This window comes from Hakea prostrata, chromosome 6, assembly GCF_041222555.1.
Source record: "Hakea prostrata isolate BN-2017 chromosome 6, UWA_Hpros_2, whole genome shotgun sequence".
Lineage (NCBI taxonomy): Eukaryota > Viridiplantae > Streptophyta > Magnoliopsida > Proteales > Proteaceae > Hakea > Hakea prostrata.
This window is the reverse complement of record NC_142605.1, coordinates 7,626,652-7,915,009: the sequence shown is the minus strand read 5'-3', so window position 1 is coordinate 7,915,009 and position 288,358 is coordinate 7,626,652. Positions and strand designations below refer to the sequence as shown.

Genomic DNA, 288,358 nt, shown 5'->3' with positions numbered 1-288,358 from the left:
AAGTAATTAAGTATGGTGCTACTGTCATAAGGTAACTATAGTAGTCATATGATGTCTAGAATCAACTAATAAGTTAAGCCTACTAAGTTGCCAACAACAGTGTAAAAGTCATACAGTCTATGTTATATGGCGATAACCGTCCTTACCTTAAGCTGTGATGATGATGATCCAAAAGTCACAAAAGAATGATCCAATGATGGTATTAAGACCCTAGACAAACATAAATGAAAAATTAAAGAAGAAATCGGGAAAATCGGAGGTCGAACAGGTCAAAATGGAAAAAAACAAAGTTCAGCAGGATGCTTGGTTGATGCTCCTTGGTTGATGGGATCCACCAAACAGAATTCAATGCGGGCAGAATAGTGGATTTTGGGATTTTTGGTCCGAAATCGATATTCCGAGGATTGATCCGAAACTTGGAGGGATTGTTAATAACAATATAAGAACACTACCTAGCAAGTATTATCATAATCCAATGGCCCAATTGAAAACCCCCAATTTGAAATCCTATGTTCTATATGCTAAACATCAAGTTTCATAATGAAATCAAATGCAATTGTAAGGGAAATCAGGGATTCAATTAGGAGAATGATAAGCAATAGATTAGGAATGATTACTAACATATAATCAGACCTAGCATACTATAGGAATTATTCTAGGAGATGAAATCATGTTGCTATGAAGGAATTTTATAAGGAAGACAAGGTTAAGAATCGATATGAGATGCATAGCATTGATAGAATGAATGGGGGTTTATAGAAATCAAAAGAGACAGTAGAAGAGGTGGTTGCAAGGTTGCAACACCTTCTTCATAGCCCCAACAGCAAGAATAAGGTGAGGTAGAAGTAGATTAGAGAGAGAGTTAGAGATTACATACCTTGTAGAAGAGATTAGAGAAGAGAGACAATGATTCTTGTTGAAGATCATCACCCAAGCCAAGGAGGAGCCTAAGAGGAGCCTTCCCACGTTCTCAGGTGTTGCAATGATTAGAATAGGGTTCAAAACACAAGGCTAGCATAAATAGGGGGTGGAATATTCCAAAAGAATCATTAACTCGCAGCTGGGCAGCCTTGGTCGATGCTCCTTGGTCGATGGGATCGACCAAGCAAGATTGGCCAAACATAGTTCAGGAACTTCAGACAAGGATTCGGAGGGCTTAACGGGGTCAAATTGAGTGGGGTTTTCTCCTACAAGTCAATCAAGAAGTCTAGTTTCCATAAATACCTTCGGATTGAGCACGGGAGTTCCTTAGGTACTTCAAATAATTCAACCCTCTTCGATGGGCAGTTTCTTAATAGTCACTAACAATGCTTCCCAAGTATGGAGCACTATCCTCAAAATGCATGGGTTTCTGGTCAAACACCATGTCTTCCATAAAGAGGGCCTACAGGGACTTCTTCCTTCACTTCAGGACATTGGATCTACCCTAAGAAAAAGGTCGAACATGACCTCCTAAGGCTTTCAAAGATAGCAACATTGAAATCAAGGTCCGACTTCAAGGTCTAACATCAAACAAGCCTTTCTTTATCCCAAAACAAATAGGGTGTCCTGGCTAGGTTTGGGCCGGATTTTATAGTATTGACCTTCATAGTCATCAACACCTATAGATAATGTGAAACCCAACCTTAACCTTGACCCAAAAACCCTGTTGTTTGTAGGTCCGAAGACCCGAAGTAAAGGAAGAAGCCAATTATGGGCCATCTCAGTGGAAGACATGGTGTTTGACCCAGAACCCATGGAAGTTGATGATGGTGTTCCATACTTGGAAGCTTTGTCGGATTTGGAAATGAAACAGCACCTTGATGAAGATGAGACTAGTTGATGGACTTAAAGTGTAGTTGGACATGATTTGAAGGTATTCCTCTATACTAGGTAAGTCATATGTTGTGTTGGGAGAAGCTCATTGGATTTGTATTTGATTTAGACCTTCATTTCCTTGTTTTGGCCTTGCTGTCTTGCTTGGTTGACTGGGCCAATTGACCAATAGGGACAGAATCTGTCAAAGATCCTCTATTAAGTCTGTTGGTGCTCTTTATAATAGAAACCGTGTTTCTTAGCCTCCTTTGTTTCTAAAACCCTCAGAGAATGTGTGAAGCCTCTCTCAAAGCCTCTCCTTGGAGTTTGTGAAGAACTCTTGCAAGATCTCGAGTTCTTCATCTCTTGTTCTTCAATCAAAGGTTAGTAATCTCTCTTGTATGGTATTAATATACTCTTACTATGATTTATTCTCTGTGTTGAGATTATGAAGAAGATGATGCATCCTTGCAACCATCTCTTCTACAATCTCCATTCATTCTTATGGTACTATGATCTTCATATTGATCTTAATCATGATCCTTGTGATTTCTTCATGAAGCCATGATCATTCTTTCGATTTGATTTCTCTAGCATGTTAGATCTGTTTTGCATGTTAGTTTCATATATGATCTACTGATTATGTTCTACTAGAATAAGACCCTATCATCTCTAGTTTTTCTCTTGAGTTCACAGCGTGTTTTCATCGAAAACTATGAATTTTACCGAATTAGAAAGTCATGTTTCCAAATTAGTAAGTATTGTTTTTTTATCATTGTTTGTGTCAAATCTATGCTATTTAGTGTTAGATTACTATTTTAGAGGTTTCCTCCAAGTTTCGTAGTGTTTCAGATCTTGTAGAATGAGTTTCGGATAAAAAATTAGATTTCTCTGCGTACTGTTCAGGTGGTTGATTGCTTGGTCGACTGGGCCAAGCTACCACCCAATCGACCAAGGCTTATAGTAGTTGTGTTCTTCGTCCGATTTGATTCGTTTGACCTCCGATCTTTTAGGCCTCTTTCCTAATGTTGTATCTATGCTTGTTTAGGGTTTATTTGCTAAGTTTGGAACCATTCTCTTTGATATTTGGATATTCATCGAAGCTATTTAAGGTAAGGACAGTTGTTTCCATATTAACATAGATTGCGTGAATCTTAGTTTCTATTTTGGGAATTTCATGGATTCACTGCCGTTCTTATACTTTCATAGTATGATGCTACTGCTATAAGTACTTCAAGTACAGTAGTACCTTACTCATGTATCTCCTTATTATTTGATTCATGTATGATTACTTATCCTTGTTAATTACATATGCAATTGATCATGTTTATATGTATCTATCTATATGATGAGATATCAGTTGTGTATGTTATGACTGAATTGGGAATGTGATTGATTAGGTATGATTTGGGATTGGGGAATGTCCTTTTGACATTTATGTCCTTGGTTATCAATGGGAATAGTATGGGATATTTTCGATGGTGCCCTTGACACCTTCCTGGATTATTGGTTGTCATACCTAGGGCTTGTCTAGCAGTGTTTGGCTAGGATGTCCATGTTATATCGGACCCGATTCATAAGGGTATTAAGACCAAACAACCGGTGGTAGAAATGGGAATTTATGGGTGCTCAAGACCGGTAACCAACCCGTGAGAGGACATGAATCACATTGTGGGGGCCATTTATTGGTAGGGTTGTGAATAGTAGACTTGGGCTCATGGGCATTCAAGACTAGTAGCCAACCAATGAGAGGACATGAGAGCTTCCCGTCTATTATTTGTGGATGACCAATAGGGTTGATGAGTCCGTAGTCCAGGGCTCTGTTGACTCTAGTGAAAAGGATACTGGAAAGGATCGCCCGGGGCAACGAATGGACGTATCTGGACCTGAGTTGATATAACTAAGTAGATGACTTGCATTTGGCTAGGTTTTACCTTGACATGAGCCAATACTTAGACCAATGGTGATGTGAGAGAGACGTGACCTAAACCCCAGCCATGGAATGTCCCGAGGAATGCAGGACCCATTGCCAACCGATGATGAGTGATTTGAGACCTACCCAAAGAAGTATGGTGCTATGACTTAAAGCATGTCTACCTATAGAGACCAAGTATACATAGAGTTAGATTCATACATGCAATGTCTGTTTCATAAAATATAGCATCATGTTATGTTTTGCTATCATGTTATTTATGTTGTTGTGGAATAACTTGCCTTGATGAGTTCTTTTGAACTCACTCCATTTTGTGCAAATATCTTTTGTTAGATTACTCTACACATGTTGATTACTATGACGGCTAGTATGAGGAAGCACAAGCTGAAGAAGCATACTTCAAGCAAGGTGTTGGCAGTTACGAAGATCTCGGTGATGATCCGTTGTGTGATCATGCTACGTACCATGATTAGCCCTACCATGGAGTGGAAGCGGCTGTGCTTAATTTCTAAAGTTTATGTTTATAAAGACGTTCTTTATAAAGTAGAAGATACTCTAGTTTAGTTTGATTACTTCTTTTCCTTCCTTTCTTTTGGAATCTGTTGTAATTTTCTTCTTGACTTTCGAACTACATTTCCGCTGTAACCGTGGAGTGAGATTCCGCCTCACTCTACCTTTTGATTATATATATTGGTATCATTATTTCTACACTCTTATTATATTGTCATTCTCTCTTCTTATCTTGATCTCTTGTTTATGCTATTACACATTGATTATATCTTGTTCATGATTATGTTATTGTGCATGTGGAAGGATGATTTCCTAGATACTTGTTCTTCGAGGCTGTGAATCACACACTCAGGTATGCCAGGTAGGGTACCGGCTAGGTGGATGTGACAAATAAGTCTAACAAAGATGTTTGCAAAAAGGAGTGAGTTCAAAAGAACTCAGCGAGTCAATTTATTCCATAATAACATAATTAAACATGATAGCAAATCATAAAAGATGCAAGATGATATGAAACAATCATGCATGTATGATTCTAACTCTATGTATACTGGTCTCTATTGGCAGACACGCTTGAAGTCATAGCACCATACTCCTCTGGGTAGGTCTCAAATCACTCTCCCTCAACCATCTCGGTATCTTGGGTTCTCCAGTGGTAATTGGGTCATGCATCCCTCTCGGACATTCCATGGTTGGGGTTTAGGTCACCGCTCTCTCACATCACCATTGGTCTGAGTATTGTTGCATGTCAAGGTTAAACCTAGCCCAATGCAAGTCTTCTACTTAGTTATGTCAAGTCAGAGTCAGATACTTCCATTACTCACCTCTCGCGATCCTTTTCGGTATCCTAATCACTAGAGTCAGCGTATCCTATGGCTACAACCAACTTGAACTATGGACTCTCATCCACAAATAGTGAATGGGAAGCTCTCATGTCCTCTCACGAGTTGGTAACCGGTCTTGAACTCCCATAAGCCCAAGTCTACTACTGCAACCCTACCAATGAATGGCCCCCACAATGTGATTCATGTCCTCTCAGGGGTTGGTTACCAGTCTTGAGTGCCCACAAACCCCCATTGCTGCCATGGGTTACCCGGTCTCAATACCCTTCCGATCAAATCTAATATAACAAGGACATCCTAGCCAAACACTACTAGACAAGCCCTAGGTATGTCAACCAATAATCCGGGAAAGAGTCAAGGGGCACCATAGGAAATGTCCCATACCACTTCCACTGATGTCCAGAGACAGAAACGTCAAAAGCACATTCCCCAATCCCAAATCATACTTAAGCAATCACATACCCAAAATCAGTCATTCACATACATAATTGATATCTCAATACATAGAAAGATAATCATTCATACATGATCAATTAAATGAAAAAAAATACATGAACAAGACCTACTATATTTACATCACTTATAGTAGTAATAGAAGTAACACGAATTATAAGAACAGCAGTAAACTCATGCAAATCAGAATTAGAAACTATAGATCATGCAATCTAGGTTATTCTAGAATCAACCATCCTTACCTTAACTAACTTTGAAGAAATTCCGGAGATCAAAGAAAATAGGTCTAAGATTAGCAAACAAACCCTAACAAGCATAGTTAAGTCATTAGGCACAAACCCTAGAAGATTAGAGGTCAAATGGATCAAAACAAACGAAGAAAGCCATTATCATCAGCTTGGGCTGATTGGTTTGGTCGATTGGTCTAGTCGACCCAATGAACAGTACGAAGCAGAATTTTGAATTTTGATCCGAAACTCATCTTCCCGGATTCAAAACACTCTAAAAATTCAAAGGAACCTTAGGAACAGTAATCTAAGATTAACTAGCATAGATTAGACATCAACAATGATCAAAATAGTAGAATTCTAAATTGATCCGTGGAATCGACGGAGACGCTAGAGAGAACGAGGATTCACTCTAGAAGAATAACAACAGTAGATCATAGATGAAAGCTAACATGAGAATAGATATAACATGCTTTAGAAATCAAAACAATGGAATGATCAAACATTCATGAAGATATCACGTGATCTCTTCTTAAAATAAACTATGTAGATCATAAAAGTTTTGGAGTGAATGGAGATTCACTCATAACAACAGAGATTGAAAAAGAGGTGTTTGGAAGGATGCAATACCATCTTCATAATCACAGCAATGAGATTAAATCAATACAATAGTAAATCAGTAGAAGATTAAAAGATTACTAACATTAATGAGGAACAATTGATGAAGAACTTTGAGAATTTGCAAGAGATCTTCCACACACCAAAGAGAGGGCTTGAGAGAGGCTTCCCACGTTCTCCAAAGGTTTTAGAAACAAAAGAGACTGAGAACCACGAAGCCCTATAAAATAGAGCATCAAATCCCTAATCAGAAGATCTTACACAGATCCTGTCAGCAATGGGTTGATTGGCCCAATCAACCCACTCATTTGACCCAGGTTGACAGCAAGCCTAAGTCAGGGAATTGAAACACCAAACCTCAATATTTTACATGGGCTTCTCCCAACTCATCAAACAACTTACCTAGTATGGAGGGATGCCTTCAAACCATCTCCAAATAGTCTTGAAGTCCATCAACCAAGCTCTTCTTCATCAAGGTGTAGTTTCTTCTCCAACTCTAACAAGGCTTCCAAGTATGGAACTCCATCAACAATTTCCATGGGTTTTAGGTCAAACACCATGTCTTCCATTGAGATGGCCCATAGTTGCCTTCTACCTTCACTCCGAGTCTTCGGACCTACAAACAACAAGGTTTTCGGATTAAGGTTAGGGCTGGATTTCACACACATACTCTACTTCCATGGTCAAGAGTTCTATACAAGTCTTGTCACACCCCGCCCAGCTGGATCCAGTCATACCAGAATACCTATGGAGGTGATACACCGCAAGACCTAGGTTTAGTGACAATTCCATACAACACATGATATAGCATAATTAAAGGACAAGAAAAATCAAGTTCAAGTATAAAGTTATCAAATCTGAATTATAAATAGGTTATAGTCATACATTACATCAAATCAAAAGTTACAACATCAGATTTTTTTAAAAGAAAAGAGGATAGTTTTCTTCGCAGCGAAATTATCTAAGAGCTTCCCTACTGGGAGCCAAATCCATAAGAGCAATCTAGACATTGGCATGAAGCGTCATGTGTGTCCACTTCTTCTCCCGTTGCTCCCTCAAGAAAGTTTATCGGCGACGAATCCTCCATTTGGAATGAGTCCTCATAACTTGTAGTATATTCTAATAGAAAAGACATATAAAAGGAATGAGTTCAATAGAACTCAGTGAGGTCAACTCAACATCATATCATGCATTGGTTCACAAAATTCCATGCCACACATATAGCATGAATATCGATAATGTAATTAATGATAATGGTATGACATATGAATGATTATGATATTATGCTCCTAACTCTACCATGATGTCTCTATAGTATACACGCATTAAGCAATACACTAGTCTCCTCTAGGCGTTGTCATTCGCTCTCCCTCAACAATCTCTATATCTTGGGTTCTCCGCGGTTGTTGGGTCAAGTCACATCAATCCGTGGCTAGGGTATAAGTCACCACTCTCTCACATCACCGTTTGGCATGAGAACTGGCGCATGTCAAGGATTACTGTGAAATCCCACCTAACCCTAACCTAGACACCCTATTTGTTTTGGATGAAGAAGAGCTTGATTGATGTTTGACCTTGAAGTTGGACCTTGAGTATAGTGTTGATATCTTTGGACGGTCCTAGGAAGTCAGGTCAGACCTCTTCCTTAGTGTAGATCCAAAAGACATGAAGTGAAGGAAGAAGAATTTGTGGGCCATCTCAATGGAAGACATGGTGTTTGAATCAAAACCCATGGAAATTAATGGTGGAGTTCCCTATTTGGAAACCTTGTCTAATTTGGAGATGAACTGCTTCTTGATGTTGAAGAGCTTGGTTGATGGACTTGAGGCCTAGTTGGACATGTTTTGGAAGGTCCATCAATGCTAGGTAAGTTGCTCGTCGAGTTGGGAGAAGCCCCATTAAAAATTTTGAGGTTTGGAGCTTGAAATCCCTATTTTTGGGCTTGCTATCAGCCTGGGTCGACTGAGCCAATCAACCCAACCAAGCTGCCTAGTGACAAGGGCTTATGCGTAAAACTCCATTTTTTAGGGTTTTTGATGCTCTACTTAATAGACCTTCGTGGTAATCAGCCCCATTATGTTCCTAAGCCTCTGGAGAACGTGGGGAACCTCTCTCAAGCCCTCTCTTTGGTATTGTGGAAGATCCTTTGTGAATTCTCAAGTTTTTCGGCGAAATCTTCCTCCTTAAGGTTAGTAATCACTCATAATTTTCTATTGATTTATTCTTCTAATTGATTCCTTTTCATCTCTGGGATTATGAAGATGGTTTTGTATCCTCGCAAATACCTCTTCTTCAATCTTTGTAGTTGTGAGTGAATCTCCATTCACTCCAATGCTTCTATGATCTACACAACCTTGAAGAGATCTTGTGAGATCTTCATGAATCTGTAATCATTCTATTGTTTCTTTTTTTATTTCAAAGCATCTTAGATTCATTCCTATGTTAGTTTCTAACTATGATCTACTGTTATTATTCTTCTAGAGTGAATTCTCATTCTCTCTTGCCTCTCCATAGAATTCACGGACTGTTTTCTCTAAAAACCTAGTTTTTTATTAATTTAGAACTCTATTCCTTGACCATGTTTGATGCTTAGATCATCATAGATAGTCTTATTATGTTTCTGGGGAACTCCCCTTCAAATTTTGGATAATCGGACTTCAAAGGAAGAAGTTATGACCGATTTAGGGTTTTCTGTTCCGTACTGTTCACTGGGTCGACTGGGGCCAAGCTGCCCAGCCAATCGACCCACAAAGTCAGTAACTCCAATTTTGCTCTGTTTTTCTTCCATTTCATCTTCAATCCTTAGGGTTTGCTCCTTATGTTCAATATATGTTTGTTTAGGGTTATTTCGGTGATCTTGGTCTTGCCCATTGATCTCTTTCTTGAAGTTTACGAAGTCGAATACGAGGTGAGTACTCCGCTCACAATATGCATACTTACATGCTTGTTATTGATAAGCATGCATTTACCATTATTTATTTGATTTAATTCCCCACACTTATTTAATTAAAGAGAGCTAATCGAGTATTTTTGTGTATTTTTCAGGAATAAGGAGATTTTGGTTATTATAGATAATATGGAATAAAGTTGGCAACTATATTTAGATATTGGTGGATTTTAAATCATGGCATTCAATCTTGCTGCTCAACAAATCATGAAAAGTTAGATCTTAGCCAAATTGGAAATAGGTGGAGGTCTAAGGAACAAAATTGGTAATAAATCTGAAAATCGGGTAAACAGACCTACCTTCAGTATTTTGGGAATATCTCTCTTGTATGAGCTTGGATTGTGGTGATTCAAGATGTTATGGATCGATATTGAAAATATCTACAACTTTTCAGTTTTGAGTTTTCCCAAAATCCAAAAGAATAAATATCAAAACGACGGGTAAAGAGAGGGGATTCATTGTATGCGGGAGACATAAAAGAGAAGCCAACCACAGAGAAGAAGAAGAAGGCGAATGCGGCTCTCTCTCTCTCTCTCTCTCTCTCTCTCTCTCTCTCTCTCTCTCTCTCTCTCTCTCTCTCTCTCTCTCTCTCTCTCCCTATGTTTCATTTTTATTTTTCTTATGAACTTTGTGATAATGAGTAGCTAGTTCCTTTTCTTTGGGATGTAGATGAACCATGCTTATTTCATTAATTTGATTGTTCTATATCTTCTAGTTGATTGTGTTTGAGTTTGGCCAAAGATGTTCTATAGCTCAACGAACTAAGCGTGCCAAGTTTCAGTGAAGGACGATAGTCTTGCGAACATAGGGCATACCTAGGAAGACCATCCCTAATTTGCTTTGAAGTGTAGAGTTATATCGATTAAGGAAAAGCATTGGGGATTCGAAATCCCAAAGATCTTCACATATTCATAGTTTAAGTTTTTTGCATTAATTAATAGATTTAGTTTAAATTTAGTTTTGTTAAATTCAATCTTAGTAACTTAGCCTTTTAGTTCTCTATAGTTCGACCCCGTACTTCCTGGTTGCTAAACTAGTATAAGATTTTATTTTTTATTGGTTAGCGACACGATCAAATTTTGGCGCCGTTCCCGGGGAACCAAAGCACGGTTGCTAGGATTGATTTTTGTCAATTAGGCATAATTTTAGAGTAATTTTAGCGTTTTTTATTTTTTATTTTTCTTTGCTTATTTAACTAATCTCTTTTTCTTTTGTTTTGTAGGTAACTGCAAGAGTAGCAATTCGATAATTAGTTTGGTTGTTATCTTTTATTTCTTAGATATAATTGTATTTAGGACTTTTCAATTGTAATATTTGCATTAGATTGGGTTGTTTAGGTTAATTTTAAAATTCCCCATCTTGTAGATCCCACATGTATAACTTTTGTTAAAAAGATCACGTGGATTGCGCTTCAGGTACGTCCTAAACTCTTCCTTTTGCTATAGTTATTTTCTTTTAGTTTTACTTATTTAGCTTCTTATTTTTTTCCTTCTTCTGTGTGTATGCATGGTCATCGTTCCCTAAACCCTGAGTTGACTCCACTTGACTTAGAGTTAGAAGAGACTTTAGCCAACCTTAGAAGGCAAAAAACCATGGCAAACTATGAGCCTCCAATAAGGCCCTTGAGTGAGCATTTCATTCCTACGACATATACTCCAGTTTCTTGTATTAAGTTGCCTAACATAGGGCGGCTCAATATGAGATCAAATCTAGTGTGATCCAAATGCTACCATCTTTTTATGGACTTGCCAATGAAGAGCCTTATAAGCACTTAGATGAGTTTTTAGAGGTGTCATTCACGATTAAAATTCAAAACCTCTCAATTGATGCTTTAAGGTTACTTCTTTTCCCATTCTCCCTTAAAGATAAAGCTAATCATTGGCTTCATTTTTTGGACAATGTTAAAATTTCTACTTGGGCAGAAATGCAACAGGAGTTCTTTAAAAAGTTCTTCCCCATTGGCTGTACTAATAGCATTAGGAGAGTGATAACAAGTTTCTCCCAACAAGAAGGAGAACAATTTCATGAGGCCTGGGAAAGACTAAAAGAATTACTTAGAAAGTGCCCCCACCATGCTATTCCAAAATGCCAATTGGTTCAATGCTTTTATGATGGCCTTAGAGACCGACATAGGCAAATGGTTGATTCTTCTTGTGGTGGGACTTTCATGCACAAGAATGAGAATAAAGCATGGGAACTTTTTGAGACCCTTAGTGAAAACTCCCAACACCATGCTTCAGCAACTAGGACTAAGATTCCATCCATTGGGCAACCAAAGAGGAGCGGTCTCTATGAGATCAATCCTACCATTGCGATGAGCACTAAGGTTGACTTGCTATCAAAGAAATTGGACCATCTCTTGTCATTAGGACAAAAAAACCCATCTCCACTTCCTACAAGTTTCTCTCCACCTAATCAGATTGAAGCATGTGCTTTATGTTCTAGCCTATCCCATCATGTCACTGATTGTTGTTTGGCTACACAATACCCTGAGTTTGTTAAGGAGCATGCACATTTGGCCCAAGGAGTCTCTAAATTGGGCAATGATCCATATTCAAATACCTACAACCCAGGATGGCGAAACCACCCCAATTTTTCATGGCAAAACTCAATGCCCAATCCCTCTAATCAAATACCTTATAGGCCACCTCCATATAATATGCACCAAAATGCCTATAGGAATGGGCATCCATCATCTCCACAACCCTCACATAATTCATCATTTGAAGATAAGGTACTAAAAGCACTTGGTGGATTAGAGCAAAACACTCAATTGTTGCATTCCCATTCTCAATCCATTAACAAATTCAAAACCCAACTTGGTCAACTAGCTGATGCCATCAATAGGAGGGAGGTTGGTCAATTACCTAGTCAACCAATAGGTAACCCTAATCATGAAATTGGGTCTAGGAAGGAACAAGTCCAAGCAGTCTCTATTGTGACACGTAGTGGGAAGGAATATTATGCACCTTTGCCTACTCCCAAGCCATTGCCCATTGATCTTGAGAGTCGAGATGAGGTTGATTTGACCCATGAGATTGGCAATGATGCACACAAGCTTAATAAAGAAACACCACCTGTGACTATTTCCCATCAATTTCCTTGTAAGGGGTTGCACATTCCGATTGTAGAGGGTCCTACTTGAATCGTACACTCCCAAAGCTCCCTTCCCTAGAGCTCTTGAGTCCTCAATTTTAGATTCTAGAAAGAATGCTAAGATGCAAGAGATGATTGATTTATTCCAACAAGTTCGTATCAATCTCCCACTATTAGATGCTATCAAGCAAGTCCCAACTTATGCTAAGTTTCTAAAAGATTTGTGCACCCAAAAGCGTAAGTTGAAGACTCAAACACCTAAAACTATGCACCTAACTGAACAAGTCAGCTCGGTAATTTCCAACCAACTGCCCCCTAAACTTAAAGATCCAGGTACACTTTTAATTTCATGTGTCATTGGAGATTTATCCATAAGTAAAGCATTGCTTGATTTGGGAGCCAGTGTGAATATTTTACCCGTGTTTAGTTTATGATAAGTTTGGTCTAGGAGATTTGAAATCCACTGATGTGATTCTACAATTGGAAAACCGCTCAATCAAACGACCCCGTAGGCTACTTGAAAACGTTTTGGTAAAGGTTGAGGATCTATATTTTCCTGTTGATTTTTTTATCCTAGATATGAACAATACAACTACCAATAAGTTACCACCAGTCATTCTTGGATGGCCCTTTTTAACTACTGCGAATGCTTGCATCAATTGTAGATCGGGTGTCATGGACATATCATTTGGCAATAAGAAACTTAGGATCAATCGTTTTGGTAAAAAGGCTTGTTGCACATGCTAAGTGCAACTGTGATTCCTACGAAAGTGAGTTAGGTTTTTCTTTCTTTATTTTCCGTATTACTTTTATTGTTTTGTTTTGCTCGAGGACTAGCAAACACTCAAGTGTGGGGGTATTTGATAAGCATGCATTTACCATTATTTATTTGATTTAATTCCCTATACTTATTTAATTAAAGAGAGCTAATCGAGTATTTTTGTGTATTTTCTAGGAATAAGGTGATTTTGGTTATTATAGATAATATGGAATAAAGTTGGCAAATATATTTAGATATTGGTGGATTTTAAATCATAGCATTCAATATTGCTGCTCAAGAAATCATGAAAAGTTAGATCTTAGCCAAATTGGAAACAAGTGGAGGTCTAAGGAACAAAATTGGTAATAAATCTGAAAATTGGGTAAACAGACCTACCTTCAGTATTTTGGGAATATCTCTCCTGTATGAGCTTGGATTGTGGTGATTCAAGATGTTATGGATCGATATTGAAAATATCTACAACTTTCCAGTTTTGAGTTTTTCCAAAATCCGAAAGAATAAATATCAAATCGACGGGTAAAGAGAGGGGATTCATTGTATGTGGGAGACATAAAAGAGAAGCCAACCACAGAGAAGAAGAAGACGGCGAATGCGGCTCTCATCTCTCTCATTACTGAAGAAGAAGACCACATCTCTCTCTCTCTCTCTCTCTCTCTCTCTCTCTCTCTCTCTCTCTCTCTCTCTCTCTCTCTCTCTCTCTCCCCCTATGTTTCATTTTTATTTTTCTTATGAACTTTGTGATAATGAGTAGCTAGTTCCTTTTCTTTGGGATGTAGATGAACCGTGCTTATTTCATTAATTTGATTGTTCTATATCTTCTAGTTGATTGTGTTTGAGTTCGGCCAAAGATGCTCTATAGCTCAACGAACTAAGCGTGCCAAGCTTCGGTGAAGGACGATAGTCTTGCGAACATAGGGCATACCTAGGAAAACCATCCCTAATTTGCTTTGAAGTGTAGAGTTATATCGATTAGGGAAAAGCATTGGGGATTCGAAATCCCAAAGATCTTCACATATTCATAGTTTAAGTTTTTGCATTAATTAATAGATTTAGTTTAAATTTAGTTTTGTTAAATTCAATCTTAGTAACTTAGCCTTTTAGTTCCCCATAGTTCGACCCCATACTTTCTGCTTGCTAGATTAGTATAGGATTTTATTTTTTATTGGTTAGTGACACGATCAATTATGCTATGATTCGAATATATGAGTTAGCTACTATTGTTTTACTTTCTTTACATTATATTACTTCTTTAACTACAGTAGCAAGTTCATATTTAGATTTACATATTAGAACTGATTATTGAGTAATGTGAATGTGATTTGGACTATGATGTGAATGTCATATGTATGGAATCATGACATGATGTGAATGCCCAGGTTGTAGTTGTGGAATGGAGAATGCCCTTTTGGCATTTCTGTCATTGGACACCAATGGAGGTGGTATGGGACTCTTTTGTCACATCCACCCAGACGGTAACCTACCTGGCATACCCGAGTGTGTGATCCACAGCCCCAAAGAACAAGTATCGAGGAAATCATCCACCCACATGTGCAATAACATAATCATGAACAAAATATAATCAATGTGTAATAATATAACAAGAGATCAAGATAAGGAAAGAAAATGACAATATAATCAGAGTGCAAAAAATGATACCATATATGTATATAATCAAAAAGGAGTAGAATGAGGTGGAATCACTCCACAGTTACAGCGGAATGTAGCTCATAAGTCAAAAGAGAATTACAACTGTTTCCAAAAGAAAGTAAGAAAAGAACAATCAAACTAAACTAGAGTGTCTTCTACTTTTTAAAGAACATCCTTATAAATATAAACTTCAGATATCAGGCACGGTCGCTTCCACTCCACGGTTGGGCTAATCATGGTACATAGCATGATCACATGAGGGATCATCACCGAGATCTTCGTAACCGCCAACACCTTGCCTGAAGTATGCTTCTTCAGCTTGCACTTCCTCATACTGGCCGTCATAATACTCAACACCTGTAGAATAATCTAACAAAAGGTATTTGCACAAAAAGGAGTGAATTCAAAAGAACTCAGCAAGGCAAGTTATTCCACAACAACATAAATAACATGATTGCAGAACATAGCATGATGCATTGTGATATGAAACAGACAATGAATGTATGAATCTAACTCTACGTATGCTGGTCTCTAAAGGCAGACATGCTTTAAGTCATAGCACCATACTTCCTTGGGAAGGTCTCAAATCACACATCCTCGGTTGGTCATGGGTCCGGCATTCCTCAGGACAATCCATGGCTGGGGTATAGGTCACCGCTCTCTCACATCACCGTTTGGTCTAAATATTGGCGCATGTCAAGGTAAAACAAAGCCAAATGCAAGTCATCTACTTAGTCATATCAACTCAATTCCAGATACGTCCATTCCTCGCCTCGAGCTATCCTTTCCGGTATCCTTTTCACTAGAGTCAGCATAGTCCCGGACTACGGACTCATCAACCCTATTGGTCATCAACAAATAATAGACGGGAAGCTCTCATGTCCTCTCACGGATTGGTTACTGGTCTTGAACGCCCATGAGCCCAAGTCTACTATTTGCAACCCTACCAATAAATGGCCTCTCATGAGTAACCACAATGTGATTCATGTCCTCTCACGGATTGGTTACCGATCTTGAGCGCCCACAAATCCCCAATGCTACCACGAGTCGTTTGGTCTCAATACCCTTCCGAATCGGGTCTGATATAACAAGGTATTCCTAGCCCAACATTGCTAGACAATCCCTAGGTATGACAATCAATAATCCGGGAAAGTGTCAAAGGGCACCATCGGAAATATCCCATACTATTCCCACTAATGTCCAAGGACAGAAATGTCAAAAGAACACTTCCCAATCCCAAATCATACATATTCAATCACATTCTCAATTCAGTCATAACATACACAACCAATATCTCATCATATAGAAAGATACACATAAACATGATCAATCGCATATGTAACTGGCAAGAATAAGTATTCATAATCAAAAGAATGCATGAGCATGATACTACTGTACTTGCATCAGTAATATAATAAAAAGAAAATACATTTATGGTAGTGAATCTAAGAGAATCCCAAAATAGAAACTAAGATTCACGCAATCTACGTAATTATGAAAATAATTGTCCTTACCTTAAATAGCTTCGATGAATATCCAAAGATCAAAGAGAATGGTTCCAAACTTAGCAAATAAACCATAAACAAACATAGATACATCATTAGGAAAATGGCCTACAAGATCGAAGATCAAACGAATCAAATCGGACAAAGAACACAATTACTGTCTTGCTTGGTCGATTGGGTGGTAGCTTGGTCCAGTCGACCAAGCAATCAACCACCTAAAACAGTACGCAGCAGAATTTTGATTTTTTATCTAAAACTCATTCTACAAGATTCGAAACACTACAAAACTTGGAGGAAACCTCTAGAACAATAATCTAACACTAAAATAGCATAGATTAGCCACTAACAATGATAAAAAAAAAATAAAAAATAAATAAAAAAACACTACTTACTAATTTGGAAACATGACTTTCTAATTTGGTAAAATTCATAGTTTTCGATGAAAACATGCTACGGATCCAAAGGAAAAACTAGGGATTATAGGATCTCATTCTAGTAGAAGATAAGCAAGAGATCATACGTGAAACTATCACGGAAAATAGATCTAACATGCTAGAGAAATCAAATCGAAAGAATGATCATGGCTTCATGAAGAATTCACAAGGATCATGGCTAAGATCAATATGAAGATCATAAAACTTTAAGAATGAAAGGAGATTGTAGAAGAGATGGTTGCAAGGATGCAACATCTTCTTCATAGTCTCAAAACAAAAAATAAAACATAGTAAGAGTAGATCAACACAACACAAGAAAGATTACTAACCTTTGATTGAAGAATAGGAGATGAAGAGCTTGAAGTCTTGCAAAGTTCTTCACAAACACCAAGAAGAGGATTTGAGAGAGTCTTCCCACGTTCTCTAAGGGTTTTAGAAACAAAGGAGGCTAAGAAACTTGTACTTAAATTATATAGAGCACCAACAGACCTAACAAGAGGATCTTTGGCGACTTTGACTCTATTGGTCGATTGGTTGATCGATTGGCCCAATCGACCACCCAATCAACCAAGCCAGTCAACAAGGCCAAAACAGGGAATTGAAGGTCTAAATCAAGTCCAAACCTAATGAGCTTCTCCCAACACAACATACGACTTACCTAGTATAGAGAAATGCCTTCAAATCATGTCTAACTATACTTCAAGTCCATCAACTAAACTCATCTTCATCATAGTGTAGTTTCTTCTCCAATTCTGAACAAGCTTCCAAGTATGGAACACCATCATCAACTTCCATGGGTTCTGGGTCAAACACCATGTCTTCCACTAAGATGGCCCATAGTTGGCTTCTTCCTTTACTTCGGGTCTTCAGACCTACAAACAACAAGGTTTTGGGTCAAGGTTAGGGTTGGGTTTCACATTCTCCCCCCCCCCCCCTTAAAAGAAATTTCGTCCTCAAAATTGAAAGCGTACCTAAGCTTCCAAAAAAGATGAGGAAACTTCTCCTTCATGTCTTCTTCCTTCTCCCAAGAAGCTTCTTCAGGGGTATTGTTCTTCCACCGAATCTTCACCAAAGGAATGGTACGATTCCGCAATTGTTTGTCCTTCTTATCTAGGATTTTGGTTGGCTCTTCATCATAGGTAAGATCAGCACTAAGTCCTTCGGGTGCTTGTTGTAGTATGTGTTCCGGATTCTCTATATACTTCCAAAGCATCAAAACATGAAACACATTATGAACTCCAGCAAGAGTTGGAGGCAAGGCCAAACGATATGTGACGGGTCCAACCTTTTCAAGAATCTCGAAAGGTCCGATGAAACGTGGGCTAAGCTTTCCCATAACATTGAATCTCATCACACCCTTCATAGGTGATACCTTTAAGAAAACTTTCTCCCCAACTTGAAATTCCAAATTGGTCCTTCTCTTATCCGCATAGGATTTCTGTCTTAACTGAGCAGACTTAATGCTTTCTCTAATCATATCAACCGTCACACTTGTTGCTTCAATCATTTCTGGACCTAAGACTTTTCTTTCATCAGTCTCAGTCCAGTACAAGGGTGTCATACAAGTATTACCATACAAAGCCTTGAATGGAGCCATGCCTATTGTTGCTTGATAACTATTGTTATAGGCAAACTCAACCAAAGCTAAGTGTTCATCCCAATTGCCACCCATATCCACAACACATGATCTAAGCATATCTTCCAAAATCTGAATTGTTCGCTCAGATTGTCCATCAGACTGTGGATGATGAGCAGTACTCAAATTCAACTGGGTTCCCAAGGCCTTTTGCAAACTATTCCAAAACCTTGAGGTGAACCTAGGATCATGATCAGAAACAATACTCACTGGCACTCCGTGCAGACAAACTACATTGTCCACATAAAGCCTAGTTAGCTTATCCAAGGTATGAGTGATCTTCATAGGAATGAAATGGGATGATTTGGTCAACCTATCAACAATTACCCATGCAGTGTCATTGCCATTACTTGTCCGAGGCAAGCTAGTCACGAAGTCCATAGAGATATCTTCCCACTTCCAACTAGGAACAGGAAGAGGTTGAAGTAATCCAGATGGAGGTTGATGAACGGCTTTCACACGCTGGCAAGTCTCACACTTGGCCACAAAATCTTCTACATCAGCCTTCAAACCAATCCACCAAAAATGTTCTCTTAAGTCCTTGTACATCTTGGTGCTTCCAAGGTGTACTATAAAATAGATTGGTGCGCTTATTTTAAAATCTCCTTCTTGATTTCAACATCCGAAGGCACACAAAGTCTTCCTTTAAACAATAGGGCACCATCCATAGATATACCAAAGTCGGGATCCGAATCAGGGTTCGAAGAAATCTTCCCAATCTTCACTTTCAATTCCTGATCAAAAGCTTGCAAAGCAACAATTCTATCTCTGAGGGTGGATCTTGCCGACATAGCAGAAAGAACAAATTCCGAACCTTCAGGAACAATTTTCAAACCAAGCTCCAAAATCAAAAACAATAATGGTTGACTCAAAGCATTCAAATCCAACTCCTTTCATTTACTTTTCCTGCTAAGAGCATCAACAACCACATTCTCTTTACCAAGGTGATATTGAATGTCACAGTCATAATCAGAGACCAATTCTAACCATCTTCTTTGTCTCATATTTAACTCCTTTTGGGTAAAAAAGTATTTCAAACTTTTATGATCCGTGAAAATAGAAATTTTCTCACCATAGAGGTAATGTCTCCAAATCTTCAAAGCGAAGACAACTGCGGCAAGCTCTAAATCATGAGTGGGGTAATTCCGCTCATAATCTTTAAATTGCCAAGAAGCATAGGCTACGACTTTACCATGTTGCATAAGAATGCAACCCAAACCAATCTTTGACGCATCGGTATAGCTGTCAAACCGTTGAAGTCATCAGGTATAGTCAAAACTGGGGCATTTGTCAATCTATCTTTCAACTCTTGAAAATTCTTCTCACAAGCGTCAAACCAAACAAACTTCTCTTCTTTTCTAGTTAGCTTAGTCATAGGGGCAGCCAACCTAGAAAAGTTCTCAATAAATCTTCTATAGTACCCCGCCAATCCTAAAAAAACTTCTTATTTCCGTCACAGTCTTCGATCTTTCCCAATCGGCAACTGCTTGTACCTTTTCGGGGTCAACATGAATACCTTCAGTTGAAACCACATGGCCGAGAAATACTACCCTTTTTAGACAAAAATCACACTTGCTAAACTTAGCATAAAGCTTCTTTTCCCGCAGTCTTTTCAAAGTGAAATTTTGATGCCTTACATGCTCTTTTTCACTCTTTGAATAAATCAAGATGTCATCGATGAAGACTATCACAAACTTATCAAGCACATCATGAAATACTCGGTTCATGAGGTCCATGAACACAACAGGAGCATTAGTCAAACCGAAGGGGATGACTCTAAACTCAAAGTGACCATATCTTGTTCTAAAGTTGTCTTGAAAATATCACTTGACTTCACTTTCAATTGGTATATCCAGATCTCAAGTCAATCTTCGAGAACATGGCTGCACCTTTCAACTGATCAAAGAGGTCATTAATCCTGGGTAGCGGATATCTATTCTTGATGGTCAACTTGTTCAACTCGCGGTAATCAATGCATAGACACATACTACCATCCTTCTTCTTAACAAACAAAACCGGAGCTCCCCAAGGTGATACACTAGGCTGTATAAAACCTCTATCTAAGAGCTCATTCAGCTGGTTTTGTAGTTCTTTCAATTTGGTAGGAGCCATTCTATACAGAGCTTTAGATACCGGAGCAGCTCCAGGGATTAGATCAATAGAAAACTCAACATCCCTATCAGGGGGCAGCCCTGACAGATCATTCGGGAAAGCATCAACGAAGTCACAAACAACCTTGACTTCTTCTATCTACTTCTCTTCCTTAACCTTGCGTTCAAATGTAGCATCTTCTACTAATGCACAGACTTGCATCAATGCGGTCAAGGTCTTCTTACTAATTCTTCCTCTTTCACCTTGAAATTCAAAAGCTGAATTTCCACAAATCTAAAAATGATTTCTCTTTGAAGAACAAATAATTACAGCTTTATGGGCTGTCAACCAATCGATTCCCAAAATGACATTAAAGTCTTTCATATCATGAAGTACTAAATTGGCTTCCAAGTTCTTCTCACTAACCAAAACAAGACATTTAACTAACACTTTATCTAGTTTCACAATAGATCCAGTAGGAGTACTAATCATCAAATAACTAGATAGATTCTCAGGTGTTAGGTTAGTCTTCTTAATGAATGCAGATGAAATGAACGAATGAGATGCACTCGTATCAAATAAAACAAATGCAGGTATAGAAGCAACTAACAATGTACCTGTTACCACATCATGACTTGCATCTTGTTCAGTACCAGAAATACTGAACACTCTATCTGAAGGAGGGCAGGGGCACCCTTCACTACAGGAGCTGACGGCTGAACTGACTTCTTTGGACAAGCACAAGAAAAGTGATTGGTCTGCTTACAAAAAAAGCAAACAGGGTCCCTAGGTCCAACAGGAGTTGCTGCAACAGGGGGCTTCTGAACCATGGGTCTAGAATTAGCATTCACAGGCCTAGCATTAGGAATATTCATAGCTTGCCTATTCCCGCCATACTGACTATGTTGGCCGGCTTGCGAAAATCCAGGACTCTGACCTACACTCCTTGGCTGAAAAGTAGGAGTAGGGTATGGTGTAGGTCTAACAAATCGCCGCTCTGTACGGTCAACTAAGCCAGGATTCCTTGACTGCCATGGTCTTTGCACACGAGAGCTCTCCTTCTCAGTCTCCTACAACTTTTTCGAATTCTGAACCACTTGGGCATAGCTCTCAATGGGCTGAACAATGAGATACGCCCTAATTGCAGGCTGCAATCCTTTGAAGAATTTCCTTGCCTTTGCACGGTCAAGCTTCAAAGAGTTAGGAGCAAAGAAGAAAAGTTTTTCGAACTTCTATTGGTAATCTACATAGATAGGGGGTCCTTGCACAAGAGCCGTAAACTTGGCTTCCTTGGCATCCTTCACAGCTTCAAGGGAAATAATTCTTGCAGAAAGCCTCTTTGAAAATTTCCCAAGACACAACACCTGCATGCAGCTCTTCTAAAATGGGCCTTGTGGAGGTCCACCAAGCATCAACTTCGTGCTGGAGCGTCTGCTTAGCAAACAAAAATCTTCTAAGCTTCAGAGCACTGCAGATGATTGAAAGCTTTCTCTAGTTCTCGCAACCACTTGTTCAGAAACAAGGTATCTTTGGACACTCCGGTGAAGGTGGGCACTTGCAACTTTAAGAAACTCTCCATCAAACGTGTATGAGGAGTTCCAACCAACCTTTCCGCATTCGGGACTGCAGTATTAGGGTTCCCGTTTGCACCAGTACGAGTCTCATTATGGAGAGTTGTTCGGAAACAAGGTAGCTTTGGACACTCCGATGAAGGTGGGCACTTGCAACTTCAAGAAACTCTCCATCAAACATGTATGAGGAGTTCCGGCCAACTTTTACGCATTTGGGACTGCTGTATTAGGGTTCCCGTTTGCACCAATACAAGTCTCATTGTGGAGAGTCATGAAACCCATCATCATCTGATTAAATAGGTTTGTTTGTTGCTGCATCATATTGCCCATGATGTTGGCAATACCACGGAAACTTCCTATGTTCGGGGCATTGGGTATGTCATTAGTAGTTTGATCATCAGTGTGGGTCTGCTGATCAGAACCACCATTTGGTATCTCATCATTCCCGTTGCTGCTGAATCCAACACAACAATTTCTCAACAGAACCTTCAGCAAAACCGAAACATCAAAAACACCGAAAATCGAAGACTCAACATAAACCACAAGTCTAAATGATTGGAAATCTTAAATCAGACTTATATACATCCATTTAGTCATCAAATAAACAATCATAGGGTAAAAATCACATTTTTCCAAAATCATCAGAAATTGGAGCTAGTGTGACTGTTGGTCGACTACTTGGTCGATTGTCCCAATCGACCAACCAATCGACCAAGCCTGGCAGCACGCGAAAAATTAGGTTTTGAGTCACCAAGGTTCATTCCAAACTCATTTCAAACCTTGCAAACTTGAGAGGGAGCTCTGGAGAAGAGGTTCTAAGGTCTTTCTAAGTGTTTCCAAGTTAGTTTGGTGCTTCAACAACAACACTACATCGCACTTGGATCATCATACGAGGTAAGCACTCATTCTCTCTCTCAAATGCATCTTCTCATGCTAGCACTTCAACAAAAATCATGTTTTGCTTGTGTCTATTGTTAGAAATCATGTTTAGGAGCACTTAGAAACATGTTCCATGAGTTTTTAACACAATGCCATGCTTAGACAACAAGTTCTAACACAATCTAGCACTTCTTCACCGCTATCGCATCCGAAAGTTCCAAATTTTAGGAGAACTTCGATTTCTCACAAACCGCTTGGAGTTTTCGCACGAAATCAAATGCTACATGCTTGAAATGATATTGTAGATGTGTACATGTAGTTTGATTCAACCAATTTCACAGTTTCAAAAATCCAATTTTGACCTAATTTGCAAAAATCCACAATTTTCCTTCTTGCTGAATTTCTGACTTTAGACCAAGATTTCGATGGATTTTCTTCAAATAAAACATCTTACATGTTATTCCAAGTATTATGCACATGCTAGTATGTTCAATTTGCATCTTTCCCAAAATTGAAAATTTCCAAAATTACGAAAATGCCCTTCTTGCTGAGTTTTTGAAACAACACTGACAAGTAATGTCCTTTGTCTTTTCCACAGACATACACACCATGCAGGGATGAGCACGAGGTCGGGGTCGAGGTCACCTAGTGGGTGCTAGGAGAGGTAGAGGTCGGGTTCCAACTCAGCCGCGAGCGGAGGTCCTACGACTTGACCGGTTCGATACACTGCGCAGCAAAGTTCCTGTATGAGGCGTTCTTAGAGTACTGTCGTATCGAGTTTGGGCGACTACTTCACCTACCATAGCTTAGGGTGTTCAGGATCCAACAGAGATTTGACACTATGCAGTGGACTCATCTCTTTACGGCAGACTTGCCCATGTACCCTAAGCTAGTGAGGTTGTTCTTTAGCAACCTCTCATCTACTGAGGAGGCCAGAGGTCGGGGCCGTCCTTTTCGACTGATCATTGAGAGTCGGGTCATGGAGACACATATCAAGTTTTCCACGAGGACACTGGCTCAGATCCTCCAGGTGCCTTATTATCCACACGAGTGCAAGTGGATACCCACAGGAGCTGAGGTGGATAGCTACCTGTTACCCTATGAGCTTCACTAGACATGTTCCACTCTTTGGAATGACCGAGAGTGCTACGCTCCATAGAACAATGGATAGATGATGGATTCGGCTCGGATTATCAATCGCATTGTGGGCCGAAACATCATACCGAAGGCCGGACATCATCATCAGGTCACAGTGATGGAGGCCCTAGTCATATATCGCATCTCCATGGGATTTCAGATTGACTTGTCCTACATCATCCAGAACGTCATGATAGATTTGGTGGGGCATCCGAGTATGAGGAACCTTTGTTTTGGGAGATTATTGACATTGGTCTTCCAAAACTTTGGGGTGAGGCAAGAGGACACAGATGTGGTCACTGGAGCACTGGGATATGTGATCGAGACGAGGACCATTCGACAGATGCAGCTCACCCAAACTGAGAGATCCAAGGGTGAGGATGATGATGACACAGAGGAGGAGGATGACGAGTCCGATGGTGGAGGAGAGCATGTCAGTCCAGATAGTGATGATCAGGCTGGAGATGATATAGAGATGCATGAGGCTGCTCAGGAGCATCATGAGATCCCCACATCATCGCATTTTGAGATCGGAGGCTCATCACACACAATTCCAGAGACTTCGGATCTGAGTGCACAAATGAGATCTATGACTTCCATGCTGGAGAGGATGGAGGTCAGACATGAGCAGATGTATAGTACTATAGAGTCGAGGCAGGAGCAGATAGAGTTGAGATAGGGTCAAATAGAGTCTCAGCTTACTCAGATTGCGGAGGACTTCAGAGTACTTAGAGATCAGAGGAGATCACCTAGATAGACTATACTTAGGATTTTCTTTTTATGCTTTATCAGATGTACTCATTGTAAAAATTTTCTTGAAGTTAATGAAGTTCACTTTGTTTCACTTTATTATTGTGTATTATGCACTTTCCTTTTATTGCATTATGTGATCATAATTATTGTGTATTATTCAAATAACCAATTATGCTTCATTAATTAAATTTCTAATCCAAGTGTTCTATTATTCACTTATAAGAATAATTGAGTCATTTTTGGATCTATGACTCGGGAATGTTCCGCTATTGTTTTCTGTGGTTAGGATTTCCTTGAACTTTGGGCTCTAATACCACTCTGTCACATCCACCCACCTGATACCCTACCTGGCATACCTGACTGTGTGATCCACAGCCCAGAAGAACATATCGAGGAAATCATCCTCCCACATGTGCAATAACAAAATCAAGAATAGAATATAATCAATGTGTAATAATATAACAAGAGATCAAGATAAGGAATGAAAATGACAATATAATCAGATTGCGGAAAATTATACCAAATATGAATATAATCAAAAAGGAGTAGAGTGAGGCGGAATCTCACTCCACAGTTACCTCGGAATGTATCTCATAAGTCAAAAGAGAATTACAACTGTTTCCAAAAGAAAGTAAGAAAAGAATAATCAAACTAAACTAAAGTGTCTTCTACTTTATAAAGAACATCCTTATAGTATAAACTTTAGATATTAGTCACAGTCGCTTCCACTCCACGGTTGGGCTAATCATGATACGTAGCATGATCACACGAGGGATCGTCACCGAGATCTTCATAATCGCCAACACCTTGCCTGAAGTATGCTTCTTCAGCTTGCGCTTCCTCATACTGGCCGTCATAATACTCAACACCTGTAGAATAATCTAACAAAAGGTATTTGCACAAAAAGGAGTGAATTCAAAAGAACTCAGCAAGGCAAGTTATTCCATAACAACATAAATAACATGATTGCAGAACATAGCATGATGCAATGTGATATGAAACATACAATACATGTATGAATCTAACTCTACGTATGCTGGTCTCTTAAGGTAGGCATGCTTTAAGTCATAGCACCATACTTCCTTGGGAAGGTCTCCAATCACACATCTTCGGTTGGTAATGGGTCCAGCATCCCTCAGGACAATCAATGGATGGGGTATAGGTCACCACTCTCTCACATCACCATTTGGTCTAAGTAGTGGCGCACGTCAAGGTAAAACCAAGCCAAATGCAAGTCATATCAACTCAGGTCCATATACATCCATTCGTTGCCCCGGGCGATCCTTTCCGGTATCCTTTTCATTAGAGGCAACATAGTCCCGGACTATGGACTCATCAACCCTATTGGTCATCCACAATAAATAGACGAGAAGCTCTTATGTCCTCTCACGGATTGGTTACCAGTCTTGAACGCCCATAAGCCCAAGTCCACTATTTGCAACCCTACCAATAAATGGCCTCTCACAAGTAACCACAATGTGATTCATGTCCTCTCATGGATTGGTTACCGATCTTGAGCACCCACAAATCCCCATTAGAGAAATGCCTTCGAATCATGTCTAACTATACTTCAAGTCCATCAACTAGACTCATCTTCATCAAGGTGCAGTTTCTTTTCCAATTCTCAACAAGCGTGGGGGACTAACCAACTATGAATAAATCTTACTTACGGGTAACAGTAGGAACATCTATTAGTTCGTATCGTGGGTCTACTTGTTACAAAAGGCGAACGTCCCCATTCTTCCAAGTATGGAACACCATCATCAACTTCCATGGGTTATGGGTCAAATACCATGTCTTCCACTGAGATGGCTCATAGTTGACTTCTTCATTTACTTCGGGTCTTCGGACCTACAAACAATTGGTTGACATACCTAGGGCATGTCTAGAAGTGTTTGGCTAGGAAACCCCTATCATATCTGACCCTATTGGAAAGGGAATTGAGACCGAGTGACTCGTGGTAGCAATGGGGATTTGTGGGCACTCAAGACCAGTAACCCGTGAGAGGACATGAATCACATTGTGGGGGACATTCATTGGTAGGGTTGCAGCAGTAGACATGGGCTCATGGGCGCTCAAGACCGGTAGCCAATTCGTGAGAAGACATGAGAGCTTCATGTTTACTATTTGTGGATGACCAATAGGGTTAAGAGTCTTCGTAGCCAGGAAGGAGATGGTGACTCAGTGGGGAAGGTACCGGAAAGGATCACGAGAAGCAAAGAATGGACGTATCTAACCCTAAGTAGTTGTGACTCAGTAGATGACTTGCATTGGGCTAAGATTAACCATGTACACGTGCCAATACTAAGAACAAATGGTGAGGTGAGAGAGTGGTGACCTAAACCCAGCCAAGGTATGCCCAAGAAGGTTTCAGAACCCAATTACCGAATAGAGAACCCAAGATGCCGGGAAGGCTGAGGGAGAGTGATTTGAGACCCACCCAAAGGAGTATGGTGCTATGACTTAAAGCGTGTCTGCCAATAGAGACCAGCATACATATATAGATTTAGAAGCATACTTGCATTTATTGTTTCATATCATTGCATTTATGTTTGCCTTGGATTGTGTGTGAAGATGTTTGTTGTGATTGAATACTTGCTAAGTTCTTTTTGAGCTTACCCTTCAGGGGACATGTTTTTAGATTGTATTGCAAGTACCAATGACTTCGAGAACCAAGTCTATGAAGCCACTGCATGTGACCAGTTCAATGAGCAAAGGTGCTAGCTGTTATGGAGATAACGGTGAAGGTTCCTTGTGTGATTATGTTGCGTACCAGGATTAGCCCTATCTTAGAGTGGGAGCGACCGTGCTTGATTTTGAAAGTTTATGTTTATGAAGATACTCTTTATGAGTCGAGAAAGTAGTTGATAGAACCATCTTCTTTATTCTTCTAGACTTTTATTTTTAGATGTAATAGCTTTAGGCTTTGCTTTAGATTTCAATCTACCTTCCGCGTCGTTGTGGAGTATATTTCCACTATACTCTACAGTTATCTTTTGTTTGGTATCGCACTCTAATATTCTTTTGTGATCCTTTTGAGATCCTTTCTTGACTTTTATTATTAGATTACTTGAATACAATGATTTGTTCTTGCTTTGATTATGTTATTGTGCTAAGTGGATATGATCGTTCCTAAACTTGATCTTCGGGGCTGTGGATCACACCTCCGGGTATTCCATATAGGGTACCAACTGGAGGGATGTGACAATTACTCTAGGCCCAATGCACAGTCATACGGTCTCGTACTACATATGATCCAGATACTTCCCCTATTGCACCAACCAACTCGATTCAGTATCCTTTTCTACTAGAGTCATTGTATCCTATGGCACCAACCAACTAGGACTACGTTGACTCTTAACCCCATTGGTCATCCACATATAATGGACAGGATGCTCTCCATGTCCTCTCATGAGTCAGTTACCGGTCTTGAGTGCCCATGAGCCCTTATCTATTATATGCAACCCTACCATCTCATGATGGCAGTGGGTCTGCTTGATGCTCAGAGGACCTACGCACTAACATCACGGGTTAACCGGTTTCAATACCCCTACCCCTAGGGTAGTAGTACTCATGAGGATACCTAGCCAAACACTTCTAGACACCTAGCATTCATGTACTTAGGTCTAGATGCATACTCATTTAAGTTCACTAGGGTAATGGGAAAACCCACAACCCTAGTTGGTAAAAAGACATAAGGGAATCTAAGTCTCAAAACCAATCCCACACACATTCTTATATCATCATTCAAAGAGTATTGAAAATAAAAAGAAACATACTTTCTCACCTTCCATTCTCATAGAGTCACACACATAATCACAAAATAATAGATACTAAAGCAAGGCAAGATATCAAGAATGAAAATTAATTAACATTATTATACATGCAATATAAGGTTAAGTATATTCCTCACCTTTCAACTCAATTCTGTTCTCCAAAGTCCCAAATCTTACTCTCACAAGTCGATGATTAAATTCAAAGTAAACCTAATCATGTAAGAGAATGAATAAATATAAATTAGAAGTCAATTGGGTTTCAAAAGGTATCCCAAAATCATCTCACAAAAACCCAATCTGACAACTAGGTTCAAATCGTTGTTCTCAACCTAGTTCGGCAGAAAGTCACTATTAGCCATCGACTCAAAGTCAAATCCAAACGAAACTTTGGGAAAGTCTAATTGGCAGTAATAGGGTCCTAAAGGTACATTCAGTTTGACCCAGTTCGTTCTAAATAAAAAAGGCCCAAATTTGGCTCTCTAAATCGCCGAGAGCGTCTCCAGAGAGTCAAAACGCAAAATCTTTTGTAACGATTCGTAGCAAAAACTCACATACTAAAGGGAAGCAATAATACAAATGTTTAAGAGTATTCAATAAATATAACATGCTACCACTACCAAAATCCCACATTCAAAGTGGAGAAACCCCCCCCCCCCACAAAACTAAGTTTAAAGAAGAGGGTTTAAGGATTCTCACCTCCTTCAATGTTCTCGCGACGATCCGGGTCACAAAGCACCTTTGGTTGATGGAAGTTACTCTTCTCCTTGGTTTCCCCTTTTCCCCAAGCCCGAGTCCCACTCTAGCATTAGAAAATCCATTTAGGGGTGAGTTAAAACATAAAATAGGGTTTTAAAACCCGAAATCCCGATTCTGTCTCGTAGCTGGGAAAGGGGTGGGGGGTTGGGGTGGTCGATCGGTCCAACCAACCAGTCCAATTTTGGACCCCCATCCAAAATCTGATTTTGGTGATTTTTGGCTTGAAAGAAAGGTCTTCCAATTATCTATGTTTGGGTATATTTACCTTGTCAATTGGACTCTCCATCGCCGGTCTACGGACGTGCCAAAATCGTCTTTTAACGCCATCGTGAGTAACCTTCTCTCTCCTTTTAAATTCTAGGAGAGGTGTCGAATCATCACTAGGGCCATCCACCAACATTGGGTCCACTTACGAACCTTCGGGCTTGACTCGAATGGCCCACAGTTGTCGCCGACTCGAGTTTTGGGTTCGTTGTCCTGAAACCATGAGTTAAAGGGTTAGAAATCCAAGGGATTTCACAAGTCTGCTTCTTGCTACACCACGAAATGGCCCCGCCATTCAGCAAAAAAGCATATCCAGAGGTTAATTTGCGCTCATCAATGTCTCCAGCCCAATCAGCATCACTATAGCCAACCAATCGCAAATCCGATCCTTGGTAACACAGCATGTAGTTACTTGTTCCTCTAAGATATCTCAATATCCTCTTGACTACTTTCCAGTGCTCTATGCCTGAGTTTGACTGGTGGTTTGATTGGTACAGACTAACCAAACCCACTGCATAACAAATATCACGCCTAGTACACATCATAGCGTACATAAGGCTACCCACAGCACTGGAATATGGAACTCTTTCCATTTTGGTTTTCTCCTCTGGAGTCTTAGGACCCATGTCAAGGCTCAAATGCAAACCTTCTCCACTGGAGTATCTATTGGTTTGTTGTTGTGCTTCTGATATCTCTTCAAGACATTGTCAATATAGGTCTCTTGAGATAAACCCAATAATCTCTTTTGCCTATTTCTGACAATCTTGACACCAAGCACACAGCTTGCTTCACCCATGTCCTTCATATCAAATATGCAGGACAACCATTTCTTAATGGTTTCCAATAGCTCCTTGCTATTGCTAGCCATGAGTATGTCATCTACATACAATGTCAGAATGACATAATTACCATCGAATCTCTTGGTTGAAACATAGTGGTCTTCCTCAAGCATGGAAAAATCTTTTCTAGCATAGCTTGGTGGAAGCTCACATTCCACTGTCTAAATGTTTGCTTTAAGCCATTATGGTGTGAAATCCCACCTAACCTTAACCTGGACACCCTGTTTGTTTTGGATGAAGAAGTGAAGTGAATGATGTTTAACCTGGAAGTTGGACCTTGAGTTCAGTTTTGATAGCTTTGGAAGGCCCTAGGAAGTCAGGTCAAACCTTTCCCTAAGTTGGTTAAGGACCTAAGTGTTGGTTTTCACCCTAGAGATCCAAAATTCAGGAAGTTGGATAAGGGAGACCCTTTGGTCAATACCATTGACCAAAGCAGCTCCCAAAACAGAATTCTTTAATTTTGGAAATTTTAGATTTTGGATCTCTATATATATGCAACCTCGGTCTAAACCTAAATACTTTGCCTCTTAACTGTTGAAGAACGTGGGAAGAACCCTAGAGCCTCCTCCTCAAGCTAAGGAAAATCCCCAAGCATTCAACCAAGGTTTCCTCTTTGATCTCTCTTCTTCAAGGTTAGTATTCAATCTCTTTCTTCTCTGACCTACTCTCTCTACTAATTTTTCTTATTGTTTTGATTTGGAGGAAGGTATTACACTACTGTAATGACCCAACCTCTGATCTCCTTGTCTTAGAGTGAACCCCCATTCACTCTATGTTCTCCCTTAAAGCCATATGGTGTTTCTCTGTGTATTTGATCTAGTATTGATAGCTTGATCTACTCTTACTGTAGTTTTCTATTCTAATTTGTGTTAGACTTGTTTCTAAGATGTTTTCAATGCCTGATCCACTATTTTATATCCTTTTGAATGAATCCCCATTCATTCTAACCTTTCCGCCATGATCCACGATTTTAACCTAATAGGTGTTTTATTAGAATTCTATTTTGACCATGTTAGATGTTTAGACCTTCATAGATAATCTTAGTATGTTGTTTTAGAATTTTTCTGTTAATTTCAGAGTGTTCCGATGTGTTTCAGCGAGTTTCCGATCAAAATTGGAGATTTTGTCCGTACATTGTCCTACTTGGTCGATGCATCAACCAAAGGACCATCGACCAAGCATGTAGCTGACAGCAGATTTCCCTGTTTTGTCTCCGTTTTGACTCCGATCTTTTGGATTTGTTTCTTATGATCTATACATGTTTGTTTAAGCTTGTTTAGGTGATTTTGGTCTTGTTCTCTGATCTCTCATTGAAGGTTACAAATTTGGAATTCAAGGTGAGTACGTTCACTCACAATATGCATATTTACATGCTTTGTTATGTTATGACTTGAATGCATGAGTTAGCTATTGTTGTTTTACTTTCTTTACAGCTGTAGTTACATTAGGTCATTCATGTTGTGATTCACATACTGGAATTGATTATTGAATGATGTGAATTGGACTTGATTGTGATATTATGGAATCATGATGTGATGTGAATGCCTAGGTTGTGGTTGTTGAATGGGGAATGCCCTTTTGGCATTCTGTCTTTGGACACCAATGGAGGTGGTATGTGACGCTTTCCTATGGTGCCCTTTGGCGCTTTCCCTAACTACTGGTTGACATACCTAAGATTGGTTTAGAAGTGTTTGGCTAGGGAAACCCCTGTCATATCTGACCCTATCGGAAGGGGAATTGAGACCGAGGGACCCGTGGCAGCAATGGGAATTTGTGGGCATTTAAGACCTATAACCAACCCGTGAGAGGACATGAATCACATTGTGGGGGCCATACATTGGTAGGTTGCAGTAGTAAGCTTGGGCTCATGGGTGCTCAAGACCAGTAACCAACCCGTGAGAGGACATGAGAGCTTCCTATTTACTATTTGTGGATGACCAATAGGGTTAAGAGTCTACGTAGCCGGAAAGGATTGTGGGAAGCGAGGAATGGATGTATCTAACCCTAAGTAGATGTGACTCAGTAGATGACCTGCATTGGGCTAAGATTAACCCTAAACACATGCCAATACTCAAACCAATGGTGATGTGAGAGAATGGTGACCTAAACCTCAGCCATGGAATGTCCATATTAGAAAGGTTGAGGGAGAGTGATTTGAGACCTACCCAAAGGAGTACGGTGCTATGACTTAAAGCATGTCTGCCAATAGAGACCAGCATATATAAAGTTAGAAGCATGCTTGCATTCATTGTCTCATGTCATTGCACTTATGATTTGCTTGGATTGTGTGTAGATGTATATTGCAATTAAACTACTTGCTAAGTTCTTTTGAGCTTACCCTTTGGGGGACATGTTTTTAGATGCTTTTGCATGAATGGAAGAGAACCCGTGCTTCAGTACGAAGGACCCTTCCCTCCATGGTTCAACTTCGAAAATCATTAGGAACAGGTCATGACCAATGGTGTGACCAGCACACAGGTTTGGACTACACTGACGGCTCCTACTGAGGGCAGCCGGCATCGTCTTATTCGCTGATGGGATCATGAGCTAGAAGCTGACCCGAAGTTACAAGAGCACAACCCTAAGGTGAAGAAGATGAAGACTGAAGAAGAAGAAGAGCCTATGGAAGATGTTGATTAGTTTACTCTTGTTCTTCGAGACTTTTATTTTGATTGTAATAGCTTTAGACTTTGCTTTAGATTTTCGATCTACCTTCCGCGTTTGTTGTGGGGTATATTCCACTATACTCTGCAATTATCTTTTGATTGGTATCATGTTATCCACACTCTGATATTCTTTTGTGATCCTTCTGTGATCCTTTATTGATTATTATTATTAAGTTACTTGAATACAATTTTGTTCTTGCTTTTTATCATATTATTGTGCTATGTGGGATATGATCACCCTAAACTTGATCTTTGGGGCTATGGATCACACACTCGGGTATTCTATATAGGATACCGGCTGGGTGGATGTGACATATGGACTTCTTGAGTTTGCACACTTTGCACTCTAGTCCCTTTGACACACCCCACCCGCTGGTATCGGTCCCGCTCGACAACCCATGGGAGCGAGTCACAATCACAAGATCCATGGTTTACCATCAATGATAATAAATGCATGCAATAATAAACAAGCACAAAAATAATCCAAATAATAAAATAAAAAGGAATTACATGACTCCAATACTTCAAAGGAATAAAATAATTATCTTCCAAAATTTATAGAGTTCAGCGGAAGCAAAAGTTAAATTAATTCTGATTGTTTCTTTGTGTTCTCTCATGGGCTATAGTCTTTTCTTATAGTTTAACAATGAAGGGAGCCATCTAGCTTTCCTCCACTAACTTCTCAAAATGCCGAGCTACCTGCCTCCTTCTGCCATCAATGGGTTCTATAAGCGCACTCCAACCATTCGTAGGTTGCTTCGTGACATACATCCCCGTTTCCCATTGGCGCCTCCATAACTTCTTCACAGGGGTCATTCCAGTCACACGAAATTTCTCCTAATCCGATATACTCATATGTATAATATAATTCAACACAAAAAAGGAATGAGTTCTGACGAACTCAGTAAGGAAACACATCTCACATACATATCGACATTGTATCATGGTAATCAACATATATAAAGCATGATATGCAAGTATATGGATGCAGCTAGAATCTAATGATGCAAATTTCTAAATGGCAGACATGCTTTAAGATATAACACCAGCCCTCCTCTGTGTAGGTCTAGTCACTTTGATCTCTCACAGACTGGATACCTCTGTTGCGATCTCGGGCAAGGGGTTCAGTCCTCATCAATCAACCATGGCTAGGGTTTAGGTCCACACTCTCTCACCACGATCATTGGCATGAGTATTGGCGCATGTAAGGGTTTCTAATCCAATGTAAGGTCATACAATGACATACTACATGTAGTCCATATATTTCCCCTATGGCACCAACCAACTTAGTTCAGTATCCTTCTCTACCTAGCAATGAGAATCCTCACGGACTGACTACCTTTGTTGGACTCATTCCCTAACCCTACGGTCATCCACATATTATTGGGGAAGATGCTGTCATGTCCCCTCATGACTTCGAGCCGCTCCTTGGACGCCCATGAGCCCAACCCTAACATATGCAACCATATCAATGCATGATCAATAATGGACCACTAAATCTCTGCACGGACTAGCTATTGTTGTAGGATGAGACAGAGTCACATCACCGTCATCACGGGTCATTCAGCTTCAATACCCTAATCGAAAGGATAGTAGCATGTATGGGTACCTAGCATGCATTCTAGACTTCCTAGGTAGGTCATCCAACAACCATGATAGTGCTAGGGACATTAGTAAGCAGTGTCCCATACCACAACCCTTGATATCCCAAGCAATGGATACCCAATAGGGATACCCTCCACCATAGTTACATCACATCATCAACCATCATCATATAACTAAGCATTCAACATCACATAGCAATTGAAGTATATCTAATTATCATTCACAACACAACTAATTATAACTCATATGAACATACTGGTACAACAAGTTACTATAATACAAATTCATTCATTGATACAGAAATTCAATATAGATCATGTCAACACACATATGCAGGAAATGTATCCTTACCTGTAGAAGTGTAAAAATTACTGTAATTGCAACCGAACCTCACAATTAGAAAGTCTAGAGAACTTTAGAGACTACCTAGAATAGGGTTATAAGAATACATTAAAGACATGAGTCAAAACAGAGCGACAACCAACTTGGCTGGGCTATTGTGACCCAGCCAGTCGCTTATAGCGGTTGGTCCGGAAATTGACCGCCCTAAGGCGACCGCCCCTATTCCAAACAGCATCTCAAGTCCGAAATTCTGACTTTTGATCTCCCAATTTTAATCCAATTTTGGGATGATCTAAATCTGAATTTCATTATTAAGGAGTCTACATCACAAGCACAAACCAAAACCCTAGAATTTTGATGATTCAATGACCACATCATCTCCTTTAATCAAATCAATCCTTAGTTCGGATGCAAGGATCCGTTTTCGAATATGATCCAATCAAGATCACTGACGGAAGGACAAGATCATTGCAAATAACTTACCACCAATCAAGGAGGATGGAAGTTCACACCATTCAAAGAGATGAGGAAAGGATATAAAGGGTGTGAGATCAACTTACCTCTGAAAGATTCCCTAACTGACGAGGGATTGGATCTTCCTCGCAAATCACGCTTCCTTCACCTTTTAACACGTGTTCTCTGCCTCCTAACCATCCACAACAATAATTCCAAATATAATAATGAGAGGAAAGGTCAAAGTTACTTATTGATAGTGGACTGGAGCTAATTAGGGTTAAAATCCCACAAGAAAACTTGGGCAGTCGCTTGGGGCGATTGGTTGATCAATCAACCGCCTTAAGCAACCACCCCCTAGTACTTTTCAGTACTTGGGTGCTTTGCTTAACCGATTGATCCCCAACTCAAACCTAACCCTAAACAACATGTGGGGGTGTCCTTACCTTGATCTTGGACATCTTCAAACACAACTTGACTTCGATTGGTGATCCACTTTCCTAGTCCATCGGGTTTCCAATGGATCTCCTTTGAGTTCCAAAAATGGCAAGTTCTTCATCAACAGAATCCAGATCCATGGACTCAAGGTAGGGATCATGGACTTCAATCCGGATTGTCCACAACTTATTCCGGCTGGACCTTTGGGTACTCGAACATGCAATACGGATCCCGGGTTAGAAATACGGGGGTTGTTACACCTTTACCTTCAAAGCCTTGAGGTTGATCCATATATATCTATTCCTTAAGTTCTCCATTGAGAAAAGCAGTCTTTACATCCATCTGGTAAAGCTCCAAGTCCATCTGAGCAACAATGGCTAATATGAGGCAGATGGAGGCAAACCTAACCACAAGATAAAAAGTTTCCTCATAATCAACGCCCTCTCTTTGGGTGTAACCCTTAGCCACTAAATGAGCCTTGAATCTCTCAATAGATCCATCCGCCTTTCTCTTGATCTTGAGAACCCACTTGTTCCCAATTGCCTTTCGGCCCAGCGTAAGTCAACCAAGTCCCAACATGGTTAACTTTCATCGACTCCAAGTTTTCCTCTAACGCTTTTAATCATTCCTTTGGTCTCGTTCCCACAAGAGCTTCATGCATGCTCTTCGGTTCCTACTCGTTGACTGAAGTCATCTCAATCACCTCACAATGAGTCACTTCAAGAGCTACCATGTAGGCTTCATCCTCTATGTCGAAACGTCAACGAGGAACTAGCCTGCGCTCACTATGGCACAAGTGCATGTTAGACTTGTCACATCCCAAACCAACAAAAACAACAACAAAAAAAAAAACCACACAAAAACAATAACCCCCCCCCCCCCCCCCCCAAAAGGGGGGGGGCCCCGGGGGGGGGGGGGGGTTTTCCAAGTCTCACCCTCTGAGGGAGCTATCACATGTGCACTCCCACTCCCACTAGGATCTTTTGGATGAACCCCATGTTCATTATCCAGAATCTGAATCCCTAGAGTGACAAGATCACTATCTTGTATTTCAAAGAATTCCAATGATTCTTTGTTAACTCTTGTAAGAGATGGAAAATCATTTTCCAAGACTGTTGCATCCCTAGACTCGAGTTCCGTTCTCCTCTCACTCTCATCTAGCCCAATAAAGACATGGCCCTTCAAGTGATCAAAATATCTCACAAAGATACACTTTCTTCCTCTAGTCCAAGCTTCCCATATTGGTGAGAGGTAGAGTAAACATATGCTGCACAACCCCATGCACGCATGTGATTCAAATTTGGCTTCCTTCTAGTTCATAACTCATACGGTGTGGAAGGAACCGACTTGGTTGGAACTCTGTTGAGGATATAGGCTATAGTTAGCAAAGCATCTCCCCAATAAGAGATGGGTAAGTTTGCCTCCTCCATCATGGATCTCACCATATCTAGCAAGGTTCTATTCCTCCTCTCAGCAACCCCATTTTGCTGTAGAGTTGTCACATCCACCCAGCCGATACCCCATTTGGAATACCCGGGATGTGATCCACAGTCCAAGGATCAATGATCTGAGGTCCATGCCTCCCATATACACGGTAACACAATCATGAATAGTAATAATCAATGGTAAAAACAGCTAATACTAAGTATCATAAATAAGATAAGATTAACTAAATCAGAGTGCGGAATATAGATAATAATAAAGTGTGATCAAAATCATAAAGGGTGAGAAGGTGTGGTAGCCACCCTCTCAAAGCAGCGGAAAAGAAGTAAATCAAGTTAGTTACATATCCAAGTGTCACCAGAATAATTCAAAGACAAGTTAATTACAATATCCAAGGTTCCACAAATACACCAGGGGAATGGGGCACTATGCTAGGGTTTCTTCTATACTAATGGTAGTCTCCTCAACCGTACGGATGAAGTAAACCCAACGCTGCCGCTCCCGCACAACTTCCGATGGCTAACCCCGGTGCGGATAGTAATCCTCCTCGGCTCCAATATACGGATCCTCACCGACGCCACTACCCGGAGGGTAGTATGTGGAATCATAGTCCACCTCATAGGAGGTGCCATCGTAATCTTCGGTACCTAGAATGTAATCTAAAACATTTGCACAAAAAGGAATGAGTTCGAAGAACTTAGCAAGGAAGTTATTCCATAATTAGAAATCATACACATTCAGAACATATAATAATGCAATGTGATATGGAACATATGATGCAGATATGAGCCTAACTCTATGAATGATGGTCTCTAGGGTAGACATGCTTTAAGTCATAGCACCGTACTTCTCTGGGTCGTCAGTCACTCTCCCATTTCCATATCTTGGGAATGCCCGGGGAAGATCGGTAAAGTCATCAAAAAGCCATGGTAAGGGGATCGGTCACCACTCTCTCACATCACCATTTGGTCAAGAATCTTGGCGCATGTCACAGGGTAAAGCCTAGCCCAATGCAAGTCATCTACTCGGTCGGTCAAGTCGATTCGAGATACGTCCATTCCTCGCCCCGGCGATCCTTTCCGGTATCCTTCACACTAGAGTCAGCGAAATCCCGGATTTCGGACTCATCAACCCTATTGGTCATCCACATATAGTAAACGGGAAGCTCTCACGTCCTCTCATGGATTGGTTACCGGTCTTGACCGCCCGTGAGCCCAAGTCTATCCATATGCAACTCTACCAATAAATGGCCCCTTTCAGGTATCCGTAGCATGGTTTATGTCCCCTACCGGATTGGCTACCGGCCTAGAGCGCCCATCCAACCATACACTACCACGGGTTGTTCGGTCTCAATGCCCTTCCGATTTGGGTTTGACACGACAAGGATGAACCTACCCACACAACTAGACAATCCTATGTATGTCATCCAATAACTCGGGAAAGTGTCGATAGGCACCATCGGAGAACATCCCATACTATTCCCTCCGATGCCCAAAGATAGAAGTGTCAGTAGGACACCCCCAAATCCCAAGTCATACGTAAGCAATCACACATCCAATCTCATCATTTCTCATGCATCCAATGCATATTCATAATAGTAATCAAATCATGATATTGAAACGAATCATTATAAATGTGAAACCCAGCCCTAACCTTGACCCGGAAACTTTGTTATTTGTAGGTCTAGTGACCCGAAGTAAAGTAAGAAGTCAGCTTTGGGCCATCCCAGTGGAGGACTTGGTGTCTGGCTTTGAATCCATGAGTGTTGATGATGAGGTTCTATTTATGGAAACTGAATCTTGATGAAGATCGGATTAGTTGATGGACTTGGAGTGCTCTCTATCATGGTTTGAAGGCATTTCTACCTATTAGGTAAGTCACTTGGTATGTGTGCAAAACCCCTTTAGGGTTGGATTTGATCAGGGCCTTCAATTCCTTGTTTAGAAATTGCTGAGCTGATTGGTCGACTCATTGGTCGACTGGACCAGTCGACCAATCCACTCGACCAATGGGTTCTGTCTTTGGTAATTAGGTCTTGCTTGCTCTATTTAAGTCCAATCTCGAGTCTACTTTGTATTTTCTGCCTCCAAACTCTTTGGAACGAACCAAAGACCTCTGCAAGTCATCTCCCTTGCGTCCTTGGTGTTTATCTTGTCGGATCTTCGTCAAAACTCTTGTTCTTACACAAAAAGGTATGTTTACACTCTCTTCTTCTTCTTTATCCTTGTTTTCTTTCCTTTTTGAGTTGAGACAGTAGAGGAGATGCTGCATTCTCTCGTTGCAAACATCTCCGAACTTGTCTCTCATGATCTTCCTAAGGACTAATGGCTAATGCGATGATCTTAACCATGATCATTGCAAGCTTTTGAAGGAATCATGATCAAATCATGATCTTGTCTTTGTTCATCTTTTGATTTAAATTCTGATCTTCTTAGATCTACTATATTGATCATGTTAGTAGTCAATCGCTGTGTTTTCTTTACATGATCCATGATCTATCAATCTCTAGTTGTTTCTCTTCTACCATACCATGCTTTCTTCAAGAGTCATGACAGATTACATCTATGGTAGGTTTTGTTTCCTTATTTAGATTTATGCTCTTAGGTCTATTTTCTTGAAGATCTAAGTATGCCTTCCATGATATCTTTATCAGAATCAATGATTCATTCTCCTATTGTTCTTGTCTATGATTTCTATCTTGAATTCTTCTAGAACCATGATTGATCTAATTATGGTAACTTTTTGTTTCCTAATTTGTAACTTGAAAACTTGATTCGATTAGTGTTTTGAGGTCATCTATATGTTAGGATACTACCAATGTAGTTTACCCCTTGTTTAGTACCCTTTTGAACCACCAAATTCGGTTCTTTATTATTAAAACTCTGATTTTGTAGGCCATTGTCTCCATTGGTCGACCGATTGGTCGATCGGACGTGATAGACCAATCCAATCGACCAATGAGTACAGACAACTCCAGATTTGGTCTGTTTTGGATGTTTTGATATCTTTTCTGTTAGGGATCTTTCCTAATATGTTGTATACACTTGTTTAGGACCTTCTTCTCAAGTTTGTCAAGATCTTACTTGATATCTTAGGATTTCTTTGCAAGTTATAAAAGGTAAGGATGGTTACTTCCTTAACAACATAAATTGCATATCTTAGTTTCTATATTTGAATCTTGTTAATTTATTTCTGTAATTAGATTCTTATAATGTTATACTACCGTGGTAATTGTCTTGATATCGGTAGCATTACTTGTTTATATTAAATTGACTCATGTATGATTTACTTACCAGTTATATACAAGTTGATTGTAATTATTGATTTCTTTCCATATATGAAGTTACCATATATGTGATGTTATGAATTGATGCTTGTGTATGCTTAAGTATGGTTTGGAAAGGAGAGGTGTCCTTTTGACACTTCTGTCCTAGGAGCATTACTTGTTTATATTAAATTGACTCATGTATGATTTACTTACCATTATATACAAGTTGATTGTAATTATTGATTTCTTTCCATATATGAAGTTACCATATATGTGATGTTATGAATTGATGCTTGTGTATGCTTAAGTATGGTTTGGAAAGGAGAGGTGTCCTTTTGACACTTCTGTCCTAGGACTACTACGGGAATATTATGGGATGTTTCCGGAGATGCCCTCTGGACACCTTCCTAAACTGTTGGATGACATATTTAGGACTGTCTAGTAGTGTTTGGCTAGGATGTCCCGTTATGTCAGACCTTAATCAGAGGGGTATTGAGACCGAACGACCCGTAGTAGCAATGGGGACTCATGGGCGCTCAAGACCGGTAACCAACCCGTGAGAGGACAGGAATCACATTGTGGAGGCCATTTATCGGTATTATTGTTCATGATTATGTTATTGTTTATGTGGGAGGTTGATTACTCGATACCTAATCTTCGGGCTGTGGATCACACTCTCGGGTATGCCAGATTGGGTACCGGCTGGGAGGATGTGACAATAAACATAAGCAAATCAAAATGATAAAGTAACACAACAAAAGTATAAAGATTTAAATGCTACTGTTCTAACACATATATAACAGTCTCATAATGATTGAAAGGAAATTTAGGGATTTCATTCTTTAAATAAAGCACAGTTCAATATTTGATGACTTATATGTTTATGGATATAACCATCCTTACCTTGGATGAGTTGATGATGAATTGAGAATACCAAGAATAGTCCAATAGAATTGTTAAGGCCCTAAACAAACATCAATAATAAGTTAGAAAAGAAGTCGGGAAGATCGGATGTCATTTGGGTCAAAATCGACCAAGGTTGTCATCAACAACAACTTTGGTCGATGGTCTTGGTCGATGGTATCCCCCATCGCGCCCTCCCAGCCGGTACCCTATCTGGCATACCCGAGAGTGTGATCCACAGCCCGAAGATCAGGTATCGAGTGATCAACCTCCCACATAAACAATAACATAATCATGAACAACCATAACAAGAGTGCGGAAGATAAATCATAGATCCAATAATGAAAGAATGAATCATAAACGAAACGGAATAATAGATATAATCGGGTGTCAAACGGGATAAGTAAAGTGAAGCAAAAATCCCACTTTACATCCAGTGGAAAAGTAGCTCTAAAGAATAAACTAGATAAAAGCTAATCCCGATGTAGAGTACATTGGGTAACTAAATTATTCTCCACTTTGTAGACGACATCCTTGTAGGTGTAGATCTCATAAATAGCACAAGGACGCTTCCACTCAATGGTCGGACTAAGCATCGTACGGAGCATAACCACCCGTGGGATCTTCGGAGTAATTGTGGTAACCGCAATCACCTTCCCCGGAGATATGTCTCTTCGCCTTGCGCCTCTTCATAGGGACCGTCATAGTATTCCGTACTGCGGGGGAGTAGTCTAACAACATTGTACAATAAAGGAATGAGTTTCAAAGAAACTGCAGTGTGGCGCGGTTAAAATCCATAATAACATAAATGGCGAGAATTCCGAACAAACATAAATGCAATATGATATGAGACAAACAATGAATGAATGATTCTAACTCTATGTATGCTGGTCTCTATTGCAGACATGCTTTAAGTCATAGCACCGTACTTCTTTAGGAAAGTCCACTCACATCCTCAACCATTTAAGATATCTTGGATTCCCTCCAACCATTTAAGATATCTCAGGGCGACCGATTGGTAATGGGTCCTTCATCCCTCAGACAAACCTTGGGCGAGGGGGTTAAGTCAACACACTCTCTCACAACCATTTGGTATAAGTACTGGCGCATGTCGGGGGTAATACCTAGCCAAATGCAAGTCTTCTACTTGGTTACATCAAGTCGATCCAGATACTTCCATTCCTCGTCCCCGACGATCCTTTCCGGTATCCTTCACACTAGAGTCGGCGTATCCTATGGCACCAACCAACTCGGACTACGGACTCATCAACCCTATTGGTTATCCACATATGGTAAACGGGAAGCTCTCACGTCCTCTCACGGGTTGGTTACCGGTCTTAAGCGCCCGTGAGCCCAAGTCTAACCATATGCAACCCTACCAATAAATGGCCCCCACAATGTGATTCCTGTCCTCTCACGGGTTGGTTACCGGTCTTGAGCGCCCATGAATCCCCATTGCTACCACGGGTCGTTCGGTCTCAATACCCCTCCGATTAGGGTCGACATAACAGGACATCCTAGCCAAACACTACTAGACAATCCTATATATGTCATCCAACAGTTTTAGGAAGGTGTCCAGAGGGCATCTCCGGAAACATCCCATAATATTCCCGTAGTAGTCCAAGGACAGAAATGTCAAAAGGACACCTCTCCTTTCCAAACCATACGTAAGCATACACATGCATCAATTCATATCATCACATATATGGTAACTCCATATATGGAAAGAAATCAATATTTACAATCATTTGTATAACATTGGTAAGTAAATCATACATGAATCAATTCAATATGAATAAGTAATGCTACTGTAATCAAAGTTATGCAACAAGAGAATATCATTGTAAGAATCTAATTTAGGAAACATATTAATGATATTCAAATATAGAAACTAGATTCATGCTATCTATGTAATTAAGGAAATAACCATCCTTACCTTTTATAACTCGCAAAGAATCCTAAGAAATCAAGTAAGATCTTGGCAAACTTGAGAAGAAGGTCCTAAACAAGTATATACAACATATTAGGAAAGATCCCTAACAGAAAATATAGCAAAGCATCCGAAACAGACCAATTCTGGAGTTGCTGTACTCATTGGTCGAGTGGATTGGTCGAGTGGTCCAGTCGACCAATCAGTCGACCAATGCGAGATAGAGCTTAGAAAATCGAGTTTTGAGATATGAAATCCGAATTTGGTGGTTCAAAAGGGTACTAATCAAGGGGTAGACTACATCAGTAGTATTCTAGCATATAGGGGACCTCAAAACACTAATCAAATCAAGGTATCAAGATCCAAATTAGGAAACAAAAAGTTACCATAAATAAATCAAACATGGGTCTTGATGAATTTGAAATAGAAAACAAGGACAAGAACAATAGGAGGATGGATCATTGCTTTCGGTAATGAAACATGAAAACATGCATAGGTCTTCATAGAATAAGGCTTAGAAGCATAAATCTAAATAAGGAAATAAAACCTACCATATATGTACTATCATGCATCATGAAGAACACATAGTAAGGTAGAAGAGAACAACTAGAATTCTATGGATTATGGATCATAGAAAGAAAACACAACCATTAACCACTAACATGATCAATGAAAGAAGATCCAAAGAGATCAGAATTCAGATTAGGAAATTAACAGAGATTAAATCATGGTTTGATCATAAATCCTTCAAAAGCTTGCAATGATCATGGTTAAGATCATTGTTCTAGCCTTAAATCCTTAGGATGATCATGAGAACATGTTCAGAGATGTTTGCAACAGAGAATGCAGCATCTCTTCTCCTGTCTCAACTCAAAAAGGAAAGAAAAACAAAGATGGAGGAGAAGAAGAGAGAGTAGACATACCTTTTGATGCAAAAAGAAGAGTTCCGACGAAGATCCGCCAAGGAAACTCCAAGGATGCAAGAGAGATGACTTGCGGGGAGGTCTTTGGTTCGTTCCGAGAGGGTTTGGAGGCAGCAAATACGAAGTGGACTCGAGGTTAGACTTAAATAGAGCAAGAATCAACCTAATTGCCAAAGACAAGCACCCATTGGTCGAGTGGATTGGTCGATCGGCCCGGTCGACCAATCGGTCGACCAATGCGAATAAGGCCAAAACAGGGAATTGAAGGCCCGCGGATCAAATCCAAACCTAAAGGGGTTTTGCACACAAGTCAAGTGACTTACCTAGTAAGTAGAAATGCCTTCAAACCAAGATAGAGATCACTCCAAGTCCATCAACTAATTAGATCTTCATCAGTGATTCCCCTTTCCATAAATAGAACCTCATCATCAACCTTCATGGATTCAAAGCCGACACCAAGTCCTCTCTTCCGGGATGGCCCAAAGCCGACTTCTTACTTTACTTCGGGTCATCGGACCTACAAATAACAAGGTTTCCGGGTCAAGGTTAGGGCGGTTTGGTCGATGGTATCGACCAAAAGGATCGACCAAAATTGTCCTCGGGGCGAGAATAGTGGATTTTGGGGATTTTGGTCCGAAATGAGTCTTCCGGTGTTCGGATCAATCTGAAACTTGGAGGCATACTTAACAACAGTAGTAGGACACTATAAATCAAGGAATTAACCCAATCCAATGGTCTAATTAAAAATCCCCAATTTGAGCTATCAAGTTCAAGTGATAAACATCATGGCATGAGTTGGAATTGATTGCATTGATGAGGAATACCATGCAATAGCTAGAGGAACTAATAGAAATTCGATTGGAATCATATGGCAATGTTAAACATGAACATAATACACTCTATAGCTCAGTTTGATATCAAATGGTATGATGTTAATAGGTAAATAATGGAATACATATGCTAGGCATGAGATATAAGCATTAGCATCAATGAATGGCTAAGGGAATCATGGATTGAGCATGAGTAGGCACTTGGAGTGGTGGTTGCAAGATTGCAGCACCATTCCAAATGTCTCATCAGCAAGATGACAATAGAAAAGAGTAGAAAATGGTAGGGTAGAGAGTGGAATGAGGAGTCATACCTTAGTGTGGAAGATGAAGACAAGAATCAATGATAAACTAAGTGTCTTTGATGAGATACCCTTCACACTAACCAAGGAGCTGCTTTGGGAAGCTCTCCCCACGTTCCCAGGTGAGAAAAATGATTGCAAAAGGCTCAAGGCTCGAGGTCATATTAAATAGAAAAGGAATATTCCATGGAATCATTAACTTGGCAGACTGGGATATTTTGGTCGATGGTCCTTGGTCGATGGTATCGACCAAAAGGATCGACCAAAATATTTTCAGCAGAAAACTCAGGTTTAGAACAGCAACTTCAAATAGGGATTTGAAAGGCTATACAAGGTCAAATTGAGTGAGGTTTTCTTCCACAATTCAATCAAGAAGTCTAGTTTCGGGGAATACCTTCGGATTGTGCACAGGAGGTCATTTGGTACATCAACCATATTAATCTTCTCCGATGCGCAGACTTTCCTTAAACACTGACAATGCATTTAAGCAAGGGGTATCATTGTCAATGTCCATGGGCTCGGTCTCCGAATCATGATCATCAATTAGAATGGTCCATAAATCTCTTCTTCCACCGCTTCGGGTCCTCGGACCTGAATACAACAGTGGATCCGGGTCAGGGTCAAGGTTAGAATAGGGCTGGATATTACAAGAGTCCCTGGAATAGTAAGTTTCCTAGATATCCCCTTTACATCACACAACCCTTTGAACACATTAGAGAGATATTTTCGACCTCTATGCATTCTAAGAGTTTTAATTCTTTTATCTAACTGATTCTCAACTAAGCTCATGAACTTCTTAAACATTCTAGAGCTTCTGACTTATGAGAAATTAGATAAATATGACGATCTTGTGTATAGTCATCTATAAATGTGATGAAATAAGCTTGTCCTTTTCTAGCATGCATATTCATGGGTCCACACACATCTAAATGGATAAGTTCTAGAGGAAGAGAGGCTCTCAAAGCCTATTTGAATGGTTTTCTAGTTGCTTTCCTTGCTAGACATGGTTCATAGGTTGGGAAATCATATAGTGAACCTTGGCCCAAGAGGCCTTCTCTTGCCAACCTATTCATCCTATCTAAGCCAATATGCCCTAGTCTAGCATGCCACACAATAGAATCAATACACACAGTATTTTGGCACATAAAAACACTACTATAATTAGATAAATAATCAATTGTATTTAATACAATAAAACCATTATGTAGAAAACCACAACCATAAATTGTATCACCTAAATACAAAACCAAAGAATTGTTCTCAAATACAACTCTAAAACCATGTCCCATAAGAAAATTAATAGAAACAAGATTCCGCCGAATGTCCGGACCATAAACACATCATGGAGTAACAACATTCGGCCAGCTTGCAAAATTAATTTGCACATGCCAACACTATGGACCTCCACACTTGAGTTGTTCCCCATTGTTACTCTTATGCTTCCTCTTGGAATATGACGGTATTCCACAAAGCTCGAGCGTTCCCTTGTTGTGTGTTCTGTCGCATTTGAATCAACAATCCACAAAGGACTTAATCCAGCAAGCATTGAAGTGCTTGGTACATAACAAGATGAGGTATAACACAAAGTACATACCTCATACTCAATGCAATCACGAACAAAGTGACCAGGCTTCCAAAAATTGAAGCAAATCAAATACGAATTCTTTTTGCCAGCTCTGGTCCCCCTGGAATGCTTGGGACCATTCTTGTTTCCATTCCCACCCTTGTTACTTTACCTGGAATGTTGAGGTCGAGCCTTATCTCTCTTGCCCTTAAAGCTTGCACCCTTACTGGTGCTTGCTTCAACAACAAATACTTCAGTAGGAGGGGCATTAGCCATCATCCGATCCTCCTCCAGCTCAAGGTGCTTGGTAGCTTGATCAAATGTCTTAACATCATCAACATGAGTCAAGAAGATCTTCATGTGCTCCCAAGTCTTGGGCCATGACTTGATGACTACAGAGACTTGTTCATCATCAGTTTTTTGGCGCCCACATGTGCTCAACTCACTTATCATGTTGGACATGATGGTTATGTGCTACCTCACGGTTTGACCCTGGCGCATCTTGTAACCATCAAAAGTGAGTCCAAGCTTGTGAAATCCATCCCAAACGCTAATCTAGAAATCCATTTGTTTGTAGGTCTGAAGACCCGAAGTGAAGGTAGAAGACAATTGTGGGCCATCTCAGTGGAAGACATGGTGTTTGACTCAGAACCCATGGAGATTGATGATGGAGTTCCCTATATGGAAACCTTAGCTGACTTGGAGAAGAAGTTGCAACTTGTTGGAGAAAAGCTTGTATGATGGACTTGAGCCCTAGTTGGACACATTTTGGAAGGTTCCTCAATGCTAGGTAAGTCTCTTGGTTGAGTTGGGAAAAGCCCCTTTTGGAACTTTGGTGTTTGGAGTTCAAAACCCTATTTTTGGGCCTTATCGTTAGTGTTGGTCGATTTGATCGACCAACAATGACAGGGACTGTTTTGTCAATCCTTGTGTTTTTAGGTTTTTGAAGCCCTATATATATAACTTAGTGTAAACTGCCCCATAATGTTCTAAAGACTCTAGAGAATGTGAGAAGCCTCTCTTAAGCACTCACATTGGAGCTTTGGAGGATCCTCAACCAATTACCAAAGTTCTTCGGCGATTCTTCTTCCTTAAGGTTGGTAATCACTCATACTCCCTCATTGATCTACTCTCTTATTGATTTCTTCTTATCTCTATAATTAAGAAGAAGGTCTTGTATCATTGCAATGGCCTCTTCTTTGTAGTTAAGAGTGAATCTCCATTCACTCTAATGTTTCTGTGATCTACACAGTTTGATTTTAGGTAGAGAGCTTGTGTGATCTTCATGAATGTGTGATCATTCTAAGTTTTGATTTCTAAAGCATGTTAGATTCATTCCTATGGTAGTTTTTAACTATGATCTATTGTTCTTTTCTTCCTAAAGTGAATCCTCATTCTCTCTAGCCTTTCCGTAGAATTCACGGATTGATTTCAATAGAAGCCTAGTTTATGATTAAATTAGAATTCTACTCCAATGACCATTGTTGATGCTTAGACTATGCTAGATAATCTTACTTTACTATTTTAGATTTTCCCTTAAAATTTCGGAGTGTTTCGAATCCCAGAAGTTGAGTTTTCGGATAAAAAACTAGGGGTTATGTTTGTACAGAATTGCCTTGGTTGATCATGTTGGTCGATCAGAGCAACCAAGCCTGACTAACAAACAATGTCAATGACAGCAAGGTTGCTCTGTTTTGATTTGTTTCACTTCCAATCTTTGAGGGTTTGTTCCTAATGCCTAACCTATGCTTGTTTAGGGTTTCCTTGGTAACTTTGGACCTATCCTCATACTTTTCTCTGGAGTTTTTCGAAGTTAACTAAGGTAAGGACGTTTGTTCTTAAATAACCTAATTTACATGATTGCTTCTATTGGAGTTGAATTGCATGATCATACTATTGTTTTTAGGACTTGCTTATAATCATATTGCTACTGTAACTACTGTAACTACAGTGGGATATTGCTCATGTGATTCAATTGTCTTTATTGATTATGAATGATTGGATTACTTCTCATATGAATGATTTGTCAGTTATAATTATGAATGATTAAATTGAGATGTGTTTGCCTAAGTTGTAACTGGGGAATGGGGAATGTCCTTTTGACATTTTTGTCTTTAGACACCAGTGGAGGTGGTATGGGACGCTTTCCTATGGTGCCCCTTGACTCTTTCCCTGATTATTGGTTGACATACTTAGGGCTTGTCTAGTAGTGTTTGGCTAGGATTACCTTGTTATATTAGACTCGATTCGGAAGGAAATTGAGACCGAGTGACCCATGGCAACAATGGGGATTTGTGGGCGTTCAAGACCGGTAACCAACCCATGAGAGGACATGTACATTGTGAGGGGTCATTCATTGGTAGGGTTGCATTTAGTAGACTTGGGCTCATGGGCGCTCAAGACCGGTAACCAATCCGTGAGAGGACATGATAGCTTCATGTTTACTATTTGTGGATGACCAATAGGGTTGATGAGTCCGTAGTCCGAGCTGGTTGTAGCCGTAGGATACGCTGACTCTAGTGGGAAAGATACCGGAAAGGATCGCGAGAGGTGAGGAATGGAAGTATCTAACCCTAACTTGATATAACAAAGTAGGTGACTTGCATTGGGCTAAGATTAACCCTGACATGTGCCAGTACTCAGACCAATGGTGGTGAGCGATAGTGTTGACCTAAACCCTAGTGATAGAATGTCCGAGAGTGATGTAGGACCCAATTACCACCGAAGAACCCAAGATACCAAGATGGTTGAGGGAGAGTGATTTGAAACCTACCTAGACGAGTATGATGCTACGAGTTAAAGCATGTCTGCCACTAGAGATTAGCATACATGGAGTTAGAAGCATACTTGCATGACTGTCTCATATCATATTGCATCCTTTATTTTTTGTTGTCATGTTATATGTGTTATTATGGAATGAACGGCCTTGCTAAGTTCTTTTGAACTCATTATTTTTTGAACAACTTTGTTAGATCTTAATATAGGTGCTGAAGATTATCAAGGACAAGCGTATGAGATTGCCCCGGATGACTCATATTGTTCCCAAGGTGCTAGCTGTTATGACTACAACTGTGACGACTACCAAGGTGACTGTGGAGCGTACCAGGATTAGTTGTACTCTAGTGCTAGTACAGTGGCACTTGGATATAGAGACTTATACTCTTAGAAGGATTTTATTTAAATTTTAAGAGACATTTATTTAGATATTAGTTTATTTCTTTTCCAGTACTCTTGAAACAATTGAAATTACAGTTAAGTTTGATCTACATTCCGCCGCAGTTATAGAGTATTTTTCCGCCATACTCTATATTCGATTTATTCTTTTGGTATCTAATTTCCGCACTCTGATTGAATTGTAATCTTTTTATGCATCGTTCTTTGATTATTCATTTATAATGTTTACACGTTGATTTAGTCTTGTTCTCGATTGTATTATTGTAAATGTGAGAGGTTGATTTCCAAGAACTGATCTTTGGGGATGTGGGAGGTTGATTTTCACGAACTGATCTTTGGGGCTGTGGATCATATACACTCGGGTACTGCAGATAGGGTACTAGCTAGGTGGATGTGACAGAGCTAGCGGCCTCTGGTGGTGGAAGTCCCTCCTTACTAGAACGCCATTGTCTCCTACAAAGACTTTGTAGTCCTATGCTTCTCAAATCGAAGCATCAGATCATCTCTCATAGAACTCAAGATGGTAATCCTAGCTACCCTGTCCTTCTTCTTCCAAGCATTGTAAATCTCAAGGTCCCTGCAATGTTGTGCAGTGGTGCTTTCTTCAGGTGGGGACATGGTCTAGTTTATGGTTTCCAGCATGTCCTGCTATTCTAGGAGATATTGCACCTTTCGGTGCCAAAGGTCATAATTCCTCTCATTCAACTTATCTCCTTTAGTGAGGTTAGCAACAATGCTCTTGGTAGGAACCATTTAAACTAGAGACAATACATGCAAGGATGAGTTCTACTTTTCTAGCATAAAACCTAATCAACAAATTCACATTAGCATGGTCAACATATGAGATAAGCATTTGAACCAAAAGAAATGTTAAGAAAAATCCAATCAAATCCTCATGCAAATCCACATATAATTTATATAGTAGTATAATTCTGTGCTAGAAGCATGATTAAATAACTCAAACCAAAATCATTTCACTTCTTACAAAAATAAAAAATATAAAGTCATGCCATTTGCTATGAGGTGGTTCACACAGAGTGCTTCTACCCAATTAACTCCCACTTAGCCCTATTAGGCTCTTAATGCCCAAACATCACTAGAGTGTCGGGTTACTAGTGTCCAAGAAAGTCGAAACACCTTTTGAACCAAACAGACTGTCGATGGATTCTGAGACGGATCGTCGTCTGGCAATCCATTTAAGACAAATTCTGAGACGACTCATCGTCTGGGAGTTCGTCTGCCTAGGCAGACTTCTGTCTCACTAGACGGAACTCTGTGATTAGATAGATGTCTGTCTAGTCCTCTGTGGACCAAACGGCCGTTTTGTACTCCTTGTACGAGACGATCTCCGTTTGCATAGAAAAATTCCGGTTTTTCTCCAAAAAACAAACCCAAAAACTCACGAAAAAAATCCAACAAACATAAAATAAAATTTATTTTCATGGATTATCAATTTATGCAAGTTATTCTATAGGAGCTAGTTTCATTTGGATAATAAAAAAATAAAAAAAAAAAAAATAAAAAAAAACACGGAAGGGCCTCCCATTTTGATACCAATAAAAAAAATTTAATAAAAAATTTAGGGTTTCTATTAAACCCTGTATGCTCCATTGGATCCAATCCAAGGAACAATAAACAATTAGGGAGGAACTAAAAATCGTGGGAACTTGGCTCTGATGCCAATCGGTTATCTTTCTATTTTATAAAAGGATGGGAGATAGATTCTTAACTGGATTCGCTTTTCTCAATAAAGAAAGATCGCAGTGGCAAATCCTCCACAATCTCGAGGAAAGGGAAGAAAGTCCACAACCCAATGAATGGATGAAAATCGAGATCAAACTAGGGAGAGGAAAACCTTTCACGAAGCTTTCCTTCTGTTCTTACATTTCTTTGAGAGAGAGAGAGAGAGAGAGAGAGAGAGAGAGAGAGAGAGAGAGAGAGAGAGAGAGAGAGAGAGAGAGAGAGAGAGAGAGAGAGAGAGAGAGAGAGAGAGAGAGAGGATGGAAAATTTTTGGGTAAATATCACTTACCTCCCCTCTTACCTAGCAAATATATCAAACACCTCCTTTCAGTTAACTTTCTCAGTTAAATTTAACTTTTATCATTAAATATTTTTCTAAAACCCCAAACTACCATTGGTTAAAAATATTTTTTTAGTTTAAACCTTAAATTATCGTAATCACCCTAGCATTTAAAATACTAAATTACCCTCAATTAAAATAATTGTTAAAAACCAAAAACAACATAGTTAAAATTCAAATTATCTTTAATTATTAAAAGCCCAACATACCCTTTTGATAATTCAGTAATGAAATTGCATTTTGATATCAAACACTTCGTGTTTTTTAGTTGTTTGATAAAATTAAAAAAAAAAAAAGTATGTTGGGGTTTTAATAATTAAAGATAATTTGGGTTTTAAGTATGATATTTTGGTTTTTAACAATTATTTTAATTGATGGTAATTTAATATTTTAACTGTTAGGGTGATTAGATAATTTAAGATTTAAACTAAAAAAATAATTTTAGCCAATGGTAGTTTGGGTGTTAGAAAAATATTTAATAGTAAGAGTTAAATTTAATCAAGAAAGTTAATCGAAGGATTTGATATACTTGTGGTAGGAGGGGAGGTAAGTGATATTATCCAAGTACGAGGGGTGTAAACTAATAGGGGAGTTAAAAGTGATACTTATCCAAAAATTTCAAACTCGGTCAGTTTGAACTGGCAGCCGGTCCCCGGTGGGGGGCTGATCCGGGATCTTTTGGGTTCCTTTTTGTTTTCTTTTTTTGTTGTACTCACATGGTAACTTCGGTAAAAACTCTACGTAACTGTTTAAATTCCATTTCTACCCTTATCGTATCCATGCTTTCTGACAAGACATTTTTCAATAAGATTCACACGCACGCTATTTCTCTGTGGTTTGTATCGAGTAAGCGTTTAGCGAACTATAAACAAAACAAAAGACGAGGGAAGGAGTGGGAAAGGTGGCACTTCAAAGTCTTTCTCCCTTAAGCTCTCTGTCTGCTTTTTCTCGAAGCTCTCAAATTCAACTTCTAATGGAGAATTAGGGTTTAAGAGCTTTCCTTGTGTGTGCTGTTCTTGTTCTGTTACTTCGGTTATGCAGTTTCATTTGGAGGGAGATTTTCAGTCTGTATAAGGCTTGAACTTCTAAAAGAATAACTGTTGTTGTTGGTGTTCATTCATGGCGGCTGAAAAGCTCAGGGATTTGAGTCAGCCGATCGATGTGGCTTTACTTGATGCCACTGTTGCGGCGTTCTATGGCACGGGATCTAAGGAAGAGGTGAGCTTATGGAGTCTGTCTTGTTTTGGTCTCCATTGTTTTATTGATGGAATGGAGCTTTCGATATCTACTTCGTCGCTGTAGCTAAGTACTGTTTTGGTGGGTCTTAGCGAGGTGTATAGTTGTTATACTCTTATTTTCCGTTGTTTCGAGTTGGAATTTGTTATATGCGGCATTGAATGCCTTTTTCTCGTTCTCTTAGAAATAGTTGTTTTCTGGGAAACATTGCATGGTTTCTGTGTTGGAATGTTTATTACCCTTCTTTTTGGATGAATAAATGTTTAGTAATCTTCGTGCTTTCCTTAATGGAATTTTCCGCATATTTGTTTCTATGAGGAGGAATGCAATTTTATTTATTCTTCCGCCGAGATGGGGGGTTAATGGAAGGTCAGGTCTTTGTGAATGCGGTTGCCTACTTATTGAAAATAAATTTTCTTATAGAGAAGTGAAGTTGAAGCAGTATTATATTTTGAAGTTCCTTACTATTAAGCTTGCTTATTTTTCCCAGTTTTGTCTCCTGGTATTCTAATTTGTTTTCAGTCTTCTCTGGGTTTGATGATGAAAAATCGCTTCTGTGTAAAGGACGTTCATTTTAGTTGTTGGGGATGCATTTTACCTGAAATTCTATAGGAAGTTAGTTTCCCTTTTGCAATGCAAGAACTGGGATATAATAGTTTTACTGGAATCTTCTTTCTGGGTTATTGTGAATTGTGTCATCTATCAAATGTGTTGGAAAATTATGCACTTCTTGTGTTTTGGTGGCAGAGGACGGCTGCTGACCAGATTTTGCGAGAGTTGCAAAACAACCCAGATATGTGGTTGCAAGTGGTTCACATTCTTCAAAACTCGCAAAACCTTAACACTAAGTTCTTTGCACTTCAGGTTTGTTCTATTCTTTGTCGGACAAAGCTATTGGATCTATATGTATCTAAACTTCCAAATTATTCTCCTAACGTGGTGGTTTTTCTTTCATTAGGTCTTGTTTTGGTCTTTCCATTGATTTAAGGTTCAAGAGTTGAAATTGATGTGTGAAACTGGGTTTTGCTTTGTAGGATTAGTCAAGAAAAGTGCTTACCTTTCAATTTCTATAATGTTTGGGAATACTCATATGGAGCATAAGATACCTTGCTACTTCTAACAAATGCCTATGTTTCTGTTTGGCCACACCATTTTGTTATGGCATGTACAAACAACTGGATTGATGAAGAATTCATTTAGTAGAAGATAATTCAGAAATCACATTTTGCATATACTCTTTTAAGGCATTATTAGTACGAAAAATCTTGACAGAGATATTGAATTGCGTAGAAACTTAAACAAAAAAAATCTGTAATTATTTTTAAAACCTCACTCCGATCCTTTATTAGAATAACCATGTAAATTTGGAAAAATCATCCACAAAATAATAAAATACTGAAAACTAAACCGATGGAAATGCGACAAGGCCCCCAAACATCAGAATGAACTAAAGAAGATAAACTTGTACTCCTAGGTTCAGTCCTAGCAGGAAAACTTGTCTTATGATGTTTACCTAACTTACATGCCTCACAATTTATGAAAGTAACATTTTTGCAATTAGGTACTACCAACCTAAACCTATTAGGAGAAAGGTGTCCCAAACGATAAAGCCACTCCCAACAGAGACACGCTATACACCTTCATATTAGAAGAATAAAATCAGTCATATAGTAGAATCTATCTTTTCAAAATCCTCCTTTTGGTTCAAAGATCCTGAAATTCAAAAAAAGATGGGAAGAACAATATAGAACAATGCAAGGCTTTTGGCACTATGACTCACAAAACTAAGATTAATTGGAAATTTTGGAATATATAAGATAGTGAAAAGGTTTAAATTTGGTAAAGGAGAACCACTTCTATTACCGACTACAGACGACTTCTCCCCATTGGCCATAATGATAGGGACAGTGATAGGAAACACAGTAAATTCTAAAAATAGGGATGAGTTACTAGTTATATGGTCGGAGGCTTAGTCTGCAATTCATGTACCCGAAGCATAAGACTCAGTAGATATTCCTGTTTGAGCAAGATTGGAAGTGGATGTATTTTGGCTCTTCTCCAACTGTTGTAGGCACTTTAGGATTTGATTGAGGTCTACACTAGGAGATGAAGAACTTGTGGATGCCACAAGAGTGGATCCAAAAGAATGATCAATTGGAGTTTCTCCAATAGATGTTGTCATGTTAATGTAATTCTTTGCCCACTCAGGACAACCATATTTATACTAATAATTTTCTCTATTTGCCATAGTAAGAACATAACTGATTACCTCAAATTTGGTGGAGGAATGTGACTTCCTCCTCTTCCTGTTCCTCGGCCAGCACCTCTTCCATGAGATGGGTAGGTATTGCAGCCACGACCAGCAACCATGGCTGCATTCTCTTTGCTTCCTTGAGGATTTTTACTTCCACCAATATGCAATAGTCTGTAGAACACATTACTCAAGGTAGGAACAGTTTGTATGTTAAAATCTGACTTTTACTTGTAGAAATTTCTGGTGTTTAAACCAGACAAAAATTTTGATTCATAAAATCATCCCTCTATGTCTTCAATGTTTCAAGATTATTGGTGAGAGGCTAATGTTGTTGCAACTCTTCAACTAATCCCCTGAAACTATTATAATACTTCATCAATGGATGACCATTCTGAGTGTAACTAAATATTTGATTATATAAGTCATATACACAAAAAATATATTTTTCTTGACTGAAAGAATCACAAAAGTCCTCCTAGATCTGCTTGGACTTGTCGTAAAACATAATATTATTAGCAATTGAAGAATCAATACTATTCCAAATACATACCTTGACGACAACATCATCACAAGTCCACGTTTAATGTGCGGAAACTGGGACTGCATCCTTTGAATCAACAACGGGAAAATCCTCCTATAAGTACTTCAATTTACCTTAGGCATGGATAAAGATGTACATTGCCTTTGCCCAAAGAAAATAAGTTTCTGCTCCTTTCTATTTAATACTCATTATTTGGAACAGTATACCTTTCTTGGACATATTCTTCACATGTCAGCCCTGGCCGAAACTTACATCGTGACAAGAACAACTATTGCAAAAATAGAAGACCCAATTGTTTCCTCTTATCTAATATATTTTGACAATTATAATACTTTTGCAGCTTGAGGTCGCTGCTGCCATGCACAGACAATTGCGAGAACTACCAAACTCCAATTTGCGGGTAGATCACACCTTTGGTAGATGGGCTTTGATACCATGTAATGAAACCAAACCTCTACTGAAGATCAATTGAAGACAGGGAAGAGAGAAGATGAGAGAAAGAGAGAAGAAAACGAAAAAAACGGATGGGAGAGAGGGACGACTCAAGCAAGCCTTTCCCTCTAGTTCGCACTTTATTTATTTCTTGTACGAGCTTAAGATTAGATCCCAATATCGGATCAATACTACTAATTTATGATACATAATAGAATAAAATCCAATAAACATAAGATCTAATCTGACTAAAAAGGAAAGAATATTCCACCAAGTCAGCCAGCTTGACCACTTTCTTTTATATTCTTGATCCACTTTCCTTATTTGATTTTATATGCTCTGTGATCCTCTTTCCTTATTTGATTTTATATGCTACATGATCCACTTTCCTTATTTGCAACATTGAAATGCCAACAGGGTGGATGGTTTGAACAGTTGAGCCTCCCCTTACTTTCTTCTCCTTGTTCGGCATGTAGCAACCCTAGCAGCCGCCGCCGTCCTCTGCCAGCTGTTCTGTGCCTCCTCCCATCCCCTTTCTCAGTGCGGTCGCCTGATTCAACCTCATGACCACCAGCTTCTACCCCAATATGGTTGATGTCCAAAACCAAGCTCAGAGATGATGTCTTCCCGCCATCGAAATCGAGTTGCAGGGCTTTCTTGAAGCGTATCCAATCAAACCCTGGCCAGCTTCTCTGGTAGACCCAATCTAGGGATCCCCTTCCAACTGTTCGAGAGCAACTTCCATTTGTTCCTCGTAATCATTTTGGTGTTCAGGTGTTCCCCACAGTGTAGTATAACCTCCACCATCCATTGTTGCACCCTCTCTTTACCGGAAAATATGAACAATCTGGTCTCCATATTTCTTTGCTTGGATTGTAGATGCTTTGATACGAATTTGGTAGGAACCTCCTATCTGAACTAATATTGAATTACTGGAATAATAATAAAATAAAGAGATTCACCTGGTTACAATGGTGGCAGACTGGCAATCACCCCCTACAGCATGGCTGCCCTTAGCCAAAGGCTGCCCAAAACACACATAAAAACAGTTGATGTTCTCTCCTCATGTCTTCCCCCATTTTTACGACCCACGAACAGCAGTTGTTTATGGTAACTCTCTTCCCCCTTCTCTCGTCCATGCATCATGCTCTTAAGGCCCTAGCAGATTCCAATATACCAAGCCTCAAGGAGAAAGTACCATTGGCAATGGATATCAAAATCAATATAGTGGCCTCAACCTTGTCTGTACCAGCAGCAGCAAACCGTGATAGAAAGGAAAACAAAAATGAGATAAAAGAGAAGTTAACAAGGATAGAAGAGTGGATTGAGGGAGAGATAAGCTGAGTGTTCGGGTTAGAAGAGGGGAGGAACCATGGCTGGTCTGTCACCAGTTCATGCTATCTACCATAATATGCTGAAATTCAATTTCTTTCCAATAAGTCAAGACCATCTAGTATTTCAGTCACTGGCTACAATTATAAAGAGAAGTAAATAAGGACCCCTAAGTAGACTTTGTAACTGGAACAGTCTTGCCTCCTGCATCTAGTGTAGCCCTAGATGGAATATGATCCTGAGTAAACCGCAATCTAGGGCTAGGGTTTAAAATTTACTCCCCTGATTAGGTGGCTGCCCAGGATGATTCCAGCAATATATAGAGGGTTTTATAGGGTTTAACACTGCTCAGGTATGCTGAAAATTGAAGCTTTAGATCTGAATTTATATAGGAGTTCAAATTCAGACTTGAAAAATCAAATCCTAAACCAAGTAGGAATGGGATTAGGGTTTCGGTCAAGGCTTGGAAGGGGCTAGGCCCGCTAGGGTTGACTGTCAAGTTAGAGCAGAACTTGAAACACCTCTTGTTTGGAGTTTCAGGAGATATTTCAAGTGGGTAGGGGCTGGAATTTGAGTTCTAAGAATTCTGGGAAGATTTCAGATTTTCTGCAACTTCCTCATGAAGAAGATGAAGTGCAGGTTTTCTTTAAAGTCCAGAATTAAGGTTGTTTAGGGGAAACAAAGGTAGGACTTGAACCAGGAGGCTAAGGCGACTCTAACAAGAGGTAAAGGGGGTTGAACTGACTAGGGAATTGGGGAATCCTAGATGTAATGGGATCTGAAAGTCGTGGGGAAGGAGGGAGCGTTGGGGAAGACTTTCGGGTGCTAGGGGGAGGGCTGTAACAGCAAGGGAAGCAAGGGGTAGGGGAAGGAGACTGGTGCGATGGGTGGGGGGGGTGATTTCCTAGGTCAGAACTAGAAAGGGAGGGGGTGTAGAGGTTGCAGTAGCAGGGAATGGGGGTGAAGGAAGCTTGTGGACAGAATGGAGGCTAGAATGGTTGGGGGGGGGGGCGCGCTGTAACTTACTTGGTTGTTGGAATCTTGAGTAAAGCTTGCTGAGATGATTGCTTGGATGCTTTGATGCTTGAATGTTCTTGAAGAATGCAGAAATTAGAATCCTTGAAAGCTTTGACCCACACAGGAGACCTGACGCAAAATACTCAATAATCTATATTCACCCAAAACTAAAAACTTAGTTACAAGGAAAGGCTATTTATAGCCTGAAAAGCATACTCTGACTCAACTTTGGACTTGCTTATCAGATAAGGTTTCCCCCAGCAAACTAATTGGACTCTTCATTAAAGAAACAATTATTAACTGCATAAGATACGGAGTCCTATCCTAACTCAACTGGACTCTTTTAACATGACTCACAAGCAAACCAATCCCAAACTAACTCTAGACTTGACTCAACTTTGACGAAGTCAACATACTCAAAATTAAAAGGACTATTAAATTGTAAACGACTAGACCAAATAAAAAAAATAAAAATAAGAGTTGATCCAGAACCCTTGGTTCAAGGGGAATATTTCCAGATGCATATTGACCCCCAAAAAGGGGTTGGAAGATGACCAAAGGGGGTATTTGGCCTGCTTGGTTGGCCCCTTGGATCTGGATTTTGGGCCCAAATTTTTTTTTTCTTGGGGGGGGGGGGGTGTCCCTTGTGTTCAGATCAGATCAACTAGGGGGAGTTTTTCCAAGGTCTCAATGAGAACCAACTCGAATTTGGGAATTAGAGGATTCCTAGTAGGAATAGGACTGGAGTAAAAGCATATTTCAGAGAGATTGCAACCAGATTTGAATGGTTTTGTTAGGAGGGTATGGGGAACATATGGTCCAAAGGGACCGCAATCTGATGGTTGGATTGGGCTGGGCAGGTTCACTGAAAAAGACCCTCTGTATGCTTTTCTAGAAGGTAGTTGCAGGTTATCAAAATGGCAACTTGTTTGAACCTGAGACCATGGGTTTATGGTGGTTAGATGGGGCTGCAAGGTACGTTGAAGGTAGTTATGATATTGGGGTGCTGTGCGTTCAATTTGGAAAGATGCTGAAGGGTATACGGCTTGTGGTTGGATCCCTTTGAGGGGGGGTGTTAAATAAAAATTTAATGGGAAAAAAGTGGATGGGGGTTACATCTCCTAACCATGGCAGCAGATTGTAATGGCAGATATGGGGCAGTGCCTAACAATACTTGACTTGAAACGCCAAGCACAGTCAGCCTCTCTATTGCAAACACTACTGGACCTCAAACATCAGAAGACTATTTCTCACAAGAAGGTAGGTTGCAATGAAGCTTGCAGTCAGCAATTTCAATAATGAGATTCATCTTTAATCTATCGCTTCCTTGCACAGAATATTAAAGACTCCACTAAAAAGCAAAGTACGAAATATTGGTTTTGAGGCCAGTTTCGGCCAGCCTCAAAATCAAGATATGGCCGATTTCAGCGAGATGGGCGGAAACCAGGTACTTTCCCTGGAAATATCAGTCCCTGGTTTGGTTCTTTTTTGTCCTGGGTTTTGCCTATACTCTATTTAAGCCTAATTAACACAATGAAAGAGGTATTTTGCATAAAGCATCAATGAAACGTACTCATCCATATCCTACTAATTGAGAGAGATAAAATCTATTCCAACAAATACAAAGAGTTGTAAATTGCAATTAATATATTTTAAATGTTTTTATACAATCAACATTCTATTGAAAGAGTTGAAGAATTCCTAACTTGTATCTGAAGGACAAGAGGAAGATCGCTGTTTTGCTGGTATGAGTGCCCCTAGTTCCCCTTTGACGCGGTGTCGATGTCGACACAGATACAATAGGAGCTTTATTTAGAATCATAACTTACCAAATACAGAACAAATCAAATCTTCCTAGTGTGAGAATCTTACAAGAAAAATAAGAGATCCTAGTGAATCTGTCCTCAATAGGGACACCACAAAAATGCAAAGCTGATCTAAAAAGTAAATCTTCTAACATCCAAATTACACCTAAATCTACTACCCAATTTTTTCTTACAACACTCCCCCTCAAGTTGGAGCATAGATATTTATCATGCCCAACTTGCCAATGATAATATTGAACATCTTGGTGCTTAAGCTCTTTGTAAGCACATCAACACACTGCTGTGTGAGGTAATAAAGGTGATAAGAATAAATCCAGCCTTGATCTTTTTGTATAAATTTTTTGTCAATCTCCACATGCTTGGTCCTGTCATGTTGTATTGGATTGTGAGCTATACTGATTGTTGACTTATTATTTGAATACAATTGTATAGGAACCTCCAAGTCTTACCTAATCTCCCGAAGTAGTCCTTTTAGCCATAGTACCTCTTAAATGCCCTGAGCAATTGCCCTAAATACAGCCTCGGCATTAGACCTTGCAACTACGGCCTGTTTCTTGCTTCTCCATATTACCAAGTTGCCTCCTATATACACACAATAGCCCGAGGGACCTCCTATCATCCAAACACCCTGCCTAGTCTACACCTGTATATCTCTCAATTTTCGAGTGTCCATGATCCGAAATCCAAATTCTTTTTTCTAGAGTAGCAGCATTCAAGTACCTCAAGATACGATACATCGCATCCAAGTGTGAGGAGTAGGGATCATGCATATAATGATTGACAAGACTAACTACAGATGTGATGTCTGGTCTGGTATGAGACAAATATATCAACTTTCCCACCCACTTTTGATACCTTGTCTTGTCAATCGGTTGTCCTTTCTTTGCCTTCAAGTGTAAATTAGGCTCAATAGGAGTTTTAGCATGCTTACAACCTAGCATCTCAATTTCCTTAAGTAGATCTAGAGTATACTTCCTCTGAGAGAGACACACACCATTGGTCGAATATGATAACTCCAGCCCTAAGAAATGTCTAAGCTTTCCCATATATTTAATCTCAAATTCAATTCCCAAAAAGGTCTTCAAAGCTAAAATTTCATCCTTGTTATTGCCTGTGATAACAATATCATCTACATATACTATAAGTATTGTAGGGTGGGAACCATCTCTTTTAACGAACAAAGTGTGGTCTGCATTGCTTTGCTTGTAGCCATTAGAGATCATAACCTTTGGAACCTTCCAAACCACCTTGTATAATGCCTTCTTCAACCTGCATACTTTCCTATGAGTCTCAGCTGTAAAATACCTCGGTGGCACATCCACGTACACCTCCTATTGTACTTCTCCATGTAGAAAAACATTCTAAACATTTAATTGTTGTAGGTTCCACCCATTATTCAATGCACTTGAAAGAATAACTCAAACTGTGTTCATTGTGGCAAATGGCAATAGGGGCAAATGTCTCTTGGGGCAACAACATTAGTAGCACTGGTTGGAGTAAAGCGCCCAAATAAATCGTGTGTCTGATTGTATCCACGAAAAGTATTATAATACTGAGACAGAAGGAAGTTCCTTCAGTTACAATTGATGGATTTTGCGTCGAATCTTTAACCATTGTGCATCGTTTCCCACCATTGAATAAGTTTCCTTGGCAAGTTTGTAAATTGTGGCAGCATTGGGAAGAAGGAGATGGCTCTCTGTAATACTCAGTTTAATGGAATTAAGAAGGAATCCTATAGCCAAGCATTTATCGGTCTTGAATTGTACCAGGAGAGGATGGCTTGGCAGAAGTACCATGAAGATGGCCTGTAAGGCCACGAGCACCAACCGGAAGAGAAACATTGCAAGACCATCGGGGGTAATTAGTCCCGCTAAGTTTGATAGTGATAGGCCCCTTATCTCACGAGTCTATACTCGCAGGCAGGGCAAGAAAGATACAAGATCTGCTGCACAGCAGCCAGGAATGGAAGGAAACAGTTGAGAAATATATACTGCCTTATAGAAATAAATGTGGGGTGATTCTGTTGAGATACAAAATGCCTTTTAGGAATGGATTTGGAGTGATTTTGTTAAGGGTTATGATAGGAAAGTATTTACTATTAGTAAGAGAAGGGAGAATAGGAGAGTATGTGTTTTGAGTTGTCAGGGAAATAAGGGAGAGGGTGATTGCTCTTGGGTAGTATAGGTTCACCTACTGCTGTAGCGTGTTCTGTTCTAGTTGATTGTTTGATTAAAGTCCATTATTATTATTACTTCTGTGTGCCATTTTACCATTGTTAATCTGTTGAATTCGGGGTCTTATCAATTTGGCATCAGAGCTAATTGATTTATGGGGAATGGTAAAAAGCCGAATAGAATAGAGAGTAGAGGAATTAGAAAAGCCATTGTTAAGGAGATTCAAGGACAAGTAGGGGCTTTAGCGCATCAAATAGAAAAAGCGGAGAAGGCCAATGACGAATTCAGAGAAGAGTTGTGATTTATGTTATTAAAAGAAAAATCTTTCGATTCTCAAACAGCTAAGATGACTGAGATCGAAGGAACCCCACCTCACGGTGAGAGAATGGGTGAAACAGAAAAATCGCGGGAAATTTTTCCTAGGCAACTTGAGATGCCAATTTTTCTGGGTGACGACCCAATGGGGTGGATCATGAGAGCAGAAAGGTATTTCGACTTGTACAAATTGAGCGATAGAGTGAAACTTCGAACCGCCACCTTGTGCTTTGAAGGAATAGCTTTGGGGTGGATACGTTTTCGCGAATTGCATCAATTGTTACTGTCATGGAAGGGATTGAAAGAGGCGATGATCCAGCGTTTTAGTTCCGCACAACTTAAAACTCCTCAAGAGGCCTTGATCACCCACAAGGTTGGGTCGTTTGCAGCGTACAGAGACGGATTTGAGTCTCTTACGGCGGCTGCCGTAGCTGTGGAAGAGGAATGGTTGAAAGGGGTATTTCTGGCTGGGTTAAGTGAAGACGTGAGAGCTGAGGTTCAACTATTTGGACCCACTAATTTGGGCCAAATAATGGATCTGGCCCAAGCAGTAGAGGCAAAGAATTGGGTTGGAAAACTTAAGAAACCCTCTTGGGCCTAGCCCACTCAAACAGCCCAAACATCAAACCCATGCTATATTAACTTAAGCCCACCCAACACCACTTATAAAGGAACCGGTACAACTCATGGAACTGGAATGAACCAGGGACTCAACACTCCGGTTCGACCAAACCAGAAGTTCGAACCATCTTCTTCTTCCTCTTAGCTTCGAATCTGCAACTCTAGCGACGACAGGAAGCTCAGATAGATCGTGGTGGCTCTCCCAGGAAGAAATTAAAGAAAAAATGTACAGAGGAGTATGCTTCCGGTGCGACGCTCCATACACCAAAGGCCATTGATGCCCCTTGAAGCAACTAAGGTTGCTGCTATTACACGACGATGATGAACCAGAAGTTGCAGCGTCAGTAGGAGTTGCTTGATGATGAAAGCGGTGCAGGCGAAATCGAACCTGTGCTCGAGACGGAACTCTTCCATACTTCTCTGGTGGGAATCGATTCCCCACATACCTTAAAACTGACGGGGCAGATCCATGGCTGCGATGTCATTGTTTTGGTTGATTGTGGCGCAACGCACAATTTCGTCGCTCAAAAGTTGGTAGAGCCGTTGGGATTGGAGGTGCAAAACACAAAATTTCAGGTAGCCTTGGGGGATGGCACGATTAACAAAGGTACTGGAGTTTGTTGATAGGTTTCGATTCACTTGGGCGGTGAGACCTTTGTACAAAATTTCTACCCCTTCAATTTGGGTAGTATTGACATAATCTTGGGTGTAGAATGGTTGCAGACACTCGGGGAAGTCAGAAGTAATTGGTGTTTGAGAACCATGAGTTTTGAGTGGCACGAACAATCCGTGAAACTGTGTGGGATCTGACTTTACTGTGGCTGGAAACGACATTGAAAAGTGTGTTACAATCCGTTCAAGCAAGTGGTGATGGATATTGGCTACAACCTCAACCCCCCGAATGTAACTATATAGAAGGACACGAGAGTGCAGCTGTATCAAATTTATTAACAGATTTTGCACAACTGTTTGAGGAACCCACAGGATTGCCGCCAAGGAGGAAACAAGACCACCGGATACGACTAGCCGAGGGAAGTACACCACCTAATATTCGGCCTTATCGTTACCCACACTCTCAAAAGAACGAGGTCAAAAGGTTAGTACTTGAAATGTTAACCGCATGATTGATACGACCTAGTGTGAGTCGTTACTCCAGTCCGATATTGTTGGTTCGGAAGAAGGATGGCAGGTGGCATTTCTGCATGGATTATCGTGCCCTAAATAAACTTACAGTTCCTGACAAGTTCCCTATTCCCGCAATTGACGAATTGTTGGATGAGTTAGGAGGGGCCACAGTGTTCACCAAACTTGATTTGAAAGCAGGCTACCACTAGATTAGAATGGTAGAAGATGATGAGGAAAAGACAGCATTTCGTACCCATAACGGGCATTACGAATTCCTTGTGATGCCATTTGGGCTCATGAATGCTCCGGGCACATTCCAATCACTCATGAATGAGGTATTTCGTGAACACTTGCGAAGATTTATTTTGGTGTTCTTTGACGATATTTTGGTGTATAGCAGGACTATGGAGGAACATGTGGGTCATTTACAAACCACCTTTACACTAATCACACAGCACAACCTTGTTGTCAATCGAAAAAATGCATGTTTGGAGTTGCTACACTAGAGTATTTAGGGCACATCATATCTAAAGACGGAGTAGCAGCGGATCCACGAAAAATCAAGTGCATGGGGGGAGTGGCCCCAGCCCCAAAATCTTAAAGCCCTACGAGGGTTTTTAGGGTTAACTAGGTATTATCGCATATTTGTCAAAGATTATGGTAAGATTGCCGCTCCGCTCACTAACTTATTGAAGAAAGATGCATTTCAGTGAAATAATGAAGCAACAACGGCGTTTAACGCGCTAAAGACAGCCATGACGACCGTCCCTGTGTTAATTATGCCCGATTTCACAAAGGAGTTTTGGGTGGAGACTGATGCTTCAGGCTTTGGGCTAGGTGCTGTTTTGATGCAAGATGGCCATCCAATTGCTTACGGGAGCCAGGTGTTGTCACCTCACGCACAAACCAAATCCGTATATGAAAAGGAACTAATGGCCATTGTGCTTGTTATCTAGAAATGGTGTCACTACTTGATGGGGAGACATTTCAAAGTACGAACTGATAAAAAAAGTCTGAAATTTTAGTTGGATTAGCGTATTGTGGCTACCAATCAATAGAAGTGGGTCATGAAGCTATTGGGGTTTGATTATGAGATTCTGTATCGTCTTGGCAGTGAGAACAAAGTCGCCAACGCTCTATCGCGACGGTTAGAGGGTGATATGCAGCTCCTCTCTTTAACGGCAGCAACCTGGTAAGAAAGTGAGGGTTTAGATGCAGAAGTACACGCCTTGAAACATTACCAGAAGATTATCAAGCCTTGTTGCAAGGATCCCAAGACTACCCTAGCTATTATCTTAAACATAGAACATTACTCTACAAAAACAGGTTAGTCATCCTTGAAGGATCCCCACTAATTACCAAATTGTTGTTAGAGTATCATTCCACCCCATTCGGTGGGCATTCTGGGTTTTTGCGGACCTCCAATCGATGGGCGGCTATGGTATACTAGGTAGGGATGAAGGCTGTTGTTCGCAAATTTGTGGCTAGTTGTGATGCTTGTTAGCGTAGTAAATATCTAGCTATGAAGCCAGTTGGTCTCCTTCAACCGCTGCCAATTCTGGAACGCATTTGGGAGGATATTAGTATGGATTTTATTGGAGGGTTACCCAAGACTAGAGGCGGGGATACAGTGTTGGTGGTAGTTGATCGTCTCTCAAAGTACGCTCATTTCCTTGCTCTTTCGCACCCTTACTCCGTGAAGGATTTAACTGTCTCTTTCACTAAGGAAGTTATCCGCTTGCATGGATTTCCGTGATCCATTGTTTCTGATCGAGATCGTGTTTTTCTTAGTCACTTTTGGATGGAGTTATTCAAATTAGCGGGCACCCACCTGAAGTATAGCAGCGCCTACCATCCTCAAATAGATGGCCAAATAGAAGTGGTGAATTGCAGCCTTGAAGTATACTTACGCTGATTCTGTGCTCGCCAACCGAAGGATTGGATTAATGGGCTACCTTGGGCGGAGTATTGGTACAACACGACATTTCATTCGGCCACTAAAATGACTCCCTTCCAGATTGTGTATGGCTGTGATCCAGCTTCTCTTTTGCGTTGGGAGGTTGGCCGTCCAAGGTAGATGATGTTGATGTGTTCCTTCGTGAGTGTAATCGTGTACTGGATGATCTCAAAACTAACCTCCGGGTGGCCCAAGATCGGATGCGAGCTTCTGCGGATCCCAATCACCGGGAAGTGCGCTATTAAGTTGGGGAAGAGGTCTTTCTTAAGCGTCAGCCTTATCGTTTCTAGAAACTTGCCAAACGCCCGAATGAAAAACTAAGTCATTGTTTTTACGGGCCGTACCAAATCATTGAGCAAGTGGGACAAGCTGCCTATGGGTTACAGCTACCGGATGGGACTTGAATCCACCCTGTGTTTCATGTTTCGTAGTTGAAGCTAGCAGTTGAACAACACATTGTTCCCCAGCCCCTTCCCTCATGTTTGCGAGAGAACGGTGAGTTGCAACTCACACCAGAACATTTAGTTAGCATTCGCTTCTCTACTCAGGGGGCGTTGAAAGTTCTGCTTCAGTGGAAAGGGCTACCAGCTTGTGAGAATACTTGGGAAGATTTTGATGTGATGCAGTCCAACTTTCCAGACTTTCACCTTGAGGACAAGGTGAAACTGTTGGAGGGGAGTATTGATAGACCCCTTATCTCACGAGTCTATACTTGCAGGCAGGGCAAGAAAGATACAAGATCTGCTGCACAGCAGCCAGGAATGGAAGGAAACAGTTGAGAAATATATACTGCCTTATAGGAATAAATGTGGGGTGATTCTGTTGAGATACATAATGCCTTTTAGGAATGGATTTGGAGTGATTTTGTTAAGGATTATGATAGGAAAGTATTTACTATTAGTAAGAGAAGGGAGAATAGGAGAGTATACATTTTGAGTTGTTAGGGAAATAGGGAGAGGGCGATTGCTCTCGGGTAGTATAAGTTCACCTACTGCTGTAGCGTGTTCTGTTCTAGTTGATTGTTTGATTAAAGTCCATTATTATTATTACTTTTGTGTGCCATTTTACCATTGTTAATTTGTTGAATTCGGGGTCTTATCAGATAGTGATCATTTGGAAATAGGCAAGTGTAAGGCTATTCAAAGCCTTCACCTCTTTAGAAACAGACAAGTTGAATTGAATATTGTTAGAAAATAAACTTTAATGAACTAAAACAGTGCAACAACAAGAAGAACTGAGAAGAAGAAAAGAGAAGAAGAAAGAAGAAGAATTGATAAAAATCACACAAGCGTGTGATTCTAGCTTAGCACTCCTAGAATCACAACCTCTTATTTATAGATATCAATAGTATAGATTACAACTTGAGAAGCAAGCCATATTGCCCTCTAAAAAAGAAAATAAAGAGTACAACTTATGGACATAATTTTCTAGTCTTCTAATTCTTAAAATCTGTCCAAAATTACAAGTACTGAAAATGGAAAGTTCTGAAATTAGTAACTAACAAAAAATAGAAACTATGCTTTATAGAAACTCCCAAAACTTGTGTAGCAAGATTCCTACATTAGAAATAGAAGTTGAGTAGCATATCTAAAAAGGAAACAAGCACCACTGGCATAATACTGTTCACATTAGTGTTCACGTGAACAATAAAACAGCCCATGGTCCTTGCGTATACTTCAACACTCCCCCTCAAACTAGGGTGTAGTCATAGAAAACTCCAGCTTGCACAATAAGAATAAACTTGAAAGGTAGCACCAATCTTAAATGATGTAGCAATAGCAGACGTTGACAAACATTGAGAGAACTTCACCTAGGATATAATCAACACACCAACAAAAAAACTTTTAACTCTTCATGTTGAACAACCACCAATAATGATAACAATCGGCTATCCATAAATATAGCAGCATCAAAGGCACGATCCAAATAATGCCCGTAGTAGTAGGGAGGAATATCCACATTAATTCTTCAATATTACAACTCTAATGTTCATATAAACACTTTGCAAGAAGGCAAATACTTGGTAAAGTATGGGTAGGTAAAAGACAGTATTGGTTACTATGGACCAAGTAGGTAGGTAAAAGACAACATTGGTTACTGTGGACCAAGCAGGTAGTTAAAAGACGACATTGGTTACTGCGGACCAAGTAAATAGGTAAAAGACAATATATGTTACTGCGGACCAGATAGGTAAAATGTAGTATAGGTTACTACGGACCACAATTAGGGAGGTAAAAGTAGTGTAGGTCACTACAAACCAAGTAGATAGGTAGGTAAAGGTATTGTTGTAGAATTCCATCTTAGGAGGACAAATCTTCATACATAATATCCTCCAGTACACCTTGAGTAGATATGGAATAAGGTACCATTCTCCCCCTCACGTGTAGCATTATATATGGAGACAATTAATGACAACCAATTATTCAGTATAAAAAGATCTCAATTTTCAATGAGACCTTTATGATAGATATTATCTTCATTCGTCTAGCAAGTTGGAATCCAAGAAACAACTTCCAAACTCTTCCCCATGGTAGATTAAGATAATGGCAACATTGTACTAAACCAGATTTTTCAAGAGGTTATATGTAAATAAAGAAGTGATGGACATGAAAAGAACTAAATTTATAAATGGAAGACAGACTTGGAAGGAAAAATTCTTAATGGCAAGATTCTAATATAGTATGATGGAGATGGGTAACCATTAAAGGAAGGTATTGACACAAAAAAAAAAAAAATAGATTGAATATGAAGGATGTAACAGGCAGCCAAATCATGAAAATAGGGATATAGAGGGTGGAATTAAAGATAGGACATGGGTAGAACTTTTAAAGTAGATTAATTAACTGAAACCTAAGTGAAACAGCTGCCCTAGGATTCGCAGGAAACATTGTATAGCATCATAGCTTATAAACCAGTAATTGACATGCAAACACAGCTAGATAGGTAAATCGCAGCCCTTATCATATAAAAAGGAAACAGCTGCCCAGGGATTCAATACTAAGTAGATCGCACCTTAGAGAAGACCCAAAAACAACTTATGTAGGAACCATCACGTAAAGGATTTCAATCTGAAACATACAACCAGTCTTCGTCTTAGAGAACAATAAAAAAAACTTGCCTAGAAATCTATCTACATGAAGTGAGTCTAATCTGAAACAACACCAAACTTCGTTTGGATTCCCTGGGTTGTTAGTAGCATGGATAGGTATTATTTGAGTCCTTCATAATTCATCAAAGAAGCAAACCATATAAACCAGTGGCCATCCCAACTAAATCTTCATAAACCAACAAAAGATCCCACTATCTGTAGTATAAATTCACGAACCAGCAGCCCAAAACTTGAAGAAGAATCACAAAATAAATTCTGTAGAGTGCAGAACCGAATAGGGTAGAACAAAAAACTGCAGTATGTAAAAACAAAAGGCTAACGAAGGGGAAAAAAATCAGAGTATGATCCAAGTTTTGGGATATCTTTCAAAGGGTTAATAGGTGGGGAAGATCAGTTTACATTAATACCTGATCTAACAATATATTAGTTGCAGCAGTAGGTGGCTGTGCACCAAGGAAAACAGAAAGAGAACTTCAAAAGAGAATACTGAGAACAACATTGTTTTGATTAAAAAAACTCTGATACCATGTTAGAAAATAAACTTTAATGAGCCAAAACAGTGCAACAAGAAGAAAAACTGAGAAGAAGAAAAGGGAAGAAGAAAGAAGAAGAATTGATAGGAATCACATAAGCGTGCTATTGTGGCTTAGCACTCTTAGAATCACAACCTCTTATTTATAGATATCAATAGTCTAGATTACAACTTGAGAAGCAAACCGTCTTGCCCTCTAAAAAAGGAAATAAAGAGTACAACTTGTGGACGGAATTTTCTAGTCTTCTAATTCCTAAAATCTGTCCAAATAGAAAGTACTGAAAAATGAAAGTTCCAAAATTAGTAACTGACAGGAAATAGAAATATGCTTTATAGAAACTCCCAAAACTTGTGTAGTAAGTAGAGTAGCATATCTAAAAAGGAAACAAGCATCACTGACATAATACTGTTCACATGAACAGTAAAATAGCCCATGGTCCCTGTGTATACTTCAACAAATATAAATCTGAGTTTGGAGGAAATCCAGGTCATGGTCATTTTTTTTTTTTGGGGGGGGGGCACAAAGGAATTTTAGATCATCTTCTTCAATTTCTGGCATTGTTCTTCAAGCTCCATTAGCAATTCAACTACTGCAGCAATCTCCTACAATTCTCCAAGTAAGTACAGCCCCTCCTCTTCCCAATTTCTTAGCCTTCCCTCCTCTTGCCTCATCCATCACACCCTTTTTTTATTTTCTTGAATTTTCACAAATTTTCAGACTTTTCTTGAAATCCAACTTTCAAGGTCAGATCTACACCAATCTAACTATTAGATCTGTCCCAAACTTTAAGGATCCTCATCCCCCCAACTTTATGACCGTGGATCCCATCTTAGCCACAATTTGACCGTTCGATTTGAAGAGTTAATCCGTTTCATGAATTTTTGTACTTCCTAAGACCCTAACAACAAGAACCTTCATGTACTTCAATTTAGCTATCCGAGCCCCACCAAACTTAGGGTATCATATCCCCATACTATTAACTACATTCCCTCCAAGTTTTGACCTATTCTGACACCTATAGACCCTAGTTTTCCATATTAGGAAATCTATCCCATTTCTCCCATGGGTTGGGTTTTCATATCTCTTGATATAGTTGACCATAAAACATTAACCTAACCTTTCCCATAGCCCATAGGAAATAGTTTCTTCACAACCCTTATCACAAAGGAATCCCTTTACCCAACCAATGTAGGATACTGGTGAGGATTAATTTTCCCAGTTCAATCTCAATCCCTAAACCTCCACAATCCCATCTCATGTTGAGTATTGTTAAAACCCTAATTTTTCCCAAATCCCATCCCACACAATGCACGGACTACTATTGTTAGTTATTTGATTGCTGGTTCATAAAAGGGGAGGATCTTGGAGTGATCCCAATTTTAGGGTTTGATATCAGAATTCCTAAACCCTAGAATCTGGGATACATCAAGTACATACCGTGAGCCTTCTAGGATGCTGATGGTCAATCAGGCCATTCTGGCTCACGGTTGACTGACAAACAGCATGTGGGCATTTTTAGGGCTTTCTATAAATAAGATTGACCCAGTAGAACCCTTTGCCTTTGTGATTAGTTTTATACTTTTATTGAACCACTAAGTTGAAAAAAATGCGTGCATTTACATGTGCTGCTTTCTTATACTATATATCTGGTCTACAAGCATGGTTTCTTTTTCATTCTTAGGTCTTGACTTGTACTTGCATGTTCCACATTGGTATGCCCATTCTTTCCCCCCCTTTCTGGGATCAATTGGGTAGGTGCATTCTTTGGTCCTCCATGTCTTGAGTCCTTATGTTTGGTCTTCGTGTGCTACTTGGACTGCTTCAGTGCAATGTACGCTCTTTGGTTGAGTGTTTCATCTTGTACACTATTTAATCTATCTTAAACACCCAAATAGACTGTTAGGTTATCTGTGTTTGTGATCGTCAAGATCTTGTAAGGGTAGTAGGGTCATTTCTCTAACAGTTTCTCACCTGGGTGCTTCCGAATTCAATGAGTATTACATTGCTTTTCGTGTACAGGTTCTGGAAGGTGTCATCAAGTATAGATGGAATGCATTGCCAGTTGAACAACGGGATGGAATGAAGAATTACATTTCAGAGGTGATTGTACAGGTATAATGCTTTTTCATTATATATTCAATTTTCAGAGGAAATCTAACAAACAAATATTTACTGTATTTACATTTCACATGATATACCTTCATTTACAATGTGGTTGATGTTGCTTCTTATAAAGCTTTCAAGTAATGAGACCTCTTTTCGGCGGGAAAGGCTTTATGTCAATAAACTCAACATCATTTTGGTGCAGGTAATGTCCACTCTTATTTCCTGTGTGTTTGTGTTTTTCTGTGTGCCCCCCACTGCTCACTGGTGTGGGGGTTGGACTGGGTGAGACTATATGCATATCTGTCCTAATCTACTGCTCTGTTTTTCTCATCCTATGCTTATATTTTAATTGTGCCAATCATGCATGGTTGTCTGTGCTGATATCTACAAGTGTGCTAGACATGGTTTCTCTGCTGTGTATTGTTGTTTCCATATTCTAAACTGCAGTAGTATACTAGTATTTACAGGTGCCAAGCTTTGAAGGTTAAGGTGCAGTTGTGTTATCTGGCATGCAATTCTATGTTGGAATTTCTACACTTAACGGCTTGTCATATTTTTGACCATAGGTTCATAATTGAGCTTTTTTGTTTTTTTATCACTCTATCCCCCCCATCTCCCCCTCCAACCCCCAACCGAAAAAAAAAAAAAAAAAAAAAAATATTAAGAGCCTTTTTTTTTTGGGAAATAAAGAGCTTCAGAGTTTATTTAGCATCCAGATTTGCTGGCTCAGTTAGACCCTTTGATGCTTTTTGAAACTTGTATAAAGAATTACTCATCAATGTGGTTACATCATGTATGCCATCTGAAAATGCAGATTTTGAAGCATGAGTGGCCAACCAGATGGCGAAGCTTCATTCCGGATCTTGTTGCAGCAGCGAAGACTAGTGAAACCATATGTGAGAACTGTATGGCTATATTGAAGGTATTATTCCATATTCTTGCAAAGACTTGTGAAACATGTGAAAACTCTAGCTACATTAATGGTCAGTACTCCAAATTCCATTTGAATAGTTTATAAAAGCATTAGCATGGAACTTCTGGTTTGCAGCTTTTAAGCGAAGAAGTTTTTGATTTCTCTAGAGGGGAGATGACTCAACAAAAGATTAAAGAACTCAAACAATCCTTAAACAGGTAATGAAATGCTTATTTAGTTTTGTTTTATAATGTGTTCTTCATGCTCCTCACTGATGATTGTTGTTTATGTCAAATCCCAATCAGTTGCCAGTTGGGATGCCATTTTTCTTTCACATAAAACTGTTACCGTGTTCGGGAGATGCTTAAGTGATGTGCTTGTTGCTTTGCTTGTTTTCTTTTTCTTACTCTATTCTGTCGTCTTTACTAGTATATGCAATCTGTTCTTTCCACCATGCTAGGATTTCTTGCTTTTATTTTTTTTATAATTTTGTCTATTTCAAAAGCAGTTCTCAGGATCTATGGATCTGCTGATCCGACAGCTTAAAAATAATTTGGATCAGCAATACTACAACTGAATTTCTTTTCTTACTTGTAAACTATGTTTGTGAACATACCATAACTAGAATTGAAGGGTGAAGAACATGTGAGGTGTTACAAGTACTTATTGTACCAACAAGGAAGCATGTGCCTAACTGATGTGCAGATTTGGAAATATATAATACATATCAATTTACCCAAATATATCTTTAAATAAATGTTATGTTAGGTTGGTGCAAAATAATGCTGTTAAGTTACAACTGGAGTACTTAATGTTTTGAGAAAGTATGTGTAGGTACATGTCGTTTCATATATTATGTTAGAGATACTTTTATCTTTCCAATTTGCCTCTTAATGGGGTACACAGAACATAGAAGGAAGGACAAAAAAGATTGGGGGAAGAAGGGGAAACCTGAGAAGAATCAGACTTGTAGCAGGGGGAAGAGGGAGAAGAGGAGTTCAGCAAGAAAAAGAGAAAAAGGGGGTGGGGGTGGGGGGTTGCAATTTGCAAACACACATACTGGGTGAAATACATAGTAATTGGAAGTTCTGGAGTGATGAGTTTCCAGCAGAAGGGGACGATGGTGAAATTGAAATGCGATTATGCATTACTTGGCTTGAAACCACTCTCAAGGGAGTTCTGAAAGCTGTGGAAGCAGGGGGTGAGGGCTATTTGTTATAAGCCATATGATTTACTGAAACTGTTTTCGGAGGCGTACCAGCATCTATTCAAAAAACCAGTGAAGCTACCACCATAGAGAGTCTATGATCATGCCAACTGACTGACTGCTGGCAGCTGGCAGCCAACCACTGAATATACATCCATACTGTTACCCCACTTCAGATAAATGAAATGGAATGTTTGGCAAGGGAGATGTTAGCGGCAGGCATCTGATCAAATAATCAAATATGTGCCGCTACTCGAGCCATATATTGCTGGTATGAAAGAAAGACGTGGATGGCGGTTCTATGCTTTGTTCTAAATTTTGCCATCTTGATAATGGGCGAGACGAAATCGCCAACAAAATCGAGAAGTTTCAGATTTTGGTGATGCGAGAGATTCCATATCTTGCGAGATTTTGGGTCAAATCTCACTTTTAAAAGCACCTGAAGGTCAAAATTTCACTCATTTCAAGCCTTCTTTCTAGAGCTTCTCTCTCTTATCTTACTAGATTTGTGCCCTATTTGAGTTGATCTTGACATCTACCACTTGTCCTTGCGTGGTTCTTGCCGGCAAAAGCATGCACTGTGTGGATTTAGTGGGGTTTCACTCAGATCTTGAGTTTTTCATCTTAGAGTTGACCATTCTTCTCTAAACTAGGTTTTTACAAAATTCATGATAGAATGTTGTCGGGGGTATTGGATTTAATATATGTTGAACACCGTGGCCAATCTACGAACTCACGGTGTTGAAATTATTTTCGTAGAGTGGATTATTTATTTATTGTCTAGTGTCAAAAAAATTTATTTTCCTACACACAAAAAAAAATAAAAATAAAAATAAAAATGCCTTGTATGGTGGAGTAAATATATATTGAACTCCATGAGCTTGTCTATGGTCTCACAGAGCTGAAATATTTTTCCACCTAATAATAATTATTTTTATTTTTTAAACATTATTGAAATATTTATAAAAACTATATAATTATGGAAAATAGGGAAAGATCAGGAAAATGTTTTGAAAATTATAAAAAAATATGAAAGGACTCTATGCGTTTTTGAAATGTTATCCATATGGTACTGTACACTTATATTGTTTTAGCCGTGTGTACTAGTGACTACTGACTTCTACCCTTGTACTTGACTACTTGTATATTGAATTTTTGTTGTTGTCCTTTTCATTTTAGTGAAAATCTTAGTGCTTTGTTTTAAAATTAGTGTTCCAGACTTCCAATTTCGCCCACATATAGCTGGTCATGTGCCGATCAAGAACGCCACTTTGGGTTAGGTTTTAGGTAAAAATAGTACTCCCATTGTGTTTATTGGCCTCAAATTATGCTAGAAACCGAAAACCAGGGCCTAAGGACCCCAAAACCTACCGAAACTTGAGGTTGAAATCTCAATAAAAAAAAATAAAAATTCCAAAGCTGATATTTCGGAATTTCGGTCATCTTTGTAGGGACCGAGATGACCGAAATGAATGAGATTCGCACTATGGTTCTATGTAGAGCGGTAGTAGTCGCTGATACTTCAGTCCAATAAATGTAGGTGATATATATATATATATATATATTTATTTTTAACCCTCTAACAAATTTCACTACTTGAAAAAATAGTCTTAATCAATTTTATATGTACTGTTTCAAACTGAAACCAATTCAAAACCTAAAGTTCAGCTAATAGACTTGAAACTATTCTTTCCTGTTGAGTTGCACCTAATTTGTTTCAACCATTATCAAAACCAAGATAATATGTGAAATCCTTGTGGTTTCAATTGAGGTTTTACTGCAGTAGGCTTTATTCAATGTAATCTGTAGAAAAGAAGAGATAGAAAGAGAGATCGAGAAGAAGAGGAGAGGTAGAAATAGAGAATTAGAGGAGAGAGAGGTCGAGAGAGTCAGAAAGAGATTGACGGAGAGAATAGGAGCCTCACTATTGTGTGAGGAATTCCACAACATACTTCTATATTTATAAAAAGAATCTAAGCATATAATCGATCTCAAAGGAAATAATAAAAAAGGACGGAATCACAAAAAGAAAGAAGGATCGATGGACTCAAATATGATCAGATCCTAGCTCAAGATTTAGCACTAGGCGCTAAATCTCGAGCCCTATTTTGGTTACCAAAATGCCCTTCAACACTCCCCTTCAAGCTAGAGAATAAGTATCAAACATTCGTAGCTTGTTACAAATATAACTCTCTTTCCCCCTAAAGATTTTGTAGATAAGTCAACCAATTGTTTCATGATTTGAATATGATGAGTGGAGATCAGTCCCTGTTGAAGCTTCTTGCGGACAAAATGACAATCCACTTCTATATGCTTTGTACGCTTGTGGAAGACAACGTTCGACACTATGTGAATAACTACCTGATTGTCACACCACAGAGACATGGGAGACTCATGACTAAAGCCAAGCTCAACCAAAAGTTGTTTGATCCATATAAGCTCATAGGTGACAAGTGTAATGGCTTGATGTTTTGACTTTGCATTGGATCAAGCAACCACTGTCTGCTTCTTACTTTTCTAAGACATAAGATTTCCTCTAAATAGAGGTACAATAGCTTGTAGTAGACTTCCTATCAATCGGTGAACCAGCCCAATCTGCATCCGAAAATCCTTATACTCTCCGGAGAGTATGATTTGTTTGAAGGAGTGCATGAGCTTTCTTTAGATACCTCACTATGGGTGTTACTGCATCCCAAAGAGTGCTACGAGCCCTAGACAACAACTGACTCACAACATTGGCTGGAAAACAATGTTAGGTTGAGTCACAACCAGATAGTTTAACTTTCCAACCAACCTTTGATACTTCCCTGGATCTTTAAGGACATCTTCATCTTAAGGCATATTTGGATCCATTGGAGTATCCAAAGGCTTCGAGCCAAGCATTCCTGTTTCAGAAAGTAAGTTAATCCCATATTTAAGTTGAGACAAAATGATTCCCTTCTTCGACTAGGCTACTTCTATCCCCAAGAAATAATTAAGTTTTCCCAGTCTTGAGTTTGAAACTATTTATGTAAATAGGTCTTCAATGCATCAATACTGGCTGAATTATCTCCAGTAATAATTATATCATCCACATACACAATTAAAAATATCCTCCCTGAATTGGACTCATGATAGGACAATAAGTGATCATTCTCACACTGAGTCAAATCAAACTTTTGTCACAATTGAAGTAAATTGGCCAAATCATGCACGTGGCAACTGTTTTAACCCATATAGTGACCTTTTCAAATGACACACCAAACCATTCTCCCCCTGAGCAACAAATCTTGGAGGTTGCTCCTGTAGACTTCTTTATGGAGATCCCTGTTGAGGAACACACTCTTCACATCTAGCTGAAATAAGGGCCAATGATATATAGCGGCTAGGGAGACTAGGATCCGAATAGAAGTGAGCTTCACAACATGAGAAAAGGTATCCAAGTAGTCCACACCATACACTTGAGCATATCCTTTCGCTACAAGTCTAGTCTACAATTTAGCAAGTTTACCATCAGAATTGACCTTCACTACAAGCGCCCATCGACATCCAATAGCAGTTTTCCCAGGAGGCAAAGGAACAAGCTCCCAAGTATGATTTTCTTCTAAGGTTGCCAACTTCTCAGTCATAGCGGCTGTCCACCAAGAACTCAACAAGGCTTTAGACAAAGTCCTAAGAAGAGGGTGAGGGTAGATAAGCAAGCACAAAAAGTAGGAGAAAGACTAGTGTAGAAACAAAGCTAGAGACGGGATACTAAACACAATTCCAAGTGCCTTTACGAAAATCAATCAAAACACGTTGATAAATCAGTATGTTTGGGACAACTGGTGCATCTTTTCCAATCCCTTAATAAGTTGTTCTTAGTTAAAGGTCAGAAACATGGGGACTCACCTTAAGATGCACGGGTGGGGGAGACACAGAAGCAAGAGGGATTGTAGATGTCATTGGACGTTGCTGATACACAGTAGTGATCTCCATCTAGACATGTAAAAGCGGTGGCCATGCTATAACATATGAGGAAACAATAACAGGGAGATCCACCTCCATAAAAGAGACATTCACAGAGTCAGAAAAATAAGGAATAGACTCAAAGAAAGAAATATTAGCAGTAATAAAATATTTTCAAAGTTCAAATGAATAACAATGGTACCCCTTTTGAGTACTAGAGTACCCAACAAAAATACATTCAAGGGCTTTTGGGTCAAGCTTAGATAATTCAGGTCAGTGATCCAAAATAAAATAGGCATTTCCAAAGACACGGGGAGGCAACTCATGCAAAGGAATGGTGGGAAACATTAGAGAATATGGGACACCATCGTTCATAACAAATGAAGGCATTTATTTGATGAGAAAATAAGCAAGTAGTACAACATCTGCCCAAAAGGGTTTGGGTACTTGTAGTTTAAACGATAAAAGAGCAAATAGCTTTCATCAGATACCTTTCTTTGTTGGCCACCCATTCATTTGTGGGATGTCAACATTAAAATATTGGTGAGAATACCATTCAAAATCATAAAAGTATTAAATGGTGATGAAAAATATTTTTTTGCATTATCACTCGAAGAATTTTAATAACTACCCCAAATTCATTGGGGCCGGAAAATGAATCAGCATCTTGATGTGATGCAGCCCTTTCTATTTTAGTAGGGAAAGAACGGTGAAGTCCATCCAAACCGTCCAATGAAGAATAAGAGGAGAGCAAAGCGCCAATGGCACGCGAAGCTCGATCATCCACAAACACAAAAAATATCAAACAATTTAGAACGATTTTTCATTAAATATATCCAAATAACTCTAGAATAATTATCCACAAAAGTAACAAAATACTGAAAGCCCAAAATATAAGCAATAGGACATGGTCCTAAGACATTTGAATGAACAAGAGAAAATGGTTTGTCTACCTTATTATTAACCTGAGGAGGGTAGCTTGCAAGATGGAGCTTCCCAAACTGACATGACTCACAAGGTAAAGAAGAAATGGAACTAAAACATTTATCCAGAATTTTAAAGTATCTAATGAAGGATGGCCCATACAACAGTGAATTTGGTGAGGTGTGAACATGCTCGAGCACACAATAGAGGAAATGTTGTCAAACAAGTACAACGCTCCCGATTTATAGCCTCGCCTAACGTCCTGTTTCGTCGTAAGATCCTAAAACACACAATATCCAAGAAATAAAGTAAAAGAACAATTGTAAGTTGTGGTTAGTTTATGAGCAGACATTGAGTTAAAAAGGAACTCAAGTAAGTACAAAATAGAAGAAAGGTCGAACCTTATAGTTCCTATACCTTTAAATTTGGCATAGGAATCATCGACAAGGGTCACGATGGATGAGATGGGCTAAAAGATAAAAAGTTATTTGAGACACCAGTCATATAATTGGACGCCCTTAAGTCAGTGATTTAGGGACGAGAGGTAGAAACACAGGTTGTAGCATACTAGCATTACCTGTCTAAACAAAGGTGCAAGTGGGAGGCGGAGATCGAAGTGCTTGGAACTGGGTGAATCGAACATATTCTTCGTCAGTCATCTTTGTAGTCTTCCCTTTTGATTGTGGAGTGGCATTAGTGAATGACTTTGATGATGCAGTGTTAGCAATTTGAAGTGGCTTGCCATGAAGCTTCCAACAAAATTTCTGTATATGTCTTGGTCGACCACAATGATGGCAAGTTCTGACATTCCCAGTAGTGTCAATGGATCCCTAAGTATTGGGGTTTCTACTAGATCCTCCTTTCCCATTCCCACTTGTACCTCCAAATCTTGACCCACCACCAAAGCCATGGTTTGGAGTAAACGATGCCAATGTAGCAAAATTTTTGATGGAGCTGGACTTGTGTGTTTTCTTTAGACGCATGAAGTAGGGAAAATGTTTTAAACAGGGAGGATACCTTATCTCCCCCAAAATCTGTGCTCTAACTGAGTCAAATTCCTCCAAAGTCCTCCCAGATAACCCATAACTGCAAGTTGTTCCCACTGATTTTGCATCTCAGCAACATCCAATGAAACAGGTATAATAGAATTCAACTCTGTATACATTTCTTATAGTCTGCAAAATATTGGGTCAAAGTTTTGCCCTTCCTATCAGCCCTATAGAACTTTTGTGAAACCTCATAGATACCGGAAAGATTATTCTGTCCAGAATACAAGATATTTAAGTAATCCCATAAATCCTTGACTGTGTTAATATGTGTAACTAGGTCAACAATATTTTTCTCCATAGAAGGCAACATTTTGTTCTAAGATTTGGGCATCTACAGTCTTCCATGTCTCATTCCCAATGGACTTAGTGAGATGGTTTTGCTGCCCAGGGCATCTCCAGTCTTCCATGTCTCATTCCCTGTGGACTTAGTGAAATGGTCTTGCTGCCTGGGACCACTCAACACAACCTAGACTGTCTTTTTCCACTGATATAAATTGATAGTCCCTTAAAGTTTTCGTTTAGTACGATGAGATGTGGATGTCATGATCTCAATAATGGCACTCTAGGTTCAGATTTCAAATCACCCGTGGACATAATGATCTAATCTTTCTTAAGTCCAGACGAGACACTTCAATTATAAACAAGTAGGCAGCAACTAGCAACACTCAAAATGCAAGACCTGAAATTGCTTAATCAAACATATCATGCTAGAAATTCCACAGAATTTTTTTTACATAAGGCAGATTCAAGCTTCCGATACCCTTCAACCAAAATAGAAATTGCAGAAAACTTCTTAATTCATCAGAAAAGTTTCCAAAATACTAACCAACAACTATGTTGGAGCTATACCATCAATTCAAACAAATAGGCAGAACAATCGTCAATGTAGCAAAAATTATTCTCGAAAAAACAAGTGCACAGAAATTTCTGGCAAAGAATCGAGGTAGGATTTCAATCTAAAACAGTCCCAAAGTAGGATTTCAAAACAGTCATCTATTGATCAGTGTTTGTGAAATTAAAAGTAACCGCAAGCGCACGGTATCGTGTAGCTAATGGGTTGATCTCAAGGAGATATGTCACTTTAGAATTAACTTCTTAATGATAATGTGAGAGTGCAATGATTCAAATTTGTTAATTACTTAATTAAACTAAATGAACGGTCCTAATCCATACATCTAATGCGATTGAATTGAGATGAAAAATAATGCAAACATAACCAACGCATAATTAATAAAGGCAGAAAAAAATGCGAATAATAAATAAATAAAAATAAAAGGGAAGTGATCCGAGAGTCAGCTCTGGATCTAGGGAAGGGGAGTATAATTATAATGACTTTGACCATGGACCCTTTGCCGTATCTTACAGTCCACCGATCGGGGGAACGGATGTTAGAGAAAAAGAAATTGCAGAAAATAAATAATCAAAGCAATAAAAGGAATGGGAAACCTTAACCAAAGAGAGGCACGACTGTAGGCATCTCTGATCAAGGACCCAGGGGAAGGGAGAACAATAAATAAATGCTGAAAGTAAATCCTAAATTAAGAATATTGAGGGTTAGATAGAAGCGGGAATGGAGGGGGGGAGAGAAAATTATTGAAAAATGTTACTTACTTGCATCTTTGAACTTCAAACAATAAAAAAAGAATTTGAACAAACGATTCGAATCTCAACCAACCCTAACAACCAATCTAGATTTAGAATGATCTAGATCTGCAATTGCTAGACCCAGAGAAAAACGAATCTTCAAACTTGAAACTTGAACTTGAACTTGAAATTGCATTACATTACATAGAAAAATTAAACCTAAACATTCAATTTAGAAATTAGAATCTCACAAAAGCAAGCAAAGAAAACTAGAGAAAGCCTAAATAAACTAAAGAGAAAAGAAAGAGTGCTTTTACTAAGCTCTAAAACACGTTCTCCCTCGATGGAGTATGCTCTCCTTTTATAGACTTTACATGGGATATGATTCTTGACAGAATTTGAATCAAACTCGGAGTTCCTATCTGACTTGACCAATTAGGGTTTTGGCATACTATTCGGACTAGCTTAGAGAGATCAAATGCACAATTCCACCATTGGATTTGAGGATCAAGAAATCGTGAAGCTCTCTTCCAAAAATCAGCTCAATCGGACACTGGATGACCGTTCGATGAAGGGCTTGATCAAAATTGAACAGAGACATTCAAAAATAGGATTTTTCCTTCTTCCTTATCTGAATATAATTCTTTTTCCTCTTTTTCTTTCTTTAATCAAATCCCAAATAGGAAATAAGATATTGAAGTATGCAAGGACTCTTTTCTCCATTTGGACTCTCTCAATAATATCTCTGTAGATTTGATTGATAATTTATAATCTCAGCCGTAGATCAAATTTGCCTTCTTTATCTCTTCAATATTTCGGAGTTGGCCTATATTCACATCTCTAGCCCATCATGCTCCAGATCAGGCCCATTTTTGCATTTGAGAATTTGAATGGATCTCTTGACGTGTAAAATTGCATGATTTATACCCAAAACTTCAAATATTTGCTTAAATCTTGAAAAGTCCTAAAATCTGCAAAAACAACATAAAACCCAAGGTAGCTCCACTCTAAGTGTGTAAAATGCATGCTTTATGGCCTAAGATTTCACACATAAATGTGCTCATCAATCAGCATGGTCTGATCCAAACAATCTTCCATATACCAATCTCCAATACTCAGAAGTTCAAGAAAAATTCAGCATACATACCTGGAGAAAAGAATGAAATTCCCACCAGCCTCCATTCAAACACCAGTGACTTGATTCTTTTGAATTTGTTGTAAAAAACTAAAAATCATTCTCTCATCACATCTTCTAACAACAGTACCCAAAAACCAGCACAAAAGTCTGACAGGTTAGAAATTGCTGAAGAAGACTCTCAAACCGATAGTTGTATCTTCACTAATCTGCTGCAGGAAAAATAGGGACTAAATCTCAGCCTTTTGGTGTGGGAATTTGCAGGAGTTGATCAATAAGGCTCTGATGCGATGTACTCTGCAGAAAAGAAGAGACAGAAAGAGAGATCAAGAAGAAGAAGAGAGGCAGAAACGGACAACTAGAAGAGAGAGAGAGAGGTCGAGAGAGATTGACGGAAAGAATGGGAGCCTCGCTATCATGTGAGGAATTCCACACATACTTCAATATTTATTAAAAGATTCTAAGCATACAAACGATCTCAAAGAGGAAAGAATCAAAAACAAAAGAATCACAACAAGAAAGAAGGATCGATGGACTCAAATAACATCAGGTCCTAGCTTGAGATTTAGTGCCAGAAGCAAAATCTCGAGCCCTATTTTGGTTCCCAAAATGCCCTCAAACACTCGAGAAGAAGAGCCTCAAGGCTAGAGTTATTGAACTAAATAGGTTGTGCTAGCTTTACTCATTTGTAGCCCTAACTGCTGCAGTTTTTGAAAATAGGTTAATACTTTCTTAAATTAGAGGAATTAACTGAAAGGTTTTTTTTTTTGTGGGGTTGTAAGAGGCTATATATATATATATATTATGGGGACATATGCCGTCTGCAAGGGTTGAACCGATGACCTCTTCACTAAGAGGTATGGGTACCAACCGAGCAACCCTGCATTGATGAAAGATGTCTTTTTAGCAGATTACTGGTGATGTTTACCCTCTGAGTTTCCTTTTAGGCTTCCCTCTAGTTTCCCTTTTTGGTTGGATGTGGGAAGTTGCACATGTCACTAAATGTTGATTAGTGATTTGGAATTGTGTCATCATTGCAGCTCTCAGTATGATTACTCTTCTGTTCTGAATACATTGTCTACTTCCTTTTTTTCTTTCCGCCCTGTGTTTTTGTATGCTTGCTATTTGAACTATTGCTTATGAACATTTCTTTTTGGTTGTTTCACAGTGAGTTTCAGCTGATTCACGAGTTATGCTTGTATGTACTGTCAGCAGCATCTCAAAGGACAGAACTAATTCGTGCAACATTGGCCACATTACATGCTTTCCTTTCTTGGATTCCTCTGGGCTATATTTTTGAATCACCACTGGTTCGTCCACTGTTTAAAGAAGATTTCTGTTATAGTATTTACTTTGTTAAGGCTATGAACTTGAATTTGCAAGGAGTTTCTTTAAAAATGTAATAAATTTCTTTTTTGGTACCAAAAAATTATTTGTAGAAAGGGACAGCTTCGCTGATCCTCCTCTCTCTCTCTCTCTCTCTCTCTTCCCTTTTTCCTCAAATTCATTGCTAAATATACCGTTTCTCCGTTGGCCTTTTGCATATGATAGTTGGAAACACTTCTAAATTTCTTCCTGGTGGCTGCATGTCGAAATCTTACTCTCCAATGCTTAACGGAGGTATGCAGTTGCCACTTGCAACAACTTTTTCTTCAAATTCTCTTATTAAATTATCATTCATATCGAATGTCAGGTACTTCGTAGGGATATTATGATGTTTGTATGTTTACAGGTTGCCTCTCTTCAGTTTGGTGATTTCTATAATGCACAATATGTTAAAATGTATAATATATTCATGGTGCAGTTACAGGTATCATTGTGGAATTACTATCCGCGATTTCATTGTTTTTATGTCTCAATTCAATTTCCTTTTCTTCTGCCACTTACTAATGGGTTCATAGTGGATGTGTCCCCTCTCCCTTCCCATGACCTGGAATTTTTGGCTTTAAATATTTTGTCCACTAGACCATTCTTCCACCTGGAACAAATATACCTGATGCTTATGCACATGGATCTAGTGAGGAGCAGGTGAGCCTGCATATTTTCTGTATTTTTTTGTTAGCATCTAAATCGTTTAATATTTTTGTGTCTTTCTAACAAACTCGTTTATTATTCATATTCTCAGGCATTTATTCAGAACCTGGCATTATTTTTCACTTCATTTTTTAAGGCAAGTTTCTTTACTTGGTCCAGAGGTTAGCTTTAGTTGCGTACAAAGAAAACCCATAAGAAAGATCTTAAATATCTGGTAGTAATTTGAAAACCATCTTTCTTGTTTAATTTGAAATAAATGAATTTTTTATTTACTGCTCTATTATTTATGCTCTCTCACTGCTGAAAAAATCTAACATGAAAACACATCCCAACTGCAATTTTCTTGCGCAGTCCCATATTCGAATACTTGAAGCTACTCCAGAAAATAGATCTGCACTTTTATTGGGTCTTGAGTATCTTATTGGCATCTCATATGTTGATGATACTGAAGTTTTCAAGGTAATGCTATCAGTACATTTGTTCATTTTGTTAGTCGCCTCTCTGTATTCATATTTCATAACTTATTTCATAACTATTCGGTTTACTCCTTTGAGTTATGATTGAGCAGGTCTGCTTGGACTATTGGAATTCCTTAGTTTTGGATCTGTTTGAGGCCCATAATAATTTGGATAATCCTGCTGCCACAGTGGGGCTTCAGGTATTTCATAACAAATGGGCCTGGTTCAATGATGTGAATATAGTCTTGTTATGGATCCTTAGAACTGCTATAATTGTCTGTTGTAATGCCTAGTGAAAATGTTCATGAAGTTTGGTCGATGTATTTTTTTACTTCTTTTGTAGCCTGAATATGAATGGCGAGTGAGAATGTCTCTGAGATTTGGGGATTTTGGGAGGTTAAATATTGTTAAACAATTATGTAAAATTTAGCTTTTACTTTTACTTTTACTTTTTACTCTTCACTGGGTCAATCTAGGTGTTGCTTGTTAGACTTGGTCTTATTGGTCCTGATACTTATATATTTATTTTAGGAAAGATATATGTGTTTGATATGATTTTATTTGTCTCTAGATTACTAGGGATGTGATCTATATTGATTGTAACCAGTTTAGGAAACTTTTTTAAACTGAATATTGGAGTGTTATTTTATTCTCTGCATGATGGGGATGGCTGCAACTTCTGAACTCCCTCTCTTCCTTCCTTCTTCTTCTCCATTCTTCCCACTCTCGTCTCACCATCTTCTTTCAGTTTTCAATTTTTTGGCTGCTGTGTAACATGGTTATCAGAGCTCTAAAATCTGATCCTGTGTTGAAATATCAGCCTGAGTTTGAGAGTCTTCTTAAGTACTACCTCTTTCCTACTGCAGCATTTGCTGCACAATGTTTTGGCTTCAGAATCAGCCACAGGATAATGTAAAGAAGTGTTTCTTCAAGTGGCCTGATGCTACCATATGAATGTCTTCAACGTCTGCATCTGTTGTATGTCTGTGACGCTAGAATTTGAGATTTATTGCTGCTTCAAGCATTATATCTGCATTGAGATCTGCTACTTGATGGAAGACTTCGAAGCCTACTTTGATTTCTTTCAACAAGTTTTCTCGTCAATGTAGGATGGCTCCACAGTTGAGGGTCTTTTTTTCACTCTAAACTCTGCTTCTCAGGTGCCATTATTTTGATTCTATCTACCTTCGTTATTTGAAGCTTGTTAGAATTTCAACACTTGTAATTAGCCTAGGGACTGAAAGGAAATTCAAGAAGAAGAAGAAGAAGAATAGTAGAAGAATAATAGAAGAAGACTGAAGAAAAAGGAGGAGAAGAAGAGAAGAGGGAGAGAGCTTGTGCATGTATCTTTTAGCTCTGCCTGGTACTTTATATATAATGTAAAATCAAGTCTTAGTTTAGGAAAGTTTCCTAAACTGAATTACAACAAAAAGGAAACTTACATATTGCATAGAATCTCCCGAATCTACTAAAAGGAAAACTATCTAGGGAGATTACTTGTCAATCTAGCAATAAGAAAAATAGAAAGTAACTAAAATAGAAACCTAAGCTAAAATAGAAAGTAATATTCTAACACTTCCCTAAAGCTGGAGTATACATATCAAAGGCTCCAGCTTGGAATAACAAGAACATATCAAGGAACTTCATTACACTTGAGCATATATGGCAATAACAAACACCAATAGTACTTCACTTAGGAGATAACCAACAACAATTTAAGTAAACAATATTTATGTCAAATGAACCATCCCAGAACGACAGTAATAGGTGGTGGTGAAGATGAACCTTGTCTATAAGTATAGCACCAACAATTACATCATGAGCGCACTATCCTAGTAATGCCAGTAGTAGGGAGGAATCTCCACACAAGAAGATAAAATTTGAGCCAAAAGTCGCATACAAAGCTCTTTGCTAGAAGGCAAGTAGTAGTTAAAAGTGTGGGTAGGTAAAAGACAATATAGGTTATTGGGGACCAAGTAGGTAGGTAAAAGGCAGTATGGGTATTACAAACCAAGTAGATAACACATGACAATATGGGTTATTGCAGACCAAGTAAGTAGGTAAAAGGTAATATAGGTTACTGTGGACCAAGTAGGTAGGTAAAAGGTTGTATTAGTTATTGTAGACCAAGTAGGTGGATAAAAAGTAGTATGTATTACTACGGACCAAGTAGGTAGATAAAAAGTAACCAAATAAGAGGTGTTACTGTAGAATACCATCTTAGGAGGATAAAAGATCTTCACAAATAATACTCTTCAATAGACTTGAGTTGATATAGACTAAGGCTCCAATCTCCCCTTCACGGATAGCATTACACGTGGACAAATAATGACAACAAATTACCAATATCTAAAAGTCTGAACTGAGGAGCTACTTGGGTACTTGAAGGAAACATGTTACTTGATGAATCTAAGTACAAGAACTTCCAATCATTATAGTAGGAAATTCTGATTCACCAGCATCAACTCAAACGGGGCAGTAGCAAATACTAAACCACTTAGCCATAACGGAAGCACCAACCAATATTAGAGGAAGAGCCAATAATTAGTAGTATGTCCTAAAGATCCAAAAACTAGCCATTAACAGAAATTAAAGTATATGCAAAAATACATCGCAGCAATAACAGTAGTGATGGGACCAACAGTAATAGGTAAAAAAATGCCTCACAGTTGCAGGAAAAGAAGCTTCCCCTCAAAAGAGTAATTGTCGATGTAGGTTGTGGATAAGATTCATACTCCATTGGACAAAGAGGAAGACCTCCTAGAGGTGCAGTCAATTCCTAGAATAGTGAAGAAAAATTTCCTTGGATCTTGTATCTCAGCTGATCACAAACTGAAAAAAATAATGGCAAGAGGATTTTCACTGGAGCTTATATCTTCAGTAGACCACAAACTGAATAAATAATGACAAAAACAGCCTTCGTCCTCTAGGCTTTCAGTAGCAATATTAGATAGACAAAAAATCATGTCACAAGTTGGTAAAGGATGATCTTAATTACATGGATACAGCGGTGATAGGGGGCTGCACACCAGGTTGAAGAAAAAAAATCAGGAAATTTTTTTTTTTCAAAAATTGAGAAAGAAGTAGTCCCTAGGTTGATTAAACCTGCTCTGATATCATTTTACAAACCAACTTCTTAGAATCAAATCAGGACCACACTTGAAGAAAAAAAACTAATAAGAAGAAAAAGTGGGAGAAGAAGAAGAGAAATTGAGCCAGCAAAAGGAAGCAATTCCCTGCGATTCTTGACTAAACCTCTGCAGAATCGCAAGCACCTCTTATTTATAGTAAAAAGCTGTAAGTTACATGCTTGGAGGATGATTGAACTTCCTCCCAGAAATAGAAACAAAGTTACAAAGAAAGGACAGAACAAACAAGTAAGAGAATTTTTTTGTCCAAAAAAGAAACATAAAATAGAAAGTAAGCTGAAGTTAGAGAGTAACTGAAAAGGAAACTTCTGAACTCCAAATTCTTGCACACCAAGCAACCATCTAACTGAGAGCACCAAGGAGTCTTCTCTAAAAATAGAAACTCAAGTACTTGAGCACCAATGTTGCTCAATTCTCGATAGTCGAGACTCCCCCTCAAGCTGGAGCATTCACAAAGAAATAAGAATAAACTTGAAAGGCAGCACTAGTCTTGAACCGTGTAGCAATAAAAGACTCCAATAAACACTGAGAGTACTTCACCCAGGAGATAGTCAACAACAACTTAATCTTCTTGTCAATGAACCATCCAACAATGAAAATATGCATCTCCAGTGTCCACATAAGTAGGTAAAAAGTCCAACTCCTATGTTGCATATAAGCTCTTCTCAAGAAGGCAAGTAGTAGTTAAAATCTTTATGGGTAGGTAAATGGAACAATATTGGTTACTATGGGCCAAGTAGGTAAGTAAAAGGGTAGTACATGTTATTATGGACTGGGTAGGTAAAAGGTAATATAGGTTATTATGGACCATAAATATGGAAAATGTAGTATAGGTCACTACAAACCACAAGTGCGTAACAGGTAGGGGGGTGAGTGTGTGTGTGTGTTTATATATATATATATATATATAAAAGGTAGATAGGTCACTATGGACCACAAGTGTGTAAAAGGTAGGTAAAAGTAGGTATGAGTGTTGCTGTAGAAACAATCTTAGAAGGATAAAGTTCTTTGCCAATAATATTCTCCAACACACCCTCAGTAGATATGGAAATAGTCTCTAATCTCCCGCTCACGTGTAGCATTACACATGGATAATTAATGACAACTAATATCCAATATAGGGAATTCCCTAACGGACAAGAATGACAAATAAAGGAAAGGGATGGTGAATTTGTAAATATCACAAAATTGAAATTGGAATGGCACGAGTGTAAGTAGAGAAGTCCCCCCCAAAAAAAACATTTAAACCCCCCGTGAGAAAAAAAAAGAGTACATTTGGAAGCCTAAATTTAAGGAAGCACCCCAATAATGGAAACACAAAATAAAGCAAGTTTAGGAATCAAGAAACCAAATCAGGAACAACATCCAAAAACATGACCAGAAATTGAATAGGAACAGAATCGGGAATCAAGAACAACAGAAAATAAAATTAGAAAACGAACCAGGTATTGAACCAGAATTGATTCGAAAAACTGGATTAAAATTTGAACCCAAAACAAAGCTGAACCAGAATTGAACCAGAAAATTGAACCTTCTTTTTCCTCAAGAGATGATTCTGAACCTGAAACTCAACCTCACAAGATAGCGTCAGGAAGGCATCAAGACTGCATTGACAATGGAGGAGAGATACACTTCATCTTCCCTCAAGAGATAACGAGACAACGCCTGCAATCATGTTCCTCCTTGTCTCTTCAACTTGAATTGATTAATTTATTTTTTTAAACCAAGAAAACACCAACCAAAAAAACTCAGAACAGTTTGAAAACGCTGCAGCAGGGAAGGCCTACACATTCACGACTTCACCCATGCTCAGAAAGAGGTTGGAAAGCCATGCAAATACAACAACTGGCAAACCCGACTGAATCGTTATTGGCTGTTCCGATTTGCTTTATTTTCCGGTAAGGTCGAAGGCCAAAAACTAAAGTAGTGAATCGGTGGTGCTGCTCTGGGGGAGCACGACAGAGATTATAAATGTTGAATGTTGACAGAGAACCGAAAGAACTTGATCTATCTACAAGTAGCAATCCATCGCTAAGAGACCCTTAACGCGCAGTTAAATTCCACGCCCAGAATCTCCATCTTTGCCATCTTCAACCATTGTTTCTGAGAAAAAAATTGATCAGAAACTCTGAAAAACTGATCAACTACAGATCAACCAAATCGCATCGCTAGAGAACTCACAGTTAGATCGCATATCAACTGCAGAGCACTAGAACTTCCTAAAAAACTTCCATTCGAAGCAAAACCTCCAATTGAAAGTCAGAAAATCGAAAACAAACTACTGATTTTAATATTAATTTTATTATTTTTTAATGTTGAATCTCCATGGGAACCCTAGTTCAATAACTAGTTTATCATCTTCATTGAACTAGGGTTCTGTTCTTCAAACTGGAAACCTAAATGACTCTCAAACCGACAATCGAAAAGGAGCAACCGAGGTATCTAATTAAAGTTCTGATACCATGTTAGAATTTTAGCACCTGTAATTAGCCTAGAGATTGAAAGGAAATTCAAAAGGAAGAAGAATAATAGAAGAAGACCGAAGAAGAAGAAGGAGAAGGAGAAGAAGAGAAGAGGGAGAGAGCTTGTGCATATATCTTTTGGCTCTCCCTTGGTACTTTATTTATAATGTAAAATCAAGTCTTAGTGTAGGAAAATTTCCTATATTGAGTTACAACAAAAAGGAAACTTACATATTGCATAGAATCTCCCAAATCTACTAAAAGGGATCCGATCTAGGGAGCTTACTTGTCAATCAAGTAATAAAAAAATAGAAAGTAACCAAAATAAAAACCTAAGCTAAAATAGAAAGTGATATTCTAACAAAGCTTATTCCTCTGCTGTTGCTGCTACCGTGCACCTAGTTGGCTGGCTGTTCAAGGTCTTTGTTTGGTTCATTTATCTATTCGTGTACATGTATTTAGTCCTCCTGTCATGATTGACCCTAAGGTATCTACTGATATGCTGAATGTACAAATTAAATGTATTAAACTTAGTGGTGTATCTAATTACCTATTATTGGCCCAGGCTCTTGAAGGCTATATTCATGTAAAGGGAAAGACTGAATATATAAAAGAAGACCTCCCAATCCTGACTTCAGGGTTACCACCTCTGTTGCTGCCCATACTGATTGGATTCGTGGAAACTCGACCGTTAAGATCTAGTTGTGGAACAGTGTTGAACCTATTGTGGCTAACGTAATGCTTTAGACAGGAGTGTGGGATGATCTTTTGAAAGTTATTCATAGACCAGCTATATTTCCCGCACTAATGTGCTGTATGGAAAATATTTCAGTTTTCACAAGGGGATAAATCACTTTGAATTATTTAAGTACTTATAAGCATGGTGTGAAATGTTGCCGAAGCTTGGCGATATTTCAATGTTTCGGTAAGTAGCGACACAAAAACCCTAGTGAAAACGATATTATAAAATGTCAACAATATATCACCGAAAAAGGGAGATATATCGCGTGAAGGTTGAAATGGGCGATATATCGCCATTCAATCAATTTATCTTCGATTTATTGCCTATATATACCATTCGATAGTCGAAGTTTTGCTTCTTTTGTAGACCTGCAGTTTGCAACTATCTCAACAACCATTAGCAGGGGATGTCATGGCCTCATGGGGTCAGTATGTACATATGTTGGGGGAGGACATGATATATGGTATGATAGAGCATTAGCAGGGAATGGATCCATCGAGGCACAATACTTGGTATTGAGATGATGGGATCACTGGGTACTTGCCTACACTTCTATAGTTATACTTTTACACTTGACTACTTGTATAATGAATTTTAGTTGTTCACTTCTTTCTTGTAATTTAATGAAGACCTCTACATTCTCTTGCTTCATTTGCATATTTACATTGCTTTATATTCATGTTCTAGATTTTCAGTTTCACCTGCATACAACCGGGCATGTGCCGATTGAGAACACCAATTTAGGTAAGGTTTTAGGCCAAAATAATACTCCCAGTTGTTTATTGGCCTCAAATTAGGTTAGATGCCAAAAACCAGCCCAAAGTGACTTCAAATACCCCCGCAACTCGGGGGCAAAACTTCCATCAAAACATTCTCAAATTTTGGTGATATGTCTTGGTGGTTCCACTAGGTGGCAAAACACCGAAACCCACCCAGCGAAATTTCGTACCTTGCTTATGAGGGGTATCCTGAGGAATTACAAATGTACCACCATCTGATAGCTGACTGATGTGAAACAGAATTGTCGGGTTTACCTTGTAATGATGTTGCCCTAGATTTAGGCTCACTCTAGGATCCTTGATCAAGGAAACAGAGTCTTATGGGAGATTTCTTGGAAGAATTAGGGTTTAAAGTGACGACCAATACCCTAGAAGGGTTCGGCCAGTCGTAGAGACGAGGGAAATAGTTTTGAAGCTTGTAGTGTTGCTGTAATTTTAGTTTCAGGTCTGGTGATAAGTCTAGGTTTGGGTTTTAAGGGACTTAAGGCTGAATAGGCTGAACAGTTTCAGGTCTGCTGCTGTACTTTAATTCCAGCACTGAAGTTAAAAGTTAGGATTGGACAATTGATGTCTAAGGGTTTCGATTGGCTTAGGATAGGGGCTGATGTTGGTGGTTTGTAATTTTAGGTTATTTTTAATAGGTTTTGTTCAGTCCGAGTTGGTTTAGGATAGGTTTGCAGAGTCCTATAGGTTTTAAGATTCTTGGATTGGGCTGGGGATGGGATCCAGTGTGAGAGATGGGTGGGGGTAGCTAATCCTAAAAGGGTAAGGTGATTGGAATTGGGGTTGGAGAGATATAGGAGTTATAATGAAACTAGGGTTTTGCGTTTCTAGAGTTTGAAGATGAATTGCGGAAATTTTAGAACCTAATGGATGAAGGGAATTAAAAGTAGTTATAGGGGAAGCAAAAGGTTGCGATGCTATAGGGAGGAGAAGGGAGGGGATAGGAGTGGGGATCTAGGAGAGTTCTAGGGGAGGGGGTTGCTGCTGTTACTAGAAGAAGAAAAGTGGGAGGGGTGTTTGGGTAGGTTAGGGAAGGGGAAAGGGGTTGGAATTATGAGGGGAGGGGCTGTGCTTACCTTGGAGAAGAAGGAAGGCTGCTGTTATAGTTGAATTGCTTCTGGATTTGAAGAAGGCTGAATGTTGAAGAAGATGAGCACTCAAATCTGTCGTGGCCCTCCCAAGGAAGCCACAACTTTGCTTGTCTCCAAACTCATATAGTTTTATTCAATTCAACTTGTTGATTACAGAGCAAAGAGGCTTTATTTATATCCTCAAATTAAGAAACAAAATATGACAAATTAGGAATCCTAATTGACTTCAAACTGGCGTACTAGTTCTAATTAGGCCTTCAACTTGACTAACAACCTTCAACATAAACAAGGACTCTATCATAACTTACTCTAGAGAGATCCAATTAGGATTCTAAGAGTAGATATTAGGGGTGTCAACGGGCCGGGTTGGGTTGGGCCAGCTTTGAACCCTAACCTGACCCTAGAGGCTGAAATTGAAACCTAAACCCTACCCAACCATGGCAGGGTTTAAGAATCACCAACCCTAACCTGATCATAACAGGGTCCAACCCAACCCGACCTGCTCTGATTAATCTTGACCCTGACCCTATTTTTTATTTTTGAAAAAAGGATGAAGGCGCCATCTAGTAGAATCCAACCCACAACCTTCTCTTTGAAAAGTGTTGATTTTACCAATAGACCAGCGCTGCACTTGTTTTACTTTTGCTTTTGTATTAAATTTAAGTTATAAATATAACTTTTAACTAAATAACACTAACAATCTAACATAGGGTCGGGTTGGGCCAAGGGCTAAACCTGAACCCGACCCTGTCATGGTTGATTATTTTGTAACCCAAGCCTTCCCTTTGGGTTGAACAAATCAGGCTGAGATTGGGCTGGGCTCAAGGCAGGCTTTGGCCGGGCCGGGTCAACAGGGGTTTTTTAACACCCCTAGTAGATATGGAGTCCTTATAAAAAATAGACTTAAATTAGGGGATCCTAACACAATTGGGAATCACCCTTAGACAAAGACTCTGTAATAACTCATAAAATACTAAACCAAATGAGAAAAGAAAAATTGATTGATGGGACCCAGGAACACCCAAAAATTGGTAAATTACCAAAATACCCTTGGTTTGATTTAGGGGAACAACGCTAGACCATATAACTCCTGGAAACAGATTACATCAATTATCCCCCTCTTGAAGCATTCATCTCTGAAGAAAGAGGGGTCTTCTTCTGAGCTTCATGTTTCCCTGAAGTTTTGCTGTAATTTTGCTGTGGTTCTTTGTAGCTCCATTGGATTGAACCATCAAGATTGGTTCACTATGGTTCGAGTCCTCTGGTTGTTTCTTAGGGGCTTGCCTCTTCTTGGCTTCTTCTTGTAAGTTCAAAGGCAGTGGTACTGTTACTATCTTTTGTCCCCTATGTTCAGAAAGTAATGGTGACATTTGTTGTTGAATAACCAGGGTCTTTCAAGAATGATATCACCACATCATTCCACATTTCGTCTAAATAGGAATGTAGAGTCGCTAGAACTAAGCACCTGGATGTTGCCTCAAGTCTGGCACTGTTGAGGAGTGGGACCTTGTATGGTTGGAGGGGGGGTGCTTCTCTGGCTTGAGTCTTGCCCTTTTCACAAGACTTTCTGAAACTACATTTATACTGCTGCTACTGTTTACAATTGTCTGTGCAAGTAGTCCTCTTGCTCTATGTCTGGTGATGTGAACAAGGGTCACCCCCTGGTTGAAACCCTGGTGTGGGCCCCAAGGCCACTCCAAGGTGGCGCATATAGGGCTGGCCAAACCCTAAAAGGGGCATTTTGGTCAATTTCCAGCCATAATTAGCTGCTGATATTAATTTCAGAATGTTAGTTTTAATTTTCAGAGTTCAGTTTTGTTTTGAAGTTTCAGTTTTAGTTAGTAGTTGGGTTCTTGTTTCTTAAGGAGTTTTTCTTTCAAGTAGGACTCTTATAGATAGGTAGGACTTTTATTTCGAGAAGAGTTCTTTTTAATTTGTGTGGTTGGTAGTTAATTGTAAAAGGGTATCCTAACTTGGAAAGGAAACCCTAGTTAAGTAGGTTTCTAAATTTTAGTTGAGTCCAAATAGTCTCTCAGTTTGAGCTAGGTTTTCCTTTTGATATGAGGCTATAAATAAGCCAGTCTATCATCGTAAAACTTTGTTTGCATTGAATAAATAATTGATATCTCTTTTGGGAATCAGTTTGTGTTTGTTCACAGCTAGAATTCACATGTAGCAATTTACTACATGTGGTGTATGTTGATGATATCATCATCTCTGGGAATGATGCTACTGATATAGCAGATGCAAAGACTTGCCTTCATCGCCATTCCCAAATGAAGGATCTAAGTCCTGATGTAAATCCAATTATAGGGCTAGGGTTTTTAGGAGAATCTCCGTAGAATTTGGGATTTGCCGAGAATTTTCTAGCAAATAAAGTAAAATTATTATGGAATGCCTATGGGTATCCAAGAAGGTTGTTGGAATCTCTTACTAGGGATATTGGTCAGTTCAAAATTATGTGGGAAGGCTTTTGGAAAAAAGGGTAAAATTAGGGTTTTGTCAAAACCCAAGATGAAATAGTTTTCTAGGTAGTAGGGTACACAAAATAATGTAAGGGAAATTAGGAAAGGTAAAGGAATGCTGCAGTAGGGGTTTGGATGGTTTGGGAACGACTCTTGGGAAGAGTATAGGTGGATCTCTATGCAATCTTGATTCTTTCTTTCTTTTTCTTCTTTTCTTTTTTCTGCCACTGTTGCCACAAGTCAAAGAGGGGAGTGTCGGGAGTCCGAGAGGGAGAGGGAAGGTGTGGTGGCTATTGCAAGGGGCAGGGAGGTGGGGGATGGTTTGGGGAGGGTCGTAGAGGTGAGGGCAGGGGCTAAAGGGGTCTGCAGGGTTGGAGGCCAGCTGCTGTGTTGTGACAACAAGGGGGAGGGGTTTACATGTATGCGATTAACAGGGGAAGGAGAGGGAGGGTCTTGCAGGGGTAGGGGAAGATGAGGGAGGGGCTGGGGCTTGCTGGGAATGAAGGGGAAGGGGAGAGAGAGTTAGAGCCTGCCATTGGGTGGGGTGGGTCTTCTAGGGCTGTGCAAGGAATTGGAAGGGTGGGAGAGGGATGCGGGAGAGAGAGGAGGCAAAGGATTGGGGGGGGGGGGGGGCTGCTGTACTTGTTACTTGCTGTACTTGAGTAAGATGACTTTGAATGCTTGAAGATGCTGGAAATAATGATGGAGATGTTGATGCTTGGACAAAACTCTTCAATTCTCAACCATGGCCTCCCCCTCAACTAGGAACCATGATCCTTAATTCAATTTTATTCAATAATCAAACTTAAGTTACAAACAGAATATAGGCTCTTATTTATAGCCTACGAAAAGCCTCTTAACACTAAGTGGGATTCCTTTTTAGATTTGGATCCCAGCACATAATCTCAATCCTTGAAATAGAATCGAAACATCTAAAGGCACATGCTGAAAATATAAGACTAAATAACTTAAAACTCTAAGGAAGTTCACTTAAAAAAGAATCCTCAGGACACTCAACTACTAACTAGTATCTCAACCACTAATAAAGACAAACTCCAATAAAAAGCAAACTCCTACAAAATAGGTACCCTCTCTTGTAGAAAGAGTCTTCTTGTCTACAACTTGCCCAACTCAATCACAATTCAAAGAAAGACTTCCTAACTGACTGGAACTCTTCAGAAAATAAAGGATAAAATTCTGAAAATAAACCAGCCACTAAAATAGGGCTAAAATGACCAAAATACCCCTCCTAGAGGGTTCAGCCAGCCCTAGAGGGACCTACTTTAGGGTTCAGCCAAGGGTGGTCAACTGTGTTTACATCAGGTTACGATACTTCCTGGGTATTGAAGTTTTTGCAACAAGAAAGGAAATAATTTATCGCAAAGAAAGTATGTGCTTGACTTGCTAATTGATACAGGATTTCTTGCTTGCAAACCAGCTGATACCTCTATCGATCCTCTAAAATGTTTGGCACCATCGATAGTGAAGACTATGAACATCGGTTCAGGAGGTTAGTAAGAAATCTTATTTACCTAGCGGTTACTACGCTGGACATATCCTTTGCTTTGGGAACGGTTAGCCCTTCATACGCTCTCCAAAGAAATACATTGGGAAGTAGTCTGTCGTGTATTGCAGTATCTTAAATAAGCACCCAGGAAGGGACTGATCTATTGTACTCATGGTCATTATTGATCTTATATTATATTAAATGGTTAACAACTAGATATCACACATTTATGAGTGGCTACTTTGTTACTTACTTGGCAAAGCAACAAGTAGACTGTTGCTTGATCAAGTGCAGAAGCCGAGTATATAGCAATGGCCCAAAGCACTGCATATGGTTCGAGATCCCCTTTTTTTGAGACTTTGAGACGAGATTTCATGTGAGTTGATTCAATACCAAGAAAGTACAATATCTCGGCTGAGATCCCGACTCAACATAGTCTTTGTAGATACCCCATGTCAGTTAAGACCAGTTGAGATATTTCAATCTCGACTTGTCTTGATACTCCCCTCTTTTCCTAGTTTTGGTTTTCCGGCCGAATTTTTCACCAGAAAGTTGGTTGGATATTTACCTAGGCTGTTTCAACAAAATTGTTTAGTGTGTCTACAACAAAGATCTATTGATTTTGAAGTCAATCTTGAAGCAAGGTGAGTGTTCTTTCCAAGCTTCACATTTTTCCCCCCAAAAACTATGTTCTACACTAATGGAGGAGGTGTTGGTGGAGCTGCTTGGTCATTGATTTTATGCTTGTACCCTCATGGTGTAACTAAGTACCTAGATATTGTAATGTGAAATTTTAAATGAATGAACGTGTTTGATATATTATTTGACTTTAAAACTTTATGTTTTCATTTGTATCAAGTAATGTTTGTGTAAATCATGCTTAATAAGTTTGCATGTTACACTCCTCCAGTGTATCAGTTTCAAAGTTAGGGTTGAGTTGTTACTCCTATATACTCTTGTTTTCTCACAAATTTAAAGCCATTAGGCCACCACTGTGTTTAGAAGGCCTAAAATAGGCTAAATACCAAATTCCAACACAACCTGAGACCTAACACCGTCTGAGATGGGTCCTTGAGTCGGGTCGAGTTGATCGGGGATTTCTATCACCTCTCAATCAAGATCCTGCGAGATCTCTCGAAATCTCGATTTTTTGAGGGACTGAGATATTAGACCATACCACTATAGAGTTAATTGGCTGAAATCCTTCTTGAGCTGGGACTTCCTGTCGGTTAATCAATGAAAATATTTTGCAACAATCAACCTGCCATCTACATTGCAAGTACTCCGGTGTTCCATGACCATGCAACATTGAAGTTGACTGTCATTTTGTTCGCGCTGTTGTCCTTATGAGAAAGGTTTAAACACCTTTTGTTTCCTCTTTGGATGAGCTTGGTGATGTCTTCACCAAACCTCTTTTTGGCCCTATCTTTAAGAATAGTTGTTCCAAGTTGGGCATGGGTGATTGGTATGCTCCAATTTGAGGGGGAGTATTAAATGATTAAGTAAATGTTAGTTTTTACTTTTACATGACTTTTTACTGGTCATTCTAAGTGTCACAGGTTAGGCAGTTAGACTTGGTCTTATTTGGTTAGATTCTTGTGTATTTATTTTAGGAAATATATATGTGCGACATATATGGTTTTATTTGTTTCCAAGTGATCTAGATTGATTGTTAACCAATTTAGTAAACTAACAGAATATTACGGAATTTCAATTTATTTTACTGCATGAGGGGGATGGAGCCGTAGACTTGTAAACGGACCGGATTCGGCTCGGATACACTAGTATCCGAATCCAAATCCGATTAGCCAATCCTCTATCCAAATCCGGCAAAAATGTAGAGAAGGCATCTGAATTCGAATCCGAAACTTTATCGGATATCCGATAATAATCCGATCCGATAAAATGTCCGATTATTGATTGATAATTGTCACTTTTTTACATTTTTTATTATAAATTTCTAAATTCCGATTACCGAATACCGCGGATTTGGATCCGATAATTGATTGATAATTGTCAATTTTTTACATTTTTATTATAAATTTCTAATTTCCGATTACCGAATACCGCTATTTGAATCCAATTACCGGTATCGGAATCCGATTATCATCTATTTTTAAAGAAAAAATGTTAAATACTTTACTCTATCCGGATAAAAATTTATCCGGATATTATCCCATCCGATAAGCAATTATCCGAATCCGAATTTGGTTGCTTAGCGAATGGATACGGATATTTTCCGGTAAGAAAATTTTCGGATACGGATACCCTTAAACGAATACGAATGCAAATTCGGAGGCGGATTTCGGCTATCCATTTACAGGGGTCTAGATGGTGGGCTGCAACTTCTAGGCTCCCTCTCTTCCTTTCTTCTTTTTCTCCATTCGGCTCTCTCTCGTCTCACCTTCTTCTCTCTGTTTTCAGTTCCTTGACTGCTGTATGACCGCTATCATTGCTTGTTTATGAATTATTGAAAAAACTGTGTCCAAGAGCACAGGCAGGTTGCAAAAGCTCGCCAGTCTTGGTGCTTCAGCATGGCAGTCTGTTAGAGCAGGTCCATGTTCCTCTGGAGAGGGAACTGTTTGCAATATATTTTATGGGAAATCTTCTTGTAACCAATGTTGGTGAAAAGCTAGTGATGTTCTGTTCCCCCTTTTAGTATAAGACATTTTTCAATTGGGGTGGGGGCCCGGGGGGGGGGAGATGGGGGGAGTGGGTAATATCCTACCAATTCACATGTCTACTTGAAAAATGTGGAAGACATTGACAGCTCTTCAGAATAACATCATTTAAACTCTTAATTTATTTGGAAAGTGCTTTTTGACACGACTGAAAGACCTTGTTGGGAAGACAACTGTGTCCTGTAAGGGCAAGACAGACCACACCAATGGGAAGGGCGGCAGATTGATTTAGAAGAAACAGTGTCGGCCTCATGGATGTATCTTAGATTTTATGCCTTCTTCACTTTCTTTCTTCTTTTTCTTTTTAAAATTCTGTTGCATAGATAGTTCTGAGTTTGTGTTTGATACTTAGTGTTGTTGTGAAGCCTGCAGTTTCTGGTGCTTAGGCATTGGGAGATCATAATCTTCTGCCACAGTATCAGTTATATTCATGCTTTTTGGATCGGTTTTATATTTATATACTTTTGTTCATTAGTTTCTTCAATGTGTAGTCTCATTCTTTTTATGAAGAGCTATGCTTGGATTTTGAGTTGAAGTTTTTGTAGTTAACGTGTCTACATCTCTGACAATTCTGTAGATTCCGCTGCTTTCCGGCATGGTTGATGGCTTTGGTTCACAACTCCTCCAACGACGACAGCTCTATGGTGTTCCTATGTCAAAGTTGAGAATGTTGATGATCTGTCGTATGGCAAAACCTGAAGAGGTTTTGATTGTCGAGGATGAAAATGGGAATATTGTTCGTGAAACAATGAAAGACAATGATGTGCTTGTACAATATAAGGTGTGTGTGTCTATTTTCTATACTTCTTGGTGTATATAGATAAGGTACTATTTTGATATTAATATGTAATATGTAAATGTTTATAGTTTCTATAACAACCATTTTCATAAGACAATGATGTGCTTGTCCTTTTCCTTTTTAAGATTTTATTTGTAATCGATGCATTTTAGTACCAGAAGGAAAGATTATGTGCTATAGTATTTCACATTATTTGCTTATAAAAAATGTCTTCTGTATCAATGGCTCGGTGTGAATAGTATGCAGATATATGCTGTCTCCACCTTTTGTTTTGATGACATTTGCATAATCCAGAGTTTTTTTCTCTCGAGTACTTGGTGTAGGCCGAGGAGTCTGATACGACAAATGACAGATTCACTTATTTATATATACAAAATTATGCTTTACTGGGCACCATTATTTTGTCCTTCAAATGTGTAATTTTGGATTTTCTTCTGTATGTCTGCTTTGGCTCTGCATGACCATTTCAATGCTGCAGATCATGAGGGAAACTCTGATATATTTGTCACATCTGGATCATGAAGATACTGAACAGCAGGTATTTGGATAACAGAACTTCACCATTGTAAAGTCTTCATTCTTCACATAGTATGTTTGTTATTGGCTTAAGCCGCAGGATGATTTTATGTCTTTGCTGTGTGTATCTTTTGTCCTTTGTAAGTTCTAGTACCCTGTATGAAACTCCACTTGTAATGCTTGTTGAGAAGAAATTATTGTTCGTAAGTTGGTTGTTTTTGCAGAATACCAATTTCCTAGCATTGAAAGCAGCCAAACTTCTAATCTTGCATGAGTTTGGGAAATTAGAATATGGGCATCTGAAGGTGAAGAACTTTTGAGAAGATGAACTGACTGGAAAGGATTTCGTATTGGCATCACTTTTAGGTTAAAGAGGTTTTCTAGCCTCAATTGATCAGGGGCCTGATAAACCAGGATCTTGTCAAAACCAACTCACAAGGGGTAAATCAGGATTCTTTGAAAGGTTGGTTAAGTTTTCCCTGGGTGAAAATAAGAAGATCGAAAAGAGGTCTCTAGTATGCTTTTGACTCAAGGATTTGAATGGTATTGTAAGGGAAAAGCCTAAAACCAATGGGAATACTTTACAGTTAAAATTAGTATTAGAGAAAAAGTTGGTAGTGGCAGGTTTCATAGAGATGTAGGGTGCAAGACTTGAACTAGAGATGTTGTAGTTGGGTTGATTGGTAACTTGGAGTAAAGCCATGTGATGATGTAGGGGGGATGATCCCTTAAGTTTGGCAACATTCAAACAGGAAATTTGGTCTAAACCTAGGTACTTGATTCAAGGTTTCAGGGAATATAGAAATCTAATATGAGAATCCAAAGGACCACCTCTATCCTAGGGTTAGGCTGGTTAGAATTAGTCTCACTAGGATTGGGGAGATGACGTGGCTGAAGTTTGCGACAAATTTGATGGTTTAGATTTATATAATTCTGACCTTGAATGTTTGGGTGTCTTTGTGTAAGTCCAAGAACTCAAGAAAATAAAATTATAAGGGAAAATAATGGGGGTGGGGAAGATCTCGATCTGCTACTAACCTTGGAACTTTTGTTTTAATGGATGAAGTGAAGTTGGTGATGGCAGGGCAGATCGACAGCCTAAGACTAGAATCTTGACCCCCTTGGGCTTTAAACACCAAGGATCCCAGGTAAATGGACTCTAATCACCAAGAGACCACTAGATCAGCAAATCTGTAAAGGGGATAAAACCCAAAGTCAAAACTGGAAATCTCATAAACTGAGCTCCAGCTTGTTGTCCTTGTATTCTTCCCTTAGGGAGTATAAGTGGATGGGTAATCAACTTTACAACTTATAATAGAAATAGGAGAGGAACTTCTGAAAAAAAATGAGCTTACGAACCTCTTAAACCTAGGATTGAAAACCTATCATGTCCTTACGGCTTAAGTTGGGCAAAATTACATTAAAGAACCTTTCATTTCAAAGGAAAAATGGTGTATTTTGGTACTAGTCCTGAATTATGGAAACATCTCAAAAGTAGTCAACACAACTACTTTGATTGTAGCTTTTGACAAGCTACCTACCTTTGAACTCATCATTACCCTTTGAAAGATATATTATTGCATGCACCTAATGACATTTCACTAGTTGCTTATCCGGAGGCAAATCAATGAGAAATCATGTCTAATGAGTACAAAGAGCATCCATTTCCACTCCCATAGTTAATTTCCATCCAAAATGAGAATGTCTTGTGAAAAGATTTTGCAATAGATTTGGTGAGATTTTGAATATCTTGAATGCTTGAGATGAGATGGAGGGGTGACCAAAGTATTGATCAAAATTTCAGTATCTCAATGGTTTCTTTGTGAAGAAAGTTTAGTACCAAATCTTGTCGAAATCTCGGTGGTTTCAGCTGATGAGGTTTCGCTAGGAGCTGGGCTTTTGACAGGTAAATAGGAGAGGGTTTTTTGATCACTTTGAGCAAAATGTTCTTTACATTAAAGGTATTTGTTGACAAAAACACCGACAAGCATGCGGAAGCAATAGATTAAAGCTCCCAACAACTAGGATGGAAGTGTTTGGTTCTTCTCAAAGTCCATGAAATGGGAATCTTGTGTGTCACAGTCGGAGCACAATGCAAAAGGAGTTTGATGGAGTTACAGTGGGATTAAACAAGGTTGACGTAGCAGCTTCTATTAGTCTATAGTCTGGAAGGATTTCTTTGGTGTTGTATTTCTCATTAATCAAAGTTGTCTTGTAAAGTCTTTGCATACTTTGCACATGAGTTATATTTGATATTAGACTACTTATGATGTGTGTGCATATGTTTTAGTCATGTGTTGTGCATATTCTTATGTTGGTTTAATGTTTTACTTCATTATCAATTGAAATTGCTTATCAATCATGTCAACTTATGCTTTAAGCATGCTTCGATATGTCAAAATACATTCAGTTTTGTCCACATATAATCGAGCCTGAGTGCGATTCCAAAAGACCATTGTGTGTTGCTCTTTAGTCAAACTAACCATGGATGTGTTTTATAGGCTTTAGAATAGGCTATCCAAAGGATGGTTGTCAAGGCGGCCAAAGCGGTGCCTAGGCGATTAGGCGACAAAGCGGTAATAAGACGATCAAAGTGGTTGGGTCAAAGTTTTTCAATACAACTACTTTTAAACAACTTTTAAGTACAACTACTTTCTATAATAAGCTAAACAAACATTCAATAATCATATTCATCTAAAAAAAAAATCTCATTATTCCAAAATTGTCCATTTAATGATTTATTGGTTCTCGTTGTTGAGTATGGCTCATGCTTCACATTCTACTATTGATGGACATAGGGGTCCCACTCCCTGGTGAGTGGGTGGGGGTCCATGGAGGCCTCCCTGACGGGGGTGTGGGGGCAAAGCCCCCGGAGCCTGTAGAGGTCCTACGTCACTTTGGGCCTCGGAGTTCCTGTGTAGCTTGGGCTTCGATTTTGAAATGACTAACCTATTAAATTTATATATGGCTTTGTAGAATAAATTTCGATTTAAAAAATAAATTTAAGAAAAAAATATTATGTACAAAATGTCAAAAAACGGCTGCTTTAGTGTCTAGAGGGTAATAAGGCGCACAAGGTGACAAAGCTGTAGCCCCTAGGCAAAAAAAAGGGTAAAAAAACAGCATGTCAATTAAGCGGTTCAAAACAAGGCAGTTGAAAAATCATGGTACCTTGTGTCGGCGATAAATCGCCGACATAGGTCGAAATTTCGAGGTGTCGCTGGGGGGCGACACAAAACCCCCCGGCGACATCGAATTTACATTAAGTCGGCGATATATCGGACGGTCGAAAAAGTCGACATGTCACCTCTGCTTTGATGCTCTGCGGCTCTGCCTGAAGAGGTATGTCGGTGGTTATCGTCACCGTCCCACGCAAGAAATAGAAGATCCACGATAGAGAAGACATTGCCGTGAGCCCAAATACACCTGAAACAAGAAACCCCATCAGCACTATTCCGATGACGAACGCCGCAGGGACCAAAATAGGACTGAAGATCACAAACAGTGGTGTTGTCAAAGCTAAACCGATGATGGTGATGGTCAAGGTTATACCGGCCAAGGTGAGCAGAATACCGCCAATGGGGAAGACCGTGATGAACACTGACTGGAGGTCGGAGGACTCTTCTTAAGAATGCGAGTCTTGATGCCTTGGCTGATATTTCTTGGCACCCAAGTCGACGACGCCGACGACGACGACACCCAAATCTCTCGCACCCAGACTTCCAAGTTCCAACATCAACACAGAATTCACTCCACTCCACTCCAGGGCCAGGGCAGCTCTCTTCGATTTTCTCGCTCTGGGTCTCTCTTTCTGTATTTCTTTCTTTTGGCTTTTGAATCTGAGTTCTTGAAAGAAGACGATGGCATTAAAAAATAGATTTTTTTGGTAAAAGTTGAAAAGTGATTGATTGTTGCTTGTTTTGTTGCCACGATCTTTTGTTTTTTTGTTTAATAAAATATAAATTAAAGGTAAAGGCATTTAATGCCACTGACACACGTCACACACCACTCAGTATACTGAAATGAAAATTTTCTTTTGGTTACAAATTTGCAAGTTTCAAACACAAGTCGGGCGACATGTCGCCCGAGTCACCGTGTCGCCGGGGTCCGACACGGCGACACCGGCCGACATGTCGAACCTTGTGAAAAACTGCATTGCCGCCTAGGCAGACGCTTTGACAACCATGTCCAAAAGAACCAAACCTATGGAATGAATAAAATCCACTGAAACATGCCACAAAAACCTGGCAGGTTTTGTACCAGGTTTCAGTAAGATTTCGGCAGCTTAATCTCATCGAAATCTTGAGACAACACAAGATTTCAATCCTTTGTTGAGACAAACAAAATAAAAGGTGTAAAGATGGAAGATTGAGAAACTGAAATGAGGTAAACCTCTTCTTAAGGCAACTGGTAAGTCGCTGGCATCTATTGGGGCTTGTGCCACAGTTCCACTAGTAGATTGGTTGGTTGACAATATGGAGGTAGTGGTGACTAACATAGGGATGACGCCTGTAAACTTGAAGAAGTGTTGGTGGTGTTGGAGAAGAACAATTTAGAATGGGAATAGAAATATTTTCATAGAAAATAAGGTCAATACTGACAAACTGCTGATTAGACAGGTTCATAACAAGAATGGCCTTTTGGATATTGAGTTATTGACGAAGGCATAATTAGTAACATCACCGACAGTATTCAATACCAGGATGGCCTAAAATCTATCATCGTAAAGCAAAAAACTTGGAAGCATGGTAAAAATTAGGAAACTCAGTTAGGTAAATGGAACTTGGTGAACTAATAAACCACTTTTTCCTTTCTTTGCTTTTTGGGGTGGGATTTTTGCTATTGTGTATAAAACACTTGGCCTCTTTTGTAAAAATCATGTAATATGTCTTTTATTCATACATTAATGTAATGACCAGTCCTAGTTAACTTACTTGCAATAGCTACTTCACATGATATTCTTCTGCTCTACTTCTCTTTTAGTTCATTCATATCTAACTCTTCATCTCTGTCTGTTATATGGAGTCACTCCTGTTCTGTGCCTCGTCCTCCCTCTTTTTTGTGCTTTGCTCCTCTCCTCGCGGCTGCTTCCTGCTTGTCCTTGGTTTCGTTCCCTCCTCTTTCCGTCTCCTCTGTTCCGTGGTGCCTTGTGGTCCTTCTGTGTCTCGGGTTGGTTGGTTGCCCGTCTGCTCCCCTCTCTGCCCCCGTCGCTCCGTTGTTGCCCCCTTGCTTCCGTCCTCCCTCGTTTCTCCTACCTGTTCCACTTCCCTCTCGTTGTCCTCCTTCCGCCCCCCTGTCCTCTTGCCCCGGTCCCCGCCTCGGTGGGTCTTCGTTCCTTCGCCTCTTCTCATCTGACTCTGATCCTTGGGCCTGCCCTTTCCTTCTGGGTTGTCCCGTCGTGAGTGTCTCCTCTCCCTGTCTGTGCTTCCCTTTCCCCCTTTCCCCTTCCTGCGTGGCTCGACCTGCCCGTGGTGCTCCTGGTGCTGTTTGACTCTCCCCGTGCCTTTGGCCCTCCTGTCTGCTCTCCTGTTGCTGTGGTGGTGGTGGTGGTCTCTCCGTGGTTCTTCTTCCTGGCCCGTCCCCCATCTCTCTCCCCCCCCCTCTTTCTCTCTCTCTCTCCTCCCCTGTCTTCCCCTGGGCCCTCCGTCCATCTCTCTCTCTCCGCTCTCCTGTGCCGCTCTTTTTCTCTCTCTCCCTTTTTTCCTCTCTTGGTGCACCGGTGTGGTCGGCTTGGCTCGTTGCCTCTCCCCTCTGCCGCTCTTCCTCGCTCCCATCTCTCTGCTTTGCGGGTTGACCTCCCGCCTCATCCTTGCTCTCCCCCTCTGGGGTCTCCTCCTCGGCTCTCTTGGCGTGTCCCCTCTCTTGTCCCCTTCCTTGCTCTTGACCTCCTTGTGCTCCTCTCTCGCCTCTTTTTGCTTCTCCTCCCCCTTCCCCCCCGGTTCCGCCTCTTGTGTTTGTTGTGTCTCCGTCGCTGCGCCGTGTCGGGCCTCTCCGCTCTTTCGTCTCCGTCTCCCGTTTCCCCCCTCCTCCTCCCCTTTTTGTTTTGTGTCTCTTCTCTCTTGCTCCTGTGCTCCGGTGGTGTTCTCCCGCTTCTCGTTCCTGCATCTCTGCCTTTCTGCGTTTTCGTTGTTGCGTTTTGCCTTTCTTGTCTGCTACTGTCTCTCCTCCCTCCTCTTCCTCTTTTTTTCTTGTTTTGTCGCTCCGGTTCCCCTTTCCCTCTTCTGGCTGCCCGTCTCGTCCTCTCCCGTTCTTTCGTGTGGTCTGGGTTCTTGGCTTCCGCCCTGGTGGTGCTTCTCTTGTTTCTTTTCTTGTTTTGTTCTTGTTTTTCTTTCCTCCCCCTCTGGTTTTCCTGCCTTTCCCCCTTTCTTGGTGTGTTGTTTCTGGTTGCCCCTGTGCTTTCTTCCTCTCCTTCATCTCTCCGCGCCCTTTGTGTTTGGTTTCCTTTGTTGATCTACCCTTTGTCCCCGGTCTCTTGTCCTCTTGTTTGCCGCTTCCTGGTTGGTGCCCTCTGCTCTCCCCGCCGTGTTTTGTTGGGGCCGCCCGTCTTGTGCCTGCCGTGTTGGGCTTTCTTCTTCGCTCTTCGGTCCTTTTGCATCTTGTGCCCCGGCCTCCCTCCCCCCTGTCCTCCTCCTTCCGCTCCTGGTTTTCTGTGTCCTTTCCCCCTGCCCTTCTTCCTTTGCTTCCCCTGTCTTTTGCTCTCTCTGTCCGCCGGGTCCGGCCTTCCGTCCTCCTCCTTCATCCCCCTTCTTGTTGCCCTTTCGTCCCTTGCCCCTGCTCGCTCCCCTCTTTCCCCTTCTTCCCCCTTTGTTTTTGCATCCTTCTGTGCCGGTCTCCCTGCCCGTCCTCCCTCCTTCCTTTGTGTGCTCGTGCCCCCCTCCCTCTCCCCTGTGCTCCCTTGGCTTGGCCTCTGTGGCTTTCCTCTTCCTTTGCCGTGGGGTTCTTTTTCTCTTGGGGTTGGCCCCCCCCCTCCGCCCCGTCTCTCCCCTCGCCTTTGGCCCGTGCCTTTGCCGCCTGTGTTTGCCCCTTGGGCCTCCCCCCTTGTCCTTCCTTCCCCCTTGCTTTTTTCTTCTTTTTGTGGCCTCCCGTCGTCTCTGTTCCCCTCTCGGCCTCTGGGTCTGCGGTGTGTGCCTGTCTGTCGTGGGGCCCTGGTTGGCCGCTCTCGTCTCGCTCCTCCTCCGGGCTGCCTCCCTTGCCCTCCCCTCCGGTCTCCGTGCCCCGCCCCCGGCTCTCGTGTCCTCCCTCTCTCGGTCTTGCTCCCTCTCTCCCGGTCTCTCTCCTCTCGCCTGGGTGTGCATCGCTGGTCTGGTCCCTTTGTCTCTCCCCCTCCCCTCCTCGGCTCTGCCTCCCTCCCTCTTTGCTTTCTTTTGTGCCCTCTTCTCTTGCCCTCCTTTCCTCTTTGCCATTGCCCTTTACTTCATGGGCTTGGGCTCCCCCTTGCGGTCCCCTCCCGCTGTGGTCTTTGTCTGTGGCCCCCCTGTCCATCTTTTCTTTTACCTCGCTTTTTCCTTCTCTCGGAGGCTTACCATGCTGCCAGCTATGTCGCTTGTGTTTCTATCGAATCTCCAACTCAAACTCAGCTTGTGCCGAATCGAATTCCCGATACAAACATACATAATATTTAATAATCCCGTTAAACTTAAAATAGAAACCCACGTCCAACACTTTTTTAATCAAAGCATTAATACTTTAACTTTTAACATCTAAATACAAAAACTAAGAAAAATTCTTCAATTTAGCTTGCACTATAATGGAACAAGTGAACAACAATAGAGAAGAGAGAACAAGATAATGGCATATTTCATTAACGTTATGTACCAAAATTTCTGGATCAAAATTCAGACATCCAACATTGAACATTCCAACTTGAACATATTCTCGTGTCTCTATTAAGCATGCTAACCTAAGATTTAATTTTTAAAGCTGTAAATGGAATACATCTATTAGCATGCTAAACAGCTAAGATTTAATTTTTTAAAGCTGTAAATGGAATACATCTACTAGCATGCTAAACAACTAAAGATTTAATTTTTTAAAGCTGTAAATGAATACATGAGCCAACTTGCGACTCATGCTGAAAACACAAGAATTTCGGGGAAAGAAGAGAGCAAGGGAGAAGAGAAGCAAGAAATGAAGCTAAACCCAATGAAATGAAGCTAAAAGCAGAAACTACTGTTCACTAAACCATTCAAGCTAGGTTACCTTCCAATAGAGCTTCAAACTTTGAAATAATCCACCAACAAGTGCCTTTCACCAGGGTGCTTGAATCTACTTGAAATCTGCCCTGAGGTCGAAATGGTCCCTCGTGTCGAACTCTCGCCTCCCTGCTTCGATCGAACTCGGTTTCCCGGTTTCGATCGGATGCGCTTTTATAACATTGCCGCTGGTTCCCTTCCTTAACAAAACCAAGTTTCGGTTTCGATCGTTTGGGTTTCGTCGCCCTCTTTTCCGATTTCCCATCCGTTCGTGGCTCACCCATATTTCGCCCGTGGGAATTTCGGTTTCGCCACCTGTTTTTCGGTCCCGGTTTCGTTTCGGTCGATTTCGCTGTTTCGCTTTTTTCCATGCTTGGAAGAAGTAAAAACAATAGAAAAGGGACTCATTTTGAATAGCTTCAGATGACATTCAATACGGGCAGTTAACACCATTACCCCAATAAGACTCTGAACGTTAGGATGAAAACTGATGCCCAATAAATGGTGTTTTTTTCTTTTGGCAACTTCATTTAGTTGAGGTGAGTTTTGATGTATTATTCCAAGCTCAAAGCAAAAAAAAAGAAAAGAGATTTCTTTCTTGAGATCACTAGAAAGCATTCATAGACATTAAGCTTTCACCTCTAATAGTCATCCATTCTTGCTGCAAAAATAGAGGCCGTGTTTGTAAAGATGCTCTAGTTTTTTCTATTATATGATTCTTTAGTCCATGCATTTTTAGATTTAGAAGCTTATTCTTACTGCCCTTTCTATATGTAGTTTTGAAGTTGCATTTCTCCGCCTTAATATTGGGATTCAGATGATTGTTTGTTTGATTAAATGGCTTCAAAGACTCTTCGTACATTTTTGTTGACTTGATGCATTCTTAAATGGTTGTTGTTTCAAACAATTACTTTTGATCACTGCATTTGGCTGAATTTTTCTTGTTGAAATTGTCAGATGTTGAAAAAGTTAAGCAAGCAACTAAATGGTGAGGATTGGTCATGGAACAACTTAAACACATTATGCTGGGCAATAGGATCTATATCTGGGTCCATGGTGGAGGAGCAGGTATCTTTGTTAATTGTTTCAGAGTGATGTCTAATTTTCGGGGGACTGGTTCAGTTGATTTTAGTTTCTGCTTGAACTGTGCTTACTCTTGGTGTTGTGTTCTGGCAGGAGAACAGATTTCTGGTAATGGTCATTCGGGATCTGCTCAACTTATGTGAAATTACGAAGGGAAAAGATAACAAAGCTGTCATAGCAAGTAACATTATGTAAGATGTTTAGAAATGCTTGTCCTTTAAATGACAACTTCTCTAGTGATTGCTTTACTCAGTTTCTTGGCTCCTCCCCATCCCTGCTTTAATTGACAGGTATGTTGTTGGCCAGTACCCGAAATTTTTAAGGGCTCATTGGAAGTTCCTCAAAACTGTTGTCAATAAGTTGTTTGAGTTCATGCATGAAACACATCCAGGAGTTCAGGTGTCTTTTGTAGCCTCCATCCTTATAATTCTTTGTAAATTTTAATGAACTTTTCAGTGTTCTAGTTTCCTGCAAAAAAACTGGATCCGTTAGGGCTGTGATAATGCATAACCTTGCTTGTCATCCATCTAAGGTGATATTGGTGTAAGATGGTTGCGATAAAAAGGCTGAGAGATGGTTATTTCTAATCAGAGCTACTTTCATGTATCAAGTGTCTTGGGTTGGTCATCTTTTGGAGGTCCCCGTTTCTTGCAGTACTTTCGTTTTCTATCGATGAAATCCTTTGAATTGAAAAAAAAAAAAAAAACTGGATGAGTAAAACATTATGCCAAAGAAATAAAAAGGGATGGTGCAGAGTAACTTGCATTGAAAACTATGCGCTTGCTGATTTTTTTTGTACTTCTGTTAAGTAACGTGAATATAAGAGTTACAAGAAATATGGTACTGCTATGGAATTTAGGGTGGAGCATGATTCATGTAAGCCAGTTCAGATATGTTTCAGCAAGTGAAGAAAGTCTCATAAATGAAGCTGTAAACGTTAGGCTTATTGGAACACTTCTTGAGATAGAATTTGTCCCATATGCAAACATTATGGTAGTTCTTTGGAGGTAGTTATTGATTTGCCAATGGAAAATGGTTTAAGAAGCTTGTCCTGTTGGAGAGAAATATGCAGATCAGCTGACTTTCAGATCCTTTCTCCTTTATGAAATTCATCCTTAAGTTGGGATAGTACTGAGACGGGTTTTCGGGGGGGGGGGGGTGGTGGGGGGGGGGGGGGGGGGGGTGGTTTTTTTTTTTTTTTTTTTTTATTATTTTTTTTTTTGTTGTTTTTTTTTTTGTTTTGTTTTTTTTTAAAAAAAAATATTTTTTTTTTTACACCCCCCCCCCCCCAAAATTCTCCCCCCTCTTTGGGGGGAAGGCTTTCCCCCCCCCCCCCCCCCCTTTTTCTTTTTTTCCCCCCCATTGGTTTTTCTATTTTTTACCATGGTACTGACATTTTTTATGCTGGTCAATCTCGCTGTCACATGTATATATATTTTACCAATGCTTTTTTGCTGATCACTTTCATGTTGCATGAATAATTACTGTTTTATTCCATTCATGCCTTTCTATCTTATTTTTCATTTTTACTTTTTGCAAATTCATAAGTTCATTTTCTGCCAGGCATGCATGAACTTCTTACAAAGATGACAGACTGGCTGTGTCTGTCCAGGATACACCATCACACTTTGGTTACTGAGACCTTATTTTCCTTTCAGGATATGGCCTGTGACACATTTTTAAAGATAGTTCAAAAGTGCAAACGCAAATTTGTTGTTGTACAGGTAACTTTTTCCCATTTATGTTCTTGGTTATTACTTATTACATGGTAAATCGATGGGCAAGGAGAGGGTGCAGCTTCCTTTTTGCGGTCTGAAAGCATTATTAGAGTATCTGAGAGTTGGATAGGGTGAGGTTATCTATTGCAGATCTTTTTCTCCACAATCAGCATTCGTATTTTGGTTAAAAAATTTTGAGTTAGCGAGATATATTTCGATCCCAGGGCATTAACATTGCTGAAATCTTAAATAAACTTGTCTACCTTGGCAATTCACCCCCCCTCCCATTTTTTTAGTTCAACCAAATTTGAAAATGGCTTACTAGTCAAAATATTTTTAACATTCAGTGAACTATCTATTTTAAATTGGAAGTGCCGTTAGACATAATATCTGATGGATAATTGTCCATTGTTCATTGTCTGTTTGTCCTGGATATGGAGCTTCTATATGATCTTTTGTTTTGTGACTGCACTTCTTTAATTTGCAGGTTGGGGAAAATGAACCATTTGTTTCTGAACTGTTGACGGGCCTTCCGGCCACTGTTGCAGATCTGGAGCCCCACCAGATCCATACATTTTATGAATCTGTAAGTTGATAAGATCCTTTTGGCTCCCAGTGGCTATGCTTAGGCATATATTTGCCCATAATGTTGACATGAAATGTGGTAGTACTATACTAATGATCACTTGCCGCTTGTTAGGTTGGTCAAATGATTCAAGCTGAATCTGATCCCCAGAAAAGGGACGAGTATTTGCAAAGGTTGATGGAACTTCCCAATCAGGTAGGTGTTTTTCTGTCAAGGTCCTCTTTGTTATTTCCCTCTTCACCCCCATTTAATTGACTACTTCATTGAAGAAGAAATTCAGAACATCAAAGTTACACTACAGAGTAAAACCCCCTTTTTTTTAATGGAACTGTGAGTAACTGAGTATTACTTGTACTCTGTTTCTTGCATTCCCATCAGAACTCTTTGTTTGGAAATAAATCATATACATTAAGACAACACATCAGGCACACATGTGTCAAACGTCTGTTTTCAACTGCTAAAACACTTCCATAGTTTCTTTTTGTGACCGCTATGCATGGCATATCTCTTTGTTTCCTTCTGCATCAGCCATCACCTTTTTACTGACTCTTAAGTAATGCTTTCCTGCAGAAATGGGCAGAAATTATTGGGCAGGCACGTCAGAGTGTAGATTTTCTGAAAGACCATGATGTGATCAGGACTGTACTTAACATATTGCAGGTATTTATTGCACTTCTGGCACTTCTGCAGTTCCTTTTTGCTAAATTTTTAAATATTTTATTCATAATGTTGATTAATCAATGATGCTGTGAGAAAACATGGCATGAAGGGCCTTTTTTGGTATCAATTCTCATCCTCTGTTTTATCTATTTAAAAGAAATGAATACAAGAATCCATTTTTGTTAAAAAATTGAAGAATAGTTTGGTAACTTTTGTTCAGAATAAGTTATGTAATGAAAACTAAGTTTGGTAGGTTGAAATGAAAAATTGATAAAAAATTGATAATGAAAATTAAGAACAGATCACAGGGAGTTAGAAAAAAGAGAAACAATTAGGTTTTCATAAAAAGAATGTGTATTTACTGTTATCCCCGCAATATGTATTTGGATTTTAAGTGGTTTGTACAAGAATGAATAGAATGAGTTTTTGACCTAGAATCCATAATAGATATAAAGTGTATCATGGATTTTGGGGTTTTTTTTTCTTCATTAATTTGAATTAAAATAGGATTTAAAACCAAACACATAAAAAATGAAAAATGTCAGAAAATGAGAATGAGAATAGATACCAAAAAGGCCCTAAGTATTGTTATTTTATTATTTAAGCTTTTCATACTAGGAGGTTATTGTTTACTGAATTCAATGCAGAGCACTATGATTAGCTTGATTTGTCATTGCTGCAGATCCAGTAGGGATGGTCATGCATTATTCATTCGCAGTTGTATCTGATTTATTCTTTTTAATCTTTGGAACGTCAGAACTGATTTGTGTTGGAACAGAAATTCATAAAAAGGGTAGAAGTGAATGAAATGTTAGAAATATTGGCATAATTCAAACCAGTGGACATGGGTTTGCCCATGAAGTCCTGAAATGTGTTGGCTTTGGGGCCATTTATTCACCTTTCGACTCAGCAAATCAATCACAGATCCCATTGCAGGGCTGTATTTTTCTCTTCTAGAGGTTGTCTGATTGAATTTCTGAGTTTGTGGGACTTTTTTGTGAAAAAGGCAGCAATGCTAAAGCACAATTTTGAGTTCTTATGGCTCTTGAAGGATAAATTTGCCAGGCTCTCTCTCCTTGACATTTACTTCCATTTGCTCAGTCACTTTGTTCCATTTCTTTCTTCTGTCTCAATTTGAGGATTTGTCAAGCCATGGCTAAAATGATGAATGTCCCATAATCTACACCAAGTGGAAGGCCGAGCCACGAGACAAACCTTAGCCTGCTGCCCAGCAGCAAATAATGAGTTTGAGCAAGGCCCTCGCTTACTTTCTGTTTTTTAATTTTTTCCACGCCTTCACTTATAAGGTTATGGTTGGGTGAGGGTACTTTGGTATATTTGCCCAGCCATGATAAAAAATTAATTTCTGTACTTAATTTCAGTTATCTCAGTATTCTATTTCTAGTAGATTGTAACTAGTTAACCTATGATGGGAGTCTCTGTATAGGTTTCAGCTATAAGACCTAAGTTTAAGTCTGTTTAAGTCTAGTTTAGCATTGCTCAGGATTATTGCCTCCTTACTGTTCTCAGTTAGAACAGTGTTCTCAGCTCTTGATATGGCACACAAGTGTTTGCAAAGGGGGGGTCTTTGTGAAGCCAACCCACTCAAGCACAGATTCTTCGATTTTGGTTGGGTTTTTGCATAAGCCATTTCAGCCCCTCCACAGTTCAGGACAAGGCTCCCTCACCTAGAGAGCTAGAAGCCAGCATCCCCATTCCCCTTTAATTTCTGTGTGATGCAGCCCCAATTTAATGAGGGCCACTTCTTCCAAGATCTTTTAAGAGAACCAACCCATATGGGACCAAGAAAATGTTTCTTGAAATTTTTGTTGTCGGACATGGGGGTTTATTTGTGATATGGGCTTTGATGGGATAATTTTTCTAGTAAGGATGGATTTGGTTAGTGACCTTTGAATCCCTTGGTTGGAAAAATTGGAATGGAGTAGTTTCATGGATGATGGGGGGTGTTAGTTTTGGAGAAATTAGAGTGATGGAATATATAGTGGGATGGGGCAGGTTATAGAGATATGGGATGAAAATAATAGGAATGGGGCGAAACTTGGAGGGAATGTAGGTAATAATATAAAGATATGATACCCAAGTTTGTTTGGGCTTGGATTGCTAAATTGTAAGATATAAGGGTTCTTGTTTTGGTGGGTATAAGGGAGTATGCAAATCCAAAAGAATATTTGCATCTTGAAATTGGGAGGTCAGAATGGGGTCAAACTTGAATCTAAGGTCACTAAGGTTGGGGGGATGATGTACCGAGATTGGGGGATAAATCTAGTTGTTAGATGGGCTTAGATCTTACCTTGAATTTTGGGTGTCTCGGGAACTTTGGAGATTCAAGTAAATTCAAGAAAAAAGAAAAAGAGTGATATAAGAAGGGAAACGTAATGCATGGTTTGAGATCTCAATCTCGATAGGGATCTTGGTGGGCCAAAAAGTTGAGATATCGCAAGATCTTGGCCAAGATATGGTATTTTTGGCCACCTCAAGTTGAGCCAACCATAAACAAAATTCCATCGAAACTCGTGAAATTTCTCATTTTGGGAACCTCAAAACGAAAAACTAGGGGACTGGAAAAAAAATCCCAAGTTTCGATCGAAATAGTTGAAATTTCGTCGAAACTTGTCGAAGCTTAATTCAACCTAGCTGGACCAGCTGGTTTATAAGAAAGATAAAAATTCCCAAATTTCTTGGGAAACTTGGGAAATTTCATGGAAACCTGGGAAATTTCATGGAAATTTGGAAAATTTTGTGGAAACATGGGACTTTTTCTTACAAGTTTTGTAGCTTTCCCAAATTTTTAATTTTTTTGTTTCTTTCATGTTTCCCCAAATACCACGACAGATATCCCCTCCATCAGGACTTCCCTATCCAAATTGCCTATTCCCTCAGACTGGTTATCTTAGGCATGTTGATGACCAGACTTATAAAGTTACAGTTGTTGATTACCTTGACAACGATAGGCATAAAATGTCATGGGATATCTATGTTCATTGGTTGGAGGAGAGGATGTTACAGGCATAATACTACTCAGCTAACAGAATGGATCCACTCATGGCACTAAGTTGTGCTTCCCTTTTATTGTCAGTTACTTTGTATTTGATGTTTTGAAGTTAGAAATTATATATTGAATGTTATGTACTTAAGTAGTTAAGTGTATAGTGTATTTTTCAAACAATTCTACATTGATGTTATGTACATTGAATGACATATCTACATTGACTATTTTAGCAAAATACAGCCAATGTGTTCTTTATACTCTAATTAACTTAAATGCAGACTCCCACCCTAAAATACTCCTTATAACCTATCGAAACTTCATGTCGAGACTTGCACGAAAAAGTCCTAAGTTTTCTCGAAATTTCCCAATTTCCCACCTAGGTTTCCCATTTTCACCTGGTCAAAACTTAAGTTTGCCTCAAATTTTTTTTCTATGGAGCCAACTTGGTGGCTTGTCTTTGGTGGATTTTAGGGCTCAGTTTGGGCTGGAGTTTGTAATGTACCCTATTTTAGGCCTTTTAAACATAGTGGTGGCCTTAGATTTGAGAAAATCAGTGTGGATATGAGTTCCAACTTGACCCTAGATTTGAAACCGATGAGTTGAAGTAGTGAACATGCATACTTATAAAATGTGAAGTGGACTACCATTATTTGGTATAAATGAAATAATAAAGATTTAAAATAAAACAATACATCAAACATGTGCAGTTGTTCACAATTTCACATGACCTTGGTGTATATATAAGTTGCACTGCAAGTTTACAAGAGTAAAATCAATGAGGCACCAAACAACTCCTCTAACTCTTGCTCTACCAACACTAGGGTACAAGCAATGTGGCATTTCCACTTCCCCAGCTCCTGCTCCACAAGGGTAAAATCAATGAAGCAAGAGCAACTTGGTCTTTGTTGTAGTTGTTTAAACACGTTGTTGATGCTGATTAGGTGGATTTCTGACCAAGATTCTGACAAAAAATCTGGCAAGATGAGCAGAACCAGGAAGAAGTTTGTGTGAGAATGAGTTGATATTGAGTCATATCGACTTGAGAGTTAGTATTTAAAGCTAAGGCTTCATTGAAATCTCGATCAAACTGAGATCTTGGCCGAGATATTGTCAACCCCAGGTTTCACATTAAATCTTGTCTTGATATCTAAAAGCAGGAAATCTTCTGAGATCCCATGAATTTTTGAACCAAGATGGAGTGTAGGCTACCGGTTACCTGAGTGGAGCCTAATATTGCTGGGACTCACATAAAGATGGAGATCAAAGGCTGTCCTATACAGCCACTGTCAATAGTCTAAGCTTGATTTCACTAAGAACCTTCCTAGGCTTTGGATCTTCAAATTAATTGACGCAACTAGGACTCCTAATGCTTTGATCTTCAAACTAATTGATAGAACCAAAGTAAACACACACAAAGTGCTCGAAGGGAAGCTGATGTTGATTCTGTTAAATTTCATTTCTCCCATCTAGTGGAGGGGTCATTCATACATAATATATTGGAGTCTTAAAATGATTGCCACTCCAATTTTGACTCGTAACTCGAAATTAGAAGCCAACTCAAAAAACTAACTAGCCTAGTCTGACTTAGACTCAGGATACAAAATTTTGCTGAAACTTCGGGTTTCGCCACCTAGCGAAACCACCGAAATCCTGAAATTTCGACAAAATGTCGCTGAGATTTGGGAAAGTTTTTGTGGGAGTTTCACCCCCCCAAGTTTCGGGGGTATTTGAGGTTATTTTGGATTGGTTTTTGGTATCTACCCAATTTGAGGCCAATAAACACACTAGGAGTGTTATTTTGGCCTAAAATCTCTTGATCAGCACATGCCCAGCTGTATGAGGGCGGAACTGGCAGTCTGAACATGGATTTAAACAAATGTAAGTATGCAATTGATGGAAGAGAATGCATGGATCTTCATTAAATTTCAAGAAAGAAGGGAACTACTAAAATTTATTATACAAGTAGTCAAATGTACATGTACAAGTATACAAGTTTTGGCAAGTACATATTAGTTATCCAATCATCTCAACACCAAGTACTGTGCCTAGGTGGATCCATCCCCTATTGATGCTCCATCATGCTTTATATCATCTTCTCCCAACCAATGTATATACTGAACCCATGTCATTCCCCGTTGATGGTTGTTGAGATAGTCTTGAACTACAACCCAGTAATGATCGTCATTCACCGCCTCAAGAATTCCTGTTTGAGAGAAATGAGAATAGGGCCAAGGAATCTGCTCTTGTAATGATCGTCATCATCTCCATCACCTCGAGTCTCATGACTCTCATCGTCACCACCACTATTATCATCATCATCATGTCTTTAATTTGGACTAGGAGCTAGCATGTCATCTTGATTCCGTAGACTGAGTGTCTAAGGCACAAACTCATCATCATTGTGTGTGCCAAGTGCCATCATCCAATCCTCATCTTCAGTACCAGCTGCCTCTGTGCATGTGCCTGCCCATCCGGAGATGCCATGAAATCATCCTAGTCAACCCCCACAGCTCTAGCAATTTGCGGCTGAAGCCTCCCTCCAGGCTGGTCCAACACTTTCTCACCCCTATCCATAAACCACTTAGCGAGGGGATCCTGATCCTTTCCATCCACCTTGAAGATATCAGCGAGGTCGATGTTCCTGCACCCTACCCTTAGCATGTTCCCTGGCATGCTAGAGCTTCAACATAAGTTAAATTCATACCCATCAAACAACATTCTAGCATTTGTTTTGTGAAAAATAAGTTTGGAGAACTGTGGTTACCTCTGAGATGAAAATCTCCAAGAATTGAGCAAAACACTATTTGATTGATGCGATGCATGTGATTGCCAGCAAGAAGCACACAAGAACTAGTGCTAGATGTCGCAGATCGAGGCACAAATAGTTAGAACATGAAAAACCAGGAGAGACAAGCTTTGGAAGATGGAGTTGAACCGAAATGAGGCGAAAGTTCGCCTCGATTTTGCTTACTATCGCCTATATTATGGGGAAAAAAAAGCATGATATTTCGACTGTTGGGGGATATATCGCTCCTGTTTCGGCGTTATATCGCCGACATTGGGGAATGTCAATTTCGCCTATGGGTTTTGTGTCGCTAGGTAGCGATGATCTTGCCCCTATAACTTAAGTTAGGCAATCAATTAGCAAGCAATTAAACTATTCTGTGCTTAGCCTAGCCACTAGGTAGTTATGATCCTGCCCCTGTGACTTGTTGGCCCATAGAATAGGCTTATGACCACATAATCCTATTAAACGATGGCCCAGCATCTGTATCTATTAACCCTGAGTTTATATCAAACAAAAATAGGTCAATTCGGTGTTGGATCTGCATCACCTCCATTCAGTCCTTTATCCTAAAATCAAGAAGCCTAAGAACTCACAAACCAGCTCTCACAATCACCTCAGATTTGAACCACATAAGCTCCAGGCTGCCGTTGACTTTAGAGCCAAGTTGCATATGTTTTTGAGTAGCCAAACCCTAGATATCACAGTTCTTTATTTGAAACCCTAAATTTAAACCCCTAAGTCATAAATTCCCTTATCTTGAGTTTTTACTCTTTAAAACTTGGTGAACATCTCCTAGGTATTGCACCCTAGGTTGCATCCAAGTGCAGCCCAGTCAGAACCCTAAAGCCCCAAAACCCATCTCTAGGGATTTACCTCATATAACCCTATTTTTACCTGTTCTTTGAAACCCCTTGAGACCATACCTATTTGTCATAAAATCAAGCATAACAATCCCATATGAAATTGGTGGGGCTTTCCCACATAAACATTTCACACCGATTATTACTGCAAATAATTCCATCATAGTCCACATCTCAAAAATACAACCACGTCTTTACTGAAATTATCCTAGCCCATCCTAGGCAAAAGCTGGTTCCTGCCTGCATCTTGGATGCTGGTCCTCACTCAATTTTTGCTACATCATAAAGTTAAATATATATCTAACTTTTCAGACACTCAAGTGGTATGAAATTTTTTTACCAAAAATTGGTGGTTTGAAATTTACTTCTTCTCTGTGAACTAGTGTGATACCTTTGAAGTGCTCAGCATAAAAGCAATCTTTAACTCTACCTGCTGTGTGCGTTTAGTAGCATTCTCTTTGTGACTTATGTCTTTCCACATAGAAATGGGGTTGGCTACATGTATCCTTGCCTTCCAATCAGCTCTACTTGAGGTCTTACTCTGCCCTAGCTCTTCTACTTCTTTCTATTTGGATTAGATCACTTCTCCGTACAGGGGCATTTGAAGGCCTTCATTTATCGTTTATCAGAGCTACTCCTAGACCAGGTCTAATATGATCATTCCTTACCTTATCCTTTCTAGTTTCGCCACTCATCCATCTTACCATCTTCATTTCTTCTACACTGAGTTTATCTATATAATGCTTTTTAACAGCCTAATACTTTGCACCATACGTCATAGCTGGTCATACAATGGTCCTATAGTTTTTTCTTTCGAACCCAACACTTTAAAGGAATCTCATCTTGAATGTGTTTTTTTTTTTTAAATCATTCATTACAAGTGTAAATGTAATCCTTGATGTAACCCAACTGTAGGAATTCACGACATTGGCGCCCCACTGTTCTTACACTTGTCACTGAACCATCATCAATATTTTTAACTATGTCCACATATTTATTTGCAACATTGCTTTTGTCTACTTGCCAATTAATGTACTAGGGGATCTATCATAAGAACTTTTTAGGTTAGTGATGACTATATGAAGACCAATAATGTCTTCCAACATGCAATCTGAATTTCATTTTTGTTGTATCATATCTTTTGATACATCAGCTCGTGGATAAAATACTCTGTTCATAAAGGTATTGTTATTTTCCTTTCTCACCCCCCCCCCCCCCAAAAAAAAAAAAAAAAAAAAAAAGAAAAGAAAAAAGAATGAACGAAAGAAATAGACTGCTTCACATCTGTTGTGATAAACTATTGCTTATTTGGCAGACAAATACAAGTGTTGCCAGTTCGCTTGGAACATATTTCCTGGCACAGATATCTTTGATCTATCTGGACATGCTCAATGTGTACAGGTGCTTCCTTTTTCAAATATTGTAATATTCATGAAGTGCTTCTGGCTTTCTGTGACATGCTTTGGTTCCCAATTTCCTTGTAAATTTTTTTCTTATTCTAGTGTTAATCTGATGGTTGCTACAGAATGTATAGTGAGCTCGTATCAAACAGCATTGCAGGAGGAGGGCCCTTTGCCTCTAAAACTTCCTACGTGAAACTTTTGAGGTGTAGACGACTTTTGGATTGATTTATAGTCTTTCTTTGTAACTTTGTGTTCGTTATTATTTGAATTATTTGCTTGGTTGAAACAGGTCGGTCAAGAGGGAAACTCTGAAGCTAATTGAAACATTCTTGGACAAGGCTGAAGATCAACCACAAATTGGAAAGCAGTTTATTCCACCAATGATGGATCATGTTCTGGGAGATTATGCTAGGAATTTGCCTGATGCCAGGGAATCTGAGGTCTTATCACTGTTTGCAACAATTATTAATAAGTGAGTCCTCTACAGATTTGTAATCATGTAGGTTGTTTAGACTTATTTTTGGCATTTTCTATCTGTAACAAACCAGTCAAATAGGCAACCAAAGTGAAAGCGAAAGAGAGAAGAAAAAGAAGCTTAGAAATGAAAGAATACCTACTTGGGTAGAGAATCCTTCATTAGAACTCATTAGCTCTACTGCAGGCTGCTTCCTTATAAAAGCTCCTTGATTAAAAAGATCTGGTGTTTGGAGTTTATTATGGTGCTCTAAACTCCTTAACCTATTAAAACTTATGATTTTGGACTTGGAAAGAAAAATAATACAAGAAGATGCTAGAACGCAGCTTAAGAGACTATACCCTCACTTTCCAATGCTCCCCCTTAAGCTGGAGCATATAGGTCACCCAAGCTCAGCTTCTCACATCAGGTGTGAAGAATAAGGGCAAAAGAACTTGGTAAACATATGCGCGGGCTGATTTGATGAAGAAATGAATGGAGTCTCAAAAAAACCTTTTTATAACATTTGAAACAAAATGACAGTCCACTTTAATATGCTCCGGAAGTTCATGATAGACAGGATTATTGACAAAGGCTGAAAGGACTAGGCATGGACAAAGCCATTACAAGAAGAGACCTAAGCCACATTTTCGGTAGCATGTGTCATTGCTCTGTACTCCTCTTCTACATATACATAATGTTGTAAGGCAGCAATAGTAGTTGTTTTGTTATTATGGGAAAAATTGTCTTGATAGGTTCTTTTATTTTTCTCTTTGTAATATTCCCTTAATGGGAAGATCTATTCTATTTTTTGCAAGTTACTAGTATAAATAAAGGACCTGCTATGTCTCTTAGACATAAGTCAGGATTTTCTCAAGGCTTACAATGGTATTAGAGCCACCTTTGATCTGAGAAATCCTAAACCTCCATTGCAGAAGTACCGCCATATTTGTGATCTAAGAGCCACCACCACCTACCGCCACCTTCTCTCTCTTCCTCCGTTCCTTGTCCCATTGCAGACCACCACCACCACCTTTCGAGCCTAGCGCAGCCACTGCTAGACCTCCAGGCAGCTAGCGACACCTCTAAGCAGTATTGCCCAACACTTGCAATCCCCTAAGGAGTGTTGTAACCAAAGGTTATTGGGTATCCTAGGAAGGGTTTGGGTTGTAATTTAGGGATTGGAGTTGCTAGACAGCAAGGTCTCATGGGTTTCTTAATTCAGATTCTTCCAGAAGGGTGCCATGGGAAAGAGATAAGTGAGGGGGAGCTATAAGGCCTTAGGATTAGGGTTTGGGGTTGGGGTTGGGGAAGGGTTACTTACTTGCTGTTCTTGAAGTAGAAGAGGGCTGTGAACTATTGCTGCGATGTGACGATGAACCAATCAAGATCTTGAAGAGAAGATGAAACCGCAGGGTCCCCCTCAAAAGGAACCCCCCTCGATATCTCCTTGGGTATGATTCTGAGCAAATTTCATTGATCAAAACTGAATTTGTTACTTCAGTAGGCCTTTGAGAATATAGCCATTACAATAAGACTCCAAATAGAACTCAGTACTAAGGAGTTCTAATTCTAGAAAGATCTAGGATTCCATCTTGGACTCAATACTCCTATCCACAACTAACAAACTGAAATAAAAACCCAACTGGGACTCTTTGATTAGAAAGAATCCAGTTAAAAAAAAAAAAAAGAACTAAAATTAAGTGAAAGAGACTCAAATAGCACTAAGGGCTTGCGCAAGAGCCTAGCGCCGCTAAGGCTTCTTGCGGCTCTTATGGTGGAATGCTTAGGGTTTACATCACAGGGTCTCACTTGCTCCTAGCTACAACTGCGGCAGCCTTGCCAAAACTCATAGTTGCATCCCTGAAATCCTTGATCTGTACACCCATATTTAAAGTTTCATCTTTCAATCAGTACAAGTGTAAGTACTGTATAAGAAAGAAGAAGATGCAGCCATTAAATAAGTTCTCAACCTGAATTAATTAGCCCCTGATTTGTGGGATTTGGCTCTAGCTTCTCTAGCACCTCTTGCACTGCATTCATCAAATGGACCTGAAGCCCAGGTTAAAACTTGTAATGGTACTTTGGGTTGAGGTAATAAGCTGGTGGTAGGGAAATTAAAAACTTAGGGACTTAGTCAGTGTTTATTAAAATGCAATCAACAATTCAATGTTCTTAAGTATAAATTATACAGCATAAAGTGACTCACTAGCCAAATGCAAAGAATGGCTCAAATGCTTCTCCCATCTCTTATCAATGATCTTGAGGTAGTCTTTTGAGGCTCTAGGGTGCTGCTCTTGTCTCCTTCATATGCTTGATGGCAGTGTATACGTGTGATGTGGACACAAGGAACCCCACCCCCCAACCCAAAAAAAGAAAAGAAGAAAGGGTTCCAAAATCTAGATCCAAATAGTCAATCCAAGCTGGCCGAATACCCCGAGGGTATTTTGGTCATTTCAGCCTCTCTTTTTTTTTTTTGGGAGTTAGTAGTTTGAAAGTTATTTGAGAGTTTAAGTTGAGTTAGTTGTGGATAAGATAAGATTCCTTATCCAAAAGGGTTCTTATTTATAGAATTTGTTTTTATTTGAAAGTGTTAGCTTAAGTCCCAAGTCAAATGTCTTTACAAGTTTCCAATCGTAAGGTTGGATACTTGTAGTAATTTGATTCCTTTTTGAGTGTGGTAGTCTAGAGTAGGGATCTTTATCTATTAGGGATTCCCACCCCAGTCAAAATCTCTTATTTTAGGTTATAAATAGCCTTTTCTTGCATTGTGATTTTCATACTGGATTATTGAATGAAAAGTTATTAAGGACCGGTGTTCCTATTTTGAGGGGGCCTTGGCAGGTTTTGAAGAAGTCTAAAATATTCAGCATCTTCATTCAAGTTTCTTCTAAGATCAAGCAATTCTTTGCAGTCTTTAACCAAGTCCAACAATCATTCACCTTCCATTACGGCTAATCCAAATACTAACAGCCCTTCAATCACTTCAACCAAGTAAGTACAAACCCCCTACTCTTAGTCGCCCTCTTAAACCCTAAAGCCATGACCCTGATGCCCTTATCACCCTTTTCTAATTTTTTGAAAACTTTCTACAATTTTCGGATTTTAAAAAAATTCAAGGTTTCACATCTGAATCACCAATCACAACAGGGTTTTAGATCCTTAGGATACCCTAAACCTCTTGATTCAGCCTCCCTATTTGCTGGATTCCTGGACAACCCTTACATCTAGGGAAATTACTAAATTACCCGTAGCCCTAGATCCGGGGTTACATCAACGCGGTCCAAGCTGGGGCTTCTTCTCGGTGTCCACCATCCTCAAAACAACTGCAGTAAGCTCCAATATGCCCACTGTTTTGTTGTCCCTCCCAAAGGAATTGGTAGAAATGGTAAACCAATCCTCAGTGGCAAACATATATTGGAGACCCACCATTCCTTGTTGGAAGCTCTTTAGTGCTACACAATTGGTGGCAAATCTAGTGATACCAGGCACGATTAGATCACCACCACACTTGCTTCTCATCAGTTGCAACTTACAAGGGCATACCCATGGTTATACATTGATGTGGTCACTTGCCTTGCTCTCTCAACCACATTGCCGCTAGACTTCCTCTTGCCGAAGTCCTTCAACATGAGATCAATAGAATGGACTGTGTCTAGTGTCAGAAGAGATGAATCCTACTGCTCCTCTTTATCATAACTATCTCCCGAGACTTCTTGTAGTTAGCACTGTTATCCGTGACTAATTGGATAACATTGCTTGTCCTTACTTCAAGCCCTACCTTCTTTACAAGCATGTATCTATAATTAGCATCCTTCACCTCCTTTGATGCATCCATAGACTTCAAAAAAGCTTATTGCCATTGCTATTCACCAAGAAGTTAACAATGGAGTGTCTAGTAGGACTAATCCATTCATCATCCATCACAATCACAATGTATGTCTCCCATTGGGGCTTCTGTGTCTTGATGTACTCCTCCAACGCCTTCTGCTTAGGCAAGTAAACATTCATCAACTCACATGGTGTTGGTCCTTTCATCCTTGGACCTGCCCTAGCAGTCGCATCAATCATCCCATTTTAATAGGGACTTTGGCCTACGTTAGGTGCAATGTTATTGTAGAAAATGAACTTGTTGATTGCGTCCCTAGCCTGATCCTGCCTACTACTTCCAAACATTAGAAGAATGGTTGGCTTGAAGTAGTCTTTGATGCCTGATGGCTGATCCTGTATGTTGGCTCTTCCCATGTCTAGTCTTCCTCCTCTCACCTCTGTCCTAAATTGTAGATGCAGCTGCTGACCTTGACCCGAATGCACCTGCTCCTCTAGCTTTCTCATATTGCCTCAGATTTTTAATTTTGAATTCTTAGATAAAATATTTTTTAAATCCAAGAATTCAAAAAATAAATTAATGACAGAAAGTTAAGATTATTTCCATGAAAGTGTAGATCCGACAAAGATGTTAGACAGAGATTTAATCCACACCCAAACACCTTGTGTAGAACATACTATATCTATATGGAAAAAATTAAAAATTTAGGGGGAAAATTAACCTTCCTTGAAGAACACCTTAAACAACCCTTGATTGATGTTGATTTCTTGTTGTAAAGATGAGCTGAGGAGAGTGTAAAAGTGTTGCAGGTCTTCGATCTGGCAAGTTTCTGGCCAAAAATGCAGCAAAAAATGAAGAAGAATGTAGAACACAACTGTTGTGTCGAGACGAGGCTGAGACCAGTTGATGAGATAAGGAATCCTGTCTTGACTCAACGAGTTTGGGTAAAAGGAAACGAAATAAGTTGAGATCTCGGTCAACCAAGATCTTGAATTTTCTGGAACTCGCTAGGCAACTTGACTTCTTAGTTTGAGATTCCAAGATCTCGGCCGGATCTCGATTTAACCAAGAACTCGCGAGATCTCGAACCATGAACTGGATTTTAAATGCCAGCAAGGGAAAGAGGCAACAGCCAAGTTGCACAAGCATAATCACTAATAATCTAGTCCGTCTACTACAGTCATCCATCAAATGGACACAACCAAGTTTCCACACAAGGGAAGGTTTTTCTCTTCTATTCTTTTCCCCTCTTTTTTTTATTTTTTGCCCGGGGGGGGGGGAGGTGGAAAGCAGCCTCTCCATTGACTTGACTAATATGGTTGGGTTTTGACTCAGAACTAGAAATTGAAACAGACTTAGGACAGCTTTAGATTGACTCTAAAACAAACGAAATTTCCTAACTACCTTCCAGCTTATCCAATTAGTCAAATTTAGCTATAAACTAATTCAAAATGGAATTAGATTAATTAACTACCCATTTTCATATTCAACTCATGTAACGATGTTTTAGGTCCAATAAGTTGGCCAATTACATTGTAGACCCAAGGGTCAAAAGTCCATAGCCAATGTAATCCTCAGCAGGCTATTTCCTAATAAAAGATGTCCAATTTGGTATTGAACTTGCATCTGTTGTCCTTCTGACTTCCTGTTATCAACTTTCTTCCTTTGTATATGATGAAAGAAACGATTGTGGTAGAATGGCTTATTGATCAATGATCTCAAGCCCGCTATTTATAATTAAGTGGAAAGTACACTATTACAAGGAATAGAATTTTACATGAATACAAACTCTAATTGAACTCCTAGTAAAATCCAACACTCCCCTTCAAGTTGAGGCATAGATATTAATCATGCCCAACTTGCCTACAATAGGAAGGAAATCTCTTTCTTTCAAACCCTTAGTGAAAACATTTGCTACTTGGTCTCCAGATCTTATAATAGGCATGCAGATAAGCCCTTGTTCCAACTTTCCTTTGACAAAAAACCTGTCAATTTCAATGTGCTTAGGTCGATCATGTTGCATCCATAGTTGTCACGGCGACGAGGCGATGCAAGGCGGTTTAGGCTAATTGAGGCGATGAGTCGACGAGGCGCCCTCCGAGGCGCTTTTGAGGCGGTTGAGGCGTTTTAAGTGAAATTTTTAGTGTACATCTCATTCACTCTAAATCTATCATATCTTATATAATAAAAATATTAATATCAGACTACCTCAAGTCATCCAACATACTACAAACCACACATAATAGGTCCTAAATAAGAAGTCGCAAGAAAAAAGGAAGAGAAGAAGTTGCTTGTCACTGACCACTGCTTGCCGGAGTGTCGCTGCGGGAATGGAAGAGAAGAAGAGAGGAAGAGAGAAAGAGATTAGGGATTAGAGTGAGAGTGAGAGTGTGAGACTTGAGTCAAGAACTTAATCTCTTTCAATTTTGTTTGTTTTTATTTTTATTTTAACATTTGATCACATGTAGCGTCATTATACATATGCATATATGTTCAAACAATAGATACTTTACAATCGGAACTAATAAGTATTTCAATATATGCCTTCAATTAGGCATCTCTCTCGTGATTTAAAAAAGAAAGAAAAAAAAAAGCAGATCCCTTATTGCCTAAAAATAAGGCGACGCCAATTTGAGGCGCTCCGAAGGAGCCCAGACACCGAGGCGACGATTAAGCGACGCCTAGGCGACGCCTTGACAACTATGGTTGCATCGGATTATTAGTAATACTAATAGCAGCCTTGTTGTCACAATATAACATCATAGGGTTTGGAACTTGGACTCTAATATCTTGCATCAAGCATTTCAACCATAGTAGTTCACAAACTAAGGAAGATACCAAAGGCTGGTAGGTTAGCTTATTTACTTGTCCAACACCAAGCCAGACATCGCTTATGTTGTAGGGATAGTGAGCCAATTCATACATGATCCATATTTAGCTCATATGAAGGCTGTTACCAGAATACTATAGTATTTGAAGGGAACTCCTGGAAAAGGAATACTTTTGTCACCCACTGATAATCTAAAAGTAGAAGCATACACTTGATGTAGACGGGTTGGATCTCTAGACAAGAAGTCAATTTCAGGTTATTGTACCTTTGTTGGAGGTAATCTAGTTACTTGGAGAAGTAAGAAATAGAATATGGTAGCTTTATCTAGTACTGAATTTGAATATAGAGCTATGGTTCGTGGACCACTGGTTCTCCCTCTTTTTCTTTAAGTTTAGCTCTAGCTTCAATAGGGGTATCAACTGCTTTACACCCCAACATTCCCACTTCTAATAATAAATCTAGGACATATTTTCTTTAGGATGGTGTTGTGAAAGACAATGTTGGTAGAATGGCTTATCGATCCATGATCTCAAGCCCTCTATTTATAATTAAGTGGAAAATACACTATTATAAGGAATAGAATTTTACATGAATTCAAACTCTAATTTAACTCATATACAAACTCTAATTGGACTCCTAGTAGAATCCTACACTTCCCCTCAAGTTGAGGCATAGATATTAGTCTTGCCCAACTTGCCTACAATAGGAAGGAAATCTATTTCTTTCAAACCCTTAGTGAAAACATCTGCTACTTGGTCTCCAGATCTTACAAAAGGCAAGCAGATAAGCCCTTGTTCCAACTTTCTTTTGACAAAAAACCAGTCAATTTCAATGTGCTTAGTTCGATCATGTTGCACTGGATTATTAGCAATACTAATAGCAACATTGTCTTTCCCAACATGGTAGCAGAACCACCTCAATCCCTAAAAAATACTGTAACTTCGCTAGATCTTTAATTTTAAACTCTCTACCAAGAATGTCTTACCACTTTTGAATTTCTTCACCATCATTCCCTATGATGACGATATCGTCTACATAGACAATAAGAAGTATGATGTTAGTACCTGACTTCTTGACAAATAGTGTATGATTAGCATTGCTTTGCTTGTACCTAATAGAAGTCATTGCCTTCAGGAGGCGTCCAAACCAACATCTAGGAGACTGTTTTAACCCATAAATTGACCTCTTCAATCGACAAACTTTCCCTGCAGTATTGTAATCGGAGAAACCATGTGGGGTTTCCATATAGACCTCTTTAGCTAACTCCCCATGTAAGAAAGCATTTTTTACGTCTAGTTGGTGTAAGTTTCAGTCTTTGTTCACATACAGACAACAGAACTCTGACAATGTTTTGTTTCGCAGCAGGGGCAAAGGTCTCTTGATTATCAATCCCATAGGTCTGAGTAAACCCTTTTGCAACTAGTCTAGCTTTCAACTTGTTGACTGATCCATCCATATTTTGTTTGACCACAAATACCTATTTGCAGCCCACTGGTTTTTTTCCTGGAGGAAGTGTAACCAGCTCTCAAGTTTCATTTTTCTTCATTGCCTGCATTTCCTCTACCATAGCTGCCTTCCATCTATTATCAGTATAGGCTTCCTGCCAACTTTTAGGAACAGATACAGATGACAGAGAGGATATAAAAGCAAGGTAGGAGTCAAACAAAGAGTTATAAGAAACATATTTAGCTATGGGATGTTGAGTGCAAGATCCGACCCCTTTTCTAACAGTAATAAGAAGATTAGAAGAAGATACCTTAAGGGGAGCAAAAGAATCGATTCCGGAGCAGGGAGACTGAAGTGGTAACGTATCACCTTTCTCCACCTACTTTAGCCGGTTGTATTTCTTCCTCTGATAAGTCTGTACCTCCTTATTCTGGTCAATCTGGTTTTGAAAGACCCCAATAGTGTGTCTCACTGGAGTGGTCTCCCCTTGGCTAGGTTCTTCACATGGTTCAGAAATCGAAGGGGGAGGATTAGAGTCCTCAGTTATACTGGCCGAAGTTTCCCCTTGGTCAGGAAACTCTTCTGGGACTCTTAAGTTGTGTTGGTGTGTGATAGGAAGATCTAGAGTCGGAAAAAACACCTCTCCTCTAGGACTCTCCCCCTGGAGAGGCTTATTGTAAGGGCATAACTCATGAAAAATTACATCCATGGATACAATGATTTTCCTGGAAGGAGGATAATAACATTTATACCCTTTTTGAGTAGCAAAATACCCTAAAAATATGCAGCATAGGCCGCGAGGAGCCAACTTACTCTGGTGGGCTGTGATTCTGGCATAACACACGCATCCAAAAACCTTTGGGGGAATGACAAAAGAAGAGGCTCCCTGAAGAATCTCATTAGAACATTTAAAACCAAGTATTTTACTGGGCATCCTATTCATAAGGTAAGAAGCAGTGAGAATAGCATCACTTCATAGCAATCATAATGGAACGGGCTATCTTTAAGAGATGCCGATTCTTCCTTTCGGCAACCCCATTTTGGGCAGCCGTATCAACACAACTGGTCTGATGTATTATGCCGAGTCCAGAAAGATATCGTTGAAATTCACCATCAATATACTCTGTGCCATTGTCACTGTGAAGGATCTTCACTGTGGCATTGAACTGAGTTTTAATCATATTATGAAAGTCACGAAAACATCAGAAAACTTTATTTTTTTTGTTTTAAAAGATAAATTCATGTAGAACGAGAGTGACAATCAATAAAAGTAACAAAGTACCTATGGCCAGTAATAGACACACGTCGGCAAGGACCCCACACATCGGTATGAATTAGCATAAAAAGAATAGGTTTTCTATTATGAAGAGAAGGTAATAGGTAGAACGAATATGCTTTGCAAAAATTCAGGCTTCACAAAAAAAATTATCCTCATTACAAGAAGAAACCAAATCAGGAAATATTTTCTTAAGAGTTCTCTGATACCATGTTGTGAAAGACAATGTTGGTAGAATGGCTTATCGATCCATGATCTCAGGCCCTCTATTTATCATTAAATGGAAAGTACACTATTACAAGGAATAGAGTTTTACATGAATTTAAACTCTAATTTAACTCTTATACAAACTCTAATTGGACTCCTAGTAGAATCCTACAAATAGGAATATAACTTTCTTTGATCGAGCCACCTTAATCCCTAAGAAATATTGTAACTTCCCTAGATCTTTAATTTCAAACTCTCTGCCAAGAAAGTCCTTCAACTTTTGAATTTCTTCACCATCATTCCCTATGATGACAATATCGTCTTCATAGACAATGAGAAGTGTGATGTTAGTACCTGACTTCTTGACAAATAGTGTATGATCAACATTGCTTTGTTTGTACCCAATAGAAGTCATTGCCTTTAGGAGGCATCCAAACCAACATCTAGAGTCTGTTTTAACCCATAAATTGACATCTTCAACCGACAAACTTTCCCTGCAGTATTGTAATCGGAGAAACCATGTGGGATTTCCATATAGACTTCTTCCGCTAACTCCCCATGTAAGAAGGCATTCTTTACGTCTAGTTGGTGCTAGTTCCAGTCTTTGTTCACAGCTACAGACAACAGAACTCTGACAGTGTTTTGTTTTGCAACAAGGGCAAAAATCTCATGATAATCAATCCTATAGGTCTGGGTAAACCCCTTTGCAACTAGTCTAGCTTTCAACTTGTTCACTAATCCATCCATATTTTGTTTAACCACAAATACCCATTTGCAGCCCACTGGTTTTTTTCCTGGAGGAAGTGTAACCAGCTCCCAAGTGTCATTTTTCTTCATTGCCTACATTTCCTCTACCATAACTGCCTTCCATCTTTTATCAGCATAGGCTTCTTGCCAACTTTTAGGAACATATACAGATGACAGAGAAGATATAAAAACACGGTAGGAGTCAGACTAGGAGTTATAAGAAACATATTTAGCTATGGGATGTTGAGTACAAGATCTGACTCCTTTTCTAACAACAATAGGAAGATCAGAAGAAGATATCTTAAGGGGAACAGTAGAATCGATTCCGGAGCAGGGAGACTGAAGTGTTAACGTATCACCTTTCTCCACCTACTTTAGCCGGTTGTAATTTTTCCTCTGATAAATCTGCACCTCCTTATTCTAGTCAATCTGGTTTTGAAAGGCTTCTACAATTTGTCTCACATGAGTGGTCTCCCCCTGGCTAGGTTCTTCATATGGTTCAGAAAACAAAGGGGGAGGATTAGAGTCCTCAGGTATACTGGCCGAAGTCTCCCCCTGGTCAGGAAACTCTTCTGGGACTCTTAAGTTGTGTTGGTGTGTGATAGGAAGATTTAGAGTCGGAAAGAACACATATCCTCTAGGACTCTCCCCTTGGAGAGGTGTATAGTAAGGGGAAAACTCATTAAAAATTACATCCATGGATACAATGGTTTTCCTGGAAGGAGGATGATAACATTTGTACCCTTTATGAGTAGCAGAATACCCCAAAAATATGCAGCGTAAGCCTTGGGGAGCCAACTTACTTTGGTGGGTTGTGATTCTGGCATAACACACATCCAAAAATCTTTGGGGGAATAATAAAAAAGGTGACTCCTTGGAGAATCTCATTAGGACATTTAAAACCAAGTATCCTACTAGGCATCCTATTCATAAGGTAAGAAGCAGTGAGAATAGCATCACTCCAGTATTGGTCAGGTACATTCATAGTAATCATAATGGAACGGGCTATCTCTAAGAGATTCCGATTCTTCCTTTCGACAACCCCATTTTGAGCAACCGTATCAACGCAACTGGTCTGGTGTATTATGCCAGAGTCAGAGAGATATGTCTGAAATTCACCATCAATATACTCTGTACCATTGTCACTGCGAAGAATCTTCACAGTGGCATTGAACTAAGTTTTAATCATATTATGAAAATCACGAAAATATCAGAAACCCTCATTTTTTTTGTTTTAAAAGATAAATCCATGTAGAACGAGAGTGACAATCAATAAAAGTAACAAAGTTCCTATGGCCAGTAATAGACACACGTCAGTAGGGACCCCACATATCAGTATGAATTAGCATAAAAAGAATAGTTTTTCTATTATGAAGAGAAGGTAAATTAGTAGAATAAGTCTGCTTCGCAAAACTGCAGGCTTCACAAAAAAAATCATCCTCATTACAAGAAGAAACTAAATTAGGAAATATTTTCTTAAGAGTTCCTAGAGGGGGGTGACCTAGCCTACGGTGCCACTTATGAAGGTCTGATATTACCGAATGGACCTGATTAGAAGATATAGTCGGAGCATAAGTAGATCCTTCAATCGGCTCGAGAAAATAAAATCCATTGTCTAGTTTACCACGTCCAATCTCCTTCTCCGTGACCAGATCCTGGAAGACACAGTAAGATGGGAAAATGTCACTTTAGAATTCAAGTCATGTGTAATACTACTGATAGAGAGCAAGTTAATAGAGAAAGAGGGAACATGTAAAACTTTAGACAAAGAAAGTGATGGATAATGTTGAATGATCCCTTTTCCAGCAGTGGAAGAATAGGAGCCATTAGCAATTCGAACTTTATCCTTTCCAGAAGTTGGAGAATATTGTAAGAAAAAAGAGGATAAACCTATCATATGATCTGTGGTTCCTATATCAATGATCCAAGGAGTAGAAACTGAAGAAACTTAGAAGCCTATAAAAGTTTTACCTGAAGTAAGGAGTTAGTTTGGTTAGTAGAGGAAGCAGTGGTAGAGGTTGTACCGGCAGTAGAAGACTGCAGAATGCGTCGCAGAGTAGCTAACTCCTCCTGTGAAAGACCAATGTCTGCAGAGGGTGTTGTGGAAACTGTATTAGAAATATGAGCTTTCGGTTTTCCTCTTTTTTGTGCTCTTTTTTGCTCAAAATCAACAGGCTTCCCATGGAGCTTCCAACAATTGGCCTTGGTATGATATGGTTTGTGACAGTGTTCACACTTGACAATCTCCTTAGTTGAATCAGATTTATTGCTAACAGACTGTAAGGCTGATTTTTCCGTAATAGGAGTATGAAGCATGGCTAATCAACGACTTTCCTCACACTGAACAAGAGCATAAGACTGTTCTAGTGTAGGAAAGGGAGAATGACTTAATATTTGCACTCTGATCTGATCATATTCCACATTCAAACTTGCCAAGAAGTCATATACCCGAATCTTATCAATGTGCTTCCTATAAGTAGTCACATCATCTAGGTTGGTGGGGTAATAATCCCCATAATGATCCAACTCCTGCCAAAGAGATTGCAACGCGGCATAATATTGGGCCACAGTCAGTTCCTTTTGGGTAGTCTCATGAAGCTTCTTTCGTAGCTCATAAACTTGTGGATCATTCCCCAATTGTCTATATGTTTCAGTAGTAGCCTTCCAGATTTGGGCTGCAGTTTCAAGTAATAGATATCCACGAGCAATATTTGGAATCATGGAATTCAAAAGAAATGACATAATAAAAGAGTCATTTAAGATCCATTTATCCTGTAAAACACCTATGGTAGTAGGTTTGATTGTGGCGCTCGTAATGTATCCAACAAGGCCTCTTCTGGCAATAGTCAGGTAAGCAGAGCGAGACTAGATCAAATAATTTGTTCCATCAAATCTTACCAAAAGAGGATGAAGAGTGGGGTAATGTTCGTAGCCAATGAGAGAAGTAGTACTATCAGTGGTTGCCATGTTGAAAGAATTGTCTGCAGTTCTTCAGTCTTCACCCCTTCAAAGTAATGTTAGGCGCAGGAAGCAGCAGTAGTAGCAGCGTCTTTGCTTCTGCTGTCGCTCCTCTTTGTTTTTTCTGTCGATGGCACAAGAAGCAGCGGTGGTACCTCAGCAGCGGCGTTAGCAGCAGCAGCGGTGGCAAGCATGGTTCTTCTTCTTCTTCTGTCCCTCCTTTTCTTTTTTTCTCTGGTCTTTGAAATTTGCAGTAGAAACGATAGTGCAGTGGTAGTAACTGAAGAGCGATGGTTTGTGATGGGTTTGAAAGAGGGGGAAAAAAAGAGGGGTAGAAGATCCTAATCAAAAATTGGTAGAATGGCTTATTGATCAATGATCTCAAGCCCTCTGTTTATAATTAAGTGGAAAGTACACTATTACAAGGAATGGAATTTTACATGAATACAAACTCTAATTGAACTCCTAGTAGAATCCAACAGTATATGTTGTAGAATCACCTTATCAATGCATGACATTGCTTTCAATTATGATTCATTATGATATCAGGGGCCAGTCAAAGATGCTTTGGTTACCATGGTATTACCATTTTTTTTTCCATACTTGGATCTTGACATTTCAAATGTCCAAGCTACCATCTGTTAGCCTCTTAGTTTACATGAAAGTTGTGTTGTATATACCTTTCTAAGTTGCCAATGTAAGTAGAACCTTAATGAATATGTATTAATTGGTTCCATAATTTTTTTTCTTTAGCAACTATGTTATAATCCTGATCTACAACTAAATTCTGCATGCTTTTCCTTCTTCTTGAGATCCCACATTTCTTATTTTTCCAACCCAGGTACAAGGGTGCAATGACGGAGGATGTGCCTCGTGTATTTGAAGCCATTTTTGAATGCACACTTGAGGTGAATATGTGAATGTTGATAAATGAGGCACTTATTTCGTACATCTGCCAGTTTCCTTGTTCTTAAATCACCTTTTACTGCAGATGATTACAAAGAATTTTGAAGATTATCCCGAGCACCGCCTTAAATTCTTCTCATTATTGCGAGCAATTGCTACACACTGTTTCCCTGCGTTGATTAGCTTGTCAAGTCAGGTTGGTTTTTTTTTAAGTTTATCAGTGTCAGTCACAGCTTCAAGATTGATGATTAATTTTGATGCCATCAGAATTAATGTCTTGCTAAGTGACAACTACCCTAATCTCTGACAGGATCATCAATTAACTCTAAGCAGGTACTGACATCAGAACTGCAACAGGATGTGAACATTAACTTCAATAAGAAGTTAACAGTAGGCTCTATAAATCTAAGACTCCTGCTGATACCCTACATATGCAAAATTTAATCCAACCAATAAATAATAGCAGCACCCTACATTACCAAATCGCCGAGCATACATAATGGTGCTATATTAGTTAAGTTGTTGGAGTAAAGGGTGATGTTACCATCAAATGTAGGAACCTATGTTCAGAATTTTCAGACCCAAACTGATAGATCGATTGGGGGAGATACCCATTCTTGCCGTAGGATACAAAATTGGAGATATTTCGTATCTCACAAATCAGACCCAGAAGCTGCCAATAACCAGGTTTAATGGTGCTTCTGATGGTATTGGTGGATCCTACAAAATAGAGTCCTCGTAAGTAGTATTGATGGATCCTCCAAAATATGACTCCTGTTAAAAGGATAGTTGTTTAGATCTGATACCTTGATATGGCAGCAGAACTCCTGGAGAGTACCAGTACCACATGGTCTGGAAACTTATTCTTTAGTTAGCAAATGTGTTGGCAACAATATGGGGCTTCAAGATGGACCTCAAGGGAACAAAGCAGCTGCTTCAAAATATATCTTGGTCAGCCTCAAAACCAGAAATTCAAGACAGAAGAATGGAAGTGATTGGAGATTGGATGGAGGAGAAAGTGGCTATCTCGGCCAAAGGGATCTGTCCTTACAGGGTCTCCGTCATTGGAAAACATCAAAGCAAAGGTTCTTTAACATCACTAAATTATGGGGAAGGACCAAGGTCCATCACATTATGTGGGACAAACTTACCAAAAATGATGAAAATGTATGGCTAAAGGGATTAGTAACATGTCCCCGAAATTTTGTCTAGCAAACCAAGACAAGATGGGCCAACAGGGGAAAAAAGTATCAAATCTCAGTCCATCTCGGCGTATCTTGCATGTTTCGATCGGGATGGCCCAACTCAGGTGATAGATTTCGAACATTTCGACCTAAAATCCAACTTGTTGGCTTCAAATTTTTATTTCTCCCTCAAATCTCTGCTCTCCTTTGTCAATAAACTATTTTGCTGGACTGTTGGGAGAATTAAAAACACCTTAAAGTTAGGTAGTGTATGCATCCCAAATATTTTATTTTTTGATAGTTAATGAATTAAAACATGTTGGTTTCTTTTCTAATCAATATGTGTTTAGTTTACGAGCATGATCTATGAGTATATTTTGTTAAATTTTTTTTCGAGGAGTACTAGTACTTTTTTTTTATTTTCTGGTTTTAAAAATTAATTTCTATATAATGTATTTTGGAAAAAAAAAATAGTATCTATGCATGATAGATGACAATGAATCTAATATATCTGAGACACCATCACTTGTTCTACACTGTGATGGTGTCGGATTTATTTTTATTTTAATTTTTTGTTTAAACTATTTGAAAATTATTAAATATTTTCTGTAATTATTTAAAAATTGATAAAATATCAATTATTTTCTGTTTTATAATTTAAAATTGTGGAATATTAGTACAAATATGTAGGTAATATTTAGTGGACTCGGATTCTCAGCTCAAGTTTCTGCTTATTTAGTTTGTGGTTATCATGTTGTTTACATTCAATATTAGTTGTATGAAATGTTTAAAGTACTTTTATTACAATTTAAACTCTTTTGTATTTGTCGGAATGGATACACTTGCTCTCAATTAGTAGGATAAGAATGAGTACTTTTCATTGATTCTCTATACAAAATACCTCTTCCACTATGTTAATTATGCTTTAAATGGGGTGTATGGAAAAACCTAGGTCAAAAAACCATCAAAAGGGCCAAAACTAGGCATCTAAACTTCATGGAAAAAGTACCAGGTTTTGGGGGAGATGGCATCAGCCATATCTTGGTTTTGAGGCTGGCCAACTGGGCTTGAAACCGAGATTTCAAACCTTGGTTGCTAGGCAACCTAAAACTACAAAAAGATAACCAAAATGAATGATGGAAAAGAGCTAGCAATTAAAATAACTTGCTAATAAAGTTAATCATCCTCTCGATTCTTCTTTGAGAGAACTAGTAACTCCAGCCGAATGTGGGCCAACCAAAGGCTGATTGGCTCTATAGTCCAATGGAGCAGCCTGTATTTTTATGTGGTGGATCACCCCTTACTGATCTCAGCAGTTGTATTTTAGAGCATTCAGTTGGCCTGCATCAAACATATATTTTTAATTGCATCTTGTCATAATTTATTACATTTGTGCATCTGTGCACCTTTTTGTTTTTTGTGGATATTTTTGGTTGGCGCAAGATATATACTGCTTGGTTGTGTATCTCCTGGACTAGTTCAGCGGCTATGGGAGCTTGTGCAGTGATATGAACAAGGATGTCTTTTTATTTCAAGAAGGGCTGGGCAATTATTTAATGCCCTCCTGTGTGTGGGCCCAGGAGACATGCAACCAAGAAGCATTGTTTCTCCCCTTAGGTTATTTGATGATTACTCAATTTGATGAGCCATGTGTTTCTGTTACTAGCAATTGAAGCTTGTAATGGATTCTATTATCTGGGCTTTTCGGCACACTGAAAGAAATATTGCTGAAACTGGACTCAATCTTCTGTTGGAGATGCTGAAGAACTTTCAGGTGTGGTTTTTCTACTTTCCTGAATATATTTTTGGTTACTTGTGGTGATGCTCACTCTCTTATGGATCATACAGGCTTCCGAGTTCTGCAATCAGTTCCACCAGGCTTACTTTTTGACAATTGAACAAGAAATTTTTGCTGTTCTGACTGACACGTTTCATAAACCTGGGTTCAAATTGCATGTATTAGTGTTGCAACACTTGTTTTGTCTGGTAATAGAAACTCAAACTACTGCTATTGTCTCAGTTTCATTTAGCAGCAGGATAATTAGAATAGTGATGCATTTCAGGTGGACTCTGGATCATTAACAGAACCATTGTGGGATGCGTCTACAGTTCCTTTTCCATACCCTAACAACTCTATATTTTTGCGGGAATCCACCATAAAACTTTTGGGTACATCATTTCCCAATATGACAACAACGGAGGTAGGAAATTAGATTCAGTGTCTTCTTTTCTCAGTTGATCATTGGTTTGAATGAGTTGACTTTGCAGGTTACCCAATTTGTAAGTGGACTGTTTGAGTCGAGAAATGACCTCTCAACATTTAAGAATCATATCCGAGATTTTCTTGTGCAGTCAAAAGAGTTCTCAGCTCAGGTAATTTGATAAATTAGTTAAATCAGTCTTCCTTCTCTTCAAATTGTTTAATGTTGCATCTATTAGTTATGTGGTACACAAGGAATGCTTCATAATTATGCATCTTCTGACTCAGAACATACCATCCATATATAACACCTAAAATTTTGATGATGCAGCTTCCAATTTTGATGCCTTCTTTGCTGAAACAGAGCAGAGTTCTGTTTTACCTGATGTCTAATTTTCTTGTATTGAGAGAGTTTTGCTTTCTCTTGGTTGTGCATGTGTGTTGTGTGTTAATGACCATTGAACCATTTTCCCTTCCTCCTTCCCTGATCCAAGTGGACACCTTATATGGCATTTGCTGGAGTAGTCTAGTATAAAGGAGCAGTTGTGCCGGTCATCGTTATGGTTGCTTTGTTACTTATGAAGCAATTAGAGAGTAAAATCACCAGCATTTGGTTATTTATGGAAGTGATTAGGCAAATTCAGTTGCCTAAGGTTGGATGCACAAATACTTTTCTTTTTTGTTGCTTTCTATGTGAATTCCTCTTCTTGGTTTTCCACCATGTGTCATAAACATATATTCCTGTTTCCGAATCTATGACGTGCAGGCTGCGCTTAGGCTCAAGTCTACACGAAAGCTAACAGTGGAGCTTAGCTAGCTTCACCCTTAGTGTTTGGCATGCTAAACATTGAATGAAATGATTTGAGAATTACCGTAGGTGAATGCTAAGGGATATCCAACTATACTCATAGTATATTTGTAGTCGAGTGTTCTCCAATTAGTTTGAGGGGCTACTCAAATGTAGTTAGTGTCCATTGTCCAGGGTGCCACGTAGGGTTTTCTTTCTAATGCTCAGCTATTTTCAGGATAACAAAGATCTCTATGCTGAAGAGGCTGCAGCTCAGAGAGAGAGGGAGCGTCAGCGGATGCTTACAATTCCAGGACTCATTGCCCCGAATGAGCTACAAGATGAGATGGTTGATTCATAACAGAGGCAGACTGATCTTTGATGGTTCTAATTTTGTGTTATTCGCCCAGAAAGTGCCTTGATTGTTGCTAGATTCTTTATGGAGGTGAACTGGATGGTGCTCGTCTTATATCTGTCTTTCATTGTCCCCCTTCCAAGTTTTTTGTTGGGTTGTGAAGGTGCCTCTCCGGGTGTGACGGCTGTTTGGACCACTGGCAGTTATATGCAGGGTGATGGGGCAGTCAGAGTGGGGGGTGGCTAATCACACGGAGTGTATGATATGATGATGCTAATGTGGAGATAATCATTCTGACCAGGTAGAATGTGGTTTGATCGTGTTTCTGCATATTGGAGTGTCAAAATTCCGAGATGAATCATTTTTTGGCCAAGTAGGATGTAGCCTCTTCTTGTTTTTGCAAACATACAGTGGGTCTTATAGTATTGAGAAAGCATTTTGTAACATTCCATGTGAGTTTTAATGATTCAATATAAGTTTAGTGTATACTAGTAGAAGGGTGGTTCTTGCTTTGGTGGCTGTATAGAGTAGTAGTGTATTTTGCTTATTGAAAAAGCTTCAATTTTGTCTATCTCGCCATATGGGCTCTCCTTTCACTCCTGAGGCTATTATAAATTTGATTCTCTGCATGAATTAATGGACTTCTACATTGTCAAGCATTTTACCTTTATGAATACTTCTTGTTTTACTGGGCAAACTAGACTCAAAAGATCCCGTCTATCATACAGGCTTGACGATTTTGGTTTATTCCAAGGTCAACATGTCCTGCATTCCCCCCCGCCCCCCCCCCGAGCGTTAATTTTTGGAATATCGTGGGTGGTTATGTTGGTGCCATAGTCGGTGGATCACAGTTTAGTTGTGGCATGAGATCAAGGCATTGAAATTGCCTCCCAAAAAAATTGTTGGAGGAAGGTTGCCTAAGAAATTACTCTCCCCGAACTTTGTGATAGAAGCCTTTGATATTTGTCCTTTTTATGGGCGTTTAATTTATGAATGGGTAATGTAGTGGAGAATAAAGGTCCCGAGTGATCCCCCTCGGGAGAGATCCACACCCCTCCTGGGTTGATGTATCTCTTCCTCCATAAAGGTCCCGAGTGACCCCCCCTCGGGCTGGTGCATCTCTTCCTTGAAAATAGGTCCCGAGTGCCTCACTCGAGAGAGATACATACCCGACTTAAGTTGGTATATCTCTTCCTTGGCAAGCCACGCTCGAAGCAAGTCCCAGAAGGCCTTCTTGACTATGTCAATGAGAGTTAGTTACGAATAACTACTCAGCTTATCCGTTCTGAGAATTGGGGAGGTGAGTCAACAGATAACGGCTCTATCTGGTGCGACAAAGAAGGAGCCGTTATTCCAAGGATACTCTACTCACTCTCCAACCATCGATCCAAAACTCAAGGAAGCGCCGCCTCCAGGTAACCTCTATATAAACCCACCTCCTACATGGAGAAAGGTACGAGAACTTCATCTGATAAATTATTCATCACGTTCTTGAGAACTCTCTCAAGAACTCTTATTGTTGCCTAGGCTGACTTGGGCGTCGGAGGCAGTTCCCCGGCCAAAACTAGGCCGGACCGTTCTTGCTTTCTTTATGTGTGCAGGCATCCCAGTTATTCTAACTTGGCTGGAGAGCTCTTAAGGTGGTCATCTCAATATCCGGCCCTCTAAGAAGTTCTAGACGCAACAAATTGGCGCCGTCTATGGGAATCGTCACAAAAAGTCATGACGAGACGTACCACACCTCAGGTGACACGTTCTCAAATTCTCACTCGAGCGAGAGAAAGGGAGATAGAAAACGGACGTGTTGAAGAACAAACTCTCCTTTCTCCAGATCCGCAAATTCCTATTCCAGAGGAAGGTCAAGAAGGGGTCCCAGAGATTCCTCCGTTAACTATTCCAACTCCATTTGGAGAAGGAGGTTCAAATCAACCTTCTATTCCAACAACAGTAGTCGATTTGCAAAATATGCAAAGAGAAGTCCAACAACAAATGTTGGAACTCCAGGGAGTAGTTCGTGGCTTAGTCCATCAAGTCGGGGTACCATCCGGACCCCCCAGAAATACACAAGAAGGGCGGAGACGTGAAGTTGTCCGACAGACTAGGAATAAACAACGCCCGGTGAACGAAGTCCGAGAAGGGCAAAATCCCAGAATACCAAGACGACCAGCCGAACGAGTTGGAGAAAGATCTCAAGGGGTTCATATTGAAGAACCACTTCCCCGAGGAGATTGGACGAGGGGGAGTGTGTTCAATCGTTTGGCTGGGCTCAAGCAAACTCAAGATTTACCCAGAAGAGGGTGCAGAAATGAAAGAGATCGGGAACAAGAAGGCGAAAGCCACAAAAGAGGCCATTCCAAATCTGATGACCCGAGAGGATCGGTTAGTCAGTATGGATATTCTCATGGACCAACTTCCCAATATTCTGATCTTGGAAGTGTTCGGTCTCCGCAAGAACGTCAAGAGGCGCATGGTCTCGGGAGAAGATTAGATGCCATGGAGAGAAGGCTTGATGATCGGGACCTAGACAACGACTACGGCGTTGTTGATCGAGAGCCTTTCGCAGAGGTAGTCATGAGAGCACCTCTTCCACCCAACTTCATCATGCCGACGTTCACTCCCTACGAAGGTAAATCAAATCCTCGTGAACATGTTAGTTATTTCAAATCTGTCATGGCTGTTATTGGCCGAGAAGATGAGCTATTATGCCGAACTTTCCCAACATCTCTAAAAGGCCCGGCGATAAAGTGGTTTTCTAGCCTACAGCCAAGATCCATTCGAAACTTCTGAGAGCTCGGGAGAAAATTTATTGCCCAATTCCGAAGTTGCATCGGGAGTAAGAAGACAGCAGATAGCCTCTTTGTCATTAGGCAAAGGCCGAATGAGTTTGTTCGAGACTATCTTCTCAGATTCGATAAAGTGGCTATTGAGGTTGAAGAATTGGATGATATAGTAGCGTACAATGCGCTATGGAGTGGAATAACCCAAAGACGTTTGCTTGAAGTATTGCTCCAAGACAAGCCAAAGACTTATGGAGCACTTCTTAAGAAATGCCAAAAGCAAGCAACAGTTGCAGAAGTTATCAATGCCTGAGAAGAGTCCACGAGAGGCATAAAGGACAAGAAGAATTATGGAGAAAGAGGTCATAATTCAAATGCTCGGCCAAGAGATGACAAAAAGGGAGGTTGGAAAGAAAGACTTGCCAATGGGGACTTTACACCTCTTAATACTAAGAGGTTAGAAATTCTATTACAGATCAGAGATAAAGAAAACTTGAAGTGGCCGGGCAAGATAAGAGCTCCGACTCGAAGATAGGAATATGACAAAGTATTGCCGCTTTCACAAGGACTACGGCCATCATACGGATGAGTGTAGAAATCTTAAGATCGAGATCGAGAAACTCATCCAAGGAGGGCATCTTGAAAAGTATCTTCAGAAGAACCGACAAGATCGAGAGAAGTCCCTAATCGTGTCGCTAACCAATCAAAAATAAAATCCTATACTAATCTAGCAAGCAGAAAGTACGGGGTCGAACTATGGGGAACTAAAAGGCTAAGTTACTAAGATTGAATTTAACAAAACTAAATTTAAACTAAATCTATTAACTAATGTAAAACGTTAACTATGAATATGTGAAGATCTTTGGGATTTCGAATCCCCAATGCTTTTCCCTAACCGATATAACTCTACACTTCAAAGTAAATTAGGGATGGTCTTCCTAGATATGCCCTATCTTCACAAGACTATCGTCCTTCGCGGAAGCTTGGCACGCTTAGTTCGCTGAGTTATAGAACATCTTTGGCCAAACTCAAACACAATCAACTAGAAGATATAGAACAATCAACTTAATGAAATAAGCATGGTTCATCTACATCCCAAAGCAAAGGAACTAGCTACTCATTATTACAAAGTTCATAAGAAAAATAAAGATGAAACATAGGGAGAGAGAGAGAGAGAGAGAGAGAGAGAGAGAGAGAGAGAGAGAGAGAGATGAGAGCCGCATTCGCCGTCCTCTTTTCTGTAGTTGGCTTCTCTTTTATGTCTCCCGCACACAATGAATCCCTTCTCTTTACCCGTAGATTCGACCTTTATTCTTTCGGAATTTGGAAAAACTCAATACTTGAAAGTTGTAGATATTTTCAATATCGTTCCATAGCATCTTGAATCATCGAAATCCAAGCTCATACGAGAGAGATATGCCCAAAATACTGAAGGTAGGTCTGTTTACCCGATTTTCAGATTTATTACCAATTTTGTTCCTTAGACCTCCACCTATTTCCAATTTGGCTAAGATCTCACTTTTCATGATTTCTTGAGCAGCAAGATTGAATGCCATGATTTAAAATCCACCAATATCTAATATATTTGCCAACTTTACTCCATATTATCTCTAATATCCAAAATCTCCTTATTCCTGAAAAATACACAAAAATACTCAACTAGCTCTCTTTAATTAAATAAGTATGGGGAATTAAATCAAATAAATAATGGTAAATGCATGCTTATCAGTCCCCACCTAGATCAACAAAAAGACTCAGATCCAAAAGTCCCAAGAGGGCAGATAAGAATCCCGAGAAGAAACCCGACCATCGGGAATTTTCTCCCATTTACATTGTTTTGGGAAATCCGATGGAAGAATCCATTAAGAAGGCAAAGCAAAAGGCACGGTTCGTTGGATCGATGCAGTTGCCAAGAAAACGAAGAAACAACTTATGTCCCGATCCAATAACCTTCACGGATGAAGACCTCAAAGGCGTGATTTCTCCTCATGATGACGCTATAGTTATCAAAGTGAAATTGGCAAATCGGGAAGTTCACCGCGTTCTTGTAGTCACGGGATCGTCTGCCGACTTACTATCTTATGAAGCATTTAAGAAGTTGAAATTTGAAGACGAGATGATGACTCCATGCGGGACTCACCTGTATGGGTTCGCCGGGTCGTCTGCCATATCTGAAGGGACCATCCAATTGGATCTAAGGATCGGGACCTCCCCTCGGGATGCAGTCGTCCAAGCAACATTCATGGTAGTTCGGGACCTTTCAGCTTACAATGTCTTGCTCGGGAGACCAACTCTTAACGCCTTAGGGGCGGTGGTTTCGCCAACACATATGAAGTTGAAGTTTCCAACCACAGCAGGAGTCGGGGAGTGCTCTTTTGATCAGCGATTCTCCAAACAATGTTATGTGAATTATCTCAAGAAAGTCAGAAGAACCGAGAGATCGGGCAATACAATGAGTATCGAAATTCGAGATGACCGGGATGAAGAACCTATGCAAAGAGTCGAACCTATTGAAAAGCTTGAGTGAATTCAACTTCATCCGGATCTTCCCGAGAGAGGGACTATGATCGGTTCAGAACAGCCTACAAAATTCAAGGAAGAACTGACCGAGTTTCTCCAGAACAACCTAGATGTATTTGCATGGTCGGCCGAAGACATGCTAGGAATAGATCGAAGAGTTGCAGAACACAGCTTATGGATCAGGGACGATGCAATTCCAATGATCCAAAAAAGAAGGAATTTTTCACTCGAGAAACATGCTGCCATCAGAACCGAAGTGGAGAAGCTAGAGCAATCGGGTTTCATAAAACCAATAGAATGTCCAACGGAAAATGGAGAATGTGTACGGATTACACAGACTTGAATAAAGCATACCCAAAGGATTGCTATCCACTTCCCCAAATCGACCTTTTGATCGACGCCACGGCAGGACATGAAGTTTTGAGCTTCATGGACGCTTACTCAGGATACAATCAGATTAGGATGAATCCCAAGGATGAGCGAGATATGGCCTTCATGACAGATCGAGAAAGTTACTTCTACAAAGTAATGCCCTTCGGGTTGAAGAACGCTTGGGCCACTTATCAGAGAATGGTAAACAAAGTCTTCAAAGACCAAATAGAAAGAAATATGGAAGTATATGTGGATGATATGCTCATAAAGAGTATTGTCCGAAGAAGTCATCTGGAAGATCTTGAAGAAGTCTTTGATACTTTAAGAACATATCAGATGAGGCTAAATCCAGAGAAGTGCGCGTTCGGAGTTTCTTCCGGAAAATTCCTTGGATTTATGGTATCCCAACGAGGAATCAAGGCCAACCCGGAAAAAATCAAAGCCTTGCTCGAGATGGAGTCACCAAAGACGGTTAGGGATATTCAATGCCTAACCGAAAGAGTAGCTGCCCTAAACAGATTCATTTCGAGATCGGGTGAAAAGTGTTTGCCTTTTTTCAAGGCTCTCAAAGACCTCGGGAAGGCAAAGGATACCCTCTGGACCAAAGAATGTCAGAAAGTGTTTGAGAAGTTGAAGGAGAAGTTCGGGACTCCACCTCTCTTAGCGTGACCTTCAACGGGAAAACAATTATTCACATACTTAGCCATTTCTCCAGCGGCAGTAAGCGCAATTTTAGTAAAAGAAGAAGGTACTTCGCAAAACCCTATTTATTTCATAAGTCATTTTCTAGTAGATGCTGAGATGCGATATCCGGATGTGGACAAACAAGCTTTAGCCCTTGTAGTCGCATCTCGGAAACTCAGACCATACTTCCAAGCTCATCCAATTGTAGTCTTGACCAACTTCCCGTTGAAGAAGATACTACAGAAACCAGACTTAGCAGGAAGAATGGTAACATGGGCCATTGAGTTAAGCGAATATCAAATCGAGTACAGAACTTGTCCAGCTATAAAAGGACAAGTTTTGGCCGATTTTGTTCTTGAGAATAGCATGCCCAGTTCGGGAGTAGAAGATTCCACTGATCAGGAGTTATGGACTTTATATGTTGACGGCTCGAGCAACTCTTCGGGGAGTGGAGCAGGGCTAATGCTAATCAGCTCGGATGGCTTCACTATTCATTATGCTTTAAGATTCAACTTCCAAGCCTCCAATAATGAGGCCGAGTACGAAGCCCTTTTAGCAGAACTAAGACTTGCCCGAGAGCCCTAAGAGTCCGAGAAATGGAAGTCCGAAGTGACTCTCAGCTGATCGTGAATCAAGTTCGTGGCGTGTATGAGGCAAAAAAAAACAAGAATGGCAAATTACTTAGCCAAAATTTATGATTGTCGCCATTATTTCGATCATCTCGAAATAAAGCAAATTTCGAGAAAGGAAAATGAAGTAGCAGATGAGTTATCCAAGTATTCGACCTTAGGCTCAGCCGTTTATATTGAACAGTTGGAAATTCCTAGCATTGGGGAGCCCAAGACAATGGATATTGAAGAAGAGCCTAGTTGGATGAACCCAATTATAGCATATTTGAAGAATGATATCCTTCCAGAAGACGTCAAGGAGGTTAAGGCAGTTAAAAATCAGGCCGTGAAGTTCACCATTATTGAAGAACAACTTTATAAAAGATCGGTCACACAACCTCTTCTAAAATGTGTTGGCCCTTCTCAAGCTCAATATGCCTTAGCTGAAGTACACGAAGGAATATGCGGAGCGCATATGGGAGGTCGGGCTTTGGCCCACAAAATAATTCGTGAAGGACTTTATTGGCCTACTATTCAGAAAGACGCCGTGGACTATGTCAAGAAATGCAAACAATATCAACTTCATGCATCTATTCCAAAAACTCCGGCTGTCCCTCTTACATCTGTCTCCAGTCCAATCCCTTTCGCCATATGGGGAATGGATCTGGTGGGAAAACTTCCTAAGGCCGCCAACAATAGAGAATATTTGATCGTGGCAATTGATTATTTCACTAAGTGGGTGGAAGCCGAACCTCTCTCATCCATTATTGAGAAACAAATGCAAAAGTTCTTTCAAGAAAGGATAATTTATAGATTTGGAATTCCCAAGATCCTTGTGACCGACAACGGAAAGCAATTTGTCGGAGCCGGCTTCAAGAATTTTTGTGAAAGATATCATATCGAGCATAGAACGTCATCCGTGGCGTATCCACAGAGCAATGGGCAAGTTGAGATAACCAATCGAACGCTTTTGGACGGAATAAAGAAGCGCTTGGAAACAAGTCGGGCCAAATGGGTCGAAGAACTACCAAGCGTCCTTTGGTCATATCGCACCACGGCCAAAACTCCTAAGGGAGAAACATCTTTTTGGCTAGCCTACGGCACAGAAGCACTTGTCCCAGTAGAGATATTTGCAGAATCAAAGAGATATACAGACTTCAATGAAGAAGCAAATGAAGAAGGCTTGAAAAGCAATCTTGATCTAATAGACGAAGTGCGGAGCACGTCCAAATACCGAAATCAAAGATATCAGAACCGAGTAGTTGGATACTTCAATGCTCGGGTAAAAAATAGAAGACATCGTGCGGGTGACTTAGTGCTCTGCAAAGTTGCGGCATCCGACCCAAGAAACCAAGGCAAGCTCTCACCCACATGGGAAGGACCATATCTCGTCGAGCAAGAGACGAAACCAGGGACCTACAAGTTAAAAAGCTTAGCCACCGGCGAGACAATAGACCGAACTTGGAATTCCATGAATCTTCAAAAATTCTATCAGTAGAATTAGTCCAGATATGTAGCATATGCAAGCAAGTCGAAAGACCATTTGATTTTCAATAAAGTCTACGTCTCCATTTTTGACATCCTTTTTCTTAAGAAGTAAGTTATAGCGAAGAATACACAAGCATTTCTTCAAAAAAACCCAAGAGAGTTCTTGACAAGTTCAAGAACCCGAGAGCGTTCTTAAGAAGAGCCCAAGAGAGTTCTTAACAAGTTTAAGAACCCAGGAGCGCTCTTCAAATCAATGAAGAACCCAAGAGAGTTCTTGACAAGTTCAAGAATCGAGAGCGTTCTTAAGAAGAGCCCAGGAGAGTTCTTAACAAGTTTAAGAACCCAAGAGCGCCTTTAAATCAACGAAGAACCCAAGAGAGTTCTTGACAAGTTCAAGAACCTGAGAGCGTTCTTATGAAGAGCCCAGGAGAGTTCTTAACAAGTCTAAGAACCCCAGGAGCGCTCTTCAAATCAACGAAGAACCCAAGAGAGTTCTTGACAAGTTCAAGAACCCGAGAGCGTTCTTAAGAAGAGCCCAGGAGAGTTCTTAACAAGTTTAAGAACCCAGGAGCGCTCTTCAAATCAACGAAGAACCCAAGAGAGTTCTTTACAAGTTCAAGAACCCGAGAGCGTTCTTAAGAAGAGCCCAGGAGAGTTCTTAACAAGTTTAAGAACCCAGGAGCGCTCTTCAAATCAACGAAGAACCCAAGAGAGTTCTTGACAAGTTCAAGAACCCAAGAGCGTTCTTAAGAAGAGCCCAGGAGAGTTCTTAACAAGTTTAAGAACCCAGGAGCGCTCTTCAAATCAACGAAGAACCCATGAGAGTTCTTGACAAGTTCAAGAACCCGAGAGCATTCTTAAGAAGAGCCCAAGAGAGTTCTTAACAAGTTTAAGAACCCAGGAGCGCCCTTCAAATCAACGAAGAACCAAAGAGAGTTCAAAGGCGTCACACTCGGGACCTCACTCGGGTAGCCACTCGGGAGAATTTCTCCACTTTTCATGAAAGTCTAAGTAAGGCTCTCATAAGATGGAATTTCTCAAAGGCGTCACACTTGGGACCTCACTCGGGTAGCCACTCGGGAGAATTTCTCCACTTTTCATGAAAGTCTAAGTAAGGCTCTCATAAGATGGAATTTCTCAAAGGCGTCACACTCGGGACCTCACTCGGGTAGCCACTCAGGGAGAATTCCTCCACTTTTCATGAAAGTCTAAGTAAGGCTCTCATAAGATGGAATTTCTCAAAGGCGTCACACTCGGGACCTCACTCGGGTAGCCACTCGGGAGAATTCCTCCACTTCTCATGAAGTCTAAGTAAGGCTCTCATAAGATGGAATTTCTCAAAGGCGTCACACTCGGGACCTCACTCGGGTAGCCACTCTGGAGAATTTCTCCACTTCTCATGAAAGTCTAAGTAAGGCTCTCATAAGATGGAATTTCTCAAAGGCGTCACACTCGGGACCTCACTCGGGTAGCCACTCGGGAGAATTTCTCCACTTCTTATGAAAGACCAAGAAAGCTCACATAAGATACAATTATCTCCAAGACCTTCATTCGGGACCCTATTCGGGCAGACCATTTGGAATAAAGGCTCAGGAGTACTCAACGCATCATAACCTCTAAGGCATTCCGCTAGGGGAGTGACTCGGGTAGATACTCGGGACAAGTCAAATGAAGCTTAATGCCTTAATTGGAAGCAAACAACTACAAGTTACTATTCAAAACAACTACAAGTTACTATTCCAATATTACAGAAAAAGGCAAATTCAACAGTACTTACAAAAAATCCAAGTGACAAAAGCAAAAATCCAAATATTCAAGTTTCTCACTGACAGAAGCAAAGAAAAGTTAAGTCTTTCAGTTCTCAAGAGGATTCTCTCCTTCGGGAAGCTCTTCATCCAGACACTCTTTCTCGAGACTCTCTTCAGAGCCCACTTCTTCATATTCATCAATGTAGAGAAGAGGATCAGGAGGGCTAAATGGTTCCCTGCACTCAATACCTTCAGGTACATCTCTTTCAAGAGTCTCGTAAACTCTACCATCTAGCATCCCGTCCAATTCCTTCAGGTTAGGAATATCAACCCATCGAAGAACTACAGTGAAAGCATCATTGAGCCCAAGGCGGTAGGTCGAAGCAGAGAGAGCCAATTGAAGTTTCTTGAACTAAGAAGTGCCAAGGTAAGAAGCGATAATTTCCTTCTGGACGACGTTGGGGACCTCATTGGCACTAATAGGAAGTTTTCCTACCCGAACTTCAGAGCGAAGCTGAAGGGCAATAGACTCCATCTCAGCCTTGTCACGAACCAGCTTTTCCTTATCCTTGAGGGCCTCATCCAAGTCATTCTTTGTCTGAGAAAGTTCTTCTTTAAGGGCTGACTTTCTCTGGGACATCTCCTTCAGCTTCAAACTCCTTTCTTCGTCCCGCCTCTTCAAGGACCCAACAGTCTTTATGGACTCAGAAAGCTCCATGACGGCTCGTTCACGAGCCTTCTCAACATCCCTAAGCTGATTAGTCAAATGCTCGGAATGAATCATGCATTCTCCCATATAATGCGCCCCTCCTGAGAAGTACCTGAAGAAAATTTGGAATACCATATTACAGAAGTTACTTAGAGAGCTATAAAAGATTAAGGAAAGAGAATTACCTGTAAGCATTAGCATAGAACTTGTCATCCGGAAGATCTTTTAGGTGCTTACGATCCGAGGGGATCATCTCCTTCGAGAAGCCAAGATCTAGCAACATTCGGATCCCCCAGAACCGTATCACTCGAAGTTAAGTCCCATCCGGGAACAAACACGGGGGACTTTCGGGAGTCCCCCTCGGCAGCATCTTCATCGTCCCGAAGCCTCTTGGAAGGCCTACCCGAGTGGCTGGATGGGGATGCTTGAGGGACGCCTATCTCGGGAGGCCCTCCCCCAGCTGAAGAACTCTTCTTGGCAGTCTTCTTGCCCAAGGGCTTGGATGAGTCAGGGGCACTAAGGGCTTGGACGACGAGACCAGTTTCTTTGGCTCCGCCTTTCTTCACTGGCTTTTAGGCAAAACCTCCTTGGTATTCCCGCTCGTAATGGCCCGGATAGCATCAATATCCAATTTGTTAGCCACTGCAACAACAAACGAAGAAGATTAGAAGATGCAAGATAAGAAAATCCACAAAATTGAAGAACGTCAATGAATAAGGGGCTCACCCGGAGAAAAGCCCCACAACTGAAGAATAGATGGATACTCAGACAAGTATCCGTGAACTGCGGCTGAATCTCCTTCAACCTGGATGATCTTTTTAAAGCCGCTTCTTCGGCGGTGGACAACTCAACAAGATTATTGGGTTCTTTAAGATCTGAGTTGGATTTCTTCACAAAAGCAGTCGGGAATGGCGGCGGGACTGGGGGCTTGTAGAAAAGAAAGTGATGTCTCCACCCCTTGGTGGACATAGGCATAGACCCCAGCAAAATAATGTTGCATAACTAGTCAACCGCGTCAGTTGCCCGACGATGAAGAGAGAGCCAACCCCCCTTTGATTGACTCTTAACTTCGAAGAATCGTTGAAGAAGGGGGAATGTTGGTTTGACACCAACATTATAACAGAAACCAACAAAACATGTGACATTTCTCCAACTATTTGGAATAAGGTTGGAAGGAGAAATTCCATAATGTGTTAGAAGGTCTTCAATAATTTTCTGGATAGGAAGGCGAAGACCCCCTAAGAAGGCATCATAATAAAGGGAGAAGGCCCCTTCAGGGGGCTCTCCAACCCGACTGGATAAAGACGGGAGCAAGAAGGAATAATACTTTGGTATTTCATAGAAATCCCTTAAACGCTTGAGATGGTTTTGGGTAAGATCTCCGGGATAGAATTCGGGACCCGAGAGCTTGAGGTCATAGTCAATGTGAGAAGGCATTTTTGGCTTGTTCCTTTCTTCAAGAGTTGCCTCTTCAGAAAGCAACTCAGTAGGGAGAAATGGTGGCCAACAATTCCGGCAATCTTAAGGACGAGAAAGGGGGTGGACGAGGCGAATGATGCCTCTGACTAACAACTCGGAATTTAGCAGAAAGAGACTGACTAATACTATCAACCTCTTGCTCGGCCAAAGAATCCACAGAAGGATCAAAATTGACTAAGTCCGTTCCTAAATCAGAGCATAGGGGTTCTTGGTCAAGAGGGTCGTCCCTAGCTAAATCAGCCGTTGCTCTCACAATATGAGAGTCAAGAGAATCCAAGAGATCATCTTCGCTAGAATAATGCATAGATTGAGTTTGGGAAGACATCTCGGGACTTGAGATCTCAGTAGTCGGGACCTCCAGTCTGGAGGTGGCTCGGGCTATTTCCTTGCCTTTTCTTAACTTATCCATAATACAGAAATGACAAAGGAAAGAAATGGAAAAAAAGTTAGAGATAACTTACTGGTAGAATAGCTAGTTGAAGAAAGCAAGCAACGCAATTAGGAGACTTCAAAGAGAGTTTGCAAGCAAAAAAGTGAAAATGAGGATTGAACCTCTATTTATAGTGAGGAGGAGGAAGATGAAGAGACGCATCCAACAGTCGGGAATCAAGCAAGGCGACGGTTGAGATCTGGCACATGAAAGGTCACGATCCAACGATTGAAGATGAAAGGCCATGATGGTTGAGATTGAGAAGGCTCGAGATCCTAATCGAATGGTCTACGATCGAGTATCTCAACGGCTGAGATAAAGTAACCTTTGGCATATTAGGAGCTACAATAAATGTGAATTAACACAATGGTTGGGAGTTACAAACCCCAACTTCAAAGAAAGCTTTGGAGAAATAATGGCTATTATTCAAGACAACGTCTTAAAGTTTCTCCAAAAAGAAAGGAGACTTTCTAAGAAGCCTGAGAATAACATTCCATAAGTTCGAGAAGTCAATCTCACGGAATGGGGGGCTCTGTTGTGGAGAATAAAGGTCCCGAGTGACCCCCCTCGGGAGAGATACACACCCCTCCTGGGCTGATGTATCTCTTCCTCCATAAAGGTCCCGAGTGACCCCCCTCGGGAGAGATACACCCCCCTCGGGCTGGTGCATCTCTTCCTTGAAAAAAGGTCCCAAGTGCCTCACTCGGGAGAGATACATACCCGACTTAAGTTGGTATATCTCTTCCTTGGCAAGCCACGCTCGAAGCAAGTCCTAGAAGGCCTTCTTGACTATGTCAACGAGAGTTAGTTACGGATAACTACTCAACTTATCCGTTCCGAGAATTGGGGAGGTGAGTCAACAGATAACGGCTCTATCTGGTGCGACAAAGAAGGAGCCATTATTCCAAGGATACTCCACTCACTCTCCAACCATCAATCCAAAACTCAAAGAAGCGCCGCCTCCAGGTAACCTCTATATAAACCCACCTCCTACATGGAGAAAGGTACGAGAACTTCATCTGATAAATTATTCATTACGTTCTTGAGAACTCTCTCAAGAACCCTTATTGTTGCCTAGGCTGACTTGGGCGTCGGAGGCGGTTCCCCGGCCAAAACTAGGCCGGACTGTTCTTGCTTTCTTTATGTGTGCAGGCATCCCAGTTATTCCAACTTGGCTAGAGAGCTCTTAAGGTAGTCATCTCAATATCCGGCCCTCGAAGAGGTTCTAGACGCAATAGGTAAGGTCAGAGTTTGCTAGTTTCGCTTTAGAAGAACCAAAAGAACACCTTCAGATTGAATTTGTTCAAAACCCAAAATACACACCGAATTGAATCTGTTCAAGACCCAGAATGTGTATGCTGAAGTTGAAATAGTGTTTACCCAAAAAAAAAGTTGAAATAGTTAAACACGCTCTTATGTAGATCAGTTCTTGGTGTTCCGGAATCAGGATGAATAACAATTAATACCCAATGGATAAGGAATACCATAATCATCTATGTATCACATTCACAACATCAAGTTGAATCCTCCCGTTCCTCTTTAGAGTCGATTAGTTATGTGTATGCCTTGAGAAGTGGAAAAAGGTATTTACGTGAGTCAAACATTAATGAAAATAGGAAAATTAGTGACTACTATGATGATGAGAATGTTCAAGTATCTCTTAATGAGGGTTTGTCTAAGGAACCCATAGAAGTTGAGGATGATCCAATTATTTTAGAAGTACTTTAGTTTGCTAAACTATTATCTGAAACTCTGAGAAAAAAGCAAACTTCAACTGAGAAATCTTATATAACTAAGGTCCGTTATCCCAACCGGCTGGTTATAAGAAGAAAATTACTTTTATGGAGAAAATTTTAAATGTCTTCAAAAAGGGAAAAGTGAGGCAACCCTCTTTTAGATGCCATATACTAGATCCCTGCCTATGCAAAAGTTTTGAAAGATTTATGCACTCATAAAAGAACCACTAATGTTCCCAAAAATGTGTTCTTGGCAAGTAACATGAGTTCCATAATTACTTAACATGTAGCAGCCAAGTATAAGGATCCAGAGAGCTTTACCATAGTTTGTGTTATATGCAATACCTATATTGAGCATGCTTTACTTAATCTTGGTGCAAGCGTGAATCTTTTTCTTTACCATGTCTGTAGACAACTAAGATTTGAGAGAATTGAAACTAACTAAACTACTCTTCAATTAGCAAATAAATCAATTAAGATTTCTAAAGGGATAATTGAGGGTGTTTTACTTAAGGTGGGAAAATTTATTTTTCCAGTTGATTTCATTTTGTTAGATACTAAGTCTTTTTCAATCAAGGATGAGATCCCAACAATTCTCGAAAGACCATTTTTGGCTACTAATAATGCATTAATCAATTGTCGGAATAGTCTATTACGATTGTCTTTTGGGAATCAAATTGTGGTGTTTAATATGTTCAGGATAGCGAAGCAACCTGATGCGTCCAAAATCTGCTCAGCCCTTAGATCTCATGAGAATGACCTGCAAAACAAAGCGTCAGATGTGGCCCGACCGCTGGGGTCGGGAGTCCACCTCCGAAGGCTAAGTCAGTTGATGAACTTAATCACAAACGGCTCTGCTAGAACATAGAGCTAAGGAATAAATAACTGGAATATGATTCAGAGAGTAAGCATTTGAGTGTTCACGTCCAAGTGTGTGTATCCTTCCCTTGTGGGGAGGTGATGTTTATATAGAGTGTACCTTCGAATCTTCTTCGTTGGATGTATTGAGCCTTCTTCGGATAATCGTTGGATCTCAACAGATAGATCCGTTGAGTGATAGACTTCTACTAGTTTGGACTAGTAGAGGACTCCTAGGATAACCCGATCGTTATCTGATGGTTATCATTTTGATAGCGATAAGTGACAGCCGCCGAATCCTGCCTACCGTCATTAGGTTAATTAACCTCCTCCATAAGTATTGGATTAGGGCGTGCTTGTGGTTGATTTAGTTTTCTTCCTCAACAAGCTACCTCTTGAACCGGCTCGCTCGGAAACAAGTCGATTCCCTTCGTCTCGATCAGAGTCGAGGGTCGAACCATGAATGAACTAGTTCAATCATATTTTCTCCGTATCACGAGCCCCCCAGACCAAGCGTTCGGTCGATCCCGAGGGCTTGGTTTTTAACTAGGTTCGTCGTCAAGTAATAGTCATTGCACAACCCATTAAATGTCATTTCACATTTAATGCGATTGTGTCGCTTTTTCCTCGAGCTTTGTGAGGTTGCCACTACGCATCCTCCTGCAGTTGAAACTATCGTGGCTCACGCAATCAAAACAATGGTTTCTGAACACCTTTGTTGATTCGTGAGTTCAAACTTTTGAACCGTCTTCAAATCTCGATCGTTGATGCCGAATTAATCTCGATCGTTCACGTCCTCGAACATTCGTGCGGGTGCTTCAAAGTTGTTCGTTGTCTTCGTAGGTTTCATTCTTCTTGTCTGGAATTTTGAAACCTCGTTGTCTTCTTCGCGCCTTTACGATTCTTTCGTTCTCGAGCTCTCTGCCTCAGTGAATCAGTAAGTTTACTGATCTTTTTGCAAAGTTTACTTTCTGTCTCCAGGTTTCTTTTTCTCTGGAAATTGCAGTCAGACCTTTTAGTAATGGAAGATAGTAGGGTTTCCTCTGAGACTTCCCCTGTGCCAAGCGCCAGTAAAAGCGATAGTGGCTATGAGGCCTTTGTTTCTCTCCCCTTTGAGCAGTCAGATAGTGACAACAAAACCCTAACTGCTCTTTGGCGTGACTTCGCAGAAGTTAGCCAACAAAGAGTAGAAGAAAAAACTAAGACACCTTCCACCCTTCCTGGGTCTGGACCATCCATGACTCCTAAGGTGACTGCCGAGTCTTCTAGGCAGTCAAGACCACCTACCAAATCTGCTCTGGCGGACTTGATTATGTTGCTTCATCCTATAACGAGGAAAATCTTCCCTTAGCCGTCTAGGGTTTTGACTTTCCCTCTTCGTACCATCTTAGGGCTCCCAAATCTGATGAGAGAGTTGACTCAACCCTTCCGGGTGAGTTTTCTCTGTATATAGATGCTCTGGAAAGCGGGGGTTCGCTTTCCTTTCTTTAATCCATTGTTTGCAACCATTCTGAATCATTGGGACATTTGTCCCGGGATGTTTCTCCCCAATAGCTGGCATCTCATCGTTGGCTTCTTGGGTTTGTGCTTTGAACTTGTCATCACGCCTTCTCTTCCTCTTTTTGTACATTTTCATATTCTTTCTATTTCCCATCCTCCCGGTTGGGTTGTACTTTCCAAGCGCAATAAAGTGGAGCTTGACTGGACGGGTTGCATTCTTGCCAAAGGAACCTGCCCTTCCAATCATAAAGGATGGCGCAAGCGGTATTTTTTCTGCCGAGCGCCTCAGTCAAATCTTAACTTCTCGACTGTCTGGAACCAATATACTTCATACTTTGAGGGTAACCGGGTCCTTCCCTTATCCGAAGAAGACAGAATAGCCGTCAAGAAGATCAAGTCAATTCCATGGTATCAAGAGATACACGGATATGAGATGGAATACAACTAGATACTTCAGTATTGGGGGTTGGCTCAAAGTGAGCTTCATAACCACCAAGTTTTACTTTCTTGATGATACTGTGAATTCTTTTAATTCTGACTCTCGTCCTTCTTTGCGTCCAACCTCTGGCTACCCCCAACCATTCCTTCATTTATTGCAAAGTCCAAACGTTTCCCTGCATTCGTATATCCATCACTCCTCCCAAGGAGTTGGAAATACTTTATTTAATGGTGGTGCGACGATTGGTAGTATCCTCGTATCAGGTGCATATTGTTCCACGTGGAAACTTTGTTTAATTTTCAAATTTAAAGCACCGTTTTCCCCTGACCATTGATCCTGCCCTTTGAAGAATTCGAAGTGTCTCTTCAATCGAGTCCCTTGGTTGCCTTAGGCTTTCAACCATCGCATCCTTCTTTGAGGCTATTTAAACCCCTCAAGGGTACTTCACGCTTATCTCACTATCTGCAAGTTATTTCTGTCTGGTAGATTTGCAAAACGACATTCCATCTTCCTCTCTACTGTGTTCGTACTCTTGTCCTCCAACACTATCTTCGATCAGAATCTGAACGAGTAAGTCTTGCTTTCTATTGATGTTACTAACCTTTTCTTCTCCCTAAGTAAGCTCCACAGTATTCATACTTGGGGTTTACTTATGACGGAAGTTCAGAGTAGTTCACGCTTAACAGAGATTTAGGGTTTTCCCTTTTCTGTATGTTTGATGGATTCTCGTACTGACACTGCTTTTTTGTATTTGCAGTGCCTCCTAGAATTAACTTGGACTTTATTAGGGCAAATTCCTGCAAGAAAACTGCCCATGTACCGACGACGGTTTCTTCTTCCTAGGTGGTTGCTGTCACATCCCACCCAAAATCCACCAAGGGGATACCCTATCTGGATTACCCGGGGAGTGAATTACTGTCCCGCCGATCAAGTTTAGGAACGATCATAGTCACTTAGCACAATAATATAATCAAAAGCAAGAACAATTCCTTATTTCCAAATAATTCAATAATAAAAGTCGAGAAAGTACCCCAGAAGGATTCACAAATAACATCAGAGTGCGGAAATGATTTCATTAGTATAAACAATCAAGTGTGAAAAGGAGGGAGGAAACCCATCCTATAAAAATAGCGGAAGATGGAACGACTAAAAGTAAAGGTTACAACCGATTCACCAAATAACAAGTGAAACAACTAAGCTATAGTCCCGACAGTTCAAATAAAAGGTTAAAAAGGGAATGAGGCGACATCCCATCCCTAACACACAAATATAAAACTGAACTGCTACAAAAAGTCCCGATCTCGGTCTACTCGTCTTTATCAACTGGTTCATCGCCACCAGTATGATACAAGTCTTCAACTCGGCCTCCAGAGGGTTGACTGCTACAGCCAACGGTGGTATTACCTGCAGAAAAGTCTAACAAGATATGTTGCGAAAAGGAGTGAGTTCAAAAGAACTCAGCAAGGAAAGTTATTCCATAATAACATAAATCATATGATGCACAGCATAGCATAGCATGATGCAATATGATATGAGACATATGATGTAAACATGAATCAAACTCTAAGTATGCTGGTCATCTAGGGTAGACATGCTTTAAGTCATAGCACCGTACTTCTCTGGGTCGTCAGTCACTCTCCCATTTCCATATCTTGGGAATGCCCGGGGAAGATCGGTAAAGTCATCAAAAAACCGTGGTAAGGGGATCGGTCACCGCTCTCTCACATCACCATTTGGTAAAGTACTGGCGCATGTCACAGTAAAGCCTAGCCCAATGCAAGTCATCTACTCAGTCATATCATCTCAGTTCCAGATACGTCCATTCCTCGCCCCCGGCGATCCTTTCCGGTATCCTTCACACTAGAGTCAGCGTAATCCCGGATTACGGATTCATCAACCCTATTGGTCATCCACATATAGTAAACGGGAAGCTCTCACGTCCTCTCACGGGTTGGTTACCGGTCTTGAGCGCCCGTGAGCCCAAGTCTATCCATATGCAACCCTACCAATTAATGGCCCCCCACAATGAGATTTATGACCTCTCACGGATTGGTTACCGGTCTTGAGTGCCCACAAATCCCCATTGCTACCACGGGTCGTTCGGTCTCAATGCCCTTCCGATTCGGGTCTGATACGACAGGGACATCCTAGCCAAACAACTAGACAATCCTATGTATGTCATCCAATAACCCGGGAAAGAGTCGATAGGCACCATCGGAGAACATCCCATACTATTCCCTCCGGTGTCCAAGGACAGAAGTGTCAATAGGACACTCCCCAATCCCAAGTTATACCTAGACAATCACATATTCAAGTTCATCACTTCTCATGCATCCAATATATCTTCATAATACAAGTTAAATCATGATATTGAAATGAATCATCATAGACATAAGTAAACAAGAATAGTAATGTAACATGACAAGAGTATAAAGATTTCAATACTACTGTTCTAACACGTATATCACAGTCTTATAACGATTAAAAGAAATCAAGAGATTCTATTCATAAATAAGAACATAAATCACAAGTTGATGATCTATATGTTTATGGAGATAACCATCCTTACCTTAGGTTGAATTGATGATGAATTGAGAATACCAAGAATTAGTCCAAAAGAATTGTTAAGGCCCTAAACAAACATCAATAATAAGTTAGAGAAGAAGTCGGGAAGATCGGATGTCAAACGGATCAAAACGGAGCAAGGTTGCTGTCAGCAACAACTTTGGTCGATGGTTTTGGTCGATGGTATCGACCAAAATGATCGACCAAAATAATCCTCGGAGAATAGTGGATTTTGGGGATTTCGGTCCGAAATGGGTCTTCCGGGGTTCGGATCGATCTGAAACTTGGAGGGATGATTAATAACAATGTAAGAACACTACCTAGCAAGTATTATCACAATCCAATGGTCCAAATGAAAACCCCCAAATTGAGGTCCTATGTTCTAAAGACAAGAATCCTAGCATTCATGAGAAATTGATGTAATTGAAAGGGAAGCTAGAGAATTAGTTGGGGAATAGGTTAGGAACATGATTACAATCATTGCAAGCCAGAGATTAGACTAATCATACTCCACATCTCAGTTTAGTATAAGAAATCAAGTTGTTAAGCAAGGAATCATGGTAATGTATATGTAAGGATCAAGATGCAAGTGAAGCATAGCAAGAATGAAGGAAAAGCAAGTATAAATGGGAAGAGACGTTCATGGCAAGGTGTTTGCAAGGTTGCAGCACCTTGGCCATGGTCTCATCAGTAAAAGAAGAAGGGAAGTGAGTAGAATAGAGAGCAAGAGAGAGAATCATACCTTAGAAGATGGTAGTTGGAGAAGAGAGACAAGGATTCTTGTAGAAGGTCATCACCCAAGCTAAGGAGGAGCCTAAGAGGAGCCTTCCCACGTTCTCAGGTGTTGAAATTAGTGAAATATCGTTCTAGGTTCGAGGTTTCTCTTAAATAGAAGAAGGAATATCCAAAAAGCATCTTTTTCTCGATTCTGGGCAACTTTGGTCGATCGTCCTTGGTTGACCAAAACCATCGACCAAAATAGGTAACAGGTTTCAGCAGAAAATCCAGAAATAGTTCAGCAACTTCGAACAGGGATTCAGAGGGCTATACAAGGTCAAATTGAGTGAGGTTTTCTCCTACAAGTCAATCAAGAAGTCTAGTTTCCAGAAATACCTTTGGATCAAGCATGGGAGGTCATTAGGTCCACCAACTAAGCTCACCTTCTTCGATGCGCAAACAGGATTTGCCAGACATAGTTCAGCAACTTCGGATAGGGATTTGGAGGGCTATATGGGGTCAAATGGAGTGGGGTTTTCTCCTACAAGTCCATCAAGAAGTCTAGTTTCAGGAAATATATTCGGATTGAGCACAGGAGTTCATTTGGTATTTCAACTAATTCACCCCTCTTCGGTGCGCAGATTCAAAACTAACACTGACAATGCCCTCAAGTGAGGGGCATGATCGTCAATGTTCACGGGCTTGGGTTCCGACACCAAATCAACAACCAAAAGGGTCCACAAGTATATTTTCCCCCAATTTGGGTCTTCGGACCTACAAACATAACAGGTCCCGGGCCGGGCCAAGGTAGGATAAGGCCAAACATTACAAATCTACTTTAAGGGAAAGGTCTGACATGGCTTCCTAAGGTTATCAAAGATAATAATATTGAAATTAAAGTCCAACTCTTAAGGTCTAATATCAAACAAGTCTTTCTTTATCCCAAAATAAAAAGGGTGACCGGGCTAGGTTTGGGCTGGATGTTCCCCCCCCCTCCCTCACCCAACAACACCCCCAGGCGCGCTGTTTTTTTTTTTTTTTTTTTTCCCCCCCCCCCCCCCCTTTTTCCCCCCCCCCCCCCCCCCCCCGAAGACCCCCCTGGTCCCCCCCCCCTCCCCCCCCCCCCCCCCCCCCCCGCCCCCGCCATAAGGACGATGTGGCTCCCTCCGTTGCTGCTTGTACTGCCGCCGATGCCCCTGCTGCAGAGACCGTTCAGTCTTCCCTGATGAAGACCCTTCGGGCATCTGAGGCAACTATGTTGGCATCTGAGGAAGATGCGGTCCCTATTGGTGCCGCTTCTATTTCCAACTCTAGAGCTTGCTTGGCATCCTCCGTCTCTCCTTCTCTGGAGCCAGAGGATTTCGCCACTAGGAAGCGCCCTAGGTTGGCCATTGATGTAGCTCATCCTTCTCTTGATGTAGTTCATCCTTCTCCTGATGTAGCTCATCCTTCTTGTTCGTCGAAGAGGTCTGGCTTGATGACAGGCAATTTTGACAAAGCACTAGAATGGTGTACTGCTGTTCAAATGTCTGCCCAGAGTAGAGCCCTCTCCACGATCCCAGACAGTGATTTTACAAAATCACTGGTGATGTAAGTTTCTCTTCATTACCTTTCTTTTTTGTTCTGAAGACTCTTCTTTTGATCATGACTAACTCTGAAGTTGTTGCAGGAGTCTTACTGGTAACTTCCACAACCAAGTGGAAGCAGCCTCTAGACTCAGTAGACTGAGTGATGAAGTTTCTAGGCTTCGGGAAGACTCCAAAGCCAAAGACGCTGAGATTGCTCGTCTTGGAAACTTAGTTTGGGAGGTTGCCAAAGAGAAGAATTCCGTGATCGAGCATCTTCGTTTGGATTTGGATGGTGCCAGAGATAAGATTCGTCGGCTGGAACGGGAAGCAGGGAAGTCAGGGGCGAAAGAGTCTGAAGCGTTACCCCAAAGGCAAGTTGTTATCCCTTTGCCCGAGTCCCTCCCAACTAATGTTCGCAGGGCCTGCATCTTCAAATATTTGCACAGTAAGCCTTTTGTTGATATGCTGAATGCTTATAACTTGCAGGCATACCGGGATGGCGAAAACGAAGTATGGGAATCGATATTAAGGAGGAATCCTTATTTCAACACGACTCCCCACCACGTTAATTGTCATCCTGAAGTGTTTGCCAAGCTGGGACTTCCTCTTCCAACCTGGACCAAGGATGCGACATACCTTCCACCTCCAGATCCGGATATCATGCATTATCTTGATGATTCTCCTCCTTATGCTCCTCTCCAACGATTCAGTTATGAAGAGCTTGCCTTGAATGCAGGTTTGATCAAAGATCAAACTTCTACCGGTCAAGCTGGATAAAGAGTATGGAATTGCAGAGGATTTTGTACTTGTAGAATGCTTCGCAATCCTTAAGGGAAAAAAACAAATGATAATATATGTTTTCCCCACCCCGTTCTTCTTCTTCTTCTTCCTGAATCTGTGTTGCTTCTTGACTTTGTGTTACTTCTGGCAAAGCTCCTTCAATCTTGTTTAACTTCTTGATGTGTCTTTCTTTTTTGACTGAGCGAAGATTGTACTCCAACACTTGTTGTCTCATATGTATGATTGATGTAAAGGTTGGCTTCCTCTGGTCGTTTAAAGAAATAAAAGAACTAAACTTCATCTTTGAACTTTGTCAGTCACTTGAGTCATTGTTGCAGTAGGTCTTAGTTGTTCAATACAATGCCTTTACTTAAGGATTTCCGGAGAAATCCAATAAGTCTGAGAAGGAACTCACTCGAGTTTTAAACCAATGCCTTGTAGAAGGACCCACATGGGTTTTAAATCGATGCCTTGTGATTTTGTCGCTAGATCTGTTCCTCGAATGTGTTGTATGATGCCCCCAATCAAAAGACGGTATGTTGAAAACTGAAAATTGTATTGATTGAGTTTGAAATTTGTTACATCGTGAACGAAAATGATAATCTTCAGGGATAGTATTTCTTCAGATGCCTGGCATTCCACGAACGATCCAACTCTTTCTGGGTTGTCAAGTTCTTCAGCTTGTAAGCCCCCAAACCGACTGGTTTGACAACCATATATGGTCCTTCCCATGAAGGGTCCAATTTCCTCTGATAGCGTGGATCTGAAGCTGAGGTATTTCTCAATACCATTTCTCCTGCTGAGTACCGACGGTTCTTCACTCAAGTATTATAATGTGACACTATCCTTCGTTGATAATGTTGAGTTCGTGCAATCACTTTTGCACAAACCTCATCCAATAAATCGAGGCTATCAAATAGTCCTTGTTCATTCGCTTTTTCTTTGAATTCTCTGTCCCATTGTGTTCCAGCCATTACTTCCACAGGTGCCAATGCTTCAGATCCATATGCCAGTTTAAAAGGAGATTCTCCTATAGGTGTCCAAACCATAGTTCAGTAGGCCCACAGTACATTTTGCAATTCTTCGACCCACAAGGCTTTATCAGCTTCGAGTCTTCTCTTTATTCCTTCAAGTAGTGTTTGGTTTGTAACCTCTACCTGACCATTGCTTTGGGGTTATGCCACTGATGACATACGATGCTCAATCAAATAAGTTCCACAGAATTGTTCAAATTGTGGACAGTCGAATTGGGTGCCATGATCGGTAACGATTATTTTTGGCATTCCGAACCGGTATATAATTGACTCGAGCACGAAATTCTCCACCTTTTTTTTAGTGATGGTTGCCAAGGCGCTAGCCTTGACCCATTTGGTGAAGTAATCGATTGCTACTATAAGATACTCTCTTCCACCTGACGCCTTGGTGAATTTGCCCTTGATATCGATTCCCCACATCGCAAAAGGGATGGGATCTAAAATCGAAGTCATGGTTTCAGCTGGGCGGTTAGACACCGTAGCATGGATTTGACAGTTGCTACATTGGTAAACGTATTCCATAGCAGCCTGTTGGAGCTTAGGCCAGTATAATCCAAGCCTCAGAATTTTGTGTGCCAAGGCTCGACCACCCATGTGAGCACCACAAATTCCTTCATGCACCTTGGCTAGGGCTGATTCGGATCCTCGGGACCCAAGCATCTCAACGAGGGGTCCGGAGTAAGATCTTATGTATAGCCTTCCATTCTACATAATGAATCATGCGGATCGTACTTTGATTAATCTCACCTCTTTTGGATCCTCCGGTAATTTATCATCTCTCGGATATTCAACTATTGGATCCGATCCATCCAACGCTCCGCTTCAATATATAGGATATTTCCTTCTCGTGATAACTTGGGAAGTGTTATCTCTTCTATGTAGACCGAAGGGTCTAATTCTTTTCTTTGGCATTGGCTAATCGGGATAGCTCATCTGCCATTGTATTTTCTTTTCTTGGAATCTGACATACTTTCAAATTCCTAAACTCTTTCTGCAATACTTGCACAATCTCTTGATATTTCTGTAACCGGGGTTCCTTAACACCATATTCCCCCTGTACTTGATTGACAATAAGCTGAGAGTCACTATAAATAGTCACATCTGCTATTGCCAAAGCTTTTGACAATCTAAGTCCAGCTATTAGGGCTTCGTACTCCGCCTAATTATTACTTGCTTCGAATGCAAATCTTAGTGCATATCGAATAATAAATTCTGTTGGACTCTTCAGGAGAATTCCAGCTCCTGCTCCATCTTTGTTTCTAGAACCATCCACATATACCTCCCACACTGTTTGGATAGTGGGCTCGGTAACTTCTTCCATGGGTGCAGTAGTCTCTACTACAAAGTCGACTAGTGCTTGAGCTTTGATTGCCGTTCGAGGCTTAAAGCTTACTTGGAACTCACTGAGTTCAACCGACCATGCCACCATTCTTCCAGATAAATCAGGTTTACGAAGAACTTTACTAGGAGGAAAAGTAGTAAATACCTCAATGGAATGAGCTTGAAAATATGGCCGTAGTTTTCTAGCTGCTATCATAAGAGCTAGAGCCTGCTTCTCGATCTGACAATACCGTGTTCCCCACATCGAGTAGTACGTGGCTGACATAATAAATTGGCCATTGTTTCTTGTGCTTTTCCCAAACAAGAACTGCGCTGACCGCCGAAGGGGATGCCACTAAATATAGCTGCAAGACTTCTCCCTTCTCGGGTCAAGATAATAGCGGTGGTCTTCCTAGTGTCTCCTTTAGTTCCTCGAAAGCTTTCTGACATTCTTCAGTCCATTTTGCCTCCTTGCTTCCCCCATCAAGCATTGTACATCCCGAACAGTTTTGGGGGCCTCCATGTTAATCAAGGCTTGTATTTTGGCTGGATTAGCCTCAATACCCCTTTGTGATACCATGAAGCCCAAGAATTTGCCTAACAAGACTCCAAAGGCGCATTTCTTCGGATTCAGCTTCATCTGGTATTTTCGTAGTACCAAAAATACCTCTGTTAAATCTTCAATATGTTTCATTCTTGCAATGCTCTTTACCAGCATATCGTCAACATAAGCTTCGACATTTTTCCCAATCAAATCCTTGAATATTTTGTTGATGGCCCTTTGGTAAGTAGCCCCTGCATTCTTCAGGCTGAATGGCATGACTTTATAATAAAAACTTTCACGATCAGTCATGAAGGCCATAAACTTTTCATCCTCCCTACCCATGAGGATTTGATTATAACCTGAGTAAGCATCCATGAAACTCAAGGTTTCATATCCTGCAGTTGCATCTATCAGCAGATCAATCCTAGGCAACGGGTAACAATCTTTAGGGCAAGCCTTGTTGAGGTCTGTGTAATCTGTATACATTCTCCACTTCCCGTTTGCCTTTTCGACCATCACAACATTGGCCAACCAAATGGGGCATTCAATTGGTTCGATGAAACTAGAACTTTTCAGCTTCTCGACTTTGCCCCAAACGGCTTCATATTTTTCCATGGAGAAATTTCTCCTTCGCTGGATAACTTGTTTCACCTTGGAATCTAGCCAAAGTTTGTGTTCTGCAACATGCCTATCGATTCCTAGCATATCATCTGCAGACCACGCGAACACGTCACTATTTTGTTGAAGAAAAGACTTCAACTCCCCTTTGAATTCTTCCAGCTGCTCAGACCCGATATAAGTAACTCTTTTTTCATCACCACGATACAACTGGATTTGCTTCAGTTTTTCTACTGGCTCGAGCCTTTGCATTTCTGCTTCATCCCGATCATCTCGTACTTCAATCGGTAACGCCGTTATCTTTCTCGGCCCTTCCTTATCTTTTAAATATGCAACATAACATTGTCGAGAAATTCTCTGGTCAGATGAAACTTGACCGACTCCCATCTCAGTCAAGAACTTTATTTTAAGGTGCTTCGTTGAAACGATAGCACCTAATTTTGACAAAGATGGTCTCCCAAGAATTACATTGTAAGCAGGGAGATCCCGAACCACCAAGAAATTTACCCGAACGCTAGCTTCCTTGGGGAAGTTTCCAATTGATAAGTCCAACTAGACCGATCCTGCAAAGCCATATAGATGTGTGGATGATGGCTCCATCAAGTCTTCACCCACCTTAAGTTTTTGATAGGCTGCATAAGATAAAAGATTTGCAGCAGATCTCGGTGTCAACTAACACCCTGTGTACTTCGCGGCGTGCAATCTCTACCTTGTTGACTATGGCATCATCATGAGGTAGACAAACGCCTCTCTCATCTTCTTCTTCAAAGGTGATCGAACCCTCACCATTTGGTCTCTTACGCTTCTGCGTCTCTCCGGTTTCAACAAATTTTGATTTTGCTTTCAGCCTCCGGAGTGATTTAGGCTCGGGACCTCCAAAAATTGTAAGGATCGGTGATCGAGTAGCATCAATTACCTCCTTACCCTTCTTATATTTAGGAGCCTCTGCCGATTGATCCGGGCTAACCGAACGGTCCCTTTTGGGCCCTCCATCATGTGGTTCCTCTCGCCTTCTATTGACAAAATTGGACAAATGTCCTTGGGATATCAATCTCTCGATATCTGCCTTTAAATGTCTACAATCATTGGTATAATGACCGTAATCTTTATGGAAATGACAATACTTTTCTCGATCCTGCTCCCATGGTTTTGAAGGAAGCTTCGGAGGCCACTTCAAGATATTCCGCTTCTTGATAATATTCAGAATATCAGCCCGAGGAGTATTTAATGGAGTATACTCACTTTTGTCTGGAGATCTCTGCCGCCACACCTGATGAGGCTTTCCAACTCGATCTCGAATATTCTGCTTTGGCTTCTTCTTATTCTCAAGAGCCTTTTGCTCTTTTGCTGAGCTTTATTGTCTCCCTAGCGTGCATATAGGATTTCCTTGACTTCCGCCTTCTTTTGGCATCTCTGTACCAACTCAGCATAATTTGTAGGCATATCTTGGAGTAATAACTCCAAGAGTCTTCGATTAGTGAGACAAGTGAACAAAACAGTTTTAGCTACTTGCTCATCTAGATTCTCTATTTCCATTGTAACCCTGTTGAATCTTTTCAGATATTCCCGAATTGATTCATTCTTCCCTTGTCTAATAGTAAACAAGGTTCCTTGGTCTTCTTGATCTAAATTCCACTCTGGAATCGCCCTATGAATTTGCGTGCCAACTCGTCAAAATTTACGATCCTTCCTGATGGGAGGTTCGAGAACTATTTTTGTGCCGCTCCGGTTAAAGATGAACCAAAGACCCTGCAGAGAATTTCATCAAAATTACCTGCAACTGCCATAGTCTGCTGATAATAACCGATGTGGGCCGTAGGATCTCCGGAGCCGTCGAATGTAGAAAAAGTTGGCAGACCAAAATTGTGAGGAAATTGGTATCCGGCAATGGGCTCGACAAACGGACTCTTTCGAATAACTGAATAGATATCATCAGTTATCCTACCTCTCGCCAATTGCCCAAGCTTCTGATTGATATTAGCCAATTCCTGACCAATATGTGTCGATCGATCTTCAGCAACACGATTATGACCTCGAACAACGCAATCATTATCACGAACAGCATGATCATCTCGAACAGCACGATCATCACGAACAGTACTATCATCACGAACAACACGTTCATCACGAACAACACGTCTAATAGTTGGTGAGTGAGTTCTTACTCCTGTAACCAACCTTGTATTTGAATCACTAGTACTCCCTTGTGGTCCGTCAAACCGATCATCACGCCTAGGGAGATTTTCAGCTCTCCTAGGTATTCGGTTGCCTTCACGGAAGTTTTGACAGACATTTTGTTCATCAATCAGTCTCCGGTCCCGCTGTGATGCACGCCTTCCTGCATCACGACGATCGGGCTCTGGTGGTACTACCACTTGTCTGGTCAGCGCACGGAGTGCCTGACTTACATCTAGCATATGGAGTTTCAATTGATCCAGTTGATGCTAGGAGTGAATCGGAGGATTATTACCTCCTTGACCGCCATCTACTTAGAGCGGTCAACTTCCCTGAGGAATATCTGGATTGTTTTCTCTAGGAATTTGGACGCCAACATCTCACTGTGCAGCAACTGCTGCTGCTGCCACTGATCTAGTCACCATAGCTTTCTGAAACGTTTCCCACAGATGGCGCCAAATGATGCGTCCAAAATCTGCTCAGCCCTTAGATCTCCTGAGAATGACCTGCAAAACAAAGCGTCAGATGTGGCCCGACCGCTGGGGTCGGGAGTCCACCTCCGATGGCTAAGTCAGTTGATGAACTTAATCACAAACGGCTCTGCTAGAACACAGAGCTAAGGAATGAATAAATAGAATACAATTTAGATAGTAATCATCTGAGTGTTCACGTCCAAGTGTGTGTGTCCTTCCCTTGTGGGGAGGTGATGTTTATATAAAGTGTACCTTCGAATCTTCTTCATTGGATGTAGTTGAGCCTTCTTCGGATAATCGTTGGATCTCAACAAATAGATCCGTTGAGTGATAGACTTCTACTAGTTTGGACTAGTAGAGGACTCCTAGGATAACCCGATCGTTATCTGATGGTTATCCTTTCGATAGCGATAAGTGACAGCCGCCAAATTCTGCCTGCCGTCATTAGGTTAATTAACCTCCTCCATAAGTATTGGATTAGGGCGTGCTTGTGGCTGATTTAGTTTTCTTCCTCAGCAAGCTACCTCCTAAACCCGGCTCGCTCGGAAACGAGTCGATTCCCTTCGTCTCGACCGGAGTCGAGGGTCGAACCATGAATGAACCAAGTTCAATCATATTTTCTCCGTATCACAACCACGTATGGAAGAAGAGATCAACATGATTGAAGACTTTTTGGATTTTCTTGATGATTTGATTACTAATTTTGATATTGATTTTGATTATGAATTTCACGAATGTATGGATATGTTGAATGATAATAGTAAAACTTTCTTACCAACGAGGGTTGGTCCAAGTGGTAAGCAGCTTGGTTCGCTTAAGCAAGGTTCCGGTATCGAATCCTTGTGGATGCAAAAAATCCCCGCTAAGAGACTCACCCACCACAGCCAGGTGTGCGATGAGGGTCGAACCACCGGTTTATATAACTGGGGTTGGCAAACCAAAAAAAAAAAATAGTAAAACTTTCTTTTATGAAGTCTAAGTATTTACATACCTTAGGAGCCTATTAAGCCCCTTACCATCTTTATTCCAAAGCCCTCAATAATTGAACCCCCTAAGCTAGATTGAAAGAGTTGCCTTTTAATTTGAAGTATATTTTCTTGGGACAACATAATACTCTTCTTTTATTATTCTGATTTAACTGCTGATTAAGAGGAAGAGTTGATCACATCGCTAGAAGATAATAAATAAGCATTGGGTTGGTCTATGGCTAACATTGAAAAAATAAACATTTTTATTGTACATCATATTCATCTTATGAAGGATGCTAAACCTTTTAGAGAACCTCAACGTATGATGAGTATTTTTTTAGCCATGGTGAAATTTTTTCTTGAAGTCTTTAGGGATGATTTTTCTATTCATGGTTTTTCTTATTTAGAATGCCCCCTACATCTTAAATTGATATTAGAGATCTCTTAAAAATATATCAAAGTTTCCTATGATAAACACATCTTGACTTAAAGGTATAAACCTCATTTGCCTTATCCTTATTTATTTTTTCATTCATGCATTGAGTACATTGCATTACATAAGTGTGGGGGGGGGGGGAGGATAGCTTAGTTGTAGATTTTAATTTTGGCTTTTGTTTAGTGTACATATTCTTTCAATTGCTATGATGTGTGAAATAAGCGTGATTTTGATATCCAACGTGACACATAAAAACCCTGTTGAGAGAAAAGTAACTTGTATGTATGTTGAGATGGGCCTTTCCTTTGAAAAATAAGAGTCCCTTAACTTAAGGCACTGGACCATCTATGGATTTTGTGGGTCCTTGTTCTTTTGGCTAGGAGTTGAGATCAATTTTTTGTATGGCATGACACAAAGTTCAAAAAAAAAAAAAAAAAAGAGAAAGTAAAAGTTGAATTCCTTGGAACTGGATAGGACTTCTGACTCAAGAATTGAGGTGACTTAATCAAAACTCTTAGGAAGGAGAATATTGAAAAGAATTCTAGCATCATTGTGGGTATATGCATAAAAGCGAAGCTAAAAAGTAATTTGGGTTTCTAGTGTTTGCTCCACCATATTATTCAAACCAAACGTAGTGGAGTAGAGTGGAGTTCACCACTCAAAGGGGGGAAAACACAAGAGGAGAAGAAGAAGAAATAAATGCAAGTGGCATCAATGCCTTGGTAGAAATGTTGTCAAAAATACTTCAAAACCTTAGTTATTGGTCCCCTTACTCTATGAATAGTTTTGTCTAAAGGAAATGTATTCGAAAGATATAAGGTGAGTTTTTATTGAGATATATGCTTTAATCTCAAAAATCAATATGGGGGAATAAAGTTAAAGCGTGGGGGATTTTAAATCAATGGTGAGGAAAAATTGTCATAACTAATTATTGTGTGTGTATACTTTCCGTTAGAGTTGGAATTTGCAATGTTTTATTTTGAGTTGAATTGAAATTTTGTGTGTATGTTCTCTGCAAACACCCACAAGATAAAATTCGTCCTCTTGGGATAACTAATAATTTAAAGGCTTGTTACACATGCTAAGTATAATCGTGATTCCTATGAAAGTAAATTAGGATTTATTTTGTATAATTAGTTTCTTTCCTGCATTTACCTTTTCTTTTAACTCTTGCTTGAATACAAGCTTTGTCTAATTGTGCAGGAATTCTGATGAGTACGTTTATGTGTGAAATCTTAGGGCATAAAGCATGCATTTTACACACTTAGAGTGGAACCACCTTGGGTTTTATGTTGTTTTTGTAGATTTTATGATTTTGTAAGATTTGAGCAAATATTTGGAGTTTTGGGTATAAAACATGCAATTTTACGTGTCAAAAGGTTCATTCAAATTGTCAAGTGCGAAAAAGGGCTTTGGAGCATGATGGGCACTTAGCACAATAATATAATCAAAAGCAAGAACAAATCATTGTATTCAAGTAATTTAATAATAAAAGTCAAGAAAGAATCTCAGAATGATCACAAAAGAACATCATAGTGCAGAAAATTATACCAATAGAATATATCAAAATGTAGAATGAGGCGGAAACTCATTCCACAGTAGCAGCGGAAAAGTATATCAAAAAGGTAGATTACAAGTAGTTTCCAAAATAAAGGGGAATGAACAACTAAGGTCTCAATGAAGCTAATAAAGCATGTCTGCCAATAGAGGCAAGCATACATAGAGTTAGAAGTATATCTACATTGTCCATTCATATCATGTTGCATTCTGTATGATTTGCGTCCATGTGTTATTATGTTATTATGGATTGACTGTCTTGCTGAGTTCTTTTGAACTCACTCCTTTTTGCAACATCTTTTGTTAGACTTTTTTGCAAGTAATACTACTACTGTTGATTATGATGGTTAGTACTATGAAGACCAAGTTGATGACTCATACAGTACTGGCTATGGTGACTTGCGATTATGGACAAACTACAAGAATATCTTAGAAATAAAGAAGTCAATTTTGATCTACGACTGAGATAGAATTTTTTATTTTGTTTTATTGTAATTAAAAAATGTATGGAGCCCACAAGTAGTCAAAGATTAGGATTTCTTTTTTTTTTTTTTTCCCATAGATTTTCTAGATTGTTTTATTTTATTAAATTTTCTTTATTTCCCTAATTATTTTTTCCTCTCTCCCACTTTATATTTCTTTTACTTTATTATTTCATTAATAAACCCACTTATTTTTGTTTAAAATATAAATATTTTTTCTCTCTCTTTCCTCCCTATTCCTTCTCCACGTATATATATATATATATATATTTGTTCTTTTCCTCCTCTCTCTCTCTCTCTCTCTCTCTCTCTCTCTCTCTCTCTCTCTCTCTCTCTCTCTCTCTCTCTCTCTCTCTCTCTCTCTCTCTCTCTCTCTCTTTATTCCTCAAATTTTCCAACGAATTAGGTATTTTTTTTTTTCCCTTTTCCTAGTTTTCCTGATTTCTACCCCCATTCATCATCTTCTATGAATACCCCATCTCCTCTTAGACCTAGGTTACACTTCTTCTCTTAGCTTGCTTAGGTTTTCTCTAGTTCTTTGATTACTTTGTGTGGTTCTAGTTTTAATATTCAATGTTTAGGTTCAATTTTTCTATGTAATGCAATGAATATTCAAGTTATTTAGTTTATTTTATGTAAGTGTATTTTCTTTCTTTGGATCAATGCAATTTCAATTTCAATGTCGAGTTCAAGCTTCAGGTTTCAAGCTTCAATTCTGAAGAGGATATTTTTTTTCTCTAGGTCTAACAAATGCAAATTTGGATCATTCCAGATTGGTTGTTAGGGCTAGTTGAGATTCGAACCGATTGTTCAAGTTTTTTTTTTTATTATTCAAGATTTGATGATGCAAATAAGTAGCATTCATCAGTAATCTTCTCTCTCCCCCCCCCCATTCCCGCTTTTGTCTATCCCTCCATATTCTTAACTTAGGATTTATTTTTCAGTATTTATTTATTGCTTTCCTTTTCCCTTGGGTCATTGATAAAAAATGCCTACAGTCGTGCCTCTTTTTGGTTAAGGTTTCTCTTTTTCAATTTATTGCTTTGTTATTTGTTCTGTTATTTAATTTCTGCAATTTCTTTTCTTTAATATTTGTTCCCCCGATTGGTAGACTGTAAGCTATGGCAAAGGGTTCATGATCAAAGTCATCCTAGTTATACTCCCCTTCCCTCAATCCAGAGCTGACACTCAGGTCACTTCCCTTTTATTTGCTTATTTATTGTTTGTTTGTATATTTTATTCCTACTTTTTATTTATGCATTTATTTATTTATTTATCAGATGATAAATGATTATGTCTCTCTTATTTTTAGTCTCAATTCGATTACATTAGATGTATGTGTTAAGACCACTTATTTAGATCTGCTAATTTAGTTTAATTATTTAGTTAAAATTTTGAACCCTTGCACTCTCGTATTACCATTAAGAGGTTAAATTCTGAAGTAGTATATCTCCCTAAGATCGACCTTTTAGCTACACAATACTGTGTAGTTGCGGTTACATTTATTTCACGAACGGTAGTCTTTTGGACAGGCCTTGTTGAAGTTAGTGTAATTAGTACACATCCTCCATTAATCATTGGCTTTTTTGACCATCATCACATTGGCTAGCCAAGTCGGCCAATCAATGGGTTTAAAAATACTTGATTGTGTCAATTTCTAGACTTCTGTTTGGATTGCCTCGTGCTTCTCGACAAAGTTTCTTCTTTCTGGACAATTGGAATTGCTTGGGGGTCGATCCAAAGTCTATGCTTAGCCACTCTTTTATCAATACCTTGCATGTCCTCATCCGACCAAGCAAAGACGTCAAAATTTTCTTTCATGAACTTGATCAGTTTGACCTTGAAGTCTATTTCCTGCTCGACACCAATTATTGTGCCCCGACCTGGATCTCTAGAACTGAATTGGATCCTCTCCATTTTTTTCAAATGGTTCTACTCCATGCATAGTTTTTTCATCTCGATCATCCCTTACTTCTACTATCATCGAACTTGTTCTACCTTTCTTCTTCATGTATTTGACATAGCATTGTTGAGAAGCCCTCTGATCAAAACTGCATTCCCCAATGCCATTCTCTTTTGGGAACTTCATCTTCATATGTTTAGTAGATACTACTACACCCAATGCACTGAGGGTTTGTCAACCAAGGATGATGTTGTAAGCTAATAGGTCCCTCACAACTATTAAGGTTGATTAGATGACCGTGACATGAGGGTGTTCATCAATCCTTAGGTCTAACCTAACAGTCTCCTTAGGCCCTAGTAGAGGATCATGTGAATCCATATAATTGGGCGCCATGCGAAACAAGCATCTTTTCACTCAACTTGAACTTTTGGATAGCCTAAAGAGAAAGAACGTTTGTTCATGAACCAATGTTGACCAAGACTCGATGAACTTTGCAACCAGCCAGCATTACTTTGATTACCAAAGCATCGTCATGCAGGGTCTTGATATCTTGCATATCTCTCGTAGAGAAGGTAATGGGTTTCGTCGTTACCCTAGATTTAGACCTCACTACCTCGGCATTGCCCACATACTAGACCTTTCTCTTCACTTGCCTGACAGACTCCTTCGTCGGACCACCGAGAACTATATAAACCGAAATTTGCATTCTCTTTTGTTCATCGTCTCCTTTAAACCTTGGTTGACCTCTACTAAGACTTTGGCATCTTTCCCTACTAGTCAACCTTGTTCTCTTTTTGTCTCTGGGTGGTGACCGAGTTGCTTCTTGTTTATTGGTTTGGAGATATTTTTTCAAGTGTCCTTGTGATGTAAGTTTCTTGATCTCCGCCTTGAGTTGTCTGCAATTGTTAGTCCAATGACCATGATCCTTATGAAACTCATAGTACTTACTTTTATCTTGCTCTTCTGGACGAGACTTGAGTTTGCTCGACCACTTTAGAAGGCCTTAACTCTTAATTTGCATCAAGATTTTTTATCAGTTTGTGTTCAACAAAGTGAATATTATGTATAGAGATTGTTTCTTGGGTTCCAACCACTCCTATCTATGATTCCAGTTGAACTCCTATTTTGCTAAGGCTTATCTTTGTTGGCTTTAGTCTCTTTGGCAAGCTCTTTCTTCTCTCTTCTAGATTCAATTGCTTTAGAGATCATTGTCTGCTTGTAACAACGATTGCGCAAGTCTAGATATGTCTCGGGCATGTCATGCATGCGATTCTCGAGCAAAAAGGGATGTGAGATTCCTTGATAGAGTGCATGGAATGCTTCTCATCTAAATTTTTTTATAAGGATGGTCAAATTATTGAATCTCCAAACAAAGTCTCTGATAGACTCTGAGTGGCCTTGCTTTACTGAAAAGAGTGTCCTCCATTTTTTTGGTGTTTACACCACATTGGAAGCGTGACAAAACTACTCGACCAAGTTGGTTGAAATTTGATCGACCCATCTTTCAACCCCAAAAACCACTGGAATGTTGTGCCAATCAATGAGGCAAGAAAGATTCAGCGTAATGCCACCTTATTGTGCTTGTACGAAGACATCACCGACTTATAACGCATGACATGCTACCTTGGGTCCTGAATTTTGTCGAACATCATCAAGGTCGGGCATTTAAAACCCGGTCGAGATTAAGGACGGAAGAGAGGTCATCTCTTCTGATATCCCTCAACTTTTCTTCCAAATCCTCGAACTACCTATCCACATTGGCAATTCCTTTGTCTGGCACATCATGATCGCCCATTCCTTTATGATGCTTGAGGGGTAGATGGCTAGCTTGCATCTCAAACTTCTCATGACCTTCGTTATCATCATTGTCTCCATTGGGGGGGAGGGTCCACGTTATGCACAGACGTTGCCCCACGTGCTAGTCGAATTGGATCACCAACATTTTCTTTTCCCTTGGCAAGATTCCTTGAGATGGTCGTCGTGAACTGGTCGGCAAAGGTGGTCAACTATCACCTTGCTTGGATCCCCTGTCTTCATGCCTTCCATCAACTGAGATGGGTTTATTTGTTGCTCCAAGACCTTCAAGAATCACCTATTGGCAGATGCTGGCTCTAATCAAAATTTTAATCTCCAGGATCTACCTCTATAATTCATTGTATTGATTTATTGTCATGAATTGGTTCCAATTAGAGGAGTTGGGAGGTGGCTTGTTACGAGGAGGAGATTTGTCTCGAACTTGCAACACCTCTTGTTAAGTCTCCTATGCATTAGCAACATTCAGATGACCTCCCGCTAGTAATCCAAATATGGTTAACACCATGGCTTCTTGATCAGTTTCCCACAGACGGTGCCAAAAACTATTGCTCCCAACACCCGTTTGTCAATGCAAGATGATCTAACCTGCAAAACAATGTGCTCGACCAACTTGGTCGAGGAACACCTCCAACAATCAAATCAATCAATGCATGCAACCTTAGAGTAGTTGCAGAGCTTTCAATGCTAAGTGAAGTACTAGAAGCGTGCACACCTGATTATAGCAATGAACTAGGTTTATATAAATTTTAGATAGTTATATTAACCATATGATCAATCTCCCAAACACTTACTAATCTAAGCTGAGTAGTGGTTGAGTTCCACCAAGACTTTATGATTAGTCCTCCCTCCCCAGTTCAACTTGGAGCCTTCTTTGAGTCATGAGGGAAGGTTAGTTTGTGTTCCATCCGTGCAAGCTACTTAGTGTGTATACATTACACGACTTAGTTCGTTCATGGTCCAACCAAGGTCTAGCCACTCCAATTTAGCCTTGGTTTACCATGGCTGGTCTGTTAAGGCTCAACCATATCAATAAGAATGAAAATTGACACAAAAAAGAACCCACGTTCATGGTCCAACCAAGGTCTAGCCACTCCAATTTAGCCTTGGTTTACCCTGGCTCGTCTGTTAAGGGTCAACCATATCAATAAGAATGAAAATTGACACCAAAAAGAACCCCTAGTTTATCAGCCAAAATTATTTCCAAGTTTGCTTCACAACTTAAAAATAATCCTACTTCGTCCCCACACTTCCACTGTCCGAATATGACAAATTATATATTTAACTCTTCTTCTTGAATAGCCGACCCCATTTAGTTGGAACAAGGCTTATTATTGTTGTTGTTGCTTTTTTTTTTTGGAAAAAAATCTCCCAATGAGTTATAAGATTTTACCATATAATATTTTAATCTAACCAATGAGTTATTAGATTTTACCATATAATATTTTAATCTAAGGGCACTTACTAAATTTATCTTAGCCCTTGAATTAGAATATTACACATAATTAAATCCTATCATTTATTTTAGGATAACCCATAAAAGAGAGGATCCAAAACCTATCAGGGGAAGAATGTTCACAAAAGTCAGTGAGCCATCAATTTTAGCAGATGAACCAACCAAACTAAAACTAACTTCCAAACATTAGAAAACTCAGAATAACACCAGCGCAAGATTCAACTCTGAGATTCTCCAAACTGCATTCGATGTTTATACCCGTTATGCCACTTGGAGTTTTCCAGATGCCAAAGCAACCCACATAAGATAACCAACACCTTAAGGGAGTTCAGAGAACAATTGCTATGACAGATTGGGAAGTCCTCCCTTTGCTTTCAGAAATTGAGAATTTCCACATATTAATGCAGCCGTCTGTACACGAGGGCGGATATGTTACCCCAGGTCAATTTTGCTTGAGAAAGACAAAGAAACACAATGACAAAGAACCTGGTTCTACTTTAAAGTAGATAGCATTTTCAACAAGATGGGAAGTCACTGGTTAGCATGCCTCGGTGGAGTTCTGTTATTGGTTTGGTCAAGAAGCAGTTTTCCATAGTTTTATTGTTTCAGTAATAAAATCATTTCTCAACCAGAATTAGGGGCTGAAGATGGTTCTACCAAACCGGCCTTCAAGTCCAATAAGAAACAAAACCTGGTATGATCATTGAAAAACACTTAATCAAAACCCAAAAAGAAAAAGAAGAGAAGTTTCTTCTAGCAAGGGTTTTTAGTGAGTAGTGTTTGATCAAGGAACAAATAAATGTCAGAAGAGAAAAAACAATATTTCCTTCATTATAAGACCTGGAAGCTTTCAGAGGACTCCTGAGATTAGCCACAGAAGTTGAGCTTCTTCATCACTTTGGCATAAGCAGGATGGACCAGAGCCGGTAGTCTAAGTCTTCGTTTTGCAATTTTGGACTGCATACATAGAAAAAGGGGGGGAAATTATATACAAATTGAAAGTCACCAAATTGTTCTGCAGCTTCACCTTTCAGCCATGACACAGTGACACATTAGACGAAGGCTACAAAATCAGCAACTACATCTCCAAATCTTAAGGGGGGGGGGGAGAGAAAATTGACAGCAAAGATTTCAGTAGACCTACATAGATATTCATCAGAAAATTTAAGGCATGAACATTTTGGTAATCCTGCAGCAAGTTCTTCAACACTGGATCTTCAACCAAATTAATAAACTGCTTCAAGAATCAGGAACTATCATTTATACATGGAAAAGAAATCATTGGAAGAAGCTTGGTCACTACAATGCTATTTGTTTCAACCAGATATACCACACCAGCATCTTTGATACTGAAGTCAAGCTGCATTAGTATCCATTCATTCATTAGTGAATCTCCATGTTCCAGTGAATATTTCAACCCAATGAGTCCTAGATCCATCAATGATAGAAAATTCATAATCCAACTGGGCAAGGATAAGTATAACCTCAGTTCACTTACAGGTAACTCATCCCTTGAAAAGACTCATAACTTTATCCCTTTTGTGTATTGTTTTCATTACATTCCCACTAAGGAGGTTGCATTTCCCTTCTCAAAAGGTCATATGTCGATATCATATTCTCTCTTCTTTATTGCGATAGGTAATTAGAAAAGAATTCATAATGAACAGGCTGATTCAACTTTTAACTCATTTAAGTAGCAGTCCTCTAATGGTAACAGCATTAAATGGAGAACCAACTTCAAACACAAGCTCATTCCACAGCCAAAATAAGAGCTTGGACTATAAACATCAAGGAATTAACAGCACCTTGGACTTTAAACATATCAGTACTTGGACTTTACACACCAAGCAGCGTCTGCTACCTGGACTCTAAACACCTACAGAACTACCTTCAGTCTGCTACCTGGACTTTAAACACCATCAGAACTATCTCCCGCAGAAGGCAAAGCCAAGCTTGCAATCAGCAATTCCAATATTCAAATTCGTGTTCAATGTAGGCCCTACTACATCCTAATACAAAAGACTCAGAAATAAACCCTCACCACAAAAAGGAGAGGGCCACACAATTTTTAACTCATTAGTATGTAAGCCAATTTAAGGCCTTCATTGCTTTTTGCTTTGGAATCATCCTGGAATAATACAAGTCTCTTAAGTACAGCAATAAGCTCACCTTATTTGCAATAGCCTATTCATCTCTTCTAAGTTACCCATTATTTCCAACATTGTGGTATCAACACCAAATTTAATTCAATTTTGGCATAGTAACAATGGCAACAAATGGTAGCATGACACAGCAGCCCATGATTCCAATTTTCAGAAGTGAAAATTATGATCTTTGGCACATCAGGATAAAAACCTTATTTAAATCTCAAGAACTTTAGGGTTTAGTTGAAAGTGGGTTTTCTGAAGAACATGAAGAGGGCAGGTTACAAGAGAACAGAAAGGATGACAAGCTATTGTTCTTCATACAACAAGGTGTTCATGAGAAAAATGTTTTCTAGAACTTCTGCAGCAGAGACTGAAAAAGCATGGGCAATTTTGAAAAATGAATTTCACGGCTCACCAAATGTAATCACCGTGAAACTCCAATCACTTCATCGTAAATCCAAAAAACCTTGTTTATAAAAGGCAATGAGTCCATGCAAGATTTTCTGTCTAGAACAAAAACATTTGTTAACTAAACAAAGTCGTATGTTGAGACAATCACTGATGAAACTGTTGTTGCAAAAGTTTTAAGAAGTGTGACTTCTAAATTTGATCATATTTTTGCTGTGATTAAGGCACTCAAAGATTTATCTAATTTGTCATTTGATGAGCTAATGGATTCTTGCAAGCACATGAAGACAGGTTGAATAGATTGCCTGGAAAAAAGTGAGGAAAAGGCATTTCAAGTGAAAAAGGGGTCATTCAAATCCCAACTCCAGATCCTTCCATCCCCAACCCTAGACCACTTACACCCCAACCTGAGACTTTTAGACCCTAATCCAAGACCACCTGAAGCCCTGATCCGAGACCCTTGAAACCCTGACCCTAATGCCAACAGACAAGGTGACTATTCCAGCATTGTCATCTAAATTTTTTTAACGAAGAGAGGCTTTAATCTAAGAGATCAGATTTGTTTTAGAACTTTGTTTGACCCTAAACAGAAGTTTGAATCAGCTCTGCCCAAAGCCTCCTGAAACCCTAATTATTCTTACTGCTATTCATCTAAAGATCTTGGAATTCTGACCTCATTCACTTCAGGCTACATTAGTACTCCTTCCAAACTGTAAGTCAAGGACATAATTGTCCTTTTAGGTCTTTAATCAGTGTTTTATTTACGTCGTTTAATTTCAGTCTGTGTCATGTGAGCAGCCAACATGAGGTCAATGAGCCTTTGTGGGATTCCATTATGAAGCCCTAAGTAGAATAAAGTTTTTAAATCCTAAATTTACTAGGACTTCAATTGTAATCTTAATATACTACCCTTGAGAGGAAAATAAAGGTTAAAATTCAATTTACCTGATTCAGTTTGGCTTGAGTTTCTTGTCCCAAGGGTAGTTTGGTGCTTAAAGTCCAGAACTATTTGGAAGTGCTGCCTGAAGTCCAGCCCGGAACTCTAGGTGTTTCAAGTCCTAGATGGTTAAAATCCAAGAATCCGGTTTCAGGATGTGGACTCAGCCTATCATCTAGCATTTTTTATCCACTGATTCACAGCAAGGTAAGTACAGTACAGCTCCTCCACTCCTTTCCCCTTTTGTTTTGCATTTTCCAAAGCCCAAGAAGCTCTGGCCAAACCCTATTCCTCTCCAAGATCAAGAAACCTTATATCCAGCAAACCCCTGTGACCCTGTCAGAATTGGTTCAAATTTCATATACACAACTGTTGGATTCTATTAAGAGTCTAATAAGAGTTTGTATAAGAGTTAAATTAGAGTTTGCATTCATGTAAACTTCTATTCCTTGTAATAGTCTACTTTCAACTTAATTATAAATAGAGGGCTTGAGATCATGGATCAATAAGCCATTCTACCAATTTCATATTTCTCAACATGGCATCAGAGCCTCAATTCGATTAGGATTTTTTTCTTTTCTCTCTTCTTTCTTTTTTCTCTCTTTCAAACCCATCGCAATTAGGTCACCATCTACCGCTGCATTATCTTTTCGGTTGCAAACGAAGACCAAAAAAAAAAAAGAGTATCTTTTTTGTTGCAAACGAAGATCAGAAAAGGAAAAAAAAAAAAAAAAAAAAAAAGAGAAAGAGAAGAAGAAGAGCCACCGCTGCTACTAACGCACCTGCTGCTTCCAGTTACCGCCGCTGCTGAGAAATTCTTCAGTTCTGACTGATATCTACGGCTGCTACTATCATTGCTACTACAACTGCTGCTTCCTGCGCCATCAGGAGAAAAAAGAGGAGAAAAAGCAGAAGAAAAGCCGCTGTTTCCTGCGCCTCAAACTGGTATTGTTCTTCAGTTTTTCTGGCACTGAAAGAACAACTAAATCAGACGGAAAGGAGAGAGAGGACGAGAACCACTTCCGCTACCTGTTGCTGCTGTTTTCTGCTACTTCAGGAGAAGCCGAACAGAATCGGTGCAATTCGTCGCCATCGCCAAGAAACCAGGTGGTTTGGCTGTTGCATTCTGCGACATTTCAGTTACTTTGAAGGGGTGAAGACTGAAGAATTGCAGACAATTCTTTCAACATGGCAGCCACAAATGATACTACAGCTCCCATTGGATCCGAATATTTTCCCACTCTTCATTCTCTTTCGGTAAGATTTGACGGCACAAATTACTTGATCTGGTCTCGATCTACTTACCTGACTATTGCTGGAAGAGGACTAGTTGGATATATTACGGGCACCACTATCAAACCCACTACCGCAGGTGTTTTACAGGATAAATGGATATCAAATGACTCTCTTATTATGTCATTCCTTTTGAATTCCATGCATCCAAATATTGCCCGAGGTTACCTATTACTTGATACTGCAGCCCAAATCTGGAAGGCTACTATTGAAACATATGGACAGTTGGGGAATGATGCACAGGTTTATGAGCTACAAAAGAAGCTTCATGAGAATACACAAAAGGAACTAACTGTGGCCCACTATTATGCTGAGTTGCGATCTCTTTGGCAAGAGTTGGATCATTATGGGGATTATCACCCCACTAATCCAGATGATGTGGTGACATATAAGAAGTACATTGATAAGATTCGAGTATATGACTTCTTGGCAGGTTTGAACGTGGAGTACAATCAGATCAGAGTGCAAGTCTTAAGTCATTCTCCCTTTCCTACACTAGAACAGTCTTATGCTCTTGTTCAGTGTGAGGAAAGTCGTCGATTAGTCATGCTTCATACTCCTATTATGGAGAAATCAGCTTTACAGTCTGTTCACACTAAATCTAATCCAGCTAAGGAGATTGTCAAGTGTGAGCACTGTCACAAACCATATCATACCAAGGAAAATTGTTGGAGACTGCATGGGAAGCCTGCTGATTTTTAGCAAAAACGAGCACAAAGAAAGGGAAAACCAAAGGCTAATCTTTCTGAGACAGTTTCCACCACACTCTTTGCAGACGTTGGTTTTTCACGGAAGGAGTTCGCTACTCTGCAACGTATTCTGCAGTCTTCTACTGCCGGTACAGCCTCGACCACTGCTTCCTCTACTACTCCTACCAACTCCTACCTTGCTACTTCAGGATTTGGTCCCGGGGAAGGAGATTGGACGTGGTAAACTAGACAATGGACTTTATTTGCTCGAGCCGATTGGAGGATCTACTTTTGCTTTGACTACATCTTCTAATCCGGTCCATTCGGTAATATCAGACCTTCATCAGTGGCACCGTAGGCTCGGTCATCCCCCTTTCAAATTTTGTCATTTTCTCTAGATTTGTTTTCCTGATACTTTCATCTTCCCATTACAATTTCTTCCTTTCCTTTGTTATTGTTTTCCCACGTGTAAAGCTACACGTGAGGGGAGATTGAAGATGTCTACAATTCAATGCCTTTCATGTAGACTTCCTTATGTAGAATTTGATCTTTGTTACCTTTGAAAGTTTGTCCCTTACCTTCACAATCTTCTACTTTGGAGATCTAACATTGCTGTAGAGCTATCTTTTTGACCAGCGCGAACTTGATCTCTCGTTAACCCCGGAGATTTGCCCCTTAACTTGACATCTTCCCTTCGGAGATCTAACCTTGCAAAAGATTTGTCGTTTGACCTTTGCAGAACTTGATCTCTATTACCTTTGGAGATTGTCACTTATCTTGACAAATTTTCCCTTACCTTTGGAGATTGTCCCTTGGCAAACTTTCCCTTTAAAGATCTAACATTGCTACAAATCAAAAGTTTCACTTTGGCTGTTTTACCCTAGCAATTGTTACCCCAAAAATATATTTTCCCTCAGATTTGCGCAGAAATTTAGTCTTCTCAACATTTGAAGATTCTACCTTTTTTCTTGGGCGTTCTTCCTTGGAGACATAAAGTTGCAGTAAAGATGAGGACAAAGCAAATGGGTATAAGGCAGACGTAATCTATAAGTTTGAAGATCAAATTGCAGATGTTTACCTGGACAGATATTTATACTTTTTTGGTCAAGTTGGGCATGTGTGATATCCATGCCTCAACTTGAGGGGGAGTGTTGGATTCTATTAGGAGTCTAATAAGAGTTTGTATAAGAGTTAAATTAGAGTTTGCATTCATATAAACTTCTATTCCTTGTAATAGTCTACTTTCAACTTAATTATAAATAGAGGGCTTGAGATCATGGATCAATAAGCCATTCTACCAATTTCATATTTCTCAACAACAACCACCCCTAGTACATTTGACGTTCCATCTAAACCCTGGCTCTAACCGAACAGCCAATTTCAAGAATACAAATATTTTCTTTTCCTTATTCCCTCAAAACCACAAAATCAAAAATTCTGGATTTATGCCAATTTACCCATTGGAACCTTATAAAATTTGGCGGCTGGCCCCCAAGGTCAGACCTACGTTGCCTCCATGTTTTAACCCATTTGACACTTGAAGGCCCTAGTACTTCATCATAAGAGAATCACATCTCAAGAAAAGCATCCCATGGGCAACTTCTCCATTCCAGTTTGGACTGATCCCTAATTAGTTATAGATGACATAAAGCACCGCATAACATTAACCTTGTCATGTGAACATGATTCTAGGGTTAGGCTTTCTTGGAAGGTTTCCCTAAAATTGAGGGTTTGCCCAGAATCTTCCAACAAATAAATATAAAATATTACGGGATGCTTATGGGTATCTAACTCATGGGAAGCTCTTAGGAATGATATGGGTTGTTCTGAACTTCTGATTTAGATGGGAATTGGAGGAAAAGATTAGAAAATAAAATTGGGATCCTAAGGGTTGTTATGGTTTTAACAAAATCTATACGGGTAGTTGTTGTTAGGGTTTTTGATAAGATCTGATCTGACAAAACTGAATGGGATGATATGGGAAGATGAAAAAGGGGGTGGATAAAGAGAAGGGGAAGTTTCTTGTTAGTTGTTGGGCAATCTTTCTTGATCTTTCTTTTCTTTCTTCTCTTCTTTCTTTCTTTTCGTTTCTTTCTTCTCTTTTCTTTCTTCTTTCTTTCTTTCTTTCTTTCTTTCTTTCTTTCTTTCTTTCCATTTCTTTCTTATTTCTTTCTTTCGTTCTTTTCTTTTCTCACTGATTTTCAGATCTTCTGCAAGAATTTTTCAGGAAAGACAGGCCAAGAGAGAAAGGGAAAGGGGGATGGCTGTCGCATGGTATAGGGGAGGGAAGGGTTGCAGCCTAGGGGTGTCGCAGGGGTGGGGGTAGGATCTAGGAGGTCATAGGGGCTGGGGAGGGTACTCTCAAGTTGCGACAGCAAGGGGGGGTTCTAGGGTCTTGCACAGGGGTGGGGGAGGGTTTCTTGGCTGCTGCAGCTGGGGTGTGAGGGGGACTGTACTTACTTGAAGATGATGGTTGCTGCTGGAAATTGTTGAATGCTGTAGGAAGATGCAAGAACTTGCAGAAGCTTGAAGAAAGTTGTAGATCTTGGAAAAGAAACTCAAACTTATATCCGCCGTGGCCCCCTCTAATAGGAACCACAGTCCTCAAACATAAAATATTCTTATTCACATAATTAGACTTAACTTACAAAGAAAGAGGAAGCCTTAACTACCAAAAAGAACTCAACACCAAGTAGATTCCTTTATAGATTAGGATCCCACCAAAACAATCACAACCATTGAACTGAAAATTAAAAGATCTAAGGGTCCCTAATGGACATGCTGAAATAAAAGTTTAAATAACTTAAAACTCTAAGAAGCACATGCTAAATTCTATTTAGTTAAAACTCTAATTCACACATGTGCTAGAGTTTAAAAGAACTAAGGACTCAACTACTAACTGAAATTAAGACTTCTTAATCAAACTGGACTACAGAATTAAACCACTGTTAAATTCCAGCAACTAAATATGACTAACATGCCCAAATACTCCTCCTAGAGGGTTTGACCAGCCTGGAGAGGCTTCTTTGGAGCATCTTGTGGGTCCCACTTAGGGTTTCAGCCAAGGGGCAATTTCGTGTTCACATCACCTTGGTGTTTCAGAGTCACAGGTATCCTAGGGCATCCCTTTTTAGACGTCTTTAGTTTTCACCCATAAACCGATAACCAAAATTGCAAGAGGCCCTTTTCTATATTGTAAAAGGTTGGGTTTGATCAAGATCTTATCTATCTGGTCTGCATTCAATTGGAAGTACATCATTTGTATTGCCAATATCTTCCCAATAGTATGTTTCTGAGTCTCATCAGAACAAAATCACAGCATCTATCTTCAAAATAGAATTGCTGCTAAATGGGTACTACACTCCATTCTGTTACCTATAGTTTGTCACTATTCAAAGCAGATACTAGGGCACAAGATGCTTTTCAATTCTTTAACAAGTTCTTTTACGAAAGCAATGGTGGTCATACAGGGAGAATGGGATTGCAAAGGGGGAAGAAATCTCACAAGCACAGACTGTCAAAGAGAACACTGAAACTTCTATTCAATTTACTCCATCAATGGCGGGGTTACATGAAAATACCACAGAAAAATAATAGGACTATGTAACTGAAGTAATAACTTGAAAGTCAATTCTAACTCTAACACACTATTGTGTAGATGACTTAAAAAAATAAGTTACTGAAATATTAAATACTAAAAAAATTAACTAATTCTGACCCTAATTGGACGAAAAACCGTTGGCTTGGTTCTATATGGATTTAGAACTCCAAAGCCTACCATGCTGGTCCAACAACCAACTCATATTGCACAAAAAAGACCTAGATAACACATGAACAGAACCACCTCTATCATATCTGAGTAAATGCATTCTCATGTCTTCACCCAGTTGTAGAATATGCAACTCCACCACCAGTCTTCACCCTAGGTTTCAGCTACTAGGGCTTTGGTGACGACATGAATTTCATGGTAGTCATCCTAGTATTCATCTTCCTCAGATGTATCTCTAGCACAAGATCATCCAAGCGATACAGATTTATTCCCCTCTTCATCTTCTTCTTCCATTATGGCAGACTCCTCTGATGTCACTTGATGTATCCCTAGGTCAACAGGTTTATCTAGGGACGAGTTAACTAGTATCATATGCATACCAGCCAATTAAAGTGGGTCAAAACTGAGTGGGGCCCAGTTAAGGTTAATGATGAGGTTATGTGCAGTTAATGTGGAGGAGAACTTATGTTGAAAGCTAAAGCAAATCAGGTGGTTAAATCTAAAGTTATGATGGTTTTCTAGTACTGAAGGGTACAAGGGTAATTCAGAAAATTGGCTTTTCAGACTGAAAATGAAAGGACCAGTAGGGTTTAGAACATGAGATGAATATATAAGAACATCATGGCAGAATAGATTCCGTTTTTCAAGGGTAACTGAGAGGTGGATTTAAATTATTCCTGACATTCCACATCTGTTGCACAAAGTAGGCACCGTTAACTAACAACCACATCATAACCTTGGCGGCAGAAGCTTTTACATTTTACAATCTCACCAATCAATGACCCCTAATCTAATTCCAGCTGCTGTAAGCCTCAAATTCTTATCAACAGAGAACACTTTATGAATGTAATCTTATTGCCTAAAACCAATCTAGTTAGTCCTTACTTTTTCCAAATTATTACCTCTCAGAGCTTTATTACTAGCACAACTATGGCTGCTCCGAGAGAAGGCTTAAATAAGGTAAATAGAATCAGCTTGAAGAAGTCAGGCCCAGACTTAAGACATAAACAATCAAAACTATTTCCCCACAAGGATGTCAATTCAAATTCTCAATATATCTTTTGAGACCAAGAAGATTCACGAAGAAACTTCTGATGTCCCACCCATATACCACCTCCTTTTGAACTCAAAGGTATACAATCAACCGAAAAGATCTACTAAAAATAAAAGTAGAAATTGTAATACCGAGCGAAGTTGACATACCTTTGAATGGGCATTGTGTCGTTTTCCTGATCTCCATCGCCGAATCTTACCATCATTCATAGTTCTAAATCTCATCTTGAATGATCTGGAACCGAATTAAAATACCAAATTAGGAGAAAAAATATTTAATGGTTCAAAAGATACAAAATAACAATGAACCTACGAGTAGGATTTCATTTTAATTTTCTTCAACTTGGAAGTGACAGGAGTGCCAGGTTTTCTCTTACGCTCCTTGGAAGAAAAGTGGCGCCTTTGATTCAACTGAAATCAGTCAAAGCAGCAAATACATGCAAAACAGCTCAAAAAGACGATCAAATCTACGTCAAACATATTAACCAGAAGACACCAAGCCAATTAGCAAGAACATACCAAAAGATTAGTAAATGAACTTCGAAACCCTGCATCAACAAATGGAGGAAGGGCCATTGAAGGAGTATAAGCAAAGCACGACCTTAAAACAGTTTTGTTAAAAGGTAGTGGAAATGGCTCAAGAAATTTCTGTGGGGCAGAATGAAGAAGAATTCGAGGAGAAGATGACATCGATGCAAGATGCTGCGAAGAAGAAAGAGCCCAAATTCGAAATTTTCCGCACCATCTCTGCATTTCTTCTGTATCTCACAAATGGTATGAGCGAAACCTCTACTCCAGGCTCCAGGCTCCAGGCTTCAGGCTTCGCTTCTGGGTTCGGTAGGTCGTCGAAGGGTAAAATAGACGATCCACACGCCACTCCAGCTAGCCAGGGCCGGGCACCGAGGCTTCGGTTCCTTTGGGCTTCACTAGCCTTCAGTTTCGCCTTTTGCCTTTTCTTTTTTTTTTTTTCCTTAAAATTCCTCTTTGTATTTCATAAGGTCAGGCTTATGCGAGTATGAGAGGATTGAAAAATGGTCTGCCGATCAAGTTTTCTTCTCACACCCTCTTAGCAAAAGACATGAACCAATCTTCAACCGTAACGTGAACAAAAATCTTAAGGGCACCAAATTCACCTTAAAATGTCCACGTTGCATGGGATAAGTTGATGAGGCCACTGAAATTTTTTTGGAAGGTAGGAGATCAATAGAGCCTGCTTGTAAGAGAAGTTGTGCCTAATCTAACCTTATAGAATGCAGTTGACTTCGGCCTCCAAAGAGTGATTTGATCCTATCTATCCAAAGTTAGTGGTGGAAAGTATCGACTAAAAAAAAACCAAAAATCCTACCTAACTTTTTCACCTGTCGATTCTAAACCCCTAGACAAATTAAATATAGGGTTAAATAGAGTGAAAACATGTTGGAATATGCTCTTTGAGCATGAGTGAATGTGAATGAAAATCATTCATATGGAGAGTTTGTGGAAATAAATGAATTTGTGGATATATGTGCATGGAATACCAATGGACTATTTGGTGATTCATTGCACTAAGAGAGAGGTCATGAATGAAAGGTTATGGGAATACCTATGGACTATTGGGTGTTTCATCTCCCAAGGAGAATTCATGAATGGAGGTTATGGGACCTTCTATTTCCTAACAACAAACTTCTCATTTCCCTAAGATAATTATGGAGGATTTTGGGGACTCTTGATTTCCAAGAAACTTCTCGTTTCTAACTTGGTTATTAATAAAGCTTTTCATTTCCATAACTTAATTCATTTAGTTTGGGGAATAATGACTATGGCTTTTCATCTTTCAAGCTAGTTAAAGAGACATTGATCTCATCTATAAATAGGGATCCCTCCTTGGTGAAGATGGTTGTGTTGTGTTGTGTTTTCTTTTATGATTTAAGAAGAATGCTAAGTGTGTTTTAAGGGAAAAACGATTTGTGAGTGTTGTTAATGGTTTGAGTTTGGCTTCGAGTTTGGTTTTGTATTTGAATTGTGTGGTGATAGAAGGAAGGCACTTGTCAAGTTCATCGTTGCGATATACTTTGTGCTAAGTACATCGTTGTTCGTCGTTGTATCCTCAAGCACACTGTGGAGGGGACGAATCTGTTTTAAGGAAAGCGTCTGACGCGTCTCGACGGTTTTTCCTTTATTCTTTTTTTTTTGGTTCAAGTTCTGTCTTTCCGGATCTTCTCTTAATTCTTTGATTCCCCTTATTATATTATCATTTTTGGCTAACAAAACAAACAATAGCCTTCTAACAAATACAATTCTAGGTGTCATAAGAAGGAACAAGATTAATAACTTCCTTCCCTCGGGAGCCAAGGGCAAAGGCCCCCTTATATTTAAATTATATGTAAAATGCTACTCCTTTAAGATGTAATCAAGATGCATGTAAGTTGGCACGGGCTCAATTTCACCAAAAAAAAAATCCTACCTCCTATAATAGGTGTTTTTGTTTCCTTTTTGGGTGGGGGTAGGGAATATATGACACTAACTTTGAAATCCAAACACTAACACAATTAAGGATCCATTCAGAATCTGGTGAGCATCTTATAGTTCAAATAAAGTAATACGTGATCATCATTATTGAGAACATCCACTGCAAAGAGAGTCTATCTAGATCTTAAATAGAGAAGAGAGATTGATGTAGATGGAGCATTGAGTAGTGGGAAAGAAACTCAACTCTCAATCCCAATGGTCCTACAACTCATGCCCTTAGTCCAATCAAATGAAACTAAAATGTGCCAAGTTGATTCAACATAGTTTTCACAAAAACACAATTGGGGTTGAATGGGCTCCACAAAGAAACAATGGCTTTGACCTTGATCCCCACATTCAAGACACGTCAAAAGAAAGTATTAAATTAACCTAGGATGAATCTTAATCTTCGAAAAGATCCTCCAACACTAATTGAAAACCTTGTTAGAGTTGGAAAATTTAATCAAGGAGATACCTTTCCTTGCCAACTTAGTTGAGAAGTCATCATTAAAAGAAATTAAGAAATCCTGAAGTCTTACATTATTGAATCAAAGAATAAATAAATAAATAAATAAATATATATATATATATATATATATATATATATATATATATATATATATATATATATATATATATATATATATATATATATATACATTTCGCTTTCAACCGGATCTCAACTCTTATTGAGTTCTATATGAGTTGATGCAAAGTCTAAATGATATGCAAAGTCAAGTGTGAAATTTTTAATTTTCAAGGAGTAACCCAACCAAATTAATGGTACTTGTCTCCTTAGGTCAAGAGAGGCTTCCATAAACAGACTCATCTGGCACCTCTACAACCTCGCCGGCATAACGGGACTTACACTTACTGCCCTTCACGGCTCTGCTGAGGCCTTTACCCAGTCCTTGACTGTTATAGCCTTTACCTCTTGACTTTATCAGATAGGGTCCTTTAACTTTACTCATTCTTTAAGACTTAGACAGATTTTCAGACCGTCAGGCACCTCACCGACTATTTCACGGGGCTATAAACAGTCGTCTGAACTTCTGAATAATTCTTAGGATTATTTAACTTCAGCTTTCGTAACAGTATTTCACCAATTCTAGGTAGCACTGGAGTTGGGTCTCTTTTAACCTGTACTCATCTGCGCATACATCTAGTTTCGGTTATCACTGAAACTACTCATCTGGGATTATTAATGAGATATGCAGCTACATGTATGCAGTGGTGGTCGTCACCAAGAACAGAGGCACTACTGTAGGCATGTTCCACGGTTATCCACCTCGAAAATGCATACAGATGACATGAAATACATAATTACTACACTACTACAAGCCCATATCTTAAAGAAATTAAAAAAAGAAACTTACGGAAGAAGACGCAGTCTTTCTTCGCTTTGATCTTCTCAAGACAAGTGCAATATTTGAAAGTAGTACTTCATAAACATCTATTACAAACCTTACAACAGTTACTATTATAGAGCTTCACTCCTCTCTCAAGCTCTCTCCCTTCTCTATTTAAAACAAGAAGTCCTATTTATAGACTTTGGACTTCAAAGTTTATACAACATAATTTAATAAAAGATAAAGTGGAATCCAAAAACTATAAAAGGTAGTTTAATAAAAGATAAAAGGACTCTTATTTAGTGGTTACATGACATCAGCATGATGTCAGCGGCATCTTTGTTGTGAGTGGAATCTTTTAGGCAATTACTGTTCCTACTTCAAAATCTTCAGCTGCGAGGCTAATGATTTCTGCAATAGTCTCGTTGTATCTCAAGGGCTGATCATCCATCATTTCCATGATTTGGGATCTGCTCCTTCTATTGGCTTTCTTGGTCACCTTTTCATCATGCTTCTTTTCATATCTTTTCAGAAAACAGGTAGCTTTCTTATTTTTCTTGAACCTTCGTCCAAGTATCTGGCCATATCTGTTTACCCATCTTAGAATAGAAATGTCTCCAAGTTGGGCAATGACTATTCTTCTGGATCCTCTATTATACTCATCTCTTCTGGAGGGCCTTCTACGAGCCATCTGATCCTGTAGAACTGGATGAACTGGGTCCACCATCTTCCGCTGATAGTAGCTTCTTGACCTGTACCAGCATTTCATCAATTGATTTTACATATTGCTGGATAGGAGGTTCTAAAGCTTCTACAATCTGTTTATCTGTAGAGGGTTTATCTTTGGAATCTTCATTTGATCTTTTCTTATGCTTTCTGACAAATGATGTCATAATCTCTGACTCATTCATGCCTAAGAGATCTTTGGCACGAAGTAGATGTGCTATCAACTCTACTTTCTCGCTTTCAAGCTTACGGTTCGCAAGCCTTAAGCTGTTTACTTCTTCAACAAGGCGCAGTGCAGACACCCTGTTTATTTCACATTGCTCAGTGAGGTCTTTTATCTCCATCTTTATGACAAAACACTCATCGCACGCCATAAGTGCTCCTTTGAAATCTTTTTGATCAACTTTTTCAATCTTCGGATCTTTGTAGAAGTTAATACCAAGAGTCTTCCTGGCATCCCTCAATGCTTCAGATAAATCAACATAGCCTTTGTAAAGAGGCTTGTCAAAATTTCTGATGCAAACAGAGACATCTGACCATTGTGTATAAATTCCAGGCAGCTTTCCTTTAAACACAACGTAGTATCTATAACTGGATTTTGACTTGGAATAAGCCATGTTCATCTGATAATTTAAGCAATTCATGACTGAGCTAAAATAGTCACGCTTGCTTTTATCTGCTGGATCTTGGATACTCTGGTGATGAGAAATCCAAAGATTATCTAAAATTGTTTTATCTTGTTCTTCAACTTCAAGGAGAACCTTGAACTGAAATCTTTCATCTATGGTGTAGAGGTATCTCTGCCCATACATAATCTTCTTGGGTACATGCTTCTTTTTCAAGTTAGCACTTCCCATCTGAGGAACTTTATCTTTGCTGCTTCGGGTATTAACTACAGAAGCTATAATCTCTTCAATGGAAGTATCTTTTGACTGGGAATCAGTCGTATCTTCAGAATCTTTGGGCTGAGAATCAGCCATATCTTTGGGCTGGGAAACAGCCAAATCTAGTTCCCAGCAAATTATTTTCCAAATAAGGATCTGGATAATCCATCTGCAAGAAAATTATCTTTTCCATTAATATGTTCAAAGGTTATATCAAAACCTTTGTTAATAATGGTATTTCTAAAAATCAACCATCTTCTTTGTGAGATCTTTTTCTCATTTAAATTTTTATAAAATCTGACTATGGCTTGGCAGTCAGTTCTAACAAGAATCTTTTTATTTTGAAAAAAAAGTTCAAAGGCTTCTAATCCTTTAATAACAGACTCAACTTCAAAATCTATTGCTGCCAAATTTTTGTTTTGGTGCAAACCAGAGGCATATCTGCAGATTTCTTCACTGGATTTAGGTGAATACTCATTTGGTCTAATTTTGAGTATTGCTCCCCATCCTTCTTGTGAACCATCTGTTTCAACAATATGGTAATAATTATCTTTGGGATATCTCATGGGTTTAACTTTTGAAATCAGCTGTTTTATTCTTTGGACCAACTTAATGTCTTGTTGGTTAAATCTTTTCTCAGCTTTTGTGGAAGTCTTAGCATATAGGGGGCCTAAGATTTTTCCCAAATCTTTTATAAAATTTCTGGCTTGGTTGACTAAGCCAACAAAAGATTTAATCTGGGTTGTTCCTTCAAGGACATCTGGGAATTCCAAGATTTTTCTCGAAATATGATCTTGTAAAGATATCAGGTCCTTTCCTAAGACTAAGCCCAGAAAGTTAATCTGTTCTTTGGCTATCTCTAATTTTTTCTTAGAAATGACTAAACCATGTTTAGCAAATAGTCTAAAGATAGTGAGCAAATGCTCAACATGTTCCTTTTCATTTCTGCTGAATACTAAAATATCATCTATATAGACTGCAATAAATTTTCTGTAATCTAAGAATATTTGATCCATTCTGCGTTGGAACACAGAAGGGGCATTCTTTAGTCCAAAAGGCATTACGTTCCATTCGTAATGTCCTCTGCTTGTTGTAAAAGCAGTCCATGGAATTGAATCTTTGTGGACCTTTATCTGGTGGAAACCAGATTTAAGATCAAACTTGCTGAATATCTTTGCTTTGTCTATTAGTGAGACAAGGAAATCTCTACTAGGGATGTTGTATACATCATCTTCAGTATTGTCATTCAATCTTTTGTAGTTTATCACCATTCTACTTTTACCTCTTTTCTTTTCTGATTCTTTCATTACAATGAAAGCAGCTGACCTATGGGGGCTATTTGAATCTTGTACTAATCTAAGTTCTTTGAGCTCTTTAAGGTGCATATCGAACTCTTCATCATCTTTGGGATTATACTTAGGGTTTCCGTAATAATCCTCATATCCTGATTTTTTATCTTTAGCTCAATCATTGGCTTATCTATATGCCGAATTCTAAGGGATTTTTATCTCGTATAATCTTTGATGTTTCTAGTTTTTCTAGAACCTTTTGAATTGTCAGTTCATGAAAATTAGATTCAAATCTTCTAAAATCTAAATAATCTGTTTCAACCTCATAACAAGAATTAAACTCATATTCTTCTTCTAATAATTCTTGTTCTATTCTGAACTCAAAATTTTCATCTTCTTCAATATCTAAGGCAATCTTACAAGAACCTCGGTATTTTGCATTTGCAATCGAGAATTTTTCTTATCTTATCCACCACGTTTCGCTCGCTACTCGAGGGCTGGAGTAGGGAAGAGTGGGAATCATAATACTCTGTCTATTAATCCGAACATAGTGCTTGTTAATTTGTAAGGCACCATTAAAGCTTAAGATAAAGTTTAGTCCTATTAGGAGGTTATCCCACGGAGTTGGTCTTGGACAAACTTTACCCATCTGGAACCACTGACTTTGGCCACAATTAGTTTTGAAACTAATTAATGGATTTTTCAGCATCTTATCTATTGTATGGGGTATACCATCTATTCCTCTACTGATAGTGGGTGGTATATCTACTAAAAACTTAGGATCATTGAACCATTTAGGGTTCAATGTACTAATTGTACAACCCGTATCTATTATTCCGGTTAAAGAAATTATCTTAGTACCAACTTTGACTTGACATTCTACTTCAATAGATTTCAAATCATCTTTTGTTTGGCAAAGGGGTATCTGTACTTCTTCGGAAATCTGAGAGGAGGTGCTTGGTTGATTGGTAGAACCAAAACCTCCTCTCCTCTTAATTTCAGGACCAATACCATAATTTGGTATAATTATGATATGGGCAATCTTTTCTCCTTCGGAGATAACTATCTCTTTGTCATTGTGGTTCATCATACAAATCTTTATGGAATCTGTATAATCTGCATCTAACACACCTCCAAGGATTTGCAAACCTTGTGATGCGTAATAAGATCTATCTTTGACTATCATTCCGAACTTATTACTGATTGTATAAGTAACGAACGTATCAATGATAGTTAGCTTTTGAGACTCAAGGATACAATCATATGGGATAAATATGTCGTACCCTAAACTGTATTTTGTAGATTTCCGAGGGTGCAAAGCTACCTCAGAAAACCATCTGATATCAGGGTCTGGATCTTCATCTATTTTAGCATTGATAATTGATATCAGGGTCTTTACAAAAACCAGCCATGATTGACCCGATAAGATTGGCAGGATTAGAATGGGATGTCACACAACTCATCCACCAAAAGGATAATAAGGTAATTACTCCAACAGAGAATACCTTATACCAAGATTCGCAAGGTAATACTTTGCTTAGATTCCATAATTATTTAGAAACTCAACAAAGAGTATCTACAGATAAGAGAGATGAAGATAGTAGTAGCATAAGATCAGAATTTGAGTAGACTTTGATGGATAGAGAAACCAGAAAACTCTGTGAAATTAGAGAAAGAGCTATAAAAAGAGGAGATGAAAGAATGAGGTTGATGGCAGAAGATGTTCTCAGAAGAGCCTCCAGTTAGATTAGGATTAGGTACTATCACAGGAACAGGAAGATTACTGAACCTAGGACACCATGATCCTCAAAGGTGGGACAAGGGTCATAGATGTCCGGGAAACCAGAATGTCGTTAACGAATTCTTTAAAGAAACTCGTAATTGGACGGCGCAGAGATGTACAGATATTTGGAAACCTTTTTAGGGGAATCCATGAAAGCTAATTGGGAAAGGTATAAAACAGAATACCCACAGTCATATACTGGACTTGTAAGTCTAGGAGTAAATCCCTATAATTTTACAAGTTTTATTCATATGTTATGTACTGGACAAGATCCCAATAGTGCACAAACAAAGGTTCAAGCTATGGCTTTAACTAATCTTGAACAGTTAAGCCTTCAGAGTTACAGATACATAAAACCATTCCTTAAGTTGTATTACTATTATACTAGTATAAGTGGTAATATTTTTACTAAGGAGATAATGGACAAGTTATTTAAGAAGTTACCAGGACCCCTTGGAACAAAAATTAAAGATAGTTGGATCCCGAGAGAAGGTGACCTCGCAAAAGATAATGTGTGTATACGAATCACACATATAATTACAAAATTAGTTGAAGAATGTACTTTTATACGAGATACAAAGACAGCTTCAAAGTACGATTTTGGATTTTGTAAAGATATTTTCGCCACACAAGCATTTGGTGAAAGAAATCAAGATCACAAACCAAGGAGAAAACCTAGATACATCCAAGCACCTAGGAAACCTCAGATAGGTTATTATGAAAGACCTAGAAAAAGATCCTACCAGGAAAGGAGAAATTGGTATTTAAGAAGATCCACTAGGAGGAAGCCCTTCTTAGATCCCCGTAAACATGCTAGGAGATATAACCCAAATAGGAATTATAAGACTAGATTGGCATGTTATAATTGTGGAGATACCAATCATCCGGTAAAAGAATGTCCCAAATTAGTCAATACGGGATAGCAAAAGAGCAATGGTGGTACAAAATACCAATGAATGCTTGATTGCAGTAGATCAAGAGATGTCGATCAAGAATCAGTATATAGTGTTGTATCAAGGTAGAAATACCAGGATACCCAAGAAGAAGATAATGAACCATACCCAGATCTGATTAACCAATTAGTTAATCCTTCAGCCTTATATATCAGAATGGTTAAGAACCAATGTGAAAAAGATAAACATCTTTGGAAGCACAAAGGTGGAAGATACCATATTGCTTGTTCAGGCTGTAGAAAATACACCTGGATTAGACCTAAGATACCAATGCGAAATTGCCTTGACGAAAGATGTGTTTTTTGCCTAGATAATTCAAGTAATACTTGTTGAAGAAAGGGAAAGTAAAATTACTATCCCGGAATTACAAGAAAAAAGAGATTCCACTAAGTTAGAACTTTTACAAGATGAAATAGCAATTATCAATGCTAAAATAGATGAAGATCCAGACCCTGATATCAGATGGTTTTCTGAGGTAGCTTTGCACCCTCGGAAATCTACAAAATACAGTTTAGGGTACGACATATTTATACCATATGATTGTATCCTTGAGTCTCAAAAGCTAACTATCATTGATACATTCGTTACTTATACAATCAGTAATAAGTTCGGAATGATAGTCAAAGATAGATCTTATTACGCATCACAAGGTTTGCAAATCCTTGGAGGTGTGTTAGATGCAGATTATACAGATTACATAAAGATTTGTATGATGAACCACAATGACAAAGAGATAGTTATCTCGGAAAAAGATTGCCCAGATCATAATTATACCAAATTATGGTATTGGTCCTGAAATTAAGAGGAGAGGAGGTTTTAGTTCTACCAATCAACCAAGCACCTCAGCTCAGATTTTTGAAGAAGTACAGATACCCCTTTGCCAAACAAAAGATGATTTGAAATCTATTGAAGTAGAATGTCAAGTCAAAGTTGGTACTAAGATAATTTCTTTAACCGGAATAATAGATACGGGTTGTACAATTAGTACATTGAACCCTAAATGGTTCAATGATCCTAAGTTTTTAGTAGATATACCACCCACTATCAGTAGAGGAATAGATGGTATACCCCATACAATAGATAAGATGCTGAAAAATCCATTAATTAGTTTCAAAACTAATTGTGGCCAAAGTCAGTGGTTCCAGATGGGTAAAGTTTGTCCAAGACCAACTCCGTGGGATAACCTCCTAATAGGACTAAACTTTATCTTAAGCTTTAATGGTGCCTTACAAATTAACAAGCACTATGTTCAGATTAATAAACAGAGTATTATGATTCCCACTCTTCCCTACTCCAGCCCTCAGAGTAGCGAGCGAAACGTGGTGGATAAGATAAGAAAAATTCCTGATTGCAAATGCAAAATACCAGGTTCTTGTAAGATTGCCTTAGGGCCTGTTTGGTTACATGAATCCAGAGATTTCAAATCTCTGGATTCATGAATCTGAGAATTATACCCGTTTGGTTGTAAAAATCTCTAGATTCATGAAATCTAGAGATTCACATTTTTACACTAAAAACGTGAATCTGTAGATTTATGGGTAATGGATGAAATCCAGAGATTTCAAAAAAGCTATACATTTGCACATTCACAAAAATCACGTCGATCAAATAGTTTTTTAGGATGAATCCACACATTTCATTCCACAACCAAACATCTAATTTTATAAATTATAACTCCATAGATTTGAAATCTATAGATTTGAAATATGTAGATATTTGAAATCTCCAGACTCATGTAACCAAACAGGCCCTTAGATATTGAAGAAGATGAAAATTTTGAGTTCAGAATAGAACAAGAATTATTAGAAGAAGAATATGAGTTTAATTCTTGTTATGAAGTTGAAACAGATTATTTAGATTTTAGAAGATTTGAATCTAATTTTCATGAACTGACAATTCAAAAGGTTCTAAAAAAACTAGAAACATCAAAGATTATACAGGATAAAAATCCCTTAGAATTCTGGCATATAGATAAGCCAATGATTGAGCTAAAGATAAAAAATCGGGATATGAGGATTATTACAGGAAACCCTAAGTATAATCCCAAAGATGATGAAGAGTTCGATATGCACCTTAAAGAGCTCAAAGAACTCAGATTAGTACAAGATTCAAATAGCCCCCATAGGTCAGCTGCTTTCATTGTAATGAAAGAATCAGAAAAGAAAAGAGGTAAAAGTAGAATGGTGATAAACTACAAAAGATTGAATGACAATACTGAAGATGATGCATACAACATCCCCAAGAGAGATTTCCTTGTCTCACTAATAGACAAAGCAAAGATATTCAGCAAGTTTGATCTTAAATCTGGTTTCCACCAGATAAAGGTCCACAAAGATTCAATTCCATGGACTGCTTTTACAACAAGCAGAGGACATTACGAATGGAACGTAATGCCTTTTGGACTAAAGAATGCCCCTTCTGTGTTCCAACGCAGAATGGATCAGATATTCTTAGATTACAGAGAATTTATTGCAGTCTATATAGATGATATTTTAGTATTCAGCAGAAATGAAAAGGAACATGTTGAGCATTTGCTCATTGTCTTTAGACTATTTGCTAAACATGGTTTAGTCATTTCTAAGAAAAAATTAGAGATAGCCAAAGAACAGATTAACTTTTTGGGCTTAGTCTTAGGAAAGGACCTGATATCTTTACAAGATCATATTTCGAGAAAAATCTTGGAATTCCCAGATGTCCTTGAAGGAACAACCCAGATTAAATCTTTTGTTGGCTTAGTCAACCAAGCCAGAAATTTTATAAAAGATTTGGGAAAAATCTTAGGCCCCCTATATGCTAAGACTTCCACAAAAGCTGAGAAAAGATTTAACCAACAAGACATTAAGTTGGTCCAAAGAATAAAACAGCTGATTTCAAAAGTTAAACCCATGAGATATCCCAAAGATAATTATTACCATATTGTTGAAACAGATGGTTCACAAGAAGGATGGGGAGCAATACTCAAAATTAGACCAAATGAGTATTCACCTAAATCCAGTGAAGAAATCTGCAGATATGCCTCTGGTTTGCACCAGAACAAAAATTTGGCAACAATAGATTTTGAAGTTGAGTCTGTTATTAAAGGATTAGAAGCCTTTGAACTTTTTCTTCAAAATAAAAAGATTCTTGTTAGAACTGACTGCCAAGCCATAGTCAGATTTTATAAAAATTTAAATGAGAAAAAGATCTCACAAAGAAGATGGTTGATTTTTAGAGATACCATTATTAACAAAGGTTTTGATATAACCTTTGAACATATTAATGGAAAAGATAATTTTCTTGCAGATGGATTATCCAGATCCTTATTTGGAAAATAATTTGCAGGAACTAGATTTGGCTGTTTCCCAGCCCAAAGATATGGTTGATTCTCAGCCCAAAGATTCTGAAGATACGACTGATTCCCAGTCAAAAGATACTTCCATTGAAGAGATTATAGCTTCTGTGGTTAATACCCGAAGCAGCAAAGATAAAGTTCCTCAGATGGGAAGTGCTAACTTGAAAAAGAAGCATGTACCCAAGAAGATTATGTATGGGTAGAGATACCTCTACACCATAGATGAAAGATTTCAGTTCAAGGTTCTCCTTGAAGTTGAAGAACAAGATAAAACAATTTTAGATAATCTTTGGATTTCTCATCACCAGAGTATCCAAGATCCAGCAGATAAAAGCAAGCGTGACTATTTTAGCTCAGTCATGAATTGCTTAAATTATCAGATGAACATGGCTTATTCCAAGTCAAAATCCAGTTATAGATACTACGTTGTGTTTAAAGGAAAGCTGCCCGGAATTTATACACAATGGTCGATGTGTCTCTGTTTGCATCAGAAATTTTGACAAGCCTCTTTACAAAGGCTATGTTGATTTATCTGAAGCATTGAGGGATGCCAGGAAGACTCTTGGTATTAACTTCTACAAAGATCCGAAGATTGAAAAAGTTGATCAAAAAGATTTCAAAGGAGCACTTATGGCGTGCGATGAGTGTTCTGTCACAAAGATGGAGATAAAAGATCTCACTGAGCAATGTGAAATAAACAGGGTGTCTGCACTGCGCCTTGTTGAAGAAGTAAACAGCTTAAGGCTTGCAAACCGTAAGCTTGAAAGCGAGAAAGTAGAGTTGACAGCACATCTACTTCGTGCCAAAGATCTCTTAGGCATGAATGAGTCAGAGATTATGACATCATTTGTCAGAAAGCATAAGAAAAGATCAAATGAAGATTCCAAAGATAAACCCTCTACAGATAAACAGATTGTAGAAGCTTTAGAACCTCCTATCTAGCAATATGTAAAATCAATTGATGAAATGCTAGTACAGGTCAAGAAGCTACTATCAGCGGAAGATGGTGGACCCAGTTCATCCAGTTCTACAGGATCAGATGGCTCGTAGAAGGCCCTCCAGAAGAGATGAGTATAATAGAAGATCCAGAAGAATAGTCATTGCCCAACTTGGAGACATTTCTATTCTAAGATGGGTAAACAGATATGGCCAGATACTTGGACGAAGGTTCAAGAAAAATAAGAAAGCTACCTGTTTTCTGAAAAGATATGAAAAGAAGCATGATGAAAAGGTGACCAAGAAAGCCAATAGAAGGAGCAGATCCCAAATCATGGAAATGATGGATGATCAGCCCTTGAGATACAACGAGACTATTGCAGAAATCATTAGCCTTGCAGCTGAAGATTTGAAGTAGGAACAGTAATTGCCTAAAAGATTCCACTCACAACAAAGATGCCGCTGACGTCATGCTGATGTCATGTAACCACTAAATAAGAGTCCTTTTATCTTTTATTAAACTACCTTTTATAGTTTTTGGATTCCACTTTATCTTTTATTAAATTATGTTGTATAAACTTTGAAGTCCAAAGTCTATAAATAGGACTTCTTGTTTTAAATAGAGGAAGGGAGAGAGCTTGAGAGAGGAGTGAAGCTCTATAATAGTAAATGTTGTAAGGTTTGTAATAGATGTTTATGAAGTACTACTTTCAAATATTGCACTTGTCTTGAGAAGATCAAAACGAAGAAAGACTGCGTCTTCTTCCGTAAGTTTCTTTTTTTAATTTCTTTAAGATATGGGCTTGTAGTAGTGTAGTAATTATGTATTTCATGTCATCTGCATGCATTTTCGAGGTGGATAACCGTGGAACATGCCTACAGTAGTGCCTCTGTTCTTGGTGACGACCACCACTGCATACATGTAGCTGCATATCTCATTAATAATCCCAGATGAGTAGTTTCAGTGATAACCGAAACTAGATGTATGCGCAGATGAGTACAGGTTAAAAGAGACCCAACTCCAGTGCTACCTAGAATTGGTGAAACACTGTTACGAAAGCTGAAGTTAAATAATCCTAAGAATTATTCGAAGTTCGGACGATCGTTTATAGCCCCGTGAAATAGTCGGTGAGGTGCCTGACGGTCTGAAAGTCTGTCTAAGTCTTAAAGAATGAGTAAAGTTAAAGGACCCTATCTGATAAAGTCAAGAGGTAAAGGCTATAACAGTCAAGGACTGGGTAAAGGCCTCAGCAGAGCCGTGAAGGGCAGTAAGTGTAAGTCCCGTTATGCCGGCGAGGTTGTAGAGGTGCCAGATGAGTCTGTTTATGGAAGCCTCTCTTGACCTAAGGAGACAAGTACCATTAATTTGGTTGGGTTACTCCTTGAAAATTAAAAATTTCACACTTGACTTTGCATATCATTTAGACTTTGCATCAACTCATATAGAACTCAATAAGAGTTGAGATCTGGTTGAAAGCAAACAGAAATGTATCCCTTGGCCCAAAAGGAAATGCGAGAAAGCATCCACGCTTTGCAAGCCACTTCCGAGCGAGCTTGGCTATAAGTCTCGGTGGGTACGATGTAAGTATGCAGGAGCCCCGTAGGCCTTGTGTCCTGCGTCTGTGTTTGTCTCGATATATCTTGGTCAAAATACTCTGAGAGTATAGGTCATATTTGCATATAGCTTTGCATAGTCCCCACCACAAATAAAATTTAAACTTAACACCATACCTCCAACAATTTTTTTTTTTTTTTTAAATATATAAAAAAAAAAAAAATAAAAAAAAACAACAACAACAAAAAAAAAATAAAAAAAATTTTTAAAAAATAACAATAAACAACACAAAAAACAACAACCAAAACCAGCCCCCCCAACCAACAAAGAAAAAAAATTTTATTTTTTTTTTATATATTAAAATTAAATAGAGGGAGATCTCACACACCTCCCCCCCCCCCTTATGGGGCAAAAAAACCCCCCCCCTCTTTTTTTTGGCCCATTACAAAAGAACCAAAGTATGTCTTGATGACCCCTCCATGACAGCTACTGTCGCATCCCCCCAACTAGTACCCTAATCACGATACCTAGAGGTGTGATCCACAATCCCATGGTCAAGTTTAGGGTGATCATTCACAATAATATAATTACAAGTAAAGAATAATCAATGTTTAACTATATTAAGAAACAAATTAAACAATAAATCTTAAAGTATATCAGAGTGTGGAATAAAATGATACCAATTAAAGAAAGTAACTATAGAATATAGCGGAAACTAACTTTATAGGTCAAATGCAGAAGAGTAAATCAAAACTCTAAAGTATTTCAATTGAAATAAACTAAGAAGTAGAATAAAACTATCTTATTTAGACAACTTCATAATCTCAAATAAAGTATCTCTAAATTCGAAGACTTTCGTATCCAAGTACAGGCGCTGTCATATCCACCCAGCCGGTACCCTACCTGGCATACCTGAGTGTGTGATCCACATCCCCGAAGATCAAGTATCAAGAAAATCAACCTCCCATATTTATAATAACATAATCATGAACAAGACATAATCAATGTATAATTATATAAATAAAGAGATCAAGATAAAAAGAAGAGAATGATAACATAATCAGAGTGCGGAAAGAAATGATACCAATATAATAACCAATGTCAAATAATCACATATAGAGTGTGCGGAAAATTACTCCACATAACACAACGGAATATAGCTCGAAACTAAAAAGAAAAGATTACAACTGTTTCCCACTGGAAGGAAAGAAAATAAGTAATCAAACTAAGCTAATGTCTCTTCTAACTTATGAAGTGTATCTTCATAAACATAAACTAGAGAAACTAAACAAGGCCACTTCCACTCTAGCATAGGGCTAATTCTGGTATGCAGCATGATCACATGAGGGATCTTCATAACCGCTAGCACCTTGGGAGTAGTATGCATTATCGTCTTGCGCTTCATAGTATTGGCCGTCATACTATGATATGAAAAGATGTTTGCAAAAATGAGTGAGTTCAAAAGAACTCAGCAAGGCAAGTTATTCCAATCGACACAAATAACATGATAGCAAAACATAGCAAATGCAATATGATATGAAACAAACAATGCATGAATGAATCTAACTCTATGTATGCTGGTCTCTATTGGCAGACATGCTTTAAGTCATAATACCATACTTCTTTGGGTGTGTCTCAATCACTCCCCCTCAACCATCTTGGTATCTTGGGTCTGCAGGTGGTAGTTGGGTCCTGCATCTCTTGGGATATTCCATGGCTGGGGTTTAGGTCATCACTCTCTCACATCACCATTGGTCTAAGTATTGGCGCCTGTCAAGGTAAAGCCTAGCCAAATGCAAGTCATCTACTTGGTTATATCAACTTAGATTTAGATACGTCCATTCTTCAACCCGGGCGATCCTTTCGGGTATCCTTCTCACTAGAGTCAGCATATCTTATGGCTCCAACCAACTCGGACTATGGACTTATCAACCCTATTGGTCATCCACAAATAATATACGGGAAGTTCTCATGTCCTCTCACGGGTTGGCTACCGGTCTTGAGCGCCCATGAGCCCAAGTCTACTAAATGCAACCCTACCAATGAATGGCCCCCACAATGTGATCCATGTCCTCTCACAGGTTGGTTACCGGTCTTGAGCGCCGATAAACTCACATTGCTACCACGGGTTACTCAGTCTCAATACCCTTCCGAATCGGGTACGATATAACATGGACATTGTTGCTTGTGTATCAAGATGTTACGCAAGTGCACGTGTCGCAATCAAGTAATAAATGATAAGTAGAGTATCAATCCCACGGAGAATTCTATCATTAACTTTCAATGTAAAAGTAAAACTGAATTAAACAAGATTAAAAAGATTGATTTCTGATTGACTAACTAAATAATCAAATGACAGGTAATTAAACTAAAGAACTAAAATGGAGATTGAGCAATAGAAAGAACTTCGTGAGTGAAAAGAGTGTTGGGAATCAAGTTTCCCTTCCCCTGAATTTTCTAATGCTCTAAAGTAATATTACAACCCAAAATATATCAAGAACCTGAAATGAAGTGGCATAATGGTGTTTTCCAATACACATATGCTTAGCATCGTAATTCAACATCTGCATATTCCTATGAAGAATTGAAATATGAATGCAATTTAAACCCAAGCCCAATCATGGCAATGTGAGGTAATTGGGTATTCCTACTAGGGGTGTCAACGGTGCGGTTTGGAGCGGTTTCGGGCTGAAAACCCCCCAGCCCAAACACAGCCCATTTAAAAGATAACGGTTTCGGTGCGGTTTCGGTTTGGTGCGGTTTCAGTTCGGGTTGGTTAGCGGTTTGGGCTAACGGTTTGGACTAAATTAAAAATCAATATTGAAATTTATTTTTATTTTTCCTCAACTCTTCACACAAAAAACTATGATAGAGAGAGGAAGAAGACTCCAAGTAAATCTAGTGATGGCATTAGCTTGATGCCTTGATCCAAACACCCCCAACCCCAAAAAATAAAAAATTTAGATTCTTCTATCATGTGTAGGTCAACCTTACAATCTTCACCCAATGAAATTAGATTTATATGAAGGCTCAACTTAAAATTACTTGTGATAAGAAATAAATTTGCTAGAGAGTGGTAAAATGTGAAAGTAGCTGAACAGAGAAAGTAAAATTGTAAAAGTGAAAATCCTTTACGAAACAGTGAAAGAAATTCTGCAACTAAAAGTGAAACCAGAAAGGCAGAAACGGTAAGGATTAACCGATTAAGGAATTAAGGCATTAGGTTCTTTTTTGTTTTTGGTAGAAAACTAAGGCGGTAGGTTTTTAAAATTAAATGAAATAGCCAAATAGGGTTTGCTACCGTTTTGGTAAAATTTAAAAATTAAAATAATGAAAATTTGAAATTTAAAATTTAAATTCTCAAGAATATGAAACGTGGCGTTTCTAAAATTAAATGAAAACTAAGGCGGTAGGTTTCTAAAATTAAATGAAATAGCCAAATAGGATTTGCTACCGTTTTGGTAAAATTTAAAAATTAAAATAATGAAAATTTTGAAATTTAAAATTTAAATTCTCAAGAATATGAAACGTGGGGTGGGTTGAAGTTGAACAATGAGTTAATGCGCCATAACCGTAAGGAATAAGGGTTTTTTTTTTTTAATTTTTTATTTATTCAAACGGGTTAACGGGCTGGGGTTCGGGCCTACCGGTTCGGGCTAGCGGGCCGCACACGGGCTGGCCCAGCCCAGCCCGAAACCGTTCGGGCTATAACGGACCGGTTCGGTCCGGTTTCAACGGTTCGGGTTGAAAATTGACACCCCTAATTCCTACCCAACCTACTAATTAACACAAACTAATTAAAGATTATGCTAACTCACACAATTTAGCAAACATCTAGACTGCATTAACTTTCCAGTTAACAAAATCATAACAATCGTTCATTAAAGATCATTCAAGAACCGAAATTAATCAATATAACATGCTGAATTCATTGACAATAAATTGTATTGCAATAAAACTAAAGAACACATGATAGTTACATCTTAAAATTCAAGTTTAGGTACTACTATCATCCCAACACAACACAAGTTTAGCCCATAACAGAAATCAAATACAAAGAGATAGATATAGTTATCATTAAGCTAGAAGATAAGAAGATAGAGTTATAAAATGGAAAAGAAACTAAGAGCTTCAATGCTTCCACTAGAACTACAGCCTTCTTCTCCAACATATAGTCTTCTCCAGCAGCTCTCCCACGAATTGCTCTCTTCTCCTCTTTTGCTCCTCTTTTCCTCCTCCCTTGCCTTTCACGTTTTTGCCTCCTTTGTACCCTTTTTTCCCCCCAAAAGTTCTAGGTTAAAAATGGCTTGTAGGATTAGAACATTTTCTTTTGATATCAATGGCTGAGATCTTTCATGGAATGACAAGAATAAAGTCAATTAAGTTAGCCATTTTTGGTTATTTCCACTTGAATTGGATTTAAGAATATTCTGCTCTGTATTGCTGCAGCAAACTCTACAGCAAAGTTAGAGGACATGCAGATTCTTCTTCTATTATGGATCTTCACCTATATTTTTCAAGAGAAAGAGTATTAATCAAATTCATCCATTAATCTGAAGTGAAATTCATGTAAGAGTGACAATAATGACCTATACAAGATGCAATATGTTAAGACTCAATAAGACAACATCTAATGAATACTAACATTAAAACAAAGATAAAATACTCCTAAATCAAGCCATCTCAAGTATAAAGTTACCAATCATAACTCTATTTCATAGAGTTATCACACCCCCAAACTTAAGACATTGCTTGACCTCGAGCAATAAAGACAAATAAAAACACCAACTAACTACTAATGAAAGCATTAAGAGATCAAAAGAAAAGAAAAGCAAATAACTTGGCTTAATCATGCAATAGGATGGGTGTTAGACAGAAGTTGCCTCTCAATCTTTTTCCAATTCTTTAGATCCAACACGTCTGGCCAATAACACTTAGATGTCATACTTTACTCATAAGGATGCCCTCGAGTGTGTGTGTGTGTGTGAAAGTTAAAGAATCTTGCCCCAGATTACCCTAGTTCAGCTGAATTATGGTCCTCAAGTTTAGTTCATTGATCTCATATGTTGACCAAATGATTACCTCTCCACTAATTAGGGACCCGTATCCTTTTACACCCCAAAAACTTGCCTCTCACTATTTTGAGCATTTGACCCCCAAACTTATTCTTTATGAACCATTTTTTTTAATTATATATATATATATATATATATATATATATATATATATATATATATATATATATATATATATATATATATATATATATATATATATATATATATATATATATATATATATATATATATATATATATATATATATATATATATATATATATATATTATGTTGTCATCCGGCATTTTTATGCGAATATCACTCATTTGTGATGAAGATACCTAGTTACTCAACAAGATCACAAACAAAAGTGCCTTAGCATGCTCATATTTCGGGCCACTGTTGACATCAAAAGTTCACATGAGTTACATGCATAGTCCTGGTTACTAGGCAGCCCAAATCAGCAGAGCATTCTTCTTCTTCTTCTTCTTCTTCTTCTTCTTCTTTTTATTATGCTCATATTCCAGGTCACTGTTGACGTCAAAAATACACATGGGTTACATGCATATTCCTGGTTGCTAAACGGCCCAAAACAATGGAGCATTATTCTTGTGGGGTAAGAGAGGGGGTCAAACCTCAGCCAACTTACTATGCACAAAAATTCTTGGAAACACCCAAATGGGGACCCCTAATGTGTAAGTCTCAAGGCTTTTATTCAACTAATTCTAAAATCCTAAATTTTCACATTGGTCCAACTGCTCCCAGGTTCTCTAGAGCTTGAAACCTCACTTGGTGTTCAATGATATGACACCACAAAAATGAGTAAATGCAGACATCATAACAATATAGCAGACTTGTGCTAAGATCTCCAACAAAGTCAGATTAAGAAGCACTAACATTCTCATTAGCTAACAACCATCCAAATCACATGATAGCCCAGATTGACTACATAAGACATTTACCCAAAACATCTACTAATATTGCTTTCAGCATCAAACATCAGAAACACAGCAAAATAGAATGACCGAACAATAAACAAAATCCTAACTCTAAAATGCTGGACAACAACTCACAAATTAGCAACTAGAACAACCTATGCAGCATTTAAAGTAAACCTTGACCTTTAAACCATAAAATTGAAATGTTTTTCTCAAATAAAACATGCTGACACACTATTCTAAGTACCGTGCACATGCTAGTATGCTCAACTTGAAATTTCGCCAAAATAAAAAATTTACGAAAATACCATTCATGCTGAACTTTGTAATTCTACTAACGTCAAGTCTCTTTTTGTCTTCTTTACAACTATACAAACATCATGCCTCCTCGTGTACGACATATGGGTGGTAGGAGAGGCAGAGGTCAGGTTCCACTCTTGGAGCCACGAGATGTAGTCATTCGAGGAGACCTATTTAGTACACCCCGAGCAGAGTACTTGCATGAGGTCTTCTTTAAGCGGTGCCGCATTGAGTATGGCCGAGTACTCAGGCTACGACAACTTAGCACTTTCTGGATCCGTCAGAGATTCGATACGATGGAGTGGACGCATCTTTTTATTGAGGATCTTCCAGTCTATCCGGACTTAGTGAGGTTGTTCTTCAGCAACCTTACATCAGTCGAGGCGAGGTCCATTCGAGTTGATCCTAGAGAGTCGAGTTCGAGAGACACGAATTCAATTTTCTACTAGTACACTGGCAGAGACTTTCCGGGTACCACACTACCCTCATGAGTGTGTATGGATACCTACTGGGGCAGAGATAGATGCTTATTTACTACCACACAAGCTGCATGAGATTTGCATCACACTTTGGAAAGATGATGGGTGCTATACACCACGGACTAGTGCACAGATGACATATTCGGCTAGAATCATCGGTCGCATTGTGGGTCGCAACATCATCCTGAAGGCGGGGCATCACGAGAGAGTATCAGTGATGGATGCTCTACTGATTTACCGCATATACCGGGGTTTCGAGATTGATCTTTCCTTCATCATCTAGAACGTCATGCTAGAGGTTGTGACATCTCCAGGCGTACGGAACCTTTGCTTCAGACGTCTACTCACACTTATCTTCCGGCATTTCGGAGTGAGGCTGGAGGATACATTGATGCAGACACGATTGCTGGGATATGACATCGGGACGAGGACTATCCATCAGATGCACATTACTCAGACTGAGAGGTCAGATGATGAGGATGGTGTTGAGACAGATGAGGATGATGATGAGTCGGATGGTGGTGACTACGATGCTGGTCCTGATATAGAGGACCAGGCTGGAGATGACATTGAGATGCGTGAGGTAGATCAGGGTCATCAGGAGATCCCCACATCATCACATTTTAAGATCGGAGGTCCTTCACTCACAGTTCCAGAGACTGCAGAGCTGTGTGCACAGATGTGCTCTATGACTTCCATCCTAGAGAGGATAGAGTCGAGGCAGGAGAGGATGGAGTCACAGTTGACTCAGGTTGTAGAGGATGTTAGAGTATTGAGAGAGCAGAGATAGTAGTCTAGATAGATTGTACTAGGATTTCCTTTTATGTTTCTTAAATGTAACTTGTTGTAGAACTTTCCTAAAATTAATGAAGTTCACTTTTGTTTCACCGTCTTATTGTGTATTATGCATTTTCTTTTGTTGCATTATGTGATGTTTGTTAAATCAGACTTATTGTGTGTTATTCAGAGTATATTATTCTTCACTTTTAAGTTTCTAATTCAAGTTTCCTATTATTCAATTCTAAGAATACTTGAGTCACTTCTGGATTTATGACTCAGGAATGTTCTATCATTGTTTCTGTGGTTAGGATTTTACTTGGAACTGTGGGCTCTGATACCACTCTGTCACATCCACCCAACCGGTACCCTATCTGGCATACCCGAGTGTGTGATCCACAGTCCACAAGATCCAGTATCGAGTAAATCAACCTCCCACATTCACAATAATATAATCAAGTACAGGACTAAATCAAGGTTAACAATATTATTCAAATGAATCAAAGTAAAGTAACGAGATAATCATCAGAGTGCGGAAATGATACCAATAGATATATATAATCAAAAATGTAAAGTGAGGCGGAATCTCACTCCACGAGTACAGCGAAATGTAGATCGAAAGTCAAAGGAGATTACAACTGGTTCTAAAGACAAGAAAGAAAGATATAATCTAACTAAGCTCGAGTCTATTCTACTTTATAAAGAACGTCTTCATAAACATAGACTTCATCAATCACGCTCAGATGCTCCCACTCCACAGTAGGGCTAATCTTGGTAACAAGTAAGACCACACGAGGAATCCTCAATGTAATTTTCATAGTTGCCAACACCTTGCGTATTGTACGCTTCTTCATCTTGCGCTTCTTCATATTGGCCTTCATAGTCATCAATACCTGTAGAATAATCTAACAAAAGATGTTGTACAAAAGGAATGAGTTTCAAAAGAAACCCAGTAAGGCAAGTAATTCCATAATAACATGATAACATAAACAAAGCATAATGTGATATGATATGAGACAGACAATGCATGTATGAGTCTAACTCTATGTATGCTGGTCTCTATAGGCAGACATGCTTTAAGCCATAGCACCATACTTCTTTGGGTAGGTCTCAATTCACTCATCCTCGGTTGGCAAAGGGTCCTTCATCCATCTTGGACAATCCATGGCTGGGGTTTAAGTTACCTCTCTCTCACATCACCGTTTGGTCTAAGTACTGACGCATATCAGGGTACAACCTAGCCAAATGCAAGTCATCTACTTAGTTACATCAACTCAGATCCAAATACGTCCATTCCTCCCCTCTCGGGATCCTTTCCGGTATCCTTCACACTAGAGTCAGCGTATCCGACTCTCTCAAATACGGACTCACCAACCATATAGGTCATCCACATATAGTAAATGGGAAGCTCTCATGTCCTCTCACGGGTTGGTTACCGGTCTTGAACCCCATGAGCCCAAGTCTATCCATATGCAACTCTACCTATAAATGGCCCCCACAATGTGATTCATGTCCCCTCACGGGTTGGTTACCGGTCTTGAGCGCCCATAAATCCCCATTGCTACCACAAGTCGTTCGGTCTCAATACCCTTCCGTATCGGGGCTGATATAACAGGGAATACCCTAGCCAAACACTGCTAGACAAGTCCTAGGTATGACAACCAATAATCCGAGAAAGTGTCAAAGGGCAACATTGGAAATATCCCATACTACTCCCAATGATGTCCAAGGATAGAAATGTCAAAAGGACATTCCCCAATCCCAAATCATACCTAAACAATCACAATCATAATTTAGTCATATCATCCACGACAGATATCTCATCATATGAAAGAGTATAATAAGACAATATCGAAATAATGAGCAACATACATGAATAAATATTCATACATGATCCAAGTACATAAAGTAAATAAGGAAATAAGATCCTACTGTACTTACAACATTCATATCATAATAGAAACTAACATAACAGTAGCAAATCTAAGTAGTTCCCAAATTAGAAACTAAATCTAGGCAATCTATGTTAATATGTTAACAATTTTCCTTACCTTAAATAGATTCGAATATATTCCGGACGGACAAGAGGATGAATCCAAAGTTAGCAAACAAACCCTAGAACAACATCATACAGTCATGAGGAAGTAATCCTAAAAGAATGAGCATCAACCGAATCGAAACGGACGAAGAAATCCAATTCTGTCATTGCGGGTTGATTGGCTAGGTTGACTGGTTCAGTCGACCCAGGCAGTCTGCCCAGAGAGTAAATCTGAGTTCAAAAATAGAATCTTGATCTGAAACCTATGCTATACAATCCGGAATGCTAGGAAACTTGGAGAGAATGTCTAACACAGTAGTCTAAGACTAAAAAGCATATTTTAGACATCAAACATCGATTAAAACCATTACTTACTAATTTGAAATCATAGTTTCTATTTTGGTAAAAATCATGGTTTTCATTGAAAACATGCAATGAATGAAAGAGATGAACTAGAGATGATAAGGTCTCATTCTAGTACAAGAACACAGTAAATCAGAGGTATGAATAATCATGGAGAGGCATCTACAATGCTAGAATAAATCAAAATAAGAATATGATCATAGTTTAAGAAGAAATCATAAAAATCATATTAAGAATGAATAAGATGATCATGGCATAAGAGAATATAAAGAGATTGTACAGATATGACTACAAGGTTGCAGCATCTTCATCGAAATCTCAATTCAGAGATGAGAGTGATCATGGAAAGAATGAATCAATAACACAAAAGATTGAATACTAACCTTTGATTGAAGAACAAGAGAGAACTAGCAAGTTTGCAAGATTAAGTCTTCTTCAACACTTTTGGAGGCTTGGAGATGAGTTCCCTTCGTTCTCTAAGTGTTTTGGAGGCTAGGGATACTAAAATCACGAAGTCATGGGGGTATATATAGCAATATAACCTAAACAGAAGATTCTGCTCGAGTTCAGCATCTCTGGGTCGATTGACTGGGTAGCCTAGCCTAGTCGACCTAGGCAGAAAGCAAAGCTAAAGTCAGGGATTTGAGGGCCTTCCACTACTCGGAATCAAACGAAACTTTAAACACATATACTATAACTTACCTAGCATGGAAAAATGGCTTTAAATCATGTCCCACCAAGCTCTAAGGTCATCAACCAATCTTCTCTTCATCAAGGCATAGTCTCTTTTCTAAATCCAACACTGTCTTCAAGTATGGGGCATCATCGCCAATCTCCAAAGGTTCGGAGTCGAACACTATATCTCCTACTAATATGGCCCATAGTTGACTTTCACGTCTACTTCGGGTCTTTGGACCTACAGACAAAAGAGTATCCGGGTTAAGGTTAGGGTCGGGTTTCACAGCAGGAGTCTCACTAGTAACTTTCACAGTCAAGTGGAAGCAGCCTTTAGACTCATTAGACTGAGTGATGAAGTTTCCCAGGTTTGGGGAAACTCCAAAGCCAAAGACACTGAGATAGCTCGTCTTGGAAACCAAGCTTGGGAGATTGCCCGAGAGAAGAATTCCGAGAACGAACGTCTTCGTTCGAATTTGGCTGATGCCAGGGAGAAGATCCGGCAGCTGGAGCAGGAAGTAGGAAAGCTTTTAGCAAGGGCGAAAGGGTCTGGAGCCGTGTCATTGTCCCAAAGGCAAGCTGTTACCATTTTGCCCAAGTCCCTCCCTACTGATGTTCACAGGGCTTGCATCTTCAAATATTTGCACAGTAAGCTTTTTATTGACATGCTGAATGCTTATAACTTGCAGGCATACCGGGATGGCGAGAACAAGGTATGAGAATCGATACTAATGAGAAATCCTTATTTCAACACGACTCCCCACCGCGCCAATTGTCATCCTGAAGTGTTTGTGTGAAACCCAGCCCTAACCTTGACCCGGAAACTTTGTTATTTGTAGGTCCAGTGACCCGAAGTAAAGTAAGAAGTCAGCTTTGGGCCATCCCAGTGGAGGACTTGGTGTCTGGCTTTGAATCCATGAGTGTTGATGATGAGGTTTTATTTATGGAAACTGAATCTTGATGAAGATCGGATTAGTTGATGGACTTGGAGTGCTCTCTATCATGGTTTGAAGGCATTTCTACCTATTAGGTAAGTCACTTGATATGTGTGCAAAACCCCTTTAGGATTGGATTTGATCTGGGCCTTCAATTCCCTGTTTAGGAGTTGCTGAACTGATTGGTCGACTCATTGGTCGACTGGACCAGTCAACCAATCCACTCGACCAATGGGTTCTGTCTTTGGTAATTAGGTCTTGCTTGCTCTATTTAAGTCCAATCTCGAGTCTACTTCATATTTTCTGCCTCTAAACTCTTTGGAACGAACCAAAGACCTCTGCAAGTCATCTCCCTTGCGTCCTTGGTGTTTATCTTGACGGATCTTCATCAAAACTCTTCCTCTTGCATCAAAGGTATGTCTACACTCTCTTCTTCTTCTCCATCTCTGTTTTTCTTTCCTTTTTGAGTTGAGACAGTAGAGGAGATGCTGCATTCTCTGTTGCAAATATCTCTGGACTTGTCTCTCATGATCTTCCTAAGGATTAATGGCTAATGCAATGATCTTAACCATGATCATTGCAAGCTTTTGAAGGAATCATGATCAAATCATGATCTTGTCTTTGTTCATCTTTTGATTTAAATTCTGATCTTCTTAGATCTACTATATTGATCATGTTAGTAGTCAATTGCTGTGTTTTCTTTACATGATCCATGATCTATCAATCTCTAGTTGTTTCTCTTCTACCATACCATGCTTTCTTCATGAATCATGACAGTTACATCTATGGTAGGTTTTGTTTCCTTATTTAGATTTATGCTCTTAGGTCTATTTTCTTGAAGATCTAAGTATGCCTTCCATGATATCTTTATCTGAATCAATGATTCATTCTCCTATTGTTCTTGTCTATGATTTCTATCTTGAATTCTTCAAGAACCATGAATTGATCTAATTATGGTAACTTTTTGTTTCCTAATTTGTAACTTGAAAACTTGATTCGATTAGTGTTTTGAGGTCCTCTATATGTTAGGATACTACCAATGTAGTTTACCCCTTGTTTAGTACCTTTTTGAACCACCAAATTCGGTTCTTTATTCTTAAAACTCTGATTTTGTAGGCCACTGTCTCCATTGGTCGACTGATTGGTCGACTGGGACAGTAGATCAATCCAATCGACCAATGAGTACAGCAACTCCAGATTTGGTCTGCTTTTGGATGTTTTGATATCTTTTCTCATAGGGATCTTTCCTAATATATTGTATACACTTGTTTAGGACCTTCTTCTCAAGTTTGTCAAGATCTTACTTGATATCTTAGGATTCCTTTGCAAATTATAAAAGGTAAGGATGGTTACTTCTTTAACAACATAAATTGCATATCTTAGTTTCTATATTTGAATCTTGTTAATTTATTTCTTTAATTAGATTCTTATAATGTTATACTACTGTGGTACTGTCTTGATATCAGTAGCATTACTTGTTTATATTAAATTGACTCATGTATGATTTACTTACCAGTTATATACAAGTTGATTGTAATTATTGATTTCTTTCCATATATGAAGTTACCATATATGTGATGTTATGAATTGATGCTTGTGTATGCTTAAGTATGGTTTGGAAAGGAGAGGTGTCCTTTTCACACTTCTGTCCTTGGACTACTACGGGAATATTATGGGATGTTTCCGGAGATGCCCTCTGGACACCTTCCTAAACTGTTGGATGACATATTTAGGACTGTCTAGTAGTGTTTGGCTAGGATGTCCCGTTATGTCAGACCCTAATCGGAGGGGTATTGAGACCGAACGACCCGTGGTAGCAATGGGGATTCATGGGCGCTCAAGACCGGTAACCAACCTGTGAGAGGACAGGAATCACATTGTGGGGGCCATTTATTGGTAGGGTTGCATATGGATAGTGTCACACCCCACCCGTCGGTCTTGGTTACCCGCCCGACAACCCGTGGGTGCGATCCGTCACAAGATCCAAGGTTTTAGTCTATCAACAATATTTAAGACAAATACAGATAATCATGAGCAAGAATATTCAATAACTAAATTAAATGAATTACAGAAGCCCAAAATGCTCCAATAACAAAGGAAAGAAAATAAAGAATAATGAATAAGTCAAAAATGAGGGCAGCGGAATAAAAGTGTTTAAATCAGTTTCTTTCCAGTTTGTTTCTCTAAGTCAATGAACTTAGATTCCAGTTTAATGAGGTGAGGGGTTCTCCAATTCTTCTCCAGTCTCAGTGCGAACTGCTTGACCACCTTTCGCCTCTGACCATCAACCGGTGCGATAAGCGCACTCCATGCACCCGCAGAACTCCCACACATGCTATTTCCATCTCCCCATCAAGGTGCCACATCTTCTTCAAACGGAATGGTTCCTTCATAGGGAACCAGCCCATCTTCGAGATACAAATCCTTCTTCCCGTATAGGCTAAAAACATACAAAGAATAAAGGAATGAGTTCTAAAGAACTCGTAAGAAACAATCATATATCTCATCCATCATCCAAAAATGCCATGATACAACAAGAATATGAATGAATGCAAAACATGAATGATGCTATGATTTCTAACTATGCAAGTCTCTAATAGCTGACATGCTTTAAGATAAACACCAGCCCTCCTCTGGGTAAGTCTCATCACTCTGATCCGGCAAGGACTGGTTACCTCTGTAGGGATCCAGGGAAAAAGGGAAAGTCCACACTTGGCTCACAAACCATGGTTAGGGGTTAAGTCCACACTCTCTCACCACGACCATTGGTAATGAGTACTCGGCGCATGTCCTGGGTTTCTAATCCAATGCAAGGTCATAATGGTTACATGTCTACATGAAGTCCAGATACATCCCCTATGGCACCGACCAACTCGGTTCAAGTATCCTTCGCAACCTAGGAGTAAGAATCCTCACGGATGGCTACCTCTGTTGGACTCTACTCCATAACCCTATGGTCATCCACATATCATTGGGGCGGATGCTCTCATGATTCCTCCCGACACCCGGTCCGGTCCTTGGACATCCATGAGCCCAACCCTAACATATGCAACCCTACCATTTCATGACCAACAGTGGACCACCAAGTCACATCACTGTCATCACGGGTCACTCGGTTTCAATTCCCCTACCGAAAGGGTAGTAGCATGTGGGGTACCTAGCCATGCAATCTAGACTCATCCTAACAATGTCATCAATTAATCATGATAGTGCTGAAGGCATCAGCAGGCTTGTGTCCCATTCCACAAACCTCCGATAACATCAGCCAAGATATCCCAAAAGGAATACCCCAACTATCATAATCATATACCAACTACCACCATCTCATAACAATCACAAACCATAAAGTAAACATGAAATCAAAGTAAACAGCAGTAGTATAACAGCATTATATATGAAACTACAGCAGTTTATATTGGTACAGATTAAGAATAACAATTACTAAATCAACATGCTGAAGTATACATAAATAGATAAGATAGACTGTCCTTACTTGCATATACTGAAACGTCCGTAAAATGGAATCCAGTAATTATTAGTAGACTTTTCTTTTAAACATTAATCACCTAAACACAGGGTTATTAGAATATATAAGTCACATAAACCAAATTGAATCAAAACCGAAATCTATTTGGTCATCATTTACCACCCGATCGCTTGTGCCGGTCGCTTAGGTTAAGCGACCGCCACTAGTGACCGCCCCAAAAACAGTGAGCTTCAATCCGAAACTCAGGCTTCTGATTACTCGATTTCAATCCGGTTTTCGAGTAATCTCATCCTAAGTCTCGAATTAAACACTCCCTAAGCCAAAAGGGTAAGAGAAAACAATCCCCTATCATCAGTGGATTATCCCTAACCCTCTCCTTGATTGGATTTACCATCTCACAGAAGGAGGGTTCCGTTTATGGTTATTCCATCTCATGTAGATTAAAAAAAAAGGGTAAAGAATAACCAAGGGGTAATCACAGTGACGAGGGAAAAAGGGTAAAACCAAACTAACGGAGATAAGAGAGTAGAAAACGAAGGGTTAGTTCAATACCTCACACCGAGAAAGCCGAGAAGAAGAGAACCGATCCTCCAAACCACCGTCGCATACTCCGAGACTCTTTCGGATCTTCCCCGCAGCCGTCTTAACTCCCAAATAAGAAATAACGAATAAAGTAATCGTTAATGAGACGGAGGTTGCCTTTTATAGAAGTCTCTGGGGCAAAATAGGGCAAAATCCCCCAAACAGACCGGCCGGTCGCTTGGGCCGGTCGCTTAGGTTAAGCGACCGCCACTAGTAACCGCCCCCATGTAATTTGCCATACAAGGGTGCTTTTACTAGGGGGTTGATACCAAAGGTCAACCTAGCCCTAAATAAGAGATGGGGGAGATCTTACCTTCATTCCGGACATCTCTGAACGACACTTGACTTCCAGAATTTCCCACGCCAGCCAAGGCAGGCTTTTCAGACATAGGATCCAGATCCATGGGTCCTGGGTATGGATCATGGGCTTCAATCCGGATACTCCACAAGTTCACCCGACTAGACCTTCGGGTTCTCGGACCTGGAATACGGATCTCGGGTTAGAAATACGGGGGGTATTACAGATAGACTTGGGCTCACGGGCGCTTAAGACCGGTAACCAACCCGTGAGAGGACGTGAGAGCTTCCCGTTTACCATATGTGGATAACCAATAGGGTTGATGAGTCCGTAGTCGGGGACTATGAGGACTCTAGTGTGAAGGATACCGGAAAGGATCGCCAGGGGCGAGGAGTGGACGTATCTGGATCTGACTTGATGTAGCTGAGTAGAAGACTTGCATTTGGCTAGGCTTTAACCCTGACATGCGCCAGTACTTAGACTAATGGTGATGTGAGAGAGCGGTGACCTATACCCCCAGCCATGGAATGTCCCGAGGGATGCCGGACCCACTACCAAAAGGCGTTGTGTGATTGACCTACCCAAAGAAGTATGGTGCTATGACTTAAAGCATGTCTGCCAATAGAGACCAGCATACCTAGAGTTAGATTCATACATTCATTGTTTTTCTCATACCATATTGCATTTATGTTTGTTTTGAAATCCTGCCATTTATGTTATTATGGATTTAACTGCCTTACTGGGTTTCTTTCGAAACTCACTCCTTTTGTACCATATCTGTTGTTAGACTTCTCTACAGGTTTGAAATATGATGACGGTCCATATAAGGAAAGGCAAGGTGAAGAAGATGAAGATTGAAGATGAAGAAGAGCCGACTGAAGATGTGGATTAGATTTCTCTTGTTTCTTCTAGACTTATCTTTTACTTTACTTGTATTAGCTTAGAGCTTTACTTAGATTTCGATCTACCTTCCGCATATGTTGTGGAGTATATTTCCGCTATACTCTACAGTTGTCTTTTGATTTGGTATCATGTTTTTGCACTCTGATATTCTTAGTGATTCTTTTGAGATCCTTTCTTGAATTTTATTATTAACTTATTAGAATACAATGATTTGTTCTTGCTTTTGATTTGTTATTGTGCTAAATGGATATGATCGTTCCTAAACTTGATCTTTTGGGCTGTGGATCACACTCTCGGGTATGCCAGTTAGGGTACCGGCTGGGAGGATGTGACAGTTTGCCAAGCTAGGACTTCCTCTTCTTGCCTGGACCAAGGATGCAACAGACCTTCCACCTCCAGATCCGGATATCATGCATCATCTTGACGATTCTCCTCCCTATTCTCCTCTCAAAGGATTCAGCTATGAAGAGCTTGCCTTGAATGCAAGTTTGATCCTTCTCCCGGAAAAGCTGGATAAAGAGTATGGAATTGCAGAGGATTTTGTACTTGCAGAATGCTTCGCAATCCCTAAGGGAGACAAACAAATGATAACATATGTTTTCCCGACTCTATTCTTCTTCTTCTTCTTGAATCTGGGCTGCTTCTTGACTCTGTGTTGCTTTTGGCGAAGCTACTTTGATCACCGATGATGACTTTCCTTTTTGACTGAACGAAGATTGTATCTCAACACTTGTTATCTCATATGTATACTTGATGTAAAGGTTGGCCCCTTCTGGTCGTTTAAAGGAATAAAGAATTAATCTTCATCTTTGAACTTTGTCAATCACTTGAGTCATTGTTGCAGTAGGTCTTAGTTGTTTCAAAACAATGCCTTGACTTATAGATTTTCGTAGAAATTCAATAAGTTTTGAGAAGGAACTCACTCAGGTTTTAAACCGATGCCTTGTAGAAGGTACTCACTCGGGTTTTAAACCGATGCCTTTACTTAAGAATTTTTGGAGAAATTCAATAAGTTTGAGAAGGAACTCACTCGGGTTTTAAACCGATGCCTTGTGATTTAGTCGCTGGATCTGATCTTGAGTGTTGTGTGATGCCCCCAATCAAAAGATAGTATGTTGAAAACTGAGAATTGTATTGATTGAGTTTTGTTACATCATGAATGAAAATGTGAATCTCTTCAAGGATAATATTTCTTCAAATGCCTGGCATTCCATGAACGATCCAGCTCCTTTTGGGTTGTCATGTTCTTAGCTTATAAGCTCCCGAACCGACCGGTTTAATAACCATATATGGACCTTCCCATGAAGGGTCCAATTTCCTTTGATGGCGTGGATTTGAAGCTAAGGTATTTCTCAATACCAAGTCTCATGCTATGTATCGACGATTCCTTACTCGAGAATTATAATGTGACGCTATCCTTCATTGATAATGTTGAGTTCGCGCTATTGCTTTTGCACGAACTTCATCTAACAAGTCAAGGCTGTCTAGCAGTCCTTGTTCGTTCGCTTTTTCTTCGAATTCTCTTTCCCGTAGTGTTCTAGCCATTACTTGGACATGTACCAATGCTTCAGATCCATAAGCCAATTTAAATGGAGTTTCTCCTGTGGGTGTCCAAACAGTAGTCCGATAGGCCCACAGTACATTTTGCAACTCTTCGACCCACAAGGCTTTATCAGCTTCGAGTCTTCTCTTTATTCCCTCAAGTAATGTTCGGTTTGTAACCTCTACTTGGCCATTGCTTTGGGGGTATGCCATTGATGACATACGATGCTCGATCAAGTAAGTCCCACAAAATTGTTCAAATTGTGGGTTATTGAATTGAGTGCCATGATCGGTCACGATTATTTTTGGCATCCTGAACCGATATATGATTGACTCGAGCACGAACTTCTCCACCTTTCTTTCTGTGATGGTTGCCAGGGTGCTAGCCTTGACCCATTTGGTGAAGTAGTCGATTGCTACTATAAGATATTCCCTTCTGCCCGACGCCTTGGTGAATTTTCCCATGATGTCGATTCCCCACGTTGCAAAAATGGGGTCTAGAATCGAAGTCAAGGTTTCAGCTGGGCGTTTAGATACTGTAGCATGGATTTGGCAATTGCTACACCGACGAACATATTCCATAGCAGCTTGCTGGAGCTTAGGCCAATATAACCCGAGCCTCAAAATTTTGTGTGCCAGGGCCCGACCGCCCATGTGAGCACCACAAATTCCTTCATGTACCTTGGCTAGGGCTGATTCGGATCCTTCGAGACCCAAGCATCTCAACAGGGGTCCGGAATAAGATGTTATGTATAGCCTTCCATTCTACATAATGAATCATGCGGATCGCACCTTTATTAATCTTGCTTCTTTTGGATCTTCTGGTAATTTATCATCTCTCAGATATTCTATGATCCGATCCATCCAGCAACCTTCTGCTTCAATATAGGATATTTCTGTCTCCTGATAACTTGGGAAGGTTATTTCTTCTGTAGACCGAAGGGTCTAAATTCTTTTCTTTGGCATTGGCTAATCTGGATAGCTCATCTGCCATTGTATTTTCTTTTCTTGGGATCTGACATACTTTCAGATTCCCTGAATTCTTTCTGCAATACTTGCACAATCTCTTGATATTTTTGTAACCAGGGCTCTTTAACGCCATACTCCCCTTGAACTTGATTGACAATAAGCTGTGAGTCACTAAAAATAGTCACATCTGCTATCGCCAATGCTTTTGACAATCTAAGTCTAGCTATTAGGGCCTCGTACTCTGCCTCATTGTTACTTGCTTCGAATGCAAATCTTAATGCATATCTAATTATAAATCCTACTGGACTCTTCAGGAGAATTCCAGCCTCTGCTCCTTGCTTGTTACTCGAACCATCTACATATACCTCCCATACGGTCGGAATAGTGGGTTCGGCAATTTCCTCCATCGGTGCAGTAGTCTCTACTACGAAATCGGCCAATGCTTGAGCTTTAATTTCCGTTCGAGGCTTAAAGCTTACTTGGAACTCACTAAGCTCAACCGACCAGGCTACCATTCTTCCAGACAAATCAGGTTTACGGAAAACTTTGCAAAGGGGAAAAGTAGTAAATACCTCAATTGGATGAGCCTGAAAGTATGGCCGTAGCTTTCTAGCTGCTATCATAAGAGCCAGAGCTTGCTTTTCGATCTGAGAATACCGTGTCCCCACATCGAGTAGTACGTGGCTGACATAATAGATTGGCCAATTTTTTTTGTCTTTTTCCCGAACAAGGACTGCGCTTACCGCTGAAATAGATGCTACTAAATAAAGCTGTAAAGTTTCTCCCTTCTCAGGTCGGGACAATAGCGGTGGTCTTCCCAATGTCTCCTTCAGGTCTTCGAAAGCTTTCTGACATTCCTCAGTCCACTTTGCCTCCTTATTGCCCCACAAATCTTCGAGTGCTTTGTAAAATGGTAAACACTTTTCTCCTCGCTGTGAAATGAAACGGTTCAACGCGGCTACTCTCCCCGTTAAGCATTGCACATCCCGAACAGTTTTGGGGGCTTCCATATCAATCAAAGCTTGTATTTTGGCTGGATTAGCCTCAATACCCCTTTGTGATACCATAAAGCCCAAAAATTTGCCTGACGAAACTCCGAAGGCACACTTCTTCGGATTCAACTTCATTTGGTATTTTCGCAATACTGAAAATACCTCTGTTAAATCTTCAATATACCTCGTCCTCGCAGTGCTCTTTACCAGCATATCGTCAACATAGGCTTCCACGTTCTTCCCGATCAAGTCTTTAAAGATTTTGTTGACGGCTCTCTGATAAGTAGCCCTGCATTCTTTAGGCCAAACAACATGACTTTATAATAAAGCTCTCACGATCAGTCATGAAAGCCATAAATTTTTCGTCCTCCTGATTCATGAGGATCTGGTTATATCCTGAATATGCATCCATGAAACTCAATGTTCATATCATGCTGTTGCATCTATCAATAGATCAATCCTAGGCAACGGGTAACAATCTTTAGGGCAAGCCTTGTTGAGATCTGTGTAATCTGTACACATCCTCCATTTGCCATTTGCCTTTTTAACCATTACCACGTTGGCCAGCCAGATTGGGCATTCAATGGGTTCAATGAAACCAGAATTCTTCAGTTTCTCAACTTCGCCCCAAACGGCTTCGTACTTTTCTATGGAGAAATTCCTCCTCTTCTGAATAACTGGTTTCACCTTTGGATCTATCCAAAGTTTATGCTCTACAACTTGCCGATCAATTCCCGGCATGTCGTCCGTAGACCATGCGAACACATCACTATTTTGTTGAAGAAAAGACTTCAACTCCTCCTTGAATTCTTCCAGCTGCTCAGACCCGATATAAGTAACTCTTTTTTCATCATCGGGATACAACTGAATTCGTTCCAATTTTTCTACCGGCTCGGGCCTTTGCATTTCTGCCTCGTCCCGATCATCTCGTACCTCAATTGGTAGCGCCGTTACCTTTCTTAGGCCCTCCTTATCTTTTAAATATGCAACATAACATTGCCGATCAATTCTTTGGTCAGATGAAACTTGACCGATCCCCATCTCTGTCAGGAATTTTATTTTTAGGTGCTTCGTTGAAACGATAGCTCCTAACTTTGATAAGGATGGTCTCCCGAGGATGACGTTGTAAGCCGGGAGCTCTCGAACCACTAAGAAATTTACCCGAACGGTAGCCTCCTTAGGGAAACTTCCAAGTGACAGGTCTAATTGTACTGATCCTTCCGCTATTGCAGATGATCCTGCAAAACCATATAGATGCGTGGATGATGGCTCCATCAAGTCCTCATCCACTTTAAGCTTTTGATAAGCTTCATAAGATAAAAGGTCTGCAGCAGACCCGGTGTCAACCAACACCCTATGTACTTCACGGCGTGCAATCTCTACCTTGATGACTATGGCATCATCATGAGGTAAACAAACACCTCTTTCATCCTCCTCGCCGAAGGTGATCGAACCCTCACCATTCGGCCTCTTACGCTTCTGCATCTCTCCGGTCCCAACGAACTTGGATTTTGCTTTTAGCTTCCATGGGTGACCGAGTAGCATCGATCACCTCCTTACCTTTCTTAGACTTAGGAGCCTCCGCCGGTTGTTCTGGGCTAACCGAACGGTCCCTTTTGTTACCCGCGTCTCGCGGTTCTTCTCGTCTTCTTCTGACGAAATTGGACAAATGTCCCTGAGATATTAATTTCTCAATATCTGCTTTTAGACGTCTGCAATCATTGGTATAATGACCGTAATCCTTGTGGAAACAGCAATACCTTTCTCGATCCTGCTCCCCAGGCTTGGTGGGAAGCTTTGGAGGCCACTTCAAGATATTCTGCTTCTTGATAATATTCAAAATATCAGCCTGAGGAGTATTTAGTGGAGTATACTCACTTTTACTAGGAGATCTTTGCCGCCACGCCTAATGAGGCTTTTCGACTCGATCGCGAACATTTTGTTTCTGCTTCTACTTGTTATCAGGAGCCTTCTATTCTTTTGTAGAGGCTTTATTGTCCCCCTGGCATGCGTCTAGGATCTCGGTGACTTCTGCCTGCTTTTGGCATCTCTCGCACTCGGTTCAAAGATAAGTGGTAGGCATATCTTGAAGTAATAATTCCAAGAGTTGTCGGTTAGTGAGTCCAGTGAACAAAGCAGTTTTAGCTACTTGCTCATCTAGATTCTCTATCTCCATCGTTACCCTGTTGAATCTTTTCAAGTATTCCCGAATCGATTCACTCTTCCCTTGTCTAATAGTAACAAGGTCTCCTCGGTTTTTTTTATTTGGATTCCACTCTGGAATCGTCCTATGAATTTGCGCGCCAATTCATCGAAATCCAAGATCTTTCCCCAAGGGAGATTCCAGAACCATTTTTGTGCCGCTCTGGTTAAGGACGAATCAAAGACCCTGCAAAGAATTTCATCAGAATTACCCACAACTACCATAGTCTGCTGATAATAACTAATGTGGGCTGTGGGGTCTCCTGAACCATCGAATGTGGAAAAAGTTGGCAGACGGAAATTATGAGGAAACTGATATCTGGCTATAGGGCCGGCAAATGGAGTTTTTCGAATAACCGAATAGATATCATCGGTTATTCTCCCTCTCGCCAATTGTCTGAGCTTTTGATTGATATTGGCCAATTCTTGACCAATATGCCCTGACCGATCCCTGACGACATGATCATTACCTCGAGGAACAGGATCATTATCTCGAGCAACGCGTCTGATAGTTGGTGAGTGAGTTCGTACTCCTGCTACCAACCTTGTATTTGAATCGGTCGTACTTCCTTGCGGTCCGTCAAACCGATCGTCTCACCTAGGGAGATCTTCAGTTCTCCTAGGTTCTCTTTCTCGTAACCGGTCACCATCCCGAAAATTTTGTCCGACATTATGTTCATTGATCAGTCTTTGATCCCGCTGTGATGTGCGTCTTCCTGCATCACGATGATCGGGTGCTTGTGGTATCACCACTTGTCTGGTTAGCACACGGAGTGCTTGACTTACCTCCAACATCTGGAGTTTTAGTTGATCCAGTTGGTACTGGAGTGAATCTAAAGGATTATTACCTCCTTGACCACCATCTACTTCAAGGGGTCGACTTCCCTGTGGAATATCCGGATTGTTCACTCCGGAATTTGGACGCCAGCATCTCGCTGTATAGCAGCTGCTGCTGCTGCTGTTGCTGATCTAGTCACCATAGCTTTCTGAAGCGTTTCCCACAGACGGCGCCAAATGATGCGTCCAAAATCTGCTCAGGCCTTAGATCTCCTAAGAATGACCTGCAAAAACGAAAGTAAGATGTGGCCCGACCGCTGGGATCGGGAGTTCACCTCCGAAGGCTAAGTCAGTTGATGAACTTAATTACAAACAGCTCTGTTGGATCACACAGCTAAGGAATGAATAACGAGAATACGATTCAGATTGTAAGCATCTGAGTGTTTTCGTTCGTCCCTCCTACCTGGGTAGGTGATGTCTTATATAGAGTGTACCTTTGAATCTCCTTCGTTGGATGTATTTGAGCCTTCTTTGGATAGTTGTTGAATCTCAACAAATAGATCTTTACTAGGTTGGACTAGTAGATGACTCCTTTGATGATACCATCGTTATATGGTAGTTATCCATATAATAGTGATGAGTGACAGCCGCCAAATACTATAGCCGCCTTTAGGTTTATTAACCTATTCAGATCGCATTGGATTAGGGCGTGCTTGTGACTGAGTTAGTTTTCTTCCTCAGCAAGCTATCTCCCAGATCCGGCTCGCTCAGGAGCGAGTTGATTCCCTTCATCCTGATCGGAGTCGAGGGTCGAACCAAGTCTGAACCAGGTTTGGTTATATTTTCTCTATATCAATTGGCAACCAGCAAAACGCAAAATCTCAGCCAAATTTCGTACCTTGGCTTGGATAAGATTGAAACACAAATCCAACAAATAATATGGGCATTAGCGGTGTTTCACTTTCCACCAAGTCATTAAGCAATTGGGGCAAGAGTATATTTTCTACCTAAAAACTACGTGAATCTGGTGTAAAGGGCTTTCACATTTCGCATGAAGTCTGGATAAATGTTTTCCAGGCAGCCATATCCAAACAATTTTTGTCTAGAAACTCTTTCAATATCTTCATCCCATACTACAATTATGATCCACTAATCATTATACCAAAGCCTACCCACCCCTAAAACTATAGTTCATACATTTTATTTTTTTTTAATACCTAAACATTATTTATCCAATTTTTTTTTCCCCAAGGGGTGGGGATGGGATGGTAGGGCATAAAATATAGTTCCTAACTGAAAAGGTGTGTGGATGTGCTTCTACACAATGGGAGGTAGCTTCTATATAGAAGCATATAGTTCAATGCGGTCGATGGTTTAATCCTCTGTTCCTGTCACATCTTTCCCTTCCCCTCTCCTATTCCCCTAGGGCATGTGGGCCCCCAATTACCATGACCGGATATAAAAAATGGCCAAAAAAATATGCAAAGGTGCAAAATTACCCATAAAAAAATTAAGTAGGTGCAAATAAAAGAAAAATAAATAAATCAATAGAGAATAAATATTTTGTTTTCTTAGGCTTCAGATCTTTTCATTTTTGGCAACTTGCATTCCTTATTCTTACCTTAAAAAGAACGAAAAAAACTTCCATAACCGAGGCTCCGCATGAGGAACACCTAGGCTTCAGATCTTTCACTAAAAATGTGTTTAGGCAAAGAAGTTGTGAGAAGGTTGAGAAAAATATCAAATCTGAGGATTTTTTTTTTTAATTTATTATAGAGACAGCTATATTTTCTTCTTACATGCTTGGAAAAAAAATCCGAAGGGTCTTCTTCCAACCTTCGTCAGACAATTATGAATCCAAGAGTTCAGAACCCATTGCAAAACACCAACGCATCAAATGTAAGAGGTCTTGAAGCAACATAGAGTCCATTTGGCACCTCTAGGAGAAAAACTCGCAATTAGTGCCTGATGAATTATAAGATTCAATCAAGTGTAATATTCTAATCTAACAGCATTCATTGAATTTATATTAATGCTTTGAATATAATATTCCATATAGCTATATCCTATAACTCATTGGGCATTCATTAGAAGAGCCCATCCAAAGTGACGAGATAGCTCCGGGACAGTAGGAAAAAAGAATAAAGAAAGACATGTTTAAACTAACTGCCTTTTGTGATAGTGAAGTTCCAAAGTTTTGGATCTAAAAGAGTGCAAGCAAGCGGAAGAACTGATTGAGAGAATATAGCAAGGTACTTCAGTAGATTTGAATACTAATAAAATCTTAAAACTGCATTCAGCACAGGGGATGCCCCTAAATCATTAACAATGATCAACAAAACATATTACTTGTTCATTCACGTTTTGAGAAAATATTCAGGATATCAGCTCAACCAACAAAGTGCGGCCATATTATTTCATGCGCTGAAAAGATAATACATGGACACAAAGTTTTACCAAGAACTGTTCAGGAAAGGATCCTTAGGTCTTGGTTGGCTGCCATGGCTGGTATCTAGTCCAGTCTCTCTGCCCAGGGTTGAGCATGTGTCCCTTAGAATGGTAAATGAGCTCCTCACCCTCCCCAGAAAAGTTCTGCTTGTGATCCACTCCGTACCTCTTGGGTTTCAGCATAAGAAGCTGTGATGGAAATTATGTAGTGCCCTTGTAAATAGCAACAACAACAAAAACGATGACAGAAACCAGCAAGCATTCCATTGATCGGATGAAAGTCGCTTACCTCATCCCCTGTGTGGTCGGTGATAAAGTGGAGCCAGCCATGCCACTCTGCTGGAACCTGAGATGCATTATACCGTCCCTTGTCACCATACTCCACCCACCTGTGTCTACCTGCAGAATCACTCATCAGAATTTCATTGACTACATGTTAAGGAACAAGATCCACTAACTCACATAATCCTGAATATTGTATCTACCTCAAAGATTCCTTCTCATTTTAGTTTTCAAACTATTCAAAACACATGTATATAGAGAGTGGTGCACAACTAGGGAGCCATGCCACCAATTGATTTACTATTCAACCACATGTCAAGCTGATTGGCTGATTGAACATCTTGTGTCATTTAATTCAATTAGGATCAAGCTAACTAATTAATCCTTGACACCTCATTACCCTTCAGCTAAACGAATCTATGGATCAAACATTTTTATGGTGTTAACAGAAGTAATGGCAATCACCACCAATTAAATCCGAAGACACTGATAACTGATTCACAGCCCCAGGTGCAACCATGGAAAATTTAAGATCGAGGACTACCAAAACAGCTCTCAAAAAAATAAAATTTTAAGGAAAATGAAAGTCCTGAAACCATATATTGCCAGCAACCAAGGGTTTCAATATACTGAAGACAACCCAACAAATTCTCCTCTTCTCATAAATCTTTCATATGCAAGAAAGTAAGAGACATGAGAAAGAATTACTAACCATATTGAGTGTCCTTAATTTTCTCATAATATTTATTCCCAAATTTATCAACTCCCACAAGTGTCGCACCTATGTTATGAAGTTTGGTTTTCCTGGAAAAAAAAACTCCCAGATTAGACAAAGAATTATTAAGGTGAAAGGATAATTTTAAGAAAAAAAAGTTTCTTTTTTTCCTTTTTCATCTGACATAGGACAGGTTACAGATATCACAGTTTAGAATTTAGAGGAAACAAATAAATGATTTAAATAGATGCTTAAACAACAAGAAGACTTGTCCTAACTAAATGGGGTTGGCTACATGGATTCTTGCCTTCCAATCATCTCAATAGATGAGATCCTTAACCGTGTTGACAATGGACCATAAATCGATTTTATTTCTTTTAAATCATGGTATCGATATTATAAATGGTTGCGCAGGTCGATCCGACGAGGGATCCCCAATTGGGAGACACCGGGTTATGCAGGTTGACCCAGCACGCCAGTGCGGTTTACTACATCAGATGTCAAAATTGGTTAACAAATATCAGACATGGAAATAACACATCAGAGACAATTTCAGTAAGAAATAAGGTACTAAAAAGGCACACCCAGTGCACAAGGGCTCCCAAGTTTAGCTGGGTCTGTGGTGGGTCAAATGTATGCAGCCTAACGCCTTTAGTCAAGAGAAGTTGTTTCCACGACTTAAATTCATGATTGAGCATTCATCAAGTGAACACTGGAGTTCCCTTTGGGGTTCTTGAGACTTTTTCAATATTTCAACCAAATTTTATGGCTGGTTCATTAATCTCCAAATGAGTGCTACATATAACTTCTAGAAAGGTAGGCTATAGTAGAAAATTTTCAAATTAAAGACTACTTAATAATGGTGGATGAGTTAATAGAAAAAGAATGGTAAGCAAGTAAAACAGTTGGAGAACTTGAACACAACAACATAGAAAATTCACGAGGACTTCTCGTCTCAACATGTCAAGTGGATCATGTCTTTCTCCCTTGATCAAATCAAGGTACTCCAATGAAAAGAACTTGAAGCAACAACAGAAGTCTTTTCTTTTCATTTAGTTTTTTAAGGGTTTTTACATGCACCCCATTCGGATCACATCCTCTTTACAATTTACATGCACCACCCCCCCCCCCCCAAAAAAAAAAAAAAAAAGAAAAGAAAAGAAAAAATCAATGGTGTTAAACCTCAATTAAAGGTCCTGTGAAGTGCTGAAATACCATTGATTATAATGGATAAAAATAAAATTATGGTCAAATGACTGAAATACCCTTAACATGTCTTCCCCTTATCAAACCATCTGTGGGAACGGTGCATGGACCTACCGAATTGTTCACTAAATCTACTATATGGGAAATATTGGATTTGTTGCCTGTATGAAGTTTGTGCTCTATTGCTCTGTTTCCAGGTTTTGGATTTTACAGTGACTGAAGGGGAAGTACCTTCTTCTTCGTCTTCCTTCTTCAAAAACCTATGATTATGATGAACTCAAACCTCACAAATAAATCTGATGACCAAGAAGAATAATTTGTCAACTAGTTCAAACTCAGTTTTTGCTCGGATCATTCTTCCATGGAGAAAGTCAATGGAAATAGAAGTGGGATGAAAAAGTCAAAGAATTTGAATCTGCACATAACAAAGATGCTGACCTGAAGCAGACATTGCGAGATGCGTACATAAAAAACCATGGTAGATGATCTCATGAGATCTAGCTTTTTCATGGGCTCGAGAGGAGACGAAATGTGATACCAAGAAAATACTCCAACTCGACTGAGATCTTGATCAAAACCACCCTATTTTTACAACCTCTCGCTCAAGTAGAGACGAGATTCCTATCTCGTCTCGACTCCCACTCGCTCCTCTCGGTTCTTCCCTCAATAGCAACCTGCAAGACCCTTTTTGGACAAAATTTTTGCTTGAATCTCACCAGAACTTCACCTGCAACACTCCTAAGGACTCTTTAGCACGTCGACATCAACAAAACACCATTTATCAAGGCCATTTGAAGGTGTTCTTCATGCAAGTGATATTTTTCGGCAAATTTGAATTTTTTTTCCAAAAACTATATTCTAAAGCAGGTATTTGGGTGTGGATTAAATATATGTTTTCTGTTATTAAGATGAAATGGTTCTATATTTCATGTTTTATACCACTGCGGATCATTCCTGCAGCATTTCGGTTTGAAACTTGTGGTTGAGTTGAAACTCATACATATGGTTGTTTTCTCACAAATCTAAGGCCACTTGTGTGTTTAGAAGGCCTAAAATAGGCTAGATACAAAGTTTCAGCCAAACCTAACCCTTGAAACCCCACTAGATAGGCCCTCTAGTTCACTCAAGTTGAGCTCCCCAAAAATTACAATATCTCAACCGAGATCTTGGTTTGTTGGATGCTCAAGATTGCCCACAATATCAAGATCTCCCACCATGTAGAAAATTAGGTGCTACAGCTCAATAGAACAAAGTTTCAAGACCCAATTTTGGTTTTGGATAGAATATTATTAGAAAAATGACATGAAATTTCTAATCTCCTGAAGAGACTTGAGGATAACAAGAATGAGTCAACTAAAATTATGGCTTTAATGGCAAGGTCAAGGATCTGCAAGCAGAGTTGGACTCCTTACAGACCCAGAAAAGTCAACTGATATTGCAAATTGTTGTGGGGGGAGGGGGGGGGGGGACCAGAAGCAAAAACACAGATATGGTGGAAGAGCGTAACACTAACTTAACTAATAAGGTTTCTTATCAGAAGAAATTGCTGAAAAACATGAGTATAGCATCGAAAAGTTAAAAGATTTCTGAGAACAAGAATTTGTTGAGAGACCATGGGGTTAGAATAAAAAAATGTTAACGATACAATATAAAAAAAATCTGAGCTCACCTCTCATCTACCAGTCCCATTCCCTGTTCTCTCTACCTACCAGTTCCTATATTTGCTCCTATCAAGAATCAACCAAAATTTCCAAAAGCTATGCTTATCGAATTGGAAAATACATCCACCATGACTATTTCTACTGTTTCTACTATTTCCAAGAAGTCAGTGTCTCTTCTTCATGTAACCAAGAGGCTCCACCGCCAAAAAAGGAGAAGCTGAACCTCCCTGGAAAGCCTGGTAAGTTAAATAGTGTTTATTTCTTCCCACATGCTGAGGTAATTGTCCTAAAGCCCAAAACTTTAATGAAGGCAAATAGATTCATCTGCGAGATCTACAGCACAGGATTTTAACAGGAGCAGACTGTAACTCCACCGCCGTGGTCATAAAATTCCATGGAAGCTTTGGCAGCAATCGACCAATGAGGTTTGTCAGCGCAGTGTATATCTTCCTGTAGTTTAGTTGTTGGTCCCGGGGGGGGGGGGGGGGGAACCACCAGGCGGGGGGGTTTTGGCCCCTGGGGGGGGCCGTAATGTAGTACTGTATTTGAATGATCAAAACAGTAGCCAAATAGGACCTTTCACAGGGAATCAACTTTAGATTTGATAAGACTTAAGATAAATAAAATTCAGATATAAAGATAGGCTGAAAACCGGAGTGGTAGAACAAGGATATTGGTTTAAGAACAAGGACTAAATAGGTCTTCAAAACAGCAGTAGACTATAAAGAAGAAAAGGATGGAACAATATAAGAGAATTAAGAGAACAATAAGGACAACAAAGTAACACCCGGGCTTCACACCGCAAGGTGGATCGATTGGATCAAACACCAACCTACCTTGATCAAACACAAGGGTTCTCCAAAGAGGAAGAATGCTAGCAAGCAATTTGATTTCAATTCATAAGTTGTGTCTTCACCACTTACATAAGTCTCTTTATATAGCATTCTAAAGAGACATAAACATTAATGGCAACATCCAACCACTAGCTAACACCACCTACCTATTAATGACTCAACTACTACCTAACTCTTGACAAAGGAGAACTCCTTTGACAATGAGTTCTCTTATTTTCAAACTAAAGCCCCTTTTATTGACTTTCTAAAAACTAGACTTAGGCTTAGGTCTAGACTATGAAGTTCAACAAATGTGGGCTAACTTTAACCCACTAAAACAGCCCTAGCCCATGAAAGCCATGGGCTGATTCAGGTGACAACTTTAGGCCTTTGATGGGCCTAACCCAATGGGCTTCTTCTTTCGTAAATATGTCTTCAATTCTGCATCAACTCTCCCCGGCTTGAAAACATTCGTCTCCGACGAATGAACGAAGGACATGTAACGTTCATACAAATCAGGATCGAGTTTCTTGAAATCATCAGCATGAATCCAAGTACTATCATGTCGTGGACGATTCTTCCATTTGACGAGGAAAGCATGGTATCCAGTGCCACGACGAGTGGTTTTGTAAGAGTCATCCAAAACCTCTTCAATGATGTCATTGATTGGTGGCTTGAGTTGGGGCAGCCTCAACATTTGTTCAGTGTCTCCATCATCAGAGTGGTGTCCTACATAAAGATGTAAGTCAGCCACGTTGAAGACATTGCTTATGTTCATTTCTTCTGGTAGCTCGAGTACATAAGCATTTGGTCCAATGCGTTTCAGCACCTTGTATGGACCCATCTTCTTTGGATGGAGTTTGTTGTTGACCCCATGTTGGAACCTTTCTGGGTTGACACGAACCATCACCATGTCTCCCGGTTGAAACTCCACATATCGTCGATGATGATCTGCTGTAGCCTTGTAGACATCATTGTTGAGAGCTATTCTTCGGCGAACATCAGCATGTACCTCTGTGATATGGCGCAGAAACTCGTCAGCCTCAATACTCACACGTGCTTGTGGTGGTAATGGAATGAGGTCTATAGGCCGTCGGGGTTGAACTCCAAGTAGAATCTCAAAAGGAGTACGACCTGTCGTACGATTAACTGAGCTGTTGTAAGCAAACTCAGCTATGTCGAGTATGGACGGCCATGTCTTCTCATAGTCACGAACCAAACACCTCAGTAAGTTTCCCAAGCTTCGATTCACCACTTCGTCCGCCCGTCGCTTGTGGATGGAATGCGGTTGAAAATCGTAACTTTGTGTTACTTTTCAGCCACAATGTCTTCCAAAAGTAGCTCGTGAACTTGACGTCACGATCTGAGACAATGCTACTTGGTAGCCCATGTAGTCGTACAACCTCCTTAAAGAATATCTTTGCAATGTGAGATGCATCAAAGGTCTTTCGACATGGTATAAAATGAGCCATCTTTGAGAATCGGTCAACCACAACCATGATGGAGTCGGATCGCTCTTTTGTGGAGGGTAGCCCAAGTACGAAATCCATACTAATATCAATCCAAGGTGCATGAGGAACTGGTAATGGTGAGTACAAACCTGTATTTTGCTTGGTTCCCTTGGCTAGCTGACAGACTCTGCATCTCTTGATTACATGATCAACATCCTTTGCAATATGGGGCCAATAATACCGATCGGTAACTTGTATGATAGTCTTATCCTTGCCAAAGTGACCTCCCCAAACCTCCGCCATGCAGCTCCCGTATGATGTGATGTCGTAGGGAAGAATTTGGAATGCATAACCGAGTTCCCAAAAACAAATACCCATCGTGAAGTGAGTATTTATGATGTTGCTTGCCTTGCTGTAACTCCTTGTATGGCATGTTGAAATCTTCGTCAGATGCATACTCATCACGTATCTGATCAATGCTAACTCGCATGTGCCGAGAATGTGCTAAGAGTAAGTACTTTTCGACTCAATGCATCAGCCACCGTATTCTCCTTTCCCCGCCTTGTACTTCATTGCGAACACAAACTCTTGGAGATAAGCAACCCATTTAGCGTGCCTGTTGCTTATCGACTTCTGTGAATGTAGATACTTCAGCGCCTCATGATCGGTATAGAGAATGAACTCTTTGCCGATGAGATAATGTCTCCAATGGCGTAATACCCGGACAACAAAGATAGAGCTCTAGATCATATGTCGAATAGCGTCGCTTGGCATCATTGAGTTTCTCGCTGTAGAAAGCGATAGGGTGCCCTCCTTGCATCAATACACCTCCTAGACCAATATGTGAGGCATCGCTTGCTACCTCAAATATACAGTCAAAATCTGGCAGGCGAAGTATTGGAGCCTCTGTCATCTTTTGCTTGATAAGATGAAAGGCTTTGGTTGCCGCTGCTGTCCACTTGAACTCACCTTTGCCTTGCTTCAAACACTCGGTAATAGGTGCCATGACTGCACTAAAGTTCCGAATGAATCTCCTGTAAAACGATGCAAGTCCATGAAAACTACGAACCTCAGTGATTGTCTTTGGTGTAGCCCAATCTATTATACTTGTTATCTTCTCTGGATCAGCTTCAACCCCCTGTGATGAGACAATAAAACCAAGGAACACAACCTTTGGCAGCATAAAGGAGCATTTCTTGAGATTGATGTATAGCTTCTCATGGCGAAGCACTCTCAAGACTTGCTGTAGATGATCGATGTGATCATCTGGATGCTTGCTGTAGATCAATATATCATCAAAGTATACGACCAAAAATCGACCAATAAAAGGACGGAGTACCTGTGTCATCACCCTCATGAATGTACTAGGTGCATTCGTCAGACCAAAAGGCATGACTTTCCATTCGAATAGTCCATCCTTGGTCTTGAAGGCGCTCTTCCACTCATCTCCAGGCCGAATACGAATCTGATGATAGCCACTTCTAAGATCCAATTTAGAAAAGATCTTAGCCCCGGATAGCATGTCCAACATGTCATCAAGCCGCGGTATAGGAAACCTATACTTAACTGTAATCTTGTTGATTGCTCTACTGTCCACACACATGCGCCATGAGCCATCCTTCTTTGGAGTCAGTAATGCTGGTACAGCACATGGACTTAAGCTCTCCTGAATGAATCCTTTATGTAGCAACTCATTCACCTGTCTTTTGAGTTCATTGTGCTCTGTTGGGCTAAGGCGATAAGCCGGTAGGTTTGGTAACACCGAACCCGGTACCAAATCAATGGCATGTTGAATATCGCGCATAGGCGGTAGCTCATTAGGCAACTCATCAGGAACCACATCAGAAAAATCAGAAAGTAACTCTTTGATGGGTGGAGGGAATGTCGCCTCAGGTGGAGGCGTGACTACCCTTGTAACAAGAGCCAATACCAGCCCTGTATCATGGCTAGTGTGAATGAACTCCTTGTGAGGAACAACCAGCAGCTTCTTTTGCGGTATGGACAACAACTTTTGTGCTTCATTGGCCCCCTTTTGGTTGGTCCTCAAGGACCTCCGTTGACGCATTTCAGCTGGGACATTGACTGGGTGGAGGACAGTGTGAAGTCCTTTGAACTTGAATACACATTGGTTTTTCTTCCCCCGACCCATAACATCATTATCATACATCCATGGTCGACCAAACAAAACATCAGTAAGATGCATAGGGATTACATCACACCATACCTCTTCCTCATATCGATGGAGCTTCAGTGGTACGGAACACCGCTGATTTACCTCCAGAGTATTCCCATTCAGCAAGGATACCCGATATGGTTGAGGGTGCTTCTCCACCTTCAAGTTTGCTTTCTTCGCAAAGGTGTCTGAAGTAACGTTGACACAGCTCCCACTGTCAACTATCACCAAAGCGGTATTATCTCCGGACTTCATACGGCTGTAGAAGATACAATTGCGCCGCCAGTCCTCTCCTTTGGTTTCAGCCACCAAGATGCGGCTTACTATATGAATGCCATAAGCATCACCTCTATTAGCATCATCCTCATCATATGCAGCTCCGTCATAGTCGCCATCATCGAGCGGGTATGGGAATAGATCAGGATCTTCTTCCTCTGCTGACTTTTCTATCTCAGCAACAGCATTAATCTTTTGACGGTGTGGGCAATATTTAGCATAATGTCCAACCTCTTGACAAAGGAAAACATTGTGCTTGGCTGCCACTAGTCATAGGAGCCTTGCCCTTATCTTGTCGGGTAGGAAATGTGGGTTGAGTAGGGGTTGTTGTTGTAGGTTTTGGTGCTGGAAAATTTCGCCTAGCCTCCCCGGCTTGGTATCCAAACCTTTTGTTGTTGGATGCCAATAATTCTTCCGCACGTAGGGCCTTTTCAAAACAATCCCGCACGTTCTCTACATCCACAACGCCAATGGCCCTATTGATTTCAGGCCGTAAACCCAATCTGAAACGTGACAAGATTTGGATCTCCCTCTCTCGAATTCCTGTACGAGAAGAAAGAGAGTCAAATTGTTCCATATATTCTCGCAACCGACAAGTTCCCTTGGCGAAGAGAATTTAACTTGTCTTGTAGTCGCAATCGAAAAGTAGATGACAAGTACTTTTCTCTCAGTTCTTCCTTCATTTCCTCCCACGTAGTAGGAGCTCTACCACGATCTTCCAATTCATATTCGCGAGTTCTCCACCATTCACGTGCAGCTCCAACTAGCTTGGTACGTGCTAGCTTCATCTTTCGTACCTCCGAGAGTTCATACCAATCAAAATAGTCATCCAACGCTGCCAACCAATCATAAAAGACTTGAGGATCATGCTTACCCGAGTATTCTTTGAGTTCAAGCTTAACCCTGTGAGAGTCACCAACATGCTTATTGAATGTAGGTTGTTCTCCAGCAAAATAACTTCGTACGTGCTCCTCAAAAGTTGGTTGCACAACTGGAATCCTTTGGGGTCCTCTCCCCATATTTCTTCGAGCAGGAAAATTGGCTACAGAATGAGCAGGATGGAATTCTTCACCAAGTGGAGGGTGAGGAACATGAGTAGAGGCAGCAACTCTGGCCTCCATTTCTGAGAACCTCTCGTCCATTTGCTTCTGGTTCGCAGTGATTTGGTTGCTCAATTGTTGAACCATCTCCATCATTGCTGCCATAGGATTAGTTGGACTGGATGGTCCAGAATTTTCACTCCCTATCATGGCTCTGATACCAAATAATGTAGTACTGTATTTGAATGATCAAAACAGTAGCCAAATAGGACCTTTCACAGGGAATCAACTTTAGATTTGATAAGACTTAAGATAAATAAAATTCAGATATAAAGATAGGCTGAAAACCGGAGTGGTAGAACAAGGATATTGGTTTAAGAACAAGGACTAAATAGGTCTTCAAAACAGCAGTAGACTATAAAGAAGAAAAGGATGGAACAATATAAGAGACTTAAGAGAACAATAAGGACAACAAAGTAACACCCGGGCTTCACACCGCAAGGTGGATCGATTGGATCAAACACCAACCTACCTTGATCAAACACAAGGGTTCTCCAAAGAGGAAGAATGCTAGCAAGCAATTTGATTTCAATTCATAAGTTGTTTCTTCACCACTTACATAAGTCTCTTTATATAGCATTCTAAAGAGACATAAACATTAATGGCAACATCCAACCACTAGCTAACACCACCTACCTATTAATGACTCAACTACTACCTAACTCTTGACAAAGGAGAACTCCTTTGACAATGAGTTCTCTTCTTTTCAAACTAAAGCCCCTTTTATTGACTTTCTAAAAACTAGACTTAGGCTTAGGTCTAGACTATGAAGTTCAACAAATGTGGGCTAACTTTAACCCACTAAAACAGCCCTAGCCCATGAAAGCCATGGGCTGATTCAGGTGACAACTTTAGGCCTTTGATGGGCCTAACCCAATGGGCTTCTTCTTTTTAAAATATTTTTTTTAATTATCAAAAAGGAAAAAGAAAAAAGGAAAATTAATATAATTAAATTAAAAAAAAAAAATTTAAATTATTATTTTTATAAATATTTTTATAAATTTTTTTTTTTATTATTTTTTTTTTTTTTTTTTTTTTTTTTTCGCTTTTTGGGGGGGGTTTTAATGTGGTTGTTAAAACGTTGCCAATTTTTTTGTGGGTTTTCACCCCCAAAAAAATTTTTTTTTTTTTTTTTTTTGTAACTATTTTTTTTTTTTATTTTGACCATAGGTTTTGGGCCTTAACTGGCCTCCATTTCATCTAATTTCTTACCTCCTACCTATTTAATGCATAGTAAACACAATTGAACTAATATTTTGCCAAGAAAACCATTGAAAAGTTAATCATTCAAGTATACGAACAAATAACTGGTTCCAGCAAGTACAAATTGTATTGCATACAGGCATAGAATCATCATTATACATGAATTGTTTGGTAGAACGGTTACATATACAATAAGTCAACAAAATACAATGACCAAACTAGATCAAGTAGTGGTGTCTATTAAGCATAGTTGTCACGGCGACGAGGCGATGCAAGGCGGTTTAGGCTAATTGAGGCGATGAGTCGACGAGGCGCCCTCCGATGCGCTTTTGAGGCGGTTGAGGCGCTTTAAGTGAAATTTTTAATGTACATCTCATTTACTCTAAATCTATCATATCTTATATAATAAAAAAACTAATATCAGACTACCTCAAGTCATCCAACATACTACAAACCACACATAATAGGTCCTAAATAAAAAGTCGCAAGAAAAAAGGAAGAGAAGAAGTTGCTTGTCACTGACCACTGCTTGCCGGAGTGTCGCTGCGGGAATGGAAGAGAAGAAGAGAGGAAGAGAGAAAGAGATTAGGGATTAGAGTGAGAGTGAGAGTGTGAGACTTGAGTCAAGAACTTAATCTCTTTCAATTTTGTTTGTTTTTATTTTTATTTTAACATTTGATCACATGTAGCGTCATTATACATATGCATATAGGTTCAAACAATAGATACTTTACAATCGGAATCTAATAAGTATTTCAATATATGCCTTCGATTAGGCATCTTTCTCGTGATTTAAAAAAGAAAGAAAAAAAAGCGGACACCTTATTGCCTAAAAATAAGGCGACGCCAATTTGAGGAGCCCAGACGCCAAGGCGACGATTAAGCGACGCCTAGGCGACGCCTTGACAACTATGCTATTAAGTTCAAACCCCCATATCATGTATACATACGTACCATGTATAAATAACTGGTTCCAGCAAGTACAAATTGTATTGCATACAGGCATAGAATCATCATTATACATGAATTGTTTGGTAGAACGGTTACATATACAATAAGTCAACAAAATACAATGACCAAACTAGATCAAGTAGTGGTGTCTATTAAGTTCAAACCCCTATATCATGTATACATAGGTATTTTTCCAAAATACATAATTTAAAAAGTAGTTTTTAAGATATAAAAAAAAAATAATAATAGTAGCAATAATAAAATTTTAAAAAAAAAGTTTAACAACACTTAATCATAGACCACAGCCCTAGACTAGATGTATATTAATTTCAAAGCAATATAGGATCATTAAGGCATGAATGAAATAAAAATGAAAAAAAAGGGAAGTTTGGAACTGTTGAGTATAGATATTATCACTTAAGAGGTGTTTGAAAGCAAATGAGTAATGGAAATTAGGTGAAAATGGGATAGAAGTCAACAAAAACTAAGGGAAAACAAGTTGGAATGTCGAAACCGGCAAAATGATCGAAAACTACGAAATTCCGGTCGAAACTTGGTAATGGAATGAAATATTGGGAATTTCATTTTGATTTGAGATTTGTAGGCATTTCAGTCAAAATTTCGCATGTTTTGACTAAAATTTATTCTATAATTGTAACCAAAAGGGGGGGGGGTGCATGTAAAAACCCATCAATCAAGGATGAAAGAACTCCCCCCCCCCCCCCCCACATGGTCTATTATAACCCAAAAGAAAGAATTTGAGTTGGATTGGGAAATTTGATATCAACTAAAATACAAAGCATAATTAATAAAAAATCTGACTATAACCAACAAAAACTTTAGTAATGCATACTTGACACACTAAATGTTGAAGTATACGGAAGTTTGGGCTGTTTTACTGTTCACGAACAGTAAAGGTAGTTTTTACCGTTCACGTGAACAGTATTTTTTTAGTGCTGCTACTCTACTTTCTATTTCTAATGTATGAGTCCTGCTGCATAAGTTTTGGGAGTGTTTCTAGAAAGTAGAGTTTCAATTTTTGTGGTAGTTTCTATTTTCAGAACTTTCTATTTTAGGAGCTAGAATGTTACTAAAACTACAAATTTTTTTTTTCTCTAAACGATAGTTACTTGTCTCTCAAGTTGTATTAGATTCATTAGAAGCTATAAGTAAAAGGGCTCTGTGATTCTAGCTCTTTAGCTAGAATTGCAGGCCTCTTCTGCTGGTTCTTCATCTCTCTTCTCTTCTTCTTCTTCTCTCTTTCCACTGTTCAAGTTCAGTGGTTGTTTTGATTATTTAAAGCTTGTTTTCGACACTAAATATCTAATTTAAATAATTGAATAGATAGATAACTTAAATTGAACCACTATTGAACAAGGTTCAGTGACCTAATCCATACAAAAATACATGAAAATAAGTACTGCTGTACATCACAAGCCCACAAGTACCAGTAAGAACAAGCCCAAAACCAACCCAGCAAGGTTGTGGAATGCAGCTTCTATGAGAGGCAGTGGTGCAGGTTGAAAAACCTACATCCCCTCTACAGCTGAACAAAACGCCCCTCCATCAAAGTAAAATTGAGGTGATGTGAACCGAACACAGGCCATCCCAAGAGAGGTCCACCAAGGGCCGAAATAAGGCCTAGGGTGCTGTCCAGACCCTTACAGACCAACCAAGCCACATGGAGCCTTTTCAGCAATAGGTCATTTTGGTCATTTTGGCTCCAACCCAATTTGATCTAATCAGAATCAGAATCTTGTTAGGAGTCCAAGCTGATCTTTATTTTGTTACTTTAATCATTCTTTTAAGTTATTCCTAGTCTAGTTAGAAGTCCCATTTAGAGAAGGATTCCGTTAGTTGTAGTCCAAACCCTACAAGGAGACTGAACCTACTCTTGTTGTGTAATTTGAATTATTCAAGGATGAGACAAGTGAGGGCCCTTAGTGGAGTAGGAGTCCCAAGTAAAAAGTCCTTTTATGTTTGCAATTTGTTTAGTTAAGACTTAAGAGTCCCCTCTTGTTTTTGCTTTCCAATTTGAGTCCAAGTAGGAGTCCTTCAATGTAAGGCTACAAATATGGCCCCATTCTTGAAAACAATTCAGTTTTGATGATTAATAAAATATTCTTTGGAGAAGATATCGATTAGAGAGTGGGCTGCCAAGGGAAGAAGCTTGTGGCCGCCTAATAGCGCCCAGTGTTCATGTGATTTTCCTTCATCAAGTTTTACATCAAGTAAGCAAAGCGTCCCCACTCTGCGCCCTCCCTTTTCTCCAATCACACCTAGAACAATTCCTGCGGCAACCCTTCATTCTCCCCCTAAGCCCTTGTAAGATCTCTCTATCCCCTGCACCAAATCCCATTCCCTTTAGGACACCTCACTTCTCCCAGCTTTCGGTCCCAACCTTAGCCCTAACAATCCCCTTAAACCCTAGAAAAACTGAATCCCTTCTTCCTTAAACCCTATTCCCATATCCCCTTTTTTTATTTTTCTTGAATTTTTCTGGACTTTTCTGGAAACCCAAAATTCAAGGTCAAATCTACAGCAATCTAAACGATAGATCTGTCCCAATCTTTAGGAACCTCATCACCCCAACCCTAATGACCATCCCAATTTCAGCCCTGCCAGACCAATCAAACCCTAGTCTATAGTCTAAACACCAATTCCTTTGATGCCCTCAATTCCCAAGACCCTAACCCTAGGACTTCTAGAATCCAAGCTTGAAACCTAAAACAGCAAGGTTCAAGTTTGTGTTTTAAAAAATGCTAGCGAAATCTATTATCCCACCCCTAGAAGCACTAGCAACCCTAAATTCACAACTGCAGGTTTTGAAGAGCCCTAAATTTACTGCTGAATTCGACTTGATCAATCCTCTAACCAGCCCTCAATTTGGGGTTTACGTCATGAGGCCAGCACTGCATCCCACTTCTCTGATCACCTTTAATTTCAATTTTGAAAACCAAACCCCTCGATCCTTCTTCTCCCAAATCAAGAAACCCTCCATTAGAATCCTCCCAAACTTCAGACATTACAGCCTCAAAACCCTAACATAACCCTATCCAAAACAGAGATCCCTCACCCTAGATTTCTCCCTTTCTTGGAAGGAAACCTACTTTCTTGACCTAAACTCGTGAAACTTAAGATTTACCAAACCAGCCACCCATGCGTAACACCATAATGCCCCCCCCCCCCCACACACACAACACTACAAAAAAAGAAAAACAACTCTGCCAATATTTCATCAGATTCTGACACCTCTAAGTCACCCAAAGTTGACTCTAAACTCTAAAAAATTAACTCATATCACCCAAATCAAGAAACCTCCTATTGGCCAGTAGGCCAAACCTAGGCACCCTTTGAAACAAGTTATCCCCATCCATCATAGCATCTCCATCATTAGCCATATTAAACCTTCAAGATGAGCCTGCTAGAACGACAAAGAAAATCCCCCATACATACTATCCAAAGCTACCCTACCCTACCCTACCCTACCCTACCCTACCCTATTTTGGCCTTGGGATTGGTGGTGACAAGAAATCCTGGTTAACTGGCTCTCATTCAATTGAGGCTACATCAAGTAGCCTGCTCCAATGATGTGTAGGTTCAACAGAGCATCACATAAAGCAGCCCCACTCCAAATAGAAGCACAAATCAAGAAATACTCCCCCCCACCCCACCCAAAAAAAAAAAAGTAGCAAGATCATTGTTCATGTGAACAGTGTCACAGTCAATATATGCTTTATTTGAGAATGCATTCTAGAGAATCATTTTGGCCCACCAAATGGAAAAAGATTCGATCCTAATGCTATCATAGCTCAGTGACTATTTTCAGTCTTAGAAAGTATATTTCATTTTAAAATTAAACAGCTTCTAATTTCAAATTGTTACTATTTTAGCAGTCCTCTTTTGATGTTTATAGGCAACTTCTTAGTTGCTTAGCTTTTATATAGTATTTCCTATTCTCTTTACCATCCATGTTTGAGATTTCTTCTTTTGTAAAGCTTCCCCAAGCTATAAATAGGCACTTTTGTTGCAAGAAAAAACAAGACTTGGAGAAATCAAATTTGCAGCATAATAGCTTTGGTTATGCATTAATCCATGTTCAACACATAAAATAGCTGTACCCTACCCCTTTCTTCTTCTTCCTTAAATAAATCTAGCAAAAGGAAGGGGGAAGAGGCTTTCAGTCATATTCAGTTTAGTTCATCCTTATTGTTGATGCTACTATGCTAGCTCCAATTATCTCCTACTGGCTTGGCTCAGGGTTGACTTTTGCATTAAATATAGAAAGCAATAAATAGCAACAACTTAGGTCACAGTCTGGCCTCTTCCCTAAATCTTCTTTTTCCTTGAGTAGGTCTTCAGCTCTGCATCAGCAAGAACTTCAAGTAGGTTGCATGTGGTAAAAGTTTGGAGTTAAGAGCATTCATAATGAGATATTGTTAAGGCGTCAAAGCTTTAGGCTACTAACAAAACCTATAGAAAGTTCTGTAGACTAGAAAAGTAGCATACTCAAAGTGGTGGTTGGGTTTCAGGAAGAAACTTTCAGAGGTTTATCAAAGCAAAGAGGTCAACTTCAAGTTTCCTGATTAAAAATCTCAAGTTGATGTAAAAATTTAATGAGCAAAAGCAAAAAGTTATCGAGATTACCCTTTTTTTCCAACTTTTCCATTCATGCTGCAAATGTATCCATGTAACAAGGGGTGCGGACTGAGGTGTCAAGGAAAATTTCAAATTTGAAGCGAACATAACAGTCTGAACTCTATATGAGTTTTTCTTCCCCATAGGAAGGGAGAGGGGAAGTGGAGCTGATTAATACCATACTTCATGGTTGGTATTGGATAGCCCTCTGCTGTTGAAAAATGTATTTGAATTCTTCTATTTTATTCATTCAAAATTTAAGCTAGAATGACCTTATATCACACTAATTTGCAAAACCTTCAAAATGAATAGCAGGCACATGCATTCTAGTCAATCTGACACCAACCTTTAACCACGCATAACATAGTGTGGTCAGTGATAATGTCAAAAGCAGAAGCATATGTGTCATCAACTATCAGCTTCTCAATATGAGATTTACTTGAACATCTCTAAACTGGATAGTAAAAGAAATTGACTTACAAAAGGTTTCCATCCAAAATGCACTTCCTGCACAATTTAAAAACAAAGGAAAAATAGTTCATATAACACGATAAATATATATAAATTGAAATAACAATAGAACAACTAAAGCTGGAAGACAAGAAAGAAACATGGATTCTTCCCAAAAAAAAAACACATATTAATGCCATGACCAAAGACTAACTAACACAATGGAGCTGAACTGTTCATCTCCATCTACATAAGGAAGCCAATTTGAGTGATTTGGAGTTATTAAAGCATGTCACCAACCTCACATACTGCCATGGTAACGATTTTTATTTATACATGTTGAAGCAAAGTCAGACAATATGCCATAGATTTCTTCCCTTCCTGATATTATTAATGCATTCTAAATGAATTCATTAACAAAATTTTATGTGCTTACCCTTCTACCTTCTTCTGTTTCTTTTGACCCTCCTATCATCCCTTCTTACCCAAGCTTATATGTTTACTCAAGCTTTAGGGTGATTTCAGAAGGAATGTGAAAGGCCAACAATGAGAACTACGAACTACAAAAGTTGTAATCAGGTAGAGCTCAGTGAAAACATCAGTCAACAGAAAAGATCCAATTACACCAAAATGAGCGAGTGGAAATGTGGGGAGTGGCTGCCATACTGAAGTCTGTATGCTTGTCATTTGTAAGGCCAATTAGAACTACCAACAACAAAAGATGTAATCAGGTAGAACTTGATAAAAATATCAGTCGACAGCAAAGATCCAATTACACCAATATGAGTGAGTAGAAATGTGGGGAGTGCCTGCCACATTGAAATCTGTATGCTTGTCATTTGTAACACCAAAGGAAGAATTTATCAATAAAAACCTATAACCATCCGGGTTTACAGATTCACTCTAGTTTTTCATCTCTCAACAAGTAGGATTGTCAATGGAGCTAAACTTTTCATTTCCCATAATTTTATCAGCCGATGGGGTCAAATTAAATCTCCAAAAAAATCATCCCTTTATTTGTACTGGTGGTCAGGGACAAACTTAAATCTATGAGAAGCAACTAGACAGAAACCAACATCTGAAACATAAATCCCCCAAATCTAATAATAGTTATAACGAAATACGAAATTTTCATATGAATCCAGAGATCAGTTTTTTCTTCTTCCTCTTCATCATAAGTCATACATATCAAAAAGCATCCAAATTCAATAAATTATTTCACAAAAGACCAATAAGAGAATACGATATAAATTTGAGAATGCAACGAAAGAATCGAAAGAAATCATTCTCGTACTTCTTTTGAAAAAACTTCATATATCAAATCTGAGAGAGAGAGAGAGAGAGACAGAGAGAGAGAGAGAGAGAGAGAGAGAGAATAAGCGGAACTAACGTGTATCCTTCTTCCCTGAGCACCGTCAAGACATTCCCGACGCCCTTCTCCCTAAGCGCCTTCAACGCATTCTTCAGAAACGAAGCCATCTCACTCCGTCCCTTGCCTCTCCGCCATGCTTCTTAACTTGGTGGTTCGTTCGGTTCTGGGTTTTGGTTCGTTTTAGAAACGGCCAGAAACGCATGGACAAGGGCTGAACAGGTTCTCCCATGGCACATGCAATAGGTTGCCGCTGGTTGAACAATATTCTGGAGTCAAAGTTTTCTTTTTTCTTTTTCTTTCTTTCTTCTTCTTCTTTTTTTTTTTTTTTGGTATAATTATGGATCAACGTTAGCATCACGTTTGATTCGTAGGATTATATTCAAAATAAAAGATTAAAAAGAAAAACTATTTGATTCTTTTAATTATGACAAATGAATCTTTCTAAAAAACTATTTGATTACACTAATTCTGAATTCAACTTTAAATATAAAATTGTTAGCCATCACTATAGAGTGGGCCCCTCACCTTTAAACTCATTATTCGCACATCTCAGAGGTAGACCTAGCCACCTAGGCTTGTGGTTTAGACTATAGATATGTGCATGCCTTTCTAGGGCTCTGATTCCTTCTCTCTACCTACTATTTTAGATAAACATGTAACCTTAAACCATGATCATAAACACTAGAATGGAGACCCTAGTTGGACACTTGGACCCTCAAGCTGGGGAAGAATGTGAGGATAGCCAACCAACTCAAGATCATCTTTCTTTCATCTTGTTGCCGACGACACCAAATTTGTCATTAAATGAGCTCACAATTGAAAGTTGAGTAGCATTCAAGGTAGTTTGCTTACAGTTGCCTATTGATTTTCTTTGTAGATAAACCTGAGTAGCATTCAAGATTAGTAAAGTGTTAACTTCTTTTGTTAGGTTCTCTTGCACCTTCGAAACTTGGAGTACAAGTTTCTGCAATTTCTAGTTCTTGTTCAGGTCTGGCCCTTTAGGTTTATTTGTTTTGGTTGTGATTGATTTCGTCCAATGGATTTCTAATTGGGGTGAAGACCAGCCTACTCAAATCTTTTTTTGATTTTATTGGTGTCGGCAACACAAAGTCTATCATTAAACAAGCCTATGTTGAAACCTGAGTGGCATTCAAGGTAGTACACTTACACTTTCCTTTTAATTCTCTTTGTATATTGTAGATAAAACTGAGTAGCATTCAAAATTAATGAAGTGTTTGTTCCTTTGTTAGGTTATGTCTCACCTATGAAGCTTGGAGCACAAGTTTCTGCAATTTTTCATTCAGGCAAGAATCTGGCCTTTTAAGTTTATTTGCTTTCGGTTGTGTTATAAATATTATGGTTTAAACCTTTGGATCTAAATGGACCACGCAGACTAGTACGTGTGGTTCTATCCCAGTTCATAGGGTTCATAAGGCACTTATTGGCAGGGCACTTCTCGGTAGAATACTTGCTGAGAAGGTTGCTTCATGGTGACAGCCAACTGTCATGATTGACATCTCAGATGGTCTTTCACTAAGCGCCAAACAAGTTATATCTCTGCAAAAGTAACGTTACAAGGCAATTCGGCGCATCATCATCCAGAGCATCAATCAATGCACTAATTTCAGCATTGAATGCACTAAGATTCATTAAATGCTTAATGCTTGCAAGGAAACTTTTCATTCGCTTGGGACTTCCTTGAGTGTTACACCCTTACATTTTGTTTGCCAAAGTAAGGGATCGCTATCACATCCACATCAATGTGAAGTTGACCACCTGATCTGGTGGGGTTAGGTATAGCTATCTTGAAGCTTCTTCAAGAAGATTGGGCTCTTGGCTTGCTGATCAAACTACCCATCAAAAGTCATCTCAACCCTTCATTTGGAATTCGAAGATCAAAGGGTTGTGATACATCTTTACCACTTCAGCAGTCTGAAATTAGTATATAAGCCAACAATCTACAAGAGTTAGGGTAAGCCCATGAACAAGAACTCTAGTCATTTGTTCTTCTGCAACTACCCAAGGAACATCTTTTCTTCATCTTCTTGGAGCATTTACTCCTCTCTACAAGGATTTGTGTTCACCAGATTCTGACTTAATCATTGGAGGTGGCTTCCAGTCCTCATAGGCGACCCACACTCACTTTCTTTATTTCTCAAGAACCAGGCTTGGTCCTGCAATGAACCAGTTGGCCCTATGAAATCCCTAAAAATCCTAACCCGATAACTCGGTGTTTCAGCTTCACGTACTTAGAGTTCAGGAGAGGTCAACTCTGGACCATCCGAGTCAAGCCTGAAGGTTCATAAATCGAATCTATGGAGTTGGATGATCGAGATGAAGACCCAACCACTTTGCTAGACTTCACCAAGAGAGAGAAAGTTACTAATGAAGGCATTTAAGTGAAATTTTGGCATACCCAGAAAGCTATACAAGAGGACTTCAAATCTCAGGTAAAATATACCATTGAATAGGTAATTGTGTAAGGTACCTACCCTCCGAAGCCCATCGCAATCGGCCCTCGCATGAGGAAGTTATGTTTGGCGGTCGGATAGGGACAGGCAGACCATCCATCCGACCTGTCCTTTTTTAGTGAAGGGCAAAATGGTATTTTCACCCCTTCTAAATCTCTTTAACTTTCCTAATTCACTCAAATTCTGGATTTTTGGATTTGAAGGAGAGAGAACTCGTGGGAGAGGAGAAAGAGGAGAGGAATGAGGCTTTTGGTTGAAGATTTCACTCAATCGAAAGTGTCAAATTGCGGTTTGGAGGCTTGATCGCGTAAAGAGGTAAGTCTGCTTCAAACTCACCTGTTTCTGGCCCAAGTTCATGGTGTTTTTGATTGGTAATTATATTTAAACGTGAAATTGGAGGGCCTAGGTTGAGAGGAATGGTTTTCCGACTCCGTAGAAAGATGTGTGCGGCCGTTGTGCACGCATATGTTGAATCTCGTGTGAAATCGAGCATTTTCAACCGAGTTGACTAGATGAGGTACCTGCTGAGTTAACTTGGTTGATTGGGCTAAGTTGACCTGCCTTGTTGGATTAGAATTGATACTCGTTTAATCCACATTTGATCTATGTTCAAATTGAATCCCGATATGAATCTTATTTAGCCTGTCCATTTTGCTAGGTTAATTGAGTCTTGGGCATTCATTAATTTTGTGAAATTGTGGGACTTTATGCATGAATTCTCGATTAACAGGTGAGGAGAACAACTCACATACTATGTAATTGCATTGTATATTCAGATTGTGATTCTTGTAGGATTGCATGTTGATTTACTTTATACAATTTCGATAATCTTGTTTGTCTTACCATATATTTGAATAACCGATTAAACGTGAATTGAATGTGATTATATGATTGGTTATTTCAATTGATTGATGCATGTGGATGTATGTGACTGTGACATGGGGATTACCTATCTTGGTACTCCTGGCTCGGGTTAGTAGGGTATGTGGTATGGGACACTATCCTCTGATGCCCCCAGCGCTTTTCAAAGTCAGTGTGTTGTCCAGATGCATTGGTTAGGAATCCAGTGAGTGCTACTACCCTTTCGGTAGGGGTATTGAAGTCGAGTGACTCGAGATAACTGTCACACCCCACCCGCCGGTCTCGGTTACCCGCCCAACAACCCGTGGGAGTGATCCGTCACAAGATTCACGGTCTTACCCATCAATAATAATAAATGCAAGTAAAGATAATCATGAGCAAGAATAAGTTCAATAATTAAATTAAAGGATTACAGGAGTCTAAACACTCCAATAAAATAATCAAGGAAATAATAAACGGTCAAAAAGAATCTAAGTTCAGTGGAAGCAGTCAAAAAGAATTAACTAATCTTCTTTCCAGTTTCTTTCTCTAAAGCTATGAACTTGGACTCAAGTTTATCAAGGTGAGGGATTCTCCAATTCTTCTCTAGACAATGGGCAAATTGTTTGGTAACTTGTCTCGTACGTCCATCAATGGGTGCTATAAGCGCACTCCATGCACTCACAGGAGCTCCTGAGCAGGCTATCTCCATTTCCCCGGTGCCACATCCTATTCATACAAGAAGGCTCCTTCTTGGGAAACCAATCCATCTTCTAGTGTATATCCTCCATCTGTACAGGCTAATATAACATAGACAAATAAAGGAATGAATTCTGACAAACTCAATAAGAACAACAATAATTCTCATCCGTATGTCAACACCATCAGAAATGCATATATGATATGTATGAAGTGCAAAGTATGAATGCTACTAAGATCTAACTTTGCTAGTCTCTAACAATGGACATGCTTTAAGATATACACCAGCCCTCCTCTGGGTAGGTCTAGTCACTCTGATCCACCAAGGACTGGCTACCTCTGTAGGGATCCTGGGGAAAGGGGTAAGTCCACACCTGGCTTTCAAACCATAGCTAGGGTTAAGTCAACACTCTCTCACCACGACCATTGACATGAATACTGGCGCATGTCAAGGTTTCTAATCCAATGCAGGTCATAATGGTAGCATACTACATGAAGTCCAGATACATCCCATATGGGCACCAACCAACTCAGTTCAATATCCTTTGCAACTAGGAATGAGAACCCTCACAGACTAGCTACCGCTATTGGACTCCATTCCATAACCCTATGGTCATCCACATATTGTTGGGGAGGAAAGCTCTCATGACTCCTCATGACACCCGGTCCGCTCCTTGGACGTTTATGAGCCCAACCCTAACATATGCAACCCTACCATTGTATAACCAACAGTGGACCACTTAGTCTCCGCAAGGGACTGGTTACCGCTGTAGGATGAAATAGAGTCACGTCACCATCGTCACAAGTCATCCGGCTTCAATTCCCCTACTGAAAGGGTAGTAGTATGTGGGGTACCTAGCCATGCAACTCTAGACTCTACCTAGGTATGTCATCTAGTAGTTATGACAGTGCTGGAGACATCAGCGAGCATGTGTCCCATACCACAGCCCTCTGATATCTCAAGCCAAGATATCCCAATGAAATTCCCTTTTCATCAGAACCACAATACATCAATCATCATCATACTACATTCATAATTGATAAAGTATATGCAAAGACAATACAAACAACAAGCATATGATAAGATCAACATGCTATACATGGTTACAGCAGTATATACAATGAAAGAATAGTATTGGAAGACACTGGACTAGCATGTTCAAGTCATTGCATAAAGATAAGATTGTATGTCCTTACCTGTAAATAAGTAAAAATCCTCTAGATTGCAAACTAGAAACAATTATAAAACTTTTACTTAAAACAGAGGACACCTATAAACAGGGTTAGAAAATATGTAAGTCAAATGAATCAAATTGGACAAAAGCCAAAAGTTACTTGCTCTCTAGAAGCCAACCGGTCGCTTGGCTCAAGCGACCGCCTTAAGCAACCTCCCCAAAAACAGTGAGTTCAAATCCGAAACTCAGGCTTTTGATCATCCATTTTCAATCCGATTTTGGAATGATCTCAATCCAAATTTTGAACCTAACACACCCATAACCAAGGGGTAACACGAAACCTAACAATTAACACAAATTGGTTACCCAAAATCCTCCCCTTGATTAGATCAATCATTTTCACGAAAGCAGGGTTTCGTTTTCGGACCTGATCTCATCAAGAGCATTAAAAAGGTAGGTATTGTAATGAGAGGATTGATGAACACATTTATGTGTGAAATCTTAGGCATAAAGCATGCATTTTATACACTTAGAATGGAGTTACCTTAGGTTTTATGTTGTTTTTGCAGATTTTAGGACTTTTCAAGACTTAAGCAAATATTTGGAGTTTTGGGCTTGAATCATGCTATTTTACACGTCAAGAAGTCCATTCAAATTCTCAAATGCGAAAATGGGCCTGATTTGGAGCATGATGGGCTAGAGATGTGTGATTACGGGCCAACTCCGAAATATTGAAGAGATAAAGAAGGCAAATTTGATCTACGGCTGAGATTTTAAATCAAATCTACAAAGATATTATTGAGAGAGTCCAGATGGAAAAGAGTCCTTGCATACCTCAATATCTTATTTTCTATTTGGGATTTGATTAAAGAAAGAAAAAGAGGAAAAAGAATTATATTCAGATAAGGATGAAGCAAAAATCCCGTTTTTGAATGCCTCTGTCCAGTTTCGATCAAACCCTTCATCGAACGGTCATCCAATGTCCGATCGTGCTGATTTTTGGAGGAGAGCTTCACGACTACTTAAACCTCAAATCCAACGGTGGGATTATGCATCTGATCTCTCTAAGTCGGCGCGATTAGTACGTCAAAACCCTAATTGGATGAGTCAGATAGAAACCCTGAGTTTTATTCAAATTCAGCCATGATTCATATCTCATGTAAACTCTATAAAAGGAGATCATATTCCATCAAAGGAGAAGGTGTCTTAGAGCTTAGTAGAAGCATTCTTTCTTCTCTCTTCAGTTTATTTATGTTTTCTCTAGTTTTCTTTGCTTGCATTAGTGAGATTTAAATTTCTAGATTCAATGTTTAGGTTTAATCTTTTTATGTAATGCAATTCAAGTTCAAGCTTCAAGTTCAAGATTCAATTTTTTTTAGATTCGTTTTTCTCTGGGTCTAGCAATTGCAGATTTAGATCATTCTAGATCTAGATCTGGTTGTTAGGGTTGGTTGAGATTCGAATCGTTTGTTCAATTCGCAAGTAAGTAACCTTCTTTATTAATCTTCTCTCCTCCCTCCATTCCCGCTTCTATCTACCCCTCTATATTCTTAATTTAGGATTTACTTTCAGCATTATTTATTGTTCTGCCTATTCATTCATAATCTCGGACCACATAACCGGAGCAAGCCTACAGTCGTGCCTCTGCTTCTGGTGACGGGTGGTGTTGCATCTGCATTTTAGTTATTTCCTTTTCCTTTTATTGCTTTGTTTATTGCTCTGTTATTTACTTTCTGCCTATTCATTCATAATCTCGGACCACATAACCGGAGCAAGCCTACAGTCGTGCCTCTGCTTCTGGTGACGGGTGGTGTTGCATCTGCATTTTCCTGTCTTTTATTTATGCATTGATTGTGTTTAATTTATTGTTCGTTTCAATTCGATTGCATTAGACGTATAGATTAGGATCGTTTAGTTTAGTTAATTAGTTAACAAAAATTGAATCATTCCACTCTCGCATTACTATTAAGAAGTTGAATTATAAGTGGCATATCTCCTTGAGATCGACCCGTTAGCTACACGATACCGTGCGCTTGCGGTTACTTTTAAAATTTCACAAACAAGGATCATGAACAACCAAAGAGGAAAACAAATCTACTTTAATCATAGCCGAGGGTAGATAATGAGTGAACAAGGAGTCACTTACCTCAACCAGATCAGCAAGAAAAGGAGAGAAAAGCTTCCAAATCACCAGCAGCACTTCGCTCACCTTCCAGCATGTCTCTACTACCGCCTAACCACCAAAAACAGCAATCCCGAATATAATATTCGTAAAAGAGGAGAGGATTGCTATTTATAGAAGTCTGGGGGCAAAACCCCGCAACTAGGACCAGGCGGTCACTTGGTCCAATCAATCGCCACTAGCAACCACCCCCTAGTATATTGCTATACAAGGGTGCTTTGCCCAGGGGGTTGAAGTCCAAGTACAACCTAACCCTAATCAACACATGGGGGAGGTCTTACCTTCATTCCGAACATCTCCAGACACCACTTGCCTTCCATAGGTCCGTCCAACTACCAAGCAAGGCAGGCTCTTCAACAAGAGAATCCAGATCCATGGGTTCAGGGTATGGATCATGGACTTCTATCCAGACACTCCACAAATTTACCTTGCTAGACCTTCGGGTTCTCGGACCTGCAATACGGATCCCGGGTTAGAAATACGGGGGTTGTTACAATAACAGTGGATGGGGCTCTGTGTGCATCAACAGACCCATGGTTATCATATAGTGGTATAGAGACATGTTAGAATGGGACTCGTGATCGCCCAACAGAGGACTTAAGTGTCATGAAGGGACGTGAACGGCAACCACCATAGCATATGTAGATGACTACGGTTGCAGAATGATAGATCAAAAGAAGGTGGTTAGGCGGCGTGAGGAACACCATTCCTAGGTGAGAACTATACCGAACCAAAAGGGCGCATAGGCATGAGGAAAGGTATCCGGATCACATGTCACACCCCACCAAGCCGGATCCAGTCATTACCCGAATACCCGTGGGGATGATACACCGCACGACCTAGGTTCAGTGACAATTCTATACAACACATGATATAACATAATTAAAGGACAAGAGTAACCAAATTCAAGTATTAAAATCCAAAATCCAAAATATCGATTACAACCATCCAAGATTTAAAATCCAAAGACATAAATATTAGAGTTTAAAAGAAAAAATTATAATTGTTCATAGCGGAACGTCTCTAAGGAAGACTCTAATGGAAAGCGACTCCATGAGAACAATCCTTGCAAGAGCATGATACATCATGTGCATCCACCTCTTCTCCGATCACACTCTCATGGAAATCTCCCACCGATGGATCCTCCATGGGAGTGGGGTCCTCGTAACCTGAAGAGAAGTCTAAAATATACACAAATAAAGGAGTGAGTTTATAGAACACAGAGAGGTTAACTAGCATCCATGTCATGCATTCATCCATCATTTCCACATCATAAATATAAGATAAGCATGTGATTAAAAATATAGCCAAAATGATGTATGATTATGATATGATGTTCCTAACAATATCATATAGTATCAACGGTAGACACATTTTAAGTATAAACACCAATCTCCTTTGGGCGGTCTCAGTCACTCTCCCTCAACAAGAGACATCTATTGGGTTCTCCGCGGTTTTGGGTAAAGTCATGTCGAACCGTGGTTGGGGTATAGGTCACCACTCTCTCACATCACCGTTTGGTATGAGATTTGGCATGTGTCAATGAAAAGCCTAAGCCCAGTGCAAGGTCATACGGTCTCGTACTACATATGGTCCGGATATCTCCCCTCATTGTGAAACCCAGCCCTGACCCTAATCCGAAAACTCTGTTTATTGTAGGTCCAGTGACCCGAAGTAAGGCAAGAAGTCATCTATGGGCCATTTCTGTTGAAGAATTGATGGCTGGATTGGAATCCATGAGTGTTGATGCTAGTGTTCCAATGGTGGAAACTGCACCCGGATGAAGATTGGATTAGTTGATGGTCTTGGAGTGGTCTCTGTATTGATTCAAAGGCATTTCTAACTCCTAGGTATGTCACTCTAGAGGTGTGCAAAACCCCTTGATGTTTGGACTTGATCTGAGCCTTCAATTCCCTGTTTTGAAGTTGCTGTCTTGATTGGTCGACTCATTGGTCGATTGGATCAATCGACCAATCAATCGACCAATTGATTCTGTTTTTGAAATTTGAATCCTGTCACTTCTATTTAAGTCTAATCTCGGGAATACTCCACCTCATCTGCCTCCGAAGCCTCTGGAACGAGTTAGAACCCTAATCTAACCCATTCCCTTGCATTCTTTGGTGATCTCTTTCAAAGACTTGAAGGATTCTTCATCTTTCTACGGCAAAGGTATGATCTCAACCACTCTCTCTTCTATCTCTGATTTTCTTTCTTTTATTTTGTTTTCATTGAGATTAGAAAGGTGATGAAGCATTCTTTTAATCATCAATTCTCTGATCTCACCCAATTCTTTAAGACTCATGATCATCATCATGTTCTTAAACCCTACTTATTGAATTCTTGAAAACCTAACCCTAATTCTTTGAAACCCCAACCTGTGTGATTGTCTGGAAAACTTTTGGTAACCTCCCTTGTGAAGGAAAATCTTCTTGAGTAATATTGTGTTAACCAAAAATTTAATCATCTATACTTTCCTGTTTTGATTTGCCTTTGTTCATTCAGATCTCACAATTATTTTTCGAGGGAACCAAAAAGGGTAAAACCCTAATTCTTGGGTAAGATCAAGAACCTCTAGTTTAATCATGGTAACCCAATTATTATGTTTCCTTTACTAGATCTGAATTCTTTCATATCCTAGTTCATTATCTTTAATATTTCTATTTTTTTTCCCTCCTAACCTATGATAACCCTAATCAGGTTAACCTCATGATTTCTAGGTTGTAACTTGAGAACTGTTTTGAGTTATGGTTTGATATCCTCTATACCCTAGAATACTACCATGATAATTCCCCTCTTAATTGTACCCTTTTGAACCATCGAATTCGGTTTTGGATTCTCAAAATTCGGATTCTTGCAGGCCACTGTCTGCATTGGTCGACTGGTCCAGCAGACCAATCAATCGACCAATGAGTACAGCAACCTCAATCTTGGTCTGTTTCGATTGATTTATGATCTTTTCCTTTATGCATCTTTCCTAACATGTTGTGTGCACTTGTTTAGGACTGTCTTCTCAGGTTTTGTCAAGATCATACTTGATTCTTTAAGATTCCATTCAAGTTAGAAGGTAAGGACAGTTGATTCCTTAACTACATAGATTGCTTGTTCTCTGGTTTCTACTTTATGAAACTATGAGATTACCTACTGTTATTGTATTTTAATTCTGATCTCCTACTGTGGGAACAGTAGCACTTAATTATATCATCTTTTCATTGTTTATGTTATATGAATTACTTATTACTGCTTAATATGATGTTGCTTTTACATTCTCTTTTATATGATGAACTACTGGGTTGTGTATGTCATGACCGATCCGAGAATGTGTTAGCTTAAGTTTGGTTTGGGATTGGGAAGTGTCCTTTTGACACTTCTGTCCTTGGACATTATCGGAAATAGTATGGGATGTTTCCGGGGTTGCCCATCGACACTTTCCCGAATCAATGATTGTCATACCTAGGGATGTCTAGCAAGTGTTTGGCTAGGATATACCCCTTGTTATATCGGACCCGATTCGGAAGGGTATTGAGACCGAACGACCCGTGGTAGCAATGGGGATTCACGGGCACTCAAGACTGGTGAGTTATATCTGTGAGAGGACGGGAATCACATTGTGGGGGCCATTTATTGGAGGGTTGCATATGGCTAGACTTGGGCTCATGGGCGCTTGAGACCGGTGAGTTATATCCGTGAGAGGACATGAGAGCTTCCCGTTTACCATATGTGGATAACCAATAGGGTTGATGAGTCCGGTGAGTAATATCCGTGACTCTAGTGTGAAGGATACCGGAAAGGATCCCGAGAGGGGAGGAATGGAAGTATCTGGGAACTCGACTTGATGTAACTAAGTAGATGACTTGCATTGGGCTAGGGCTTTTCCCTGACATGCGCCGGTACTTATGCCAAATGGTTGTGAGAGAGTGTGTTGACTTAACCCCCTACCATGGTTTGTCCGAGAGGGATGCCCGGACCCACTACCAACAGGAGCCGTATGTGTGACATACCCAAAGAAGTACGGTGCTATGACTTAAAACATGTCTGCCATAGAGACCAGCATACATAGAGTTAGATGCATACATACATTACTTGTTTCATACTGCATTGCATCATGTTATGTTTTGCCACATGTTATCTATGATGTTATGGATTAACTACCTTACTGAGTTCGAAACTCATTCCTGTTGTATATTTCTTTTTGTTAGATTATCCTGCAGGTACAGAATACTATGACGAGCAGAACAACGAAGCACAAGCTGATGAAGCGTATTACACGCAAAGTGCTGGCAACGATCAAGATTACTTTGATGATCCCCCGGCGGATCAAGCTACGTACTACTTTTGAGAACGGCATTGAGTTAGAACGGATTCAGTGGATTGATGAAGTCCATACTTATGAAGACGTTATCTATAAACTCGAAGACGCTTGATCTTAGTTTATTTATTAGCACATTTGTTTCAGTTGTAACCCCCTTTTTGATTTTTATACTACGTTCCGCTATTTTGGTAAAGTGAGTTTCCGCCTCACTTCACCCCTTTTTTGATATCATTGGATATCTGGTATCTTTCCGCACTCTGATTATTCTGATTGTTCATTTCTTGTTTTGAACATTGTTTAAAATATTAAACCTTGATTTATTATGTTCATGATTATGTTATTGCATATGTGGGAGGATGATTTCCTCGATACTTGATCTTCGGGGCTGTGGATCACACTCTCGGGTATGCCAGTTAGGGTATCGGCTGGGAGGATGTGACTACCTAGTGCCCTTTTGGTTCGATACCTTTCCACCTATGAATGGAATCATCAACGGGAGGCATCTGTTGGACCCCATTCCTTAACCCAGTGTTCATCCACATGTAATAGACAAGATGTTCTCCATATCCTCTCACGGGTTGGTTACCGGTCTTGAGTGAGCGCCCAAGAGCCCTTATCTATTATATGCAACCCTACCTCTCTATGATGATAGTGGGCCTGTTCGACATCTAGGACCCAGCCACTAACATCATGGGTTAACCTCCTTCAATACCCCTACCGAAAGGGTAATAATACTCATAGGGATTCCTAGCCCAACACTTCTAGACACCTATCATTTGTGCAATTTAGTTTAGATACCATCACAAGAGGTCACTAGGGTAATGGGTGAACCCACAACCCCAGTTGATAAAATAAGTTAAGAAGAATAATTCCATTCAACATCATTCATCACATACATTCTCATATCGTATACATATCATTAATATAAAGTTTCAAATAAAGGATAACATCAACTTACCTTCAGTTCGCACAAAGTCACACGCAAGCATATTAATAGAATTCAAATAGCAACATTTAGTAATACACAACATGGTTAGTCATTCCTCACCTTTCAATTCGGTTTCTTTCTTAATTTCACAATTTAGCTCACTTGAGTCGGTGGTTAAACTAACAAAAAATCCTAATCACACAAGAATATTAATAGACACAAATTAGAAATCAAATGGGTTTCAAAAGAGTTCCCAAAATCACCTAACAAAACCCAATCCAACAATTTTGTTCAAACACGTCGTTCTAAACCTAGTTTCGGCGAAAATTCAATATTTCGCTACCGATTCAAAGTCGAATCAAAACAAAACTTTGGGAATGTCTAATTGGAAGCAATAGGATCCTAAGGGTACCTTCAATTTGATCCAATTCGTTCTAGATCAAAAGGCCCCAAATTTGGCTCTCCGAATCGCCCGGGACGACTCAGAGAGACAAAAAGCAAAACCGTTCGCAACGATTCAGACAAACCACTTCTAAACTAATGAGAAGCACAAATATAACTAATTAAACACAAGCATTCAATAGACATAACATGCATCAACTACCCAAACTATCATTTATTGTGAAGAACACCTCAAAAAACCCAAGCTCAAAGAAGAGGGTTTGAGGATTCTTAGCTTTTCTAACAATTCCACAATGATTTGGTGCCGGCATGCTTCCGAATGGTTAGTATCCCTCCTTTCCCTTGTTTTCTCCTCCTCCTTTAGCCTTAGCCTCATCCTAGCAATATAAACTGCGAGTATGAGAGAAAGAGAGCAAGAAATAGGGTTTTAAGCAGTGAAAACCCGATTCTTCCCCGAACTGGGCAGGGGATGGTCGACCGGCCGTTCAACCGGCCCAATCGAATGGCCCTGGATGAGGGGCCAAACAAGGTCCAAAATTAGGAGATTTTTGGCTTGGTAGAAATTTCTTTCAAAGATCTACGCGTGAGCAAAATTACCTTATCATTTGGATTTTCCGTCATCATTTTACGGACGTTCCAATATAGCATTTTAAATCCTTCATGACTAAACTTCTCTCTCCTCTTAAATTCTAGAAAAGGTGTCAAGTCATCACTAGAGTCATCCACTTGCATTGGATCCACTTCTGAACCTTCAAGCTCAACTCGGATGGCCCAAATTGTCGCCGACTCGAGGCCCGGGTTTGTGGTCCTGAAAACATGCATGGGTTAACGGGTTAGAAATCCGGGGGATTTCACATCACACATAGCACGAGACATAGTGACTTTGCATTGTGCTAGAGTAATCATTGGCACGTGCTAGCTCTCAAACCAATGGTGATGTGAGAGAATGTTGACCTAATCCCCAGACATGGTTGATGTGACCGGACCCAACTACTGCAGAGAGCCCAACAAACGGGCTTAAGTGCCATGAGGGAGAGGGATGAGACCACCCAGAGGAGGCTGGTGTGTTATCTTAGAGAGTGTCTACTTTAGAGAATGCATGTGAAATCCCCCGGATTTCTAACCCTTTAACCCTTGGTTTCAGGACCACGAACCCAGACCTCGAGTCGGCGACAATTGTGGGCCATTTGAGTTGAGCTCGAAGGTTCGAAAGTGGACCCTGTCACATCCACCCAGCCGGTACCCTATCTGGCATGCCCGAGTGTGTGATCCACAGCTCCAAAGATCAATATCGAGGAAATCAACCTCCCACATTTACAATAATATAATCAAGAACAAGATTAAATCAAATGTTAGCTATATTAAACAAAAGATCAAGATAAGATTCAAGAGAATAACAATATAATCAGAGTGTGGAAAACGATACCAATAGAATAAATCAACTGTAGAGTGTAGCGGAAAATTACTCTACAGTAGCAACGGAAAAGTAGATCAAAAGTAAAAGAAAGATTACAATCGGTTCCCAAAATGATAGGGAAAAGAAAAAAATAAACAAAATCTAAACTAAGGTCTCTTTGAATCTATAAATAATGTATCTATAAGTAAAAGAGATGATGTCCCATCACTGGCACACAACTGCTAGAGTCGGACTAATCTTGATAAGCTCCAGTCTCGTACTGATAGTCTTCACCATCATAGTCATTGTAGCCAGTACCTTGGGTAACGTATGAATCATCATCTTGGTCTTCATAGCATTGACAATCATACTCTTCTGTACATGCAGATAAGTCTAACAAAGATGTTGCAAAAAGGAGTGAGTTCAAAAGAACTCAGCAAGGCAGTTCATTCCACAATAACATAATAACACATGATAACAAATCATACATAATGCAATATGATATGAAACAGACAATGCAGATATGATTCTAACTCTATGTATGCTGGTCTCTGTTGGCAGACATGCTTTAAGTCATAGCACCATACTCCTCTGGGTAGGGTCTCAAATCACTCTCCTTCAACCATCTCGGTATCTTGGGTTCTCCGGTTGGGAATGGGTCCTGAAACCTTCTCAGACAACCTTGGCTGGGGTTTAGGTCACCGCTCTCTCACGCCACCATTTGGTTTGAGTATTGGCGCATGTCAAGGTTAAGCCTAGCCCAATGCAAGTCTTCTACTTAGTTATATCAACTTAGATATAGATACTTCCATTCCTCACCTCTCATGATCCTTTCCGCTCACTAGAGTCGGCATATCCTATGGCTACAACCAACTCGAACTACGGACTCATCAACCCTATTGGTCATCCACAAATAGTAAACGGGAAGCTATCATGTCCTCTCACAGGTTGGTTTCCGGTCTTGAGTGCCTGTGAGCCCAAACCTACTACTGCAACCTTACCAATGAATGGCCCCTTACAATGTGATTCATGTCCACTCACGGGTTGGTTACCAGTTTTGAGCACCAACAAACCCCCATTGCTGCCACGGGTTGCTCAGTCTCAATACCCTTCCGATCAGGTCTAATATAACAGGGACATCCTAGCCAAACACTGCTAGACAAGCCCTAGGTATGTCAACCAATAACTAGGGAAAGAGTCAAAGGGCACCATAGGAAAATGTCTCATACCACTTCCACTGGTGTCCAAAGACAGAAACGTCAAAAGGACATTCTCCATTCCCCAATTATAGTTAAGCAATCACATTCCTAAATCAGTCATTCACAACCACAACTGATAACACAAAACATAAGTAAATAATCATTCATACATGATTGAAATAGTAATTGAATCACATGAACAAGTACTATTGTAGTTTGAAGAAACTATAGCAGCAAAATAATTATAAGAAAACTAATATGACAGTAGTATGATCATGCAATCCGAATCAATTACAAGTAAACATGTATATTAGGTTATTAAGGATCAACTGTCATTACCTTAAACAATCTTCGAAGAATTCCGGAGAATAAAGAGGAGAGGTCCAAAACTAGAACTTAAACCTTAAAAAAGCATAAATCAATCATTATGAACAAGCCCTAGAAAATTAGAAGTCAAACGGATCAAATTGGATGAAGAAAACAACTACAGTCAACTTGGGCAGATTACTTGGTTGATTGGCTCAGTAGACCAATCAATCGACCAAGTGAACAGTACAAGGCAGAAAACCCTAAATCGATCATAACTTCTTCGTTTGAAGTTCGATTGCTTCGAAATTGGAAGGGGAGTTCCCCAAAAACATACTAAGACTATCTATGAAGGTCTAAGTATCAAATAAGGTTAAAAAAAAAAAAAGATAGAATCATAATTTGATTCAAACTAGGGTTTTCAGAGAAAACAGTCCGTGGATCCTACAGAGAGGCTGGAGAGAATAATGATTTACTCTAGGGAAAGAAGAATAGAAATTCACAATCAAGAAGGGTGTTGGGGAGGATCCAACGAATAAAAGAAAATCAGAGTTCTCAAATGGATTCCCTTTCTTGAAGGTTACCCAAAATTAACTCTTAAAATAACCCAGGGTATGTTCACAGAGAGCAAAGGGAAAAGGGATTCACCCAACAAATAATGGGGGATACAAGGGAAGGTCATGGTAATGGTATGAGACCTTCCCCACAATCATAAAGATAGGTAGGAAATTAAGGAAAGAGTAATCAAGATCTCAGGTAAGATCAAATACAAGGAACATCACCATATGGCTTCAAGAACATAGAGTAAATGGGGGATTCACTCTAAGGCTAAGAGGATCAGAGAAGAGGCCATTATAGTAGTGTAATACCTTCCTCATAATCAAACAATCAGAAGAAATAGAAGAGAGAATAGATTAAAGAAGAAATAGATCGATTACTAACCTTTGTAAAAGAAGATTCGATGAAGAAACTCAAACAAATGCTTGGGGATCTTCCTTAGCTTCGAAGAGGAGGTTCTAGGGTTCTTCCCACATTCTCCAGAGGCTTAGAATTGATAGTGAGTGAAAGACACGGAGTTCCCCTTTAAATAGAACAATGAAACCCCAAAAAAAAAAATCAGAGTTTTACACAATTGACCCTGCTGTCATTGTTGGTCGATTGGCCCAATAGACCAATCAATCGAGCAAGGCTGACAGCAAGCCCAAGTCAGGGACTTCAAGGCCCAAACCTCATTATTTTTGAAGGGGCTTCTCACAACTCATCAAACAACTTACCTAGCATGGAGGGATGCCTTCAAACCATGTCCAAATAAGATTTAGGTCCAACAACGAGGCTCTCCTTCATCAACATGCAATTTCTTCTCCAACTCACATAAAGTTTCCAAGTATGGAACACCATCATCAATTTCTGTGGGTTCTAGGTCAAACACCATGTCTTCCATTGAGATGGCCCATAGTTGCCTTCTTCCATCACTTCGGGTCTTCGGACCTACAAACAACAGGGTTTTCGAGTTAGGGTTTGGACTGGATTTCACTGACCCAATGTTAGTGGATAACCCTAGTGATGATTCAATATCTCTCTTGGAATTTAAGAGAAGAGAGGAGGTCAATCACTAAGGCATTAAAAGGTGATTTTGGCACGTCCAAAAACCGACGATGGAGAAACCAAACAACGAGGTAAATATACCCAAATGTAGATATTCAAAAGACCTTTCATTCAAGCTAGGAATCATCATAATTGGACCCGGATGGGGGGGCAAACATGGACCTGTCGATTGGCCGGTTGAACAGCTAGTTCAACCGCCCATTGCCCAGTTCAGGGGAATTTGGGTTTAAAAACCCTATTTTATGTTTCAACTCACCTCTAAACCCTTTTTCTAATGCTAGAGTGGGGCTGAGGCTTGGGGAAGAAGATAAACCAAGGAGAAGAGTGGATTCCATCCACCCGAAGGTGCGTTGAGACCTGGATCGTCGCGAGAACGTTGAGAAAGGTGAGTGTTCTTCAACGCCTCTTCCCTAAACCTAGGTTTGTGATATTTCTTTCACAATAAATGTAGGATTTGGTAGATGGAGCATATTAGATGTGAAATCCCACCTAACCCTAACCTTGCTGCTGTGCCAAATGCATACCTACCATATACGTTGTTCGATTTATTCTCTGTCATATGAGTTGCCTAGTTTCATTTGGTAGAAGTTTACCTCGAAGCTGATCTTTTCTCCCTTCTATTTCTTCTTGTGCTTTCTATTTCCCTTTGATAGGAGGGTGATCTTAAGTCATCTCTATGACTAATCCTTCTATCCCTGCTATTCTAGAGTGGATCTCCATACACTCTATAACCTTGTGAATTCTCCATATGATGATTTCGAAGAAAAATCAAGTGTGATCTTCATGATTTGTTATTCCTTCTAATTATTTCAAGACTTCAAGCTTTTCATCTCCTGTTCTTAAATCAAAGGTTAGTAATCTCTCTTGTGTTGTATTGATCTACTCTTACTATGTTTTATTCTTTGTGATTGAGACTATGAAGAAGATGTTGCATCCTTGCAACCATCTCTTCTACGATCTCCTTTCATCCTTAAGGTTTTATGATCTTCATATTGACTTTCGCCATGATCCTTGTGAAATCTTCATGAAGCCATGATCATACTTTCGATTTGATTTCAAAGCATATTAGATTTACTCCTTTGTTTTTGTTATAAAAGACTTATCGTTATTTGTTTTTCGTAGATTTTGGGAGAAGAAAGTCAAGGTAAAACCGATGTATCTCCATCTCTTTCAAAAGCCTAGTACTCTCCCAATTTCGAGGACAAAATTATTTTAAGGGGGGGAGAATGTGAAATCCAGCCCAAACCTAGCCAAGACACCCTATTTGTTTTGGGTGAAGAAAGACTTGTTTGATGTTAGACCTTGAAGTTGGACCTTGATTTCAGTGTTATTATCTTTGAAAGTCTTAGGAGGTCATGTCCGACCTTTTCCTTAGGGTAAATCCAATGTCCCGAAGTGAAGGAAGAAGTCCTTGTGGGCCCTCTTTATGGAAAACATGGTGTTTGACCCAAAACCCATGGATATTGTTGATGGTGCTCCATACTTGGAAGCATTGTCAATGATTGTTTAGAATCTGCAGCCTGAAGAAGGTGAGCTTAGTTTGCGGACCTAATGGACTCCTGTGCACAATCTGAAGATATTTCCCAAAACTAAACTTCTTGATGGACTTGTAAGAGAAAACCCCACTCAATTTGACTTTTTGTAGCCCTTCGAATCCCTGTCCGAAGTTGCTGAACTAATTCTGGATTTTTTGCTGAAACTTGTTTGGTCGATCCTCTTTGGTCGATCCCATCGACCAAGGAGCATTGATCAAAGCTGCCCAAATTCGAGTAAAAGATGCTTTTTGGAATATTTTCTCATCTATATATGCTAGCCTCGTGTTTTGAACCCTATTACACTCATTTAGACCATTGAGAACGAGAGTGGAGCTTCCCAAGGCACTCTCTTGGTGTTTGTGAAGGATTCTTGCCCCCAATCATTGCAATCATTGTCTCTTGACTCCATTATCATCTTCTAAGGTATGATTCTCTCTCTTGCTCTCTATCCTACCCACTTCTCTTCTTCTTTTTACTAATGAGACCATGGCCAAGGTGCTGCAACCTTACAAACACCTCGCCATGAATGTCTCTTCCCATTTACATTGATTTTCCTTCATTCTTGCTATGCCTCACTTGCATCTTGATCCTTGCATATGCATTACCATGATTCCTTGCTTAGCAACTTGATTTCTTATACTAGACTGAGATGTGGAGTATGATTAGTCTAATTTCTGGCTTGCAAATGCTTGTAATCTTGTTCCTAACCCATTCCCCAACTAATTCTCTAACTTCCCTTTCAATTACATCGATTTCTCATGAATGCTAGGATTCTTGTCTTTAGAACATAGGATCTCAAATTGGGGGTTTTCATTTGGGCCATTGGATTGTGATAATACTTACTAGCTAGTGTTCTTACATTGTTATTAATCATCCCTTCAAGTTTCGGATCGATCCGAGCCTCGAAAGACCGATTTTGGACCAAAATCCCCAAAATCCAATATGCAGCCCGAGACTGTTTTGGTCGATGCTCTTGGTCGATCCTCCTTGGTCGATGTCATCGACCAAGAGCATCGACCAAACATGTTGTTGACTGCAACTTCACCTAGTTTTGACCCATTCGACTTCCGATTTTCCCGATTTCTTTTCTAACCCTTCATTTATGTTTGTCTAGGGTCTTAATACCATCTTTGGATCATTCTTTTGAGATTGTTGGATTATCATCATCGCGAATTAAGGTAAGGATGGTTATCGCCATAAATACATAGGCTATGTGTTTATGTCTTGATGTTCCTAACTTAGTGAATATAGCCTCTTAATTGCTTTTGAATATCATAGGACTGCTATACATGTTTTAGAATAGTAGTATTGTGATTTCATATACTCTTGTAATAATGATTTATTATTCTTGCTACTTGTATATATGATGGATCATTGCGATGTTATGATTTAACTTCTATCATGATGATGTATCAAATGTATGCGATGTGATGGACTTGAGTATGTGATTGCTTAGGTATAACTTGGGATTGGGGAGTGTCCTATTAACGCTTCTGTCCTTGGGCATCGGAGGGAATAGTATGGATGTTCTCCGAAGATGCCTATCGATACTTTCCCGGGTTATTGGATGACATACATAGGATTGTCTAGTTGTTTGGCTAGGATGTCCCCCCCGCCCGGGGGGGAAGGGGGCCCAGGGGGCGGGGGGCGGGGGGGGGGGGGGGGGGGGGGCCCGGGGGCGGGGGGGGGGGGGGGAGGGCAATGGGGGGGCCTTGTGTGTGTTTGTTGGGAATAGGGGGGGATGGGGGCCGGCGGGCCCGCGGGGGGGGGGGGGGGGCCGCCGGGGGGGGGGGGGGGGGGCCCCCCCCCTTTGTTGTCGGTAACCAAACGGCCCCCCCCCCCCCCGCCCCCCCCCCCCCCCCCCCCCCCGGGGGGGGGGCCCCCGCCCCGGGGAGGGGGCCGGGGGGCCACCCCCCCCAAAAAAAAAAAAAAAAAAACGAGCACACCCAACACGGGGGGGGGAAGATAAATCATAGGGCCGATTCAATAATGAAAGAATGAATCATAAACGAAACGGAATAATAGATATAATCGAGTGTCAAACAGATAAGTAAAGTGAAGCAAAAATCCCACTTTACATCCAAATGGAAAAGTAGCTCTAAAGAATAAACTAGATAAAATCTAATCCCAGTAGCAAGTACATTGGGTAACTAAATTATTCTCCACTTTGTAGACGACATCCTTGTAGGTGTAGATCTCATAGATAGCACAAGGACGCTTCCACTCAATGGTCGGACTAAGCATCGTACGGAGCATAACCACCCGCGGGATCTTCAGAGTAATTGTGGTAACCGCAATCACCTTCCCCGGAGATATGCCTCTTCGCCTTGCGCTTCCTCATAGGGACCGTCATAGTACTCCGACTGCAGGATAGTCTAACAACATTGTACAATAAAGGAATGAGTTTCAAAGAAACTCGGTAAGAAGGCGATTAAAATCCATAATAACATAAATGGCAGGATTCCAAAACAATCATAAATGCAATATGATATGAGACAAACAATGAATGAATGAATCTAACTCTAAGTATGCTGGTCTCTATTGGCAGACATGCTTTAAGTCATAGCACCGTACTTCTTTAGGAAAGTCCACTCACATCCTCAACCATTTAAGATATCTTGGATTCTCTCACGGATCATTTCACCGGTCTTGAGCAGCCGATTGGTAATGGGTCCTTCATCCCTCAGGACAAACCTTGGCAGGGGGTTAAGTCAACACACTCTCTCACAACCATTTGGTATAAGTACTGGCGCATGTCAGGGTAATACCTAGCCAAATGCAAGTCTTCTACTTGGTTACATCAAGTCGATCCAGATACTTCCATTCCTCGTCCCCGACGATCCTTTCCGGTATCCTTCACACTAGAGTCGGCGTATCCTATGGCACCGACCAACTCGGACTACGGACTCATCAACCCTATTGGTTATCCACATATGGTAAACGGGAAGCTCTCACGTCCTCTCACGGGTTGGTTACCGGTCTTAAGCGCCCGTGAGCCCAAGTCTAACCATATGCAACCCTACCAACAAATGGCCCCCACAATGTGATTCCCTGTCCTCTCACGGGTTGGTTACCGGTCTTGAGCGCCCATGAATCCCCATTGCTACCACGGGTCGTTCGGTCTCAATACCCCTCCGATTAGGGTCTGACATAACAGGACATCCTAGCCAAACACTACTAGACAATCCTATATATGTCATCCAACAGTTTAGGAAGGTGTCCAGAGGGCATCTCCGGAAATATCCCATAATATTCCCGTAGTAGTCCAAGGAACGAAGTGTCAAAAGGACACCTCTCCTTTCCAAACCATACGTAAGCATACACATGCATCAATTCATATCATCACATATATGGTAACTCCATATATGGAAAGAAATCAGATAACAATCACTTGTATAACATTGGTAAGTAAATCATACATGAATCAATTCAATATGAATAAGTAATGCTACCGTAATCAAAGTTATGCAACAGTAGTACATCATTGTAAGAATCTAATTTAGGAAACATATTAATGATATTCAAATATAGAAACTAGATTCATGCTATCTATGTAATTAAGGAAATAACCATCCTTACCTTTTATAACTCGCAAAGAATCCAAAGAAATCAAGTAAGATCTTGGCAAACTTGAGAAGAAGGTCCTAAACAAGTATATACAACACATTAGGAAAGATCCCTAACAGAAAAGATACCAAAACATCCGAAACGGACCAATTCGGAGTTGCTGTACTCATTGGTCGAGTGGATTGGTCGAGTGGTCCAGTCGACCAATGCAGACAGTAGCTTAGAAAAACAGAGTTTTGAGATATGAAACCCGAATTTGGTGGTTCAAAAGGGTACTAATCAAGGGGTAGACTACATCAGTAGTATTCTAACATAAAGGGGACCTCAAAACACTAATCAAATCAAGGTATCAAGATCCAAATTAGGAAACAAAAAGTTACCATAAATAAATCAAACATGGATCTTGATGAATTTTGAAATAGAAAACAAAGACAAGAACTACAGGAGGATGGATCATTGCTTTCGGTAATGAAAACATGAAAACATGCATAGGTCTTCATGGAATAAGGCTTAGAAGCATAAATCTAAATAAGGAAATAAAACCTACCATATATGTACTATCATGCATCATGAAGAACACATAGTAAGGTAGAAGAGAGCAACTAGAATTCTATGGATTATGGATCATAGAAAGAAAACACAACCATTAACCACTAACATGATCAATGGAAGAAGATCCAAAGAGATCGGAATTCAGATTAGGAAATTAACAGAGATTAAATCATGGTTTGATCATGAATCCTTCAAAAGCTTGCAATGATCATGGTTAAGATCATTGTTCTAGCCTTAAATCCTTAGGATGATCATGAGAACATGTTCAGAGATGTTTGCAACAGAGGATGCAGCATCTCTTCCACTGTCTCAACTCAAAAAGGAAAGAAAAACAAAGATGTAGGAGAAGAAGAGAGAGTAGACATACCTTTTGATGCAAAAAGAAGAGTTCCGACGAAGATCCGCCAAGAAAACTCCAAGGATGCAAGAGAGATGACTTGCAGAGGTCTTTGGTCCGCTCCAGAGGGTTTGGAGGCAGCAAATACGAAGTGGACTCGAGGTTAGACTTAAATAGAGCAAGAATCAACCTAATTGCCAAAGACAAGACCCATTGGTCGAGTGGATTGGTCGATCGGCCCGGCCGACCAATCACGACCAATGCATAGACAAGAAGGCCAAAACAGGGAATTGAAGGCCCAGATCAAATCCAAACCTAAAGGGGTTTTGTACACAAGTCAAGTGACTTACCTAGTAGGTAGAAATGCCTTCAAACCAAGATAGAGAGCACTCCAAGTCCATCAACTAATTAGATCTTCATCAGGATTCTGTTTCCATAAATAGAACCTCATCATCAACCTTCATGGATTCAAAGCCAGACACCAAGTCCTCTACTGGGATGGCCCAAAGCTGACTTCGTACTTTACTTCGGGTCATCGGACCTACAAACAACAAGGTTTCCGGGTCAAGGTTAGGGCTGGGTTTCACATTCTCCCCCCCTTAAAGAAATTTCGTCCCCGAAATTGAAAGCGTACTTGTGCTTCCAAAGAGGTAAGGAAACTTCTCCTTCATGTCTTCTTCCTTCTCCCAAGAAGCTTCTTCAGGGGTATGGTTCTTCCACCGAATCTTCACCAAAGGAATGGCGCGATTCCGCAGCCGCTTGTCCTTCCTATCCAGGATTTCGGCCGGTTCTTCATCATAGGTCAAATCAGCACTAAGTCCTTCAGTGCTTGCTGCAAAATGTGTTCCGGATTCTCTATGTATTTTCGGAGCATCGAAATATGAAACACATTGTGCACACCAGCAAGAGACGGAGGTAATGCTAATCGATACGCAACAGGTCCAACCTTTTCCAAAATCTCGAAAGGTCCAATGTAACGAGGGCTAAGCTTTCCCTTAACATTGAATCTCATCACACCCTTCATTGGTGAGACCTTCATAAAGACTTTCTCTCCAACTTGAAATTCCAAATCGGTCCTTCTCTTATCAAGATAAGATTTCTGTCTCGATCAAGCGCACTTAATCCTTTCTCTTATCATATCTACCATAGCACTTGTAGCTTCAATCATCTCAGGACCTAAGACTTTTCTTTCACCTGCCTCACCCAAGACAAAGGTGTCCTACAAGTACTACCATACAAAGCCTTGAATGGAGCCATGCCTATTGTTGCTTGATAACCGTTGTTATAGGCAAACTCAACCAAAGCTAGGTGTTCATCCCAATTTCCACCCATATCCACCACACAAGATCTGAGCATGTCTTCCAATGTCCGAATTGTCCGCTCGCATTGTCCATCGACCGTGGATGATGAGCTGTACTCAAGTTCAATTGGGTTCCCAAGGCCTTCGCAAACTGTTCCAAAACCTTGAGGTGAACCTAGGATCACGATCCGAGACAATACTCAATGGCACACCATGCATTTACGGACCACATTATCCACATAAAGCCTTGGCTAGCTTATCCGGAGTATGAGTGATCTTCATAGGAATGAAATGGGCTGATTTGGTCAACCTATCAACAATCACCCACACAAGTGTCATTGCCTTTACTTGTCCGAGGCAAGCTAGTCACAAAGTCCATGGAGATATCTTCCCACTTCCAACTAGGAATAGGAAGGGGTTGAAGTAATCCAGATGGAGGTTGTCGAACGGCTTTCACACGCTGGCAAGTCTCACACTTGGCAACAAAATCATCAACATCCGCCTTTAAACCAATCCACCAAAAATGTTCCTTCAAGTCCTTGTACATCTTGGTGCTTCCCGGTGTACAAGAAAGACCGACCGGTGTGCTTCCTTCAATATTTCATTCTTAACTTCATCGTTTGCAGGCACACACGCCTTCCTCTAAACAACAAAGCACCATCCATGGATATACCAAAGTCGGGGTCCGACTCAGATTCGAAGAAATCTTCTCAACTTTGGTCAAAAACTCTCGATCGTAACTCTGCAGAGCAACAATCTTATCTCTAAGACCAGATCTTGCCGTCATGGCGTAAAGAATACAATCAGAATTCTCGTGGACGATTTCCAAACCAAAACTCTCAATAGAAGACCACAATGGTAAACTCAAAGCATTTAAATCCAAAGTCTTCTTCTGGTTCTTCCTACTAAGAGCATCAGCAACAACATTTGCTTTCCCAGGATGATACCGAATATCACAATCATAATTGGAGACTAGTTCCAACCATCTCCTTTGTCTCATGTTCAACTCCTTTTGGGTAAAGAAATATTTCAAACTCTTATGATCCGTGAAAATGGCAATCTTCTCACCGTAAAGATAATGTCTCCAAATCTTCAAAGCAAAGACAACGGCGGCAAGTTCTAGATCGTGAGTGGGGTAATTCCGCTCATAATCCTTCAATTGCCGAGAAGCATAGGCTACGACCTTGCCATGTTGCATCAGTACACAACCCAAACCAATCTTTGACGCATCGGTATAAACTGTCATACCACCGGAACTATCGTGGTATAGTCAAAACCGGGGCACTTGTCAATCTATCTTTCAACTCTTGGAAATTCTTCTCACACAAAGGCGTCGACCAAACAAACTTCTCTTCTTTCCTGGTCAACTTGGTCATAGGAGCAGCCAACCGAGAAAAATTCTCAATAAACCTTCGGTAGTAACCCGCCAATCCAAGAAAACTTCTTATTTCCGTTACTGACTTCGGTCTCTCCCAATCAGCCACAGCTTGGACCTTTTCAGATCGACACGAATACCTTCGGCTGAAACTACATGACCAAGGAAAACCACTCTCTTAAGCCAGAAATCACACTTGCTAAACTTAGCAAACAACTTCTTTTCTCGCAACCTTTGCAAAGTGAAACTTAGATGACTCGCATGCTCTTCTTCGCTCTTCGAATAGATCAAGATGTCATCAATGAAAACAATCACAAACTTATCAAGCACATCATGAAATACTCGGTTCATGAGGTCCATGAACACCGCAGGAGCATTGGTCAATCCGAAAGGCATGACTCTAAACTCGTAGTGACCATACCGCGTTCGGAAAGCTGTCTTGAAGATATCACTAGACTTCACTTTCAATTGGTGATATCCAGACCTTAAGTCAATCTTCGAGAACACAACTGCACCCTTTCAACTGATCGAAGAGATCATCGATTCTCGGGCAGCGGATATCTATTCTTGATAGTCAACTTATTCAACTCACGGTAGTCGATGCACAAGCGCATACTACCGTCTTTTCTTCTTGACGAACAAGACCGGAGCTCCCCAAGGTGAAACTCCCTTCTCTTCTTTAACTTTTCCCACCTAGTGTGTCACCTTGGTTTCCAAATCATAAGCAAGATATCCAAGAACATCATCAACAACTTGCTTCCACTCTTTACTTAAAATCATCAAAAATCCACTTGACCAAATGATTTGAAAACTTAAGTCATGCTCAAATATATCCATATAGTCATCAAACGATATTCCATAAGGCAAAAATCACATTTTCCAAAAATTCAACAGCAAATGAGGTCACTGTGACCATTGGTCGAGTGGTTGGTCGAGTGACCCATCGACCAATCGGTCGACCAATGAAGACAGTAATGCGAAAATTCGCATTATAAGCCTCATTTCCACATTCCAACCTCATTCTAACTTCTTCCAAAGGTGAGAGAGCTCTAGGGAAAATATCCAAGAGTTCCCACAAGTGTTCTTGAGGTGATTTAGTGCTTCAACAACAACACCACAACACACCATCTTCACAGACAAGGTAAATCTCTCATTCTTTCTTCCATTTTCATCTTCTCATGCTTGCATTTCAATAAAACCATGCTTTACTTGTATCCAATGCTAGAAATCATGCTTAGGAATGCTTAGAAACATATTCCCTAGGTTTTAAACACAATGACATGCATAGACAACAAGGTTTAACACATTTGGTGCTCATCTCGCAAAGTTTTATATCGAAATCGATATCTTTAGAAAAATTTCGTTTTCTCTCAAACCGCTTGAAATTTTCGCACGAGATCAAATGCTACATGCTCAAGATGACATTGTAGATAGGTCCATACAATTTGATTTAACCAATTTCAACTTTTCAAAAATCCAATTTTGACCTAAATTGCAAAATCCCCAAATTTCTTCTTGCTGAATTTTTCGCTTTAATCCATGTTTTCGATCGATTTTCATCAAAACAACTTCATAGACATGAAATTCCAAGTATTGTGCACATGCTAGTATGTTCAAATCAAATTTCCCCCAAATTTGAAATTTTCCGAAAAATTACAAAAATACCCTTTTGGCTCAAATCTTGAAATAGCACTAATTGGAAATGTCTCTTGTCTCTTCCACGATACATCATGCAGAGGGGAGGACGAGGAGGAGGTAGAGGTCGAGGTCGCATCGTAGGTGCTCTCGGGGGGCAGAGGTCGGGTTCCTTTCGAGCCCAGAGAGGAGGTTAGGAGACCGGACCTATTTGACACACCTCAGGGCCGAGTTTCCATACGAGGCCTACTTCAGCTATTGTAACATCGAGATGGGGCGTCTACTTCACTTACGCCAGCTCGTAGCCTTTCAGATCCGGCAGAGGTTCGACACTTTACAATGGACTCACCTCTTCACCGAGGATTTGCCGGTATACCCGGAGCTAGTGAGGTTGTTCTTCAAAGCAACCTTACTTACACAGAGGAGGCTCGGGGCCGTGGGACATCCACTCGAACTTGTCCTCGGGGAGCAGGGTCCTTCGGACTCGGATTCGCTTCTCCACCCGGACACCGGCCGAGATCTTGCAGGTCCCTTACTACCCACAAGCAGTGTGTGTGGATACCTGCAGGAGCAGACACTGGACAGCCATCCGATGCCGTACGAGCTTCGCGAGATATGCTCTACGCTATGGGATAGCCGCCGATGCTTCACACCGTGGACTAGCGGACGGATGACGGGTTCTCGCACGTATTATCGGTCGCATAGTCGGCCGAAACATCATGCCGAAAGCCGGACATCACCATCGGGTCACGTGATGGAGGCCTTGGTCATTTACCGCATCTACATGGGCTTCGAGATCGATCTTTCCTACATCATTCAGCAGGTCATGCTGGACTTAGTTCTGCGGCCTAGCATGCGGAACCTTTGCTATGGGAGGCTTCCGACTTTGATCTTCGGGCATTTCGGGGTGAGTTTCGAGGATACTCCGATGGACACTAGATCACAGGGATACCCCCATTGGGACTCGGACCATTCGACGGATGAGACTACATCGCTTAGAGAGATCTCCCGGTCCGAGAGGGTGAGGATGATGATGAATCGAGGATGAGGATGAGGGATCGAGGATGGAGGAGAGGATATCGGTCCCGATAGTGATGATCAGGCCGGAGATGATACAGATATGCGCGAGGCTGAGCCCGTGCATCACGAGTTTCCTTCATCACACTTCGAGGCAGGCGGCCCTTCACATGCGGTTCCGGAGACTTCGGATCTTGGTGCACAGATGAGATCGATGACTTCCATGCTAGAGAGGATGGAGGTCGACAGAGCAGATGTACGAGAGGATGGAGTCTCGACAGACAGATAGAGCGTCGGGTGACTCGGGCTAGCGAGAGGAGTTCGGAGCATATAGAGATCGAGTAGATCACCTAGATAGACCGTACTTTAGGATTTTCCATTTATGCTTTTCAGATGTAATCATTGTAAAAACTTTTGAAATTAATGAAGTTCATTTTGTTTCTCTTTAATTATTGTATATTATGCACTTTTCTTTTCCTTGCATTAGTGACATTTGTTCAAGTATAATTATGGTATGTTATTCAGAAATGTTCTGTTATGCCTCAAAGTTCAAGTTTCTAATTCAGTGTTCTATTATTCACTTATAAGAGTAGAAGAGTCATTTCAGATCAATGACTCAGAATGTTCAGTTGTTGTCTTTTGTGGTTAGGATCTCCTCGAACCTTGGGCTCGATACCAATCATTCACGCCCTCCCAGCCGGTACCCTATCCGGCATACCCGAGAGTGTGATCCACAGCCCGAAGATCAGGTATCGAGTGATCAACCTCCCACATAAACAATAACATAATCATGAACAACCATAACAAGAGTGCGGAAGATAAATCATAGATTCAATAATGAAAGAATGAATCATAAACGAAACGGAATAATAGATATAATCAGAGTGTCAAACAGATAAGTAAAGTGAAGCAAAAATCCCACTTTACATCCAAATGGAAAAGTAGCTCTAAAGAATAAACTAGATAAAATCTAATCCCAGTAGCAAGTACATTGGGTAACTAAATTATTCTCCACTTTGTAGACGACATCCTTGTAGGTGTAGATCTCATAGATAGCACAAGGACGCTTCCACTCAATGGTCGGACTAAGCATCGTACGGAGCATAACCACCCGTGGGATCTTCGGAGTAATTGTGGTAACCGCAATCACCTTCCTCGGAGATATGCCTCTTCGCCTTGCGCTTCCTCATAGGGACCGTCATAGTACTCAGTACTGCAGGATAGTCTAACAACATTGTACAATAAAGGAATGAGTTTCAAAGAAACTCAAGAAGGCGCTTAAAATCCATAATAACATAAATGGCAGATTCCAGAACAATCATAAATGCAATATGATATGAGACAAACAATGAATGAATGAATCTAACTCTAAGTATGCTGGTCTCTATTGGCAGACATGCTTTAAGTCATAGCACCGTACTTCTTTAGGAAAGTCCACTCACATCCTCAACCATTTAAGATATCTTGGATTCTCTCACGGATCATTTCACCGGTCTTGAGCAGCCGATTGGTAATGGGTCCTTCATCCCTCAGACAAACCTTGGCAGGGGGTTAAGTCAACACACTCTCTCACAACCATTTGGTATAAGTACCGGCGCATGTCGTGGTAATACCTAGCCAAATGCAAGTCTTCTACTTGGTTACATCAAGTCGATCCAGATACTTCCATTCCTCGTCCCCGACGATCCTTTCCGGTATCCTTCACACTAGAGTCGGCGTATCCTATGGCACCGACCAACTCGGACTACGGACTCATCAACCCTATTGGTTATCCACATATGGTAAACGGGAAGCTCTCACGTCCTCTCACGGGTTGGTTACCGGTCTTAAGAGCCCGTGAGCCCAAGTCTAACCATATGCAACCCTACCAACAAATGGCCCCCACAATGTGATTCCTGTCCTCTCACGGGTTGGTTACCGGTCTTGAGCGCCCATGAATCCCCATTGCTACCACGGGTCGTTCGGTCTCAATACCCCTCCGATTAGGGTCTGACATAACAGGACATCCTAGCCAAACACTACTAGACAATCCTATATATGTCATCCAACAGTTTAGGAAGGTGTCCAGAGGGGCATCTCCGGAAATATCCCATAATATTCCCGTAGTAGTCCAAGGACAGAAGTGTCAAAAGGACACCTCTCCTTTCCAAACCATACGTAAGCATACACATGCATCAATTCATATCATCACATATATGGTAACTCCATATATGGAAAGAAATCAAGTATAACAATCACTTGTATAACATTGGTAAGTAAATCATACATGAATCAATTCAATATGAATAAGTAATGCTACTGTAATCAAAGTTATGCAACAGTAGTACATCATTGTAAGAATCTAATTTAGGAAACATATTAATGATATTCAAATATAGAAACTAGATTCATGCTATCTATGTAATTAAGGAAATAACCATCCTTACCTTTTATAACTCGCAAAGAATCCAAAGAAATCAAGTAAGATCTTGGCAAACTTGAGAAGAAGGTCCTAAACAAGTATATACAACACATTAGGAAAGATCCCTAACAGAAAAGATACCAAAACATCCGAAACAGACCAATTCTGGAGTTGCTGTACTCATTGGTCGAGTGGATTGGTCGAGTGGTCCAGTCGACCAATCGCACAATGCAGATGATAGAGTTTAGAAAAACAGAGTTTTGAGATATGAAACCCGAATTTGGTGGTTCAAAAGGGTACTAATCAAGGGGTAGACTACATCAGTAGTATTCTAACATAAAGGGGACCTCAAAACACTAATCAAATCAAGGTATCAAGATCCAAATTAGGAAACAAAAAGTTACCATAAATAAATCAAACATGGATCTTGATGAATTTTGAAATAGAAAACAAAGACAAGAACTACAGGAGGATGGATCATTGCTTTCGGTAATGAAAACATGAAAACATGCATAGGTCTTCATGGAATAAGGCTTAGAAGCATAAATCTAAATAAGGAAATAAAACCTACCATATATGTACTATCATGCATCATGAAGAACACATAGTAAGGTAGAAGAGAGCAACTAGAATTCTATGGATTATGGATCATAGAAAGAAAACACAACCATTAACCACTAACATGATCAATGGAAGAAGATCCAAAGAGATCAGAATTCAGATTAGGAAATTAACAGAGATTAAATCATGGTTTGATCATGAATCCTTCAAAAGCTTGCAATGATCATGGTTAAGATCATTGTTCTAGCCTTAAATCCTTAGGATGATCATGAGAACATGTTCGAGATGTTTGCAACAGAGGATGCAGCATCTCTTCCACTGTCTCAACTCAAAAAGGAAAGAAAAACAAAGATGTAGGAGAAGAAGAGAGAGTAGACATACCTTTTGATGCAAAAAGAAGAGTTCCGACGAAGATCCGCCAAGAAAACTCCAAGGATGCAAGAGAGATGACTTGCAGAGGTCTTTGGTTCGTTCCGGAGGGTTTGGAGGCAGCAAATACGAAGTGGACTCGAGGTTAGACTTAAATAGAGCAAGAATCAACCTAATTGCCAAAGACAAGCACCCATTGGTCGAGTGGATTGGTCGATCGGCCCACGACCAATCGCGACCAATGCAAGAAGAAGGCCAAAACAGGGAATTGAAGGCCCGGATCAAATCCAAACCTAAAGGGGTTTTGTACACAAGTCAAGTGACTTACCAAAAAAAAAAAAAAAATTAAAAAAAAAAAAAAAAAAAAACACAAACACCCTAAAAAATTAAAATAATTTACACATCATCTTCCAATTAAAAAAACACCACCCCCCTCACCTCCTCACAAAACCCGCCCGCCACCCCCCCCCCCCGGGGGCCCGCCCCCGCCCCCCCCCTCTTCTTCGGGCCGTCGGCCCCCCAACCACCAAGATTCCCGGGGCAGGGTTGGGGGGGGGGTTTCACAAATAGGGTTGGTGAGTTCGGTGGGTAATATCCGTGACTCTAGTGTGAAGGATACCGAAAAGGATCCCGAGATGGGAGGAATGGACGTATCTGGATCTGACATGATATGACTAAATAGATGACTTGCATTGGGCTAAGCTTTACCGTGACATGCGTCAATACTTAGACCAAATGGTGATGTGAGAGAGCGGTGACCGAAACCCCAGCCATGGATTGTCCGAGAGGGATGCAGGACCCAATTCCCCCCATTGATTGAGTGACAGAGACTTACCTAAAGAAGTATGGTGCTATGACTTAAAGCATGTCTACCTTAGAGACTAGCATTTATAGAGTTAGAATCATACTTGCATCATGTGTTTCATAACATATTGCATCATGTTATGGTTTGTATCATATAACTTATGTTTTATGGAATAACTACCTTGCTGAGTTCTTTTGAACTCACTCCTTTTTGCAACATCTTTTGTTAGACTCTATTGCAGGTACTACTACTGTTGACTATGACAGTCAACACTCTGAAGACCAAGTTGGTGACTCGTACCACACTGGTTACGATGAACAGGTTGAATAAGACCAGTAGTTCGAGATTGAGACTTATCTGGAGTAGTCAGGTTTTGTACTTCGGTGCTAGGGATGGGATATCGTCTCATTCTCTTTTTAACTTTTTATTTTATTCATCGAGACCGTAGTTTAGTTTGTTCCCTTGTCATTTGGGAATCGGTTGTAACCCTTAATTTTAGTCAATCTACCTTCCGCTATTAATATAGGATGGGTTTCCCCCTCCTTTTCAAACTTTGACTATTTATCCTATTTGTATCATTTCCGCACTTTGATGTTCTTTGTGATCCTTCTGAGATCCTTTATTGACTTTTATTATTAAATTCTTTGAATACAAAGAATTGTTCTTGCTTTTGATTATATTATTGTGCTAAGTGGCTATGATCGTTCCTAAACTTGATCGGCGGGACCGTGAATCACTTCCCCGGGTAGTTCAGATAGGGTACCCCCTAGGTGGATGTGACATTAGATGCATTGAATGCTTGTAATCAATTGTATTTATGTTTCCCTTTAGTTTAGAAGTGGTTTGTGTGAATTGTTGCGAGAGCCAATTTTCTGGCTTTTTTATTGAAACAGAATTGGGTCAAATTGATGATATCTTTAGGACCATATTACTGTTTAAAAGTTACCAAAGCGAATCGGAGGCGAAATAAAGTTTTTTCCTAAACTAGGTTTGAGAACGGCGGGTTTGAGGCCATTTAACAAATTGGGTTCAAGAAGCATATTTATGGACCTCTTTTGATTCCCAAATTAATATCCACTATTCTCTTATATGATTACAAGTATTCTGAGTATAGACATTGACTCGTGGGTGTGAAAATTGCGACTTTGGAGAAGAAAATCAAATCGAAAGGTGAGGAATAAACTATTTATGTCTTGTATATTTAATCTTGTTAATTCAATTACATTGATGAGATCTTGCCTTAATTCTTATAATTATTATTAAGTGATTGTGCATGACTTTGCGTGAACGGAAGGTAAGAATTTATTATTGATTATTGTTCTTCTTTTCGAATCTTATTTTGATAATATGAGAATGAATGAGAATGTATGAAATGAATGATATTGGTTGAGATTGATTTCCTCATTCTATTTTACCAACTAGGGTTGTGGGTTCACCCATTATCCTAGTGACCTTATATGGATGTATCTAGACCTAAGTACATGAATGCTAGGTGTCTAGAAGTGATGGGCTAGCTAATCCCCATGAGTACTGTCACATCCCCCCAGCCAATACCCTAACTGCGATACCCGGAGGTGTGATCCACAGTCCCATGGTCAAGTTTAGGCGATCATATACCCACATTGCACAATAATATAATCAAGAGCAAGAAAATCAATGTTTAATTATATTAAGAAACAAATTAAACTAACATCTCAAAATAAATCTCAAAGTATATCAGAGTGCGGAAATAAAATGATACCAATCAAAGAAAGTAACTATAGAGTATAGCGGAAAATAACTCTATAGATCAAAGTGGAAGTTAGGTCAAAACTCTCAAGTATTACAACTGGATAAAAAGAAAAGAAAAGACTAAGTCTGTTCATAGAACTCCTTAAACTCAAATAAAGTATGCCTAAACTCGAAGACTTCTGTATCCAAATATGGGCGCACTAGCTCCAAAATAGGACTAATCTTGATATGCACTATCGTCACACTGGAAATCTTCATCGTTATGTTCGTCACAACCAAGATCTTGCATGTAATATGAGTCATTTGCCATGGCCTCGTAGTCCTAGCTCTCACAGTCATAGGTACCTACAATAGAACCTAAAGAAAACATATCCCCCGAAGGTAAGGGTGTCAATCGGTACGATTTCGGTAATTCGGTACGGTTTCGGTGCAGTACCAACTTTGAATACCGAAAACCAGAACCATACTTGCATCGAATTTAAACGGTGCAGTACAGTTCGGTATTTACAAAAATGGTTCGGTATGGTTTCAAGATTAAATTGGTACGGAAAACGGTTTAAACATGGTATCTAGTGCGGTACAATTTTGGTACAAATGAACTTATGCCACTTTTGTTATTAGTTCATTAAGATCCTAATGAAATTGTGATCAACCAATCGATATAATATGAAATTAACATAGATAAAGCAAATAAATCTAATTAATAGAGACAAAATAAGTAAATCTAAGAAGAGAAGTGAATGATGAAACGAAAAATTGAAATAGGGAATTAGAGATAGGGAAAAAGGTTAAGTGTTTTAATTGTAAAATTACAATTTATATCTCTAAATTCGGTACGGTTTCGGTATGTACCGATGGTATGAGTACCTAAAACCAAAACCGTGCATCAAGAAATTAGGTTTTCGGTACGTACCGTACCAAATTTTGAACGGTACGGTATGGTGCGGTTTTAAACTGCGCGGTTTGGTACGGTTAAACGGTTTCAGTACGCAATTGACACCCTTACCCGAAGGGTGAGCTCGACTGAACTCAGCAAGTAGTTCAATCAAAATAAACAACTACAAACAATTCAGAACAAGCATGATGCAAATGATATGAAGCAAGGATGTAAGTATGCTTCTAACTCTATACATGTTGGTCTCTAGTGGTAGACATGCATTAAGATAGAACACCATACTCCTATGGGTAGTCTCAATCACTCTTCCCTCAACCATCTGAGTTCTCTGCAGTAATTGGGTCAGGGCATCCATCTCAGACATTCCATGGCTAGGGTTTAGGTCACCAATCTCTCACTCCACCATTGGTATGAGTATTCACGCATGTCAGGGTTATACCTAGCCCAATGCATAGTCCTCTACTGAGTCACATCAACTTAAGAGTCGGATACCTCCCTTCCATGCACTAGCCAGTCTATTCCGGTATGATAGCCTCCCTTCGGTGCCTAGGTAGTTTGTTCCAGTACCTTCCCACCCTAAAGTCATCGTATCTTATGGCTCCAACCAACTTGGACTGTGGACTCTTAACCCTATTGGTTATCCACATGTAATAAATGGGAAGCTCTCATGTCCTCTCACGGGTTGGTTACCGGTATTGAGTGCCCATGAGCCCAGGCTTATTAGTGCAACCCTACCAATGAATGGTCCCCACAATGTGATTGCGTCCTCTCACGACTTGGTTACCGATCTTCAGCGCCCACAATCCCCATTGCTGCCACAGGTCACAGGACTTCAATACCCTTGCCAATGGGGTTAGATATGACGGGGTTTCCTAGCCAAAGTCATCTAGACAAGTACTAGGTATGCCATCCAATAGTTGTAGAAAGCGCCAAGGGGCACCATAGGAATGAGTCCCATACCACCTCCACTTGTCACACCCCACCCAGTCGGATCCGGTCATACCCGATACCCGTGGAGGTGATACACCACAAGACCGAGGTCCAAGGACAATTCCATACAGCATATGATATAGTAAAATCAAATGGACAAGAATAAATCAAGTTCAAGTGTTAAATTAACAAATCTGAAGTAATGAATACAATTATCCAAAACTTCAAAAACAGAACTAAACATCAGAGTTCTAAGAAAGAAAGAAAGTCTACAGCAGAAGAAATATTCTAAGGAAAGATCTAAATCAGTTTCTTTCCAGTAGCTTTCTCTAAAGCTAAAGTCTTCTCTTCTAAAACAGCGATAAAGGGGGTTCTCCAATTCTTTTCTAAGGACTTCTCAAAATGCCTGGCAATCTGCCTTCTTCATCCATCAATGGGTGCTATAAGCGCACTCCAAGCATCTGCATGAGGCTTTGTGGAATACATCTGCGTCTCTCACCGACGGTACCATATCTTCTTCATAGCTGATGTTGCACTCACTTGGTACCTCTCCGATTTCTGTCACACTATCATCTGTACAGTATAAATTAACATACAAAGAAATGAATGAGTTTTGACGAACTGAGTGAGGTAACTAACATTCATCCAATTTCCACATCACAATTCATAAGATAATCAAGTAATTAATAATATAAACAAACAGATGCATGGTGATGATATGTGGTTCCTAACTCTATAATGTAGCCTCTAAGGTAGACACACATTAAGTCATACACCAGTCTCCTCTGGGCGGTCTCAGTCACTCTTCCCTCACAACACCAAAGCACGTCTGTTGGGTTCTCCGTGGTTGTTGGGTCAAGTCACATCAATCCGTGGCTAGGGTATAAGTCACCACTCTCTCACATCACCGTTTGGCATGAGAACTGCCATGTGTCAAGGACTACTCTAAGCCCAAAGCAAAGTCATACGATCTCATATTACATATGGTCCGGATACTTCCCCTATGGCACCAACAAACTCGGTTCAGTATCTTTTCCCACCTAGAGTCAACGTATCCTATGGCACCAACCAACTCGGACTACGTTAACCCCTAACCCTATGGTCATCACCATATAATGGACATGATGCTCTCCATGTCCTCTCACGAGTTAGTTACCGGTCTTGAGTGCCCATGAGCCCTTATCTATTATATGCAACCCTACCATCTCATGATGGCAGTGGGCCTGCTTGATGCTTACAGGACCTAGCCACTGACATCACGGGTTAACCAGTTTCAATACCCCTACCAGTAGGGTAGTAGTACTCATTAGGTTACCTAGCCAAACACTTCTAGACATGCCCTACATATGTCAACAATAATTAGGGAACGTGCCAAGGGCACCATAGGGAATGAGCCCCATACCGCCTCCTCTGGTGTCCTAAGACAGAAATGCCAAAATGGCATTCCCCATTCCCCAGTCACAACCTAAGCAATCACATAAGGTCACTAGGGCAATGGGTGAACCCACAACCCTAGTAAGCAACATAAAATAAAAGGAGTGATTTAATGCAACATCATCCATATATTTTCTTATCAACAATTTAAGATAAAAAAATAAATTAAAAAAAAAAACTCAATCCATCCAATCTCATCCATTTCATACATTCTCATATCACCATTCAAAGAATACTGAAAATTAGAAGCAAACATATTTTCTTACCTTTCAATAGTCACACAAATAGCCACAAGATAATACTAAAGCAATTCAAGATATTAATAATGAAAACTAACTAACATCATTATACATCTAATATAAGGTTAAGTATATTCCTCACCTTTTACTTTGATCCTTTATCCACAGTCCCAAAATTCACTCCCACAAGTTGGTGACTAAAAGATAAATAAACATATTCATGCAAGAGGATGAAAATCAAAAATTAGAGCAAACTATTTGTGTTTCAAAGGATATCCCAAAATCTTCCCATGAAAACAGAATCTTGACCACTAGTTTAAAAAGGGTAGTTCTCAACTCTACTAGTGAATGGTCTCTATTTCGCCACTGATTCGAAGTCTAATCGAAATGAAACTTTGGGAAAGTCTAATTGGCAGCAAAAGGATCCTACGTGTAACAACCCCCGTATTTCTAACCCGGGATTCGATTGCAGGTCCGAGAACCCGAAGGTCTAGCCGGGTAAATTTGTGGAGTGTCCGGATAGAAGTCCATGATCCATACCCTGAACCCATGGATCTGGATTCTCTTGATAAGAGTCTGCCTTGCTTGGTAGTTGGACTTCTAGAAGGCAAGTATGATGTCTAGAGATGTTCGGAATGAAGATAAAACCTCCCCCCATGTCTTCATTAGGGTTAGGTTGTACTTGGACATCAACCCCTTGAGCAAAGCACCCTTGTATAGCATTATACTTGGGGGCTATTGCTAGTGGCAGTTGATTAAACCAAGCAACCGCCTTAAGTGACTGCCTGGTCCTGGTTTCGGGGTTTTGCCCTATTTTGCCCCCAGACTCCTATAAATAGTACCCTCGCCTATTTTAC

At 39.8% G+C, this 288,358-nt stretch overlaps 3 protein-coding genes and 1 non-coding gene across 6 annotated transcripts; 1 reads left to right on the top strand and 3 right to left on the bottom strand.

Moving 5' to 3' along the window:
- Positions 1-11,293: 11,293 nt before the first annotated feature.
- LOC149012193 (small nucleolar RNA R71) lies at positions 11,294-11,400 on the bottom strand. Its single transcript, XR_016174195.1, has one exon. It is a non-coding gene; the product is annotated as a small nucleolar RNA R71 (small nucleolar RNA).
- Positions 11,401-53,254: 41,854 nt separating this feature from the next.
- Positions 53,255-173,858, top strand: LOC149012192 (protein EXPORTIN 1A-like). 2 transcript variants are annotated; one of them, XM_089157935.1, is made up of 32 exons: positions 53,255-53,623; positions 54,389-54,505; positions 72,897-72,989; positions 73,114-73,185; positions 73,798-73,905; positions 74,032-74,114; positions 84,891-85,032; positions 85,274-85,342; positions 85,455-85,532; positions 85,688-85,750; positions 85,848-85,892; positions 86,108-86,215; positions 86,325-86,414; positions 101,671-101,874; positions 102,371-102,430; positions 111,558-111,668; positions 111,777-111,874; positions 111,974-112,082; positions 113,342-113,407; positions 113,889-113,987; positions 114,102-114,182; positions 114,558-114,647; positions 122,621-122,706; positions 122,831-122,911; positions 122,998-123,180; positions 137,297-137,363; positions 137,447-137,557; positions 140,212-140,319; positions 140,394-140,531; positions 140,609-140,746; positions 140,814-140,918; positions 173,637-173,858. In XM_089157935.1, exons 1-32 carry the CDS (start codon positions 53,525-53,527, stop codon positions 173,643-173,645), a joined length of 3,111 nt encoding a protein of 1,036 aa, XP_089014061.1. In that variant the 5' UTR covers positions 53,255-53,524; the 3' UTR covers positions 173,646-173,858. The 2 variants fall into 2 exon arrangements, with proteins under 2 accessions (XP_089014061.1, XP_089014060.1); XM_089157934.1 differs by lacking the exon at positions 173,637-173,858 and adding an exon at positions 141,771-142,527.
- A 5,147-nt stretch (positions 173,859-179,005) lies between these two features.
- On the bottom strand, positions 179,006-190,871 carry LOC149012191 (Ribosomal protein L35). 2 transcript variants are annotated; one of them, XM_089158869.1, is made up of 5 exons: positions 190,459-190,871; positions 190,253-190,350; positions 190,090-190,174; positions 180,484-180,600; positions 179,006-180,334 (listed from the first exon to the last, which is right to left on the bottom strand). In XM_089158869.1, exons 1-4 carry the CDS (start codon positions 190,690-190,692, stop codon positions 180,511-180,513), a joined length of 507 nt encoding a protein of 168 aa, XP_089014995.1. In that variant the 5' UTR covers positions 190,693-190,871; the 3' UTR covers positions 179,006-180,334; positions 180,484-180,510. The 2 variants fall into 2 exon arrangements, with proteins under 2 accessions (XP_089014995.1, XP_089014994.1); XM_089158868.1 differs by having other exon boundaries at positions 179,017-180,600; positions 190,459-190,870.
- Positions 190,872-230,771: 39,900 nt separating this feature from the next.
- LOC149012190 (NADH:ubiquinone oxidoreductase, 17.2kDa subunit) lies at positions 230,772-249,443 on the bottom strand. Its single transcript, XM_089159711.1, has 5 exons — positions 249,325-249,443; positions 247,965-247,991; positions 231,990-232,081; positions 231,285-231,394; positions 230,772-231,184 (listed from the first exon to the last, which is right to left on the bottom strand). Exons 1-5 carry the CDS (start codon positions 249,411-249,413, stop codon positions 231,029-231,031), a joined length of 474 nt encoding a protein of 157 aa, XP_089015837.1. The 5' UTR covers positions 249,414-249,443; the 3' UTR covers positions 230,772-231,028.
- Between the last annotated feature and the right edge of the window lie 38,915 nt (positions 249,444-288,358).

Bases quoted from the DNA above. Each gene is read 5' to 3' on its own strand.
- LOC149012190 (XM_089159711.1), bottom strand. From the start codon at position 249,413: ATGGCTTCGTTTCTGAAGAATGCGTTGAAGGCGCTTAGGGAGAAGGGC. The intron at 247,992-249,324 runs GTTAGTTCCGCT...TAAATTGTGCAG, and splicing joins CTCAGGGAAGAAGGATACAC to GAAGTGCATTTTGGATGGAA. The intron at 231,395-231,989 runs GTTAGTAATTCT...GTGATTCTGCAG, and splicing joins AATTAAGGACACTCAATATG to GTAGACACAGGTGGGTGGAG.
- LOC149012192 (XM_089157934.1), top strand. From the start codon at position 53,525: ATGGCGGCTGAAAAGCTCAGGGATTTGAGTCAGCCGATCGATGTGGCT. The intron at 72,990-73,113 runs GTATAATGCTTT...CTTCTTATAAAG, and splicing joins TTTCAGAGGTGATTGTACAG to CTTTCAAGTAATGAGACCTC. The intron at 122,912-122,997 runs GTGTAGACGACT...TGGTTGAAACAG, and splicing joins TCCTACGTGAAACTTTTGAG to GTCGGTCAAGAGGGAAACTC.
- LOC149012191 (XM_089158869.1), bottom strand. From the start codon at position 190,692: ATGCAGAGATGGTGCGGAAAATTTCGAATTTGGGCTCTTTCTTCTTCG. The intron at 190,351-190,458 runs GTATGTTCTTGC...GACTGATTTCAG, and splicing joins GTTCATTTACTAATCTTTTG to TTGAATCAAAGGCGCCACTT. The intron at 190,175-190,252 runs GTAGGTTCATTG...ATTCGGTTCCAG, and splicing joins ATTAAAATGAAATCCTACTC to ATCATTCAAGATGAGATTTA.